This window comes from Taudactylus pleione, unplaced genomic scaffold, assembly GCF_031769625.1.
Source record: "Taudactylus pleione unplaced genomic scaffold, aTauple2 ptg000209l, whole genome shotgun sequence".
Taxonomy (NCBI): domain Eukaryota; kingdom Metazoa; phylum Chordata; class Amphibia; order Anura; family Myobatrachidae; genus Taudactylus; species Taudactylus pleione.
The window spans coordinates 2,694,329-2,982,686 of NW_028284611.1; the positions used below are offsets into that span (position 1 = coordinate 2,694,329).

A 288,358-nucleotide genomic window follows, 5' to 3' on the forward strand; every position below is an offset into this window, starting at 1 on the left:
TAGCGTGGGGGTGAGATTAATTTGGGGGACCGAGCTGAATAGAGTGTAGCGATGGTGCGGACTCCAGTGCTAGAAGGGGAGCCAGTAGAAGGTGGGCAGGAAGGGAAATTAATGATGTGTGGATGGATGTGGGGTAAAGTGACATGGAGAGGGGAGTGGGAGGAGGGATTAGCAGTGAGGTTGTAGGACCCCTGTGGAGTATAAGAGAATGAAAGTGGAGTAATGGGAGAAGATGGGGAGGAAGGTAAACAGAGGAGAGGAGATAAGGGGAAGAGGAAGTGGAGGAGACAAGGGGGAAAGGATAAAGGTGTAAGCAAGGGGCAGAACAAAAGATTAGGTAGACACTGAGTGAAGGTGGGATTTGAAGAAAACATGGTAATAGTAAGGATGATGTAAATAGGGGAAGAAAAGTTAAAAGTAGGAATGAAGACAGAATGTAGGAGAGAGCAGATTTCCAGAAACTCAAGTAATAGTGCAGTGTGGAAAAAGAGTCTGTACTGCAAAAGTTTATTATTGAGTATAAAAAAGTGGAGATTTGGTGGGAGCAGAAATTAAATAGTAAAATATACAGTGGTAGGAGCTAGATATAAGACGTAGAAAAAGAGCTAAGGTAAAAGTACATTATTATAGAGGAAAACTGACATAACACAGATAAGTATGCATTAGGATTATATGTAAAGCACAGAGCCAGCAGCAATAGTAGCAAGGGATGCACCAGGTTTATGCAGCCACCAGACAGGGAGTTCAATAATGAAAGTCCTGGTTATGTGTCCACAGGAGCTAGTAGTATGGAGACTGTGAACTCACAATTGTTCATACCACTTTGTCCATTTAATTAGGCTGTTGTTTGTAGTTTGGTGGGTTTCCTTCTGTTTCACTGCTGTTTAACGCTGATATAACGTCAATTAATCGATTTAAAAAGAAGTTGACACTTTTAAAATAGGACACTTCTAAAGATAGGGCACCCAGCCAAGGCTTAGTCCAGCCTTCTAATGAACCTTACATAGGAGACCTAGCATGTGACACCACTAATTTCTAACTACCCCCAAAACACTCCCACTATTATTGCAAGCAATAAATTACCTTAAACAAACAAACAGAACATACCATTAGGCTAGCATCTGGGTCTATATACCTTGCATTGAACTAAGAAAACACAAACATAAAACTATATTCTAAACCAACAACTACAGATACTATGCAGTGATATACTACTTAATTTAACATTACATCTAAGTTAATTGTTCAAAGCAGTAGTCCTTTACAAGTATCATGCAGCAAGAATATGCTGGGAGCAGTAGTCCTTTACAAGTATCATGCAGCAAGAATATGCTGGGAGCAGTAGTCCTTTACAAGTATCATGCAGCAAGAATATGCTGGGAGCAGTAGTCCTTTACCTAGTACAGCTCGGGCAGGGACAAACAATTATAATGCAGAAAGAATATGCTGCTGGGAGCAGTAGTCCTTTACAAGTATCATGCAGCAAGAATATGCTGGGAGCAGTAGTCCTTTACCTGCAGGTTAGAGGAGACAGAAGGATGCGTCAATTCACAAGCAATTGCAGCTGAAGATATTATTCATAACGCTGATATAACGCCAATTAATCGATTTAAAAAGAAGTTGACACTTTTAAAATAGGACACTTCTAAAGATAGGGCACCCAGCCAAGGCTTAGTCCAGCCTTCTAATGAACCTTACATAGGAGACCTAGCATGTGGCACCACTAATTTCTAACTACCCCCAAAACACTCCCACTATTATTGCAAGCAATAAATTACCTTAAACAAACAAACAGAACATACCATTAGGCTAGCATCGGGGTCTATATACCTTGCATTGAACTAAGAAAACACAAACATAAAACTATATTCTAAACCAACAACTACAGATACTATGCAGTGATATACTACTTAATTTAACATTACATCTAAGTTAATTGTTCAAAGCAGTAGTCCTTTACAAGTATCATGCAGCAAGAATATGCTGGGAGCAGTAGTCCTTTACAAGTATCATGCAGCAAGAATATGCTGGGAGCAGTAGTCCTTTACAAGGATCATGCAGCAAGAATATGCTGGGAGCAGTAGTCCTTTACCTAGTACAGCTCGGGCAGGGACAAACAATTATAATGCAGAAAGAATATGCTGCTGGGAGCAGTAGTCCTTTACAAGTATCATGCAGCAAGAATATGCTGGGAGCAGTAGTCCTTTACCTAGTACAGCTCGGGCAGGGACAAACAATTATAATGCAGCAAGAATATGCTGCTGGGAGCAGTAGTCCTTTACAAGTATCATGCAGCAAGAATATGCTGGGAGCAGTAGTCCTTTACCTGCAGGTTAGAGGAGACAGAAGGATGCGTCAATTCACAAGCAATTGCAGCTGAAGATATTATTCATAACGCTGATATAACGCCAATTAATCGATTTAAAAAGAAGTTGACACTTTTAAAATAGGACACTTCTAAAGATAGGGCACCCAGCCAAGGCTTAGTCCAGCCTTCTAATGAACCTTACATAGGAGACCTAGCATGTGACACCACTAATTTCTAACTACCCCCAAAACACTCCCACTATTATTGCAAGCAATAAATTACCTTAAACAAACAAACAGAACATACCATTAGGCTAGCATCTGGGTCTATATACCTTGCATTGAACTAAGAAAACACAAACATAAAACTATATTCTAAACCAACAACTACAGATACTATGCAGTGATATACTACTTAATTTAACATTACATCTAAGTTATTTGTTCAAAGCAGTAGTCCTTTACAAGTATCATGCAGCAAGAATATGCTGGGAGCAGTAGTCCTTTACCTAGTACAGCTCGGGCAGGGACAAACAATTATAATGCAGAAAGAATATGCTGCTGGGAGCAGTAGTCCTTTACAAGTATCATGCAGCAAGAATATGCTGGGAGCAGTAGTCCTTTACCTAGTACAGCTCGGGCAGGGACAAACAATTATAATGCAGCAAGAATATGCTGCTGGGAGCTGTAGTCCTTTACAAGTATCATGCAGCAAGAATATGCTGGGAGCAGTAGTCCTTTACCTGCAGGTTAGAGGAGACAGAAGGATGCGTCAATTCACAAGCAATTGCAGCTGAAGATATTATTCATAACGCTGATATAACGCCAATTAATCGATTTAAAAAGAAGTTGACACTTTTAAAATAGGACACTTCTAAAGATAGGGCACCCAGCCAAGGCTTAGTCCAGCCTTCTAATGAACCTTACATAGGAGACCTAGCATGTGGCACCACTAATTTCTAACTACCCCCAAAACACTCCCACTATTATTGCAAGCAATAAATTACCTTAAACAAACAAACAGAACATACCATTAGGCTAGCATCGGGGTCTATATACCTTGCATTGAACTAAGAAAACACAAACATAAAACTATATTCTAAACCAACAACTACAGATACTATGCAGTGATATACTACTTAATTTAACATTACATCTAAGTTAATTGTTCAAAGCAGTAGTCCTTTACAAGTATCATGCAGCAAGAATATGCTGGGAGCAGTAGTCCTTTACAAGTATCATGCAGCAAGAATATGCTGGGAGCAGTAGTCCTTTACAAGGATCATGCAGCAAGAATATGCTGGGAGCAGTAGTCCTTTACCTAGTACAGCTCGGGCAGGGACAAACAATTATAATGCAGAAAGAATATGCTGCTGGGAGCAGTAGTCCTTTACAAGTATCATGCAGCAAGAATATGCTGGGAGCAGTAGTCCTTTACCTAGTACAGCTCGGGCAGGGACAAACAATTATAATGCAGCAAGAATATGCTGCTGGGAGCAGTAGTCCTTTACAAGTATCATGCAGCAAGAATATGCTGGGAGCAGTAGTCCTTTACCTGCAGGTTAGAGGAGACAGAAGGATGCGTCAATTCACAAGCAATTGCAGCTGAAGATATTATTCATAACGCTGATATAACGCCAATTAATCGATTTAAAAAGAAGTTGACACTTTTAAAATAGGACACTTCTAAAGATAGGGCACCCAGCCAAGGCTTAGTCCAGCCTTCTAATGAACCTTACATAGGAGACCTAGCATGTGACACCACTAATTTCTAACTACCCCCAAAACACTCCCACTATTATTGCAAGCAATAAATTACCTTAAACAAACAAACAGAACATACCATTAGGCTAGCATCTGGGTCTATATACCTTGCATTGAACTAAGAAAACACAAACATAAAACTATATTCTAAACCAACAACTACAGATACTATGCAGTGATATACTACTTAATTTAACATTACATCTAAGTTAATTGTTCAAAGCAGTAGTCCTTTACAAGTATCATGCAGCAAGAATATGCTGGGAGCAGTAGTCCTTTACAAGTATCATGCAGCAAGAATATGCTGGGAGCAGTAGTCCTTTACAAGTATCATGCAGCAAGAATATGCTGGGAGCAGTAGTCCTTTACCTAGTACAGCTCGGGCAGGGACAAACAATTATAATGCAGAAAGAATATGCTGCTGGGAGCAGTAGTCCTTTACAAGTATCATGCAGCAAGAATATGCTGGGAGCAGTAGTCCTTTACCTAGTACAGCTCGGGCAGGGACAAACAATTATAATGCAGCAAGAATATGCTGCTGGGAGCAGTAGTCCTTTACAAGTATCATGCAGCAAGAATTTGCTGGGAGCAGTAGTCCTTTACCTGCAGGTTAGAGGAGACAGAAGGATGCGTCAATTCACAAGCAATTGCAGCTGAAGATATTATTCATAACGCTGATATAACACCAATTAATCGATTTAAAAAGAAGTTGACACTTTTAAAATAGGGCACTTCTAAAGATAGGGCACCCAGCCAAGGCTTAGTCCAGCCTTCTAAGATAAGATATATCTGCTGGGGTGTCGATTAGATCCTTTTTTGCCATTTCATAGAACATAGCGATATTGCTACTAGATTGTTTAATACCTGTTATTATCGGTGATGTCTGTTCGCCGTGTCAAATGTTTTTTTGCTTTAATAGATTCAGGAGCAGCTGGTAATTTTATTTCATCATCTTTAGGTCAACAATTGCAGATTCCTGTTACCAAGCTGCCTCGTCCTCTATCCCTCTCTGCAGTGAATGGGACTAAGATTACTAATGGAAGTGTGACACATCAAACTAGGTTGTTAAAGTTGAGGATTGGAGTTCTTCATGAGGAAACCTTAGAGTTTTTGGTACTCCCTGCTTCTGCGTATGATGTAGTCCTTGGGTTACTTTGGTAAACTCTTCATAACCCGCATATTGATTGGACTCCTTCTCAAATCCTTACCTGGGGTTCAAAATGTAAATTGAATTGTTTGACTCCTGTTTTCCGAGTAGATGAAGTTAAATTTGATATTCCACCTTCTTTTCCACAGCCCTGTCACGAGTTTTCAGACATTTTTTCTGAGCAGGCTGCAGATGTACTCCCGCCACATCATCCCTGGGATTTTCCTGTAGAATTTATTCCATGTAAAACACCACCCAGAGGCCGAGTATATCCTCTCTCCATTCTGGAGACTCAAGCCATGATGGAGTATGTCCAAGAGAATCTGTGTAAAGGGTTTATTAGGCCCTCTTTGTCTCCTGCTGGAGCAGGGTTCTCTTTTGTAAAAAAAAAATATGGAGTACTCCGTCCTTGTATTGATTTTCGAGGTCTAAATGAGATTACGGTAAAGAACAAGTATCATTTACCCCTTATCACCAAGCATTTTGATAGGGTCAAGGGGTCACGACTCTTTACTAAGATTGACTTAAGTGCAGCTTATAACTTGATCAGGATTAAAGAAAGTGATGAGTGGAAAACTGTGTTTAATATGGGAGATGGTCATTATGAAAACCTTGTTATGCCTTTCGGCTTATGTAATACCCCTGCAGTTTTCCAGGAGTTTGTGAACAAGATTTTCCTAGATATACTTTACCAGTTTGCTATTGTTTATCTTGATGACATTTTAATTTTTTCCAGGAGTCTCTCTGGCCATCACATTCATATTAAGGAAGTGCTAAGTCATCTCTGGGCCAAGAAACTTTATGGTAAGATCTCCAAATGTGTTTTTGAGGTCACGGTCATACCCTTTTTGGGGTATATTATCTCTGGTACTGAACTTCAAATGGACCCTGAGAAACTTTAGGCCATACAAGACTGGGTTTTTCCCACTTCCTTAAAGTATATTCAGAGATTCTTAGGTTTTGCTAACTATTATAGGAAATTTATTAGACCACTTTCTATGATTGTGGCCCCAATTACAGCCATGACTAAAAATGAGGCTAATCCAGCAGTGTGGTCCCCAGAGGCTCTTGCTGCCTTTCAGACTCTTAAAGATGCATTTTCACTGGCTCCAATTTTGGTTAAGCCGGATGTTTAGAAACCATTTATCTTGGAGGTGGATGCATCGGCTTATGGAGTAGGAGCTATATTGTCCCAAGTGGCTGGTGATGGGAAAATAGTAGCCTGTGTTTTTTTTTTCATGAAAGTTTTCTAGTGCAGAGAGTAATTATTCCATTGGGGATCAGGAGCTTTAAGCCATTAAATTGGCTTTAGAAGAATGGAGATATTTGCTGGATGGTGCAAAACATCCACTCACCATTTTTACGTATCATAAAAATCTGTTATACTTAAAGTCAGCACATTGTTTAAACCCACAACAAACTTGTTGGGCACTTTTTTTCTCTTATTTTGATTTTGTTCTCAGGTACCACCCTGGCTCGCTGAATAAGTAGGCTGATGTACTTTCTCGCTCGATGTTGGAGGATAAAGAACAAATTGAAGATCAAAGGTATCCTATAATAAATCCTCTAGCCTTTTCTTCAACTTCCATTTCTCCGGATCCACCTCCCCGGAGGACATTGGTGGCGCCTGAGTTACGAGGTAAACTTCTCTCTTGGGCTCATAATTCACAGTTCTCAGATCACACAGGGGTTATTAAAATGTACACTTTCCTTCAACGGTCATATTGGTGGCCTTCTATGAAAAAAGATTTTTAAGAGTTTAAACGTTCTTGCTCCAAGTGTGTACAACATAAATATCCTTGTCATGCTCCAGTGGGTCCTCTCCATCCATTACCCAGTCCCACTCAACCATGGACCCATCTCTCTATGTATTTTATTACTGACCTCCCTGAGTCCAAGGGATGTACAGTTATCTGGGTAGTGGTGGATTGGTTTACCAAAATGGCCCATTTTTGTCCTTTAGCATGAATTCCATCAGCCACTAAGTTGGCATAAATCTTTATCAAAGAAATATTCCATCTTCATGGACTTCCCTCTGAAATAGTTTCTGACCGTGGTGTTCAGTTTGTCGCTTGTTTTTGGAGGGTTCTGTGTTCATCATTACAAATTAAATTTCAATTTTCTTCTGCATATCATCCTCAGTCAAATGGACAAACTGAAAGGGTGAACCAGGATTTGGAGACTTTCTTGAGGATGTACCTTTCTTCATCTCAAGATGACTGGATAGAACTTCTACCCTGGGCAGAGTTTGCTCATAATTTTCATTATTCTTCTGCTACAGGTATAAGTCCATTCTATGCCAACTACGGTCTGCACCCTCGGATTCCTGAACTTCGATCTGTTCCCACTGTGGATGTTCCAGCAGCCAAAGCTACTCTCCATCACTTTTCTGAAATTTGGAAACAGGTACAAAAATCACTAAAAATAGGTGTCTCATAGATACAAAATTTTTGCTGACTGAAGACGTTCAGCCGTTCCTAAGTATTCTGTTGGTGATCGTGTCTGCTTATCTACTAGAAATTTGTGACTTTAAGTACCTACCATGAAGTTTGCTCCTCGGTACACATTGGACCTTTCCGTATCGAGAAAATTATCAATCCAGTGGCATGTAAATTACAGTTTCCACCTACCATGCGTATGCCTAATTCCTTTCATTTTTCTCTGCTTAGACCATTGATCCTGAATCGGTTTCATGACAGCTTGCCTAAAGTACCTCCTGTATCAACTGCTCGAGGAGTGGACTTTGAAATTGATAACATTCTGGATTCATTCACGTAAGCAGTAAAATCAAGTGCAATATCTGATAGACTGGAAAGATTATTTTTCCAGAGGAGAGGTCATGGATAAAAGCTTCTAATGTTCATGCTCCTAGACTGATATATAATTTTCATTCTAAATTTCCTCTTAAGCCTGGTGGGTGTTCGGAGACCACCCAAAAGTGGGGGGTACTGTCAGACTCTGAACTGTATCCCTGTTTAAAGATAAACTACACTTGCCAAGTTTCCATTGTGGTCGCTGGAGTATCCTTCCGGGCTGCTGGCATGTATCGCATGGAGTATACAGAGAGTTAAAGTGATCCTCTATTCCTTGGGCATCATCTGCTTGCTGGGGTCTGTGATTACTTGGTTTTCTAAACCTGATTCTGTCTGGGTCACATGCTTTGACACTTCCAATGGATTTCATGCATCTGGTATAAAAGACTATTACTAACCGAGCATTGTTGTCTGTGCAACGTTACCTTCAGGTTCTTCCTTGAACTCCTACCAGATCCTCGCTGTACTTGATATATTCTGTGGACTCTCTTTGCCAAGTTCTGCTACAGATGCTTGATGGCACTACAGATCCCAGCGCTGCTATTGAACTCTCTGCTGCAATACTAAACCTAACTCGGCCGGTTGTCTCCGCTGTACTACTAGCCTAGCTTTGCTGCTGTTTCATGGTCTCTTCATGTTTACCTCCAACCAACAGTTGTCAACTGAATCATAAAAGTTTCTTCACTCCGGACCTCTGCCACATCTCAGGGCTCAACCCTGCACCTCTTCACTCTGGACCTCTGCCTCATCTCAGGGCTCAACCCTGCACCTATTCACACTGGACGTCCATCATGTCTTGAGGCTTAACCCCATACCGGATCTTCACTACACTTCAGGGCTCAACCCTGCACCTTTCCACACCAGACCTCCATCACGTTTTGGGTCTGAACCGCAGCACCTCCTCTTACCGGATCTCCTTTGCACCTTGGTGCCCAACTCCATACCGGATTTCAGTCATGTCCCGGGGCTCAAGCTCTCACCTCTCCATGAAGGATTTTCAGTTACGTCTCAGTGCTCAACCCCGCACCACTTCATACTGGATCTTTGTCATGTCTTGGGGCTCAGCCCTATGAATACCTTATAATCTTTATACCCAAATGACGCTATTTAGTGTTATTAGTTGCACCAGAAATAATTGCCTTCCAGACTTTGAGTGTGGTTCCAAAGCACAAAAAATTATTATTCACATAAAAGAATTCAGTTACACGCCTTCATCTAAATATAATTAGAGCAAAAGATTATACATTCACAAGTTACAGTCAATACATATGCAATCGCTCTTGATCCAGATTTCCCGGCATCAATGGTGAAGCCTCCTTCAAAAGAAAGAATATGATGACTAACTACTGGACATAGAGCGCTTGAATATATACCGTACAAAGGGCCTGATTCAGATCCGCTCATGAGCACTGAGTGCTCGCAAGTGGGTCGATGTTGGCCCAGTGCCCAAGCGCACAAGGGAGCCGGCTCTGTCGTGCGCATGCGCAAGACCGGGATAGCGACGGCCAAGCCGTCACTATGGGTCTCGCTGCAAAGGGGGCGTGCTGTCGATGGTGAGTGACAGCACGCCCCCTTAGGTGGGCGTGCCGGGGGCGTGGCTGCCCAGATGGAGGCGTTCCTATGTGAATGCCTCCATCTGGGGCCGGCCCCACTGACATCACAAGTGATGTCAGTGGGAGTGCTCTCAGCTCTGATAGAGCCGAAAGCACTCCAGGGCTTGCGGCAGACGAGACCCTACCACAAGGGTCTCGTCGCAAGCCAGATGGTCGCGATGGTCTTGACCATCACGACCATATTTTTGGCCACTCGCTATAGTTGTGGGTGGTCACCCACAGCTATGCGAGTGGCCAGGAGGCCGCTCTAAAATTCAGAGGGCCGACCCTGATTCAGAGCGAGCGCTCTGTCAGAGCGTCTGGCTCTGAATCAGGGCCAGAGAGTGGACAATACAATAGAAACGAGTTGGAGTAGTCCCATTGGTTCTTCTGTTACGATACAGTTCATAGGTCAATTTGTACAGTAGTGGTTCATCCCTCCAATGGCTCTTTGTGTGTGTTTTCCCGCCAAATAACTAATCAATAGACACTACATACAAAGTACATTCTATCACCTAATTCTCTATAATTAATTTCTTGCAGATGCATGTTGCGATCTCCTTGCTGATGGAACCGGAGATCTGCAAATAAACAGTGGTTTAGAATGGCGCCAAACATGGTCTGCTTATCATGTACTAAACCTTAGATATCAAATACATTAATTTCACAAGATAATTGATAACTTATAAAACCTCTAATATTAACCTTAATGCTAGGGAACCTTTCAGTGTAAGTGTGCAATGTGTAAGTGTGGGGATATTTAGTAAAATGCTAGTATGTGTTGTGTCTACGTGTTTGTGGAGAACACCATGGTACGTGCTTTGCGGGGTTGTTCATATTATGTGTATTAATAAATCTATGTATTCTTAGGACTTTTATTGTAGGGCTGTGGCAGATGCACAATGCTAAAGATCATAATATAGCGCCGTACACGGCGGTATCATGTAGGCGCCGCAAGATGGTGTCATGCAGACAATGCAAAATGGCATCGTGTAGATATTATTTTTACAATTTAGGTCTCAGCCAACCATTCAGTTTCGACAGCCCCATACCGGATCTTCGTCACCTCACAGAGTTCAAATCCGCACATGTTAGTTGGTATGATATGAACTTTGTGCTATATGAACTTTAGTTCTTGCGTGCCTATCCTGACACCAGCTTGTTGTGATAATCTGAACCTTGCTTAATGGAGACTTTATGCTTAAGTATCTAGAACTTTTCAGCACAGTCTTGTCTTTGAATAAATCTTGTTTACTTTTAACATTGCGTGCAGGTGCTATTTCATGAGAAGGTCATTCCTTAAACCCCCAAAGTTTGTACCACCAGTTAAGCCTGTTTCTCCTCAGGAGTCTCAAGAGTCTGTAGCCATGACATAACTGCCCTGGGATGTAGCAGGGCATCACCATAATTATGCAGAGTTCCAGCTCTATGTTCCACTGCAGTACTAAAATAAGGGGGTTGCGCTGCCACTGAAGTTTTGGACGAGGTCCTATATAAGATATAGTTTTGATATCTTTATCACCTCCCTCTGTGGTCTGTTGAGATGGGGTCAAGGACGGAAGGGTCAGTGGAAACTGGGATGGCACCTTCTCCAGGGTCTCAGACCTCCTGGTCTCCAGTAAGCAGACCCGCTAGCTCACCCTGCTCCTGCTGCTTCTCCTCAGTGCTAGGTGTGGTCACTGATGTTGCCTGCCAGCTGGTAGCATGGTCCGACCCAGAACTCCCTAGATCGTGGCTACTCTTTGTGCACCACCCATCTGAAGTGCAGTCATTTCATAGAAAATTCTCTGGTCAGTTGTGTGAGCTGGTGCTGTGCTAGTGACAGGAAAACTTTACTTTATGTAACGTATATGTATATGTATTATCTCTGCCTACTTCTATTTCTTCTCTCTGTCTTTTCGTCTCCTTCTCTCTGTCCCTCTGCCTGTTCTCTCTATTCTTATAGCTTGTATTCTGCTTTTTTCTCAATCCATTTATTTCTATATCTGCTTTTATTTCTGTCTTGTCTTCCTTCTTTCCATTGTATATATATTTAATTATTCTCATTGAGGTGAACACTGATGGTAAACACTCTGCTGTGTATAATAGTACAAAATATACACAGTGTGTAGTGATACCTCTGAGGTAAACACACTGCTCTCTATATTAGTGCTGAGTATACACAGTGTATAGTTATAACACTGAGGTGAGCACACTTCATAGTTGCTTACCTTTTTTCTCTCCTCCCCGGGAGAAACTCGGGGAGGAAAAGCAGGTAGGTTGGGATTGGGGTGGGGCATGATTGGTCACATCATTAAGGCATGCCCCCTTTGTGGTAAATTGCCACAATTAGTTCTAATTTAAATAGGGGACAGTTCTAAATGACATGATACACAGGGACCCCCGATTGCTGAAGAAATTCTCCCTATTCAGCCCACTTCACTAGGAAGTGGGCAGAATGCAGGAGAAGTGCCTACCCTTCCGGGGGTGTGGGGGTTTAGGCAAAAAATCAGGAGGGTAGGTATATATGGCATACTGCTATGTATAGTAATACTGAATATACACAGTTCACTGCTCTGTATAATAGTACTGAGTATACACAGTGTATAGTAATAACACTGAAGATGAGCACACTACTCTCTATACACCACACTCTGTATAATAATACTTAGTATGCACAGTTTATAATTATAACACTGAGGTGTACACTTATGGCAAACTGCTCTGTATAATAATACTTAGTATATGCGGATAATGGTCACACCCAGGGCTATTTTTCAACAGGAACAAGCAGGACCTCAGTTCTTAAACCTCTCATTAACTATAATGTATAAGATAATAAAGTCCCTTTTGAATGCCTTATTTCTAGATACTGTTTGTTTTATGTATGTGGATATGTGTGTTGGCGTGTGTGTGTGTATATAGCCCATGTCTCTCTGAACTTTATAATACACTTTGGCCCCATTGGTAACTGAAACACCCCCTTTTCATTTATGGGTGCCATGGCTACTGCTGTGGCACCATTATTTACACTACCCCAAGTGGCGCCTTTGATGTGGCACCTGTGCAGACATTTGATTTTTTCTTTCAGATTTTGGTGATGGTTTTGGGAGCTCCAGGGGTCCTCAGCTGGCACAGTTGCAATGGTCCATGAAGGGGGCTATAATACTGATATGTATGCGGCCAATATGTCTTACACTCCTTTGTAGGATAGTGCAAGGTCTACAGTGGCTGGTCCTGATGTTCTTTTGGTTACTGTTTCTCTTTCAGAGGCTGAGGTTCCAGAGAATCATGCTCCCGCTTGGGATGGAGATATGACTGCAATTTCTGGACATGGTGAAATGATGGTCAGCTCTGCTGAGTCAACTTTTGCACTTTATGCAATTGGGTGGCATATTTGGTCAAAGCGACGGTGAAGGCATAAGTCTAGAAGCCATAGTTTTTCTGAATTGGAGACCCGATGAAGCCATACATTGTGCTAACACGGCTGTCCTCCAGGTTCTCTGTCTGCAGATTAGGGAATCATATTGTGTAGCTCGTTATAGTGCCATATTTGTGTTGAAATCTAAAGCTTACAATGCTTGCCAGAATGAGTGGGCTTGAATATGCGTCCTGTGGAGCAAATTAACATTGTATGTTATTTGCACCTGATCCTCAGCCGGTAATGGCCGGTTGGGGATGAGGTGCAATGGACCTATGATTAAGATTCCATCATAAGCAATAAGATCAGGCTGTTATGATATTTGGCTTGTGAGAATTGTAGGGTAGCTCGCCATGACTTAATTTGGAGGTAGTGGGTTTAAGCGGGTGCTTCCGACGGGGTGGAGGGTGCTTCCACTGCAATGAAAGTGGATTACTTTTCTTTTAACTATGGGCACTGTCCCTGTGGACTGAAAAGTTGATTTTGGCACCAATGTCCCCATTGTGGGGGTGTACATCCAGCAAATGACTTTAGTCACATGGTATGGCATCCTCTTATAGGTTAGGATTGCACGACCTCGGCTGGGGAGGTTTCGTAGCCACCCCTTGCGGGCTTGGTGTTGTCTCTAGTTAGGGTGGTTCTGAACAGAGTGCAAGGTGAATTCAGAATTATCATGCATTTGTATAGGCCTTTTGGCTTCTGGGTTAATAATATGATTCCGGAAGATCTTTTGGGTAACATACCAGTCATTTTACTAGACTTTAGTCATTTGACAAGACTTTGATATTGTCAAATCATTCGTAATTGGGGCTTTCATGGCTCAGATTGATGAGGAGTCCACCTTTAAGTTATTTCCTTTGCATCCATATTAGTTTTGGTTCATTGGTTTTTAACTGCATGATGGATTGTATTTGGATAGATGCCTTCCCATGGGGTGCTCGATCTCTTGTGCATTTTTTCAACACACGTTGTTGCACTGGTGTTTCATGGGTCAGATGGGTTATCGGAAACCACCTCATTTTATTTGTTTTGCTGTGGAGCTTTTGAGGGATCTCAGGGTTTGGGTGGAATTTATGTCTGCATTTCATGGAACACGCATTTGGGTTTTGCTAGTAAAGCCCAACTGCGTTCACCATTTATTTACTGATGCAGCGGGTTCCACAGGCTTATTTTCAGGGCTAGTAGTGTGCTGCTCCTTATCCCGACAACTAGGTGGCCGGGGGCTTGATGAGGGATCTTCTCCTTCTTGAGCTCTTTCCTATCATGGTTTCCCTCAAATACTCGGGTCCTTCATTGGGTCATTATTAGGGATGTGCGCCGGACCATTTTTGCCGGATTTGGATTTGGTTCTAATTCGTCGTCCGGCTTTGGATTTGTATTTGTATTTGCCAAACTGCCGTGACTGGCTTTGGATTTGGATTTGGATTTGGATTTTTTTTACAAAAATTGACAAAAAAAGCTAAAATCACATAAATTGGTCTTTTTTTTTCTTCCTAGAGTATTATTAACCTCAATAACATTAATTTCCAGTCAATTTAGACCATATCACAGCTTATAATATTGTTTTCAACATTATTGGGCAAAGGTTGCAGTGAGCTGACGGGTTACTAAGCGACAAAGCAGCGGCACAACGACACAGACACCACAGTATAAAGCACATCTATGACACATTGCCACACAGCAGTGGCAGAAATGAAAAGTAGTGCACCCACCCAGTGGGGTACGGCCAGCAGAATCACAGTACTTGTTTACATAGTGGGCTACGGCCCAAGGAGTCACAGTGTACAATCTTATTCACATTACACCGCACATAGGGCCTGATTCACATTACACCATAAAGTAGTGTCTCTTATTTATGTTAAGACACACAGTAGTGCCCCTTTTACACAATGCCCACAGTAGTGACCCTTTTACACAATACCCACAGTAGTGCCCCTTTTACACAATGCCCACAGTAGCGGTGTCCCTTACACAATGCCCCCAGCAGTGGTGCCCCCTATGCAGCCCCTTAGTAGTAGGGTCCCCTATGCAGTGCCCCCAGTAGAATGCCCCCCAGTAGTATGCCCCCCATTAGCAGGCCCCCCCAGTAGTATGCCCCCCATTAGCATGCCACCCAGTAGTATGCCCCCCATTAGCAGGCCCCCCCAGTAGTATGCCCCCTATTAGCATGTCCCCCAGTAGTATTCCCCCCATTAGCAGCCCCCCCAGTAGTATGGCCCCCCCAGTAGTATGGCCCCCCCAGTAGTAGGCTGCCCCAGAAGCAGGCCCCCCCAGTAGTAGGCTGCCCCAGTAGTAGCCCCCCCTGTAGTATGGCCCCCCAGTACTAGGCTGCCCCAGTATCAGGTCCACCCCAGTAGCAGCCCCCCCAGTAGTATGGCCCATTAGTAGTATGGCCCCTCAGTAGTATGGCTCCCGCAGTAGCAGCCCTCCCCAGTAGCAGACCCCCCCAGTAGTATAGCCCCCCCAGTAGCAGGCCCCTCAGTAGTATGGCCCTCCAGTAGCAGACCCCCCCAGTAGCAGGCCCCCCCAGTAGTATGGCCCCCCACACCCCCAGTAGCAGACCCCCCACGAGCGCTCCCAGGCCTTGCACAAGTAAAAACAATAAAAATAAAAACTTACCTGATTCCCCGCTCCCGCGCCTGTCACACTCTGCTGTCACACGCTGAGGAGGGAGCCGGAAGACGGAGCTCATGTGTGAGCTCCAGCCGGCTCCCTCCGTGCAGCAGCCAATGAGAGTCTGTGTGACTCTCATTGGCTGCTGTAACAAACACACAGCTGCCGCTGGTGACTGTGTGTCTGTGTCTGTGTAGGGCAGAGCGCTATCACAGTGCTCTGCCCTACACAATAGGAGCCCTGATGTCGGATTTTCTAGTGAGAATCCGACATCAGGTGGCCGCCGTTCGGCCCCGAACGGGGATCCGAGTCAGGCGGTGAACACCCGAACAGGGTTCGGGTGGACTCGGATCCCCAATGTTCGGAGCGCTTCGGATTCCACAGAATCCGAACCGCTCATCTCTAGTCATTATAGTATTGTTTTGGTGTGATACCCTTCTAACGGTTCAGGCTATCAATCAACAGCATGCACCTTCCTTGCTGGCTATTTGTTCACTTATTCAATTTGTCCTACGTTGCCTGCAGTTTAACATTCTATTTCAGGCCAGGCATGTCCTGGTGTTAAGAACAAGCTTGAGTATCCCTTTTCGCATTTTGATTAACTGCATTTTTGAAATTTGGCCCTGCTAGCCTTTCTGATTGTTGATTTTTGCTCTTATCCTGTTCAGTATGTTATTGAGCTGGCATGAAGGGGCTAACATATCTGTCTTTAGCTCCCTGCAATTTATCAGGTTGCTTGGTTGGTATGGCATTGATTTTTGGCCAATGGACGGAACCAAGGTAAGACCAGTAGAAAGTTTATTCTTGCTTTTGCGTAGAGCTTGTTTGCATTGGACAGGTCCAGTGCTATAGTGGTAATGATGTTAGCAGGCCTGTCCCAATTTGTTCCATGTCTCTAGCTTGGAGGACCTTTCCAAGTGTTTCCTGGTCAAGAGAGCTTTGAAGGGGTGTGCCAAGTTGGTCCCTGCTCCTCCTGTTGATCGGCACCCAATCTATGTGTGCCTTCCTGTGTGGCTATTGCAAGTTTTTTTGGCAATTTTTCATTTTTTGGAGTCCGGATTTGTGCAGATGTGTTGACTGTTGCGTCTATTTTTTTTCCATTGATCAGAGTGAGGCCATGGGCCGAAGGAAGTCTATTGTTTAGAAACATATTAGGCTTCAGTCTTTCTTACTCTTTTCTTTCCTATTTGTGTTTTTGTTGTGTATTTATTATATACGGGATTTATTCACAGTTTTGGAGAGGGTTATATGGTTTAGGGGTTTTGAGGTGTTCCATTTCAGCTCATATGGAGACAATCATTGCCATGTGCACCTATTGTTTCATTTTGTGGTTTGATGTAATTCCACAGTGGATCTGGAGAGCTGGTTTTGTCTACTGGGGCCCTGGAGATGGTCAGAAGATGTGTAAACTTGGTTTTTTGTTGTACTCTCTGGGGTTTTGGAGGAGTGGTTCTTTTACATCTTTGATTAGGTCCAGGGATGTTCATCTTTGAGGAATGGATGGTGTACTGGAATGTCAAAGTGTGTTTTTATAGATTTATTGAGTAGTTAGTTGGAGGGAGTTAAGGTGTAGTAGATTAGGGTATGGTGGCTGTGCATTTCTTAGCTGGGAACCACTGTTGGCAGGAAAAATGGTAGCAGTTGCCATCTGTCTTTGGAGCTTGAGGTGCTCTCCCTTCCTATACATGGCTTAGGCTGATTCTACCCTACTGGGGTCAGCGGCAACCACCTAACCAGGTGGGCCTCACTTCATGTCATTGGGGTGGGAGGTGGATACCTTGGGTGTGGTAATGGGCTGGCTGCTCTCCTCCCATTTAGAAGATCGATGTGAGTATGCAGTTGGTGATCTTGCATTGTGGGGCCGTTCTTTCTGCGCCACCATACTTTGTCTGTCTTTCTTTCTTCTTCTATTAGTTAGTTTAGTTATATATTAAATAGTTTAATTTGTTTAAAAATAAATAAAGCTGCCCTTTCTTTCCCCTCATACAAGTCTCTGTGTCGTTATTTCATTATGATTATGGTTGGTGGCTTATCCTGCACTGTAAGGAGGGGACACTCATCAGGCGATGGGGAGTTTAAGATGACATTATGACAGTGGTTACATTGTTGTTTAGTTTCTGTTTGCCCATAGTTATTGTGGTGATGGGAGCACTTGTTTTGTGATGATGCCATCCTGCTGCACCAGAAAAGTGGTAGGGGCACTGCCCAATGCACACCCCTTCACTTGTGGAGTTGGGGGAAAGGAAAAGGCTAAGATGTTTTTACAATATGTTGTTTTCCTGATAAAAATATGATTAAATATTGAAATGTTGACTAACTAATCCAGCTGCCAGAGTCTGTGCTAAATATAACTCTCAGGGACAGTGGTAGCAGTAGCCTTGCGATTACATCCTGGGGGTATCTGAGGAGTCTTTCACATCTTTGAAAGATTACACCTGGGAAACTGTCACTGTCATATGCATGGTGTCATTTTCTAGAGCCGGACGGAGGCTGTGGGAGAGGGATTGGAAGATCCCTCTTTATTGTGAGAATGCCTAAATAGGTAAAGTAGTCTGCACCATCTGAGGAAATCGTAAATTAATTTAGCCAACCTACTGTATGCTTTTTAAAGTTTTTAACATAGGGCTTAAACTGTAGTCTGACTGATAATAATGGGGACTGCTGTCTGCAGTGGTAGTTAGCCTTTTGCAGTAGATTTCTGTGCAAGTCGGGATGCATATAATTATGAAAACTATAGCTTCTAAATAATTGAATAAAAAACCCACATAATAAAAATGACCCTATATACATACTAGGGGTGAGCGGGTTCGGATTTCTGAAATCCGAACCCCCCCGAGCCCCCCCGATCCGAGTCCGATCCGAGTCAGGCTCGACTTTTCCCGCCTGACTCGGATCTGACATCGAGGCAAAACGTCATCATCCCGCCTTCCGAGTCTCGCGGGTTTTGGATCCTATATAAGGTACCCGCGTCGGCGCCATTTTCTCACTCGGCTGTGGACAGTGAAGAGGGAGGGTGGGAGTTAGTGCTGTGTAGTGTAGTGTAGTGTAGTGCTGCTGTTGTCCACTACTTCAAAGTCCATAGGGGCTGGCTGTGTTGTGCTGTGCTGCTGTTGTTAATAGGGGCTGTGTCCACTACTTCAAAGTCCATAGGGGCTGGCTGGACTGTGTTGTGCAGTCAGTTCCAAAGTCCTGTGCAGTGTCCCAGTCCTAAAGGGGTGCTGTAGTGTTGTCCAGGGGGTGCTCTGTCCATCAGGGGTGCTCCCCCCAAGTGCTAAAAAAATAATATATTTTCTGTGTTTGTGAATTGTGTGCGCAGTAGCCGCACGTGCATCAACAAAGTAGTGCCAAGCGTGCGCCTGTGTCATAAGTAAAGGGCCGGCTGGCTTGACCGTTAAGGGTGCTGTAACCCCCGAAAGTACACTCCAGTCCAAACCAAAAAGAAAATTATTTTCTGTGTTTGTGAATTGTGTGCGCAGTAGCCGCACGTGCATCAACAAAGTAGTGCCAAGCGTGCGCCTGTGTCATAAGTAAAGGGCCGGCTGGCTTGACCGTTAAGGGTGCTGTAACCCCCGAAAGTACACTCCAGTCCAAACCTAAAAAAAAATTATTTTCTGTGTTTGTGAATTGTGTGCGCAGTAGCCGCACGTGCATCAACAAAGTAGTGCCAAGCGTGCGCCTGTGTCATAAGTAAAGGGCCGGCTGGCTTGACCGTTAAAGGGTGCTGTAACCCCCGAAAGTACACTCCAGTCCAAACCAAAAAAAAATTATTTTCTGTGTTTGTGAATTGTGTGCGCAGTAGCCGCACGTGCATCAACAAAGTAGTGCCAAGCGTGCGCCTGTGTCATAAGTAAAGGGCCGGCTGGCTTGACCGTTAAGGGTGCTGTAACCCCCGAAAGTACACTCCAGTCCAAACCTAAAAAAAAATTATTTTCTGTGTTTGTGAATTGTGTGCGCAGTAGCCGCACGTGCATCAACAAAGTAGTGCCAAGAGTGCCCCTGTGTCATAAGTAAAGGGCCGGCTGGCTTGACCGTTAAAGGGTGCTGTAACCCCCGAAAGTACACTCCAGTCCAAACCAAAAAAAAATTATTTTCTGTGTTTGTGAATTGTGTGCGCAGTAGCCGCACGTGCATCAACAAAGTAGTGCCAAGCGTGCGCCTGTGTCATAAGTAAAGGGCCGGCTGGCTTGACCGTTAAAGGGTGCTGTAACCCCTGAAAGTACACTCCAGTCCAAACCAAAAAAAAATTATTTTCTGTGTTTGTGAATTGTGTGCGCAGTAGCCGCACGTGCATCAACAAAGTAGTGTCAAGCGTTCGCCTGTGTCATAAGTAAAGGGCCGGCTGGCTTGACCGTTAAGGGTGCTGTAACCCCCGAAAGTACACTCCAGTCCAAACCAAAAAAAAAATTATTTTCTGTGTTTGTGAATTGTGTGCGCAGTAGCCGCACGTGCATCAACAAAGTAGTGCCAAGCGTGCGCCTGTGTCATAAGTAAAGGGCCGGCTGGCTTGACCGTTAAGGGTGCTGTAACCCCCGAAAGTACACTCCAGTCCAAACCAAAAAAAAAATTATTTTCTGTGTTTGTGAATTGTGTGCGCAGTAGCCGCACGTGCATCAACAAAGTAGTGCCAAGCGTGCGCCTGTGTCATAAGTAAAGGGCCGGCTGGCTTGACCGTTAAGGGTGCTGTAACCCCCGAAAGTACACTCCAGTCCAAACCTAAAAAAAAATTATTTTCTGTGTTTGTGAATTGTGTGCGCAGTAGCCGCACGTGCATCAACAAAGTAGTGCCAAGCGTGCGCCTGTGTCATAAGTAAAGGGCCGGCTGGCTTGACCGTTAAAGGGTGCTGTAACCCCCGAAAGTACACTCCAGTCCAAACCAAAAAAAAATTATTTTCTGTGTTTGTGAATTGTGTGCGCAGTAGCCGCACGTGCATCAACAAAGTAGTGCCAAGCGTGCGCCTGTGTCATAAGTAAAGGGCCGGCTGGCTTGACCGTTAAAGGGTGCTGTAACCCCCAAAGTACACTCCAGTCCAAACCAAAAAAAAATTATTTTCTGTGTTTGTGAATTGTGTGCGCAGTAGCCGCACGTGCATCAACAAAGTAGTGCCAAGAGTGCGCCTGTGTCATAAGTAAAGGGCCGGCTGGCTTGACCGTTAAAGGGTGCTGTAACCCACAAAGTACACTCCAGTCCGAACCAAAAAAAAATTTATTTTCTGTGTTTAGCCGCACGTATATATCAAATCGATATAACATAAATGGAGGACCAAACTTTCTCCGATAAAAATAAAATAGAGAAAGATCAAGAACCACTTCCTCCTAGTGCTGAAGCTGCTGCCACTAGTCATGACATAGACGATAACATGCCATCAACGTCGTCTGCCAAGGCCGATGCCCAATGTCATAGTAGAGGGCACATACAATCCCAAATGGCAAAGTTCAGGAAAATGACCTTGAAAAAGACATTTAAATCAGCTGAAGAGAAACGTAAACTTGCCAATATGCCATTTACGACACGGAGTGGCAAGGAACGGCTAAGGTCGATCCCTAGTATGTTCATGACTAGTGGTTCAGCTTCACATGACGATGGAAGCACTCCTCCCACTAAAAAAATCAAAAGAGTTAAGCTGGCAAAAGCACAGCGAAGAACTGTGCTTTCTAAGAAGATATCACAAATCCCCAAAGAGAGTCCAAGTGTGGTGGTGGTTGCGATGCCTGACCTTCCCAGCACTGGACGGGAAGAGGTGGCTCTTTCCACCATTTGCACGCCCCCTGCAAGTGCTGAAAGGAGCACCCACAGTCCACTTGCTGATATGCAAATTGAAGATGTCACTGTTGAAGTACAACAGGATGAGGATACTGGTGTAGCTGGCGCTGAGGAGGAAGTTGGCAAGGAGGATTCTGATGGTGATGTGGTTTGTTTAAATCAGGCTCCGGGGGAGACAGTTGTTGTCCGTGGGATGAAAAAGCCCATCACGGTCATGCCTGGGCAGAAGACCAAACATTCCACCTCTTTGGTCTGGCAATATTTCTATCCAAATCCGGACAACAACTGTCTTGCCATATGTACCATATGTAAAGGTGAAATAAGTAGGGGTAGGGACGTCAACCACCTAGGAACATCCTCCCTTATACGGCACCTGCAGCGCGTTCATAAAAAGTTACTGTCAAGTTCAGAAACTTTGGCTCAGACCGTAAGCAGTCCAGGGACACCTAAATCCCGTTGTCCTGTTGTATCCAAGCGCCTGCAAACCACACCGTCAACTCCCTCCTCGTCAATTTCCTCCTTAGTCAGGATCGGAAGTAGTCCTGCAGGCCATATCACTGGCATGACTGACTCTCCTATCCGGGATTCCTCCGGAGGATCCTGCATTGCTACGCCTACTGCTGCCGCTGCTGCTGTTGCTGCTGCTGCTGGGAGTCGTTCATCATCCCAGAGAGGAAGTAGGAACACCACTACTTTTACTAAACAATTGACCCTCCAACAGTCCTTAGCGAGGGCTGTCATCCTGAAGCAAAACGTATAACTGAGGCCTTGACTGCTATGTTGGTGTTAGACGTGCGTCCGGTATCCGCCATTAGTGCAGTGGGATTTAGACAATTGATGGAGGTAGTGTGTCCCCGGTTCCAAATCCCGTCTAGATTCCACTTCACTAGGCAGGCGATACCGAGACTGTACAGAAACGTCAGAAAAAGTGTCCTCAGTGTCCTGAAAAATGCCGTTGTACACAATGTCCACTTAACCACGGACATGTGGACAAGTGGAACAGGGCAGACTAAGGACTATATGACTGTGACAGCCCACTGGGTAGATGTATCACCTTACGCAGCAACAGCAGCAGCGTCACCAGTAGCAGCATCTCAGAAACGCCAGCTCGTTACAAGGCAGGCTACGCTGTGTATCACCGGTTTCAGTAAGAGGCACACCGCCGACAACCTCTTAGAGAAACTGAGGGAAATCATCGCCCAGTGGCTTACCCCACTTAGACTCTCCTGGGGATTTGTGATATCTGACAACGCCACCAATATTGTGCGGGCATTACATCTGGGCAAATTCCAGCACGTCCCATGTTTTGCTCACACAATAAACTTGGTGGTGCAGAATTTTCTGAAAAGCGACAGGGGCGTGCAGGAGACGCTTTGGGTGGCCCGAAAAATTTCTGGCCACTTTCGCCATTCAGCGACTGCGTGCCGAAGACTGGAGCGCCAGCAAACACTCTTGAACCTGCCCCGCCATCACCTGAAGCAAGAGGTTGTGACGCGGTGGAACTCAACCCTCTATATGCTTCAGAGGATGGAGGAGCAGCAAAAGGCCATACAAGCCTATACATCCACCTATGACATAGGCAAAGGAGGGGGTATGCACCTGACTCAAGCGCAGTGGAGAATGATTTCCGTGTTGTGCAAGGTTCTTCAGCCCTTCGAACTTGCCACACGTGAAGTCAGTTCAGACACTGCCAGCTTGAGTCAGGTCATTCCCCTCATCAGGCTTTTGCAGAAGCAGCTGGAGAAAGTGAAGGAGGAGCTAAGACGGAGCGATTCCGCTCGGCATGTGGGACTTGTGGATGAAGCCCTTCATTCGCTTTGCCAGGATTCCAGGGTGGTCAATCTGTTGAAATCAGACCACTACATTTTGGCCACCGTGCTCGATCCTAGGTTTAAAGCCTATGTGGTGTCTCTCTTTCCGGCCGACACAAGCCTGCAGAGGTGCAAAGACCTGCTGGTGAACACACTGTCAGCTGAAGCGGAACGTGACACGTCAACGGCTCCTTCTTCATTTTCTCCCGCAACTGGGGCTGCCAGGAAAAAACTTAGGTATCCTAAGCAACCCGCTGGCGGTGATGCAGGGCAGGCAGGACCAAGTTTGGACATCTGGTCCGGACTGAAGGACCTGGCAACAATTTCTGACATGTCTACTGTCACTGCATATGATACTGTCACCATTGACAGAATGGTGGAGGATTACATCGGTGACAGCATCCAAGTAGGCATGTCAGACAGTCCATACCTGTACTGGCAGGAAAAAGAGGCAATTTGGAGGCCCCTGTACAAACTGGCTCTATTTTACCTGAGTTGCCCCCCCTCCAGTGTGTACTCCGAAAGAGTGTTTAGTGCAGCCGGGAACCTTGTCAGCGAAAGGCGTAGGAGGTTGCTTCCACAGAATGTGGAGAAGATGATGTTCATCAAAATGAATTATCAGCTCTTCCAGGGAGACCAGCCTCCAGAAGGTACAGAGGGACCTGTGGTGGTGGATTCAAGTGGGGACGAGTTAATACTTTGTGAGGATGAGGATGTACACACTGAAGAGGGTGAGGAATCGGTGGATGAGGAGGATGAGGATGACATCTTGCCTCCGTAGAGCCAGTTTGTGCAGGGACACATTAATTGCCAGCTTGTTTTGTGGGGGCCCAAACGAACCAATCATTTCAGCCACAGTTGTGTGGCAGACCCTGGCGCTGAAATGATTGATTTGTTAAAGTGTGCATGTCCTGTTTATACAACATAAGGGTGGGTGGGAGGGCCCAAGGACAATTCCATCTTGTACCTCTTTTTTTCTTTGCATTATGTACAGTTTGGGGCCTAGTTTTTCTAACTGCCATCCTGCCTGCCACTGCAGTGTCACTCCTAGATGGGTCACGTGTTTGTGCCGCCCACTCGTGTCGCTTAGCATAGTCATCCAGCTACCTCGGTGCAACCTTTTGGACATAAAAACACTATTGTGAGGTGTGAGGTGTTCAGAATAGACTGGAAATGAGTGGAAATTAAGGTTATTGAGGTTAATAATAGCATAGGAGCAGAAAAACCTACAAATTCTGTGATTTTAGCTGTTTTTATGCTTTTTTTCAAAAAAATACAGATCCAAAACACAAAACCCAGAACCCAAAACACGGAAGGGTGGTTTTGGCAAAACCAATCCAGATCCAAAACACGAAGAAAGATCCAGATCCAAAACCAAAACACAAAACACGAAAAGTGGCCGGTGCACACCCCTAATACATACACACAGACACACACACACACACACACACACACACACACACACACACACACACACACACACACACACACACACACACACACACACACACACACACACACACACACAGAAACACAGAAACACAGAGTTGTTGCACTGCAGATAGTTTATTTGTTTTTGAGATTAGAGAAGCATAACATACTAAATGTAAGTTACATACATGGATCTGTTATGCAATAATAATTTGTATTACACAGGTATTAGAATAATGACATGATTACAAGTGTATACTGTACATACATATTTTTAGGAATGATAAGCACAGAATATAAACCATCAACAATCTCATTTTCATATTTTTTCCAGTGGGTGTGGTTATATGCCCAGTAGGTGTGGTTATATGCCCAGTAGGTGTGGTTATATGCCCAGTAGGTGTGGTTATATGCCCAGTAGGTGTGGTTATATGCCACACTTACAGTAGCTCTGGAGTTGCTGATTTTTGTTTGCTGACTTGAACCCCTGATGTCTATAACATTTTTTATAGATTAAAAGTAAATCTGGAAATCCTGTAATGCATTATCTCAGCAGCTTACAGTTGCAGAATTACAGCAGCAGATTTCATGTGGTGTTGTCTCAGTGATATCTCTCATTCCTCCTACTCTATTTGTCATACAATATGGAGCAGTCTAATCAGATAGACCAGCTCCCCTCTATACTGGCACAAGGTCTGGGACCTGCACATGACAGGATAAAACCTCCCATAGCGTGAGACTCAGGTTATGGTGCTGGCACTAATATAAGACAAAGCTCATGTTCCTCGTTCCCCTCAGTGCGGAGCATCCACAATGTTGGGACATCTCAGCCTGTCTTGGCCAGACAAGCTGAGGGAGAGATAATTCAGTGATTGGGCTCTTGGGTGATCCCCTGCATAAAGGTAACACTGCACAAACACTAAGGAGAACTTTGTAATTTAACCTACAGAATTCCAACCCAGAAATACAGTAATTACTTCCTAACTCCTACAGCAATGAGGGGCTAGCTGACTACACATTGGAAGAATTCGGAGGAATTGTCAGGTTATCCTGATCAGTCGCTGGCCACGAATAATTTGTCAAATGCCTTTAATGATGTTTTGTCAGTCTTTTTGTGGACTGTGTGTGCAACAATTGTGTGTTAGCTGCTCGTTATTGATATAATCAGAGCTGTGAGCATCTACTGGATTGTGAAATGAAATGACTACATTACTACCTCATCAGCCTTTAAATTTGACACAAGATTTTCTGCCCATGGACATGCAGGAGCCCTATAATTAAAATTAAAATCAGATCCAAATTCCAAAATTCATTAATTGCAAACAATCTATGTGAAAATCCCCTATAAAAGGTATTGAGAAAGAAGCCTGTGCCAGGAGTCAGCAGCTCAGTCACCAGCCGGGCTCTGGTTTATGCTGTTATCACTCTTCTTTGCCAAAATGTTTCTTGGTGTCTTTATCTTCATGCTCTGATTCTTGCTTCTTCTCATTCTTGTTAAGTCTAACAGCATGTACTACACTGCTTCCAATCAAGCCTCCTGTGACCCCCATTGTGCTCCCACCTGCAAATATACCAGCTGTCTCTATGGCAAGAGCTGTTCCACCAGCAGCTACTGCACCTCCAGCCAAACCCAAGGCTACACCCCCCACAGAAAAACAGTTCCTCCTGCTGCACACGAGGCATAGAGAATGGTGTGCCGTGTACAACATTTCTCCAGTTCATTCATCATAAAAGTTCTAAGCTCATTCACAAACTGCTCCTTCTTGCGTTCATCGCATTTCAGGATATACTTGTACTTGTCAAGAAGGGTATCAGCCTTATTACTGAGTTGTCTCCTTAATTCATAGGTTGTGATGGCCAGGACTTTAAATGGATTTAATGGAGCCTAATGAAGAGCAAAAAATAATGTTACAAAAAAAAAGACAATGAAAGATGAAGACATATAGGGCCTGACCCTGAGGCGGGCTAAGGAAAAAAAAGCAAGTACTGTAACCATACTTAAGGATAGGAATAGAAACAGGTGCACAATGTAGTCTATATGAGAGCTTAATTTGTCTAATGAGCTGTACACTCAATGGGGACTGCAACCCACTAAAACAAACATCAAATATAAAGGAAAAGGTAGCGCTGATAAACAAATTAAAACTATTTATTATGACAGTGTGCAATAGAACAAATAAAAAACCTTATTTAGGTACAATAAATTTGATGAAACATAATATATACAACCTAAACAAATAAGTAAGAAAATTGGGCTTCATAATGACAAAGCACGCTAATTGCTTTAGATTCCAAGTGGTGTTTCATATATAGACAACAACAGACATTTGTTACATTTAATACCAGTGTCATGGATAAACTATTTTTATTCATATGTGTATATATATATATATTATTTGTACTTTTTCATACATTCGCATAATATGTGTGTTTTTGTATATTTTTTTCTAAATTCTATTTCTATTGAATTGATTGAATCAAGTGAGACCATGGTACCATTACAGGTGTTAATTAATTAACTTATTAATGAAAGGAGTGTGACTTTAAGGCTAATATAAACCTGTCTTGGTTCTGCAGACCATCTATGCCAGTGATTCCCAACCACAGTCCTCAAGGCACACTAACAGTCCTGGTTTTAGTGATATCCATGCTAAAGCACAGGTGGTTACATCAAAATAACTGAGATAATAATTAAGTCACCTGTGCCCAAGTATGGCTATCCTTAAAACCTGGACTGCTAGTGTGCCTTGAGGACTGTGGTTGGCAGGGCCGGACTGGGACTAAAAATAGGCCCTGGCATTTAAAGAGCACACAGGCCCACCTAGTGTCAGCATCTGTCTCCTGGCATAGACTCCTCCCCTAACTATTCCTGACCCCTCCCACTTCTTAGTCTATGCTCTTACAAATATAATTAATATTAGAACAGACAAGTACACATCATTCTCTATTAAAATACATACAACAGAGCACATCCTGCATGGGAGTCACACATTTGGTATTGTGTTGGTTCTGTTAAGCTGTGTACACACCTATAGATATATCTGTCCAATTCGTGTGGTGGGACAGAAAATCTGGGAATGTATGGGAGCAAACAATAGAAATTTGCTCCCAGATGCTGGAAAATGGACCAGATTATCTTTCCCACCAGACAGATTGGACAGATATCTATGGGTAAAGCTGGCACTGCACTGGTGTAGGTCATACACAAAGAAAGGGGAGGGCATTTTCCCAAGCCCTAGTTTAGCAGGTGTAATAGATAGTGTTCACTGTAGGACTTTAGGGCAGGCGCGGAACACAGAGGACACATTTGTGCACACCAAAGCCAAGCCATAACTACACATTGACAAAAGAGCATGTGTGCCACCATCCATAGGCGTAGCAGGGAGAGTGCGTGCCGAAGGTACACACAAAAAAATTCAGGTGTTGTCTCGCTAGGAAGGGGCGTAGCCACCTATTTTTTCACGTTATGTCACACAGTAATGTCTTTTTCACATTACGTCACACGGTAGTGCCCCATAATCACATTACATCACACAGAAGTGCCCCATAATCACATTACATCACACAGTAGTGTCCCTTCATCATACTACACTGCACAGTAGTGTCCCTTATTCATGTTACATCACACAGTAGTGCCCTTTTTCACCTTTTGTCAGACAGTAGTCTCCTTTTTTCACATTACATCACACGTTAGTGCCCCATAGTCACGTTACGTCACACAGTAGTGTTCCTTTTTCATGTTATGTCACGCAATAGTGTTCCTTATTCACATACACAAGCATGAATATTTGCACATTACATGTCAAGAGAGAGAGGGAGAATAGGGGGAGATGGGAGAGAGAGGAGAAAGAGGGGAAGCTGATAGAAAGGAGGAAAAAGAGGGGGAAACGGGTGAGATATAGGAGAAAGAGGGGAAGCTGGGAAAGAGAGAGAAGGAATAGGGGGAACTGCAGTACAGTGCCCCCAGTAGTAGTCTCTCCTATGCAGTGTCCCCAGAAGTAGTCTCTCCTATGCAGTGCCCCCAGTAGTAGTCTCTCCTATGCAGTGCCCCCAGTAGTAGTCCCCACTATGCAGTGCCCCTAGTAGCAGCCCCCCTATACAGTGCCCTAGTAGCACCCCCCCATACAGTGCAACAGTAGCACCCCCCCATACAGTGCCCACAGTAGCAGCCACCCCACTTATGCAGTGCCCCCAGTAGTGGCCCCCATATACAGTGTCCCCAGTAGTAGTCACCACTATGCAGTGCCCCTAGTAGCGGCCCCCCTATACAGTGCCCTAGTAGTACCCCCCTTATACAGTGCCCCAGTAGCAGCCACCGCCCCCACACAGTGCCCACAGTAGCAGCCACCCTACCTATGCAGTGCCCCCAGTAGTGGCCCCCATATACAGTGCCCTCAGTAGTGGTCCCCCTATGTAGTGCCCCATATATAGTGCCCCCAGAAGTGGTCCCCCCCATGCACTGCCGGTGGTAGTAGTCCACCCACTAATATACAGTGCCCCCAGTAGTAGTACCCCATATGCAGTGGCCCCAGTAGTAGTCCCCACCCACCACACCAAGGGGAATAAAAATTGTGCACACTCACTTTGACAGTGTGAATGCACACATGATTCACTGGGCACTGGGGTCTCTGCTGCAGTCTCAGCTGGCATCCGTCTGTGCCAGCAACTCATATGATCAGAAAATGGTGTCCAGTCCACTCAGGTTCCCGGCTTCCCGCCCATGCCGTGCTTTTTTATCCCTGAGCTGGGCCAGATGCGTAATGACATCACCGCCACCGTGGGTGTCGCGCTGCCTGTGCACCAGTCGGCCCCCGCCCCCCTACAGTCAGCTCACAGAAGGCGGGAGCTAATGGAGTCATTTGCCCAAGGCCCTGCCCCCGCATCAAACCCAGCACGCCATGACGCTACCGCGTCATGACGGCGCCCGCATCCCAGCAAGTTGCCAGCTCTCAGGAGCTGGATAAAGCTGCCCAATTTACACGACCGCCACCTGCGCAACGACGTCATTACGCTATGATGCAGCCGTGCCGCATGTAAATAACAGGGGAAATGCTGAACACTGCAGCGCCGGCTGGGTAAGCCTGCGCTCAGCGCTTCAGCCAAATGGGCCCATCTGCCCATCGGCCCTTCTGGCATTTGCCAGAAGCGCCCGATGGCCAGTCCGGCCCTGGTGGTTGGGAACCCCTGATCTATGCCCTCCTTCTGAAGAAACTGGGAGTCATGTCCAGAGAAACACGTTAAGGTTCATGTGCTATTTGTCCTTATGCTGCTATTTTGGGACAGACTTATACTGACGTGATCTCCACCTTCCTTCAGGTAACTACTAGATCTAAAGTAGAGATGTGGGCTGATTAGTGGCGTATCTATAATGGGTGCAGTGTGTGTGGGGCACATGGGCCCCCGGGTCCAGGGGGGCCCTGCACCGCACACCCTGCACCCATATTATTTTAAACTTACTTGTACATGGTCCTAAGTTGGGTGTCGGCGCTGCTCAGCGCACCGGAAAATGGCCGCCGCTTTTATTTTTCCGGAGTTCTGCGCATGTGCAGTAGACTTCGGGCACACTTTAGTGCTCAGAGTCTACCAATGCTGCAGTGGCTGGCCAGCCACATCAGTCGGCTGCCGGCCACTGGGGGGAGAGGAGGGGGCCCCGCACGGGGAGTGCACACTGGCCCACTCCTCTCTTAAGATGCCCCTGGGGCTGATTCCTGTTTTTTGGTTTTGTATCTGGAATCATCTTGGTGTTTTAAATTTTGGCTTTGCAAAAAGACCCACAAGCGTTTTGATTTTGTATCTGGGTTTTTTCTAAAACATTTATAAAAAGTTTTTAACAACAGCTAAAATCATGTAATATTTGCAATCCAAAACCTGAAATCCGAATTTAAAATCCGAATTCTGAACCATCCGACGATCAGCACTGTGACTTGGATTTATCCAGACCTACTTTGAAGATCAGAACCGCGATATTACCGGTTTCCCGAAGTTTGGATAGATTCGGTTTCCTGGAGAACCAAAGGTAGGGTTTTTGGTTGATTTTCCATTGGTTTTGACTTTAAAAAATCTCCGATTTGCAAAAACGATGGGAAATTGCAAAAGAGCATCAAATCAAACTTTAGTGAATTTACCTCTAAATCTGTGCACATCTTACATCTCCCCACCTGCAGCACAACATGGTATTGCCAAGCGGCCTGATTCAGAGATGTACACAATGCCGATATTTACATAGACTGAGCAATTTGTCTTGCCATTTTGTACACACAGAGAATCCACTCATAAAGCAAGTGACAGGTAGTCAGCATTTAGGGGGAGTAACAGGGTGGTTGTTTAGAAAAACGCAGGCATGTCGGGCAGTTTCAATGCCATTTTATGGGTGTGCATAAATAAGCCATTGTGATCTCATATGCAGCATGAGAGTTCTCTGCGTGCCTGGAGAGATGCTGTAATTGAGACAGATCTGACCTGCCACAAGGGCTGCATGGCTGGTCGATATTCTACCCAATATTTATTCAGGTATGTGACGTCAGACAGATACAGTATGAGAAGGCAGTGGTGGGCGTTCCTATGCTCAGGTAAGCTTTAGAACTATTAGCATGTTTTGCAGGTCCATGCAAAAGTCACAGCTGCAATAGCATTAGCGTCCGTTTCTAAACCATCACCAAGGTGCACAGTTACTTGCTCTTTTTTTGCTTTACTCCCACTGGAGAATCTGGCCCAAAATGCTTATGGTTTAAATACAGCACTTACAGCTTTTGGTAACTGCCTCACATACATTATGGGGCATATACAATTGGACGTGAGGTTTAGCAAGGAAAAAAACCTTGCACCCCTCGCGCCCAATTTAGGAATACCGCGGGTATGCATACCACATATACCCACGGTATCCAATTTAAAAAATAGTGGTCGCTGGGTTTTCAGCTCTCAAAACTCTGCACCGCGTAAAAAAATTCTTTACTTACCTGGTGGGGGTCTCTGGTGGTCTCCGTGACTATCTGTGACCTCCCCTCTATCTTCTTAATGGAGAAGGGGCTGGTGGGAGTCTCGGGGGCTCCTGGGAGGCTCCAGGGGCTGGTGGGAGGGTCAAGGGCTGCTGGGACATGTAGTTCTCCCAGCGTCTATTCTGGGGGCCACACGGACACTAGAGGGGAACACTGGCAGTGGAGTCACACACACACACTCACTTATACACACTTACAAACACCACACACACTGACATACTCACCCTGCTGCAGAGAAGCCGGCTCCTAACGCTGGATGCAGAAGAGAGCGCTGAAGAATGTGAGTAATTATGGACTAATTAATCTAATTTGAAACTTCCAATTGCTTAATTTGTCCTAAGGGGGGTGATGTCGGGGTGCATGCTCTGGAGGTGCAAGGAGAAAAAACCTCCCGGCGTGCACAAAAAACCCCCCCACACACCTAATTAAATAGCAAAAAACTCCCACTTGTAGGAAAAACCTAGCAGGTGCGAGTTTTTTGCTATTCTTGTCCATATCTGGTCCAGAGCGGAGCTTGGCGCAAACCTTGTCGTACGGAAAAGGTTTATAGATGATGTCTTCTTCATCTGGAGGGTGATACAGACTCACTTGCACAGTTCATCACTTACATTAACAACAACAATAACCTGATATTACAACAAACCACAGTAAAACTAAAGTTGAATTTCTTGATTTAAACATCTTTGTCAAATAACATAAATTACACACCAATACATTTAGAAAATCGGCGGATGTAAATACAGTAGCACGATGCTAGCCACAAGTGGACCATATCCCCACTGGTTAAACAACATACCAGTGGTGCAGTTTAAAAGACTAACATGGAACAGTTCTAAAATCAGGGACTATGATGATCAGAGCAGAACACTAGAGACCAAATCTGTAGAGAGAAAGTACGACAAACATGCAGTCTAGGAAGCATATACAACGGTGAGAAAACAGGATAGAGAACCACTACTAGAATATAAACCCAAAGTGACGAATAACAAATAGAAGAAATAAATCTATTTTGTGACGCAGTATAACAGACAAGCCAATCAGATCAAACATGCAATCAATAGACACTGGCATATATTACTCCAAGATGAGGTCCTGAGTGGAGAACTGCCACCAGAGCCACTTACCACCCAGACAAAACACCCAAACTATGTTAGATAATAAATATATTCCTGGGGGTTTTTACTACTGTGGGACATGCATAGCTTGCAAAACCACCAAAAAAAAGAAGCACAATACCTAGACCTGAAGTAACGTCCACCAGCAATGCACACAAACTGAGAATAAGGGACACAATAACATGCCATACAAAATGATCGATATACCTCCTTTAATGTACATGTCCAAAACAATACATTGGTAGGACCATCCGCCGACTCAAGTAAAGGCTTGGCAAACACATAAGAAATATCACAAAGGACTGCTAAGAACATCCACTTTCAAAACACTTCAAAAAGGCACACAATTGCAATCCGGCAATACTCAAATTTGTAGGCATAAAAGAGGTACACAGAAGTTGGAGAGGAGGTGACTATACTCTACAAATCAACAAGGAAGAGTGGAAACATATGATTCATCTTGACACACTGAGCCCAAAAGGCTTAAATATTGACAATGCAATCAGATTAATCATTTGCAATTGAATAGCATATAACACACCAGAGATATATTTAAACTGTGCGATTTATATAACAGACATCAGGGACATCAAATAACCATACCATAACAATACCTCCCTGAATATAAAGACGTAGTGTAAACTTCAATGGACCAACACACCAATTTATATGCATTATTGGGTTTAGATCTTGTCACACCAACAACGTATACATCCTTATGATGTTATTAGAATAGAATCCGCCCTCTACCACATATACTGTACTAAACAAGAATGCTACTTTTGCAATACAGCAGTGCACACATGCCAGTGTATATAAGAATAAAAATAAAATATAGAAGAGATACTGTAAGTATGTCCATTGCCACATCTAAGATGGCTGTCAAATACAACTTAAGGTAGAATGTAGAAAAATTGCCAATACTAAGATGGCAGTTTAACAATTAACATGCCACAAGATAGAATAATAGAAGATATAATTCCACATCCAAGATGACTGTATCTAACTACTCACATATAGGCCACAACCAAGATGGCAGTTTAACCCCCAACATGCCTAACTTCAATAAGCAGAACCTACGACTGAGCAACACATATTGAGCGAAATCCTTACGCACCAATCAACACAGCTCTCTACCACCCAATAGGTTAACACATAGGCCTATTTCACACTTGCCGGTTTTGTCCTTGCGGACAAAAAACATGTAGTTTCCGGACGTTTTTTTTCAGGCACTCAGTTCCTTTCACAACCAGCGGCTTTGAGACGCTTTTAATTTATTTTTTTTATTTTTAAACTACTGGGCATACGCAGCAGCAGCTGATGCACTATCCGGCCGGTGTGTATGAAAGGAAACATTGTTTCCTATACAATAGGTAAAAAAATAATGATTCCCCCTCGCGCTGCAACAAAGCTGCTACTGTTTCAAATAGGTGTTATCAGTACCTATTACAGTCACAATAAAATACAAACAAATAGAAACGAGCGCTTCAATAATGGATTAATATATATACTTATGATTGGTATCGTCCGTAATTCTTCTTAGTTCTTAGCTTTTTCTCAGATGTTTTCAAATGGATTTTTTCTCATCGACTGCGTGACGATACACAAAAGTGTATCTGCTTTGACGGTACCCAGCTGTTTTTGCCATTATCATTTTTTGGATTGGAAAGTGTCTCCTTTACAAAAGAAACCGTTATATGAGGACCCACTACAGTATACGTGTAAGCACGTTTTAGTGTTTGGATTTATACGTGGTGTGATAATGCTATTGATTACCATAAATGGATACACAAGGGAAAGAAGTATAAAGAAACCTTTATATGTATAGCAAACACTAGTGGATGTAAGCTTGATTGTGAGCGTCCTATGTTGAACTTGCACTTGTGGGTGACCTTCTATCAATAGATCAACACCAAACCACATTTTCTATATGTGGAAGGGATGTTTGTGACTTTATATATGGACTTTTAAGATCATAGAAATACTATACTATTAGCTTTTCCTGTTCTCTATTATTCTTTTTATATATGGAGAAAAAATCCATTTGAAAACATCTGAGAAAAAGCTAAGAACTAAGAAGAATTCCGGACGATACCAATCGTAAGTATATATATTAATCCATTATTTTCTATTTTTTCGTTTCTATTTGCTTGTATTTTATTGTTTCCTATACACCACTGGCGTGCAGGGAGGGGACGGACACGGCATGGCAGCCATCCTTCTCAGTGGATATTCCCAGCTGTAACATGGACACCGTGCCGTGCCATGTGAAAGGAGGCACCTGCTTTCAGCCACCACTATTTTCACACCCTGCAAAAAAAAACGGGTGGCTTTTTGTCACCCGGTCAAAACCGACATGTGTGAAATAGCCCATATTGTCTGTCAAATAAAATAGCCCTGGAAACACAGTTCACCTTCCACACATCCCCAGAGGAAGGCCCAAGTGCTGAAATGTGTTGGGACATTGATTAATACCCACTATATCAACGCTTATCATTAGGGGTGTGCACCGGCCACTTTTCGTGTTTTGTGTTTTGGTTTTGGATCTGGATCTTTCTTCGTGTTTTGGATCTGGATTGGTTTTGCCAAAACCACCCTTCCGTGTTTTGGGTTCTGGGTTTTGTGTTTTGGATCTGTATTTTTTTGAAAAAAAGCATAAAAACAGCTAAAATCACAGAATTTGTGGGTTTTTATGCTCCTATTCAATTATTAACCTCAATAACCTTCATTTCCACTCATTTCCAGTCTATTCTGTACACCTCACACCTCACAATATTGTTTTTATCGCCAAAAAGTTGCACCGAGGTAGCTGGATGACTATGCTAAGCAACACGAGTGGGCGGCACAAACACATGGCCCATCTAGGAGTGACACTGCAGTGGCAGACAGGATGGCAGTTAGAAAAACTAGGAGCCAAACAGTACATACTGCAAAGAAAAAAAAGAGGTGCAAGATGGAATTGTCCTTGGGCCCTCCCTCCCACCCTAATGGTTGTATAAATAGGACATGCACACTTTAACAAACCAATCATTTCAGCGCTGGGGTCTGCCACATGACTGTGGCTGAAATGATTGGTTCGTTTGGGCCCCCACAAAACAAGCTGGCAATAATGTGTCCCTGCACAAACTGGCTTTACGGAGGCAAGATGTCGTCCTCATCCTCCTCATCCACCGATTCCTTGGATAAAACAGGAAAAAGGGATTTAGGTGTCCCTGGACAGCTTACGGTCTTACCCAAAGTTTCTGAACTTGACAGTAACTTTTTATGAATGCGCTGCAGGTGACGTATAAGGGAGGATGTTCCTAGGTGGTTAACATCCCTACCCCTACTTATTTCACCTTTACATATGGTACATATGGCAAGACAGTTGTTGTCCGGATTTGGATAGAAATATTGCCAGACCAAAGAGGTGGAATGTTTGGTCTTCTGCCCAGGCATGACCGTGATGGGCTTTTTCATTCCACGGACAACAACTGTCTCCCCCGGAGCCTGATTTAAACAAACCACATCACTATCAGAATCCTCCTTGCCAACTTGCTCCTCAGCGCCAGCTACACCAGTATCCTCCTCCTGTTGTACTGCAACAGTGACATCTTCAATTTGCATATCAGCAAGTGGACTGTGGGTGCTCCTTTCAGCACTTGCAGGGGGCGTGCAAATGGTGGAAAGAGCCACCTCTTTCCTTCCAGTGCTGGGAAGGTCAGGCATCACAACCGCCACCACACTTGAACTCTCCTTGGGGATTTGTGATATCTTCTTAGAACGCACAGTTCTTTGCTGTGCTTTTGCCAGCTTAACTCGTTTGATTTTTTTAGCAGGAGTAGGGCTTCCATCGTCATGTGAAGCTGAGCCACTAGTCATGAACATAGGGAAAGACCTTAGCAGTTCCTTGCCACTCCGTGTCATAAATGGCATATTGGCAAGTTTACGTTTCTCTTCAGATGATTTAAATGTTTTTTTTAAGGTCATTTTCCTGAACTTTTTCATTTGGGATTGTATGTGCCCTCTACTATGACATTGGGCATCAGCCTTGGCTGATGGCATGTTATCGTCTATGTCAGGGGTCTTTAAACTTGGCCCTCCAGCTGGTGTGGAACTGCACATCCCAGCATGCACTGCCACCTTTTTGATATAACAGCATGCTAAAACTATGTGCAGTGCATGCCGGGATGTGTAGTTCCACAGCATCTGGAGGGCCAAGTTTGAAGACCCCTGGTCTATGTCATGACTAGTGGCAGCAGCTTCAGCACTAGGAGGAAGTGGTTCTTGATCTTTCCCTATTTTATTTTTATCGGAGAAAGTTTGGTCCTCCATTTATGTTATATTGATTTGATATATATGTGCGGCTAAGGCGCACACAAACACAGAAAATATTTTTTTTTATTTTTGCTGGAGAGTAGTGCACTTTGTGGGTTACACCACCCTTTAGGAAATGAGCCAGCCGGCTCTTTACTTATGGGACACAGGTGTACGCTTGGCGCTGCTCCTTTGTTGATGCACGTGCAGCCACAGTGCACACAATTCGCAAACACAGAAAATATTTTTTATTTTGTTTGGAGTGCACTTTGGGGGTTACAGCACCCTTTAACGGACAAGCCAGCGAGCCCTTTACTTATGACACAGGCGCACGCTTGGCACTACTTTGTTGATGCACGTGCGGCTACAGTGCACACAATTCACAAACACAGAAAATATATATATTTTTTTGTTTGGAGTGTACTTTGGGGGTTACAGCACCCTTTAACAGTCAAGCCAGATGGCCCTTTACTTATGACACAGGCACATGCTTGGCACTACTTTGTTGATGCACGTGCGGCTACTGCGCACACAATTCACAAACACAGAAAAAAATATATTTTTTTTGCACTTGGGGGGAGCAACCCTGATGGACAGAACACCCCCTGGACAACACTACAGCACCCCTTTAGGACTGGGACACTGCACAGAACTTTGCAGTGGACATAGCCCCTATGGACAACTGACTGCACAACACAGTCCAGCCAGCCCCTATGGACTTTGGAGGAGTGGACACAGCCCCTATGGACAACAGCAGCACAGCGCAGCACAGCACAACACTACACTACACTACACAGCCCAGCCAGCCCCAACACCCACCCTCCCTCTTCACTGTCCACAGCCGAGTGAGAAAATGGCGCCGACAGGGGTACCTTATATAGGATCCAAAACCTGCAAGACCCGGAAGGCGGGATGATGACGTTTTGCCTCGATTTCAGATCCGAGTCAGGCGGGAAAAGTCGAGCCTGACTCGGATCGGCCTCGGATCGGGGGGGTTCGAGGGGGTTCGGATTTCAGAAATCCAAACCCGCTCACCACTACTTATCATGTATTCATAAAGAATCATCAGCCACGAGCAGCGCGTATTGCAGAAGCCGGGACTCACAAGACAGGACACGTGGTCACGTGATTGGTACCTGGAAGTGATCAGGAACAGATGGTCGGTGCACCACTCGGGCTGGAGGGAGAGACCCACCACGGACCCCTTGCAGGGACTGGAGGGGGGTCACAACATTCAGAGCCAGGCAAGTCCACAGTTAGATGCCCCACAGTGAGCCAAAGCGGGGTGACCCATAGGGAGCGTCACAGTGGTAGAGATAGCCATACAAGTTCTGTGAACCATAAGACCTGACTGACACCACCGGGTCCCCACCAACCCCCTACAAGAAACCAGCATCCAGGAAAGAAGAGGAGCACCAGAATGCCAAGGAAAGCGGGACACATCTCAACTAAGGAGAGTGAAGGTACCTCACACAGACAGACTATACTGTACAGCTGTTAGAGAGACTATATTGACAAATCATTTGATCTGTCACCCACCAAAAAGATCTTACATTAGCATATGGAGTGTTATTCATACACAAGGTTGTTTCAAGGAATACTTTAATCAGGCCACTACAACATACTGTGTAGACATATGTACATGAGAACACAAGTTTGCTGTAGCAAATATACCCTGTTTTGATACACCTTTTTTCACCCACAATATTTGATTAAAGTGTGTTTAATTACTTACATCCTGTACTCATCCATTATTAAACCACCATACAGTAAGGGGTAGAGCGCAGTGTTACCAATTTGTTTTATCTGTTCAAGGTCAGGGCGACCTATCAATTATCTGCAGCACACTGCGAACACTTTAGTCTGATCTAGTGTGTAGGACCCCCTCTATCTATTGCAAAAAATATACGCTAATGCCTTCCAAAGCACAGCCGAGCACAGGGACACCCACTGCTGCCTTCTCATATCCATGCAACGATGTACAACAGTGGAAACATCGGTACCATCGATACACATAGGGCAGTCATGCAGCTTCTAAGTCAAGTCTGACCAGCCGCAAACACTATAGCTCTCATGACACACTGAGGGCTCTCATGCTCTGAAGGAGATCACAATGACCAATTTATGTATGCCCAGCAAACGGCATTTAAAAACTGTCAGACACACCGCATTTGCTTAGCCACCCCCAATCTACCTCTTTTAAATGCTGACTACTGCTTACTCACTTTGCGAGTGAATCCTCTGTGTGAGAGAGATCACAATACAATCACTCTGCATTCTCAGTGTAGCTTAAATGGCATGCACAATGGCTTAGTAATGGCTCAATCTGTGTAAATATGGGCATTGCATACATTTTTTAATCTGGCCCACATTCTTAATGTGTGAGTCATTACACAGGAGGGTCAGCAGGTGGATCTGTTGCTAACTGTGTCGATGTGTTATCAGTCTGCATTACTGCAATTTACTCTGTTGTTACAGGATTATTCTATAAAATGCTGAAGTAATGCTGTTTAGGGATGGCCATCGGTGGTGTTAATATCAATGGTTAAAATTGATGGCAAAATAGCAAGTACTGTAGCCATCGATGGCTACACAATATTCAATGGATGACCATTGCTGGTTTAAACTGATGGTAATTCCTGTATTGTGACTGGCCCATGAGACAATCAGATCCAGGGGGCGGGGCTTCACGGGTAGCAGGGCAAAGCTATGCTTCAAATCTCTGCACTTGGTTAAAAAAAAACATTTGGTTATGCTTAGACATTAATGGAGGGAAACCATCTGGTTTTCCCCCATTGATGGCAAAAGCATTTGACATCGGCCATAAATCATCGAGGATTATGAATCATTGATGGTTGATGGCTAGCCCTAATGCGGTTATTCCAGACCCTCCAATATGACCCATTCCACCAAGTACAAAATGCTCTGCTCCTGGACTTCTTTCTTAATTGATGATTACAACCCCAAAGTAAGGGATCATGTTGGAGGGTAGGTTTTTCATGTGCACACCTGTCATGCCTGTATGCTGTTAAACCAGTGATTCTCAAACTTTGTTAAACCAAACCAATTCAGGTCCTCCAACATGACTCCATTCCACCTAGTACAAAATTCTCTGCTCCTGGACTTCCCACCTAACTGATGATTGCGGCCACCTGTGGTGAAAAACCTGTCTCATCTATTACATAGCTCATCACAGGTGGACAGCTATCATCAATTAGGTGGGATGTCCAGAGCAGAGCATTGTGCACCTGATGGAAGGGGTCATGTTGGAGGATATGCCAGTTTATTATTATAAATAATTTTACCACAAAGTGTTTCCAATTGTGTGCCCACAGACAGTGTATAAGAAACACCTCTGCTAACATGTAGCATCATTTGCATAGAGTCACAGACGTGTAAAAGGAGCAGACACGGATGCTATTGTGAGTGACTCAGAATTAGTTACACATTGTAAACTATTTAGAAAATTTTATTAAATTGACCAAACACAACTGCAATTACATACGTGGGGCTTTTATCTACCAATTCAACTTAACAGGAAACAGATCAGCAACATAAAGTAAAGGAATTAAGGTCCATTGTTATGGGTAAAGAATTAGCTTATGGATATATGTATGCACACATGTGGAAGCGGACACTACCGGGGGAACACAATTGAGTAATGCAGAGATGTTTTCTCATGCACCTGTCTTTTTTTCAGCTAGACCCTACCCCAAGGTCTCGTCGCAAACCCGATGGTCGCGATTATCGCGACGGTCTCCTGGCCACTCGCACAAGCTGTCGGTGGTCTCCCATAGCTTAGCGAGCAGCTGGAGAAAAAAAATTTAAATACGCCCACATTCAGAGCGAGCGCTCACCAGCAGCGAGCAGCCCTGAATGAGGTCCATGGTCCTCAAGCCTCCCCAACAGTTCAGGTTTTAGAGATATCCATGCTTGATCACAGGTGGTTAAATCAAATTGACTGAGGTACTAATTACTGCAAGTCAGTGGTTCTCAAACTCGGTCCCCAGGACCCCACACAGTTCACGTTTTACGGGTCACCCAGCAGGTACACAGGTGTAGTCATTACTCACTGAGACATTTTAAAAGATCCACAGGCGGAGCTAATTATTTCACTTGTTAATCTGTGAGGAGACCTGTAACACATGCACTGTTTGGGGTTGTGAGGACTGAGTTTGAGAACCTGTGCTGTAAGTCCTCTGAGCTCAACCATGAATATCTCTAAAACCTGAACTGTTGGGAGCCTTGAGGACCGTGTTTGGGAACCTCTGGCTTATAGTTTACCAGGTACTTAGGACTAGCATTTTCTATAGCAAAGGAATTCATATAAGATTGCAGGAAAAGCAGAATGATGCATGACGCAGGTCACTGGTATGGTCTTTTGCCTTTTTACCCTAGATTATGTACTTTGAGGAAAAAGTAACACAAGAAAGGAAAAAGTTATTTCACTTATAGGGCGAAATGACTTATAGGGTCTGAGTTTGGAAAATGTGCGAGTATAGAGCCATACTTGCACATTAACTCACTCTATGTAATATAGGGTGTGAGAACATGCAATCTCACATGTTTATCACACCCCCGAAACCAGTGGTGGAACTCCTGGAGACAATGGAGTCATTTGCCGACGGGCTCCAGCCCTTAAGGGGGCACCTGCCTCTATTGTCCCTGGCTGTCCCGGGCACTGCTGAGGAGCTAGATGGAGATAAGAGCGCTGCTGATTGGCGCTCCACCTCCAGCGGTGTCACTACAGGGGGTGCGGTCACACCCCCGGCTCTCAACATTTGCTGGGCGCCCACTGAGTGTGTTACCAGCAGGCACCCGGCTCCTTCTTTCCCCCCCGGCGGTAGCCGGAGGAATGGAGCTCACTCCTGAGCTCTGTCTTCCAGGTCCCACATTGCACTATGGGGGTGAATTCATGATGTTACTCCCATAGTTCTGAGGAGCGGGCGCCGGGGACGGACGGCAGCAGTACTGGAGCGGGGTTTAAGGTAAGTATTTTTTTTGTGTGTGTGCGTGCATGCGTGGAGGGGGCTCACTACATAGGGCATTACTGGGGGCTCACTACATAGGGCATTACTGGGGGGTCACTACATGGGGCATTACTGGGGGCTCACTACAGGGCGCATAACTGGGGCTTACTACTGGGGGCATTACAGAGGGCTTACTACAGGGGCCATTACAGGGGGCTTACTACAGGGGGCTTACTACAGGGGGCTAACTACTGGGAGCACTACAGGGCCTTACTACTGGGAGCACTACAAAGGGGGACCACTACTGGAGGTACTGCATAGGGGAACCATTACTGGGGGGCACTGCATAGGGGGACCTCTACAGAGTGCACTGCACAGGGGGACCACTACTGAGGGAACTGCATAGGGTGCGGAGGCAGCTGGGGCTGGCATAGGTGCTGGGGGGTGGTACATTTTAATTTGGGGGAGGGGGGGCACCAACATTTATCTTGCCTCCAGGCACCTGGGATGAAGTTACGCCACTGCCCGAAAATCACAATTAGAAAACACGCAACCAAATGTTTTGCCATTGTGAGCATTCAAGCCGGGCAATATAGTAGCATGCAAGTATTTAACTATTACTGGTACTGTCTGAAAACTTGAGAGAAACAGACCTGCTTCATGATAGTGAGTCTAGTATGAAGAGGTCCAAGTTAAGGTGCGTATCCACTACCCAATTTTACCAGGCTAGTGAACAATAACAACATCGTTATCATTCAATCGTTTGCAAATCAGGTACAAAACTAGCATTTTAATGTAAAAAATTACCAGCGATGCCCTCGGCCGCTGGTCGTTTTGACATCTATCATCTCCTGAACATGCTGGTCAACCTGACAACGTCGTCAGGTTGCCCGTGTTCGGGGATGATTGATGTGCTTACACTGAATGACTGAATGTTCAATGTAGGCACATCAGACTATGAAACGAATGCATGATTACAATGTCATAACTTTGCAATCGTTTAACAGTTGCTAAGTGGATACGCACCTTTACACAGAAACATGCTTAAATCCATGAGATCTGTGTATGTTTCTGTGTGTTAAAAAAGTAAACAGTTAAAATAAAAAGATTACGTGCATCATCCCCCCAAAAGCATAACCATCCCTGGGCTCTGTTGAGCCTGTCTTAGTTCTAAAAAAAACGGGAAAAATTTGTAGGAGTCCCCTGTATTTTAAGAACAAGCACCGGACTCTTTCTAGTGGGGTATAATGCCACAGCAGCGGAAACCCTTTCATCAGGTATACCGGCCAAAGTATTATACCTAACGACTAGTTAGCCAAGGCCGGAGATCCCTGGGGAGGTGGGAACCCTCCCAATAAAGGGGTTACCCATTCCCAGGGCACCGCAGGCCTGGGCTGATAGCCTGGGGCTGTAAACAGCACCCCTGGATGGTTGGAGTCAGCTTCATTGTGTAAATGTGTAGTCAATGTCAATGGTGGGAACCGCTCATTGGATCAAAAAGGCAGAAGCCCACCTCTCTCAGCCAATGAATGTTAAGCCAAAGCATGTATATAGGAAATGCAGTGATCCCTCTTTGCAAGGTACTGTCCTTACATTTCCATGGACTCGGGTTAATGCATTTTTCTATTTGTCGAACATGCTGGATGCTTACAACGACAGAAGAGGACAGGAACAAGGGATAGGTGAGTATTTTTTTTTACAGGTTATGTGGATGCTACAAGACAAGTGGACATGATTGGCTAGACCGATTATAGGTGAGTATGCGTGAGTGTGAATGTAAGTGTGCATATATGTTTATATACAATTTTGTGTGTGTCTTATGGTGATTTTAAAATTTATTTTGCAGGTGAACTAGAGGTACCAGCGAATCCTTAATGCCCCACTTGCAAGTACTTGTGCTTCTCCAAGTACCAGCATGCTGGGGAAGATTGCAGGGCCCTCTAGTTCTCCAGTCAAGACAATATTATTGATTCTATTTTTTACACACATTTACACAATCAACCCAGCACCCACTGCTACAGTGCAGCAATGAATGGTAATTACTGATGTGTACTGATTAGCGACATGTTGTACAAACTCCTAGTGCCACAGCAGTGCTGACATTGCCGCAAGTGTGCTGCACAAAACACAGTCAGTTTGTAATTCAAAGATACCTCTTTCTGAGCTGTGACATTTAGTTCAAGCATGATTTCATATACCACTGCTCAAGTACCACTACTCATTTCTAAAGCATGTTATCCCTGTGTGAGTTCTACACACCACTTTCTAAGGTAACATAGTGACCGGTACTTACTGATGTGTACCACTTAGCGACATGTTGTACAAACTCCGTGGGATACCTAGCAAGCCACTCCAGGATCCCTGTCATATTCACTGGACTTTTTGCTTTAGCTAGAGACAGACACTCCAGGAACTTTCTGTGCTTGGCATCCCTTTACTCCTTTGCTGGGTGATTACGATTGCAGAATGTACAAACGTCTGTAATTACAGGGCACTCGTGTGTAAAGATGTGCGCTTCGGATTCCTTGGAATCTGAACCACTCAGAACTTCGGGGATCTGAGTCGATTCAAGCTGCAGCTCGGATCTCTCTGTCTACCCTGGATACCTCTCTGAGTCAAAACCTTGAGATCCCACTGTTGTATCTCACATTTTTGGCTCAGGTGCCAATTTCAAAAGTCCCATTCAAATCTATGGGCTGACCGCTGATTGGCTGTAAGAGCCGCCTGTCATGGCTCCCAGTCAATCAGAGCTTCCCCATAGTCTTCAAAAAGGCAATTGGAAGTAAGATTTAGGCCCCCACTGCACCAAGGACACCACCACCCACAGTGCTGGCAGCCCAGCACTGCCAACATCCCATCAACCCTGCACTGAGACACCACTGGAACCCCCGCACTGCCAACACCACCTGGAACCCTGCACTCAGAACACTGCTGGCAATCCTGAACTGAGGACACTGCCGGCACTCCTGCACTGAGGACACTGCTGCCACCCCCACTGTTGACACCTCCAGGCATTGTGACCCATACTGTATGTGACAAGCATTGTATCTAAACCGCACTGTATCCGACCCACACTGTATTCCAATTTCCGATGTAACCTCGACTGTATCCAACCCGCAGGTATGGAATGGTGTTTTTATGGTTGGTTCAACAAAAAGGCTGATCACATTACTAATTTGAAAAATATTTTTAAACAGAAATAACTGCAGCGTGTTTATGCTGCTGCTCTGTTGGTTACTTAGTTTAGCCAGCCAGCCTTTGGTTTTTGTTGGTGAACAATATTATGAGCTGTGAGGTGGTCAAAATTGAGTGGAAATCACTGGAAATTAATGTTATTGAGGTTAATAATACTCTAAGAACAAAAAGGCCCAAATTATGTGATTTTAGCTTTTTTTGTAAATTTTTGTAAAAAATACAAAACCAGTCACAGCGTTTTGGCAAAACAAAAACCAGACAAAAAAATTAAAGCCAAAACCAGCAAAAATGGCTTGGTGCACATCTCTACTCTTGTGCAATGTGAACCACTAAAGGTGAAGTGCCTACCCAATATTATGTCTATGCATGCTAAACCTTTCTGTGTCCCATTTTTGCACTGAAATGTCTTTGTCTATAAATGAGCTTGCCTGGGCTCTTAGTCAGACATCAATGTCCCTTGAGATAAACTTGATGGGTTTGTTTACCTGCGATATTGGTCTAAAGAGATCATTGTAGAAGCAAAAGAAAAAACAAATGAAATACTCAGATATAGGCGCTAAATACCAAGGGATACCAATGGAGGTAACAATATATATCACAAAGAGGTCAAAATGATACCGATCCTTCCCGTAGATAGTTCCATAGAATGTCTCATTGGCGAGTCCTCATAGTGTCAGACGAGGGGGGGTATGATGGAAGAAAAAGGAAAAGAAAAAACAGCAATGTGTAGTTTCTGTGATGTACTTTCCAATTTTTTGTAATTAATGAGTGAAATAGAATTCCTATGTCACATTAAGAACTTGAAAAGGGATCTACCCCACTTACTAATAAAGTAGGCATCGAAATGCTTATCAAGGTATCTTTATGGATCTGCGTACCATACTCACATCGACCATCCAATAAATCCTCTTGTAAAGGTATCTTTAGAAGACCAGGGAGAGACCACCATGGGGTGTGAAGGTTTGGGTATGTTGTAGACCCGGGGCGGTGACAGGAGCAGATTTAAATAAAAAGGTGGAGTTTTTAATAAGTGATTTAGCAGACATGGGAATGGCAAAAGAAAAAGTCCAGGTTTAGCACTAAAGTGCACTTGATAACTGTGGTGAAGCAAATGGGAGAATGTCCAGATAGTGACAGGCAGGAAATGTTCAGTATGCAGGTTTGGTGAGCTGTAATGAAGTGCAGGCAGAGGGAATGAAGTCCAGCTGGAGTTAGAGTGTGAGGCAAGGTGCAGGGAAACAGCAGGTTCAGGTACTCAGGCAGGGGAAAGGTAAATGGAGGGTGCAGGGTGAGTCCAGCAGGTTTGGAGCAGGCAAGGTAACAGGCTAGTAGTGCTTCCAGGCAGACCGGTAAGGCACAGGTACTCTCTCTCAGCTGCAGCTGAGAAACACTTTGCACTGGCAATGAATGAAGGCTCTGGACCCTCCTAAATACCAGGTGACACGCTGTGACTGGCTGGAAAGAGCACATGACCCACCAGGATTGGACAGCTTGAATCACATGACCTGAGGTAAAATGGCGGCACCCATGCCAAACAGAACAGACACAGCACCAGGCCTCAGTGACAATGTGCCAGCACAGAACAACGTGCAGCCAATGCCCCTCGCCAAACACCAGCACCACTGCCAGAGATCCCTTGCCACAATGACCACACAGGTAATACCCGGTGACCACCATGCCGAGAAACCCTGGCCATGACATGGGGTAGATAGAAAATATTCAATTTATTCCAACACAGTAAAAAGTGGAAAACAACCCATCCGGCTTTAAAACACAGCAGGCACAACAAGATGTGACACCACAAATGGTAACTCCTCAAACCACTCCGGATTGGTCAGAGAAAACCTATTGGTCCTAAGAAGTGTTTAAAAGCAGTCCAGGGAGTGAAGCAGGAATAGAGTCCTTCCGCCCGGGGGGGGGGTCTTTGCAAAAATAAAATGGACAGCCGAACCATTTACTAAGGTTAGCGCTGTATGTGTGTGACCACCTACAGCGCTAACCTGCTCCTGACTGACAGTGATTCAGGAGCCACCATCCAATCAGCGGGCGCTAATTGTAGAGTGGCCGCTGATTGGCTCCGGCTCCTGACTCACTGAACAGCCCAGATGGGAACTGTCAGGAGACGGAGCCAATCAGCGGCCGCTCTACAATGTGTACACCCTGGTGCACACTGGTGGATGGCAACCAGATATATTGGCTGATCAATATATCTGTCAGTGTGTACCCAGCAGTAGTTTGTAACCCCATACCAGTTATGTGAACCTTATATTATTATCAGATTCCAGAACCACCCACATAACCTTCATAGCTTCCCTATATAATTACATCCTTCTTTACAGACCAAACATAACCTCGTATATTTTCTCTTTCTTCTCTTTCACATCCTCCTGATCCTAGGCCAAATTTCCTGTGTGACTGGATCATACAGCTCAACAAGAAGCTCTGCAATCTGGCTGGACCAATCTGCAATATGTAGCACCTATCCTTGAGTATCAATGCCTATTTCACCATAGATTGTAAGCTTGTGAGCAGGGCCCTCTTACCTTTATTTCTATCTGTTACTACCCAGTTTTCTTTTATTAATGTTGTTTCCAATTGTAAAGCAAACTGAATATGCTACGCTATAAAATAAACTGTTAATAAATAAATAAATCGTACTGTATTTTACTAATTAACAACACTGCAGGTGCACTTGAGACACAAATGTATCATATGTTATTTTTTTATCTTTATTAATATTTATTACAAATAAATTGGGAGCCTAATATGTATGTGAAATATTAAAATTGTTTTTAGAATTTGTGCAAAAAAATTATGAAGAACTGGGTTTTTTTTTGGAATTATTTATAAAATCTGTTGCTGCTATTATGTATGTTATACAGTATTATGTACTAACAGTCCCTCTATTCAAGTTAGTTTATGCAAATATTTCAATAGAAATCATACAGATGTAGCCACGCTCATCGTTGCTGTTATCACCAGGGGCGCCGAGAGGGGAGGGGAGCGGGTACAGATTACCCGGGCCTGGGCTTCCTGAGGGGCCCGGGTCCGATGCCACCCCCCTCCCCTGCTCCCAGTAGCCCAGCACACAGCATGTGCTGAGCAGCAGCCTCCTATGCCTGTGTGGGGGGAGCGATCACACTTATCGCGCCCCCCCTAGCTTTCAGCAGGGCTGAGGGGGCTCAGAGCGCCCCCCCCCTCCCCAGCATGCAGAAATGCAAAACGTTTTTTTTGGGGAAGGGGGCGTGGCAATGCCCTACGAGATTAGGCCACGCCCCCTGTTACCCGGGCCCGCCCCGGCTCTTGGCGGGCCTGGTTATCACACCATACAAGCAGCCTAGTCGCTCCATAAAACAGTGCATGTTGGCAAGCTAAGGTGCAAGAGAATTGACAGAATTACATAGCATCACTCCTGAGTGGTGATTGCTCCATTAATGGAAACTTGTGGTATCGTCGATGATTGCCATACTGTACCCTTTCCCAAGGGTTCAGTTCTCGCTAAGGTCGCTTTTGTGTACAGAGTGGGCGTCCTGGGTACGAGACCTGACTATTTATTTATTTATTTTTTAAAATCTTCACTACAGGATTAAAAATAAATTACTTGGTGTGTGAGAGTTCTGTCATTTATACAAATACATACAGCTACAGTTGACCAGAAGACGCACACATCCTGCATTGCATAAAGACTGAGCAATACAATTTCACTATTCTTATCCAAGTCTACTGAACTGAGGGCCTGATTCAGAGCCGGACGCTCTGCCCAGAGCGCTCGCTCTGAATCAGGGCCCTCCTACCTAAAAATGGAGCGGCCTCTTGGATGCTCGCATAGCTGTGGATTACCACCCACAGCTTATGCGAGCTACCATGATGATGGTCGCGATGGTCAAGACCATCGCGACCATCGGGCTTGCGACGAGACCATGCGGTATGGTCTCGCTGCTGCACGCCCAGGAGTGCTTTTGGCTCTATCAGAGCCAAAAGCACTCCCACTGACATCACTAGTTATGTCAGTGGGGCCGGCTCCAGACAGAAAGGCCTGGGAACGCCTCCATCTGGGCATCAACCCCCCCGGCACGCCCACCAAAGTGGGCGTGCTGTCAATCACCATCGACAGCATGCCCCCTTTGGTGCGAGACCCATAGCGACAGCTTGGCTGTCGCTATGTGGGTCTCGCGCATGTGCACGACGGAGCTCCCTCTGTTGTGTGCATGCGCATTAGGGCACCATCAACCCACTTGCGAGCATCCTGCGCTCGCGAGCGGGTCTGAATTTGGCCCTGAATACATTGCCCTAAACTTCCCACCACGTGGCATTTCTATGCTACTGTATGCCACCTGTAGCTGCATTTTATGCTAAACCGCTATGCAGTAGACATTGTATTGTACACCACATAGGGCTGTATCTGTATGTATGGCCACCCAAGTCCCTTCACCACCTCCCCCCAGCATCACGCATTTTTATTCAACCTCACTGAGTTACAGTAATTGTATGGCTCCAAACCATCCCCCACTAACATTCACTTCTATTCAATGCTGCCACATGCTGAGCCTGCTATTGACATTGTAAATAAAATCGCTGCCCTGTAATATGTACAATATAATGTCTACTGCATAGCGGTACACTAGTATTACACTCGCTGGCAACTACATACACCATACTACACCTCAAAGCTCCCCCGGAATATGCCGCCCGGCAAGCAGGCACAGTGCGACTAGGTTATCACACTATACACCATAACGAGGATAGATGAGCATGGCTATGTCTGTATTCACAAAAACAGTGTGTTGCTCTCATTTGGGAAATGATTAAGTTATGTAAATTATGTATAGTGCAGTATTAAGTATTGGATTAAGCTGCTAAAGAAAAGCCTTGGATATAATGTATCAATAATAAAAGAAAATATTGTACACGATGTTTCAAAATGTACATCTCTCAAGCAGTTCCATGATTAAAGTAGTTACGTTGCTGCACATTGAATTTCCTTCTCCCAATTAGCTACATTCCCAGAGGTACGTTAATGATTCATTTTTTAAACAAGTAGCTTGGTTAATGATACTATCATTCTGCAGCCTGTCATATGAAACAGTTTTTTAACATATAGTTTATTCAAGCAATTCAGTAAGTGGTTTGTATATGGTACTGTGTATTCCTCTCCCAATTAGCTGCGTTCTCAAGGGAGCATACAGCATACAGCATTCCCATAATCAGCTTTGTGTTTAGACAACTTAATCAATATATCAATGGCTGTATTGTTTTAAAAGAACACACTCTTGGAGGTTGCTCATACACTGTACAGTTTCAGGGCCTGATTCAGCACGGATCGCAAGTCTGCAATCACACGCACCCGTCCGCTGTGAGAATATGCTAATAAATGTATCCGCATGGCAATCACAGCACAATGAACCAGACACCCCCTTACCCTCCGCTCATGACCGTACTGATGTGCAAGGCTGCAAAAACATCGGTAACATCAAGTAACATCGGAGCCACACACACTTGTGGTTGACATGATCCTGCTGCAGGAGTTGCTAAATTTCTTGCACGCAGAGGGAAACCAGGCTGCTTATGCAATCACAGTGGCTAATTTATGCACACCCCCAATGCAGGCATCCCAACACACTGGCACGCCTGCATTCAGCCAACCACTCGCCCCTGTCACCACCCACAAATGGCACTTCTTGTCAATCAACATCGGAGGTCTCTCTATGCTCACTGCGAATGCCGTACGTACCCTTACCCAATTGCAGTGGTGAATACGTGGCTGCGATCATTGCTCATGGCCCTCATTCAACTAAATACTGTTAAATCCACGGAGATGTTGGCTTATCTGTATCTGACAGGTGGTATCTAATTATCACTCCTGTCCCTTCTCTCAGCCTAATTCCAATTTTACACTGTTTGCATTGCAACTAGAAGTTCAAATGATTTATTTAATATTCCATAACATCAGTTACACTTTCTTTATGGAGAGCCACATACACTGGGTCTAATTCAGAGATGTGTGCTAACCCAATTGTACTGGTCCTTGCCAGCGCAAGACCCATACGGCACTTGTGCAGTATGGGTCCTGTATGTTCGCTCAGCATCAGTGATTGATAGTCTGCTGTCATTTAGGAGGGAGCAAATGGAGGCATGTTACCGCAGCTGGGGGGGAAAGGCCAGGATCTCCATCGGCTGACGTTGGTATCCTGGCCTTGCTTGAGCAGCTGCGTTCACTGGCTTGAGTGACCCCATAGTCACTGAAGGCGGCATAGGATCAAGCAGATGTTCCGATGCTGAGTCCATGGATGCAGCTCGGATCAGTAATGCATGCAGGAGGGGTGATGTTTTCTGCTACATTACCATAATAGTGCTATCACAGCTGCTACCATGGTAGAAGCGCCGATAGCAATACCATAGGACTTTGAATCACCTCCACTTTTTTTCAGTTTCACACTATCATAGCTACAGAAGGACTGGTTTATCTGAGTCTGACAATGTCCTGTCCTTTCTCATAACACAGCTCCGTCTTTACAGTGGTTCAACTCTGTGCTATATCATAACATAAAAGGAGAATTATGGTAAAACTTACCCTTATTAACTCTCTTTCATCAAAGTCCATAGGGCCCACAGGGAGACATTGGGGTGTAGGTGGTACTTTGAGGAGTGGACACCAACAGCAAAGCTTTTTCTGTCCTAGGATGCTCCGGTCCTTCCCCCCTATACTTCACCCACAGCCTGAAGGCAAATCAGTCTTTTCAACAAGCCCAAGGCAGGATAAGGATAGTAGAGAAGAATGACTGGTACACTGAGGAATCACACTCTCATGCAGAGATGGAAACAAGTGACCAAGAGAAGAAACCCATTGAAGCCAGGTGTGTCAAGGTGGGTGCCCTATCGACCCTATGAACTTTGAAGAAGGAGAGTTAACCAAGGGTAAGTTTTATCATAACTCTCCGTTTCTATTTCAGAGTCCATAGGGCTCCACAGGAAGACATTGGGGATGTCCCAAAGCAGTTGTTCAAGGGTGAGAAAGCTTCTGAGCTGAGAGGAGAATCTGGCATCCAAAGGAAGCATCCTGAGAGGCAAATGTATCAAAGGTATAGAACCTCAGAAAAGTGTGGACAGAAGACCACGTGGCCGCCTTACATAGTTGTTCAGCAGACGTGCCATGTCAGACATCCCACGAGGGAGCCACAGAGAGAGTAGAATGAGCAGACATGGTATCCGGAACAGGAAGGCCAGCCTGCACCTGTGGAATAGTAATGCAAAGTCATCTGGCCAGAGTCTGTTTGTTAGCTGGCCAGCCCTCCTTATAGAATCCATATAGGACAAAGAGGAAATCTGTTTTTCTGGTGGAACTAGTACGGTCCATGTAGATCCTCAGACCACGGACCACAATCAAGGAGGCCTCACCTGCTGAGAGGTCTGGTAATTGGAAGGTCGGAACTACAATTTCCTTATTAAGGTGGAAACAAGAGACCACCTTGGGAAGGAAACCACAAAGAGTTCGAAGGATGGTCCTGTCCTGATGAAAGAGCAACAGGCAAGTAGGGAGTGAGTGAGCAGAGAACAAGACGGTGAACCAGTTGATTCTGAACAATGGGCCTGATTCAGGGATGTACATAAACCAGATGGATTACATACAGTACATCTCCAATGTTATAAGATCTGCTCAGAAGCTGCATGGTGCATGTGTAGATCCGTGGCTGCAATGTTGCTCGCAGCAGTGCCCCAAAAGCTGTACCATGACTGACACACTGATGGTATTTGGGGGCAGTGACAGGCAGGCAGCATACCAGAAAACAGGGGTATGACAGACACACTGCTGGCATTGGGGGGCGGTGATGGGCAGGCAGCATACCAGAAAAGAGGGGCATGCCGGCTTCAGCAACATGAGTTACCCGAACATCCTGAATATCCTGTGGGTTACTCAGATGTCCAATGTTCACACAAATTATCCGATGCTGCTTCCTTGCATGCAGCAGCAGATCAGAGAAGGCAGCAGGAGGTGACTATTTACACAAGATGAATGAGAAATGTAAAGTAGGACTACTTAGAAAGGGAGAAGTCATAGATACAGGAGGAGATACAGTAGTGGCAGAAATGGAAGTAGATTCAAGGGCAGAGGTGAGGGCATGCTTACAGATGTAGACAGCCTGGTCAGGGCAGGAGAGGATAGACATGGGGAAGAAAAGCAAGACCAAGGAGGAGGAGAAACTGGAGTGATGAAATGTGTCGATGTTCTGTCTACAAAGAGAATACTTAGGAGGGGTAGAGGGATGGGAAATGCTGGGGGAGATGAGGTGGCCAGAGAGAGCCAGGTGGGAGTTGTTGAAGACAGAGGGTCTGATTCAGAGCAGGACGCTATTTGCGCTCGCTCGTTCAGAAAAAGGGGGTGGCTATGTAAATTAACCGTTCGCTCTTTGCGGTCTGTTCACGCCTCTATGTCTGAAGGAGCGAACAAAACATGCGGTCGTAATTTTGAAAAAAACACCCCCTGGCTGCTCGCATCATACGTCATGTCCACTATTTATTAGATTAATCGAGTACATCGAACTGCGTATGAACTGCTCGCTATTCTTGTGGTTGGTGTTTCCTACCGCAATCTTGCGAGCATTTCTGACTATAAAACAACCAAGTGACGTGGTCAATGACGCTGCTGTATTTATTATGCACACCCATAAAACGCCCGTTTTGACCTATAGACACGCCTGCGTTCTGATCTCCACTCCCCGTTTTCAAGCACCTTCCCCTGTTACCACCCACATACGCCTCCTCCTGTCACTGAAAATAGCAGGCATTCGCTATTTAGCGAGCTCACGATTTTCGGCCGCACTGACTGGTTCGCGCATGCGTATTACAATCCGTATGCATGCGCAGATGTGCGAACATCGCTCGGAACGAATGAGCGGCCACTTACGAGCGTCTCTGAATGAAGCCCAGAGACAGCACAGAGTAAAGATGAGACCAGTGTTGTGGGAGGGGGAAGTGATACATTGAGAGAGACCAAACAAGGAAGAGAGGGTGAGAAGTTTGGAGACAGCAGGGTTAGTAGCATCATTAGTTGGATATAGAAGCCACCTAGGATGAGGGGCGAGTTCAGAGGAGTGTATACTGTATTTTATTGTATATATATTATTGCAGCTCCTTTACCTCCTTTTTCATGAAATCCTGGAATTCTTTTATGATATTATTCTTGTTCTTTTCATTTTCCAATAAATCATGTATCTGGAGAGACAACATATAGTACAGATGATCAGACATGACATCAGGAAGATGATTAGATGTATTGAATAAGGTGCTGTGTGATTATGTGTAGTATAATAATGTGATGTGTGCTCATGTGTGGTATAATAATGTGCTGTGTGATTATGTTTAGGACAATAATGTGTTGTGTGATTATGTGTAGTATAATAATGTGCTGTGTGATTATGTGTAGTATAATAATTAGAGATGTTAGCCGACCCCCATGTTTTTGTTTTGGATCTAGATCTCCCCTGGTTCTGGATCTGGATTGGTTTTGCCAAAACCTCACCTTCATGTTTTGTTTTTGTGTTTTGGTTTTGAATATGGATTTTTTCTTAAAAATTAAAAAAAACAGCTAAAATCACAAAAAAATGGCCTTTTTTTGTTCCTACAGTATTAGTAACCTCAATAACATTTATTTCCACTTGTTTCCAGTCAATTTTGACCACCTCACAGCTCACAATATTGATTTTTTCATCTAGTTATAGGGCCAAAAGGTTGCATCCACCTTGCTGGCTCAAAACTGATTGATATAATTATTAATAGAGTTGAGGACTGTGCAAAGATGATGGTTGGGATACCCTTGAGGATTGAAGAATTGATAGTTGATAGTTGGTTCCGCCCCTGACTATTAAATTGATAATAAATTAATTAAAAAACAATTCATTGGTGGAGCTCTGGGCTGAAAAATTAATAATAATTTAATTAAAAAAGTAAAAAACAATTAATTGGGTGCAGCCCCTGGCTGAATAATTAATAAAAAGAAATTCATTTGCGCAGTCCCTTGCTGTAAAATTGATAATAAATGAATTAAAAAACAGTTCATTGGGTGCAGCCCCTGGCTGAATAATTAATAAAAACAATTCATTGGTACAGCCCCTGGCTGTTAAATTGATAATACATTAATTTAAATATAAATAATTGGTTCCAAAACCAACCATAACATTAATTTAAAATGTCAGGCAGCAATGCCCCAATCAGCACGTAATGGAATGGAAATTGGTGCAAGATGGAATAGTGCTTGGGCCCTCCCACCCACCCTTATGTTGTATACGCAACAGGACAGTTTAACAAACCAATCATTTCAGCAACAAGGACTGCCAATTGTGGCTGAAATGATTGGTTTGTTTGGACCCCCATAAAACAAGCTGCCAATGTACATTGGATATGGAAATGAAAATTATCCCATGCACAAACTGGCTTTACATTACAAGTTGTCATCATCCTTGTCCTCGTCATCCCCATCAGTGTGTACATCCTCTTCTTCTCACAATATTAATTCGTCCCCGTTGGGATCCACCATTACAGGTGCCTCTGTAATTTTTTTATGTAATAGTTGGTAGAGGTCTTCCTCATGGAATTTGTAATTCATTTTAATGAACATCATCTTTTCCACATTCTGAGGAAGTAACCTGCTACGCTGGTCACTGACAAGGTTGCCAGCTGCACTGAAAACTCTTTCAGAGTACACACTTGAGGATGGGCAACTTAAATAATGCAAAGCCAGTTTGTTTATGGGATTCCAAATTGCCTATTTTTCTTGCCAGTACTGAAAGGGAGTGTCTGACATGCCTATTAGGATGTTATCTCTGAAATAGTCCTCCACCATTCTGTGAATGGAGACCGTATCACACAATGTCACGGTAGAAGACATGTCACTAGTAGGAAGTTCTCTCAGGTCTGACCAGATGTCATTTTTTGGTGACTGATCTGCATGACCAGCAGGCATTCTGTAAGGAAAATTGAGTCTTTTCCTGGCAGCTGCAGAAACTGAAGGAGATAATGGCATTTCACGTGCGGCTTCAGCAGACAATTTTTTTTACCAACATCTCTTTGCACAGTTTTACATTTTTGTCTGTTGGAAAAAAACTCACAAGGTAGAAACCTAGGATCCTGAATGGTCGCCAAAATATATTTTTCAGATTTCAATACATTGATGACTCTTGGATCCTGGTGAAGTAAATCAAGGGCTTGATCCACCAGTCCGACATACTTTGCACAATCGCTCCATTTCACCTCTTCCTTCAGTTTCTCCAGCTGTTTTTGCAAAAGTCTGATGAGGGGAATGACCTGACTCAAGCTGGCAGTGTCTGAACTAACTTCAAGTGTGGCAAGTTCAAAGGTTTTGAGAACCTTGCACAACATGGAAATTATTCTCCACTGCGCTTGAGTAAGGTGCATTCCCCCTCCACGGCCTATGTCATAGTCCATTGTATAGGCCTGGATGGCCTTTTGCTGTTCCTCCATCCACTGAAGCATATAGAGGGTAGAATTCCACCATGTTACTACCTTTTGCTTCAACTGATGGAAAGGCAAATTTAACAGTACCTGCTGGTCATGCAATCTTCGACAAGCGGTCGCCAAATGTCTAAAATGTCCAGATATTTTGCAGCCACTGAGAGCATCTCCTGCGCGACCGTGTCAGTTTTTAAAAAATGTTGCACCACCAAATGAATTGTATGAGCAAATCATGGGATGTTTTGGAATTTGCCCAGATGTAATGCTCTCACAATATTGGTGGCATTGTCCAAACTCACAAATCCCGAGGAGAGTCCAAGTGGGGTAAGCCATTTAGCGATGATTTCCCTAAGTTTTTCTAAGAGGTTCTCAGCGGTATGCCTCTTAGTGAAACCAGTTATACAAAGAGTAGCCTGCCTCTGTATCAGCTGTCTTTTGGTAGATGTTGCTGCTGTTACTGTTGTAGGCAATACACCTACCCAGTGGGCTGTCACAGTCATGTAATCCTTAGTTTGCCCTGTCCCACTTGTCAACATATCAGTGGTCAAGTGGACAATGGGTACAACAGCATTTCTGAGGACATTAATAAGGTTTTTTTTAATGTCCTTGTACAGATTTGAAATTGCTCTTCTAGCTAAGTGGAATCTAGAAGGGATCTGGTAGCAAGGATACAGGACCTGAATTAACTGTTGAAAAACCACTGCAGTAATGGCGGATACTGGAAGCATCAGTAAACAGCTGTGCAACTGTGTGATTGCTGTCATACTTGTTTGCCCTTGAAAACGATTGTTTAACAGTTAATTGTTTTTTGGAGGATACGCTACAAGTAGTCTTCCTCCTGGTCCCCTTCTGGGATGAAGATCCACTCACAGCAACAGCAGCAGCAACACAGTCATCAAGGATCCTTCTGAGGAATCACGGATAGGAGAGGAGTCAATCATGCTTCGAATACCAACATTGGATACAGCAGGACTACTCCTGATGACGAATGAGGATGTTGATGATGCAGGTGTTGGTGTTGAATGAAGGCACTTGGATCTCGCAGAGAGAGAGCAGGTAGGTGACACTGGATATGTTACATTTTGAGTTTTGGAACTTGGCGACATACACTTTGATATTTGATGAATCCGCTCCAAGTGATGTAACAAGGAAGAGGTTCCTAGGTGGTTTAGGTCCCTCCCTCTACTCACTTTTGCATGGCAACAGGCACATATGGCTTGACAACTGTTGTCAGGATCGGGGTTGACATAATTCCACACATGAGAAGTGGATATTTTGTCTCTTGTCCCGGCATGACAACAATGGGCTTTGGCTTTTTCAATACATGGGCAACAGCTGTTGCCTTACTTACACAAAGGACATCCTCGGCCTCAACATCCTCATCACCAACATCTTCATAATCCTTAGCGCACACACACACACAAAAATATAAAAGACACTTTGATTGATTTTATATTTTTTTAGCACGACTGGGCTGTAGCACTACTTGCGTAGCTGGCGTGTTTCTGTGTGGTACTGCGGTTAAGCCTAACATGCACGCACACACGCAGAAAAATATAAAAGACACTTTGATTGATTTTATATTTTTTAGCATGACTGGGCTGTAGCACTACTTGCGTTGCTGGCTGGTTTCTGTGTGGTACTGCGGTTAAGCCTAACATGCACGCACACACACAGAAAAATATAAAATAAACTTTCATTTATTTTTTGACTATATTTTTTTTTAGAGTCCAGAACTTGGGCCCAGATGGACACAGCACCAGCCCAGATGTATCTGCACCAGTCCAGATGGACACAGCAGACAGCAAAGCACCAGCCAGCCCAGGAGGACACAACAGACAGCCCAGATGGATCAGCAAGAGTCCAGATGGACACAGCAGACAGCACAGTGACAGCACCAGCCCAGAATGGGTCAGAACCATCCCAGGACACAGCAGACAGCACCAGCACAACTCCCAACCCTAAACTACCCACCCTCCCTGTTCAGTCTCCACAGTTTGGATTCGACTTGGATCCCCTTAGTTCGGGTGGGTTCGGTTCTCTTAGATCCAAACCCGCTCATCTCTAACAATAATGTGCTGTGTGATTATGTGTAGTATAACAATGTGCTGTGTGCTTATGTGTGGCACAGTGATGTGCTGTGTGATTATGTGTAGTATAATAATGTGCTGTGTGATTATGTGTAGTATAATAATGTGCTGTGTGATTATGTATAGTATAATAATGTGCTGTGTGATTAGGTGTAGTATAATGATGCGCTGTGTGATTATGTGTAGTATAATAATGTGCTGTGTGATTATGTATAGTATAATAATGTGCTGTGTGATTATGTATAGTATAATAATGTGCTGTGTGATTATGTATAGTATAATAATGTGCTGTGTGATTAGGTGTAGTATAATGATGTGCTGTGTGATTATGTGTAGTATAATAATGTGCTGTGTGATTATGTGTAGTATAATAATGTGCTGTGTGATTATGTATAGTATAATAATGTGCTGTGTGATTAGGTGTAGTATAATGATGCGCTGTGTGATTATGTGTAGTATAATAATGTGCTGTGTGATTATGTATAGTATAATAATGTGCTGTGTGATTATGTATAGTATAATAATGTGCTGTGTGATTATGTATAGTATAATAATGTGCTGTGTGATTAGGTGTAGTATAATGATGTGCTGTGTGATTATGTGTAGTATAATAATGTGCTGTGTGATTATGTATAGTATAATAATGTGCTGTTGGATTATGTGTAGGATAATAATGTGCTGTGTGCTTATGTGTAGTATAGTGATGTGCTATGTGCGTATGAGTAGTATAATAATGTGGTGTGTGCTTATGTGTAGTATAATAATGTTCTGTGTGATTATGTGTAGTATAAAGATGTGCTGTGTGATTAAGTGTAGTATAATAATGCGCTATGTGATTATGTGTAGTATAATAATGTGCTGTGTGATTATGTGTAGTATAATAATGTGCTGTGGGATTATGTGTAGTACAATAATGTGCTGCGTGATTATGTGTAGTAAAATAATGTGCTGTGTGATTATGTGTAGTAAAATAATGTTATGTGTAGTATAATAATGTGCTGTGTGCTTATGTGTAGTATAATGTGCTGTGTGATTATGTGTAGTACAATAATGTGCTGTGTGATTATGTGTAGTATAATGATGTGCTGTGTGATTATGTGTAGTATAATAATGTGCTGTGTGATTATGTGTAGTATAATAATGTGCTGTTTGATTATGTGTAGTATAATAATGTGCTGTGTGATTATATATAGTATAATAATGTGCTGTGTGACATTATATCACTACAATGTGTTTCATAATCAGTGACATCGTCCGCACACAGCTCTCCATTTATTTCCCTTCCTGTTACTATGAACTAAGCAATGTATACAAAGCCATAGGTCATTCCCATCTGCCTCTCTACAAAATGTATGCGTTTATAATACCGGCGGTCGCTATGCCGACCGCCGGCATCTCCACTAAAGAATCCCGGCGAGGGTTAATTAACCTAAGGGATGGCGAGCGCAGACATCCGTGGGGGGGAGGGTTAGGTTTAGGGTTCCAGGGGGGACTTAGGGTTAGGCACCCCCCCAGTGGTTAGGTTTAGGCTAGGGGGAGGGAGAGTTAGGGTTAGGCCCCCCCGGGGGGGAATTTAGGGTTATGCACCCCCCCGGGGGACTTAGGTTTAGATGGCAGAGAAAGGGGGGGTTAGGTTTAGGCACTTAGAGAGGGGATTAGGGTTAGGCACAGGGGGTGGGAAGTTAGGCACAGGGGGGGGAGGTTAGGCACCCTAACGGAGGGTTAGGGTTAGGGGGTAGATTAGGTTAGGTAATACTTACCTTTTCCACGATCGGGATTTCCTTCCACGTCGGGCTGGCGCTGCCGGGATTTGAACTGCCGGCCATGCAGCCAGCGGTAAAACGTATGTATTCCCTACAAACACATAAATAAGCCCTAACCATAACAGTTCCTGTCTAGTGCTACAATTATACTGTACCCAGACTGCAATGAAAGAGCGCCCCCAGTGGTTAAATGATGCTATGCTAACATAGGGCATGCAGCAGATGGAGAATCAGCAGGCAGCGCTCCCAAAGGGACTATTAAGTTATCTGGACAAGGGTAGAGCTGTGTCTCTCTAAACATCAGAGATTTGTAAAAATCTAACGTGTCCCAACTGTGAGAAGGTTCTGTGATTAGGAAATCTTCCAGGTATAATACCTATCTACAGCACAATTTTATACTAATCTTGGAGATAGGATAACATTTATATTGTTGTGATTTTATATGTTTGCAGCTTATGCATTTTATATTGATTACTGTCAGTGACCATAAGGGTCTATTTACTAAGAAGTGTTAGGAGACAGAGTGAAAAGTGATAAGGTACCAGCCAATCAGCTTCCAACTGTAATTTTTCAAACACAGCCTGTGAGATGACAGTTGAGAGCTGATTGGCTGGCACCGTATCACTTTTTACTCTGTCTCCTAACACTGCTTAGTAACTAGACCCCATATGTTTTAATAACTATAGTTTTATAGTAATATATACCTGATTCTTATATGAGACTTTAGTGAACATGTTACTTGTATCCAATCCTTAATTCTTAAGACGCTTTAATCATGTGGTGCTATTGGCCTGATTCAGAGGCACATGCAAATCCTGTTGCTGCAAAGAAATGCTAATGATTTAGATCGCAAGGTCTCAGACTCAGTCCTTAGGACTCCAAACCGTGCATGTTTTCCAGGTCTCCTCACAGAATCACAAGTTAAATATTTACCTCCACGTATGGCTCTTTTAAAATGTGTCAGTGAGTAATGACTACACCTGTGCACCTGCTGGGTGACCAGGAAAATGTGTCAGTGAGTACTGAATACACCTGTGCAGCTGCTGGTTGACCAGGGAAATGTGTCAGTGAGTACTGAATACACCTGTGCAGCTGCTGGGTGACCTGGGAAATGTATCAGTGAGTAATGAGCAAACCTGTGCACCTACTGGGTGACCTGGGAAATGTGTCAGTGAGTAATGAAAACACATGTGTACCTGTTGGGTAACCTTGGAAATGTGTCAGTGAGTAATAACTACACTTGTGCACCTGCTGGGTGACCTGGGAATGTGTCAGTGAGTAATGACTACACCTGTGCACCTGCTGGGTGACCTGGGAAACATGTCAGTGAGTAATGAATACACCTGTGCACCTGCTGGGTGACCTGGGAATGTGTCAGTGAGTAAAGACTACACCTGTGCTCCTGCTGGGTGACCTGGGAAATGTGTCAGTGAGTACTGAGTACACCTGTGCACCTGCTGGGTGACCTGGGATAAATGTCAGTGAGTAATGAATACACCTGTGCACCTGCTGGGTGACCTGGGAAATGTGACCTGTGTGGGGTCCTGAGGACCGAGTTTGAGACCCACTGTTTTAGCTGATGTTTCGTGTGGCGGCTTTGTGATCTATGTAGATTTCTGAATCACACCCAAAATCAAGATAATTTAATATATTCTTAGATTCACTCATTATATCCATCTTTTCATATTTTGTTCTATTGCTTCCAGGTTATTGGAACAAAAATAATAAAAGTTGTTTTAATAAAACAAGGTGTAGGCCGTCCACTTATCCAGATACATAACTCTGCTACAGTATATGATGTAAGCGAATACTTTTTAAGGATTCATGTGCACTGAATAAATTACCTTTTAGACTCTGGACATTGTGTTCCACAGCTGCTGCTTTCCACACACCAAAAAAGCTATTCAACCCAATGCTTCAACAAAACGGTAATATAAATATACTTTAACTGTGATATATGATAGCTCTGCTGTTTTTATGTTCAGGCTGAACCACCTCAAACTTGCACAAAATCTTCAAAGTTCTCTTTCACAGGAAACACTCCTCCATTACGTACATTCCACAGGAAACACTCCTCCCCCATTATGTACATTCCACAGGAAACACTACTCCTCCATTATGTACATTCCACAGGAAACACTCCTCCTCCATTATGTACATTCCACAGGAAACACTCGTCCTCCATTATGTACATTCCACAGGAAACACTCCTCCTCCATTATGTACATTCCACAGGAAACACTCCTCCCCCATTATGTACATTCCACAGGAAACACTCCTCCCCCATTATGAACATTCCACAGGAAACACTCCTCCTCCATTATGTACATTCCACAGAAAACACTCCTCCTCCATTATGTACATTCCACAGGAAACACTCCTCCTCCATTATGTACATTCCACAGTAAACCCTCCTCCTCCGTTATGTACATTCCACAGGAAACCCTCCTCCTCCGTTATGTACATTCCACAGGAAACACTCCTCCTCCATTATGTACATTCCACAGGAAACACTCTTCCTCCATTATGTTCATTCCACAGTAAACACTCCTCCTCCATTATGAACATTCCACAGAAAACACTCCTCCTCCTCCATTATGTATATTCCACATGAAACACTCCTCCTCCATTATGTACATTCCACAGGAAACACTCCTCCTCCATTATGTAAATTCCACAGGAAACACTCCTCCTCCATTATGTACATTCCACAGGAAACACTTCTCCTCCATTATGTACATTCCACAGGAAACACTCCTCCTCCATTATGTACATTAGACAGGAAACACTCCTCCTCTTCCATTATGTACATTCCACAGGAAACACTCCTCCTCCATTATGTACATTCCACAGGAAACACTCCTCCTCCATTATGTACATTCCACAGGAAACACTCCTCCTCCATTATGTACGTTCCACAGGAAACACTTCTCCATTATGCACATTCCACAGGAAACACTCCTCCTCCTCCTTTATGTACATTCCACAGAAAACACTCCTCCTCCTCCTTTATGTACATTCCACAGAAAACACTCCTCCTCCATTATGCACATTCCACAGGAAACACTCCTCCTCCATTACGTACATTCCACAGAAAACACTCCTCCTCCATTACGTACATTCCACAGAAAACACTCCTCCTACATTACGTACATTACACATGAAACACTCATCCTCCATTATGCAAATCCCACAGGAAACACTCCTCCTCCATTATGTACATTCCACAGGAAACACTCCTCCTCCATTATGTACATTCCACAGGAAACACGCCTCCTCCATTATGTACATTCCACAGGAAACACTCCTCCTCCTCCATTATGTACATTCCACAGGAAACACTCCTCCTCCATTATGTACATTCCACAGGAAACACTCCTCCTCCATTATGTACATTCCACAGGAAACACTCCTCTTCCATTATGCACATTCCACAGGAAACACTCCTCCTCCATTATGTACATTCCACAGGAAACACTCCTCCTCCTTTATGTACATTCCACAGGAAACACTCCTCCTCCTCCATTATGTACATTCCACAGGAAACACTACTCCTCCATTACGTACATTCCACAGGAAACACTCCTCCTCCATTATGTACATTCCACAGGAAACACTCCTCTTCCATTATGCACATTCCACAGGAAACACTCCTCCTCCATTATGTACATTCCACAGGAAACACTCCTCCTCCATTATGTACATTCCACAGGAAACACTCCTCCTCCATTATGTACATTCCACAGGAAACACTCCTCCTCCATTATGTACATTCCACAGGAAACACTCCTCCTCCTCCATTATGCACATTCCACTGGAAACACTCATCCTCCATTATGCAAATCCCACAGGAAACACTCCTCCTCCATTATGTACATTCCACAGGAAACACTCCTCCTCCATTATGTACATTCCACAGGAAACACGCCTCCTCCATTATGTACATTCCACAGGAAACACTCCTCCTCCTCCATTATGTACATTCCACAGGAAACACTCCTCCTCCATTATGTACATTCCACAGGAAACACTCCTCCTCCATTATGTACATTCCACAGGAAACACTCCTCTTCCATTATGCACATTCCACAGGAAACACTACTCCTCCATTATGTACATTCCACAGGAAACACTCCTCCTCCATTATGCACATTCCACAGGAAACACTCCTCCTCCATTATGTACATTCCACAGGAAACACTCATCCTCCATTATGTACATTCCACAGGAAGCACACCACCTCCATTACATACATTCCACAGGAAACACTCCTCCTCCATTATGTACATTCCACAGGAAACACACCACATCCATTACATACATTCCACAGGAAACACTCCTCCTCCATTATGTACATTCCACAGGAAACACTCCTCCTCCATTATGCACATTCCAAAGGAAACACTCCTCCTCCATTATGTACATTTCACAGGAAACACTCCTCCTCCATTATGTACATTCCACAGGAAACACTCCTCCTCCATTATCTACATTCCACAGGAAACACTCCTCCTCCCTTATCTACATTCCACAGGAAACACTCCTCCTCCATTATGTACATTCCACAGGAAACACTCCTCCTCCATTATGTACATTCCACAGGAAACACTCATCTTCCATTATGTACATTCCACAGGAAACACTCCTCCTCCTCCTTTATGTACATTCCACAGGAAACACTCCTCCTCCATTACGTACATTCCACAGGAAACACTCCTCCTCCATTACGTACATTCCACAGGAAACGCACCTCCTCATTACGTACATTCCACAGGAAACACTCCTCCTCCATTACGTACATTCCAGAGGAAACACTCCTCCTCTATTATCTACATTCCACAGGAAACACTCCTCCTCCATTATGTACATTCCACATGAAACACACCACCTCCATTACATACATTCCACAGGAAACACTCCTCCTCCATTACGTACATTCCACAGGAAACACTCCTCCTCCATTACGTACATTCCACAGGAAACGCAGCTCCTCATTACGTACATTCCACAGGAAACACTCCTCCTCCATTACGTACATTCCAGAGGAAACACTCCTCCTCCATTACGTACATTCCACAGGAAACACTCCTCCTCCATAATGTACATTCCATAGAAACACTCCTCCTCCATAATGTACATTCCACAGGAAACACTCCTCCTCCATTATGTACATTCCACAGGAAACACTCCTCCTCCATTATGTACATTCCACAGGAAACACTCCTCCTCCATTATGTACATTCCATAGGAAAACCTCCTCCTCCATTATGTACATTCCCGAGGAAACACTCCTCCTCCATTATGTACATTCCCAAGAAAACACTCCTCCTCCATTATGTACATTCCACAAGAAACACTCCTCCTCCATTATGTACATTCCAGAGAAAACACTCCTCCTCCATTATGCACATTCCACAGGAAACACTCCTCATCCATTACGTACATCCCACAGGAAATACTCCTCCTCCATTACGTCCATTCCACAGGAAACACACCTCCTCCATTACAAACATTCCACAGGAAACACTCCTCCTCTATTACGTACATTCCACAGGAAACACTCCTCCTCCATTAAGTAAATTCCACAGGAAACACTCCTCCTCCATAATGTACATTCCACCGGAAACACTCCTCCTCCATATTGTACATTCCACAGGAAAAACTCCTCCTCCATTATCTACATTCCACAGGAAACACTCCTTCTCCATTATGTACATTCCACAGGAAACACTACTCCTCCATTATGTACATTCCACAGAAAACACTCCTCCTCCATTATGTACATTCCACAAGAAACACTCCTCCTCCATTATGTACATTCCACAGAAAACACTCCTCCTCCATTATGTACATTCCAAAGAAAACACTCCTCCTCCATTATGCACATTCCACAGGAAACACTCCTCCTCCATTATGCACATTCCACAGGAAACACTCCTCCTCCATTATGTACATTCCACAGAAAACACTCCTCCTCCATTATGTACATTCCACAGGAAACACTCCTCCTCCATTATGTACATTCCACAGGAAACACTCCTCCTCCATTATGTACATTCCACAGGAAACACTCCTCTTCCATTATGCACATTCCACAGGAAACACTCCTCCTCCATTATGTACATTCCACAGGAAACACTCCTCCTCCTTTATGTACATTCCACAGGAAACACTCCTCCTCCTCCATTATGTACATTCCACAGGAAACACTACTCCTCCATTACGTACATTCCACAGGAAACACTCCTCCTCCATTATGTACATTCCACAGGAAACACTCCTCTTCCATTATGCACATTCCACAGGAAACACTCCTCCTCCATTATGTACATTCCACAGGAAACACTCCTCCTCCATTATGTACATTCCACAGGAAACACTCCTCCTCCATTATGTACATTCCACAGGAAACACTCCTCCTCCATTATGTACATTCCACAGGAAACACTCCTCCTCCTCCATTATGCACATTCCACTGGAAACACTCATCCTCCATTATGCAAATCCCACAGGAAACACTCCTCCTCCATTATGTACATTCCACAGGAAACACTCCTCCTCCATTATGTACATTCCACAGGAAACACGCCTCCTCCATTATGTACATTCCACAGGAAACACTCCTCCTCCTCCATTATGTACATTCCACAGGAAACACTCCTCCTCCATTATGTACATTCCACAGGAAACACTCCTCCTCCATTATGTACATTCCACAGGAAACACTCCTCTTCCATTATGCACATTCCACAGGAAACACTACTCCTCCATTATGTACATTCCACAGGAAACACTCCTCCTCCATTATGCACATTCCACAGGAAACACTCCTCCTCCATTATGTACATTCCACAGGAAACACTCATCCTCCATTATGTACATTCCACAGGAAGCACACCACCTCCATTACATACATTCCACAGGAAACACTCCTCCTCCATTATGTACATTCCACAGGAAACACACCACCTCCATTACATACATTCCACAGGAAACACTCCTCCTCCATTATGTACATTCCACAGGAAACACTCCTCCTCCATTATGCACATTCCAAAGGAAACACTCCTCCTCCATTATGTACATTTCACAGGAAACACTCCTCCTCCATTATGTACATTCCACAGGAAACACTCCTCCTCCATTATCTACATTCCACAGGAAACACTCCTCCTCCCTTATCTACATTCCACAGGAAACACTCCTCCTCCATTATGTACATTCCACAGGAAACACTCCTCCTCCATTATGTACATTCCACAGGAAACACTCATCTTCCATTATGTACATTCCACAGGAAACACTCCTCCTCCTCCTTTATGTACATTCCACAGGAAACACTCCTCCTCCATTACGTACATTCCACAGGAAACACTCCTCCTCCATTACGTACATTCCACAGGAAACGCACCTCCTCATTACGTACATTCCACAGGAAACACTCCTCCTCCATTACGTACATTCCAGAGGAAACACTCCTCCTCTATTATCTACATTCCACAGGAAACACTCCTCCTCCATTATGTACATTCCACATGAAACACACCACCTCCATTACATACATTCCACAGGAAACACTCCTCCTCCATTACGTACATTCCACAGGAAACACTCCTCCTCCATTACGTACATTCCACAGGAAACGCAGCTCCTCATTACGTACATTCCACAGGAAACACTCCTCCTCCATTACGTACATTCCAGAGGAAACACTCCTCCTCCATTACGTACATTCCACAGGAAACACTCCTCCTCCATAATGTACATTCCATAGAAACACTCCTCCTCCATAATGTACATTCCACAGGAAACACTCCTCCTCCATTATGTACATTCCACAGGAAACACTCCTCCTCCATTATGTACATTCCACAGGAAACACTCCTCCTCCATTATGTACATTCCATAGGAAAACCTCCTCCTCCATTATGTACATTCCCGAGGAAACACTCCTCCTCCATTATGTACATTCCCAAGAAAACACTCCTCCTCCATTATGTACATTCCACAAGAAACACTCCTCCTCCATTATGTACATTCCAGAGAAAACACTCCTCCTCCATTATGCACATTCCACAGGAAACACTCCTCATCCATTACGTACATCCCACAGGAAATACTCCTCCTCCATTACCTCCATTCCACAGGAAACACACCTCCTCCATTACAAACATTCCACAGGAAACACTCCTCCTCTATTACGTACATTCCACAGGAAACACTCCTCCTCCATTAAGTAAATTCCACAGGAAACACTCCTCCTCCATAATGTACATTCCACCGGAAACACTCCTCCTCCATATTGTACATTCCACAGGAAAAACTCCTCCTCCATTATCTACATTCCACAGGAAACACTCCTTCTCCATTATGTACATTCCACAGGAAACACTACTCCTCCATTATGTACATTCCACAGAAAACACTCCTCCTCCATTATGTACATTCCACAAGAAACACTCCTCCTCCATTATGTACATTCCACAGAAAACACTCCTCCTCCATTATGTACATTCCAAAGAAAACACTCCTCCTCCATTATGCACATTCCACAGGAAACACTCCTCCTCCATTATGCACATTCCACAGGAAACACTCCTCCTCCATTATGTACATTCCACAGAAAACACTCCTCATCCATTATGTACATTCCACAGGAAACACTCCTCCTCCATTATGTACATTCCACTGTAAACCCTCCTCCTCCGTTATGTACATTCCACAGGAAACCCTCCTCCTCCGTTATGTACATTCCACAGGAAACACTCCTCCTCCATTATGTACATTCCACAGGAAACACTCTTCCTCCATTATGTACATTCCACAGTAAACACTCCTCCTCCATTATGAACATTCCACAGTAAACACTCCTCCTCCATTATGAACATTCCACAGAAAACACTCCTCCTCCATTATGTACATTCCACAGGAAACACTCCTCCTCCATTATGTACATTCCACAGGAAACACTTCTCCTCCATTATGTACATTCCACAGGAAACACTCCTCCTCCATTATGTACATTCCACAGGAAACACTCCTCCTCTTCCATTATGTACATTCCACAGGAAACACTCCTCCTCCATTATGTACATTCCACAGGAAATACTCCTCCTCCATTATGTACATTCCACAGGAAACACTCCTCCTCCATTATGTACATTCCACAGGAAACACTTCTCCTTCATTATGCACATTCCACAGGAAACACTCCTCCTCCATTATTTACATTCCACAGGAAACACTCCTCCTCCTCCTTTATGTACATTCCACAGAAAACACTCCTCCTCCATTATGCACATTCCACAGGAAACACTCCTCCTCCATTATGTACATTCCACAGGAAACACTCCTCCTCCATTATGTACATTCCACAGGAAACACTCCACCTCCATTATGTACATTCCACAGGAAACACTCCTCCTCCATTATCTACATTCCACAGGAAACACTCCTCCTCCATTATATACATTACACAGGAAACACTCCTCCTCCATTATGTACATTCCACAGGAAACACTCCTCCTCCATTATCTACATTCCACAGGAAACACTCCTCCTCCATTATATACATTACACAGGAAACACTCCTCCTCCATTATGTACATTCCACAGGAAACACTCCTCCTCCATTATGTACATTCCACAGGAAACACTCCTCCTCCTCCTTTATGTACATTCCACAGGAAACACACCACCTCCATTACATACATTCCACAGGAAACACTCCTCCTCCATTATGTACATTCCACAGGAAACACTCCTCCTCCATTATGCACATTCCACTGGAAACACTCCTCCTCCATTATGCAAATCCCACAGGAAACACTCCTCCTCCATTATGTACATTCCACAGGAAACACTCCTCCTCCATTATGTACATTCCACAGGAAACACGCCTCCTCCATTATGTACATTCCACAGGAAACACTCCTCCTCCTCCATTATGTACATTCCACAGGAAACACTCCTCCTCCATTATGTACATTCCACAGGAAACACTCCTCCTCCATTATGTACATTCCACAGGAAACACTCCTCTTCCATTATGCACATTCCACAGGAAACACTCCTCCTCCATTATGTACATTCCAAAGGAAACACTCCTCCTCCATTATGTACATTCCACAGGAAACACTCCTCCTCCTCCATTATGTACATTCCACAGGAAACACTTCTCCTCCATTATGTACATTCCACAGGAAACACACCACCTCCATTACATACATTCCACAGGAAATACTCCTCCTCCATTATGTACATTCCACAGGAAACACTCCTCCTCCATTATGCACATTCCACAGGAAACACTCCTCCTCCATTATGTACATTCCATAGGAAACACTCATCCTCCATTATGTACATTCCACAGGAAACACACCACCTCCATTACATACATTCCACAGGAAACACTCCTCCTCCATTATGTACATTCCACAGGAAACACACCACCTCCATTACATACATTCCACAGGAAACACTCCTCCTCCATTATGTACATTCCACAGGAAACACTCCTCCTCCATTATGCACATTCCAAAGGAAACACTCCTCCTCCATTATGTACATTTCACAGGAAACACTCCTCCTCCATTATGTACATTCCACAGTAAACACTCCTCCTCCATTATGTACATTCCACAGGAAACACTCCTCCTCCATTATCTACATTCCACAGGAAACACTCCTCCTCCATTATGTACATTCCACAGGAAACACTCCTCCTCCATTATGTACATTCCACAGGAAACACTCCTCCTCCATTATGTACATTCCACAGGAAACACTCCACCTCCATTATGTACATTCCACAGGAAACACTCCTCCTCCTCCTTTATGTACATTTCACAGGAAACACACCACCTCCATTACATACATTCCACAGGAAACACTCCTCCTCCATAATGTACATTCCACAGGAAACACTCCTCCTCCATTATGCACATTCCACAGGAAACACTCCTCCTCCATTATGCACTTTCCACAGGAAACACTCCTGCTCCTCCATTATGTACATTCCACAGGAAACACTCCTCCTCCATTATGTACATTCCACAGGAAACACTCCTCCTCCATTATGTACATTCCACAGGAAACACTCCTCCTCCATTATGCACATTCCACAGGAAACACTCCTCCTCCATTATGTACATTCCACAGGAAACACTCCTCCTCCATTATGCACATTCCACAGGAAACACTCCTCCTCCATTATGTACATTCCACAGGAAACACTCCTCCTCCTCCATTATGTACATTCCACAGGAAACACTCCTCCTCCGTTATGTACATTCCACAGGAAACACACCACCTTCGTTACATACATTCAACAGGAAACACTCCTCCTCCATCATGTACATTCCACAGGAAACACACCACCTCCATTACATACATTCCACAGGAAACACTCCTCCTCCATTATGTACATTCCACAGGAAACACTCCTCCTCCATTATGCACATTCCAAAGGAAACACTCCTCCTCCATTATGTACATTCCACAGGAAACACTCCTCCTCCATTATGTACATTCCACAGGAAACACTCCTCCTCCTCCTTTATGTACATTCCACAGAAAACACTCCTCCTCCATTATGCACATTCCACAGGAAACACTCCTCCTCCATTATGTACATTCCACAGGAAACACTCCTCCTCCATTATGTACATTCCACAGGAAACACTCCACCTCCATTATGTACATTCCACAGGAAACACTCCTCCTCCATTATCTACATTCCACAGGAAACACTCCTCCTCCATTATATACATTACACAGGAAACACTCCTCCTCCATTATGTACATTCCACAGGAAACACTCCTCCTCCATTATCTACATTCCACAGGAAACACTCCTCCTCCATTATATACATTACACAGGAAACACTCCTCCTCCATTATGTACATTCCACAGGAAACACTCCTCCTCCATTATGTACATTCCACAGGAAACACTCCTCCTCCTCCTTTATGTACATTCCACAGGAAACACACCACCTCCATTACATACATTCCACAGGAAACACTCCTCCTCCACTATGTACATTCCACAGGAAACACTCCTCCTCCATTATGCACATTCCACTGGAAACACTCCTCCTCCATTATGCAAATCCCACAGGAAACACTCCTCCTCCATTATGTACATTCCACAGGAAACACTCCTCCTCCATTATGTACATTCCACAGGAAACACGCCTCCTCCATTATGTACATTCCACAGGAAACACTCCTCCTCCTCCATTATGTACATTCCACAGGAAACACTCCTCCTCCATTATGTACATTCCACAGGAAACACTCCTCCTCCATTATGTACATTCCACAGGAAACACTCCTCTTCCATTATGCACATTCCACAGGAAACACTCCTCCTCCATTATGTACATTCCAAAGGAAACACTCCTCCTCCATTATGTACATTCCACAGGAAACACTCCTCCTCCTCCATTATGTACATTCCACAGGAAACACTTCTCCTCCATTATGTACATTCCACAGGAAACACACCACCTCCATTACATACATTCCACAGGAAATACTCCTCCTCCATTATGTACATTCCACAGGAAACACTCCTCCTCCATTATGCACATTCCACAGGAAACACTCCTCCTCCATTATGTACATTCCATAGGAAACACTCATCCTCCATTATGTACATTCCACAGGAAACACACCACCTCCATTACATACATTCCACAGGAAACACTCCTCCTCCATTATGTACATTCCACAGGAAACACACCACCTCCATTACATACATTCCACAGGAAACACTCCTCCTCCATTATGTACATTCCACAGGAAACACTCCTCCTCCATTATGCACATTCCAAAGGAAACACTCCTCCTCCATTATGTACATTTCACAGGAAACACTCCTCCTCCATTATGTACATTCCACAGTAAACACTCCTCCTCCATTATGTACATTCCACAGGAAACACTCCTCCTCCATTATCTACATTCCACAGGAAACACTCCTCCTCCATTATGTACATTCCACAGGAAACACTCCTCCTCCATTATGTACATTCCACAGGAAACACTCCTCCTCCATTATGTACATTCCACAGGAAACACTCCACCTCCATTATGTACATTCCACAGGAAACACTCCTCCTCCTCCTTTATGTACATTTCACAGGAAACACACCACCTCCATTACATACATTCCACAGGAAACACTCCTCCTCCATAATGTACATTCCACAGGAAACACTCCTCCTCCATTATGCACATTCCACAGGAAACACTCCTCCTCCATTATGCACTTTCCACAGGAAACACTCCTGCTCCTCCATTATGTACATTCCACAGGAAACACTCCTCCTCCATTATGTACATTCCACAGGAAACACTCCTCCTCCATTATGTACATTCCACAGGAAACACTCCTCCTCCATTATGCACATTCCACAGGAAACACTCCTCCTCCATTATGTACATTCCACAGGAAACACTCCTCCTCCATTATGCACATTCCACAGGAAACACTCCTCCTCCATTATGTACATTCCACAGGAAACACTCCTCCTCCTCCATTATGTACATTCCACAGGAAACACTCCTCCTCCGTTATGTACATTCCACAGGAAACACACCACCTTCGTTACATACATTCAACAGGAAACACTCCTCCTCCATCATGTACATTCCACAGGAAACACACCACCTCCATTACATACATTCCACAGGAAACACTCCTCCTCCATTATGTACATTCCACAGGAAACACTCCTCCTCCATTATGCACATTCCAAAGGAAACACTCCTCCTCCATTATGTACATTCCACAGGAAACACTCCTCCTCCATTATGTACATTCCACAGGAAACACTCCTCCTCCATTATGTACATTCCACAGGAAACACTCCTCCTCCATTATCTACATTCCACAGGAAACACTCCTCCTCCATTATGTACATTACACAGGAAACACTCCTCCATTATGTACATTCCACAGGAAACACTCCTCCTCCATTATGTACATTCCACAGGAAACACTCCTCCTCCTCCTTTATGTACATTCCACAGGAAACACACCACCTCCATTACATACATTCCACAGGAAACACTCCTCCTCCATTATGTACATTCCACAGGAAACACTCCTCCTCCTTTATGCACATTCCACAGGAAACACTCCTCCTCCATTATGCAAATCCCACAGGAAACACTCCTCCTCCATTATGTACATTCCACAGGAAACACTCCTCCTCCATTATGTACATTCCACAGGAAACACGCCTCCTCCATTATGTACATTCCACAGGAAACACTCCTCCTCCTCCATTATGTACATTCCACAGGAAACACTCCTCCTCCATTATGTACATTCCACAGGAAACACACCACCTCCATTAAATACATTCCACAGGAAATACTCCTCCTCCATTATGTACATTCCACAGGAAACACTCCTCCTCCATTATGCACATTCCACAGGAAACACACCTCCTCCATTATGTACATTCCACAGGAAACACACCACCTCCATTACATACATTCCACAGGAAACACTCCTCCTCCATTATGTACATTCCACAGGAAACACACCACCTCCATTACATACATTCCACAGGAAACACTCCTCCTCCATTATGTACATTCCACAGGAAACACTCCTCCTCCTTTATGCACATTCCAAAGGAAACACTCCTCCTCCATTATGTACATTTCACAGGAAACACTCCTCCTCCATTATGTACATTCCACAGGAAGCACTCCTCCTCCTTTATGCACATTCCAAAGGAAACACTCTTCCTCCATTATGTACATTTCACAGGAAACACTCCTCCTCCATTATGTACATTCCACAGGAAACACTCCTCCTCCATTATGTAAATTCCACAGGAAACACTCCTCCTCCTCCATTATGTACATTCCACAGGAAACACTCCTCCTCCATTATGTACATTCCACAGGAAACACACCACCTCCATTACATACATTCCACAGGAAATACTCCTCCTCCATTATGTACATTCCACAGGAAACACTCCTCCTCCATTATGTACATTCCACATGAAACACTCCTCCTCCTTTATGCACATTCCACAGGAAACACTCCTCCTTCATTATGCACATTCCACAGGAAACACTCCTCCTCCATTATGTACATTTCACAGGAAACACTCCTCCTCCATTATGTACATTCCACAGGAAACACTCTTCCTCCATTATGTACATTCCACAGGAAACACACCACCTCCATAACATACATTCCACAGGAAAAACTCCTCCTCCATTATGTACATTCCACAGGAAACACTCCTCCTCCATTATGCACATTCCACAGGAAACACTCCTCCTCCATTATGTACATTCCACAGGAAACACTCCTCCTCCATTATGTACATTCCACAGGAAACACTCCTCCTCCATTATGTACATTCCACAGGAAACACTCCTCCTCCATTATGCACATTCCACAGGAAACACTCCTCCTCCATTATGTACATTCCACAGGAAACACTCCTCCTCCATTATGCACATTCCACAGGAAACACTCCTCCTCCATTATGTACATTCCACAGGAAACACTCCTCCTCCTCCATTATGTACATTCCACAGGAAACACTCCTCCTCCGTTATGTACATTCCACAGGAAACACACCACCTTCCTTACATACATTCAACAGGAAACACTCCTCCTCCATCATGTACATTCCACAGGAAACACACCACCTCCATTACATACATTCCACAGGAAACACTCCTCCTCCATTATGTACATTCCACAGGAAACACTCCTCCTCCATTATGCACATTCCAAAGGAAACACTCCTCCTCCATTATGTACATTCCACAGGAAACACTCCTCCTCCATTATGTACATTCCACAGGAAACACTCCTCCTCCATTATGTACATTCCACAGGAAACACTCCTCCTCCATTATCTACATTCCACAGGAAACACTCCTCCTCCATTATGTACATTACACAGGAAACACTCCTCCATTATGTACATTCCACAGGAAACACTCCTCCTCCATTATGTACATTCCACAGGAAACACTCCTCCTCCTCCTTTATGTACATTCCACAGGAAACACACCACCTCCATTACATACATTCCACAGGAAACACTCCTCCTCCATTATGTACATTCCACAGGAAACACTCCTCCTCCTTTATGCACATTCCACAGGAAACACTCCTCCTCCATTATGCAAATCCCACAGGAAACACTCCTCCTCCATTATGTACATTCCACAGGAAACACTCCTCCTCCATTATGTACATTCCACAGGAAACACGCCTCCTCCATTATGTACATTCCACAGGAAACACTCCTCCTCCTCCATTATGTACATTCCACAGGAAACACTCCTCCTCCATTATGTACATTCCACAGGAAACACACCACCTCCATTAAATACATTCCACAGGAAATACTCCTCCTCCATTATGTACATTCCACAGGAAACACTCCTCCTCCATTATGCACATTCCACAGGAAACACACCTCCTCCATTATGTACATTCCACAGGAAACACACCACCTCCATTACATACATTCCACAGGAAACACTCCTCCTCCATTATGTACATTCCACAGGAAACACACCACCTCCATTACATACATTCCACAGGAAACACTCCTCCTCCATTATGTACATTCCACAGGAAACACTCCTCCTCCTTTATGCACATTCCAAAGGAAACACTCCTCCTCCATTATGTACATTTCACAGGAAACACTCCTCCTCCATTATGTACATTCCAAAGGAAGCACTCCTCCTCCTTTATGCACATTCCAAAGGAAACACTCTTCCTCCATTATGTACATTTCACAGGAAACACTCCTCCTCCATTATGTACATTCCACAGGAAACACTCCTCCTCCATTATGTAAATTCCACAGGAAACACTCCTCCTCCTCCATTATGTACATTCCACAGGAAACACTCCTCCTCCATTATGTACATTCCACAGGAAACACACCACCTCCATTACATACATTCCACAGGAAATACTCCTCCTCCATTATGTACATTCCACAGGAAACACTCCTCCTCTATTATGTACATTCCACATGAAACACTCCTCCTCCTTTATGCACATTCCACAGGAAACACTCCTCCTTCATTATGCACATTCCACAGGAAACACTCCTCCTCCATTATGTACATTTCACAGGAAACACTCCTCCTCCATTATGTACATTCCACAGGAAACACTCTTCCTCCATTATGTACATTCCACAGGAAACACACCACCTCCATAACATACATTCCACAGGAAAAACTCCTCCTCCATTATGTACATTCCACAGGAAACACTCCTCCTCCATTATGCACATTCCACAGGAAACACTCCTCCTCCATTATGTACATTCCACAGAAAACACTCCTCCTCCATTATGTACATTCCACAGGAAACACACCACCTCCATTACGTACATTCCACAGGAAACACTCCTCCTCCATTATGTACATTCCACAGGAAACACACCACCTCCATTACATACATTCCAAAGGAAACACTCCTCCTCCATTATGTACATTCCACAGGAAACACACCACCTCCATTACATACATTCCACAGGAAATACTCCTCCTCCATTATGTACATTCCACAGGAAACACTCCTCCTCCATTATGCACATTCCACAGGAAACACTCCTCCTCCATTATGTACATTCCACAGAAAACACTCCTCCTCCATTATGTACATTCCACAGGAAACACACCACCTCCATTACATACATTCCACAGGAAACACTCCTCCTCCATTATGTACATTCCACAGGAAACACACCACCTCCATTACATACATTCCACAGGAAACACTCCTCCTCCATTTTGTACATTCCACAGGAAACACTCCTCCTCCTTTATGCACATTCCAAAGGAAACACTCCTCCTCCATTATGTACATTTCACAGGAAACACTCCTCCTCCATTATGTACATTCCACAGGAAACACTCCTCCTCCTTTATGCACATTCCAAAGGAAACACTCCTCCTCCATTATGTACATTTCACAGGAAACACTCCTCCTCCATTATGTACATTCCACAGGAAACACTCCTCCTCCATTATGTACATTCCACAGGAAACACTCCTCTTCCATTATGCACATTCCACAGGAAACACTCCTCCTCCATTATGTACATTCCACAGGAAACACTCCTCCTCCATTATGTACATTCCACAGGAAACACTCCTCCTCCTCCATTATGTACATTCCACAGGAAACACTCCTCCTCCATTACGTACATTCCACAGGAAACACACCACCTCCATTACATACATTCCACTGGAAATACTCCTCCTCCAATATGTACATTCCACAGGAAACACTCCTCCTCCATTATGCACATTCCACAGGAAACACTCCTCCTCCATTATGTACATTCCACAGGAAACACTCCTCCTCCATTATGTACATTCCACAGGAAACACACCACCTCCATTACATACATTCCACAGGAAACACTCCTCCTCCATTATGTACATTCCACAGGAAACACACCACCTCCATTACATACATTCCACAGGAAACACTCCTCCTCCATTATGTACATTCCACAGGAAACACTCCTCCTCCTTTATGCACATTCCAAAGGAAACACTCCTCCTCCATTATGTACATTTCACAGGAAACACTCCTCCTCCATTATGTACATTCCACAGGAAACACTCCTCCTCCATTATGTACATTCCACAGGAAACACTCCTCCTCCATTATCTACATTCCACAGGAAACACTCCTCCTCCATTATGTACATTCCACAGGAAACACTCCTCCTCCATTATGTACATTCCACAGGAAACACTCCTCCTCCTCCTTTATGTACATTCCACAGGAAACACACCACCTCCATTACATACATTCCACAGGAAACACTCCTCCTCCATAATGTACATTCCACAGGAAACACTCCTCCTCCATTATGTACATTCCACAGGAAACACTCCTCCTCCATTATGTACATTCCACAGGAAACACTCCTGCTCCTCCATTATGTACATTCCACAGGAAACACTCCTCCTCCATTATGTACATTCCACAGGAAACACTCGTCCTCCATTATGTACATTCCACAGGAAACACTCCTCCTCCATTATGCACATTCCACAGGAAACACTCCTCCTCCATTATGTACATTCCACAGGAAACACTCCTCCTCCATTATGTACATTCCACAGGAAACACTCCTCCTCCTCCATTATGTACATTCCACAGGAAACACTCCTCCTCCATTATGTACATTCCACAGGAAACACACCACCTCCATTACATACATTCCACAGGAAATACTCCTCCTCCATTATGTACATTCCACAGGAAACACTCCTCCTCCATTATGCACATTCCACAGGAAACACTCCTCCTCCATTATGTACATTTCACAGGAAACACTCCTCCTCCATTATGCACATTCCACAGGAAACACTCCTCCTCCATTATGTACATTCCACAGGAAACACTCCTCCTCCTCCATTATGTACATTCCACAGGGAACACTCCTCCTCCATTATGTACATTCCACAAGAAACACACCACCTCCATTACATACATTCCACAGGAAACACTCCTCCTCCATTATGTACATTCCACAGGAAACACACCACCTCCATTACATACATTCCACAGGAAACACTTCTCCTCCATTATGTACATTCCACAGGAAACACTCCTCCTCCATTATGCACATTCCAAAGGAAACACTCCTCCTCCATTATGTACATTTCACAGGAAACACTCCTCCTCCATTATGTACATTCCACAGGAAACACTCCTCCTCCATTATGTACATTCCACAGGAAACACTCCTCCTCCATTATCTACATTCCACAGGAAACACTCCTCCTCCATTATGTACATTCCACAGGAAACACTCCTCCTCCATTATGTACATTCCACAGGAAACACTCCTCCTCCATTATGTACATTCCACAGGAAACACTCCTCCTCCTCCTTTATGTACATTCCACAGGAAACACACCACCTCCATTACATACATTCCACAGGAATCACTCCTCCTCCATTACATACATTCCACAGGAAACACTCCTCCTCCATTATGTACATTCCACAGGAAACACTCCTCCTCCTCCATTATGTACATTCCACAGGAAACACTCCTCCTCCATTATGTACATTCCACAGGAAACACTCCTCCTCCATTATGTACATTCCACAGGAAACACTCCTCCTCCATTATGCACATTCCACAGGAAACACTCCTCCTCCATTATGTACATTCCACAGGAAACACTCCTCCTCCATTATGTACATTTCACAGAAAAAAGTTATTATCCATCTCTGTGGATTTCTTACAATCTTTCAATTGTGTTTTGCAATCCCAAAGTCATACATCCAAATAAACAAAGGTATCTATCTTCCAACACACAGGAAAATGTCATATTATGTTTATAAAAACAAAACAAAGTTCCACTGTCATAAAAAAAAAACAAGTGTCCTGATGTATGATAACATCCAAAGTCACATTTTATTCAATTAAAAACACATGAAGGATATATTCCTGTACCCACTCTCAAAGTAGAAGAAAAAAATACATAAACATGGAACTAATCGGACCCGTGGAGACCAGATTGCTGCAGTATTATACTCCTTCTGCAACTAGATGTTAGACCAGGACTGCTGGACTTGTTCCTCGCTACCTCTCATTTCTGGGTGTGGGGACTCCCGCCGCTTACATATACTGCCAGCTGATGTTATATGGACACTCCCGCTTGTTGGTAGCATGCATCCCTCCCGGCGCTGGCAATGCGCCACCGGCTGACGTTGTACAGGGATTTATGCTGGCTCACAATGTACGAAGGTTCACGGCATTACCCTGGGCCGCTAGCTGATATAATTTCTCAATAAGGGCTCAGTGGCTCCTGGTGTTTGCATGCACCGATGTTGGCTTCTATTACTACTCATCAGATCCACCTGTTGCTAATGCATTTTAATCCTTGGACGGGTCTTTGTCAAGGCACAGGTGTTGATGGTCTGTTCAGTAATTTATATAGCTCCAAGGATTCGGTATGCTCATTCCTGACATATGCCTATTTATACATATTACATATTTTTGCGAACATCTTCATGAACTTGTCTGAGGAGAGTCAAATTTGGTGTGAGCAAGGGGCTAACCCTGTACTTTATAATCACTATATAGACAATTTAGGGGCATATGTATCAAAGCTTGATGTGAGATAAAATTGTGAAATATATATCACCAACCAATCAACGCCAAACTATCATTTCTGAAACACAGCCTGCAAAATGTAAGTTAGAAGCGGATTGGTTGGTGATATATATCTCACAATTTTATCTCACATCAAACTTTTATACATATGCCCCATAGTGTATAAAGAACAAGTATGTACTATGAAAAATCAGTTCCTGAGTTAAGGGTATGATAGGAACCATCTGGATAAAATATTGGAGGATGTGGCAGTAACATATAGGAGATAGGGGCCCATTTATCAAAATGTATTTGAGGTAAAATCCCCCAAAACACTTGTTCTTGGTGGTTTACCTCAAATACTAAGTATCCCCCCGTATGTATTAAGGATGGACTGCAGCAGGTATCTCCGATACCTACTGTGATCCTTCCATTACCACTGGCTGCCGCCTCCCTCATAGGTTTCTATGGGGGATGTGATGCTGCCAAATGTATTCCGGATAATGGCCCCCGCAGCTAATGCCATCTGAAGATGATGTTAGCCACTGCAGCCTATGGACTACACTGTGCAGAATTAGCTGATGGAGGGATCCACTGGAACCATCCCCGGCTATGACGGATGTGCATGTGCCGTCCACAGGACTGCACATGCTCACCACCCCCCGCGCTGGCCGGCCGCTCTCCGGAGATATCGCAGGGATGGGCTCCTTTTGGAGCCCGTGTCCCTGCATGTCCCGGATAGTACATCCAGCCGAAGAGTTCGCTTTTTTTGCAAAGCGATCAGCGGTGTTACCTGAATGCTCTGATCACTTTGTAAAATCATTGATAAATCTCTATAGTCTCTTGAAAAAGACAGAGAGTGCAAAGTAAGGACTTTTCCAGTTCTTTTGTTACCACTTTTATTAAGGATTATAAGAAAATGTAAGCAATCTTGAAAAAACAATGGACAATTTTAAAAAGTGCCCCAAAGAGTATAATACCAGGGAAACCTGCAATTACTTATAAAAGTGACCCAAATATAAAGAATATCTTGGATAAAAGACCAGTGCCACCAGCCCAAGGAATGGGAACATGGGTTAAGTCTAAAGGATTTTTAGAAGCAGCCTGTGTATTGGCTGCAGGAATTGAATGATTACGGAGAAAAATAAAGTAGAGACCTTTATATCTAACTCCACTAATTTTTTTTTATTACCATAAACCAAACCCTTACCTGTAATAGTGCTAATATTGTTTATTTAATACCATGTAAATGCATGAAGTAATATGTGGGACAAACTTGCAGACTCCTTAAAGTAGGTATGGGAGAGCATATAAGAAATGTTCGGAATGAGGTAGAAAATAATTGTATGTCTGCTCATTTCAATTCCCAGCATAGTTGTTTGGTAGTGGACATAATAAGCTTCAAAGCAATATTACAGGCTAAAGGAAATTGGAGGCAAAAAGATGTAAAAGCAGCCTTATCCCACGCAGAATTGCACTGGATATATGAGTTGGAAACCTTGGAACAAAATGGTTTAAATGGGAATTTGAACTCAAATGGTTTCTTTAAAAATCCTGTTAGAAAAGATTTTATATGTGGTATCAAAATATTTTATGATGGGTTAATACATTTTGATATAAGATTATTCTTTTTTGTAGATTAATGAATGTCTGGGGATTGGAGTAGGTAATATGCAAATATAAAGGTTCACGTTCCATTTTTTGAGAATATTAGAATATATTGGATTTTTATAATGCATTTGGAGAGCCAATATTTTTAAGAACACCCTGTAATATGTATAGATAGGCATATGTCAGAAATGAGCACACCAGATCCTTGGAGCCCTAAAAAATAAATTAACAGACTGTCAACACCTGTGCCTTGACAAAGACCCGTCCAAGGGTTGAAACGCGTTAATGGCAGGAGGATTCCGGTCTATATCCTAAGAAATCATGTGTTGCTGCATGAGCAGTAATAGAAGTTGACAGTGGCGCATGCAAACACCGGGAGCCTCTGAGCCCTTATGGAAAAATTACATCAGCCGGGATCCTCCATACATTGTGAGCCAGCATAATCCCTGTAGGACATCAGCCGGGAACCTCCGTACATTGTGAGCCAGCATAAATCCCTATAGGACATCAGCCGGGAACCTCCGTACATTGTGAGCCAGCATAAATCCCTGTAGGACATCAGCCGGTGGCGCATTGCCAGTGCTGGGAGTCTCTGCATGCTATCAACTAGCGTGAGTGTCCATATAACATCAGCCGGCAGTATATGTAAGCGGTGGGAGTCCCCAGACGCAGAAGGAAAGGTAGCGAGGAACAAGTCCAGCAGTCCTGGGGTAACATCTACTTGCACAAGGAGTACAATACCGCAGCAATCTGGTCTCCACGGTTCCAATTAGTTCCCTGTTTATGTATTTTTTTCTTCTGCTTGAACAAAAAGGAATTGAGAGTGGGAACAGGAATATATTCTTCATGTGTTTTTAATTGAATAAAAAGTGACTTTGGTTGTTATCATACATCAGGACACTTGTTTTTTTATGACAGTGAAACTTTGTTTTGCTTTTATAAACATAGTATGACATTTTCCTATGTGTTGGAAGATATATACCTTTGTTTCTATTTGGATGTATGACTTTGGGATTGCAGAATACAATATTAAAGATTGTAACAAATCCCCAGACACAGATAATAACTTTTTTCCCTGTGGAATGTACATAATGGAGGAGGAGTGTTCCCTGTGCAATGTACATAATGGAGGAGGAGTGTTTTCTGTGGAATGTACATAATGGAGGAGGAGGAGTGTTTCCTGTGCAATGTACATAATGGAGAAGGAGTGTTTCCTGTGCAATGTACATAATGGAGGAGGAGTGTTCCCTGTGCAATGTACATAATGGAGGAGGAGTGTTTCCTGTGGAATGTACATAATGGAGGAGGAGTGTTTCCTGTGGAATGTACATAATGGAGAAGGAGTGTTTCCTGTGCAATGTACATAATGGAGGAGGAGTGTTTCCTGTGGAATGTACATAATGGAGAAGGAGTGTTTCCTGTGCAATGTACATAATGGAGGAGGAGTGTTCCCTGTGGAATGTACATAATGGAGGAGGAGTGTTCCCTGTGGAATGTACATAATGGAGGAGGAGTGTTTCCTGTGCAATGTACATAATGGAGGAGGAGTGTTTCCTGTGGAATGTACATAATGGAGGAGGAGTGTTTCCTGTGGAATGTACATAATGGAGGAGGAGTGTTTCCTGTGGAATGTACATAATGGAGGAGGAGTGTTTCCTGTGGAATGTACATAATGGAGGAGGAGTGTTTCCTGTGGAATGTACATAATGGAGGAGGAGTGTTTCTTGTGGAATGTACATAATGGAGGAGGAGTGTTTCCTGTGGAATGTACATAATGGAGGAGGAGTGTTTCCTGTGGAATGTACATAATGGAGGAGGAGTGTTTCCAGTGGAATGTACATAATGGAGGAGGAGTGTTTCCAGTGGAATGTACATAATGGAGGAGGAGTGTTTCCTGTGGAATGTACATAATGGAGGAGGAGTGTTTCCTGTGGAATGTACATAATGGAGGAGGAGTGTTTCCTGTGGAATGTATATAATGGAGGAGGAGTGTTTCCTGTGGAATGTACATAATGGAGGAGGAGTGTTTCCTGTGGAATGTACATAATGGAGGAGGAGTGTTCCCTGTGGAATGTACATAATGGAGGAGGAGGAGTGTTTCCTGTGGAATGTACATAATGGAGGAGGAGGAGTGTTTCCTGTGGAATGTACATAATGGAGGAGGAGTGTTCCCTGTGGAATGTACATAATGGAGGAGGAGTGTTCCCTGTGGAATGTACATAATGGAGGAGGAGTGTTCCCTGTGGAATGTACATAATGGAGGAGGAGTGTTTCCTGTGGAATGTACATAATGGAGGAGGAGTGTTTCCTGTGGAATGTGCATAATGGAGGAGGAGTGTTTCATGTGGAATGTACATAATGGAGGAGGAGTGTTTCCTGTGGAATGTACGTAATGGAGGAGGAGTGTTTCCTGTGGAATGTACGTAATGGAGGAGGAGTGTTCCCTGTGGAATGTACATAATGGAGGAGGAGTGTTTCCTGTGGAATGTACATAATGGATGAGGAGTGTTTCCTGTGGAATGTACATAATGGAGGTGGTGTGTTTCCTGTGGAATGTACATAAAGGAGGAGGAGGAGTGTTTCCTGTGGAATGTACATAATGGAGGAGGAGTGTTTCCTGTGGAATGTACATAATGGAGGAGGAGTGTTTCCTGTGGAATGTACATAATGGAGGAGGAGTGTTCCCTGTGGAATGTACATAATGGAGGAGGAGGAGTGTTTCCTGTGGAATGTACATAATGGAGGAGGAGGAGTGTTTCCTGTGGAATGTACATAATGGAGGAGGAGTGTTCCCTGTGGAATGTACATAATGGAGGAGGAGTGTTCCCTGTGGAATGTACATAATGGAGGAGGAGTGTTCCCTGTGGAATGTACATAATGGAGGAGGAGTGTTTCCTGTGGAATGTACATAATGGAGGAGGAGTGTTTCCTGTGGAATGTGCATAATGGAGGAGGAGTGTTTCCTGTGGAATGTACGTAATGGAGGAGGAGTGTTCCCTGTGGAATGTACATAATGGAGGTGGTGTGTTTCCTGTGGAATGTACATAAAGGAGGAGGAGGAGTGTTTCCTGTGGAATGTACATAATGGAGGAGGAGTGTTCCCTGTGGAATGTACATAATGGAGGAGGAGTGTTTCCTGTGGAATGTACATAATGGATGAGGAGTGTTTCCTGTGGAATGTACATAATGGAGGAGGAGTGTTTCCTGTGGAATGTACATAATGGATGAGGAGTGTTTCCTGTGGAATGTACATAATGGAGGAGGAGTGTTTCCTGTGGAATGTACATAATGGATGAGGAGTGTTTCCTGTGGAATGTACATAATGGAGGAGGAGTGTTTTCTGTGAAAGAGATCTTGGAAGCTTTTGTGCAGGTATGAGGTGGTTTAGGCTGAACATGAATAAATAATCCCCTTTTTGCTTTCTTTTCCTGTTTCAAGTCACAAATTAGGGGTCATCATCAGCAGCAGCACTCCTCTATTTAAGACCAAAATCTTAATCTCCTTAAAGAGTTCAAACAAAATATTTTTGGGAACCCTACTGACCACCCTAGAAAATAACTACATAACTCAATTGGGTGAGATTTGGTGCATGGAGGAAACAAATTTTTTTTTTTTTATAGAATCCAACATCAAATGCGCATAGGGGATAGGAAAAGAGGGGTAGGATTTATAGGTGGCAAAGGGGCCCATTTATCAAAGTGTATTTGTGGTAAAATCCCTGAGAACACATGTTTTCGGGTGTTTACCTCAAATACTAAGTATGCCCCAGATGTATTAAGGAGGGACCGCAGCATACAGTACAGTATATCTCCGATACCTGCTGTGATCCCTCCCATGCTGCTGGAAGCTGCCTCCCCCATAAGTTTATATGGGGGATGCGATGCTGCCAAATGTATCAATATCCGGAATGCCATGTATTGCAGATATTGGCCCCCGCAACTAATGCCACCTGAAGACAGCATTAGCCACTGTAGCCTATGGGCTAAAGTGCGCACTATTAGCTGGCGGAGGGATCCACTGGATCCCTCCCTGGCTATGGCATATGTACATGCGCATCACCCCCAGCAGTAGCCAGCCACTCTCCAGAGACATCCCAGGGATGGGTTCCTTTCGGAGGCTGTGTCCCTGCATGTCCCGGATGATACATCCTGGCCAGGGCCGGATTAAGGTCTGTGGCGGCCCCTGCGCAACAAACATGTGGGGGACCCTATCAATAATAGTTGAAAATTATAATATATATATATATATATATATATATATAAACAAGTCCCATTAGGTCAGCACTCCATTAGATAGAGTTAAAAAGACCATGGTGCCAGCAACTCAAATTCCAGTCAACATATATCCATTTGCATATTTATATATATATATATATATATATATATATATATATATATATTTTTTTTTAGCACAGATACTGTATATACCCAAATACTACCCTCATTCACCAATTACTTCCCTCCTCTGTCATGCACTAACGACACCACAGCATAACCCAATCACCCTCTTACATTCACAGCACTCAGATATTCCCCGATACACTACCATCACCCAGACACTCTTCTCATATACTACCATCACCCAGGCACTCCCTCCTATACTACTAGCACCTAGGCACCCCCCTCTTACACTACCATCACCCAGGCGCCCCCCTACTACACAACTAACATCCAGACACCCCCCTCCTACACTAAAAACACACAGACACCCCCCTACTATACTACCAACACCCAGACACCCCCCTATTACACTACCAACACCCAGACACCCTCCTACTATACTAACAGCACACAGACACCCCCCTCCTACACTACCAGCACCCAGACACCCCCTCCTACACTAAAAACACAGACAACCCCCTACTACACTAACAGCACACAGACACCCCCCCTCCCTACACTACCAGCACCCAGACACCCCCTCCTACACTAAAAACACGCAGACACCCCCTCCTACACTAAAAACACACAGACACCCCCCTCCTACACTAAAAACACAGACACCCCCCCTACTACACTACCAGCACCCAGACACCGCCCTCCTACACTAAAAACACAGACACCCCCCTCCTACACTACTAGCACCCAGACACCCCCCCTCCTACACTAAAAACACACAGACACTGACCCCTACTACACTAACAGCACCCAGACACCCCCACTACTACACTAAAAACACAGACACCCCTCCTACTACACTAAAAACACAGACACCCCCCAACTACACTAAAAACACACAGACACCCCCTCCTACACTAAAAACACACAGACACCCCCCAACTACACTAAAAACACAGACACTCCCCCTACTACACTAAAAACACAGACACCCCCTCCTACACTAAAAACACACAGACACCCCCTCCTACACTAAAAACACACAGACACCCCCTAATACACTAAAAACACACAGACACCCCCTACTACACTAAAAACACACAGACACCCCCTCCTACACCAAAAACACACAGACACCCCCTCCTACACTAAAAACACACAGACACCCCCTCCTACACTAAAAACACACAGACACCCCTCCTACACTACCAGCACCCAGGCACCCCCCTACCTTCCAGCTGCAGTGTACTGCTTGTGCTTCCTCCTTGGTGCTCACTGCGCCCACTGACAGAGCAGAAGAAGCAGATCCCTTGTGTGTGGGTGGAGAAGAAAGGACAGGAGCAGAGGAGCCGATAAAGGAGGTAGCCCTGTCAGTTTGAAAAGGGGTCGGAGCCAAATTGTGGGAGGGGCGGGGCCTAATTGCTGGCCTCGGCATCATTAAAAGATTTTAAAAAATTGATTATGGGGATGTGGCCAGGGGCAGTGTGTGGGGGCCCCCTATGTGTGGGGGCCCCGGGACGACTGCCCGTGTCATCCTGCCCTTAATCCGGCCCTGATCCTGCCGAAGAGATTGCTCTTTGCAAAGTGATCAGCGGCGTTACCTGAATGCCCTGATCACTTTGTAAAAGTGGTCATTGATACTGTAAATGCGCCCCAAAGAGATGGTAGGAGATGGAGGTTTTGCAGTAGATGAGAAATGGAAGGTAAGACTTCTTAGAAAGGGAGAGGTCAACTACCGGTGGGTGGGCATCTGGAATGGGCGCATTTTAGCTGTACTCCTGGCAGAGGCTCTTAAAACCTATCTACATCCATTTCATCTAATGACTTTTGGGGCTAACATCTACCTTATTACATTACGCTAGTGAGGAGGAATCTTTATTGGCATGGGAAGATTTCATCCACCGGGGTCTGGTCACGGATAGAAGTGGCTCTAATGACTGCCATATTCTTGGCGTGAAAATCAGCACAGCATTCTGAGTGCCTGCTCCTATCCCTTTCTCAGCAGTTGATCGCTGCTTTGCATCACCCTCAAAATCCCCATCACCGGAGGTTCATATCCCTGTTCCCTGAGTAAGTGTTGGAAGTGATAAGCAAAGTCCACAGCTTAGCCGGCTTACTTTACCCTCCCCACACGATCTCCCCCGGAGTGCTGATCCCATCTAGACAGTGTCCAGTGACTAGCTTTTCCATCAGCATCCTTGTTTTAATGAGATGCCAAGCTTCATCCTATCTATCATTGATATCTGATTTTAAATGTCTGTTTATTATAATGTAATTTTAGCTAATTATTGGTTCTTTTTCAAAATATTGTTTGGTATAGATATAAGTTTAACATTCACCTATTACTATTTTGTGTAAAGGGTATCTACTACCCCAGGGCCATCTCTACCTATAGGCAAAATGGGCAGTTGCCCAAGGGCCCCAGGATTCCAAGGACTTATGGCCGATAGCACTCCTACCCCCATCGCATAGCTGCCAACAGAGCCGTCCTAGGCATTCAAGGCAAATGCGTAGAGCATTTGAAATGCCTTGGGGGTATCACGTGGCTCGACGGCAGGGGTTGCGGAACTATTGCCCATGACAATAAAGGGCAGTACTAATAATGAGTCAAACTGACTCATTATTACAGTACTCAGAGTTTGCGCTATGGCTGGCTGGGGGCTGTATGGCCCGTACTGAAGAAGGAAATGCCGAGTTTCTATGGACGGAGGAGGAGGGGGGGGGCCCTCCCCTTCTTATCCACACTCCAGCTCTTCCCGAACAGGCTGTAATTTACTAGACTGCCTGAGGCCCAGACCCTCCCCCTGAGTCCCTGCCCCCTCATCTGTCTATATTGTACCTGCACACTTCTTTCCCTGCCCGAGACCCCGCCCCCCAGAGCTGTAACTAGATTTTTTGATGCCCTGTGCCAGAAAGAGCATTGGCGCCCCCCTTCCTTATTTTTCAAATCGTGACATATGATGCATATCCGAAAAAGGGCCATGGCTTCATGGGAAAGGGCCAGGGAAGAGATAGGGGAGGCCAGGAGATGCTGGGGATGAAATAAGAGGAAGCTACAAGTGAGAATGATAGTACACAGAAAATTGACAGGCCCAAACAGTGCCCCCTGACCTGCGGTGCCCTGTGCCATGGCACCGGCCGCACTACCCTAGTTATGTCACCCCCTAACACCGGGTCCCCGTCCCTTCCTCTCCAGTCTCTTCTCTTGCACTCTGTTATATCCTCTCCTCAGTCCTGAGTCTCCTCTCCTTTCCTGTGCCATGGAGCCCAGCCCCAGCAGGGACACCACATCCTCTTCCAGGTAAGTGCTTGTGTCATCTAGGGGGTGGTATTTATATGCAATGGAGAGGGGTGTATTTGCTGTTTTACTGTTGATAGTCAACACCCCCCATCCCCCCAGCACAGCCTCCACCGATAGCATCTCATCCCTGGTAGAGGATTGTTTAATAGGGGCCCCAGTGCATCGCTGTGCCCAGGGGCCTGCACTGCTAAGACAGCCCTGTACTACCCTGTATTTAGCATATATTTCTACTGAATACGACTTCTTCAGCCTTTTTCCCTTATTGCAGTGTTATATAACCAGATTATTTAGCTGCACTTCCATTTCTATAACCTCATCCCACTGTTTGATATAGGGCATGTTACTTATTACCACTTAGCGGAGGCATTTGTTAATTCTATATATTCTCCAGTTTTGCAGAGGTTAACACCATCTCATTATTGAACCATAGTTTCTGTGACTACACAGTCAGCATTTTGCACCATCATCAGTTTTTGAACTGTAATATGGACAAATACATCCATAAGAATTCTTCTAATAAATTGTCTCAATCTACTGTACTGATAACACTAGAAAGAAAAGGGCTAACAAATTATTGGGGAAATCCAATCCCCACCCTCTCACCCATAGGTGGATTTGGTGGCCAGTCCCTCTTTGAATACACCCCTTTTGGGCACCCTTCAGTAAGAGAAATGGTTCAAGAAGTCAAAAAATGTATTATGCCCCAAACTGAGAAAACACTTGAGACATACAAACGCTATTTGATACTGCAATAACGAAAACTGAGGCCAAATCAACAAGACTTATTTTGCTAGAACAAAGGGTTAGCGACTCAGAATCAGGTCCACACACTCCAAAATTCATACGACAATCTTATAACCTCAGTTCTGGCCATGCAAAGCCAAAATAGATGACCTAGAAAATAGACATAGGAGGAATAATCTCTGATTAATCGGAATTTCCAAATCCATATGTGTTTCTCAACTCTCTGAATTCCTCACAAGCTCAATAATTGGGGCACTTTACATTTCAGATAATCTTTGCTTCCCCCTATCGATAGAGCTAATCATATTGGCCCAGACATAAAGGATGCTGTCTATAAACCTAGGCCAGTTATAGCAAGATTTTAAGATTATCATATGCAAGAGCACATTCTCCATTCGCTTATCGTAAACTCCCTCAATTGGTGGTAGACAGTGCTCGCATTTTAATCTTCCAAGACTTCTCTGCGTCAGTATCACAAAAACACAGGGAATTCTCTGAAGTCTGTAAGTAACTCCATGATAACAATACTCGCTTTGCATTGATGTATCTGGCCAAACTTAGAATCCAAAGCAATGGGCATACTTTTTACTGACCCAGCTCAGGAACATGTCTCCCGTATGCTTAGGCAGGGAAGTTCTCCTCCTCTCTGACCATGATAAGGTCAAGATAGTTCATTTCTTAAAGGTGATGTGTACTCAGTTAGAGCTACTCATATTTCTCTATTACTTAAAAAAAAGCCATTTGTTTCTTGCGACCACCATTATGTTCGATGGTGCTCGCTTGGTTATTGTTACGGATTGGAAAATTAAGAAAACAATGTTATAGGCATTGTGTGTTCATCCTATTTGATTGTATGTTTTGCTTGCTTCCTCCTCTTCTACATCAGAACCTCTATATACCACCTGCACGGTCTCCCTTCACCTTTATCTCCCTGCTAACTGGGATGGGGAGTGGTTTTTTTTTAGGGAGTTTTTGACCTTGCATAATCATCCTAGGAATGGAGTTGGTTAATATGGCTGCTGGATTTCCAGGGGCAATCCCTTCCTCCTCAAATTCGGTCTTTAAGATCTTAACCTGGAACGTGGGAGGCCTAAACTACCCTATTAAGCATAAAAGAGTTCACATTAAAAACTTCCATCCTCAGATACTTTCCTTCAAGAGACACACTGGATAGCAGGTAGTGGTTCCTCCCTTATGGTGGGTACACACTGGGCGATATTACTGAGCGACTGCACGATTACGACATCGTAATTGTGCAATCGCTCTGTAATCGTGCACTGTTATGTCGGAAACGACCATCGATGCGCACTCCCGCTGGTCGTTTCTGACATTGTCCATCGCCTGAACATGCAGCACAATCTGACGACCTCGTCAGGTTGCTGCATGTTGGGGAATGGGGGAGAGAGCCCAGCCTTGAATGATATCGTTAATGATATCCTTCAGCGGCTGTGCTCAATGTCATGAACGACACTGAGCACAGCCTGCCGGGGACACACTACACGATATCGCTCAGGGAGCATATCGTGTAGTGTGTACGCACCTTTAGAGCCCGTGGCTGTGTCAGTGTGTTTCAGCCAATTAAAAAGATTGTTTAAAGGGTCTACGCTAGGATATATAAAAACTTAGAATAAATATAATGTACCAATGCCAATGTGCTGTTGCAAACAATTTATTGATAAATATCTAAATGATTGTCAGATTGTAAATAAATAAATGGGAAAATATGTGCGCTTTAGAAATTAAAAACAAGAAACAACATACTCTTATTAAATAAACACAATCCACCTGTATTAAAAACAAAGATCGGTCTCATATAGAAATGTCAAACATAGTGTATCATGTAATTTTTCTGCTAGTCATTCAGGTTTGCAACTAATAGGTCTGGAACTCCCAACAGCATGGGAGGGGACAGATTTAGCAGATTGTGTATACGTGAAGCCTTCTGGATACACAATTTGAGAACTCTTTACCCTGATGGTCTTAATGAAACCATTGAACTAGATTTCTAGTGCATGTTTAGGGTTGGGTGTTACTATGGAATATTGCTTACTATGATATACATTATATTATCCTTGGGTCTGGTATATAATTACTTTAGATTTATTATTCACTTCTCAATGGATTGTTATAATAATTTTTTATTTATTTTTTTATTATTTTTTTATATATTTTTATATTTATTTTATTTTTGGAAATAAGTCATAAGGATAGGTTACTAGAATGAGAATATTGTTATGTATTTGGGCCTGAGAACGCCTGGTCAATTTGGAGCAAGATATTTTAGAATGTAATACCTTTGAGCTCTATTCAATTCAAGGCTGTAATCTTTAGTTTTCCAATATTTCTCTAAAATGTATTAATTATACAAATGTGCATTTTTCTTCCTCTTTTTTTTTAAATTATATATATATATATATATATATATATATATATATAAATGTATAATTTTCTTTCTATTATATGAAAAATAAACAAATATATTTTTATTTATTTATTTATTTTTTACCAAATTGCCAATGTGCTGGATTGAGACATTGTTGTCATTACAACACATATGTATCTTAATTACTTAGCAATGTTTATTGATTGGGAGGGGTATTTAAACTACCCCCTGTTAATGAACATGCATACTTCCTTTTGACAAAACCCCCGCAAGAGGGGAGAAATGCGTCAAGCCTGTGATTGACTGCTATACACCTGTCTCTGCCAATGTACCAGTACGCCGGCCGAGATCCTCACAGCCATCTGGTGTCATCTGTGCGAGATCTCCACTGCAATTGCTAATATCAGCACGCCTGACCGGATCCCTTTTGATTGCAGACCATCCACGGCAGGTGAGCTTTTTTCGGGCAGCCACACACTCTCTCTGCTGCCGTGACTTGCGGCTTCGGCAGCGGTAAGTGTGGAACAGTGGAGGAGATCAGGCTCACCCACTCAGCGTGACTTTTCAGCTCCGGCTTGTGGCAACGGTACAGGTGTGACTACACCAACAATTGGCTCTCCCACTTTTGAAGAGATCTCATGCACCCATGGACCCCTTGATCAGAGGTCACAACTAATCCTCTGGAGGGTGCGCACATGGGAGACTGGTATTTTACAGCTTTACAAAAAGCTGGTATGAGACCAATAATTGTTTTTAATACAGGTGGATTGTGTTTAAGCAATAAGAGTATGTTGTTTCTTGTTTTTAATTTCTAAAGCGCACATTTTCCCATTTATTTATTTATATACAATTTGACTACAGTCAATCAATCATTTAGATATTTATCAATAAATTGTTTGCAACAGCACATTGGCATTGGTACATTATATTTATTCTAAGTTTTTATAAATCCTAGCGCAGACCCTTTAAACATTCTTTTTTTTCTGTGCAGCCCTTTTGGGGATATAGGCAGAAATTCCCTGTTTTGAGGTCAGCAGCTAATTGAGATTCTGACACTCAACTAATTAGCGTACCTGGTTCTCTATATCTAGTATCTGTGTTTCAGCCAATGATCATAGAAAAACCAGGGGGGTAGCAATATTATTTCATAAAGTCTTTCAGTTAAATATAGTGGTGATCCCAACGGCCATTACCTCCAATTCGATGTTGAAATATTGGGTTCCACTTATAACTTAATTAACATGTATGCTCCTGAGTCCTGACAATGCAACTTCTGAATTTTTACAGGTCCTTATGCACTTTTTAGCTCCGCGTGGCAACTTTCCTCTTATCGTAGGCAGGGACCTGAATGCAGACAAAAACTACTTTTGGCTAAACAACCTATCCCGCATTACCCAGCTTCCTCCATTTGGAAACAACTTCAACTTCTGAGGTCCACCCTCCAGCTCATGGACATCTGGTGCTTTCTAAACCCTACAGACAGGACCTTTACAGTTTATTTGGGGGTTCACAAGTCATGGTCTTGAATATAATCATTTTAACATTTGACTCCTTGTTCATGCAGGTTAGAGGGGCTGACATTCATAATAGTGCGGTCTCTGACCATGCCCCGACTTCAGTGACATTGGAGGTCAAAGAGGATGGCGCTTTCCAGTTTATCTTTATAGATCAGAACTTTCCAACCAATGAATTACATGGACAATAATCCCACCATGTTCTGGGCGTCATCCAAAACTGTATTGGTGGCCACATAATAGGTTATGTATCGAGAAAATAAAAGAAAACACATGCAGAATACCAGACATTATATAACTTATTAACTTATGCCTTGCAGAATCACATAGCCTCCCCATCAGATTAATCCTTGATTAATTACACCTAAGCTTAGCAACTATTGAATTAATTTTTGTTGTCCCAGGCTTAACTGGATCTAGTATATTCAAATATTATAAATGGGGTAATAAAACCGGTCATCTTTTAGCAACAATGTCCAAAACCAAATCTCACAAACGTTTTATTAATGCGCTCAGACATCCCCAGAATGGTGAGCTGTTAAATGACTCCCATAGTATTATGGGGCAGTTTGAGTCTACTTTTACTACACTATATTCAGCACCCATATTTGATTCAGAGCAGCATGATAAATTCATTCAAGAGGTGCATCTGCCCAACCTCTTTCAGAACAGTCAGAATCTTTTAGCATACCAGTCATCCTTTTAGCTCACTGCAGCCATTTTCCAACTTGGCCTTCAGAAGTCATAAGGTTCTGACGGTCTGTCCAAGGAATTTTATAAGATACTCCAACCTCATATGGCCCCTACTTTTGTTGAACTGTTTAATGATATTTTACAAAATCACATTCCCTATCCTTATTTTAACACAGCGCACACCATCTTTCTGCCCCCATATAAGGGGCTGGGTGGAAACAAATTAGGAGGGATGGAGGAACACACAGAAGGGGGCCTGGTTGGTTGCATAGATGGTGTGGCTGGCTGGACGCATAGATGGTGGGGCTGGCTGGACGCACAGATGGTGAGGCTGGCTGGACGCACAGATGGTGGGGCTGGCATGATGCACAGATGGTGGGGCTGGCTGGATGCACAGATGGTGGGGCTGGCTGGACACACAGATGGTGGGGCTGGCTGGACGCACAGATGGTGGGGCTGGCTGGATGCACATAAGGAGGGTTGGCTGGATACACATAAGGGGGGTTGGCTGGATACACATAAGGGGGGCTTAAAAGGGTCTGGATGGAAACACATAAGGAGGGCTGGCTAAGAACACAGAAGGGAGCTTGGCTGGATGCACAGAAGGGCGGGCTTGCTGAATGCACAGAAGAGGACCTGGCTGGATGCACATAAGGGGTGCTGGCTGGACACAGAATAAGGTATTAGGGGAAGGGATGAGCCCTGGCTGCATGAATTATATCACTAAAATGTGTTTCCTCATCAGTGACCTCATCCACGCATAGCTCTCCAGTTATTCCCCTTCCTGATACTATGAACTAAGCAACATATACAAAGCCATAGGTCATTCTGATCTGCATCTCTACATACACAAGAATAAGCACCAACCATACAGGTTCCTCTCTAGTTCTACAATTATATTGTACCCAAACTGCAATGAAAGAGTGCCCCCAGTGGTTAAATGATGAACATGTGGTACTATGAGCCTGTTTCAGAGGTGCATGCAAATCCTGTTGCTGCGATATTATGCTAATGATTTAGCCAATGTCTTTTGCATAGAGACTCCCACCTGGGAATCACAATACCTAGAAAGCCAGTTCTTCTTTATGACCTCAATTACACATTGGATATACGCAGAGTGTCCGCTGAGCTGGAGGGTTGGAGGTCTTAGCCCTTGTCATATGTTGGAAGGGTAAATCTTATCAAATTGGAGTTTTTCCCACACTTGCTGTGCCTGATTCAGGTTTTGCCTTTTATGCTAACCCCTAATGATATCCAGCAGCTACAATTTTTGTTTCAGTGATTCATATAGCAGGGCCACAAACCACGCATTGGACTCATAAAATTGCAGCAATCAGTCCGCAATATGTTACGCCACAAGCTAAATCTAAATGCTCATAAAACTCTGTTTCTTCCCTTGGTTTCCAATCCTGATTTTCAGAAAGGATGAGCCAGATATCCTGTTACTGTGTGGAGAATAGGTTGAGCGATTAATATTGGCTCTCTTGTAAATGCAGAGTTCCGTCGGCCTCTCACATTGCAGGAGGCATCTGAGAAATATCCAGTGCTCCCTGGACACCCAATGGCATTCCTTTTAGCCCAACATTACATCAGTTTAGTTAGCAGATGTTTATCTCCAAATGATTGGGATAACTCACTGGACAAGCTGCTTCAGCAACAACCTTCTGGTAGAGGGGCCATCTCTCTAGTTTATAAGACACTACAGATTCCCTTGGACCATTCCAAATTTCATAAAGGTCTCATAGTCTGGTCATCCCAAATTCCGGGTCTACAAGTAGAGGATTTACTCAAAGCTCACCTTAGGTCTTACAGGTCATATTCTGTGGAACATCTAACTAATTATTTACCCCTAACACCAAAATGGGAGCTTTTTGGCATCATTTCACAGAACCTTTGCATAACTAGAGTGAGAACCAAGATGAAGATAATGACAATGTAGTGGGAGGGGTAAGTGGTATTTGAGAGAGGCCAAACAAGGAAGAGAGTGTGAGACGTTTGAAAGGAACAGGGTTAGTGGTATCATTATCTGGATATAGAAGTCACATAGGAAGAGGGTTGAGTTCAGAGAAGTGTATGCAGTATATGAGAGTGTATATATATATATATATATATATATATATATAATTTTTCTATATTATTGCAACTCCATTACCTCCTGTATTTTCTTTCTTCTCTCTTCAATTGACTTGGATATCTGTAGAGACAACAATAGTGTCAAATTACCCGACATGACATCAGCAAGATAAGTAGACTTATGGAATAAAGTGCTGTGTGCTTATGTGTAGTATAATACAACATGTGCTGCAGAGGGCTGGCTGGATACGCAGAAGGTGGGGCTGGCTGGGTGCGCAGAAGGGGGGGCTGGCTGGGCGCACCCAGGGGGGGCTGGCTGGGCGCACCCAGGGGGGGCTGGCTGGGTGCACATAGAGGGGGCTGGCTGGGCGCACATAGAGGGGGCTGGCTGGGCGCACATAGAGGGGGCTGGCTGGGCGCACATAGAGGGGGCTGGCTGGGCGCACATAGGGGGGGCTGGCTGGGCACACATAGGGTGGGCTGGCTGGGCGCACATAGGGGGGGCTTGCTGGGCACACATAAGGGGGGGCTGACTGGATACACATAAGGAGGGGTTACTGGATACACATAAGGAGGGGTGGCTGGATACACATAAGGAGGGGTGGCTGGATACACATAAGCGGGGTTGGCTGGATACACATAAGGGGGCTTAAAAGGGGCTGGCTGGAAACACATAAGGAGGGCTGGCTAAGCACACAGAAGGGGGCCTGGTTGGATGCACAGTAAGGGGCCTGGCTGGATGCACAGAAGGGCGGGCATGCTGGATGCATATAAGAGGTTCTGGCTGGACACAGAATAAGATATTAGGGGAAGGGATGAGCCCTGGCTGCATGAAACATATCACTACGATGTGTTTCATCAGTGACCTCATCCACGAACAGCTCTTCAGTTATTCCCCTTCCTGATACTATGAACTAAGCAACATATACAAAGCCATAGGTCATTCTGATCTGCATCTCTACATACACAAGAATAAGCACCACCCATACCGGTTCCTCTCTAGTTCTACAATTATATTGTACCCAAACTGCAATGAAAGAGTGCCCCCAGTGGTTAAATGATGAACATGTGGTACTATGAGCCTGTTTCAGAGGTGCATGCAAATCCTGTTGCTGCGATATTATGCTAATGATTTAGCCAATGTCTTTTGCATAGAGGCTCCCACTTGGGAATCACAATACCTAGAAAGCCAGTTCTTCTTTATGACCTCAATTACACATTGGATATACGCAGAGTGTCCGCTGAGCTGGAGGGTTGGAGGTCTTTGCCCCTGTCATATGTTGGAAGGGTAAATCTTATCAAATTGGAGTTTTTCCCACACTTGCTGTGCCTGATTCAGGTTTTGCCTTTTATGCTAACCCCCAATGATATCCAGCAGCTACAATTTTTGTTTCAGTGATTCATATAGCAGGGCCACAAACCACGCATTGGACTCATAAAATTGCAGCAATCAGTCTGCAATGTGTTACGCCACAAGCTAAATCTAAATGCTCATAAAACTCTGTTTCTTCCCTTGGTTTCCAATCCTGATTTTCAGAAAGGATGAGCCAGATATCCTGTTACTGTGTGGAGAATAGGTTGAGTGATTAATATTGGCTCTCTTGTAAATGCAGAGTTCCGTCGGCCTCTCACATTGCAGGAGGCATCTGAGAAATATCCAGTGCTCCCTGGACACCCAATGGCATTCCTTTTAGCCCAACATTACATCAGTTTAGTTAGCAGATGTTTATCTCCAAATGATTGGGATAACTCACTGGACAAGCTGCTTCAGCAACAACCTTCTGGTAGAGGGGCCATCTCTCTAGTTTATAAGACACTACAGATTCCCTTGGACCATTCCAAATTTCATAAAGGTCTCATAGTCTGGTCATCCCAAATTCCGGGTCTACAAGTAGAGGATTTACTCAAAGCTAACCTTAGGTCATACAGGTCATATTCTGTGGAACATCTAACTAATTATCTACCCCTAACACCAAAATGGGAGCTTTTTGGCATCATTTCACAGAACCTATGCATAACTAGAGTGAGAACCAAGATGAAGATAAGGACAATGTAGTGGGAGGGGTAAGTGGTCCTTTGAGAGAGGCCAAACAAGGAAGAGAGTGTGAGACGTTTGAAAGGAACAGGGTTAGTGGTATCATTAGCTGGATATAGAAGTCACATAGGAAGAGGGTTGAGTTCAGAGAAGTGTATGCAGTGTATGAGAGTGTATGAGAGTGTATGTGTGTATATATATATATATATATATATATATATATTTTATTTATTTTTTCTATATTATTGCAACTCCATTACCTCCTATATTTTCTTTCTTACCTCTTCAATTGACTTATATATCTGTAGAGACAACAATAGTGTCAAATTACCAAACATGACATCAGCAAGATAAGTAGACTTATGGAATAAAGTGCTGTGTGCTTATGTGTAGTATAATACAACATGTGCTGCAGAGGGCTGGCTGGATACGCAGAAGGTGGGGCTGGCTGGGCGTGCAGAAGGGTGGGCTGGCTGGGCGCACATAGGGGAGGCTGGCTGGGCGCACATAGTGGGGGCTGGCTGGGCACACATAGGGGGGGCTGGCTGGGCGCACATAGTGGGGGCTGGCTGGGCACACATAGGGGGGGCTGGCTGGGCACACATAGGGGGGGCTGGCTGGGCACACATAGGGGGGCTGGCTGGGCACACATAAGGGGGGTTGGCTGGGCACACATGAGGGGGGTTGGCTGGACACACATAAGGGGGGTTGGCTGGGCACACATAAGGGGGGGCTGACTAGATACACATTAGGAGGGGTGACTGGATACACATAAGGAGGGGTGGCTGGATACACATAAGGAGGGGTGGCTGGATACACATTAGGAGGGGTGACTGGATACACATAAGGAGGGGTGGCTGGATACACATAAGGAGGGGTGGCTGGATACACATAAGGAGGGCTTAAAAGGGGCTGGCTGGAAACACATAAGGAGGGCTGGATAAGCACACAGAAGGGGGCCTGGTTGGATGCACAGTAAGGGGCATGGCTGGATGCACATAATAGCTGCTGGCTGGACACAGAATAAGGTATTAGGGGAAGGGATGAGCCCTGGCTGCATGAAACATATCACTACAATGAGTTTCATCATCAGTGACCTCATCCACGCACAGCTCTTAAGTTATTCCCCTTCCTGATACTATGAACTAAGCAACATATACAAAGCCATAGGCCATTCTGATCTGCATCTCTACATACACAAGAATAAGCACCAACCATACCGGTTCCTCTCTAGTTCTACAATTATATTGTACCCAAACTGCAATGAAAGAGTGCCCCCAGTGGTTAAATGATGAACATGTGGTACTATGAGCCTGTTTCAGAGGTGCATGCAAATCCTGTTGCTGCGATATTATGCTAATGATTTAGCCAATGTCTTTTGCATAGAGGCTCCCACCTGGGAATCACAATACCTAGAAAGCCAGTTCTTCTTTATGACCTCAATTACACATTGGATATACGCAGAGTGTCCGCTGAGCTGGAGGGTTGGAGGTCTTTGCCCTTGTCATATGTTGGAAGGGTAAATCTTATCAAATTGGAGTTTTTCCCACACTTGCTGTGCCTGATTCAGGTTTTGCCTTTTATGCTAACCCCCAATGATATCCAGCAGCTACAATTTTTGTTTCAGTGATTCATATAGCAGGGCCACAAACCACGCATTGGACTCATAAAATTGCAGCAATCAGTCCGCAATGTGTTACGCCACAAGCTAAATCTAAATGCTCATAAAACTCTGTTTCTTCCCTTGGTTTCCAATCCTGATTTTCAGAAAGGATGAGCCAGATATCCTGTTACTGTGTGGAGAATAGGTTGAGTGATCAATATTGGCTCTCTTGTAAATGCAGAGTTCCGTCGGCCTCTCACATTGCAGGAGGCATCTGAGAAATATCCAGTGCTCCCTGGACACCCAATGCCATTTCTTTTAGCCCAACATTACATCAGTTTAGTTAGAAGACGTTTTTCTCCAAATGATTGGGATAACTCACTGGACAAGCTGCTTCAGCAACAACCTTCTGGTAGAGGGGCCATCTCTCTAGTTTATAAGACATTCCAGATTCCCATGGACCGTTCCAAATTTCATAAAGGTCTCATAGTCTGGTCATCCCAAATTCCGGGTCTACAAGTAGAGGATTTACTCAAAGCTCACCTTGGGTCGTACAGGTCATTGTCCTCTGTAATGTACATGGAGATGTTTCTGAACATACTGTACTCAATAGAACATATCTCTCAACACACAGGTGGTTTAAGTTTGATCTTTGCACTTGTGTTTTAAGTGTGGCATGCCTTAGCAGATCTGCTGAATCATCTTTGGGCATGTCCTACGATACACCAATTCTGGGTACACATTTGCACATATTCTGTGGAATATCTAACTAATTATCTACCCCTAACACCAAAATGGGAGCTTTTTTGCATCATTTCACAGAACCTATGTATAACTAGAGTGAGGACCAAGATGAAGATAAGGACAATGTAGTGGGAGGGGTATGTTGTCCTTTGAGAGAGGCCAAACAAGGAAGAGAGGGTGAGAAGTTTGAAGGCAACAGGGTTAGTGGCGTCATTAGTTGGATATAGAAGTCACATAGGAAGAGGAGTGAGTTCAGAGAAGTGAATACAGTATATCAGAGTATATATATATATATATATATATGTATATATATATAATTATTGCAGCTCCATTACCTCCTGTATTTTCTTTTCTCTCTCTTCATGTGACTTGGATATCTGTAGAGACAACATTATTGTACAAATTACCCGACATGACATCAGCAAGATAAGTAGACTTATGGAATAAAGTGCTGTGTGCTTATGTGTAGTATAATACAACATGTGCTGCAGAGAGCTGGCTGGACACACAGAAGGTGGGGCTGAATGAATGCACAGATGGTGAGGCTGGGTGGATGCTCATAAGGTGGGATCGCTGGATGCACATAAGAAGGGCTGGCTGTCAACACATAATGAGGGCTGGCTGAACACACACAGAAGAGGGGCTGGCTGGACGCACAGAAGGTGGGGCTGGCTGGACATACATTACATATGGGGCATGGCTTGATGCACAAAAGGGGGGCTGGCTGGATGCACAGCAAGTGGGGTTGGCTGCAAGCACAGCAGGTGGGGCTGGCTGGATGCACAGAGATTGGGGTTGGCTGGTCATACATATGGGGGCCTGGCTGGATGCCCAAAAGGGGGGCTGGCTGGTTGCACATAATGGGGGCTGGCTGGATGTACATAAGGGGGTTTTCTGGATGCACATAAGGGGGGCTGGCTGGATCCACATAAGGGGGTTTACCTGGAAACACATAAGAAGGGCTTGTAAATGCAGAGTTCTGTCGGCCTCTCACATTGCAGGAGGCATCTGAGAAATATCCAGTGCTCCCTGGACACCCAATGGCATTCCTTTTAACCCAACATTACATCAGTTTAGTTAGCAGATGTTTATCTCCAAATGATTGGGATAACTCACTGGACAAGCTGCTTCAGCAACAACCTTCTGGTAGAGGGGCCATCTCTCTAGTTTATAAGACACTACAGATTCCCTTGGACCATTCCAAATTTTATAAAGGTCTCATAGTCTGGTCATCCCAAATTCCGGGTCTACAAGTAGAGGATTTACTCAAAGCTCACCTTAGGTCGTACAGGTCATTGTCCGCTGTAATGTACATGGAGATGTTCCTGAACATACTGTACTCCATAGAATATATCTCTCACCACACAGGTGGTTTAAGATTGACCTTCTCACTTTGCACTTGTGATTTAAATGTGGCGCGCCTAGTTGAGGCGAGTAATTTAATTTCCTTCATAACTTTTAAAACAGATAACTGTAATTTATTGATCCTTTGTATTCATTGATATTCTATTCTATTTTCAACCTTTAAGAATAGTGACTATTGATTGTCATTCTATGTTTTTATTATATGCTTATTATTGTACAGGTAACACTCATTGCTTAAATACAAATATAAAAAAAAGAAAGGGAGAGGTCATAGGTACAGGAGGAGATAGTAGTAGATATGGCAGTAGATTCAAGGGCAGAAGTGAGCGCATGCTTACAGATGGAGACAGCCTGGTCAGGGCAGGAGATGATCGAGATGGGGAAGAAAAGTGAGACCAAGATGAAGGAGAAACTGGAGTGATAAATCATGTTGATGTCCTGTCTAGAAAGAGAAGACTTAGGAGGGGTAGAGGTATGGGAATAGCTGCAGTAGAGGAGGTGGCCATAGAGAGCGAGGTGGGCGTTTTTGTATTCAGCGACTGCACAGAGCTGAGTGAGGTCCAAGTTGAAAATGAGACCACTGTTGTTGGAGGGGTAAGTAGTTCATCAAGAGAGTCCAAAAAAGGAGAAGAGGGGGAGAAGTTTGGAGGCAGCAGGGTTAGTGGTGTCATTAGTTGGATAGAGAAGTTACCTACGATAAAGGGTGAGTTCAGAGAAGTGTATACAGTATATCAGTGTATATATACATTATTGCAACTCCATTACCTCCTCTAATTTCTTTCTTTCTTCTTCAAGTGACTTGGACATCTGGAGAGACAACCATATTGTACAAATTACCAAACATGACATCAGCAAGATAAGTAGACTTGTGAAGTAAGGTGCTGTGTACTTATGTGTAGTATAAAACAACATGTGCTGCAGAGGGCTGGCTGGACACACAGATGGTGGAGCTGGATAGATGCACAGGAGGTGGGGCTGGCTGGATGCACAGGAGGTGGGGCTGGCTGGATGCACAGAAGATGGGGCACACTTATATTTCTGAAGCCATTCACCACTACCTCCCCCAGAAGTTATCTACCTGTCAATCACATTGTGGAAAAATCATCTCTGCAATCGTCATCTCATACCCATTGCTGTTTGTGTACTGTATGTTGGCGCATATGCAGTAGCCAAAAATGACTCCACTGAAACTAACATCTACACTGTGTGCACCTGTAAATCAGGTCCAATATTCTATCACATTATTACCTCCATAGGGGAACCAAAGCCGTAATTTTTATTATTCAGCGCAATGCAAAAAGCCTGGAAAACAAAAAAAGACAGGATTATAAAACTCAGTATCATAGGCCCCTGTACATTACTCATTAGACCTCTTGCTATAATGTTCATGCAATGATTCTTACAAAAAAAAAATTCACAGTGGGCAGGCTTCCTGGGACCTGTAGTCATACTGTAAAGAACAATATTTTTCACACAATTATCCCCCACATCCACTGTGACCAGAGATGCAGTAAAAATGTTGATCCTCAGGAGGTGGGAGCCCAATTTATTTTGATGTCCTCACTTTGTAAGGATTGCCAGCCCTGGGCTGACCAGTTTGAGGCTGGGTTACATTATGTCAGGGGATCCCCATGCTGTGTGTCTTCCTGCTATAGTATAATCTCCCTGTCTGGTTGAGTTCCGTGCTGGTTATAGGAAAACAGGGGAAACCCCACACAGGTTTCCCCCCTATTTTTATTGACGAGACCAGGCTGAAAGGTCCAGGACTAGTTATGGATTTGAGGTGGTTCCTACACTGATTTTTTTTAAATCTTCAAATACTTTCAACCCTAAGAATCCTGCATGGATTATAGTGATCTGCAGTGGTGTCACAAGGGGGTGCGGGCAGTACGGGCCACAGCTGGGTGTCACCTGCTGAAGGGTGACACCAAGGTGCAGACTCCCCCTCAGTGACAAAAGCCGGGAGCTGCACTGCAGCACTGGGCTCCTGAGACGGAAAGGGAGCCGGCACTGCAAACAGGGCAGTCCATACCTCCAGCACCCCCATTCCCCAGTATTAACCACGTGGGTTCTCCCCCTACCCATGAGGCCATGCACCCTACCTGTGATACCACACTCCCTTTCCGTAGGTGCACAACTCCACCATATGCACAGCTTCCCTCCCTGCACCAGGTCACACTGAGCGATCTGTGCAGTGCTTCTTTTTTTGCATTTGTTTGTAGTCATGTTTCGTGTGCCAAAGCCAACTGACATCGAAGCCATTGTTGAAATGGACAACAAAATCAAATGTTAGTAAATGTGTGATTTGTACCATCCAACATAATGTCGATTCAGACAATTTAAATAGACTTTGAATTGACCTTTAGTAAATACAGTATACCCCTTAGTGTGATTTTTATCACCTGTAGAGGATAGGGTGAGAGGGGCTATGCATTAAAAATCTACCAGAAGTCTGAGGTCTGTGTAGTTCTAATAAGCAGGGGTGCTGGGAGGGGGAGGAGGAGCAGGTACTGATTATCTAGGCCCAGGCCTGCTGATTGGGCCCGCGGGGGTCAGGTTTGTTGCTCCCCACCCCTTTCCTGCAGCACCTAGACCACACTGCAGTGAGTACAGGGAGACTGTTGCTGCTGCCACCAAGCAAAGCAGCAGTCTATTCTGCCAGATAGGAAGGGGGAGAGCAATCGCACTGATTGCGCCACTCCCTGGATCTGCCCCTGGCTGAATGGCAAAATGGCATACCCTAGTGTACACACTGACCACCGGTGTGTGCGTCTGACTCTGTATACAAAAGGATATAAAGGCTTTTTTTCACACACAGTTTCGTTATTCGTCATTTGCAACTTTGTATGTGTTTAAAATAGAGAAGTGAAAAGAGCTCGGTTTTCTGAAAACCAAACCCACCTGAATTACCCATTCCGAGTGGGTCCGAACCAGGACTTGGATCTCCCCACCATTTTTGAATTCCAAAACAAGACAAAACATCTTCCCAGGGCTGGATTTCGCACATTTTGGATTCTATATAATCCATTCCCCGCCCATGGTGATTCGGGCTCCATTTCACACATGACTACCAGAGAAAGCTGTGCTGCTGAGCTCATTTAGGGCCTGATTCAGACCTGGATGCTAAGCTGCGTTCGCATGCAGCCGTCGGGGGGCCAGACATGCAAATCCTGTGATTGCACGGCATGGCTTAAGGACACCCTCTATGTCTTAACGTGCCCCGGCTGTGCGATCACAAGCAGGTCAAATGCCGCCCCCTTTCCTTCACCTCCCCTGAGATCAAAGGCTTGGGTTGACCGGATTGGGTTGATAATGCTTTGGCCGGTGAAGGGTCCCCTGGCTGTGCATTACACTACGGCCGGTGCTGGTTTCAAAATAGGGGAACCCCTACGCATATTTTTCTCCCTATTTTTAAACCAAGGACAGGCTCAGCAGCCCAGTGCTGGTTCCTAAAATACGGGGTGACCCTACTGTTTTAACCCTTTAATTCAACCCTTTAATTCAGTTATACACACACAAGCAGCCTTCACATATCTCGCTGATATGTGCGGGCTGCTTGTTTGAGAGTGTTCGGCTGTGGTCAGACACTTGCAACTCGGGAGAGAAATCTCAATAACATACACCATCGGAAAACACGATCTGAACTAAACATGATTCTTGGTAAATTTGAGTTTATCAGAAGCCTAAAAATACTCGAGTTTCAGCAATGCAAATCGAGTTTCTAATCGGTAACACTTGATCAGGCTCGATTCTTAGTACATTTACCCCTTAGGGTCGAATTCAATGAGAGGCAAAAAATCGTGACCAGCGAAAAGCATTTTCTGCCGCAATCTGTTTATCTCATTTGCCTGTTTGGATGCAAAGTTTTCATGTACTTTCACAATGCGCGCTCCTGCTTTTCACTCTATTCATTTACAAAACAGGCGTAAACACAGATGTGCGAATGGCGAAACTAGCGAAAAGGACAGCACATTTTTGTGAATTCGGCCTGTACCCCATAAAAAGCCTGACACCAAAAATCAATATATAAGTGTATTATTAGCCCTAATAAAAGTCATTTGGGTTGTTAAATTGAGTCAAATGGCTGTTATATACATACTTGCATAAGTGTGGAAAAATTATATAAAGCAATTTATTTTGCAAAAAAAATATTGCCGTCATTAAATTGAGGGTACATTAAAATGGGGGCTAGCATATTTTTGTGTCAATAAAGTGCATTTAAAAAAAATAAAAAATAAAAATACACCTGCTGCAGCCATCTGCAATCCTAAAAACACCTGCCCCATCCATACAGCCCCCCAAAGTACTGACCCAGTACTTTATGCCCAATTTCAAACACTTTTTAAATTTTCACCACAAACATGACATGTCTTTTTTAGGGGGAATTAGGATCATTTACATTTTTTTTGCCCAATTAGTCATTAGGGGGTTGTCCTAAGGGTTTTGAACCAAGGGCCCGATTCAGACCTTCTCGCTAGGAAATGCTCACCCACAACCAGACGATTTTTGCATTGTGTGCATACGTACTCATCACAGTGCGCGTACCAGTGCGAGAGATCAGGAAGCGTTCGCTTGCTGTGCATAGACTGCCCAGCAGAGTGAGTGACAGGGTAAGCCATTTGTTAGTGGTTACAGGGGAGGGCTGCTAGAAACAGGGAAATGGAGGTGCGAACGCAGGCGTGCCTGAGTGTCTCAACGCCGTTTCAGGGGTGTGCATAATTAACATGCAACGTCACAACGTCACAGTACACGTCACCTGATGTATTTTACACTGAAGTGCTCGCAGTGCTTGCGGTAGGTTATGGTCCGCCACAAGCACTGCGATCGCATCCGATGGTACCCGATGTACCGATGGTTGCATACACTTACTGGAGATGATGTCCGCAAGTGAGCATCTTAAGACAGGCTGGTGGGCACAGAGAGATCGCACGCCAAGACATAATGGGCGTGCATATGCCTTGCAGTGCAATCGCCTGCCCTGCTGCATTTGCATACGCATCGGGCGAGCGAATGCATCTAGCGAGCGGGTCTGAATCAAGTCCCAAGTCCCCACATTTTTAGTCCAAAATAGGGATTTTGCACATCTTTTCTTCAGCCTCTGGGTGATGAAAATTTTTCTCCTATTTCTGCCTATGGAGTTTTCACACCTGCAAAAATGTCCGTGAATTGAATAGCGGGGGTATGTGGCGAAATCCTCGCACCGGAAAATGCTTTTTGCAGATCTCAACTTTTCACCTCTAATTGAATCAGGGCCCTTAGGGCCTGATTCAGAGTCGCTCGTAAGCGGCCACTCGTTCGTTCCGAGCGATTTTCGCACAACTGCGCATGCGTACGGGTCGTAACACGCATGTGCGAACCAGTCAGTGCGGCTGAAATTCATATGCTCGCAAAATAGTGAATGCCTGATAATTTGAGTGACAGAATCAGGCGTATGTGGGTGGTAACAGGGGAAGGTGCTTGAAAACGGGGAGTGGAGATCCGATCGCAGGCGTGCTTAAAGGTCAAAACGGGCGTTTTATGGGTGTGCATATTTAAAACAGCAGCATCATTGACCACGTCACTGGGTTTTTTTTAAGCCAGAACTGCTCGCAAAATTGTGGTAGCAAAAACCAACCACAAGAATAGCGAGCAGTTCATACCCTGTTCGATGTACTCGATTAATCTAATAAATAGCGGACATGACGTAGGATGCGAGCGGCCAGGGGGCGTAGTTTCCCAAAAAACGACCGCAAGTTTTGTACACTCGTTCAGACCTAGAGCCGTGAACAGACCGCAAACAGCGAACGGTTCATTTGAATAGCCACCCCTATTTTCAGGACGAGCGAGCGCTAATTGCGTCCGGCTCTGAATCAGGCCCAATATTCCCTGAACACTCTCTTATATTGGACTGTAATCACTCAGCATCTATCATTACTGTAAGGACAGACCTTTAGATTTTCCCCCAATTGGGCACAGGTTATTTGGCTCCCACTGGTGTCAGTTTTATGGCATTGCCACATTTCTCCCATTATGTCAGATATGTAGGTTGTAAGATGGCTCCTGAAATCTTCATCCATATCTGGGAAGAAAGAAACATGATGATTGGTTGGAGAGACAGAAGACGAAGGCCTCACACAAACGGTCACTAATACAAATGACCTAAATACTTATCATCATGTACTACGGACATATATATATGCTATAGACTGTAAGCTCACCTCTATGCCCAGACTGTTTGTTTTTCCTATTGTAACCCCCCTTTAACCACTATAGCATACATGACTACTTTTGAAAAAGCATTTCAGGGAGATTTTGAAAGCAACATCTAGATGTAAATAAGCCCCAGAGCAGTCAGTAAGATCTACTTGATGATAAAAACACACTTTAAAAAAAAGCATGTAGCCATAGGGATCATTGTGCCTTATAACCAATGCAGGGAAATGATAATAATGATCCCATTTGAATATATATATATTTATATATATATATATATATATATATATATATATATATACACACATACAAATAACAGTGGCACTCACAGGACTTGTAAAGAAGACTCCAGACTCCCAAGGTCAAGTTCAACGTTTCAGTCAAACGACTTTTATCAAGAACCTGTTATTTGTATGTATATCTTTGATCCATTGGGACCATCAGAGGGCACCAAGGTATGTACAGTGTATTCATTTGTGGAGTGCCGGCGTTATTTTGATATTTATATATATAGTCAGAAATCCACTCCCAGACTTGGGGTGCAGACTTGCACTCGCCATTCCCAGGAATGGGGTGCAAGTGGCCTGTGACCACATTGCTCAAATAAATAAAATCAGAAAACTCAGCACTCACCATGTTTAAAGACTCACAATAATGTATAAATAAATAATGGGGTTTTGGTTCATGGATTGATCAATGCATTTAAGCCTGCAGCCCATATCACAGGACCCCACTTCTCTGCAGGTCCTACACTATCCGTCACACTGATGGAAACCTGGTAGCTGCTATCACAGAGTTTAAACTGAAAAAATGTTACCTGGTTTAAAGCTCACCTGCCAGCTACTGGCTTTTAAAGGCAAGGCAGTCACCAAACATAGCTTCTATCATGCTACCAAAAAGGCAGCTGACACAGGTTATTATAAACGAGTTTGCACATACAGTATATATATATATATATATATATATAGTGCTCGAAGTGTGCCGGTATACACCGGTATTGTATACTGACACTTCCAGCACTGACCTGCTGAGAGACATACAGTATGGAAAAGGCGCCGCCACTGCCTTCTCCATATGCCGGGCACCTGCTGAGATTGTGTTACCAGTGGGTGCCCTTGGTCTCCCTCCCTGCTGCCGGAGGATGGAGCTCAGTCCTGAGCTCTGCCTCCCGCAGTGGGTGTTGGGAAAGACGTCATGACGTATCTCCCTCTCCCACAGTACTACAGAGTGAGGAGCTGGCAGATGGCGTCAGGCGCAGGAGCGGGACTTCAGGTAAGTATGTTTGTGTCTGTCTGTCTGTCTGTGTGTGTTTATGTGTAAGGGGCTCTACTACAAGGGGCATAATTACTACTGTTGGCACTACTACAAGGGGCACTATTACTACTGTGGGCACTAATATTATGGGCACTACTACAACTGTGGGCACTACTACTACTGTGGACACTACTACAAGGGGCACTATTACTACTACTATGGACACTATGACTACTATGGGCACTCATACTATGGACACTACTACAAGGGGCACTACAACTACAAGGGGCACTACTACTGTGGGCACTACTACTACAAGGGACACTACTGCTAAAGTGGGTATTACTACTACTGTGGGCACTACTACAAGGGGCACTATTATTGTGTCCAATGTATTGGGGGTACTTTTATTCTTGTGGGCAATTAATAGGGGGCACTATTACTCTTGTGGGCAATGAATAGGGGGCACTACTACTGTGGGCATTGCACAGGGGGCAAGACTTCTGTGTACAATGTATAAGAGCACTTCTACTGTGGTCATTGCATAAAGGGCACAACTACTGTGAGCATTGCATAAAGGTCACTACTACTATGGGCACTGTATAGGGGGCACTACTATTGTGTGGCATAATGTGTATTGCTGGGTACACTTGTTCCCACCAAAGACTCCTTTGGTCCATCCCTAACACATGCACTTGCTGATCCAAGACACCAAACCCACATACTGCATTGCCACACACAAGCAGTTATCTGAGTCTGTACAGAGAAGGAGCCCATGACCGATTTACGGTCACATGACGCGGAAGTAAACACAATGAAGAACGAAGACGGAGCCAGAGCCGGAGGACAGAACAGCCGACTAGCCTACAGCAGGACACGCAAACAAGGGGACAGGAGGAGGAGGGATCCGGCCACAGCAAGTGGCGTGAGGCAGGTGAGGCATCTGCAGTGGAGGAGTTAGCCAGGTTGAGACCATTGGAGGTTGATACCAGCTCTCCCTTCCTCAGGCAGAGAGGTGACAGGTCCCATACGCCACAGCACTGAGCGCCCTCTTTCACTAGAGGACACTCGTGTCCAGACGAACACCATACATCTCAGTCCAGACACCCAGCCCCTCAGCCCGAGTGGTTCTCCTTCTACCTGATCTTGAAGTCAACCCAGGCATCATTATCTACTTATACAGGAACTATACTTACACAGGTAACAGCAGGACGCCGTATGTCACCCCAGACAGATTATTGCCCACTATCCAATCCCATATACATTTTGGACAGCAAGTGATCCATCAGCCCAAACACCAGTCCCACATATTCCTCCAGAACAGTCCCCCAGGGAGGATCAGCAGAGAACAATTTTCAAATCATCTTTATGCATATCTTTATATATATTTACAATTACACTCACAGCCCAATATTATTCCATTACCACTGTCATTCATCCATTTTCTTATATAGGGATTGTGCACCGAGTATACTGAGATTTGTCATTTATTACTAAGGAGGGCCAGACACCCCACTAACTCAGCAGCACATTTCGTCATAGAGTAGCAGCCCCAGTGCACAGTGTCAACTTTGTATCATAATAATAATGTGTATATGGCTACTATGGTGTGATACACTACACTGATGAAAAAGGGGCGCGTCATAAGGACACGCACTCTATTAAAGTGGCCACGCCTCCTTTTTGAGCACGCACATAAATGCAACCTTAGATTTTCCATACCCTACTTCAAAATTCCCACTTTGACCACTGTATGTGTGTGTATATGTAAATAGTACATAATACATACATACATATATATATATATATATATATATATGACAAAAGAATCTGCACGCACTGTCCATTAGTATAGTGAAAATTAAGGTGCCAGGTCCAGGTAAGTAATATAGAAAAAAAATCCACTCAATGTGGAATATAGACCAGAACACTAAAGTACAAATAGTTCATTTAATGTCCATGATATAGCAGGGGAAACAAGCCATCCATATAATAAGACACAAAAAGGGACATCAGTACTTATCATTGCCAACAAGAGAAGCTTCATGATGTCCACATTACCATGACGTGCAGGGAAAGCACAGACAGCTGTTTCATTAGTACTTCATCAAGAGCCCACTACACAATAGCAAACCCAGCAAGTTAAATACCCCCTTAAAACAAACAATTACATTCACCTGTGTGTAACACCTGGCATGCACCATGGCATATCCCCCAGTGCACATGAAACTCCCGCCACACGGGTCGCACACCAGCACCATCACGCCATGCCACAAAACCTTGCAGCACATGGAACAGAAGTGATGTGCCCAACCGCACGGAAGACCTAAGAGTTCTAGTGCGCCGGAAGAACAATAACGGTGATGCCACAAACAACACCACATGACACAGCCACCGGACTCTCCTAGGCAACATCTCTCCACAGGAAGTGAAGCAGCATTGCCCAGTAACCAAAGTAAATACACAAAATCACAAAAATTACATATCAAGACTCAAACAGATAATCATCACAAACATAATTTATCGCATAGAGAATTTAACGCTAGGTTACGCATATGTAGAATATTAATGGAATTAAGCTTTCTGAAATAAGAGTCACGACTAACATCTATATAACAATAATACCCATTAACCTATAACAATATAACAATGAGCCCAGCTGTGAACCTACATGTTCCAATATAAATGGAACCTTCGCTATGGAAATATGTTAACTTCAATTTTGCAAGAAACAATGTAAAGATGAAACACAATCTAATAAATTTTGTAACAACACAGAGTCAAATGTGTGCAGGCTAGTTTGTAAAGTCCAACAACTCTACTATTTATCCCAAAGAAGGGGAAAAGGAAAATTCCTTATTCAGGCCATGAGGACTCATGGTACCTAGAAGATGAATCCATTTACACTCCTTCTGCAACAATAGTTTATGTCTATCACCTCCCCTCCTTAATGGTGGCACATGGTCTATTGGCATGAAGACAAAATCTTTGATGGTGTGACCACTTGTAACAAAATGCTTAGCCACTGGTGGTGTTATAGATTCAAGTTTCACACTCGCTTTTTTAATGGATGATCTGTGCATGGAAATTCTTTCCTTTACCATTCTAATTATCTTGCCAACATAGTATTTGTTGCAAGGACAAAGAATAATGTAAATTATAAACTTAGTTTCACAATTCATCCGATATTTCAGATGGAATACTGTGCCCTTCATAGGGTGTGTAAATGAAGGACCTGTCTTCATGTACTGACAATTTGCACAACCAGTACATTTAAAGGCTCCTTTAGTTAGTGGATTTAAGCCAACTCATTGAGGTAGAAGAAGTACAAATAGTGTTATATCAGAAAACACTATTTGGTCCTTTTAATTAGAGCTCCTTTTATAACAAAAAAGTGGTGTGTTTTGACAATATTCCCGAAGTGTCGGTCAGTTTGCATTATGTGCCAGTGTCTGAGGATGGCTTGTTTGATACCCCTAGATGCAATTGAATAAGTGCTCAAAAAAAACAGCCTTTCATTTTCATTAATACTGTGTTGTTTAGGTATAAGTAAATCTCCTATATTCAACTTTTTGCATCTTTGTATGGCATTGCTCACTTCTTTGTGATCATATCCTCTATCAAGGAATTTTGTCCCATAGGATCTAATGCTTTTGACAATCTCTTCTGGTCCGATGTAATTCTAGCCACTCTAATTAGTTGTGAGAAGGGAAGGCCTCTCTTGAGAGGTTGGGGATGGAAACTAGTTGCCAGCAGAAGAGTGTTTTTATCCATAGGTTTTGTGAGAGTTCAGTATAAAAATGATCTTTGTATTTTCTAATGTGCACATCAAGATAATCAATCACTTCTGGACTATAAACATAAGAAAAACAAATAGAACCTAGCAATACATTCAAGCTATCTACAAACTCTTTGAGTATCATCTCGCCACCAGTCCACAACAAGAAAAGGTAGTCTATGAACCGAACGTAAAATTTAATAAATTGAGAGTATCTGGAATTACCCATAATATGTTTGTTCTTAAAATGGTACATATAAAGGTTTGCATATGCCAGGGCCATATTTGACCCCATATCGGTCCCCTTTAACTGGATATACAAGGCGTTAGAAAACAAAAAAATATTTTATGTAAAATCACCTCCATTAGCAATAGAAGAAACTCTAAAGGTAGACCATCATAAAGTGGACTGGTGAAGAGAGTCTCTTGTACAGCATGCATCCCCTCTGTGCATCCTATATTTGTATACAAGCTTGTGACATCTATTGTCACCAGTAGGCAATAATTTAAAGGAATAGTAACTTTCATTAATTTGCTCAAGAAGTCTGTTGTATCACGAATATAGTAAGGTGTTTACATACTATCGGTTGTAAATAGAAATCGATATATTGGGACAGACTTTGTCCCAGAGAACCCCTTGAAGAAATTATGGGCCTACCTGGTGGATTGGTCAATGACTTATGAAGTATATATAGTAAAGGTACTTTTGGACAGTCTTATATGAGAAACTTAGCAGTATGTTCATCAATCCAATGATTACCTAATCCTAATTGAATAATGGAATCAATTTCATTTTTGAAGTTGTCTGTAGGATCAAATCTAAACTGTTTGTAATGAAGTATCTGATAATTGATGCATGACCTCTCTTATATAATCTTCCCGATTAAGAACCACAACACCCCTGCCTTTAGTGGCGGGCGTATTATAATTGTAGGATTATTGTGAAGAGAGAAAATATCCTCTATTTCATCTTTAGTTGTATTAGAAAACCTAATTTTAGATTTCTGCACAAGGGGTAATGTATCATCCTTGACACGCCTAATGAATGTTTCTTTTGAGGCATTATTCAGGGGCAAACGCAGGATATTTAAAGGGGGTTTCCGAATCACCAATCTCTTTTTTTGTTAATAAACATTATATATATATATATATATATATATATACATACAGTCAACAATTCCGGCACTCAATGATGAGGAGAAACAAGAAGTCTCTTGGTGATGCCCTGGGGATGGCCCTTGGTTGGAATTTTTTTGGGTGCCTTGCTTCTCGGACGTGAGCCCCTTAATATTAGGGACGCCAGTATAGAGGAACCTTGACGATTGGCCTGGTGCTTATTCATATATTTGCAAATATGTGTAACCAATACCTCTAAATCTCTATTATCATGTAGGATTTAAGTATTGTTTTTGCTGCAGTGTGCTGGAGGGCAAATCTCTCTTTTTTTCTGTGTTCAGTGTAAACCCCGCCCTTTACAAGCACCTGTGTTATGCAATTAAGCTGATCTGAGCAACTACCATTTTTCTTTGTAAATTTGGAGAGGCATGAAGGCAGTCAGCATTAGGAGGAGGTGCTGATGCTTATAGTGCCATGTGGAGGTTTTTTTTGGGTAGCTCCAAGGTAAGTTAGCTCTCAGCTTACATATGTACTGTTATCATGCAGTACATCAATTGTAATTATATGACCCAGAGTGGGTGCTACCATTATGTAGCAATAATTATTTTGGGGTGAGCGTTTGGGAGTGGGGCCCCCGGGGGGGTTCTGACTGGGCCTTTCTCATGGCATCACCACTTAATTCACATAGAATACTTTCATCACTTTTCTATTTGTTTGTACATTTATATATGTCATTTTAATTCTTTATCATTTCATTAACACATTGATTTATCTTTACACATCTTTTCTACATACTTCACTATCACCTTTTTCCCTTTTTCGTGTGATGCCCTGGGGATGGCCCTTGGTTGGAATTTTTTTGGGGTGCCTTGCTTCGGACGTGAGCCCCTTAATATTAGGGACGCCAGTATAGAGGAGCCTTGACGATTGGCCTGGTGCTTATTCATATATTTGCAAATATGTGTAACCAATACCTCTAAATCTCTATTATCATGTAGGATTTAAGTATTGTTTTTGCTGCAGTGTGCTGGGGGCAAATCTCTCTTTTTTTCTGTGTTCAGTGTAAACCCCGCCCTTTACAAGCACCTGTATTATGCAATTAAGCTGATCTGAGCAACTACCATTTTTCTTTGTAATGATTGATACTGCGTCAGACAGATCTCTACTGAATCTCACTTGGGAGTTTTGTGGGAGTGTTATGAGTGTTTATTAATGCTCCATGCTATTCTGATTTGTGCATACAGGGTAGGGAAGCCTGTGTCTCCTGGATCTCTTCCTCCTAGCATGGGGCTGGTGCAATTGCTGATACTAATATTGACAGGTTGCAGTTATAAATGGAAAATCAGTGGGCATTCCAGCTTCCTGCATGCAGTAGCAAGGACCCCTGAAATAACTGTATGCAATCTTGCATTAGCATAAAGTAGTCAATCTGGCTTCAGCAACTTCACACAAAAACAACCCCTTTGTGTTTGTAATCACCTGTTATTTCCCCTTGTATCAGACAAGGTTTCAAAAGTCAGCCCTTGTTAGATACTGTATCACTCGGAGCATCAGTCCTTAATTTCAAAAGTTGAGTGAAGAAGCAATGTCAGAGCAGGGGAAGTGCTATGATCCTGGCTGTTGGGATGCCAGCACTCAGAATAACAGAGCCATAATCCCGACCACTGACATCGTGACAGTAAGTATTACAGTTAGGCACTAGGGGGTGGTTAGGTTTAGAGTAAGGGGTTAGAGTTAGACACTAGGAGGAGGATTAGAATTAGGCACTAGGAGGGAGGATTAGAGTTCAGCACATTAGAATTAGGTACTAGGGTGAGGATTAGAATTAGGCACTAGGGGGGAGGATTAGAGTTAGGCACTAGGGGGGAGGATTAGAGTTAGGCACATTAGAATTAGGCACTAGGGGGGAGGATTAGAATTAGGCACTAGGGGGAGGATTAGAGTTAGGCACATTAGAATTAGGTACTAGGGGGAGGATTAGAGTTAGGCACTAGGGGGAGGATTAGAGTTAGGCACATTAGAATTAGGCACTAGGGGGGAGGATTAGAGTTAGGCACTAGGGGGAGGATTAGAATTAGGTACTAGGGGAGGATTAGAATTAGGCACTAGGGGGGATGATTAGAGTTAGACACTAGGGGGATGGTTAGGTTTAGACTAAGGGGTTACAGATAGAAACTAGGGGGAAAGATTAGAGTTAGGCACTAGGGAGGAGGATTAGTTAGGCACTAGGGGGGGAGGATTAGAATTAGGCACTAGGGGGTGGTTAGGTTTAGAGTAACGGGTGAGAGTTAGAGACTAGGGGGAAATATTAGAGTTAGGCACTAGGGGGAGGATTAGAGTTTGACACTAGGAGGGCGGATTAGAATTAGGCACTAGGAGGGATGATTAGCGTTAGACACTAGGAGGGAGGATTAGAGTTAGACACTACAAGGGCAGATTAGATTTAGGCACTAAGAGAGAGGATTAGAGTTAGCCAATAGGGGGAAGTATTAGAGTTAGGCACTAGGGGGAGGATTAGAGTTAGGTACTAGGGGGGATGATTAGAGTTAGGCACTAGGGGGATGGTTAGGTTTAGAGTAAGGGATTTGAGTTAGAGACTAGGGGGAAAGATTACAGTTAGGCACTAGGGGAGGATTAGAGTTCGGTACTAGGGGGGAGGATTAGAGTTAGGCACTAGGGGGAGGATTAGAATTAGGCACTAGGGGGTAGTTAGGTTTAGAGTAATGGGTTAGAGTTAGAGACTAGGGGGACATTTTAGAGTTAGGCACTAGGGGGAGGATTAGAGTTAGGTACTAGGGGGGAGGATTAGAGTTAGGCACTAGGGGGAGGATTAGAATTAGGCACTAGGGGGAGGATTAGAATTAGGTACTAGTGGGGAGGATTAGAATTAGGTACTAGTGGGGAGGATTAGAATTAGGCACTAGGAGGGAGGATTATAATTAGGCACTAGGGGGAGGATTAGAATTAGGCACTAGGGGGATGGTTAGGTTTAGAGTAAGGGGTTAGAGTTAGAGACTAGGGGGAAGGAATAGAGTTAGGCACTAGGGGGAGGATTAGAGTTAGGTACTAGGGGGGAGGATTAGAGTTAGGCACTAGGAGGAGGATTAGAATTAGGTACTAGGGGGGAGGATTAGTGTTATGCACTAGGGAGGATTAGGTTTAGAGTAAGGGGTTAGCGTTATGCACTAGGGGGAGGATTAGAGTTAGGCACTAGGGGGAGGATTAGAATTAGGCACTAGGGGGAGGATTAGAATTAGGTACTAGTGGGGAGGATTAGAATTAGGCACTAGGAGGGAGGATTATAATTAGGCACTAGGGGGAGGATTAGAATTAGGCACTAGAGGGGATGGTTAGGTTTAGAGTAAGGGGTTAGAGTTAGAGACTAGGGGGAAGGAATAGAGTTAGGCACTAGGGGGAGGATTAGAGTTAGGTACTAGGGGGAGGTTTAGAGTTACGCACTAGGAGAAGGATTAGAATTAGGCACTAGGGGGGAGGATTAGTGTTATGCACTAGGAGAAGGATTAGGTTTAGAGTAAGGGGTTAGCATTATGCACTAGGGGGGAGGATTAGAGTTAGGCACTAAGGGGAGGATTAGTGTTTGGCACTAGGAGGAGTGTTAGAGTTAGGCACTAGGGGGAGCGATGGTGTTAGGCACTAGGGGGAGCATTAGGGTTAGGCACTAGATGGAATGTTGGGGCTATTCACTAGAGGGAGCATTGGGGTTAGGCACTAGAGGGAGGGTTAGAGCTAAGCACTAGGGCAGGGGGTCCTCAAGGCAGACTAACAGTCCAGATTTTAAGGATAGTCATAGTTGAGAACAGGTGACTTAATTAGTACCTTAGTTATTTTGATTTAACCGTATCTGGTTAAGCATGGATATCACTAAAACCAGGACTGTTAGTGTGCCTTGAGGATTGAGGTTGGGAATCAGGGCCTGATTCAGAGCCGGACGCTCTGAATGAGCGCCCGCTCTGAATCAGGGCGTTTTTTTTTTTTTTTTGGGAGCATCCTCCTGGACGCTCGCATAGCTGTTGGTTACCACCCACAGCTTATGCGAGCATCCATGATGAAGGTCGCGATGGTCAAGACCATCGGGTTTGCGACGAGACCCTGCAGTAGGGTCACATTGACCGCAAGCCCTGGAGTGATTTTGGCTCTATCAGAGCCAAAATCACTCCCACTGACATCACTAGTGATGTCAGTGGGGCCGGACCCAGACGGTAGGTGTTCCCATGAGAACGCCTCCGTCTGGCAGCCACGCCCCCGGCATGCCCACCAAAGGGAGCATGCTGTCAGTCACCATCGACAGCACGCCCCCTTTGGTGCGAGACCTGGAGCGACAGAGAGCCCGTCGCTAGCTGGGTCTTGCGCATTCGCACGACGGAGCTCCCTCCGTCATGCGCATGCGCAGTAGGGCACCATCGAACCGCTTGCGAGTGCTCAGCGCTCGCGAGCGGGTCTGAATCAGGCCCTCAGTGCACTAGGGGGAGGATTAGAATTAGGCACTAGGGGGGAGGATTAGAGTTCTGGACTAAGGGGAGTATGAAGGTTAGGGTTAGAGTTAGGCACTAGGGGGTGGATTAAAGTTAGGCACTAGGGGGAGGATTAGAGTTAGGCACTAGGATGAGTGTTTGGGTTAGGCATTAGTTGAGGGTTAGGATTAGGCACTAGGAGAAGAGTTAGGTTAAGCACTAATGGGAGGATTAGTGTTAGGCACTAGGGGGAGGGTTAGGCCCTTGAGGACGGGTTAGGGTTAGGCACTAGGAGGATGGTTAGCCACTTGAAGGAGTATTAAAGTTAGTCACTAGAAGGAGGGTTAGTGTGAGGCACTAAGGGGAGGGTTAGACACTAGGAGGAGGTTTAGGCACTTGGGGGAGGGTTAGAATTAGGCACCAGGTGGAGGATTAGAGTTAGGGACTAGGAGGAGGGTTAGGTTTAGGCTCTGGGGAGAGGTTAGATTTGGTCACTAGGGGGAGGTTTAGGGTTAGGCACTTGGACGAGGATTAGAGTTCTGCATTAGGGAGGGTTAGGGTTAGGCGGTGGGGGGGTAGGGTTAGGGTGCGGGGGGAGGCTATGTTTAGTCTGGAGGGAGGTTTAGGGATAGGGGTAAAATTATGGTTAATCTACTTACTGTTAGGTGTTGGCATTGTAATCCAGTCAGGATGGGTGAAATCTTCAGTCAGTGTACGCACATGTACCAGGGGCTATATATACAAGGGAAGTATCTAGCTTTTTTGGATTTTGCCAAATAGATAATAGACTTTAAATGATGTTAGAATTTTTATACTTATTGCTTACTGAGTAGTCTTGTAGCACAATCACATGTTTTGAAAAACTAAACATTACAAAAATGCTAACAACGTAAAACAAAAACTAAGTGATGTGACACAATGAAATACACGTCTATGCGGCAAGATAGTGGATATATATCCAAACAATGATCTACCAGTTACTGTAATGTACATGCATAAGACAGGGAGAAACACTGAGTGATATAAGCAGAGATTTACAACATACCAGTAATTAAATAAGGAAACTACTGGGGGCACTACAAATATCAGAATGCTGCTAAACTAATCAGACCATCTTGCAACAGAAAACTCAATCAGCCAATATTATATTACTACAGCATTACCTGCCAGGGTCCCCTCAGTCGATATAGGGAATTTCTTTCCGGGGTGAGGTAATAGGAATCCACTAACTAATGTTTTGTTAAGAGCCTTCAACACCCGGCCGTGTTTTGAACTGTCATCCAGCATCTGAATGAAAAAATATATATATTAAGAGATAATGTATATAAATCTCTCTCTCCAACATAATCACGACAATTGAAAATGCTAATGCATAAGCTGCCTTTCTCTAGCTGGTTTCTCTAGCATAGTCCAATGCATTTCTAGCATATAAGGAAAGAAGTTTAATACACGGTCACAACTGGGTCATGTGAGTCTGTGCCACAACCAGGAGGAAGAAGGGGATGGATAATTCTTACTAAATATTTGGGAATGGCGCCAGACATTGCATTTAACGGGTGGCAATTACACCGTGACCAGAGGAATACAGCAGAAGCTAGTGTGGGGTAGGCAGGGGAGTGAGTGGAACATTGCTGCCCAGATAAAGGAAATTACTCCAACCCTTGTAGTGGCCATGCAGCCTAGTGCTACAATGCATGGCCCTTGCCTCCTCCCTGATGCTTCCTCACAGTTTGCGGCAAGAGCTATCTATAGTACCTGTGTATCAGGATGTGGCCTGGGATTGGCCGCTACTCACCTGCGCACCAGTGTCCTTGGGCTTAGGTGTTCAGTCGCCGGGAGTGGAGGTGAGTGGTGGCTGGGTATTCTCCCCAGAGTCTGCTAGGGCTTCCATGCGTGCTACCTAAGGGTATTTAGTCTGATTCCAGGAAAGGGAAGTTGCTGTTCAACTTCACTTTCCCAGTGACTATGATGCCAGTATTTGTTCCAGGCTCTAGGTTACTTACATAGTGTATCCCACAGCTAGGAAGGAAAACCTGCCACTACCATTACAAGCAGGGATCCAGCAAATTTTTTACAGCACCACTATAAACCAACATCCATCTGTTTCCTCGTTTCCGCGACTGTGGGTATAGCCTCCTGTCTCCCCACTGCCGGTCAGCCGCATGCCGCTACCCTTCCCAGCAATTGCAGCCTTTCACATGGTAGAGAACCCGGTCTCACCGCATGGACACAGCGTGAGTGCGGGATTGCTGCTGGAAGCCAACAGACCGAGGATCCATTATTGGACACTGCCATCCGGATAAGCAGCCCTATTCATAAGTCCTACAATTACTGGGCTACCAAGGGATTACACTGGAATCATTGTGCAGATACAAGGGTGAGAAACCATATACCTTATTCAATAACTGTACGGACATTACTGCAATCTATCAGCAGATACTTAACCGACAATATGCTGGAATAAGAGAGGTGCGTTTTCGGGTATGCAATTGGGAAGCCGGCTGACGTAAGCCCAACAGCCAGCTTCCCAACTGCTTTATCCCGGCGAGGGTTAAATGACAGGCGTCTAAATCTAGACGCCTGTCATTTTACCGATGCCGGGAGACCGGCGCCCGGCATCCCGATCGAAGGGATGCCGGGCTCCGCTGCGGACAGCTGCGGGGGGGATGGTTAGGTTTCGGGCTCCCGGGAGGGATTTCGGGTTAGGCACCCCCCCGGGAGTTTAGGGTTAAGCTAGGGGGAGGGAGGGTTAGGGTTAGGCACCCCAGGGGGGGACTTAGGGTTAGGCACCCCCCGGGGGACTTGGGTTTAGGTGGCGGGGAAGGGGGGGTTAGGTTTAGGCACTTAGAGGGGGGATTAGGGTTAGGCACTGGGGGGGACGTTAGGGTTAGGCACCCCTAAGGAGGGTTAGGATTAGGGGGGTAGGTTAGATTAGTTTATACTTACCGTTTAGACGATCAGGATTTTCAGCCTTGTGGGGATTTGTCCGGCGGTAAATCTTAGTATTCCCGTTTTCGTTCTCTTTACATTTTGAAATCTGGATATCAAATAGTTACTCTTGCCACTGCTGCTATTGCAGAATAATAACCATTTTGTGCAATTTTTTTATATTTGCTGGGACCCATGAAATATTGTATTTTCAGATTTTAATAAATTATGTTATTTGATATTTTAAATTTGAATGTGTATCGGATGATTTAAATTCTCATTAACAGATAAAGCGCATTTGCTCAATTTTTCTTTTTCATATCCCACAGCTAGTCTGCTTCTGGCTCTTTAGTACTATTAGAGCCAGCTCACGTCTCTATCGCCTGTGCCATCCCGAGCATATCCGCATCTGGATTCCTTGTGACTTACTTTTGTTTGACCTCAAGTTTTGCTTCAGTTAATCCTCTTGTGATTTACCCAGATCTGGCTCATTTACCTGTTTCCTGTGTCTCCTCCTGTACAATTCCCAAGCACAAGTTTCAGTAGCTTTCCCTGCATCTGAATTCAAATAGCATTTTCCTTTACCCCCATGACTGGATCTACAGTGTATCAAGTTCATTAACCTGTGTCTGAGTTCCCTGCACAGTTATTTGTGTTCCATGACTGGATCTTAAGAGCGCCTATGAATTAATTCATGTCTGAGCTACCTGCACAGTATCTCTATTCTATGACTGGATCTACAGAGTGTCTTTACACTACCCTGCATCCAGATCTTCCATTACCCAAAGCATCCAGTATCTGACCTTCCATTATTCCTCGTCACTCCCAAGTAGTCTGTGCCTGGATCTCCTGTGTCACTTTCTTGATTATCCAGCCTCTGAATATTGTAATATTTCATAGAGCATACCAGTGCATCATTCCACTCATTGTATTGATGTCAATCCCTAGTCTCCTTGTCACCCTTAGCTACCTAACCAGAGTGCCAGGACCTGCTTACTCAGTGTGGGAAAACCCAAATCCCAAGGGATCACTGATGAAGACCACCGATTGGGTTAGACTCCGCATCTCTGGTTAGGTCTAGCCAACACCTGGGTCTGACCTTTATTGAGGACTAGTACTGTCACTCCTCTAGCTTTCTCCTGGCCATCCTTACCACTTTCCTCCCGGCTCCCTGTCCTCCACAAAGTAATTCCATGTACTGGATCGTGACACTGTGTCTGGTTATCTCAGGACTGGAGTTGAGGTACTGCTTCACATGCCACCTACTACACTTTCCTAGGCCCTAGTGACAGCAGCAAAGGGTCACGGTCACAGCAGAAGCACTGCAGCAGAACTGTCTTATTCAGATCAGAGGGCCTGATTCACTACGGATCGCTATTGTGATTGCAGCTGCGATTACACAGGCAGGATTGTAGCAAAATTATGCTAATGACTGCAATTGCAAAGCTAATACAGAGACACCTAAGCCAGCATAGAGACGCCCATTACCGCTTTCGCACATCTGTAATACCATGCAATCCTGCGTATGCATTAGGAAAATTGAGTAATATTGGCCCCGCACTCACAATTACAACAGGTCTGACCTGTCTCAGATGATGGTAACCTCGTTGCACGCAGTGAATATGCAAACTACATATGCTGTCGCAGTGGCTAATTGTATACACCCATACATAGGCATTCAAAGAACAGGCACATCTGCGTTTCTCCAACCACTCCCCTGTCACCACCCCCAAATGCTGACGTCTCGTCCATCCATCTGCAATGGCTTTCTAACTGCATGCATGATCACAGAGCGATCGCAATGCTAACTCGCACACACACACTGCGATGCATACACAGTACGCACCATTGGCCTATCTGGATACGCTGTTTCAATTGTGATTCATGCTGAATCAGGCCCAGAATTAGGTAATTGTGTGTGTGTGTGTGTGTGTGTGTGTGTGTTGTAGAGGGGCTTGAGGATTGTGGTGGGGTAGTTAATACTGTAGGTTTAGTTGAGGAAAGTTAAGAAGTATAAGGAAGTATGTTTTGAGTGGGCTTCATTATGAGGCAAATGGATATTTCTTTAATACTGTCAATTAAGCAGAATGAGTTCTTTAGATTAGACTTAGAAATGTAATGAGGGGATTAATGAATATGAATCAAATTATTTTATGATGCAGGGATTAAGTAATAAGGAAGTTAAGTGAGCTAATTATAAAGAAGCAAAATAATGATTAGTAAATTATTTTGTGTGTCGGTCACAGAAATACTGTGTTCTGTATTGTATGGCTGTCTCAAAAATGCTCTCTGTGTTGTATGGAGGTCTGCAGAAAGCACTCTGTGGTTTATGGTGGTTTCTAAAAAGCTTTGTCGGTTGTATGGTGACCGCAAAAATGATTTCTGTGTTGTCTGGTGATCTAAAAAAATGCTCTATATTATATGGCAGTCACAGATATGTGCTCTGTATTGCATGGTCTAGGGTTGCTATATTTCAAAAATAATAAAAGAACACATTCGCGGGGATTCTACACTGCACCTTTTTACAATACATAAACTTAATAATATGGGAATTATATTGCCACAGTGGCATTATGAGGGGGTATGGGCCACACATGGGTGTCACCCTCAGAGGTGGTGACACCAAAATGTCAGCTCCTCTGCAGTGACAGGAGCCAGGTTCTGCAGTGTTAAATTCTCCTGCAGAGCCCAGCTCCTGTAATAGAAGAAGGGCCTCTGCCACACAGGAATAGTCAGATTGCACACCGGGTGTCAACAGACCCAGTGACGCCACTGTATTGCCTAGAAGACAAATTACAGGCTGTACTTAGAATTTAGTCATGTTTGGGTCTTTAAAGTTTAAAATGTATCCTGACTACTGTATTGTGATAGAAGCACTGGTGAAGTCATAAATGGAGTGTATTTTTGATCAAGGTTTCTGACCTATGTCTTTTAAACCCTCAGGAAAAGTATGTGTCTGCCTTGTTGGAGTTTTGGGCTTTAAGCAAAAGCTGGATCATGGGTCCTGGGGGTGTGGATGTAAGAAGAGAAGGGAGGGCTCCATTAACAGGGCCATTCCAGGTGTTGAGAGCAGGCTCATTAGTAATTGCACCTGGAAGTGGCTCATATAAGCTGTGTCAGAGTTTGGCTCATTATCTCATATACCTGGGGAGAACAGACAGTGAGGTTTGTTCAGAGACACTGTGATATAATTGTAATTACTGTGTACATGGCTATGTTTGTCGTGAGGGCAGTAGGACCTGCCACTTTGAGAGAGCGAGTTATTTGTTTAGTTAAGTGCCCAGATGGGCTAGGGTTTAGTTTAATGGCAGCTACAGTAGCTAGCATGGAAACCCTGGAATGTTGTGCTGTTTCCTGGCTGCTGTGTGTAAGGAAGTATCCAACTACCCCAGAAGAGGGACCTCCTACCCCGATCATATTACAGTATTCATAGTCATAAAAACATATGTGTCTACTAAACAAAGATTTTTTCTTTTATATAAACGTTTTTTGAATTTTTCCAAAAAATGACAGAAAAAGTACAGTCATCCATATACAGTGTAAGCAGAACAGGACAATATGAATAAGTCATGGTAATAGCCCCCAATTCATATTATATATGTAAAATATAAAACATATAAGAATACAGGAGCGGGGACATACAGTAGCTCACACTCAAAATATGCCTAAATTAAAAATAAAAATATGAACAAATTAAGAAATACCATAGTACAGTGGTTCTCAAACTCCATCCTCAAGACCCCAAACAGGTCACCGGAGAATTACCTATACCGGAGGATGAGGGACAATTCCTTTGATGGACTCTTTGTTAACTTGTTGGAACAATCCAGAGCGCAAGTGAGGTTGATTTGTTTTGTTATATACTCTTGTGCTGCACAGTCAGCACCAGAAAATAATAATGATGGAGAAAGTATTAATAACAATTGTGTCAATTTCTCCTAGAACAATAAACTCAGAATGTTATATGCTGTGAATAATTAAACCCTTGTTTTAAGACATATTAGGAAAGGATGTGTCAATCATAAGCAATGATATATAATCATATAATCTTATGACTATATGTCCAAATTGCTGCAATATGACTCCTACACAAAAAAGGGGGGGCTCCCTGCTGCCATGTTAAGTAAATATATTAGATGGTTAAAGGTCAAAGAGACTGTCTGTAAGGTCTCCTTAATCAGGTGTTGAGACAATGTTAGCCAGATCTCAACCTAATTATGCTTTTACTACAGCAGAGAGAAAATAGCTCAATCACAGAGGACACATTTGTATCAGACTATTGTATGTTACAGTGGAACTATAGGTGCCAGTATGCCTGTACTTTGGCACTTGTGGAAATACAACTGCCAGCAGGTGGCTTGCACCCATACCTCCACTGTAAAATAAATAGTTAACTAAAGACATAACACACACACCGTAGTTACTATAAATTTATTATACACATACCTCAATCACACATACTGTACTTACCTGTACCAGCCGGTCGGTCCACTTGTCCAAAGTAGAAATCCGTGTGCATGGCCATGCAAAACAGATCATATACTCACCCCTCCGTAGCATCCAGGGTCTTGTTAAAACAAAATAACAACTTACGCGAACCATGCCGAACATGTGTAAGTATATGCTGTTACATGTACTTACACTTCGAGAAATGACAGATATCCAAAATCATCTGTTATTTTTCACAGGCCACAAGCCAATCAGCAGCCGCCCGTCTGCTGGCACTTGTAATTCCACAAGTGCCAAAGGGCAGGCATGCTGCCACCTGTAGTTCCTCTGTAAAATACAATAGTTTACTTCTATTTTACACTTTATTACCCCCATACCCACCACTCCAGGGGTGCAGGGAAAAGCCCCGGGCTTCAGACCAAGCCTGAGTTGCTCGGGAGACAGGGGACTCCTACTTGGGTGGTCCCCACCTTCCCTGAGTTCCCCGGCTTGGCCTGACCAACTTGTGTGAGAATGCTTTGGCCCTGGAGACCTGGTAATAGGGTCTCCTGGCTGTGGCATTACACCCCGGTTGTTTGGGGTCCAGTGCTGGTTTTAAATATAGAGGGACCCATACGCAATTTTTTTCCCCCTATATTTAAAACCAGGACTGGCCTTGCAGCATAGTGCTGGTTCCTAAATTACAGTGGAACCCTACTCAGTTTGTTCCCCATCATTTTCAGAACCAGGACTGGCTGACAAATCCAGGGCTGGCTATGCTTTTGGGGGGGGGGGGGATCCTACGTAATTTTTTTAAAAAAAAATTAACCCTATTTTAACTGTTTACAGCAAGAAACATACACAAATCTCAATGATTTGAGTATGTTTCTGCCAAACTTGCTGCTCAAGAGTTTGACAGATGGAAAAGTGATTTTGCCAGAGAGTTTTCTCCAATCTCACCCGAGCTTGTCAGAAATTTGAGAGATGTATCTTTTTGTTGATAAGTACTTCCGAGTTGGCCCGATAATGATTTAAGTTTCAAGTTGGAAATCTCTCCTGATTTGAACAAAATTGATGGAGACATCTCACCAAAGATGGACATTAGTAAATTTGTAAGCAGAAAAAAAAGGACTAAGATTGTCAGCTCGACCAATCTCGATTCTTAGTAAATTTATCCCCTAGGGGTATATTTATCAAAATTTGATTTTGCATTAAATTTTATGTTCTATTTAGCTCATCTGAAATTAAATCAAATGTAGAAATCCATTCCAAAATCCCACATTTACTAAAATTCAATTTTGGAAGCCTATTCTAAATCAAATTTGATTTGATTTGATTTTGAATAGTGATGTATTGTTCAATTTTGCATGCCCATGGCCAAATCAAACACCAAATCGAACACAAGATTGAAATTCAAATCAACAAAATAATAGACCTGCTTCATGTGTTCTTTTGTTTTGGGAAGATGTGGATGCCTACAGACATGGAGAAGAGAAGGTGTACAGGGATTTAAGGAGAGTATGTGTAACTAGGAATGTAATAAAGTTCTACTTTCATGGTGTGTGTGTGTCTTATGTTTCTTTTAATATTACTTTTGCAGGAGAACTAGAGGCACCAGCAGGCCAGCATGCTGGTACTTGTAGTTTTCTAAATACCAGCATGCAGGGGAGACTTTCTGGGACCTGTAGTTCTCATGTAAACTGTTATTTAATCTAGTTTTATACACAATGAACCTGGCACCCACTGGCCAGGTGTGCTGGGGATAGCCCCGGGCTATCAGCTCAGGCTTGGGGGGCCCAGAAGAGGGTGAACCTCTTTAGCAGTCAGGTATAATGCTTTGTCTGGGGGACTCGGTGAAAAGGCTCCCTGGCTGTGGCATTACACCCCGGCTAGAAAGAATTTGGTGCTGGTTGTGCAAAATATGGGGAACCCCTATGTCTTTTGTCCCCAGTATTTTAACAACCAAGACCTGATAAGAAAAGCTCAGTGCTTGTTGTGCTTTTAGGGGGGATGCGTACATCATTTATTTTTAATATTAACACTTTAAAACCATATATTACATATAGAAGCATGCATGGATCTCACTGATCTGTGCATGCATCTGTGTAATTCATATTATACCTGCTCATGCCAAAATTGACAGCATAAAGCAGGTCTGTTATTTTGGGTAATTTAAGTTCAATTTTGAGTTTGATTTGATATTCCTTTTCAAATCGAATATTAGTAAATCAGGGATTTGTATGTTGGTGTATGTAAAAGTACTGATGTTTTGCCGATATTCGATTTTAAGTGGTATTTGACTGGGATTTGGTTTTATGTTCGAGTTTCATAAGATTTTGCCTTTAGTAAATCTCCACATGCAAAATCGAATGAAAATCTAATGCAAATCACACAAAAAACAAAATCAAACTTTGATAAATATACACCCAAGTATGTTTTATACTCTGACAGCTTCAGTGTATATGAAACACATTTCCTGGTGCCAGGTAGCTGCTCACAGAAAATGCTGGATCCTTTATGCTCGCAGTGGGGTGACCCATCATCTGTAACGGTGACCTGTGCAATTGGGGATGTAAGAAACTATCTGGCACAATCTGAGGTCACAATGCAACATTTATACAGATATTATTACAGTAAGTGCCATTGTGATTATATACTGATGCCGATCATGGATTGTAAGCATGGAAGTACAGCTCTCCTTCCTCTCTCTGTCTGTCACCAAACCATAAGGATTTGTTACTGTGTTTATCCAATATTATAGAACAGTGCAGAGTATGGCAGCTCTATGTAAATAAATGTATAACAATAATACCTGCATCTCACGTTCTATATAGGCCCGACCAGCTTCTCTGCCGCAGTTATTTGGATTGTGCCAGTCTCGCACCAGGAGATCCAGGTGCTGTAACAGAAGACATTAGAGGAACAGTTTTATCATTAGCTGGTGACTTCCAGAAAAGTAAAATGAATACAGACTTATAAGGGCCTCATTAATCAATGAGTTTTATCTTTCACAACGAGCAATAAAACTCATTGTGTATAATAAATGGTGCTCCAGCCAATCAGCTCCCAACTGTCATTTTTCAAACAGATAACAGGAGCTGATTGGCTGGAGCACCATTATCATACGCAATGTGTGAATGATAAAACACATTGATAAATGAGGCCCGAAGTCATAGTTATAGTTACCTGTAGATATTGCAGGGAATAGGACTTTCCTACCACCTCAGCGAATTGGAGATACGTCTGGTATGACAGTAACAAAAAATAGGTGATGTCATTAATAATAGTTTGGGAATTTATACAATATTATGCCATTAAAGAATTAAAATTGATATGTAAATTTGAACCCAACTTCCTATTCCCAATGTATGTAATTAAAGTTGCCTTAATATATACAGTTTACATTTTACAGCCCCAGTAATGCAGCAGCTTTTCCTCAGGTCTCCTGAGGTGTCTATTATGTGAGAAGTGAGTGAACAATTTAATGATGTAGGAAATGATGCACACTAACAATATTGTCTATACACACTTACCAATCGGCCACCTAATTAGTCTGTGCAGAACAGATTTAATTATTCCTGCCCAGTTTTGATACCATTTTCAAAGGTGCCTGTGAACAATATATTGTGCGGTCAATTTGGTCATCTGTACACGCAACAAGATATGGGCAACATATTTGCATGGAAATGTAGTCTGCATCATGACAGTCAGGATGCCGACACACACAATACCGACAGCAGCATCCTGACAGATTGCAGAGGTTAGTATTAGGGTCAGGGGGAGACTTGGAGTTAGAGTTTGGGCTAGGGGGAGGGTTATAGTTAGGCTCTAGGGTGAGGGTTAGGCTTCGGGAGGTGAGGGTTAGGGGGAGTGTTAGGGTTATAATTCTTACAAACATCTGTCTGGATTCTGACTGTTGGGATGCTGCTGTCGTTATTCTGACCATCGGAATCCTGACCATTGGGATCCCAGACCCACACTCAACCCAATTGCATGATATATTGCATCTGTCATGTTGATAGATTCTCAAACACTGAACAAAGCAGCCTCTCAATATATTGTACCCTGAAATGTCACCACATCTCGAAAATAAATAAAAATAAGGGGCGGGAACTCAGGGCCTGATTCAGACCCGGACGCTAAGCGGCGAACGAATGCAGCCGAATGGGGCCAGGTATGCAAATCCCACGATCGCACTGTTTGGCTTAAGAACGCCCTTCATGTCTTAGCGTGCAAGGGCTGAGTGATTACAAGCTGATCTAATGCCGCCCCCTGTTCCTTCTCAGCACACTTCATCTCCAGGAAGTTTATAAGACCCAGGGGCGTATCTATAATGGGTGCGGGGAACACGGGCACACCGCACACTCCTCACCTATAATAGTACTTACCTCTCCAGAGTCCCACGTCGGCGCGGGCGTCCGGCGCTGTAAAACGACAAAAAATGGCCACACGGGCCCCCTCCTCTCTAGAAACGCCTCTGATAAGACCAATGTAACATTGAGCACCATCAAAAGCAAATGCAGGCTTGAGGTAGACCCTAGGCCACTGCAAACACTACGAGTGCTTCAGATAAAAAAAAAAGCCGGGTAACGTGTACAATGACGCTCCACTGTAATTATGCACGCCCTGTAAACGCCGTTTTGAAGGTCAGACACGCCTCCTTTTACAGTACCACTCCCCCATTTAAAAGCACCTTCCCCTGTTACCACCCACTAATGGCACATTCTGTCACTCAAAGTAGTGCTCCGTCTGCGGGCTATGAGGGATCATTTCCCGATCGCACAGACTGGCTCACGCACTGCGACGCATGCACAGACAGCAAACAATTGCTCGTAACGAGCGATCACAGCTTAGTGAGCGGGTCTGAATCAGGCCCTCGGTTTAAAGGCGCTATCACATACAAAATATGCTTCAGTATAAATGATTAGTATTTCATACAATACATCTCATAGGGTAGTATGTAAAAATGTTTCCCGTAGAAGTCTCTTTTTTTTTCTTCCACTTTCTTTTTTTAAAATGATATTCTCCTTGTCAGTATGTGGGGAATTCGTAGTGTATTCTGGATTCTATCTTGATTAGGTTCTACCCTGTCAACTCATTCAGAAAAAGTGTATAGAAAAGATAAAAGGATTCTTTCAAAACTCTTATATATATATATATTTATTTATTAGAGATGTGCAGTTCAGTTTTTCTGAAACACGAACACAACCAAACTTAAGGGTTCCAAGTTGAATTGAATCTCAGTACGGAATCACTTTGGAGTTCCGAGTCAAACTGAGTCCCGGCTCTGGTCGGCTGTAAATTCTGAACTTAACTTTTGGATTACGTGCAGTGGTGGCTCCAGGGGTGGGGCTGCAGTACAGTCCAAAATCAAATAATAATTGTTAAAAAGGTGTGCCAGGTAAAGGGGAATGCAGTTGAGAAGGTGCCGTAATGTTCAAGGCAACTGAATTTAAAATTAGAGAGGTTACCACAGATGTTGACTTCGTCTAGTACACAGGTTCTCAATCTCGGTGCTCAGGACCCCAAACAGTGCATGTTTTCCATGTCTTCTCACAGAATCAATAGTGATATAATTATTTCTACCTGTAGATCTTTTAAAACGTGTCAGTGAGTAATGAATACACCTGTGTACCTGCTGGGTGACCTGGAAAACATGAGCTGTGTGGGGTCCTAAGGACCGAGTTTGAGAACTTCTGATCTAGTAGGTTTGGAAGGGAAAGTATGGGATTCAAGATTATAGCCAATAAATCATCAGCAAAGTAAGACAATATATATTCACTACCTTGCAACACAAATCCCTTACTAACCTTGCAAAAGCCTACATACATAGAATAAATATCAGGCAGGACAAAGGACATTCCTGTCTAGTTCCACTGTTAATGTCAAATAAGTTAAGCTGGCCACACATGTAAAGATGATCTGTCCAACCAGCCAACTAGATGATTGGTTGGAATGAAAATCTGGTCACGTATGAAAGCAAATGACAATCGGCAATTTGCTCCCAAGCACCGGAAAATGGACAAAAACTGTTGTTTGAACAAATTGTTTAGATCCAACATTTAACAAACTTGTCTGACGCCATTTTCATCTGTTTTCTGGCATTTAGGAGCAAATTGCTGATCATCAGTTACTCCCATACGTTACCAGATTTTCATTCCAACCAATCAACTAGTTGGATGGTTGGACAGAAAATCTTTACGTGTGTACCCAGCCTTAGAGAGGGAGCCATTGATTATTATTCGAGCAGATGGGTGGCGATACAGGGCACGAATATGTTGGAAGCATATAGGACCCAGAAGTTTCCCAGCACTCCAGACATAAAACTCCAATGTATCCTATCAAACATCTTCTCAATATCTGTAGACAATAAAAATGCTAATTGATAATAAGATAGATGAGAGCTTTCATTTTAGAAGTATTGTCCCTAGCTTCACGGCCTGGAACAAACCTTACCTGAATACTATAGATAAGAGTAGGCAAGAAACGTTTCAATCTATTTGCAAGAAGTTTTGCAAATAGTTTGACATCAACATTGAGAAGGGAGATTGAACTGTAGGTGGAACACAGGGAGGGGTACTTGACAGCTATGGGAAGGAGCATAATGTGGACCTCCAGAAATTGGGGAGAAACAGCATTCTGAGTGACCATAGACTCACTCGAGGAGTCAATGTTTTCAGGATCTGTGTCCATTGCTGCGTTTGTGTATGTAATTGAGGCGAGATGCAAAGACTCCAAGTTTAGAAAGAATCCTTGTATCTTCACTATACACTTTTTCTGAATGAGTTGCACAGGGTGGAACCTAATTGAATCCAGAATACACTACAAATGTTGGATTTTCTATGTTTCTTTCCCACATGCTGATGAGGCGAACATAAGAAAAAAATGACTACAAAGTGAAAGTGGAAAATGAGACTTCGAAATATATCTTTACCTACACAATACACACTGGGTACACACTAGACAATAAATTGGATGATTTGACAATTTTAGATGAATTGTAAAAACAAATCTCCCACATCGTCCAGTATGTACGCACTTGTAGACATCAAGTGATATGTTGTTACGGCCTGCCAGATCCAGACATCACCTCAACCACCCCAATCTCCTCCATTTTGTGGTCGGCTCATCGCATACTGAGAGTGGTGGATTGGAGCATGAAGGGCCCTTAGGGGAACACAATAAAAGAGGCCCACAAAAGGGTTAGGCCAGTCCCTGGACAGGGTGTGGCCAATTATAATTGGAGAAAGTATTGCTATAATTTATAATCCTTTTATATACCTTAAATAGAATACTATAAAACTCTCACTCTCTCTATATATAGTAATGTTAGAGGCCACTGACCTACTCCTGTCCTTGGCAGTCAGTTATGTAGGCATGGAGGGGTCATGTAGACAGTGAGGTGTTTGCTATGGAGGTGCCATGGGGATAGTACAATCAGTTTAGAGATAATGTTTGGTAAGGAGGGTCAAGGGAATAGTGCAGAATAGATAATGGTGAGTATGGAGGGGATAGGGAGGTAGTGCAGAGAGATAGTGTTAGGTAAGGAGGGGTTAAAGGGTAGTGCAAATAGATAATGGTGAGGTATATTTATAAAAAATTGATTTTGCATCTGATTTTATGTTCGATTTAGCTCACCTGAAAATTAATCAAATCGAATGTATAAATTACTTTCAAAGTGCCACATTTACTTAAATTAGATTTTGGAAGCCTTTTCTAAATCAAATTCGATTTGGTTCTATTTGAATAGTGATTTATTGTTCGTTTTTGGATGCACATGTCTAAATCGAATACTAAAACAAACACAAAATAGAAGTTCAAATCCCCCAAATAATATACCTGCTTCATGCTGGAATTTTTAGCACGAGCAGGTGTGAATTACACAGATGCTTGTAAATATCCGTGAGATCCCTGCATGCTTCTGTGTGTAAAATGTTTTAATGTGTTACAATAAACAAAGGTCCCCCCCTAAAAGCACAACAAGCACTGGACTTTTCTGACCTGTTCCAGGTTGTGAAAATATAGGCTACAAAAGACATAGGGGTCCCCTGTATTTTGGACAATCAGCACTGGCTCAGTGAGGCAGTCCTGGTTTTGGAAATATGGGGGACAAAAGACATAGGGGTCCCTCATATTTTCCAAAACCAGCACCAGACTCTTTCTAGTGGGGGTGTAATGACACAGCAAAACAAGCATTTAGGCATCCACGTCTTCCTAAAACAAAAAATGCAAAGTCTTGACCCATGGACATAAGTACTGTCCTCTAAGGGATGAGCGTTTGATGGCTGAGAGAGGTGAGCCTCTGCCTCTCTCAGCCAATGAACAGTTCTCACCATAGACTTCAATTGTGAGAACCACTAGGTAACCATTAATAACTTATGTTTCTTTATGTTTCACTCAGCCATATGCTGAGTGTTTATTTACTGACAATTCTTTGTATGGAAAACTTATGTTTGATACTGCCTAACATTGACTATCTTCAATAAACTTAAATAAAATTGTTGATAAAAAAAAATACTGTCACAGTGTTTATGTCTTGTGGTTATTTTAAGATTTCTTTTGAAGGTGAACTGGAGGTACCAGTGGGCCCTTCTTCCATGAATGTTGATACTTGTGGTTCACAAAGTACCAGCATGTGTGGGAGGCTTGATGGGACCTCTAGTTCTCTAGTAAAAGAAAATATTATTCATTATTTTCTTACACACAATTACACAATCAACCTGACACTCACCACCCAAGGGTGCCGGGGCTTGTCCCTGGCTATCAGCCAAAGCCTGGGGCACCCTGGAGAGGGGGACCTTTATTCTAGGGTCCACCTACCCAGGGATCTCCTGACTTGGCTGACTAGTGGTCAAGTGATGAATGCTTTGGGCTGTGGCATTATAGCCCCGCTAGAAAGAGTCCGGTGCTGGTTATGGAAACAACAGTGGACCCCTACTCATTTTGTATTTCTACAACCAGGACCAACTCATCAGAGCCTGGTGCTGGTTCTTAAAACACAGGGAAACCCTACGCATTTTCCCCTGTATTTTAGTAACCAGGACAGGCTCAACAGACTCCTATACTGGTTATGCTTTTAGAGGGGAACCCCATGCCTTTTTTTAACATCTTACTATTTTTATAAACACAGGAGCATGCACAGATCTCATGGATCTGTGACTGTTTCTGTGTAACTTGAACCTGCTCAGGCTAGACCTGCTATCCTGAAGCAGGTCTGGTTTTTGACAAGTTTTTACTCAGTAATAGTGTGCGAGTCTATTACATTACCCTACTTGTATCCTCACAATGGCAAAACATCTGGGTGTGTGTTTTGCCATTGAGAGTTGCAAGGGTGTGAGCAACATACAAAGGGTTACAAAGGGTGAGTTGTAAACATGTGCAAGTATAGCTCTATACTCGCACATTTTACAAACTCAGACCCTATTACATTTTGCCCAAGACTGAGCTGATCATTTTCTCACCATCCTGCATATCATTCCTTACAATTTCTTTATCAATTGATGGCACAACTGTCTCCTCTAGCCCCAAAGTGTGTTTTCTTGGAGTGGGTCTGTGCATTCTCTCACTTGCTTGCCTTGCTGAATCAGGCCCACTGTAAACAGTGTCTTTAATACAGTATACATTACTGTAGTAATAATGCATGGCAGGCTACAGTATTTTATGAAATTTCGGGAGTGATTTGCTGCACTCATACAGTGAGTGTTGCTAGGAGCTTGACGTTGATCACTACATCTACTGTAACTAAGTGCTGGTCATTGTGGCAATATAGATAGTAGTGTCCAGTGCTCACACAATGATGGCATGAGTTAGAAGTGAATAATAGGTTTGAAAGGTGCTGTATGAAATCATCACTGAACTACAAGTCTCAGTCCAGAAAGAGGTGTCTTTTGATTATAAACTGACTATGCATCCTCTACAGTACACTTGCGCCAGTGTAGTTACTGCTGTGCCGCTAGGAGCTTCAGGCTAATTGCTACACATAAGTAATTGCTGGTCATTGAGACAGTATAGAGAGTGGTGTGCAGTGCACACACAGCAATAACATGCCTTACAAATTAGTAGTGTGGTTTGAACAGCGGTATATGAAACTATTACTGAACTACAAGTCTCAGCCCAGAAAGAGGTGTCTTTGGATTATAAATTGACTGTGCGGCTTCTGCAACAAACTTGCAGAAATTTCAGCAGTGCTGTGCGGTGCTCCCACATTGATGGCATGTCCTAGAAATTAGTAGTTGAGTTTGAGAGGAGGTGTATGAAGCCACCACTCAACTACAAGTTACAGGACAGAAAGAGTTTGTGTTTGGATTACACATGGACTACCTCCTTAGCATTAATACACTGAAATTCACACATACACTGATGCTAAATAAAACATGGCCTGCACATGCTTGCTCTCCATTGCATAAACAAATGGCATCTTGCATCCTATGCTCCACTGCAGTGTTTCCCAACCTCTGGGCCTGATGCAGAGCTGGACACTCTGAAAGAGCGCCCGCTCTGAATCAGGGCATTTTTTTTTTAGTGCAGCCTCCTGGCCGCTCGCATAGCTGTGGGTGACCACCCACAGCTATTGCGAGTGGCCAGGTTGATGGTCGCGATGGTCAAGACCATTGCGACTATCAGGCTTGTGACAAAACCCTTGTGGTAGGGTCTCGTGGCCGCAAGCCCATGAGAGCTTCCGGCTCTATTAGAACCGGAAGCTCTCCAACTGACATCACTGGTGATGTCAGTGGGCTGCCCTCAAACGGCAGGCTTTTGCATGGGAACGCCTCCATTTGGTCTGCCACCCCCCCTGCCCGCCTCCCAAATGGGACGAGCTGTCAATCGCCATCAACAGCTCGCCCCCTTTGGTGTGAGACCCGTAGCAATGGAGTGCCCATCGCTAGCTGGGTCTCACACATGCGCAGTGACCTAACATCGACCCGCTTGTGAGTGCATAACTCTTGCAAGCGGGTCTAAATCAGTCCCTCTGTCCTCAAGGCACACTAACAGTCCAGATTTTTCATGCTTGAGCACAGATGGTTAAATCAAAATAACTGAGGTACTAATTAAGACACCTGTGCTCAAGTGTGGCAATCCTTAAAACCTGGACTGTTAGTGTGCCTTTAGGGCTGTGGTTGGGAACCCCTGCTCTACTGTGTTTATACAGTATACAAAATGGTTGTGAAGCAGTGGCCTTATTTATAGAAGGAGCACCCACTGCCTAAATAGCCCGCTGCATGTTCAGTATTAAAACAGGAATGACCATTGGTCACCGATGGGTCAAAGCAAATGATTTAATATCATCGATATTATCCACCAATGGTACCATTGATGGTCACCATTGATGGATAACCTACCGATAGTAATCACTAATGGTCACTACTGTGTGACATTAAGTGAATAAGATGCAGTACAGTGAAACATATCGTGAACAAAATGCACTATTATATGACGTAATGTGATTAAGATGTACTACTGATGTAATGTGAATACGGGTCACTAATGTGTGGCATAATGTAAATACGGGTCAGTATGGATGGTCATTGACCACTGAGGATTAACAAACATCAATGGATAACTACCGATGGTTGATGATTTTACGATCAATAGTGGTAAACCAATGGTTCAATGCCATCAATTGCACAGAGCCAAATTATGTATTTTTTTATTTCCTCTCCTTGTGCTGGGACACAGAGTTTGGCTACGCCCCCCACAAGACCCGCAAAGGCTGGCCGCACCCACTTCATGATTGGCATGCTGCACGTCCAGTATTAAAACAAGGATTATCATTATTGCCTGAAACCATCAATGGATCAGAGCTAGAATGTGGTGTTGTCGTGCTGATGCATGAATCTAACATAATAAACTGTAATAATGATGGTAGAATGACAGGTTCATTCTGCTAATCAGTTGGTGGTGCTACAGACATTGCATTATCTTTTTTTACGCATGCAAAGTGCAGATTATGGAAAGCAACATCTGCTTGACAGAAAGTTGTATAACACTCTCTGGTATTTCCAGCATCTCAGTAAATTAGGATGCGATTCAATATGCCACTGTAGGTCGTGCTACATGGCGTATGGTGAAAACATGTAGCAGGAAACACCTGTATCTGGCCTCCCTGACACCCACCTTTCTCCTCTACAATCTATTCTTAATGCTGCTGCTCGGCTTATCTTCCTCTCCAAACAGTCTACATCTGCCTCTACTCTCCTATAAGCCCTCCACTGGCTCCCTTTCCCTTCAGATCCCAATTCAAGGTTATTACACTCATTTACAAACCCCTCACCTATTCCTCACCCATATACATCTCTGACCTCATCTCCCTTTAAACTCTAGTCCACCCTCTTCTCTCAACAAATGCATGCTGCCTCTCCTGCCAACTGATTACTTCCTCCCATTTGTGCCTCCAAGATTTTGCATCTGCTGCTCCTCACCTTTAAAACTCTCTCCCTCTCCCCATCACACTCTCCACCTCTCTACAAATATTCAAACAGGCTCTCAAGACCCACTGCTTCATCACAGCCTTCCAGCTCTCATCCTAATCCGCAGCTACATGCTCCTCTCTCCCTGTCTACCCCATCTATGTCATGCCTGTTTGTCTGCCCCTACCCATTGGAATGTAAGTTCTCATGAGTAGGGCCCTCTACCCTCTTCTGCTTCTCCTTACTTATACTTTCATCTATTCCTTACTCCCCACTATGGTATCTAACACTTGGTTGCTTGCTCCCTGTTGCTTATTTGTGTGTTCACTTATGTGTTTATGTACTATGTAAAGTGCTGTGGAACACTTGTGGCACCATATAAATAAAGGATAATAATAAGAAGAAGTAACAACAGTTAGTTCTGGTTTCAGCGTATTATTTGGAGCACACCCACAGGAATCTGGGTAAATATACTACTTTGTTCCATTCTCTAATGAAGGCTCACATGATGGTGAAGGGATACATATCATACATTCCAACTCTGCAACGCAGACAGTATCTCCCTGAGTGCACCAACTGTAGTTTTTACTTTTCATATCCTTTTAAAAGGGATTGCACTTTTGACCATATTATTCTTAATAATGGGGGACTTTTTGTAGATGAACTTTGGTTGATCTAGAAGAACAGATGTTATTATAGGGTCTTGTTTAAGTAGGTACCAATTATAAATAATACATTTCTGTTTAAGGTATTTTGCTTGTTCTTTAAACACTTTTATACCTGTGCAATTCCTACTCACCCATCTCATTTGGCCTCTAGGTATGTTTTTAAGCCATAACAGGTGGTGATTACTTTTTACATTAGTATAAGAATTGGTATCAGTAATGTTTGAATTTTTTTAGTTTTATAGTATTATCTATCTATATATATATATATATATATATATATATATATATATAAACAAGATCTAAAAATGAATCTATGTTTTACTAAAATTGAAAGTTAATTCAATATTAAAGGTAGTCATGTTTAACCCCTTACAGAAATTCTCAAGGTCCTTTACTTCCCAGATGATGAAATATCATCTATACAACAATACCACATTTTAATAAGTATTAGGGATGTTTTTTTTGGTCCATATTGTATTCTCTTCCCAAAAGCCCATAAAGAGGTTTGCGTATACTAGTGTGAAACATGTCCCCATTGCTATTCCTCTTTGCCGCTGGTAAAATTTGTTCTAAGACCAAATAAAAAAATATTTCTGATATAAATAAAATATCTTTACTAATAAAATTAATCTGCTTTTCAGGCATTCCACTTTTCTTTGAATGATATTCAACAGCTTCCACTCCTTATGAATGATCAATCACTGTAAACAGAGAACTTATGTTATCTGTAACTAAAATGTATTTCCCGTGCCAAGTCTCATCTTTTTTTTTAATATCTGTGGTATCCTTAAAGTAAGATTTAATCTTAATTACCTCTGGCTAAAAATTGTAATCCAAATAAAAAGAAAGATTGTATGTGACTGAATCCATCCCTGCTAAAATAGGCCACCCAGGGGGATTAGTCATATTCTTATGGATTTTTAGAAAACACATAAAATACTGGGAGGGAAGAACTCTCTTTCACAATTTATTTATCTTCCTTCAATGTAACGATACCATCCTTCTTGAATACAGAGATCAATTTTATTAACCCCTTTTCAATTATCTCACTAGGACATATTTTCAGTATCTTATATGTATCTTTATTATTCAGTTGTCTTTATTCTTTTGCTTTATATTTACATTTGTCCATCACTACAACCCATCTGCCCTTATCAGTGGGTTTTATAATAAAACCTGGATTCATACCTAAGGGCCTTTCTTTCCTTCAAGGTTACATTACTTGTTTGGCCCGTTTTGGTTGTATGAGGTCTAATTCTGAGCTCACCATTCTATTGAAACTTTCAATAAAGCAACCTCTATTAAAGGTGGGATTAAACATTGATTTAAAAACTTAGACTTTTGAATTCAACTCCCCACCTTTATTTAAAAACTTTTGCAAGTCTATATACATTTCAAATTTGTTTAATTTTATTATTGGGGCTAATTTGAGCCCTTTTGTAAGGACTGAATGTTCTTCTCTAGTTAACACATGATCACTCAAATTGAAGACTTTTGTCTCCGAATTTTTTCTTAGAGCAGTGGATGAGGTATCATCCTCCTAATCTTTACTTTTTTTTCCTTCTACCTGCTCCTCTTTTACCCCTTTTTCTGTTTCTAGATTTTTTATGACTTATTATTGATATTACTCTCTCTGATTCCTGCCTAAAAAAACTATCCCCATTCAACACACTAAACCAATTTGATGTAGGCATGGGATCTCTTTTATTACTATCATTTGTACACCATTCATCCTTTGTGATGAATCCATCTTTCTAGGGAGTTAAAAACTCTCTTTTATTATATAAAGGTTTTTTTTTCTTCCCTCCTTCTATTCCCTTCCTTCTGATATCTGGTTATGTACCATCTTGCTGGAGTAGGATGGGGTTTGATCCACCTAGGTCTCTTAGGTGTATAATAGAGTCTAGTCCATCTTAATTATACAGACTAGCCTTTCTTTCTAAGTGGTCATAACATTTTATTCTAATTCTTTCTTTCCTTATATTGTGGAGTTTTCATACATCCACATGGGTATTCTCCTTCTTATATTTCTTTTTTAGGGGAGTCTACTAAAACTAATAATTCACTAGCGAATTAAATATCTTGAATCCAGGGGTGTTTCTAGAGAAGAGGGGGCCCATGTGCAGTCTCCGTCATGGGCCCTCTTCCTGTCTGTCTGGTGGCCAACTGCGTACTGAGCGGTGTGCGGCCAGTACTGAAATTACAGACTCTGGGCACTAGTTTGTTTAACTCTCATTGGCTACCAAAACAAACACATCACCCGTAGCAACACTCACTGCGGTCCACACTACACTAACTGAAATGAACCAAGAGTGTGTGACATTAGCGTGTGCCTGCACACCATCAGCAGTGCCATGGGCCATGGGTTGAAGACCCCCTGCCTTAGTAGTTAAGCAAATGTTGATCACAACTCTTTTTTTCCTTGTTCAATAATTAATTCTTTATTTCCAGTTATTTATATAGCGCACACATATTCCGCAGCGCTTTACCATTCACAGCAGTCCCTGCCCCAGTGGAGCTTACACTCTATATTCCCTAACACATGGGTTAATTTTTGCGGGGAACCAATTAACCTGTATATTTTTGGAGTGTGGGAGGAAAACGGAGTACCCAGAGGAAACCTACGCAAGCACAGGGAGAATATACAAACTCCACACAGTTAGGGCCATGGTGGCAATTGAACCCATGACCTCATTGCTGTGAGGCAGTAACGCTAACCATTACACCATCTGTGCTGCCCCAATAATTCACTGGCTTTTCTTTAACTCAGTTATTACCTGTGGATTTACCTTGGTCTTTTAACCTCAATATTAGTAGAAGCTGAATACACAGAAAGACCCCTGTTAAAAGGATAACATATTGTATTAAACTGGATTTTCACTATACCACAGATTTAGGAGTTATTATGCTCACACACAGAAATTAAATATAGTTCACAAGCTTTGATACATAAACAATATATGTATCATTGCCATTTGCTATTAAGTAGACTTAAGTCAATAATGTTACTGTATTTCTAAAGGAAATGTCTGAAAACTGTTATAACATATGATGTTACAAAATACACAAAACTGAACTCCACTGAGAAAAAATATAAAATAATAAATGTATACAGATATTAAGTAGGACATATTACTAGGATTTGGAATCCTAGTCTGGGTGTCTCTTAGGGCTAATGTTTTATCAGTAAGAACAACACCCCAAATCTTCTGTAACTCTCACTCAACCAACACACTATTTTTTTATATAACTACAAAGGAGAGAATGGGGAAATTAGAACACATCTCTTCAGAAGAAGTAGAGATTATTGAATCAATGTTTCACACTATTTGAGGATAGAAAAACTCTTAACTCTTAAATAAAACAATGGTGGAATAGTGATACCCTACGAAAGTACATTGAAAATAAAATAACATTTAGGGGATTAAGGCTATTTAAATACCCAATTTTTCCTGACAAGATTAAAAACTACAATAAAAATTGGGACAAAACTCGCGATGAGTGTTCATTCAAGTTAACGAAACTCATCACGTAAGATAGAAATAATTCACTCTCCTATATTAACAAATAAATTGAATTAATTAGGCACAAGCTCAAGCCAGTAGAAGAAATGGAGGATTTCAAAAGTCTAAAATAACAAAAAACTTTAAAATGAAGGGGTATTTATTAAGTAAATTACATTTGAAAGAAATAGGACTGAATACAAAAACAACCAAAGGAACTGAAACAAATGTAAACAAAGGAACTCTTCTGATGATTATAACAATTACTTTTACAAGACATATCATCATATACACTATAACATGATTCAAAACAACAATCCATATTATCTGCATCAAAACTTCCAGCTAGCACAGAAACCACAATATAGAGGTTCCCAGAGGACATGGAGAAACCAACAACAGGAAACTGGAACAATCCAAAATAAATAAAATATGGGAAAATCATCAAATGGAATACAGACAGCCACTTATTAAGAATAAATTGATATACACTGCAGAATGAAGAATTTATCAACCCTATAATAGAGTACAGTTTTCATAATATAGCAGACAATAATCTTATGGAATTAATACAGAGAAGGTCAGAAAAAAAATTAGAAGAGAAATAGAAGAAGCGGATAAATAAGAAGAGAACAAAGCCAAAGATCATATGAACAAACTTTCTCAGGCTAGGACACATCCTGAATGAAGAAGACCCAGAAGATAATCTCAATACTTTTTTAGAACTTCTGGAAGGAGACCTAGCACCCACCAAAATACAAGAGAGCATAGAGAAAAAAAACAACTCACAGACATGGAAGAATCAGAAGATGTATCAGAGGAGAAATAAAGGGAAAATCAAATCAAATGAAGAAAAAGAAAAACTAATAGGGATATTCAAACTCAGTGAATACATCTTGACAAACCCACAAATTAGTGTTCTAAACCCAGGATTGAAAATTGCACTAACAAAAACAGAACAAATTCCAGACCTACACTGAGCTTCATAAATTCAAGAGAAAACTGACCCTCAAAAAGTTTTTTCAGAGAAATGAAAAAATACCCTCTCACTCATAATGAACCCATAGATACTTATATACATACCACCCTAAAATAAATATTTACAAATTCAAAAGAAGTTACTCTAAACTTAATTTTCCAAAAAAAGAAAAATTAAGGGCTAAAAAAGAAAACAAAACTATAGTAGTAAAACCTTCTGATTAGATAGGGGGCATTAGCATCCTAGATATAGAGAAAAATAACCAAGAAGCTATGAGATTACTTATAGGTGAATAAATCTTTGAAATTCTTCCAACCATTCTCATTGATAAATATAAGAAAGAATTCGAAAATTCTCTTTAAAAAAGGACCACAAGATGGAATTTTAAACTAAGCAAAACACAGCTTTCTTAAACAACCAAACCCTAGGACACCCATATTTTACAGATATGTCTTCACTCATCTTTGCTGCGCCATGTCCCATAAGAATCTGCTTGAATCTTTGTGCAAATGAGTCACTGAGTCACTCTATCTGTATACTAAGTACAATGATGCAGCGGCAGCAGCTTTTTTCCATGCCAAGTTCATATACATACTCAGTTGCACACAGATATACAAGTGTTACATATCAAATTAATCAGTGTAGTCTCCTGGTGTGTCCTAGTTCCATCACATTAAAACTGATGCAGTTTTAGCAAAAATAGATGTCCGATGCTAGCAGACCAACATGGGACCTGGCGGCTCACTTACACCAGGGATCTCATGCTGCATGGTGTATTGAGGCTAAATATATGAGTTCCCATATTTATTTTTTATCCAAGATCCATAAAGATAGGGGAAAAAACCCAGAAGACCTTTTGTCTCTGTGATAGGTTCTTTAACAACAAAAATATATGAGTTCCCATCTTTATTTATTATCCAAGATCCATAAAGATAGGGGAAAAAAATCCAGAAGACCTTTTGTCTCTGTGATAGGTTCTTTAACAACACAACTCCCAGAATACATTGATAAGACTATCCAACCATTGTTTCTATTCAAACAAGCTACCTCCATATCACAACCCAAGTTTTAAAACCGTAGAAGAAAGCAAATACAAAGATGGTATCATCTTGGCAGCAAATTTGCCCCTAGCTACAAAAACCCGTTCATGGTATAGTAGGAAAAAAATAATATATGGAATAACAACCCCTACATGGAGCACATTATGATATGAAAAAGACAAATCAATAAATTGCTGCTACTGTGGAAAGGCATATAAATAGAACTGGAAAACATCACAGAGCACATAAACAACAGTACATTCATCTTAGAGTTTACAGGTACCCTAAGTAAAGAAAAATAGATTTCTTAGATCTATCCATCTTCCTTGAAGAAGGACAGCTTTATACCAAGACAAACACAAAACAAGTTGACTGCAATAACTATCTCCCAGCTTATAGTAACCATCACTATAACTGGATTAAAGCAATACCTGGTGGACAATTCAAACAATTATGAAGGAACAGATTTCGCCAGGAGGACTTCGAAGAACAGACTGCAAAACTAAAATAAATATTTGTAGAAAGGGAATATAGCAAACAAATATTGTCAGAAGCCCTAAAAGAACCAAGGATGTTGGAAAGAGAATATATGTATCAATATAGGAACAAAAAAACTGAAGAAAAAGGAATACTAGTCATTATGCAATACAATGGTCAATATAGAGAATTTGAGAAAATTGTGTTAAAGGCTGTGAAAGACTAATTTACATAATTTCATATTTACATCTGCTTTATGCTGTATAATGAAGCAGTTCATGAGATTCAATAGGGCATTTGTACGTCCATTTTGTTTCTCTGTCCAAACTCACATTTAAATGGAAATTAGTGTGTGTCTTTAAGGCCGCTCCCAAAGAAAACTGTTTATCTAACACAGTGAACAAGAGCTTGCCCATATGATGTATACTTGTGTTGAGAACAACACTCAGACTAAATATGGGGATGCAGCAAGTAATGAGTATCTCTTAAAAGAATTCAGTTTCGATTCTGATTGCCAAGGAGGAGCTAGCAAGAACAAGCTTTGTCTTTCTGATAATGTTAGTGGGCGTATAAGGGAGGCGTATTACCTGAATATTGTAATAGGGTACAAGTACTGTGTGACAATGTCAATCGGTGTTGTTTTTGCTGCATCAACCCTGGGAGAATATGTCCCAGTTAAGGGCTTGATCTATTTATTTAATTAATTAATTAATAAAATGACAAATGTTTAAGTATACTGGATTTGAGTCTATATTACTTATTATGGAACAACACCTGGTTAAAGGTAATTTCAACAGCTGGAGGCACTGCTACTGCTTTACGACATCCATCATCTACCTATGCACCTGTCAGGTTTCCTCACTACCTCAACAATGGGAGAGGAGTGGCTGAACCTGCTGTCTGGCCAGCAGCTGGGACATCCAATCTCCAAAATCTTTGTGAGTATCAGAATTAATTATATATATAATATATATATAATATGTGTGTATATATATATATATATATTTCTGTGCTCCGAGGTATTATGTAAGAATGAGAGGAAACAGGTGACCAGGTGACGAGGGTGTGTGGCTAAAGTTGAACTCAGAGATGATTTTATATTGTGTGTTGTTGCATTTAAGTAATATTGCTAAAAATAGAGTTAACTGTATTAAGATGCTTTAATAATTTTAGACTATGGACTGATAACCCACAATTCAAGTTAAAAAGGAAAAATTATTTAGATGTTATGTATTTAATATTTGTGTAGTGAAGAATATAGGAATCATGAATATATGAAATGTGGAGATGTACCTGTTTTTCGACAGACAGACGTGTCGCAAGAGGTAATACAAATCAGTGCTGGTATTTGCTTGAAGAAAAACAGGTGATCATAGAAAGCTTATTCTGTTCTATGAATGGTGTTAAAATGACAAGAAATTATAAAATGTGTATTCCAGTGGATAGAAATAAAAAGCGCAGCGTAAAGTGTGAATTTGTAATGTTTACATAATTGGTATAAGTAATTCTAAATTAAGTGCAGAGATCAGCCCGCGCGCTTGCGTAATTCATGTCTTTAAACTCTACACTTTCTTAAACAAATGTATGTTGTTGGGAACACAATGGCAGGCTGCAGCTGCTATTGCTATTCTATAATTGTGTCAGTAATGTTTAAAAATATTCTTAAAATCTTTAAAATAGTGTTTAGTATCTGTGAAACAAAACGCTGTCATAGTATCTGAAAAACAGTACAGGAAGAGTTTACGTTAATGCTGCCAAGAGAAAAAGTGCTTAGAAGTTCAGAATGTTCCAGACAAAAGACAGAGTTTACAAATTGAAAAAAAGCTGTAAATACTGTATATGAATAGAAATGTGTTTTATATTATCATTGTTACATAAACCAATAGAGAAAGTTTGGAAAACAGCTAATTTTTACAAATGTGATTTTTGAAATAAATAATGTTGATATTATTACTGACCATTAGCCAAATGTTTAATGCTACGTTATAGCAGACTAAATAAGAAATGTTTGAGACAGTTGCTGATAATCATAAAGGATTCAACATGATTACATGCTTAAGGGACTTTTTAAGGATAGGTTGAATGATGCATAATGTAATAGGGTAACATTTTAATATCTAGAGTGGGAAGAACTATCCTTTAACATAATTGTTAACTTTAAAAGGGGTATGACAGACGTAGATCTTATGCAGAGCGGAGATGTCAGGTTGGATTATATTTTGAGATAAGTGAAGAGATGTATGTTGGTGTGATTTGGTTAATAGCTTTATGCGTGAGTGTAAGTATTTTAAATTGAATACAGTAGAAGACCGGCAGTCAATAAAGGGACTAACAGAGTGGATTAGCAGACACTGAATATTTGGTGAGAAAAATCAACCTCACAGCTGCATTCACAATGTATTGTAGTAGTGAGAAACTGTTTTTGGCAAGTCCAAAAATGGGACTATTACAATTGTCAATGAGGAAATAATGACTGCATGTGTTAGATGTGTTGTATTGTCTTGCGTAAGATATGGTCGAATTTTGGCTATGTTTTTTTAGATGTATGTAACAGGATTTAGAGACAGATTGAATGTGGGGAACAAAAGACAGTTTATAGTCAAGGATGACAACTAGGCAGCGAGCTTGTGAAGTGGCGTTGATTGTTGAGTTGTCAATAATTATGAAGATATCAGGATGGTAACTACTATTGGCTGGTGAAGATATAATTAATTCTGTTGTGGATATATTAATTTTGAGGTGGCGAGATGACATTCCAAGATGTAATGGTGGAGAGATATTCAGTGACACAGACGAGTGCAGTTAGTGACAAATCTGGGGAGAATAGGAAAATTTGAGTATTGTCTGCATACAGATGATACTGAAAACCAAAGGAGCGGATTAGTTTGCTAAGAATGGAGGTAAAATCAGAAGTGCACAGTGTAAGAACGATTAGATAAGTAGGATGACAATCAAGAAGGGATGGGTCTTGAAAACCTAGGGATTATAGTGTTTGTATAGGAAGAGAATGCTGTTTCTGTGGAGTATTAGGAATGAGATGAGAAGAGTGTAGATACTTCATCTTCATTAATGAAGTCAAATAAATATCATCCTATATACTTCCTATGTTCAGAGCAGGATTGCAAACTTTTGTAATGACAAACTGTTTAACTTGTTCTTTCAATATTTTCAGAGTGAGAAACTGTCTGTCTATGTACTTTGTATGGCAGTGTGTGTGAGTTTATCCCTCTCTCTGTGTATACCCCTCCCAGATCGAAAAGCTGCAGCGAGGAGAAGGAAAAAAAAGTTTTCAAGAAAATGCTTTAACTATCTCAGAGCATGAGACTGTGTCTGCATTCTTACATCATAGGTTTCTTTTGTACCTCAGCCAGGGTACTGATAAAAGAAGATTATGAAATATACTTTTTAGTAGATATGCAATATCTATATAATGTTTTAATAAAACAAAAGGATATATTCTGAAAAATTTTACAAACAGTTTTAATATCTGCAATTTTTTTTGTTCTTACAGATGACTCAGTCCTTATCTAACAGTGATCTGTGGTTATATTCAAAGTTATTTTAAAAATTCAATAAGAAATACTAACAAACAATTATGTTTTTTTTGCAGAAGTAAGTTAAAAGTTTAATGGGACAAATTCCAACTATATACTGATAATTTTAAGTATATAGGACGTTGTTTTCCACTAGCTCGAAGGCATTTATATCCTTAAAGGGTGGCATTAATTGTTAAGTTGAATTGCATCTATTTGTTTTACATACTGTTATTTAGCTATTTAATAATGCTAAAGCTAAACATGTTCTTACAGCCAGATTTTCTCGATGGGGGGATAATATTTTAGATTCATATCAATCTTACATATGTCATATTTTCAATTGTGCTACATTGATCTTCTTTATCCTCAACAGGGAGGAATATGGTTGAGTATGGTTAATGGTGAGGAAAAAGGAAGACAATGAACATGTTTGCAATAATGAAATATAAAAATATTTTTCAGTAATGGAAAGTTTCATTAGATAATCATGACTTAGTTCTCTTTACTGATGATAACTGTTACAGACAGATACATAATGTTTTTGGTGACAGGATATGCATTACAGTGACTACCACATTCAACGTAGTTAGCTGGATGTAATGTACAGTATTGATTATAGCAATTGGAAGCATAGGGGTTACCGCATAGCTTCTGGGAACTACAATTTTAGATGTACAAAGTCAAACAGTTAAAGAACTGAAAGAAGCGATATGTTTACCAAAAATAAGTTGCAGTAATTAAGAGTCGAAAAGATTGATATTATTTCCATGGGCAACATATTACAGGGTAGTATAAAAGGTAATTTTAAGTACATATGATGAGCAAGTTATAGAAACTCAGTTGATGTTGTTTAACAATATCACAATTTGACCAATTAGGACAATATCAGGAAAATACTTCTCACAATGAGGTCAATGTTTGGAAATTAGAGCATTGTTACAAGAGAAGATGATAATGGGTATTTGAGTAGAATTAAAATGTGGTGTACAAGCCTTATAGAGGTTGTTCATTGGTTAATACATTTAAGAGCAGACAATATGAATCACATTGTACAGTCTTACTGGTATGCTCGAGCCAGAGATAAAGTGAAAATGTGAATGTTTATGTAATTTGGTTGATAAACAATGTAGAGAAAATGGTACCTACTAAAACATTTTCAAAGTACTATTGATAATTGATTTTATTCAGTTACCAATGAAGAAAAAAAGAAGGATTGAAGTATGTTGATCAAAAAGGATTGAAGCATGTTGATTAAAAAGTGGATTAAAGTATGTTCTTGTTAAGGTTTCAGGATGTTTTAAAATATAGTGTTAGCATGTTTTTGGAGTTTACTGAATTCATAGCTCCGTAATGCTAAAAGAAGAGATTTTGGAGGAATTTGTATGTAAGGTATAGTTTGCTTACTGTAAGTGTTATTGAAAGTTACAGGGGAAGGTTTTCAAATAAGTGAAATGATGGGAATAGAATCAAAGTTACACACAATGGTGTTATAAAAAACAAATGAGTTAAACTTACAAAAGAGACAGGAATGGCATTGTTTGAAGGTCTATATTTGGTGCTTCATAGTAATAGAATCACACCTGAGCCTTATCTCAATCTTTCCTTATTAATTGATTTTTTGAACTACAATCAAGATATGTTACTAAACCAAAGACTGATTTGAGATTACAACATGATTTGACTGTTTAATATTTTATACAATTGTCTAAGCAGCTACAACAAGAAGACTTTTGGGGAAGCTCAACAGGATATTCAACCAACATCAGCATTTGAAGCAGAAGATGAAATAAAGTCTAGAGTCTATGATGGTATGATGAGAAGTTTGTTACATTCTGGTTCCCTTACAGATCACTGGAATGGTCCTTGGCATGGCAAAGTGATGCTGACAACAGATACAGCTATAAAGATTGCTGAGAAGGACACCTGTATTCATGGCTCACATTAAAAAAAGGTTAGAGAGAGATAGAGCTTAAAGGGGACTTATTCTCAGACTCAAGTGCTGATATAAAGACTGTGATATAAGACTAAGTTGCATTTATGAGAACTCTTCAATCAAGATGGAGATTATTGTTTACAATAGACTATGCTGATGACAAAGAAAACTTTTAAATTTTTCTTAGCTGCTTGATGGAAACAATCGTGTTTATTGGAACATTGAGACTTTTTTTTTTCTGGATAGAGGGCAAGCGAGGTTTCATGGTCTGGTATGACTACACATCCAGTAGTGTGGTTGATGGGGTTATTCTAATAAGTCCTTTACTTCTTCTTTTCTAAGCAGGTTAAATGATCGGTATCAGAAATCTGATTTATCATCAATTGAAAAGTGCATTTGCATTTACTGTACTAAACCAGAAGAAAGGTGTATACTATGGTGTATGGATATTATTCAAAAGAATATCCAATTCTACAAAAATATTCATTGATGGGTAAAGTATTAAATGCTACCCTTCCTGAGTTGAAATATACTGAAAATACTAAGATAACTAACATAAAACCATGTGAGAATTATGTAATTAAAAGTTGTAAAGAAGAAAAGGGGTTACTGATAACTATAACTTGACAAAACCACTAGTAATTGTGTTATTTTCATATGTAAGTGAACGCATTCCATTTTGTTTTAATAAGAATGTATATGAAATGAAGCAGACTACACCTCAGGTTTGAATAACTGCAGGAATGTTACTAGTCCAACACAAGTAGAAAATGTTGAATCAGAATATTGTAATAAAATCTTTACTGTGTACAAACCTTAGGTTCCTTGCTATACTGAACAATGTAAGGAAGATTTTTAAAGGACTAAGGGCCTGATTCAGAGCCGAACGCTCTGACCAGAGCGCTTGGTCTGAATCAGGGCCGCCTCCATTAAAATGGAGCGTTCTCCTGGACGCTCGTATAGCTGTGGGTCACCACCCACAGCATATACAAGCGTCCTAAAAGATGGTCGCGATGGTCTTGACCATCGCGACCATCGGACTTGCGAAGGAGACCCTGCGGTAGGGTCACGCAGCCGCAAGCCCTTGAGTGATTTTGGCTCTATCAGAGCCAAAATCACTCCCACTGACATCACTAGTGATGTCAGTGGGGCTGGCTCCAGACGGTAGGAGTTCCCATGGGAATGCCTCCGTCTGGCAGGCACGCCCCCGGCACGCCCACCAAAGGGGGCGTGCTGTCAATCAACATCGACAGCACGCCCCCTTTGGTGCGAGACCCGGAGCGATGGAAAGCCCGTCGCTCGTTGGGTCTCGCGCATGCGCACGACGGAGCTCCCTCCATCGTGCGCATGCGCAGTGGGGAACATCGACCCGCTTGCGAGCATACTGCCGCTCGCGAGTGGGTCTGAATGACCCCCTAAATGCTTATTATGTACAATGTATTTTTACAATGAGGCATTTGATACACTGCTAGGGATTAGTTCTAATAGTGAGTGTTCCAAATAGTTATACAGATCATATAGTTCAGACATATTAGGAATGTTAGTTACTACCATGATATTTGGGTTTGATGTTATTTTCTTGTTACCAGATGATCTTTATTACCTATGAGGAAAGTATGCTTACAAATTATTGCCAATTAATTCAGAAATATTTCCTTTTTAGGCAAACTGATACTACATTTTTATGTTATAACTCATAATAATTTGTGATAAGTTACTTTGCAGGATACCCGATGTTTTACAAGAGATATTGATCCAGTGAATAAAAAATAAATTTGCCTGATTGATACTTCAGTGAGACATCATGTTGGAAATACCTTTGCTAACATCCTTACATATGATAATTGGGGATATTTGGATAATCAACATGAAATTAATGAACTGGACAAAGTTATTGACAATGATATTGGACTTTATATGATAAGACATTCATATATGTTGGACATTTATTAAAAATATTCCGGAATTAACTGCTACTACAATACCGTTACTACAACATAATTGATTGCTTGAGTATACAGACTGGAGGATATTGTCAAACTTTTTATAAAAATCTTGGAATTCAATGTTGAAGTTATTTGACCAATGATACAGATGAAGAAGCCATTATTATCAATTACATAAATGAGGCTTATACCATAAAAGAAGAATTTCTATGAATATATTATGATAAATATTCATGATGGTCATGATTAGATCCTAGTTTTGATTTTTAGGTTTAGAAAAGTTGTTTTAACATATTTTATGTACAGACAAAGTTTATTCTTGAAATCTTAATCCTGATTTTTTTTTGTAATTGACCTATCCTGTATTCAGATGGCTACTTTAAAAAAATGAATGAAAACATACAAGAAATGGAGATGAGATATAGCACATGTAATTAATGTGCTTATCTAAGGGTGGAGCTGTCAAAGACTAATTTACAAAAAACTGAAGAAAAAGGAATAGTAGTCATTATGCAATACAATGGCCAATATAGAGAAATTGAGAAAATTGTGTTAAAGGCTGTCAAAGACTAATTTACATAATTCCATATTTACATATGCTTTATGCTGTATAATGAAGCAGTTCATGAGATTCAATAGGGCATTTGTAGGTCCATTTTGTTTCTCTGTCCAAACTCACATTTAAATGGAAATTCGTGTGTGTCTTTAAGGCCGCTCCCAAGGAAAACTGTTTATCTAACACAGTGAACAAGAGCTTGCCCATATATGTATACTTGTGTTGAGAACAACACTCAGACTAAATATGGGATGCAGCACGCCATGAGTATCTCTTAAAAGAATTCAGTTTTGATTCTGATTGCCAAGGAGGAGCTAGCAAGAACAAGCTTTGTCTTTCTGATAATGTTAGTGGGTGTATAAGGGAGGCGTATTACCTGAATATTGTAATAGGGTATAAGTACTGTGTGACAATGTCAATGGGTGTTGTTTTTGCTGCATCAACCCTGGGAGAATATGTCCCAGTTAAGGGCTTGATCTATTTATTTAATTAATTAATAAAATGACAAATGTTTAAGTATACTGGATTGGAGTCTATATTACTTATTATGGAAGAACACCAGGTTAAAGGTAATTTCAACAAGGCCAATCTTGAAAAAGTATGAGAACTTGAAATAAATCATCAAAGATCATCTGAAAATAATATACAGAAAAGCACAGAGTATAAAAAATGAACTAGTATCTAGCTTCCTGGCTGAAGAAAAAGAACATCAGAAAACCTGGCTGGACAATGACACTCCAGGCTACTGCTATTGTAATACTTTAGGTGCAAAGCCTGCAAAACTACAAGAAAACATGGGACCAAATAAATCACTAATTTCATTTTAGAAGCAACAAAGGAAGAATTTAAAATCAAGAAAAGATAAACTGTGACACAAGAGGTATGATTTACTTATTAACATACCCATGCAGTCTGCAATATATAGGCCACACAGCGAGAAATTTGAGCACAAGAATAACAGAACTTTAAGAAACATAGAAAGAGAAATAACTACAAACAGTGGGCCTGATTCAGAGCCGGCCTCCTGGCGGCTCGCTAAGCTGTGGGTGACCACCCACAGCTTTTGCGAGCGGGTAGGTGATGGTCACGATGGTCACGACCATTGCATCCATCGGGCTGGCGACGAGACCCTTGTGATAGGGTCTCGTCCGTCGCAAGCTCCAATGGGCTTCCGGCTCTAATGGAGTCGGAAGCTCACTACTGACATCACTGATGATGTCAGTAGGGCTGCCCACAAATGGCAGGCATTCCTTTGGAACACCTACATTTGGCCAGCCACCCCTCCAGCCCACCTACCAAATGGGGCGAGCTGTTGATCAACATCACCAGCCACCACTTTTGGATGCGAGCACTGGAGTGAGTGATTTCTCGCTCACTCCGTGGCTCGCGCATGTTGCTCATGCACACTGCCCGGCCATCTGAATCAGGCCCAGTATCCCGGACTGTCTAATAATTACACATAAACATGATTCCAGCTTGTTTAATTTTATGACTATTAGGAAAGCTGAGATACCTTGGAGAGGGGGAAATGTTTCGAATTTGATGTCGCGTTAGAAGAGCAAATGGACTTAAAATTTCAAAACATTAACACTAATAGGTCTTAACCTATTAGTGTTAAGGTTTTGAAGTGGTAAGCATTCTAAAAGAATGAATTATTCAGTAGATGTACTACGATATACGTATACTCACTGAGATTGACTTAGCTAGGGAATTTACAGTAATACCAACCTGGGAATGCCCAACCACGATATATCTTGAAAACTAAGCAGGTTTGGGCCTGGTTAGCAGGGCTGCCATCAGAAATTGTGGGGCTTGGTACCAGGGGCGGATTGGGTCTGAAAACCAGCCCGGGAAATTTCTGGAAGCAGCCCTAATGAGGGCGGGGTCTGTTGAGGAGTGTGGTCTTTTGAGAGGCGGAGTCTGGTGAGAGGGCAGGATGTTCTCTTCTTGGAAGCAAGTATGTGTATATAAAGTGTGTGTGTGTGTATATATATATATATATATATATATATATATATATACACACACACACACACACACAGGACAGGCTTAATCCATGGCACTCAACCATCTGGGGTGCCCTTGCCATGTGACCACACAATCTACATAAAAAATATCATACAAACAAGTGAGTGCCGAGTTTGTATGATGTTTTTATGTAAAAACAACAAAAAAAAAAATATACATATTTATACACAAGTATATATGAAAATAAACATCAGATATATTTATATGTTATATATATATATATATATGAAAAGTAATATATATAACATATCATATATGTATCTATCTCTCTATCTCAATGTGTGTGTGTGTATATATATATATATATATATTAGGGGTGTGCACCAGCCACTTTTCGTGTTTTGTGTTTTGGTTTTGGATCTGGATCTTTCTTCGTGTTTTGGATCTGGATTGGTTTTGCCAAAACCACCCTTCCGTGTTTTGGGTTCTGGGTTTTGTGTTTTAGATCTGTATTTTTTTTAAAAAAAGCATAAAAACAGCTAAAATCACAGAATTTGTTGGTTTCTCTGCTCCTATGCTATTATTAACCTCAATAACCTTAATTTCCACTCATTTCCAGTCTATTCTGAACACCTCACACCTCACAATAGTGTTTTCATGTCCAAAAGGTTGCACCGAGGTAGCTGGATGACTATGCTAAGCGACACGAGTGGGCGGCACAAACACGTGACCCATCTAGGAGTGACACTGCAGTGGCAGACAGGATGGCAGTTAGAAAAACTAGGCCCCAAACTGTACATAATGCAAAGAAACAAAAGAAGTGCAAGATGGAATTGTCCTGGGGCCCTCCCACCCACCCTTATGTTGTATAAACAGGACATGCACACTTTAACAAATCAATCATTTCAGCGCCAGGGTCTGCCACACAACTGTGGCTGAAATGATTGGTTCGTTTGGGCCCCCACAAAACAAGCTGGCAATTAATGTGTCCCTGCACAAACTGGCTCTACGGAGGCAAGATGTCATCCTCATCCTCCTCATCCACCGATTCCTCACCCTCTTCAGTGTGTACATCCTCATCCTCACAGAGTATTAATTCGTCCCTGCTGGAACCACAGGTCCCTCTGTACGTTCTGGAGGCTGGTCTCCCTGGAAGAGTTGATAATTCATTTTATGAACATCATCTTCTCCACATTTTGTGGAAGCAACCTCCTACGCCTTTCGCTGACAAGGTTCCCGGCTGCACTAAACACTCTTTCGGAGTACACACTGGAGGGGGGGCAACTCAGGTAAAATAGAGCCAGTTTGTACAGGGACCTCCAAATTGCTTCTTTTTCCTGCCAGTACAGGTACGGACTGTCTGACATGCCTACTTGGATGCTGTCACCGATGTAATCCTTTAACAGACAGACGCACGCTTGTCGCTGCTGCTTTGAGGATTCAAGTGCGGCTACAGCCCACACAATTCACAAAGACAGAAAAAAAAAAAGAATACTTTTATTGTTTGTGGAGCACACTTTGAGGGTTACACCACCCTTTAACAGACAGACGCACGCTTGTCGCTGCTGCTTTGAGGATGCAAGTGCGGCTACAGCCCACACAATTCACAAAGACAGAAAAAAGAAGAAGAATATTTTAATTGTTTGTGTAGAACACTTTGAGGTGTCACCACCCTTTAACAGACAGACGCACGCTTGTCGCTGCTGCTTTAAGGATGCAGGTGCGGCTACAGCCCACACATTTCACAAAGACCGAAAAAAAAAAGAACAATATTTTAATTGTTTGTGTAGAACACTTTGAGGTGTCATCACCCTTTAACAGACAGACGCACGCTTGTCGCTGCTGCTTTAAGGATGCAGGTGCGGCTACAGCCCACACAATTCACATAGACAGAAAAAAAAAGAACAATATTTTAATTGTTTCTGTAGCACACTTTGAGGGTGTTACCACCCTTTAACAGACAGACGCACGCTTGTCGCTGCTGCTTTGAGGATGCAAGTGTGGCTACATCGCACACAAGTCACAAACACATTAAAAAATAGTTTTTTATTTTTTGGAACACTTTGAGAGTTACACCACCCTTTAACAGACAGACGCACGCTTGTCGCTGCTGCTTTAAGGATGCAGGTGCGGCTACAGCCCACACATTTCACAAAGACCGAAAAAAAAAGAACAATATTTTAATTGTTTGTGTAGCACACTTTGAGGGTGTCACCACCCTTTAACAGACAGACGCACGCTTGTCGCTGCTGCTTTAAGGATGCAGGTGCGGCTACAGCCCACACAATTCACAAAGACAGAAAAAAGAACAATATTTTAATTGTTTATGTAGCACACTTTGAGGGTGTCACCACCCTTTAACAGACAGACGCACGCTTGTCGCTGCTGCTTTAAGGATGCAGGTGCGGCTACAGCCCACACAATTCACAAAGACAGAAAAAAGAACAATATTTTAATTGTTTGTGTAGCACACTTTGAGGGTGTCACCACCCTTTAACAGACAGACGCACGCTTGTCGCTGCTGCTTTAAGGATGCAGGTGTGGCTACAGCCCACACATTTCACAAAGACCAAAAAAAAAAGAACAATATTTTAATTGTTTGTGTAGCACACTTTGAGGGTGTCACCACCCTTTAACAGACAGACGCACGCTTGTCGCTGCTGCTTTGAGGATGCAAGTGTGGCTACATCGCACACAAGTCACAAACACATTAAAAAAATAGTTTTTTATTTTTTGGAACACTTTGAGAGTTACACCACCCTTTAACAGACAGACGCACGCTTGTCGCTGCTGCTTTAAGGATGCAGGTGCGGCTACAGCCCACACATTTCACAAAGACCGAAAAAAAAAGAACAATATTTTAATTGTTTGTGTAGAACACTTTGAGGGTGTCACCACCCTTTAACAGACAGACGCACGCTTGTCGCTGCTGCTTTAAGGATGCAGGTGCGGCTACAGCCCACACATTTCACAAAGACCAAAAAAAAAAGAACAATATTTTAATTGTTTGTGTAGCACACTTTGAGGGTGTCACCACCCTTTAACAGACAGACGCACGCTTGTCGCTGCTGCTTTAAGGATGCAGGTGCGGCTACAGCCCACACAATTCACAAAGACAGAAAAAAGAACAATATTTTAATTGTTTGTGTAGCACACTTTGAGGGTGTCACCACCCTTTAACAGACAGACGCACGCTTGTCGCTGCTGCTTTAAGGATGCAGGTGCGGCTACAGCCCACACAATTCACAAAGACAGAAAAAAGAACAATATTTTAATTGTTTGTGTAGCACACTTTGAGGGTGTCACCACCCTTTAACAGACAGACGCACGCTTGTCGCTGCTGCTTTAAGGATGCAGGTGCGGCTACAGCCCACACAATTCACAAAGACAGAAAAAAGAACAATATTTTAATTGTTTGTGTAGCACACTTTGAGGGTGTCACCACCCTTTAACAGACAGACGCACGCTTGTCGCTGCTGCTTTAAGGATGCAGGTGCGGCTACAGCCCACACAATTCACAAAGACAGAAAAAAGAACAATATTTTAATTGTTTGTGTAGCACACTTTGAGGGTGTCACCACCCTTTAACAGACAGACGCACGCTTGTCGCTGCTGCTTTAAGGATGCAGGTGCGGCTACAGCCCACACAATTCACAAAGACAGAAAAAAATAGAACAATATTTTAATTGTTTGTGTAGCACACTTTGAGGGTGTCACCACCCTTTAACAGACAGACGCACGCTTGTCGCTGCTGCTTTGAGGATGCAGGTGGAATCTAGACGGGATTTGGAACCGAGGACACACTACCTCCATCAATTGTCTAAATCCCACTGCACTAATGTCGGATACCGGACGCACGTCTAACACCAACATAGCAGTCAAGGCCTCAGTAATACGTTTTGCTTCAGGATGACTGCTGTCGTACTTCATCCTCATCGCTAGGGACTGTTGGAGGGTCAATTGTTTAGTAAAAGTAGTGATGTTCCTACTTCCTCTCTGGGATGATGAACAACTCCCAGCAGCAGCAACAGCACTAGGAGGAAGAGGTTCTTGATCTTTCCCTATTTTATTTTTATCGGAGAAAGTTTGGTCCTCCATTTATGTTATATTGATATATATACGTGCGGCTAAAGCGCACACAAACACAGAAAATATTATTTTATTTTGGCTGGAGAGTAGTGCACTTTGTGGGTTACACCACCCTTTAAGAAATGAGCCAGCCGGCTCTTTACTTATGGGACACAGGCGCACGCTTGGCGCTGCTCCTTTGTTGATGCACGTGCAGCCACAGTGCACACAATTCACAAACACAGAAAATAATTTTTTTTTTGGTTTGGACTGGAGTGTACTTTCGGGGGTTACAGCACCCTTAACGGTCAAGCCAGCCGGCCCTTTACTTATGACACAGGCGCACGCTTGGCACTACTTTGTTGATGCACGTGCGGCTACTGCGCACACAATTCACAAACACAGAAAATAATTTTTTTTTAGGTTTGGACTGGAGTGTACTTTCGGGGGTTACAGCACCCTTAACGGTCAAGCCAGCCGGCCCTTTACTTATGACACAGGTGCACGCTTGGCACTACTTTGTTGATGCACATGCGGCTACTGCGCACACAATTCACAAACACAGAAAATAATTTTTTTTTTGGTTTGGACTGGAGTGTACTTTCGGGGGTTACAGCACCCTTAACGGTCAAGCCAGCCGGCCCTTTACTTATGACACAGGCGCACGCTTGGCACTACTTTGTTGATGCACGTGCGGCTACTGCGCACACAATTCACAAACACAGAAAATAATTTTTTTTTGGTTTGGACTGGAGTGTACTTTCGGGGGTTACAGCACCCTTTAACGGTCAAGCCAGCCGGCCCTTTACTTATGACACAGGCGCACGCTTGGCACTACTTTGTTGATGCACGTGCGGCTACTGCGCACACAATTCACAAACACAGAAAATATATTATTTTTTTAGCACTTGGGGGGAGCACCCCTGATGGACAGAGCACCCCCTGGACAACACTACAGCACTCCTTTAGGACTGGGACACTGCACAGGACTTTGGAGTGGACACAGCCCCTATGGAGAACTGACTGCACAACACAGTCCAGCCAGCCCCTATGGACTTTGAAGTAGTGGACACAGCCCCTATTAACAACAGCAGCACAGCACAACACAGCCAGCCCCTATGGACTTTGAAGTAGTGGACAACAGCAGCACTACACTACACTACACTACACTACACTACACAGCCCTAACTCCCACCCTCCCTCTTCACTGTCCACAGCCGAGTGAGAAAATGGCGCCGACGCGGGTACCTTATATAGGATCCAAAACCCGCGAGACTCGGAAGGCGGGATGATGACGTTTTGCCTCGATTTCAGATCCGAGTCAGGCGGGAAAAGTCGAGCCTGATTCGGATCGGACTCGGATCGGGGGGGCTCGGGGGGGTTCGGATTTCAGAAATCCGAACCCGCTCACCCCTAATATATATATATATACACACACACACAATCATCTAAATGATCCAGAATATTGTAGACTTACTTTATATAAATTAATATTATTTTCAATTATTTGTCACCCAGCCTCCTCACCTGCTGTTGTTGTCTAGTAGCTAAGTCTGCTGCCTGTATCTCATGAGGCTGGAGGCGGGCCACGGAGGGGCTGGAGGCGGGGCCGTCAGTATTGACTGACAGCCCCGGGCTCCGCAAAGGCTTATGGGAGGAGCTGCTGCTGGTTGGCATGCGCAGCAGCTCCCCCGTCGGCCATAGTTTTGTGCACATTGCAGCTGCCCGCTCTGATCGTGGCAGTGGGTCAGCCGGGGTTCAGACTCTAGGAAGAGGAGGCCGCGCAGGAGCTGATGTTAGGTGGGGTGGGGGGTCAGGCTGGTGAAGGGACAGGCAGTCGCCGTGCTGCTGCGCTGTTCAGCTCCCCGATCGGAGCTGATTGCGGCAGCGCGACGGTGGAGAGCCGGAGGGAGATAGTCACTGAAGGGTGTGGGGTGGGCTGGGCGGCTGCCGGCCACCAAGGAGACCGGCCCAGCGGGAACTAGCCCGGCATCCCGGCGGCCCAATCAGCCCCTGCTTGGTACTGATAAAGTACATAGGGCCCCCCAGGGGAGGGATAAATCGATGTATTTATAGATATAAATAAGCCGTAGCCACATAAAATATGTTGAAAAAGCTAGACCCACATAAAATCCAGAAAAGGCTGACTGGAGTGGGGGGGAGGGGGGGCGTTAGGCTCAGGGCTGAGAAGTGGGACACGACAGTGACGGCTGGCAGTACTAGGAGGGAGAAGCACAGTGCAGGGAAGTTTGGCTGGACTAAGAGGGGACAGGGAAGGCTGACTGGACTCGCTGGGGAGGCTCAGGGTAGAGATGGGGGGACAGGGTAGGGAGGGCTGGCTAGAACAGGAGGGAGTGCACAGGGCAAAGTCAGGCACTATGTAGTACCTGGATTGTGGTTCTTCAGTTGGCAGCCAGAATCATACATGCAGAGTGGCACTGTGACTGGAACCTGCTGCACCCACCGGCATTCCACATACAGTGCTGGGCCCTAGTCAATCAAAGCTCATAGACCGGCAGCCAATCAGGAGCGTCCGCTCTTGATTGGCTGCCTGTCTGGGAGCTTTGATTGGATGGTGCCGAGCGTGAGCCAATCAAAGCTCGTGGACCAGCAGCCAATCAGGAGTGGACGCTCCTGATTGGTTGCTGGTCTGCAAGCTCTGGCTGACTCACGGCTGGCACCATATTTGTAACTGTAATACAGCAGGCACTGTCAGGCATTAAATCATCATCGGTGCAGCACCGCAGCCACCCGGGCCCCACTCTGTCTCTGTTCTCTCCTGGCCCGGGATTCCAGGCCTGGCAGTCCCCCCCTGATGGCGGCCCTGCTGGTTAGTACCATACAATGAGATCATTAAGAAACCTGAATACCGTAAATTTATCAGAAAAAGCAGCCAAGGTGAGAGAGTCATCATGAAGTTTTCTGATCCACTAGAGAAGAAATAAGGAGAAGACCTCATTACAACCAGAGACCTACAGTAGAGCTAGAGATGTGCAGGTCTGGTTTCCAGAAAACCATCAACAAACAAATATAGGTTCCCAACTCAGTTCCGATATCAGCTCAGAACTCGGTTTTAAAAACCAAACTCAGGCTTTGGATTGCATGTAAACAGTTAAAAATTACATGATTATAGCTGTTTTTATCGATTTTTTTGAGGAATCCAAAATCCAATGAATTAGAAGTAACACAAAAAGCCTGGTGCTGGTTGTGTTTTTGGCAGGGTCACTTTTTTTTATTTTACACATTCAATTTTTAACTTAGATGCATAAATGGACCTTACTGCTGCTGATTTATTGATTTCATTTTCTCAGGTGTATACGCACTACCAGTGAGCCCTCTGTCACCTGCTGATGCCCCCTTTGCACTGCACCGCTGCCACTGCTCAGCACCACTGCTGCTGCCGCTACCCCACATGCCTACAGCCATCTCGCACTCTGCACCTCCCAAACCACCTCCTATGTGCTGTCTACTCTTCCACCTGCATTAGTGTACCATTTAGTTACCCTTCTCCCCTGCAAGTTGCCCGCTTTGCTCTTACAAACTCTAATAGTTAATACATTTTAAATAAGCTATGAAATTCCATAGACAAAAAACCTTACGGTTTCACATGTCCCATTAAGGCTGCTTAGACATGATCAGAAAATTCACAAAACCTACTGAATTTCTGTCACTAAAACTCCAAAAAGCAATGAAAATACGATCATTAAGGCTGACGCCTTAATGGACGTGTTCCTTGAGTAATACAGATATGGTATGCCATCACACCCTGTGGTTAACTACAGATTCAGCACTCTCACAGAAGGAGATTGCTGTCACTCACAAAATGCTGAAGCTGCTAATTCACAGAATTGTGTGCTCATTGGAATACACACATGCAGTCTATGCAACTGAGGTCTGAACAGTTATGTGCCCCCTTCATATTATGTTATTGTTATTATCTGACATAGATTCTCAAATGTTATTGTTTTAAGATCAATACAGTTTACTTTATCATATGCCACAATAAAGGATGTATTTATCAAAGCATGGAGAGAGACACAATTTTGAGATATAAATTACCAATCAATCATCTCCTTACTTTCATTTTTCAAACACAGCCTGTAAAATGTAAGTTAGAAGTTGTTTTATCTCTCAAAATTGTATCTCTCTACAAGCATTGATAAATGTCCCTACATCTCTTTACTTTACCATGAATTAAGGGTTTTCTTGTCTATAGACACAACACATTTTAAATTATACTATGCATGATATATTTACATTGCACTCTATTACCTGGACCCGTAGCTTGTTCTGGCCAGTCTTTCAGTGATGCATGTTTTCCTGATACTGGGTTCTGATACAGTATTTGTACTCCTTGTGGTTTTAGTAGTTAATGAATCTGTATACAGCTGGTTGTTATGCTGACTATCAGCTACAGATGGTCCAGGAGAGCACAGTTTTTAAGCTGCTTCCTTGGACCAGAGCAGATAATAGTATGCAATTATTATAGTTTTAATGAATATGGTAGCTGTACTTAATCTAGTACTGATCTGCAAAGACTCTGACTTTTCCTCCTTTCAAAAATTTATTCTTCCTGAATAAAAATGTCATTTATGTCATCTCCTGACTCTGAGGCTTCATGATTGTTGACCTTTCAGCTTGTCTCCTGCAGCTAAATCCTGCCTCCTTCTCTGCCTTATGTGCTGCTTTAGGGTGTGACTCCGATCCAGTCTCTCCACTACAGCACCAGCCCGGCAAGTGACAATGTCCTCCTCAGTTGCTACCAGCAACAGCATGGAGCCACCATAAACCTTCCATATTTCTGGTAAAAAAACACGGCTCTGTTTTGATATTCTTAGTAGTCACCCCATACTTCTCACATTAAGTATGCTCCCTCTGCACTGCAACATCACTTTAGACAGAAATGCCTCATGCTAGCTAGGCATCACCTTATATCCTCTCTCTACTCTGTCTGCATGGCTCTCCCCCACCTTGTCCATGTGGCCCCTCTTCTCTGGCTGCAGACCTGGTATTAGAGCTTCTAGAAGCACCTAGAAGTCTCTTTTATATAACATTGCCCTAATCATACATATAATGCTTTCTCAATTTTATTAACATCACTATGGCTCCCTTTTTTATATTGGTAGCCCAAGGGGTAAACACATAATTCAGCTTAGAAAGTAAAGATCACAAAAATTGATTAACGGCTAAAGAGAGGTTACAGAAGTATCTAAGACAAGTTCCAGACAGTGGAGATGTTCAAAAACACCTTACCTCAAGATAGTCCAGCTCTGTAGTTCTCAAATTGGCATTAACATTGAAAATCTGGGAATTAAACATATATTGTAGATATTGTAGTACATAGTATAAAGATGCCTCATTAAGACCATCTAACATTTCCTATAAAGTGACATAAAAAGCTAATATAGTACCAGGTATGAGCTGAGGAGCATGGACAGAGCAGACAGTTTGATGCTAGTTTCTCGGTCACTGTTTATATCCAGCGACCCCTCTGTGTCCAGGACAAACACGGCCATCTGCGGAGGGAGGATGACAGAAAGACACAGACTGAGTCATATAAAAATGATAAGCACACCCAAACTTGGAGGTACCTAGTCAAACAAAGACATGCCTCAGTTCCCCCAGCCAAATCTGAGTCTCAAATCAAGGCAAAATGTCATAATTCCAAAAATGTCGGACCTCAATGTTTTGAAATACATATAAATTCTATGCAAATATCCTATGTCAATAATAATCCAATTCTACTCCCTATCCCTCAATGAATCAGCTCTGCCTTTGTGGGCAGGCTGAAAATACTGTACTGCATATATCACTATGATCTGTACAGGCTTAGGTATATGTTAAAAACTAAAATAGTTCATTTAGAAAAATGCTTGAAGTCATCCCCAAAATCATTAACCAGTCCTGGACCTCCCTAGCCTGGTCTGGTATTGGAAAATTGGTGATATAATTGTGAGGTTCCCCCTATTCTCCAATAACCAGAAACAGCTGGAACCAGCTGGGGTGGTTATGCTACAGCAGGGAAACACAAAGCATGGGGTACCCATTCCATCACAACACCACCCCAAACAAGTCAAATGTTGGAATTCCTTTGAAAGAACCCTAAAAATAAAATGTGGTTCCCCTGCCATCTTGTTTGCCACTGCTATGCCATTAATTTTCATAGATGTGCTATAGTCTTATAAACTGCCATGTGTTTGTGCCACTGCTGTGTTACTTAGTTTAAAATATAATAATTCTTTATCAATTTCTTGTACAAGCCTGTTACTCTGGCTTGAATCGCCTGTATTGGCCTGAGGTCTGTAATTTTTGATTTGCTGCTTGGAGAAGTGTGTTGGAATTAGTAACATATTATATTATCAACTAGGTTTTTAATTTTAGGCTTTTAGTTCTTGATTAATTTAAAAAAACATTCTATAGGGTTGTATATACTAGTTTATTAAACTGCTTTCCTGTCGACCACTGCAGTGCCACTATGTTTCATAGATATGGTACTGTATATTCTTTTAAACTGCCATGTGTTTGTGCCGCTGCTCTGTCACTTAAGAGTTCATATCGTCCAGTGTGTACGCAGTAAATGATGATCGATGCGTGCTCCCACGGGTCGTTAAAGATATATTTTGTCATCTGTACATGCAGCTCAATTTTCACTATTTTGTTGACGATATAGTGCATATTGTTCAGTGTGTACAGGATGAGCGATCAACGATGAACGATATGGAAGTCTTTAGCCACTTCTAGGACACTCCTCATCCTCCAATTTGTGCAGTACATGCGGAGCGAGCGACAAGCAGCATTTTCAGCAGGAGCCCATATGTAAAAAAACGGTAAGTACAGTGATGCCAACAATGTTCTCACACCACTGCCCAACAATGTCACCACTGGCCACCAATGTAATTAGGGGGCCCATCACTAGTGCCCACCTATGCCACCACTGGCCATCAATTTTTATAGGGTGCCTGTCAATACTGCCCACCTACATCACCACTGGCCACCAATGTCACTAGTGCCCACCTACAGTATGTCACCACTGGCCACCAATGTAATTAGGGGGCCAGTCACTAATGCCCATCTATGTCACCACTGGGCATCCATGTATATAGGGCACCTGTCACTAGTACCCACCTATGCCACCACTGGCCATCAATGTTTATAGGGTCCTTGTTAATACTGCCCACCTATGTCACCACTGGACATAAATGTAATTAGGGCACCTGGCACTAGTGTCCACCTAAGTCACCACTGGCCACCAATGTTTATATGGCACCTGTCACTACTGCCCGCCTATGTCACCACTGGCCACCAATATAATTATGAGACTTGTCACTAGTGCCCACCTATGCCACCACCGGCCATCAATGTAATTAAGGGGCCTGTCACAAGTGCCTACGAATGTCACCTCTGGCAACCAATGTATATAGGCCTTCTGTCACTAGTGCCAACCAATATCACCTCTGGACACCAATGTAATTAGAGAGTCTTGCACTAGTGCCCATGAATGTCACCTCTGGCCACCATTGTATATAGGCCATCTGTAACTAGTGCCAACCTATGCCACCACTGGCCATAAATGTATATAGGCTGCCTGTCAATAGTGCCCACCAATGTTTCCATACTGTCTTTGCAAAAAAATTATTCTTACTCTAAATTTATTTAATAATGGTATTCTATAAATAGAGATATAATGATTTACAAATGTATTTAGTGACAAACACAGGTAATGTAGTCAGGCAAATAGCCGCTAATGTAGTCAAGCAGATACCCCGAAAAAACTATATTTTTTTGGGTGACCATAAATGTGTATTGGCCACATGTATCTACCTACAACACTGCCCATTAATTTTGACCACTTATTCATTTTTTTTAAATATTTTGCTGTAATGTTTATACGATGATGTGTTTCCTGTATTATATGTTTTTATAAAAGTTTTGCTCTCACAACTTTTATAACAGAAATGGCTGGATCAAAGAACAGAGAATTCTGGACAGGATTCATTGATCAATACCTGGACAACGAGCACCTCTGGAGGGTAGAAAGCAAAGAGATCTCCAACATAGAGAAGACAAATCAGGCACTACAGAAATTGGTCTTGTACAGTAGAAACCAGAAGAGTGATGCTGACATCTGCTGGGTCAATATTAGTTTTTTTAAATGAAAAAAAATTGGAAATCAGATTGATCTTCTAATTAAACATTAATACCTCATGCCTACCGCTTTTTAATTAGGTGGTCAACCTGATTTTCATTTTATTTTAAAGTTACTAATAAAGTTTTCCAAATAAGTAGGAGACCCTATACCACTGTGGAAGCTTAGTTTATATTAAAGATTATATTTTACATAATTCCATATTTACATATGCTTTATAGTGAATACAATTCATGCAATTCAATATGGCCTTCGCACAGCCATTTTGCTTTGTAAAATTTAGTAAAATGAGTTGAGATGTCTTTAAGGACAACTCCCTATTGAAAGTGTTTATCTGAAGAATTGTAAAAGAACTTGACCATTTACGTATAATTCTGGGCTAGAAAAAGATGAGTGGTGTTAAATGACAAGAGATGATAAAATGTGTTTTCCAGTGTATAGAACGTGTAGTAGTGTTAGTTTAAATTGGATAGAATAAATGATAATAAAATAAATAAATAATAGAAAACTGCATTTCTTTTAAAAGCGCAGCGTAAAATGTGAGTTTGTAATTTTTGCATAATTGGTATGACTAATCTAAATTGAATGCAGAGATCAGCCCGCGCACATGCGTAGTTCTAGTACTTAAACCCTACACTTCCTTAAACAAATAGATGATACATGCTGCTGGGACAAGTATAGCAGACTCTTTCTTGCTGTTTTCTGTAATTGTTAGATGCATTCTTAAAATCCTTAAAATAGTGTTAGAGATTCAAATTCTAGTGATCAGATAAATAAACCACATAGAACCTGTGCAAACAGACACTTTCACAGTATCTGCATCATTAGAATCTAAAGCTTACAAGGTTAAACAGAAGATGAGTCAAAAAAAAAAAAGAGAAGTGCTTAGAAGTTCAGAATGTTCCTAGACCAACGACAGAATTTAAAAAAAGAGCTGTAGATACTTAGATATTTGTTTAATTGTCATTGTTACATGAACCTATAGGGAAAGATTGGAAATGTGATTCATGAGGTAAATAGTGTTGATATTATTACTGACCGTATACCAAGTGTTTAATGCTACGTTATACCAGACTAAATAAGAAATGGCTCATTATCATAGGAGATTATTGGAAAATCTTAATGATTACATAGGTTGCTTACATGATTAAGGGACTTTTTATGGATAGGTTGATAATAGAGTAACAATTCAATATCTAGAGTGGGAAGAACAATCCTTTAACATAATTGTTAACTTTAAAACGGCATGGGAGAAACTTCTTGCAGAGAAGAGAAAAATGTATGAAGCTTCAGATAAAGAGTTTAGAAAAAATTCAGGAAATGTCAACTAAAAGTAGATTAGGGACAGAAATATGATCCCATATACTTCCTATATACAGAGTAGGAATGTAAACTTTCATCCAGATAAATGTAACTGTAATGGTAATTGTTGGACTTGTTTGAATACTCTTAGAGTGAGAAAACTGTTCGTCTGTGTACTCAGTATGTCAGAGCGAGTTACCATTCTCTCTGTATACCCCTCCCAGATCTGAGGGCTTCACAGGAAAAAAAAAGTTTTGTTTCAAGGAGATAAGATGCTTTAACTCTCTCATAGCATGAGATCGTACTGTATTCTTCCATCATTACTTTTCTTTTGTACCTGAGCCAAGGGTACTGATGAAAGTAGGTTATGAGACATACTCGTTTTTAGTAGATACACAGTATCTACTTAGTATTTTAAAAAGACAAGGGTAATATATATGAAGTCTAGAGACAAAACGCGTTGGGCGTTTCTGACTTATGCCTCATGAACTCTGAAAATAATATCTCTCTCGTATCAGATAAGCTGCTATATTTATTCCTTATTTATTTTGTTTAAAATCAATGTTTTATCTCCATCTGTTTACTTTTGTATGAAATGCCTCTTGATTTTATATTTTTATTTTTATATGTATGAAATGCCTCTGGATTTTATACTTTCTTGTTTATTTATGTGTGATTAAGGGTAACCCTTTTTTATCTTTGAGGTCCCTTACTCTGTGTCTATAATAAATCTGTTATTTATTTTATCACTTTATTCAGACTATTTATTCACATTTACACAATTTTTTAGCAAAATAGTCGCCCTATTGTCAACTCCCCCCCTTGTCTATATATATATATATATATATATATATATATATAAGTAGAAAAAAAGGGGGGGTAGCACTCACCAGTCTTCTTAAAAACATTTCTTTATTACATCTCAGTAAAATTTTTTACAGCATATCAAAATCCGACGTTTCGGTCCAGTGCATGGACCTTTGTCAAGGTTAAAAATCAAGTGAAGTACAGCACATATATACCCATGTAGTTAATCAAAGAACTTCTCCCCAATCACTAAAAATATTTCACCTGTTGAAAACAGCAGATAACTTTAACCAAATAATCAAAGCAGCTAAATGAAATGCCAATATAAATAAGCATCATGTGAGGTCAATAAAGTAAAAAATCTACTAACTTCATACATTTCAACAATCATGTGTAGCCCTGCTGGTGTGCATCTCACATTCCTTCCACTTCCTGTGGTTTGAAACACACTACATCTGGTTGGCAAGGTAACCAGAACACAACTTCCCCTGCACCAGCCCTCCAAGTCAGTGACAGAGACACTATCCATACCAGAGAACTTAACGTCATGATAAGCAACCACAACAGTGTCTGATCTCAGTCACATGTTGCAAAAGAATCTGCACTATCATAAAACAAACAGGGAACTAATACACAGCACCCATGTGTCCCAGTAAGTGTCTTGGTCACAGCTACACTGTCAGGTAGTCATGGCAACCAGTATACAAATTCCTGTTATGCATTAGCTATATCAGCTGTGTTCAAATTCACTGCCAGCAAATTTAACTCTATTGAGATCTCATTAACCCCAATGTGTTAAACATAATATTAAGATCTACCATTAAAAGCTTAAATGCCTCACAGCACAATGTATAATAATACATAGACTTATTCACTGCCAGCAAATTTGACTCTATTGACATCCCCTTAACCCCCACGATATTTATAGGCATAATATTGACAAAATACAATTGCCCTATCCAGATCTAACATCAAAAGCTTAAATGTCTCACAAGCTGTTCAACACAAAATATTAACACATATAAACATTTGAATTCAATTCAGGTGAAATATTTGTAGTGATTGGGGAGGAGTTCTTTGATTAACTACATGGGTATATATGTGCTGTACTTCACTTGATTTTTAACCTTGACAAAGGTCCATGCACTGGACCGAAACGTCGGATTTTGATATGCTGTAAAAAATTTTACTGAGATGTAATAAAGAAATGTTTTTAAGAAGACTGGTGAGTGCTACCCCCCCTTTTTTTCTACTTTTGCATGAAGAGGATTATTGTGATCCCATATGGGTGTGTCACCCCAGCAATTTATTATTGAAGACGAGAGTGTGGACCTATTTGGACTATATATATATATATATATATATATATATATATATATATATATATATATATATATATATATATATATATTTTTTTTATTTTTTTTTAATTGTCACAAACATTTCACAATATTTGAGGAATAGTCTGAAATTTTCTTGTTCTTAGAGATGACTCAAGTCCTCACCTAGCAGTGATCTGCTGTTATATTCCAAGTTATTTCAGAATGGAAAATACTAAAGAGTTGTGTTTCTTTTGCAGAAGCAGGTTATAAGGTTTAATTATCAGTATACTGATAAGTTTAAATATACAGGATGCTGTTTACCACAAGGTCAAATACATTTATATCCTTAAAGGGTGGCATTAATTGTTAAGTTGAATTGCATCTATTTATATTACATGCTATTGTTCCAATATCTAATAATGCTCAACTTAAACATGTTCCTACAGACAGATTTTCTCGATGGGAGATCACAGATGTCATATATTGAATTGTGCTATATTGATCTTCTTATCCTCAACAGGGGGGACTATTGTTGATTATGGTTGATGGTGAGAAAAAGGAAGACAATGAACATGTTTTCAATAATTAAATATAAAATATTTTGAAAAAATGTAAATACATGAGTTAAACATTTTGTGTTAGAACAGACATTGCTTAAGTTCAATTAGATAATCCTGACTGGGTTTTCTTTACTGATAATAGCTGTTGCAGACAGAAACATGAGGCGGAATGTAATAGAGATCGAGTCTGCCGGAGGTGTGGGATGCATGCTGATCTCGATCGTTTTTTTAAAGTTGCAGGCATTTACAAGGCAAAGTCAGTTCAGTTAAGAGCTAGATCTATTTATTTAATTAATAAATGACAAATTATTAAGTATATTGGATTGGAGTCTATTACTTTATGCAACAATGGATATGTATGCAACAATGGAACACCTGGTAAAAGTTAGGATTTAAGCCTGAAACGTGTTGGAGGAAGCAACAGACACCGTGCAACCCAAGTTCTGTCCCATCAGTGCTTTAACAAGCATCAGCAAGCAGATGGAGTGGACAGATAGAAGTGGGAACCAGCCAGCAGCAAGCGCAGCACCGAATGTAAGGCAGGCAGCAATAGGGACAGTTAGAAAACATCACAGGCTGCTATATCCAGAGCGGTCTTAGAGTTGGCATTATCGGAACCCTGTGCAAACCTTGATATGGTCTGTTCACATTGGCAAAATTGGCTATTTAAACATTTAACATACTAACCCATTTTATATCACACAGGTATTGCGCTACACATTGGTTTTTATTTTTATTATTTTTACCTATATTTCAAGCACTCAATTATTGTCTTATTACTTGTCTATTACTAAGAGAGCTGCTCTGATACATAATCATTTATTAGCGCAGTATTTCAAAACACTAATATCACTCCATCATACGGTTTTACTGCAGCTTGAAATTTGAATGATTATGTCACACATAAACATAGAAACAACATAGCAGATATTTTTGCTTTACTAAACCACCACCGGATCCGGAATTAGAGGATAAACGGTTATGTGGACAATTCCTATCTCTTGAAAAAAATTATAATTTATAATGGTTTTTATTTGTAATATTTTTAAACATATTTCAAGTGCTTAATTATTGTCTTATCTGCTGGGTCAAGGCGAAGATCCAGAATTTTAGAACTGTCTTTTTTAAAGAGCACAGGAAATACATGGATGCACAACTTTCAGGAGTTGGGGCAGATGAAGTCCATAAACCAAACTTATGGTATTATGACCTATTCATGTTTACCCTGGAGAAAGAGCCGAAGAGGCGGTCAAGGTGTTCACTGCATCCAGACAAGCCAGACGTATTGGAAGAGGAAGAAACAGAAAGTCAGGATCTGGTAAGTACACCCACAGTGCAAACACAACCTTTTTTTTTTTTTTTTCTAATAAAATCACACTATAAAGATTGAGAAGCATTGACAAGAGTGGAGAAGTGTGCAAGTGGATAATTTGTCCATGTTAACCATTAAGCTGCTACATTCCATTTTATATAATGTACGTGATAAATGTTCCCTATAAGCTGATTGGTTAACATTAACAACTTCTCCACTGACTAACTTTTCTACTCTTGTCGCTGGTTTGGCTTTCCGTTTTATCCACATTTAATAAAGAAAACTAGAATTATGTTCTCTAAATTTATTATATGAACTAAATACAATTTTTCTTCCCAGTTCGTTACTGCAGACCTGGATCTTGATACTCTGACCAGTGAGCCCACAGAACTTGAGGAGACTGATTTGAAGACCCTCCCACCTTAGGCTCCAGCCAAGAAGTGGAGGATGGCTTCCAAGGCTCCCAGTTCTGTACCGACTAGGACTGACCAATTTTTAAAACATGTGGAGGAGGTTCTTCAGAAGTCACCGGACAAATGTAAGATTTATGGTTTAAATCTTGCCAATGTTATGCAGGACATGCAGCCAAAACAGCAACTGCATTTCATGCATTTGATATTTGATGCTATGATACATGGGCTTCAGGGACAATTGGATGAGAAAAGTGTCATAGCATCAAATATCAGACGGCAGCCCACTCCATCGGCCTCAGGATTTTCCCCATACCACCTCACTTAACCTCGTATCCCCAATTGCCAATTCCTCCTCCTCAACCCTGCACCACGAAGCCCTACACCACCACCCAATTTTCCTGGTACCTCTACGAATGGTATGCACTCAGCATGGCTGAGTGTGCAGTCCACTCTATATGGTAATGATCATTTTTATAATTTGTGAATTGGTCTGGTCTTTTTCTTTGGCTCTTGCTCCCAGATGACCAAGAGTTTGGTCAGACTACCATAATGTTGGTTATTGGACATCAGTTACCCCTGTTACTGAATGTTGTAACATTTGATGTTTTTTGTGCACTTACATGAAGACAATTTGCAAATTCTTGATCTTATACCTTGACCCTAGTTATATCGGCATCACTATTTTGGTCTCTACTGTACATGACCAATTGTTCTAGTGCCTGATTTATTACAATCTGTTGGAGCAGTTTTTACTCTAGAGGCACTCAGTGGCCTGTTTTAAATCAATAAATCCTGTCTGGAATTCTTTGTTCTATGCCATTATATAAAGATAAAAATGGTTAAAAAAAATGTGTTGTATGATTATTTGCACCATGGACATCAACATATTATGGGACAGTTATTGGTTTGAAATGGGGGGATAGTTGGGAATAGGGGGGATAGGCAGAGTATAGGGGGGGATAGGCAGAGTATAGGATGTAAAGGTAATGTAATTTTCATAATGTAATGTAAACTCATTTAAAGTCAACACGTTAGGCAGTACTGATGGTCTCCAATTATGGTTACTTCATAGACAGTAACATTTATTGACACTAATTATTATGAAATTACTATAATAAAAAAATAATTTAACCAATAAAATTAACAAACACATTTGTGTATAAAATTTGAAATTTAAAGCTTTATTCTTTGAGCAATGTGCAGTTTTAAAAAAAAAAGTATTAATTTATGCATGTTTCCTGCCATGACACAGCCCTCTCTCCATTGAAATAGGCCAGATACTCCTCCCCGACCTGTTTAGCATGTCCAGGGTCCACTTCTGGAAATTGTGCTCTAGCAACAGGAGTCCACATATAATTATCCTCAATTCAATCTGTAGGTTCTGGCAGTGCAGTACTTTGTGCTTATTGTAGTGTATTTTTACGCTGCAGGAAATTATGTCCGGCACAACCAGAGCCAAATTTAGGCTCCAAAGGGCCCTAGGCACAGTACTAGTGTGCCCCCTCCTTCTCCCCCTGCACACACTCCCTCTTAGGGGTGTACCTACTGTTTGTGATGATATTCAATATTTTCTGCTGCTGCTTTTTGCAGAGAAAATGTTTTATAAACTCAATTTAACATATAAATAAAGCCAGGACAGCTGAGTGATGCTCAGCTCCCTGGCGCAATTGGCTGGCACCAGTAATAAGTGACTTACACTATAGCTGTTACCGCCAGGTATAGTCCCTTCTGCATATGCGTAGCTCGTCTCTGATGATCACACTTGCTGACTGCACTGGAAGCCTTGATTAGGGCTTCCAGCAGGTGCTTTAATTTTAGGGGCGAACAAATCCAAAGTTGGGGGACAAACTTAAAAACTAGCGAAATAGACTCCAAGGGGGTCCCCACGTATGCTCCAGGTGTTTTGAAAATTGCAGGTGCTTGCGGCAGGTTGATTTTTAAAATTTTTTAAAACGTCACATTAGCAACTTCAAAATATGCTAGCACCCATGTACCCCAAATTTGCTGGGACTAGTCATTTTGCTGAAAAAAATATTGCTTAATGCCATTCTTCACCACTTCTGCAAAGATGCTAAGAGCAAGCTTTTGGAGAACCCCCTCCCCCCAGATTAGCTTTATTAGGGGTACTAGAACACCCCTATAATGATCCCCTATGTTAGTGCAGCTTTTCAGGGGGTACAGACTGTTTTCCTCATTCTTGACAGTACTTTTCACTGGTTCTGAATTTGCCAGGTGCCGTTTTCGCCACTTCTTAATTGAATACGGGGATAAGTGGTGACTCGCGTGATACTTTTTCGCATGGAAAACCAGCGATGCCGGCAAAAAGTCTGTCATGCGAAAAGTATGGGACTTTTTGCACCTGATTGAATATGCCCCTTAGTCTGGCTGTCGACCTCGGTCCCCTTGTGTCAGGACCATTAAAGACCAGCAGCATCACAACACCTCACCATGCTAATAAGAGACACTACATTACTCACCCCCAAAACTGACTTCCTATATGCGATCCCGGCGGCTCACTAATACTCAACAGCTTTAATCAATCATGAATATGCTGCGCATCTGCAAAACTGCTCTCCGCATTGGACACATTTCCGATAACTACCCAGCCATGCCTTATGGCCCTATGGATTGTGTCTGACTGCTGCTATTGGCATACACATCTGTAGTAGTGTGTTCTGTTATGGAACACACAATTGGAGCATAGGAATGCGTGTTATATAATTGGAAGCCTGAGATATGCAGGCTTCACAGAGCAGGAAGTGCGTCAGCGATGTGGAACGCACAAGTTTAGAAACACATGGCTGGGTAGTTACTGAAAGTGATATCTACCTATGTATCTATGTATGTGTCCTGAAGACGGTCCCAATGTGGACTGAAATGTCGACCTGTCCTTTGTTTTAAAAACTAAGTAATAAAGATGTGATTTTATTTTTAGATCTGCTGAGTGCTCTCTTTCTCTATTTTTCTATATTGGGATTTTTTTTGATCCATGAGGAGCACCAAAACATTGACTTTGTTTGGTTTGGAGTGTGGACATTGTTACATTTATATGTATGTATGTATGTATGTATGTATATATATGTGTGTATATATATATATATATATATATATATATATATATATATATCCACAATAATCCACAAATGTAGAAGAGAAGAGGGCACTCACCAAAGCAGTACACTTATTTCATTTACTCATCTTAAAAAGTAATCCAAGCAGCATATAATGTCAATGTTTTGGCTTTTGAGACCTTTGTCAAGAAAACATCACCATAATCATCAGCATATCAGCATCAGCGATAACATCCAGTAGCGTGCTTGTCATATAACATTAGAACATACAAGTAAAAAAGCCCTGCATACATACCAACCCTTACCTCCAAAGACCATAAATCAGCTGTGTCCTTTCATGCCAGCGCACTCCTCACTATGTCACCAAAGCCTACACAGGTGGTCTCCAATTGGAGTTTCCGTTACCTAGGAGATGCCTGCACACAGTGCTTCATGTCACCAGACCTGGACACCGGCGCTCTATTTTTGCGTCATCCCAATCGGCTTACTCAAGTCTAATGTGGCATTACCAACTTCAGTTGCTAAGCAATAACCCGACAATATGACAGCCAATATAGCAAAGTCAAGCCGTTTTAAACATAATGTCACTGTAAAGATCTAAATTAACCCGCGGTGGTTCGGGGGCAGGTGTATGCATGGAGATACTTTAACACTATAAAAACACACATAAAACAATACATATAATAACATATACAAACACGACATATGACAACATCAAATTGCCTAGAGACACCCATAAGAGCACCTATATGTAATCACTTAAGAAACATATTCATAGGGTTGTACTCATTCAAGCCCTGGTAACCAACATATTCCTCCAATATTTCTCAAGTCTATGCAATTTGAGTACCCTATCACCACCTCGAATCGTGGGGGGGGGTACCCAGTCAATCAGTCTAAATTTTAATGTAGCAACTTGATGATTCATCCTCAAGAAGTGTGCAGCGACAGGTTTGTCAGTAATACCCGTATTGAAGGCTTGGCGAATAGACAGCCGATGGTTTGCCATCTGTTCCTGAAAGCATCTAGACGTCATTCCGACGTACACCAAACCACAAGGACAGGTAAGTGTGTATATAACATGGTCCATTGCACAAACCAACTTATACTTGATATATAGTTTATGACTCGTCCACGGGTGTGAAAAAGAAGAACCAGGTTGCATTGATATGCACGTAACACACCCGGTGCATTTAAAGCATCCCGGTTTTTGGCTATACAACCAAGTCAATGTCCTGTCAGGGACTGGTTTCACCATTGGTCTCATCAGAAGCTCCTTCAGATTTGGGCCACTCTGGTAGGCCATCAATGGGGGATGTGGGCCAATAGATTTCAAGCTGCTGTCTGATGATATAATTGGCCAATGTTGCCTGAGCACTTTCTTTGCAACATTCAATTTACCATCATATGTGCTTACGTAGACCATCCGGTCTTTAATTTTCAATTTGTCATCCAATGTGGTTCCTTTATTAAAGCGTTTATAAACTTTGGTGAGGCACCATTGTACTGTTTTCTTCTTGTACCCACGTTCCAAGAATCTTGTAGTCATCTCCGCTTTTTGTACTGATGACTTAGCCTGATCTGTGTTGTTCCTCAGCACCCGAAGGAATTGCGATGTTGGCAAGCTGTCCTTTAAATGGACTGGATGAAAACTCGAAGCGTGTAAAAACGTATTGCGATCAGTCTCCTTATATAGGGTAGTCCCCAATTTAGAACCATCAATAGACACTGTCAGGTACAAAATATTAACCTACAATTTATCTACATTGATAGTAAATCTAACTGGGGTGTCAAGGCAATTTAGGTAGGTCCTCATGTCAAGAAAGGCTTCTTTAGTGTCACTCCATATTAAGAAAACATCATCTATAAAATGTTTATAGAAAATAATCTTGCTCTGGAACAGTGGAAAGATATTCATAGTCTTGTACTCCACCATATGCAAATTGGCGTACGCTGGTGCGAGATTAGATCCCATCACCATCCCAGAGCATTGTGTGTAATAATCTGTACCGTACATTAAATAATTATTGAACAGAATTAACCGAGTAAGCACCAACAAAAATGCAATCGGCGGATGGTCATCATGGTGCTGATTATTAATTAATGCTTTTTGTAAAGCAGCCAAACCACCCTCATGGGGAAAAATGGTATGCAACGAACACACGTCCATTGTTACCAAAAGCACAGCTGGTGGGAGAGTTGTTAAGTTTTTCAATTGATCCAAAAAATCTCCAGTGTCTCTAATATAACTTTTGCCCTTGGTGACTTCAGGTTGTAACATAGAGTCAATGTAGATAGCCAGAGGTTGAAACACTGAATCTCTGGCGGAGATTACTGGTCTCCCCGGGGGGTGCTCCAAATTCTTGTGAATTTTTGGAAGCATATAGATTATGGGACTCACTGGGAAGTCCACTCTTAAAAAAAATCAACAAATTCTCTCCCCAACCAGTTATTAACATTCCCCAGATAAATAAGTTTGTCTACTTTCTTTTTGATTAAATCATTTGGATTCCGATTCAACTTCTCATATGTGCTAGTATCTGAAAGTTGACGCAAAATATCATTGTTATAATCTGTCCAATCCTGAATAACAATGGCCCCACCTTTATCGGCGGGCCGAAATACCAAATAAGTATTCTTTCTAAGAGAACTTAGAGCCTCCCTTTCATTGTTTGTTAAAATATCAAAGATATACGTACCACTATTATTTGAAATCTCATATTCGGTAATTCTGAGAAAAGTTTTTAAACTCGCCTTGCTCGATGGGGGGTCAAAAGTTGATGGTTTATTTAAGGTAGTATATTCTCATTGTATATCACTACTACTGGAAAAAAATTCCCTCAAGCGAACTTCCCGACCAAATCTATAATGGTCTATACCCCATTTGTAAGCATTATGTCTGTAGGTGGGTACAAAAGACAAACCTCTAGATAATAAATTAATTTCTACCTCAGATAGAGGAGAACTAGGTTGAATACCAGGTCTAGGTCCTTCTGTGCCTTTACCTTCTTTTTGTACCCCCCTCTCTGCGCATGCATTCTGTGCCTCTTAGGCCTAGTTTGGCATTCGGAACCCCTAAAAAAACACTCGTAGGTCACTTATCAGGGTTATCTATATCTGAAGTTGACTGGGAGGATAAAGTATCTACCATAGACAAGCCAACATGTTTATTTGATCTAGGGAACCTCTGTGTTTTTCTATGTCCCTGCTCACCAGTTAACCACCTATAGATGGTGTGATTTTTATAGTCGTTATTAACTGTAGTGAGTTCCTTTTAAAGGCCACCAGTTCCTTCTTATAAGTATCAACCTGAGCAGCAAGTTTATCCAACCATTTATCTATATTATCTTTTACAAATGTCTCATCGTGTGTTCTCATGTAGTGAGGAGTGCGTTGGCAGCAGTGTGTGAATGGACACAGCTGGTTTATGGTGTTTGGAGGTAAGGGTTGGTATATATGAAGGGCTTTTTGCATGTATGTTCTAATGTTATATGACAAGCACGCTACTGGATGTTATCGCTGATGCTGATATGCTGATGATTATTGTGATGTTGTCTTGACAAAGGTCTCAAGAGACCAAAACGTCGACATTATATGCTGCTTGGATTACTTCTTTATGATGATTAAATGAAATAAGTGTACTGTTTTGGTGAGTGCCCTCTTCTCTTCTACATTTGTGGATTATTGTGGATTTACATTTGAATCAGCCAGTCTGGTTTTGGAAGTTGCACCCTGTTGCTGAACTTTGGAGATGTGAATGCAGAAAAACTTGAACATATATGTGATAAAAGCACTGGAGAAGTCTGGGATGGCATATATGTATATCCCAGATTCCTATCTTATGTGTTTTAAAAAGCCCCAGGAAAAGTCTGTTATGCCAAACAGACCAGAAGTGTCGACTGTTGATAAAAGCCGGATAATGGGTCCTGGGGGTGTGGATGTGAGAAGAGAGGGAGGGCTCCATCCATGGGCCATTCCAAGTGTTGGGCCTTTCAGTCTGAGAGCAGGCTGATTAGTATTTGCACCTGGAAGTGGCATATATAAGCTGTGTTAGGTTTTGGTTCAGTGTCTCACATACCCTGGGGAGAGCAGACACTGAGGTTTGTTTAGAGACACTGTGATATTTGAAAGTGCTGTGTTTGTGGTAAGGCAGTAGGCCCTGCCACTTGTAGAGAGGGAGTAACCTGTCTAGTTAGTGCCCAGACGGGCTAGGTTTTATGTTTATGTTTTTGTTTATGTTTATCCATATGGCACAATAAAAACTGGTTCCGACAGCTTGCACGAGAACCCCGGACTGGTGTACTGTTTCCTGGCTGCTGTGTAAGTGGGGAGGTGTCCATCTGCCCCAGGAGATGGTTCCCCTTTCCTGGTCATATCACAAGTGGTGGAGAATGCGGGTAAAACACACAGAAAACTGCAGCAAGAGGAAAAGTTTTGCATTGAAAATTTAAAGAGACAGACACCAATCTGTTGTTTGGACGTCAAACTGTGTTTTATTGAATCCATGAAGGTAGCGTTGGTAAATGCTTAGAGAAGCCAGATTCCACTTCCAACCTACACCTAAACACAACATGAAGGACATTGCTAAGGCCTTGCTCCAAGCTACAGCAGTTCAGCAGGAAACTAACAAAATTCAGCAAGAAGCTACCAGGGCTCAGCAGGAAGCTACCAGAGCTCAGCAGGAATCCACCAATGTGCAAATATTGGCTGTGGAGACGGCCCAGAGGCAACAAGTCACCATAGAGGAAACCCGCCAGGCCTTAAGAGATGTTGTACAACAGCTAGTAGTCCGGTCTGGAGATGCTTCCCCTGCTCTTTCAACTAACACTCACGCCGTATGGGCCAGTCACTTTCTGCAAAAGATGAACCAGAATGATGATGTGGAAGTGTATCTTACTGCCTTTGAAAGAAGCGCAGAAAGAGAGAACTGGTCTAAAGAGCAGTGGGCAAGTCTTGTGGCACCCTTCCTGTCTGGAGAACCACAGAAAGCATACTATGACTTGTGCCTGACTGATGCAAAAGACTATGTTGAATTGAAAAAGGAAATCTTAACTTGATTGGGAGTACCAGTATTTGTTCGCGCCCAACGAGTCCACCGCTGGGAGTTCCAAACAGAAAGCCTCCACACTCACAAATGCATGACCTCGTCCATTTTACCTTAAAATGGCACAGCCAGAGACTCTAACAGTCTCTCAGATCGTGGAAAGGGTAATTATGGATCAATATCTGCGGTCTCTACCTTCAACTCTGCGCAAGTGGGTGAGCCATGCAGACCCTAAAACAGCAGACCAATTGGTTGAACTGGTGGAGACATATGTGGCGGCTGAGGAACTGTTGAGTGTGCCCCACCGAGCCCAAATTCCGCAATGGCGATCTCCCGTGATCACTGGTAAGACTGTTCCAGGGGAAAAGGGTGCTGGGCGGTAGAAATTACTTAAGGATGTGGGTTTGAAACCTGGAGATAGGCCAGCCATGCCAGGAAGGTTCCTACCCCGTAATAGACTTGATAATAGTAAGATTCAATTTTTCCAATGTGGTGGTTTGGGCCATATTGCTGACAATTGTTCACTTATCTCTGAATCTATGCAATGTGATACTGCTTACGTCAATTGCAGAGTGTTTTTCTTTGCACAGTCAGCCTGTACTGCTGACCGACAGACTGAGACAGATAAGCAAATGTGTGTAGTTACTGTAGAAGGCAGCCGAGTAGAGGCTCTGTTAGATTCTGGTTGCCTAATTACACTTGTGAAAGCTGAACCCCTTGAAACGTAAGGGGAAAACTGTTGGTGTGACCTGCATACATGGGGATACTCGCTATTATGTTACTGCAGAGGTGAACATAGAAACACAATGTGGTTCCGCGATAGTCTCTGTGGGTTTGGTGCATGGCTTGTTGTATGATGCAGTATTGGGGGGAGACTTTGCTCACTCCTGGAAGTTGTGGGAAAGACGATTTGTTATAGAAGTAAATAACCATGACCCATTTGAGAAGGCTACTGATGCAGTAGCAGAGGGAGTTTCTTCAGAGTCTGAGATGTTCCCCTTTTCTATCATGATTGGCAAACCAGGGAATGCTGAGAATGATGGTGGCTCACCAAGTGATGTCTCCTACTGATATGGGAAGTGTTATTGAGCCAGTTGATCATCTGCCTGATCTTGAAGTCAGAAAATAGATCTTTACCGTGGAGCATTTAAATGACCCTACTCTGGTAAAAGCCAGGGAAAATGTAAAAGTGATTGATGGTAAACCCACAGACCCTGATAGTCCATTGTCATATCCTCAATCGCAGTACGCCAGGATTTTTTGTATCAGGTGATTAAGAAAGGAGAAGATGTTGTGGAACAATTAATAATTCCAAATGCATATAGAAGAACCATGTTAGACCTGGCTCATAGTCCATAACTGCAGGTCACCAAGGGGTAGAAAAAACCACTGAGCAAATTTTAAAGAGGTTTTTCTGGCCCAGGGTGCATAAAGAGGTATCCTTCTATTGTGCATCCTGCCCTGAATGTCAATATCATGCTCCAAGACCACATTTTAAAAGTCCACTTGTCCCATTACCCATTATTGAGGTTCCATTTGAAAGAATAGCTATGGATTTGGTTGGACCGTTAATGAAGTCTGCCTGGGGACATCAATATATTCTGGTGATAATGGATTACGTACCAGGTACCCGGAAGCAATAACATTGCGCAATACATCAACAAAGACCATTGCTAGAGAATTAGTCCATGTCTTTAGCAGGTTGGGAATACAAACAAAAAAATGGCAGCTGCTCAATCAATCTGACTTTTCAGGTAAATGAAAGGGAGGGGTCATACCAAGTAGAAAAGAGAGGGGGTTTTTAACCCCCTATTGTTCCTCAGCATACTGAATTGTATTAGCACCAACATATGAACACTATATGGTAATAGAAATCAGAGATATTGGTTGTATGCATTTGCAAATACATGGGAAGCTGCTAGGCCTCTTCACGGCTTCTCTGTCACTAACAGTCCCTAACGCTAAGAGGTTCACATCCGGGGTGCAGTGCACCCAAAAAACATCCAGCCCAGGACCCCCAGGGCATCACATGAAAATGGAAAAAGAGTGATAGTGCAGTGTAAAGTATAGTTGTGTGCGAGTAATCAATAAGTGTGGAATGAGAGGTTAAAATATATGTGAAAAAATAGATGAATAATAAACAAACATTAAAGGTGATGTGAAAAGTTACTATGTGTATTAAGTGGTGATGCCCTGAGGAGGCCAAGACAGAGTAGCCTCAAGGGGCCCAGCGCCCAAACGCTCACCCCAAATGTAATATATACCAATTAAAGCCTCATAATAAAGGCACATATATTTTGGCAAATGTAAGGCCTCATGATAAAGGCACATACCTAAATGCATCCAAATTGAGAGCCAGCTTACATGGGAGTCACCACTGGGAACTCCAACTAGCACTACTGGAACCAGCATGCCCTGCTAATGCTGGCTCCTTCATGCATCTCATGACAACAAACAAAAAAATGGCAGCTGCTCAATCAATCTGATAGTACTTTTCAGGTGCATGAAAGGGAGGGGTCATACCAAGTAGAAAAGAGAGGGGGGTTTTAACCCCCTATTGTTCCTCAGCACACTGAATTATACTAGCACCAACATATGAACATTATTTATGTATTTTTTCACATATATTTTAACCTCTCATTCCACACTTCTTGATTACTTGCACACATCTATACTTTACACTGCACTATCACTCTTTCTCCTTTTTCTTGTGATGCCCTGGGGGGTCCTGGGCTGGATGTTTTTTGGGGTGCACTGCGCCCCGGACGTGAACCTCTTATTATTAGGGACTGCTATTGACAGAGAAGCCGTGAAGAGGCCTAGCAGCTTCCAATGTATTTGCAAATGCATGCAACCAATATCTCTGATTTCTATTACCATATAGTGTTCATATGTTGGTGCTAGTACAATTCAGTGTGCTGAGGAACAATAGAGGGTTAAAACTAGGGGTGTGCACCGGCCACTTTTTGTGTTTTGTGTTTTGGTTTTGGATCTGGATCTTTCTTCGTGTTTTGGATCTGGATTGGTTTTGCCAAAACCACCCTTCTGTGTTTTGGGTTCTGGGTTTTGTGTTTTGGATCTGTATTTTTTTTAAAAACAGCTAAAATCACAGAATTTGTAGGTTTTTCTGATCCTATGCTATTATTAACCTCAATAACCTTAATTTCCACTCATTTCCAGTCTATTCTGAACACCTCACACCTCACAATAGTGATTTTATGTCCAAAAGGTTGCACCGAGGTTGCTGGATGACTATGCTAAGCGACACGAGTGGGCGGCACAAACACGTGGTCCATCTAGGAGTGACACTGCAGTGGCAGACAGGATGGCAGTTTGAAAAACTAGGCCCCAAACTGTACATAATGCAAAGAAAAAATAAGAGGTGCAAGATGGAATTGTCCTTGGGCCCTCCCACCCACCCTTATGTTGTATAAACAGGACATGCACACTTTAACAAGGCAATCATTTCAGCGCCAGGGTCTGCCACACAACTGTGGCTGAAATGATTGGTTCGTTTGGGCCCCCACAAAACAAGCTGGCAATTAATCTGTCCCTGCACAAACTGGCTCTACGGAGGTAAGATGTCGTCCTCATCCACCGATTCCTCACCCTCTTCAGTGTTGTGTACATCCTCATCCTCATAGAGTATTAACTCGTCCCCACTGGAATCCACCACCACAGGTCTCTCTGTACGTTTTGGAGGCTGGTCTCCCTGGAAGAGCTGATAATTCATGTTTATGAACATCATCTTCTCCACATTTTGTGGAAGCAACCTCCTATGCCTTTCGCTGACATGGTTCCCGGCTGCACTAAACACTCTTTCGGAGTACACACTGCAGGGGGGGCATCTCAGGTAAAATAGAGCCAGTTTGTACAGGGGCATCCAAATTGCCTCTTTTTCCTGCCAGTACAGGTATGGAGTGTCTGACATGCCTACTTGGATGCTGTCACTGATGTAATCCTCCACCATTCTGTCAATGGTGACAGTATCATATGTAGTGACAGTAGACATGTCAGAAATTGTTGCCAGGTCCTTCAGTCCGGACAAGATGTCCAAACTTGGTCCTGCCTGCCCTGCATCACTGCCAGCGGGTTGCTTAGGATACCTAAGTTTTTTCCTGGCAGCCCCAGTTGCGGGAGAAAATGAAGAAGGAGCTGTTGACGTGTCACATTCTGCTTTAGCTGACAGTGTTTTCACCAGCAGGTCTTTGCACCTCTGCAGGCTTGTGTCGGCCGGAAAGAGAAACACCACATAGGCTTTAAACCTAGGATCGAGCACGGTGGCCAAAATGAAGTGGTCTGATTTCAACAGATTGACCACCCTGGAATCCTGGCAAAGCGAATGAAGGGCTTCATCCACAAGTCCCACATGCCGAGCGGAATGGCTCCATCTTAGCTCCTCCTTCACTTTCTCCATCTGCTTCTGCAAAAGCCTGATGAGGGGAATGACCTGACTCAAGCTGGCAGTGTCTGAACTGACTTCACGTGTGGCAAGTTCGAAGGGCTGGAGAACCTTGCACAACATGGAAATCATTCTCCACTGCGCTTGAGTCAGGTGCATACCCCCTCCTTTGCCTATGTCATAGGTGGATGTATAGGCTTGAATGGCCTTTTGCTGCTCCTCCATCCTTTGAAGCATATAGAGGGTTGAGTTCCACCGCGTCACAACCTCTTGCTTCAGGTGATGGTGGGGCAGGTTCAAGAGTGTTTGCTGGTGCTCCAGTCTTCAGCACTCAGTCGCTGAATGGCGAAAGTGGCCAGGAATTTTTCGGGCCACCCAAAGCATCTCCTGCACGCCCCTGTCGCTTTTCAGAAAATTCTGCACCACCAAGTTTATTGTGTGAGCAAAACATGGGACGTGCTGGAATTTGCCCAGATGTAATGCCCGCACAATATTGGTGGCGTTGTCAGATATCACAAATCCCCAGTAGAGTCTAAATGGGGTAAGCCACTGGGCGAAGATTTCCCTCAGTTTCTCTAAGAGGTTGTCAGCGGTGTGCCTCTTACTGAAACCGGTGATACAAAGCATAGCCTGCCTTGGAACAAGCTGGCATTTCTGAGATGCTGCTACTGGTGACGCTGCTGCTGTTGCTGCGTAAGGTGATACATCTACCCAGTGGGCTGTCACAGTCATATAGTCCTTAGTCTGCCCTGTTCCACTTGTCCACATGTCCATGGTTAAGTGGACATTGGGTACAATGGCATTTTTCAGGACACTGAGGACACTTTTTCTGACGTTTCTGTACAGTCTCGGTATCGCGTGCCTAGTGAAGTGGAATCTAGACGGGATTTGAAACCGGGGACACACTACCTCCATCAATTGTCTAATTCCCACTGCACTAATGGCGGATACTGGATGCATGTCTAACACCAACATAGCAGTCAAGGCCTCAGTTATACGTTTTGCTTCAGGATGACTGCTGTCGTACTTCATCCTCCTCGCTAAGGACTGTTGGAGGGTCAATTGTTTAGTAAAAGTAGTGGTGCTCCTACTTCCTCTCTGGGATGATGAATGACTCCCAGCAGCAGCAACAACAGCAGTGGCAGCAGGAGGCGTAGCAATGCAGGATCCTCTGGAGGAATCCCGGATAGGAGAGTTAGTCATGCCAGTGACATGGCCTGCAGGACTACTTCCAATCCTGACTAAGGAGGAAATTGACGAGGAGGGAGTTGATGGTGTAGTTTGCAGGTGCTTGGATACAACAGGACAACAGGATTTAGGTGTCCCTGGACTGCTTATGGTCTTAGCCAAAGTTTCTGAACTTGACAGTGACTTTTTATGAACGCACTGCAGGTGCCGTATAAGGGAGGATGTTCCTAGGTGGTTAACGTCCCTACCCCTAATTATTTCAACTTTACATATGGTACATATGGTAAGACAGTTGTTGTCCGGATTTGGATAGAAATATTGCCAGACCAAAGAGGTGGAATGTTTGGTCTTCTGCCCAGGCATGACCGTGATGGGCTTTTTCATCCCACGGACAACAACAGTCTCCCCCGGATCCTGATTTAAACAAACCACATCACCATCAGAATCCTCCTCGCCAACTTCCTTCTCAGTGCCAGCTACACCAGTATCCTCATCCTGTTGTACTTCAAAAGTGACATCTTCAATTTGCATATCAGCAAGTGGACTGTGGGTGATCCTTTCAGCACTTGCAGGGGGCGTGCAAATGGTGGAAAGAGCCACCTCTTCCCGTCCAGTGCGGGGAAGGTCAGGCATCGCAACCACCACCACACTTGGACTCTCCTTGGGGATTTGTGATATCTTCTTAGAAAGCACAGTTCTTCGCTGTGCTTTTGCCAGCTTAACTCTTTTGATTTTTTTAGTGGGAGGAGGGCTTCCATCGTCATGTGAAGCTGAACCACTAGACATGAACATAGGGATAGACCTTAGCCGTTCCTTGCCACTCCGTGTCGTAAATGGCATATTGGCAAGTTTACATTTCTCTTCAGATGATTTAAATGTTTTTTTCAAGGTCATTTTCCTGAACTTTGTCATTTGGGATTGTATGTGCCCTCTACTATGACATTGGGCATCGGCCTTGGCAGATGACGTTGATGGCATGTTATCGTCTATGTCTTGACTAGTGGCAGCAGCTTCAGCACTAGGAGGAAGTGGTTCTTGATCTTTCCCTATTTTATTTTTATCGGAGAAAGTTTGGTCCTCCATTTATGTTATATTGATATATACGTGCGGCTAAGGCGCACACAAACACAGAAAATATTTTTTTATTTTTGGTGGAGACTACTGCACTTTGTGGGTTACACCACCCTTGAAGAAATGAGCCAGCCGGCCCTTTACTTATGGGACACAGGCGCACGCTTGGCGCTGCTCCTTTGCTGATGCACGTGCAGCCACAATGCACACAATTCACAAACACAGAAATATATTTTTTTATTTTGTTTGGAGTGCCCTTTGGGGATTACAGCACCCTTTAGCGGTCAATCCAGCCTGCCCTTTACATATGACACAGGCGCACGCTTGGCACTACTTTGTTGATGCACGTGCGGCCAAAGTGCACACAATTCACAAACACAGAAATATATTTTATTATTTTGTTTGGAGTGCCCTTTGGGGGTTGCAGCACCCTTTAGCGGCCAATCCAGCTGGCCCTTTATTTATGGGACACAGGCGCACGCTTGGCACTACTTTGTTGATGTACGTGCGGCCACAGTGCACACAATTCACAAACACAGAAATATGTTTTTTTATTTTGTTTGGAGAGCCCTTTGGGGGTTACAGCACCCTTTAGCGGTCAATGCAGGAGGCCCTTTATTTATGGGACACAGGCGCATGCTTGGCACTACTTTGTTGATGCACGTGCAGCTACTGCGCACACAATTCACAAACACAAAAAAATATATTTTTTTATTTTGTTTGGAGTGCCCTTTGGGGGTTACAGCACCCTTTAATGGACAAGCCAGCCGGCCTTTTACTTATGGGACACAGGCGCACGCTTGGCGCTGCTCCTTTGTTGATGCACATGCAGCCACAGTGCACACAATTCACAAACACAGAAAATATATTATTTTTTTTTGCACTTGGGGGGAGCACCCCTGATGGACAGAGCACCCCCTGGACAACACTACAGCACCCCTTTAGGACTGGGACACTGCACAGGACTTTGGAGTGGACACAGCCCCTATGGACAGCTGACTGCACAACACAGTCCAGCCAGCACCTATGGACTTTGAAGTAATGGATACAGCCCCTATGGACAACAGCAGCACAGTGCAGCACAGCACAGCACAACACTACACTGCCTGCACTACACTACACTACACTACACAGCCCAGCCAGCCCTAACTCCCACCCTCCCTCTTCACTGTCCACAGCCGAGTGAGAAAATGGCGCCGATGTGGTGTACCTTATATAGGATCCAAAACCTGCGAGACCCGGAAGGCGGGATGATGATGTTTTGCCTCGATTTCAGATCCGAGTCAGGCGGGAAAAGTCGAGCCTGACTCGGTTCCGCCTTGGATCGGGGGGGCTCGGGGGGGTTAGGATTTCAGAAATCCGAACCCGCTCACCCCTAATTAAAACCCCCCTCTGTTTTCTACTTGGTGTATGCGGCTGGTCGCACAATAGTGTATACGTACTTCCGTTTCTGCTGCCACGTGTGTTGAACAAAGCCGCTGAGATTTTGTTTTGTTATTGATAGCTAGCATTGTTGTAAGTATTTCGATTGGTATTGCCATAGTCTGGGAGAACGTTTATTTTTCTGCGCAGGAAAAGAGTGTGTAATAGTGAGTATTTGTTGTTTTAGGGTGCAACATGGTTCCTAAGGTTAAGGGTATTGTATGACCCTTAAGTACTAGGCGCAGGGGTTGGCCTAGTAGCTTGGTAAGTAGCTTACCATTCTATACACATCAGCAGGTGTACATGTTGTCTTTGTTGTAGGGACCGGCTCTCAGTGTGATTGCAGTGTTCAATAATTAGTTTGGGTTATTTGAGCATTGTAGTTGAGCCGCACTAGGAAACTTGTGATTGTGAACTGAGAGATAATAGGTGAGTGAAAGAATCTAGAAATAACTTTCATAGGTGAGTGAAAGCATCTAGAAATAACTTTCATAGGTGAGTGAAAGCTTCTAGAAATAACTTTCATAGGTGAATGGGGGCATCTAGAAATTTCTTCCATAGGTTTGCTGCTGTTGAAAGCGCCGCTCGGGTGGGCACGACATATTATGCATACTAAGTATGGTGCCAATGCAACCAGGTATTATGATTTATGGTTTAATATGACGAGAAAGAGTGTTAGGCCGTTTCCTAGAATTGGTAGCTTTGATAAGGAGATACTGAGCAATGTCCGAGAGTACATCTGATTGATGCATTCTCGAGTGAATAAGGTAAAATATTGTGAATGTTTAAAATTGTGGCAGCATGAAGGGGAAGCGTGGCTTAAAAATGTGCAAGCGACGCAAACTAGCGTCGCGAGCGCATTGCCAGAAAATACATCCGCGACGTTTAATTGCAATTCGGGCGAGCTGCAAATTGGATTGCACGTGCGGCAAGGTAGCGTTGTGGAGAGTATTTCCAGCAGATCATGCTCACCTTCCCCACCTTATGTGGATGGAGGTGCAAGTACCGTTACCAAAAATACCCATAAAAATGTAACAAGCAATTTGTACCCTCTCTTAAGCAACCATAAAGAAAATGTTTATGATATGGATGATGAGCCTATTGTAGTCTGCCATTTCCCATGCTGTGCAAATGATAGATGCTGCATCACCACAATCATGGGTGGTGCCGCCATCTCCATCGGTAACAGCAAGGGAAGTGTTAACACACTCTGCACACATAGAGGAAGTTGTTAATACCATATGTAGCAGCAGCAGATTAAACCCCAAGCCAGGTAACCAGGTCAAAGGTAGCAGCGCTACCTGTCTGCATCCCATTTGGATGATAACTGTTCCGAACGGAAATGCAGATGCGAATGGTGTAGTGCCCATGAGGGAAGTACTAATGCATTGTCCTTGGACAAGAGTAGAACTAAATTCCATCATAAATGATTTCCCCGATCCCAAAAAGGAACTAGCCAAATGTCAAAGATTTTTGAGAAATTTGGGTAGTTCTCATGAGCCAACTTATAAAGATTGGCATGTTGTGTTAAGGGCCTGTCTACGCAATACCGACGTGACAAAATTTATCACGGATTGTGTATTGAATGGTGACATTCCCTTAACAGACCAAGTAAACCAAGGTAACATTTCCCACATTGTAACTCAATTGGGTATATATTTTCCAGGAGTAGTTAACTGGAACAAGATTTTCACCATTAAACAGAAGGAGAGTGAAACTGCAGAAGATTATTGTGATCGGGCTCTGCAGGCTATCACCCAGTACACTGGGATAGAAGATATTAAAGATAGCACTCACCACAGGGGAATGATAGTCACGGTACTCATGGAAGGTCTGAGAGACGACTTAAAGACTTGGGCTCAGACCTCACAACCTGGCTGGAGGGGAATCACAATAGATAACCTCATAGAGTCTGCCATAGAACATGATAAAAATATCACAAAGAAGAGAGAGACCCAGAGCGAAAAACTAATGGCTGTCAGTATCCAAGCTCTGGAAGGAATGACAATAACATCACAGCCAACCGACACACCTGCACCCACACACCTGCACCTGAACAATTACACGTCCTCACCAATCCCACACCACAGCAAACACATCCTTACCCCACATATCATACACAACCACAGGTCCCATACTCATATCCCCCACAATATCCTTACCCTCCCTTTCCTTACCCATACCCACCACCTTTCCCTCTTGCTCAAATCCCAAAACAATCTTTTCATCCACCTCATTCAAAATTATGTTTTAACTGTCACCAAGTGGGACACATAAGTAAGTACTGCAAAGTGAAGAACACCACACAGGAACACGAGTTTCCCATGGGTTCATAGGTAACCCCAGTATCTTCTCCCAGGCCTTATATGACTGTATACAATCTTTTCAACCTGCCAATGTATCTGTTCTAATGTAAAATGTGGATGATTTATTGTTGTATTTTAGGTCATGTTTAAACGATATTAAACTGGTGTGCTTTATCTCCCACTCATAGGACTCAAGGTTGCTATGGATAAACGGCAGCCATGCCAGGCTGAGGTCTACTACTCGGAATACTATCCAACTCAGTGGCACAGACATTATTTAGAGCAGTAGCTATTAATAACAAGATTTAATTGCAGGAACCTGTATGCAGATACTATGGGTCTCATGCAGACCCACTCGCAAGCGGCTGTCCGCTCGCAAGTGGGTCGATGGTGTGCACTGCGCATGCGCACAACGGAGGGAGCTCCGTCCTGCGCTTGCGCCAGACGCGACGAGCGAAGGACTTTCCTTCGCTCGTTGTGTCTGATCAAAGGGGGGTCAAGACCATCGCGACCATCATCCTGCACGCTCGTATGTGCTGTGGGTGGTGACCCACAGCTATACGAGCGTCCAGGAGGATGCTCCATTTTTATGGAGGACGGCCCTCATTCAGAGCGAGCACTCTGCTCAGAGCGTCCGGCTCTGAATGAGGGCCAATATCCCTAGAATTATTAAAAATGATAGGGGGACTTATTTTACAGGTGACATTTCCAAGAACATGTGTAAGATGATGGATAACAACACTAAGATTATCCCAGACTGTCTTTTGCTTTATTTGCCCCCCCTTTGAGATACTGTTCAAACAGGCAGCCTCTTGTGAAAATATGACAATGAGGTTACTGTGCAGGGTCTCACGAAGATGAATGAGAATAACTGAAATTGAAAGTGTTATTAACTAACATGTCTAATGCAACCTGTCATGATGTCAAATCTGGAAGAATTTGTTATGATCCAAATTTTTTTTTAGCTAAGGTTGATTGACTGATCGGTGGAAAGGTCCATATCTGACGATACAACATCCTCAAAGGGTGGGTGGGGAAGATACGTGGGTCCATTCCACTCACTATAGGGAGGTTAACCAACCGGTGGAGATACAAGGCAGAGACAAGGCCGATAACGTGGACCTGTCAATTGCGAGCTTGTGCCGGAAGGATTAAAAAGGTGAGATATCTGAGCTAAAGAAATGTGTAGATCAGTGCTTCCAGCAATGGAGTGGTCTGCTGTGGTCATCCTAGTTCTTTTACTTTCCAGAGTTTTTGTCATGATGATCTGTTTGGGGATACTCAGTGTCTGTGATGGGGGACCGATAAAGGAGATGTGAGCTGATGGCGGAGCTGATGGAGTGGAGTCAGGAGGAAGAGTGCAATGCCAATCACGCTGTCACCCTATGAATACTGAGGTAAATACAGAACTGCATTACAACCCTGAGCTAGGAAATACCATCATTTAATGTATTATATTTAGCCATGCATAGAATGTATTATTGAAATGTTATTTTTAAAACACCTCAGATAATGTAAAGTCTAAATTCCCCTTCAAGACTGCTTTTATAAGACTGGTGCATCCCCACACCTTTCACATGATTTTCCAATATCCGCGGTGTGCGTATAATAGTAGTTTTATGTCCCCACTCAGAGACACATTATTGATGGATTAAGAACCACCTTGTGCCATCCCATAATAACACTAAATAATATTTAAATGTAAGCCTAAATAAAATGTTAAGATCAGATTGTGATAGCATGTTGTTCGCTATCAAAGGGTGGACTGTCGAAACTAGATTATTAGCTGAGACAAGATCAGTTTAAAATTGAATCGCAGCGACACCATCTTGCGACTGGCTGCAAGACGCCATTTTGCGAGATGGCCGCCTAAGCGCCATTTTAGATAAACTCACACTTTAGTTCATGTGGCGATAATACTATTAGCAAGTTACAGCGATTCACCAGAAGCCTATTTCATGACTTTACATATTATAAAGGATATATTTAAGAAATGACTTTACAGTATGTCAAAAATTGATTGCATTAGCAAATGACTACGTGACAACTGGCTTGTGTAGATAAGCTTCCTGGACAGTGTCTGCCCTCACTACAGGTAGTCTGGCTCGAATACACACCTTACATTAGCAAGCTACCTGCAATGACATGATTTCAAAGACTAGAGTGTCACCTTATGTCTGTCTATTGCAGCTGGGTTATTTGCATTTCACACAAGAGACTGGAAGAATAAAAGAGTTTTTCTTTTGAAGTCTGGCACAGGTGGGGGGGACTGCTCACAGATTGGGCATGTGGAACTACCTGGCTCAGCATGTCACACTGCTAAAATGTTCACTCAGTGAGAGTTAACTGCACCCCTTCCTCATACACACTTTAATACATCTTTATACCAAACCCCGAATACTCACACATTACATATTCACACATAAGGTTTAATAAGCTTTAGAGTGTATGATTTAAGTTGGTTCAGTTAGTTTAAATGCTGAGAAATAAAGATATTTGATAACTAAGGTATTATACATGCTAAACCAGTCATGTTTGGAGTTGTACTGATGCGTACTCTTTTCACAGTATTCCGGTTTTATCGGTGGGGAGATCGCATCATGCATTCCCGAGTTATGGATCGCAGAAAACTACAAGCAAAAAAATTTATATTTTAGGAACAAACTGTTAGGACATTGCAGGAGGCGTGAAGAGGAAGACCCCAAGCTGTTAGAGGCAGGGAAAGTCTGTTTGAACTAGCCTGTAAAATGTGCTGTAACAGATGCTTCACCCCTGGGAACCATTGACACCAGCAACAAACTTCCCTTTTGTCCTGTTTATTCTGGGGGGTATAAATATGAGTGCACGAACGCTGGTTCTCAGTCTTCGTGCTGATTGCTGAATGACGAGGGGTCTCTTGCTAATGCCTATCTCTGGGTCCGGAAGCGCCGGCATATGTTTACTGTACTTGGGTCTGTATAATTTCCTTTTGCGCCTATATTGTGTCTTGATTAATTGCGTGTAACTGACTGTACTTTTACTTGAATAATACTTTGTGCTTCGGAACCACATGTTCTGAGTCTGGAGTCTCTATTTATTGTATGACTGCGTACGCAAATTAGCATCATCCTTAGAGGTTTATAGGAAGGATTTTAGAAGGTACAGGCAGGGGTATATAGAGGTTCATTCTAATATTAACAGGTTAAAACCCCCCTCTCTTTTCTACCAGGTTGGGAATACCTAAGGTAATCCTGACTGACCAAGGTACCCCATTTATGTCAAAAATAATGAAAGAGTTATGCCGGCTGTTTAAAATTGATCAGTTAAGAACTTATGTGTATCACCCCAAACCGATGGGTTAGTGGAGAGGTTTAACAAAACTTTAAAACATATGCTAAGAAAAGTAGTGGACAAAGATGGTAGACATTGGGATTACTTATTGCCTTATTTGTTGTTGGCCATAAGAGAGGTTCCCCAATCCTCCACTGGATTTTCACCTTTTGATTTGTTGTATGGGAGACACCCAAGGGGGTTACTAGACATTGCCAAAAAGACATGGGAGGGGCAGTCCAGTCTGTATAAAACCATCATTGAGCATGTTTCCCAAATGCAAGAAAGAATTGCTGCTGTGGTGCTGATAGTGAGAGAGCACTTGGAACAGGCCCAACTGGCACAGCAGAGGGTGGACAACTGCAATGCTTGGTTACGCATCTTTGCTCCTGGGGACAGAGTGTTGGTGTTGGTTTCCACAGTAGAAAATAAACTTTTGGCGAAGTGGCAAGGACCCTTTGAAATTCTAGAAAAAGTGGGGGAGGTTAATCATAAAGTTTACCAGTCTGGGAAAAGGAAGCCAGAACAGATATACCATGTAAATCTTATAAAACCCTGGAACGATAGAGCAGCTCTGTCTGTCGTATGAGCACCTCCAGTAAACCCAGGGCCCTTAGTTCCCGAAGTGACAGTAGCTAAAACCTTGTCGGCAGGAAGTTAAGGAATTTCTTATCAGAAATAGGGTGCTGTTTTCAGATATATCGGGCAAAACCACAGTCATTAAACATGACATAATCACTGACCCAGGGGTTAAGAGTAACCTAAAGCCCTATAGGTTACCAGAAGCAAAAAGAGAATCAGTATCTAAAGAAATGTAAAAATTTTAGAATTGGGTGTAATTGAAGAGTCGTGAGTGGTCAAGTCCCATTGTGCTTATTCCAAAGCCTGATGGGAGTGTGCGTTTCTGCAATGACTTCCGGAATTTGAACAATGTGTCAAAGTTCGATGCCTACCTAATGCCTAGGGTGGATGAACTAATTGAAAGTCTAGGGACAGCCAGATATTTAACCACTCTTGACTTAACCAAAGGGTATTGGCAAGTGACGTTAACTGAGAATGCTAAAGAAAAGACAGCTTTTTCTGCACCAGAAGGGTTTTTCCAATACAAGATGTTGCCCTTTGGGTTACATGGGGCACCGGCTACCTTTCAAAGGATGATGGACAGAATTCTAAGGCCCCATAGACAGTATGCTGCTGCCTATCTAGATGATGTAGTCATTCATAGTCCTGATTGGCAGTCTCACTTGCCCAGAGTACAAGCAGTGTTGGACTCCATCTATAAGGCAGGATTGACAGCCAACCCCCAAAAATTTTGCCCTAGGATCGAAGAAGTAAACTATCTTGGATACACCATTGGCAGAGGTTTGATAAAGCCACAGCTTAAAAAAATTGAGGCAATATAAAACTGGCCATGACCCCTAAATAAGAAGCAGGTGAGAGCCTTCTTAGGGATTACTGGGTATTACAGGAGATTTATACCCAATTTTGCCACCATTGCTGTCCCACTGACTGACCTTACCAAAGGCACAAAGAAAGTCATGGTTAAATGGAGTCTTGAAGCAGAGAAGGCTTTTCAGGAGTTAAAATTTGCATTGTGTATTCAACCAGTTCTGATGACCCCTGATTTTGACAGGAAGTTTGTTGTACAAACTGATGCATCAGATGTAGGCATAGGAGCGATCCTGTCCCAGAGCAAAGAAGCTGAAGAACACCCTATTTTTTACATAAGCAGGAAATTGAATGTACATGAGAGAAACTATGCTATGGTCGAGAAAGAAGCATTGGCCATAAAGTGGGCATTAAAAACTCTCAGGTACTACTTGATGGGAAGGAAGTTCAGGCTGATCACTGGCCATGCCCCTTTGAAATGGATGTCAGAGAACAAAGAGAGCAATGGGAGATTAACAGGGTGGTTCTTGGCACTGCAAAACTTTAAGTTTACAGTCAAACACAGGCCAGGAAGCCAGCTGGTCAATGCAGATGCTTTGTCACGTGTTTATTGTTTGGGGGTTGCAGTTGTTCCACCCCACAGCAGGAAGTGCACTGACTGCAGCAGTGCAAAACAAGGCAGCTGCCAGCCTGCCATGATCACAGGAATCCCAGGGGGAGTGGTCAGCAGACTGCCTGATGGAATGACATAGATCCCTTTCCATTTGTGTACGATGACTGCTGATGCCAACCTGAGGAAAGTGAGCATCTGGCCAGCAGAAGAGAGGTCAGGGTACACAGCATGAGCACCTTACATCCACCAGAAAAGCTGTTCCTCTTCCCATGGCACAGAAAGTGCTGTGGCCGCATAGTGGCTTCCAGTATGCCCTTCCCCACCCCACCCGGTTAGTGCAGAGGCCAGTGAAAATTGGAACAGGATTTTTTCTTTTTAATCTGAACGTACCAGTGGCATTTGACAGGCTGGACCCCTGGGACCACCGGGCCCTAGGCGGCTGCCTGTACTGCCTTGTGTGAAATCCGCCCCTGGGCACAGTAGGCTGATACAACCCACTCTATTTTGTCCACACGCACATAAGTTGATAGCTGTATTGAAGATTCTGAAACAACTGCTAAGGATGCCAAAGGCATTTTCCACAATATGCTGTTCCCTAGAAAATTGATAATTATAATCCTCCTTTCCATTGTTAAACCCATTTGTGGAAATGGCTTCATAACATGCTCATGCAGTGCAAAAGCATCATTAGTTACAAAGACAAAATTGAGGCCATATTTGCCTTGCAAAACCAGGGCATCTTCTGAAACCTCACATGCAACATCTTCTCATTTTAAGTCTAAATGTGTCACCTTTAAAACAGCAAGTCAGTTCATCAAAACAAAACTAAGGCTGAAGAACAAACTGTGTGTTTATAAACTTCACAAATCACTTAGGAGAGTCTATGGGGAATATTTACTAAAGTGTGGGTTTTTGGAAGTGAAGTTGTTGTACATTGAATTTAAATATCAGAGAACAGGGAGTAGGGTAATGGGTTGCACCAAGACTTGAATAAATGCAAAACTACCCTGCTTATTAAGGATAAATATCTCCATATTATGTTATATGCAGCGGTGCCACTTAGGGATGTTTAAACATCACACTCACAAACAAGAAAAGAATCCCCTTACAAGTGCACAATGTTTGACCGTAATCAACATAAAATATAACTTTTATTACCAGCCATTAATAACCACATGAGTGGCAAAGTTTAAACACAACAAAATATGAAAAAGAAAAACATTTTTTTTTAAATAAAAAATGTTTAAAATACCAATTGGTGCTCAGTCACTTGTGTCGCTAATATATACTATATGGTATGCTGAATGTATATGAGCTACTTATAAGGATCTAATAATACCATATAATTGTAGATTAGCAGTGTATTCTGATATCCTAGTAAATGCCTATGCTGTTGTAATTAATTCATGTAGGTATCCAAAATTATCAGTGTCCCTTGATATCTCATCAGGGGTTAATGAATAAATAAATCGACATGTTATCATGTATGCACGTAATTTGTGCAATTCCTCTGTGTTTGCACCATGCACGTACACACCCTATTCCAAACGAGTTATAATATAGGGTATTAATATTACTCCACCCTGCTAATAAAACATCTGACAGTAACAGAGCCCTACAGTATTTTTCCAATCTGCTTGAAATTCCAAACAAACAATAGATGTGCTTTTAGCAACTCAAAAAACAGGCATCAGGTTTTTAATAATCACCTACCAGTATTACAACATACATCTAAATATCAAATATACCTTTTATTTCCACAAAGAATATGCTACAACACAAGTATATTAGTGTAGCTTATGCAGTGTGGATGGCTTTCAGCTGGAGCCCGCATTGACTCTGCAGCATCGTGCGGCTTACAGCTCCGCTCGTGGCAGTCACTTATTGTACATAAAGCGGGACACAGAATGTAGACTGCTATACTTCCTTAATCATAACACATTTCAGCAGCGTGACTGACACATAGGACTGGCACAGCAAACGCCAGACGCGCGTTTTTGCAGTGCTTTCTCAAAGGGCAGACCAGAACAGCTACCATGACACACCTTAAATACTAGTGTCCGCCTATCAATCTCTTAATATGGCTTGATTGACATATTGGGTAACCAATTAAAGCAGAGGAGTGTATTTCAGGACCTAAATACAATGTATCTATTTAGAAAAAATACTGATACATAGCTAATATACCACATTAGCACAGTATAAAAATTAAATCCTCCATAATCTGCATAACCATATTACATCCATATTCTGTATCTATTATATTATGACAAATAATAAATAAAAATGATTACTAAAGCCAAAAAATAATAGAATAAGAAAAAGTATAATTGAATTACAATATTTGAAATATAATTGGAGAAGTGTATATACTTTATTTAGTGTATAGTATTACTCCTATATATGTATATTATACATTCCCATATACAAACAAATTAATATAATAACTCAATCATTAATTACAAACAATATTTATAAAAACTATTTTGTTTAAATTGCATTTATAATCAAAAATATTAAATTAATAAGTGATATCTTATTACCCCTCAAACACTCTACTAATTCATACTCTTGTGACCATATAATTATGTGCTTATATATTGCCGAAATCATATTGTCTTTACGTGAAAGACTATAATATACTCTTAAATATAATTAGTAAAAAAAATATTGCGCCTATGTGAATACCAATAATGTGAAGTGCATTATATAATCTCAATAATATCCTAATAGTTAATGCTCTGTGTAAATAGTGTTATAATATAAATACATAAATATAACAATATTAAAAAAAAATAAAGTATAATAAAAATAAATACGTCTTTCAAATATTGTGATTACATTAAAAAAAAGAAAAAAAAATCTGTAACTAATACCTACTACACTAAGTGTTAAATTAAAAATTATGTGATTAATTATATCAAGCTATCACCTATTCAAATCATATTATAAACATGGCTTCTCCAATCATGAAGCTTATGCCATACTAGATTTAACAAAAACATGGAATAGCTAATATTTTCATTCATGCCTTTATGATATTTACTATCCACTATTATAATATAAATACATAAATATAACAATATTAAAAAAAAATAAAGTATAATAAAAATAAATACGTCTTTCAAATATTGTGATTACATTAAAAAAAAGAAAAAAAAATCTGTAACTAATACCTACTACACTAAGTGTTAAATTAAAAATTATGTGATTAATTATGTCAAGCTATCACCTATTCAAATCATATTATAAACATGGCTTCTCCAATCATGAAGCTTATGCCATACTAGATTTAACAAAAACATGGAATAGCTAATATTTTCATTCATGCATTTATGATATTTACTATCCATAAGGAAGATCCATTTGGCTTCTCTATGTAACAGTTCCCGTACTATATTCATTCCTCTGAGGCTGAGTTCTACTTTTTCTATACCAAATGCTTTTAATCCTCCACTCTCTCCTCCATGATGTCGTAGGAAATGTTTTGCTACACTTGTGAGGGTTTTCATTCTCTCCACATCTCTCCTGGCATTTTTGATATTGTAAACATGATCTAACACCCTCGTCTTAAGTTGTTGTTTCGTCATTCCTACGTACAGTTTCTGACATGGCAGATGAGACAATATATTACTACATATGTGGAACAGTTGAAAAAGTCTCTAATTTGCCATGACTTACCATACTTATCCTTGACATGTTCTTTCTTGATAATATGAGGACAAGCACTACAGTGTCCACATTTGTATGTATCTTAAATTTGAACTGTATTGTTTGTCTTCTGCTGTCTCAAAAAGTGACTGTGTGACAAGTGGTTCCTCAAATTTCTTGATCTTATCCATCTTACTTGTATCTGATCTTCTATATGTTGGGATAGATCTTCATCCATTTTCAATACATGCCAATGTTTCTGTAAGGCCTCTCTGACCTCTTTCCACTGATTACAAAATGTCCCAATAAATCTAATGGGCTGAGATTCATTAGGTTTATTATTTTTCTTGGGAAAAATGAGATGATCTCTATTCGTCATCTTAGCCTCATGATGAGCCTTTTTTATCATGGTGTTAATATATCCTCTCACCTTGATTTTCCCACCCAATTCTTTGGCTCTCTTGTCAAATGTTCTCTCCTCAGAACAGTTCTGTCTCATTCTTAAATACTCTACACTTCCCTGCCACTAAGAGAAATATACCCAATGGGGGGTATTTAAGAATGAGATGGTACTGTACTGATACTGTATGGAAATGTACATCTCCTGGTGCATTATGTGTCCGAGTTGCATTGTCCAATGCAGCATCAGTTACTCTGTGGAACATCAGCTGACTAAGGTGACCCATGAGAGGAAGAAGCCAGGAAATCTCTGTCAGCCAACGAAGATCCTGGCTTCTTCCTTCCACTCCAATGGAAGTGGAATGGAAGTATGGAAGTGACACACTTCCATTTTGGGAAAAGGAGGGCATCGCTGCCCTCTCCCTGACTACTAACTGCAGCAGACTGTCAATCACTGACATTCCGCTGCCAGTCTCCATGCAGGATTGCAGACCTGTTCTGCACATGTGCAGAACTGGTCATGTGCCTGTGCAGATTCCCGATCATTGGGAATCTGCATTCAGCAGTGCACTAGCGTGCACTGCCAAATAAGGCCCTAAGTGTGTTTGTTGGTGGGTGCCATGTGTGAGCCTGATCTTTCCAATACTGTACTCGAAGAGGGGCCTCCTTCCACAAATTGTGCATCCTCTTCAAATGTGGGGATGAGCAGCACAAGAGAACATGCTGACAGAGAAATCGACGATGCTTCTGTGGAAGTGCACCAGGATGACGAGGATATTTGTGTAGCTAATGCTAATAAGGATGTTCATGATGAGAATGTTGATGATAAGATTGTTTTTGATGAGGATTTTGTTGGTGTAATTCAGTCACAAGTGGAAGAAACAGTTGTTGCCCAGGATAAGGAAAAGCCCATTGTCATGCCTGGGCAAAAAAAAAATCACTTCTTGTGTGGAATAATTTCTACCCAAATCCGTACAACAATTGTCAATCCACCTATACCCTTTCTAAAGCCAGTGTAAGTAGGGGTTGGAACCTCCATCCTGTTACATCATCTGCAGCACATCCATCAAAAGTATTTGCAAAATTCATAAACTTTGGCTAAAAAAATAACAAAGAGCAGTCCAGCGCCAGCTATCTCCTTTCTCTATGCTAAATACAAGCACCTGGCATCTTCACCACCAACAATATTCTCAATTATGATCAGAAGTAGTCCTGCATCCAATTTGATGCTAAGTTATTCCTTCCCTATCCAGGTATCCTCAGAAGAATACTTGAGTGCAGGGGCATATCTATAATGGGTGCAGGGTGTGTGGGGCACATGGGCCTCTAGGTCTAGGGGGGCCCCGCCCTGCACACCCTGCACCCATACCATTAATTACCTCTCCGGAGTCCCACATCGGTGCGGGGGTCTGGCACTGTAAAAACTACTGGAAAATGGCTGCTGTGGCCATTTTCCCTTCATTTGCGCATGTGCAGTACAGGGAAAATGGCTGCCGTGGCCATTTTACCAGTGACCTGCGCAATCTCTATAGACTCTGGGCCCATTCTAGTGCCCAGAGTCTATAATTCTGGCGTTGGTCGCACACAGCTCAGTGCACTGCCAGACGCTGGGAGTGGATCTTCATCCCAGAAGGGGATAAGGAATGCAATGGGGAGCATTCCTTAGCAATGAGGAGCAAGTATAACAGTAGTCACCCAGTTGCACAGAGGATCACTGACGCCATAACATCTATGCTAGTATTAGATTTGCATCCAATTTCCACCATTAGTGCAGTGGGTTTTAGACAGTTAATTGAGGTCCTGTGCCTCCACTACCAAATCCCATCTAGATTATACTTCACTAGAAAAGCCTTTACAGGGACGTTAATAAAAAGTTCATTAGTGTCCCCCAAAATGCTGTAATATACACTGTCCACTTAACCACACATATGAGGATTAGTGGAATATGCCAAACACAAGATTACATGACTGTAACAGCCCACTGGTTGGGTGTATTGCCTTCAGCAGCACCAACAGCAGCAACATCATCTAAGAAACAGCAGCTCATTCAGAGACAGGTTACTGTTTGTATCAACAGTTTCATTAAGTGAAATGACACTGACAACATCTTAGAAAAACTCAGGGAAGTCATTGTAAAATATCTTACCCACTTGGACTCTCCTCGGGATTTGTAATATTGTGATATTGTGAGAGCGTTACAGCTGGCTGGATTCTAACATTTCCCATGTTTTGCTAACATAATCAACTGGTGCATTTTTTTTAAATGACAGGGCCATGCAGGAGCTGCTCTCCTTGGCATGCAAAATGTCTACACATTTTCACCATTTAGCAGGTGCATGAAGAAGATTGCAGCACCTGCAAGAAATGTTGGATTTGCCCTGTCACCAGCTGAAGCAAGAGGTAGTTACAAGGTGGTCACTATTATAATGATGGCATCCAGAAAGGCATGTCAGACAGTCTGGAAGGAAAAGCAGGGAAAAAAAGGCATTTTGGAGGCCCTTGCACAAACTGGTTTTGCTTTACTTGAGCTGCCCACCTTCCAGTGTGTACTCAGAAAGATTTTTCAGCACAGCCGGGAACTTTGTCAGTGATCGGTGTAGGAGGCTACTTCTTTAAAATGTGGAAAAGATGATGTTCATCAAAATTAACTACAAATTCCATGAGGAAGACCTTTACCACCAATTACGTCCAAAAATTACAGAGTCACCTGAGGCAGTAATGGTGGATTCCAGCATAGACAAATTAATATTGTGTGAAGATGATGTACACACTGATGAGGGTGAGGAATCAGATGATGATGGCTACAACATCTTGCCTCTGTAAAGTCAGTTTGTGCATGGAGAGATCATTGCCAGCAATGTCAGCTGCCCATTGGTAGCTTGTTTTGTGGGGACCCAAACAAACCAATCATTTCAGCCACAATTGGCAGTCCCTGTCACTGAAGTGAAGTTAAACTGTGCATGTCCTGTTTACTATATACAACATAAGGGTGGGGAGAAGGGCCCAAAGTCAGTTTCTCAGCGCTGTTCACATTCCTTTTTCTTTCTGTGTACAATTTATACCAGGAGGCTGACATCCTCCATTTGAACCAGCTGCTTAATGGCAGCACCGTATTAATATTTTTTCCTTTTATAAACATTCAAGAATTAAAATGGGCATGTAAAACACCGGCATTACTCCAGTTGATGGGAGGGCCCAAGGAAAATTTCACCTTTCACCTCTTTTCTCTGCATTATTATTATTATTATTATTATTATTATTATTATTTACTTATATGGTGCCACAAGTGTTCCACAGCACCTTACAAAGAACATAAACAAATATGTAACCAGTGACTTACAATACAAAGCAGGACATGGACATGTATAATAAACATTGTTACATTAGCGACCTTTACACCCACATAAGCAGCCAAGTGTCAGTTGCCCTAGTGGGGAGTAAGAAATAAATTAAATTACAGTATGGAGAAGCACAAGAGGGTAGAGGGCCCTGCTCAAAAGAGCTTACATTCTTTAAGGGAGGGGCATTATGCACTGTTTGGGGCATTGCGGACTGTCTTTTTGTGTAGATGACAAACATTATTGTTTATTAAACTGCCATCCTGTCTGCCACTGCAGTGCCATTCTCTTTCCTAGATGTGCCATATTGGTAAATGAACTGCCACAGCTGCTGAAGTCTTCTACATGTGGTTGCTGAATGCCAAAAATGTCCAGAATTTTTTATGGCCACATAAAGCATTTCCTGCATGCCTGGGGCAAGGACAGATATGAATGAGTCACATTTCTTTGTAAGTGACTCCCCTCCTCCTTTCCTCATAAATTTATTTCAGAATCCAAAACTTAAATTAAATTTACAATGAATCAACCCTTCTCTTTCCTGCCTTCAACTACATACATATTCCAACTCCCTCAGTCCTCAGTCTTCCCTACTTTTTAAATGCTTTGGCGAATGGAAGAACAGCAACAAGCTATCCAAACCTACAATACAAGCCATGACAAAGGGAGTGGAGGAAAATGCACCATAGTCCAGCACATCAGAGAATACTATCCATTTTATGCAAGCTAATAAAACCATTTGAAGTAGAAACTAATGAAAGGAGTTCAGACACTGCCAGTTTGAGTCAGGTGATTCCCTTAATACTATTACTGCACAAACAACTACAGAAACCAAAGGAGGAGATGAAACAGAGTGATTCCACTAAGAATGTAAGACTAGTAGATCAAGTTCTTTATAAACTTTCCAGGACCAAAGGGTTGTCAAGATCTTGCAATTACAACATTTTGGCAACCATGCTTGATCCTAGGCTTAAGTTGTACATAATGTCTTTCTTTCCAATTGACACAGATCTTAAGAAATGCAAAGTGCTACATGCCAGCTCAAATGATACATGACAAAACAATGTCACCTGCTTTAGTTTCTCCTGCATATGCTGCTGCCAGCAAAAAAAAAACCTTTTCCAGGAGACCCTCTGGGGGTGTGGTTGATGAGTGAATTCAGTGCACCAAGCCAAAACAATTTTGACATCTGTTTATGCTTAAAATAATTGCCCACAATTATTTACTTCTCTACTGTGATTCAATCTGATACACTAAGCATCAATAAAATGGTGTCTTATTATTTGAATGGCAGTGTAAAAATTAGCATGTCACACTGTCCTTTTGATTTCTGGTGGGAAATAAAGGCAATTTGGAGCCCTTTGCACAAACTAGCTTTGGTGTACTTAAGCTGCTCACTCTCCAATGTGTACTCAGAAAGAGTGTTTAGCACAGCTGGGAACCTTGTGAGCGATCGGCATAGGAGGCTGCTACTTCCAAATGTGGAAAAACTCATGTTCATAAAATGAAACAGAAATTATATGAAGGAGACATTTACCACCAAATAAAACTAAGTATAAAGTCATGTATACCAGTGGATTCCAGTGGGGATGAGCTGATATTGTGAGTTGATGATATTAACACTGATAAGGGTGAAGAGGATGGGGATGATATAGACATTTTCCAGTGTAGAGATGATTAACAATGCTATTAGCTGCCTTAAGCTCATTGGTAGCTTGTTTTGTCGTGGTCCAAATAAACCATGTACTTCAGCCACAAAAGTGGCAATTCCTTTCACTGAACTGCTTGGTTTGTTAAACTGAGCTTGTCCTTTTTTAATACAAAACATAAGGGTGGGTGGTAGAGCCAATGGACAAATTCATCATGCACCACTTTTTATGATGGACTTTCCAAAGATTGAGTGTGTTTGACAGTGTATATCACTGTAATTTACAGTGTTGTTTTTTTTTGGATGATTTTTTTTAAATAGTGTTCTGCATTTCCCTGATTTGTTTTTTTAGTTACAGTATAATAATAACAACACTGTAATCAATGTTTTACTTGGCTTCAACTAAATACTCAACCTCTATTTACCTGTGCTGACCTCTGGATTCTGATCTAGTTCTTTATTAATAAAAATATTCTATAGCATCATATAGTTTATATTAAACTGCCATCCTGTCTGCCACTACAGTGACACTCTGTTTTCTAGATGTATTCTTTTTTTAAACTGCTATGTGTTGTGCTGATGATCTGTCACAGCTAGCTCACTGAATAGTTAACAGTGGCGAAATACAGAGTGATTACAGAAACAGGTTTTCTACACTCTTCCAAAAAGATAAATGCAAAGGTTTAAACATGAACAATTGGTCATGAATTTCAGAGTTAGTAAATGGATGGTCTAATAAATTATCAATGTGTACACAATTTGCAAGTTACTTCATAGAAAATTACATTAGCTATAATTTTCAGGTCACTCATTTTAGATGCTAACAATTCTAATAATACTGATTTAATATCCACAGACATTTAATGTGCCATGTTTGAATTTGAACTGCCACGTGTTTGTGCCGTCCACAGCTGTTGCTTAGCTTAGTCAGCCAGCTAGCTCAGTGCAGCCTTTGGCCAATAGTGGTGAGAACAATATTGGGAGCAGTGAGGTGGGCAAAAATTACTGGAAATTAATGTTATTGAGGTTAATTATACTGTAGGAACAAAAACTGGTCCAAAAACATGATTTTAACTGTTTTATCAATTTAAAAAAAAAACCAAAACTCGACGATGAATTAGAATCAAAACACAGGGGTTCACGCCCATCTCTAATTATAACCATATTGACATACTTACCTACTTTTCAAAAAGCATTTCAGTGAGATTGTGAAAGCAGTACCTATGAGCACAGTGGTAAAGTGGGCATGTACTGCTAAATCTGAGAGGCGTGTCATACATGTGATGGGCGTGTACTGCTAAATCTGAGAGGCGTGTCATAAAATTGATTTACATCCAAATGTAACTGAGCCCCAAAGCAGTTAGTAAAATCTATATGTTGATGAAAAAACAATGATACTTTTCAGAAAATACATGTAACCATAGGGATCATTGTGCCTTATAGTCAATGCAGGGACATTATACTAATAATTCCATAAGAATGTATATATCTCTGTTGTTGTTTTTAATATAACAGCTACATAATGGGGGTAAGGTGCAATCAGGGAGATTTATAGAATCTTCAGGGAGTCAGGGAGATTCCTACTATTTCAGGGAGTCTCCCTGTCAATCAAGGAGAGTTGGAAAATAATTATATAGGTGTTTCTACAAAGCATTTTAGGTACTTGTGTACTCTATGGTCTCATTGCAGAGAGAACCCAATGAATGTTTTAAATGGTACTTGTGTACTTTATGTACACAAGTACCAAAAGTTGTCCCCACCTAAAGAAGAAGGTTGTCCCCTAGCGGGCTCGCTGTGCTCACCACGCTTTGGGCTCGGTGGCTCGCTACAAGGTTATATTCCCCATCTATGCCCACTTGGATGGTAGGGAATGACGCTGGACACTGGGTATGAAGCCGGACACTGGGAATGACACTGGACACTGGCTGATGATGTCAGGGTCCTCTCCATGAAGAGGATTTAGACATTACCATGATTGATATTACAGGTTGAGTCTACCATATCCAAATATTCCGAAATACGGAATATTCCGAAATACGGAATATTTTTAGCATGACTGAGAAAGTGAAACCTTTGATTTTTGATGGTTCAATTTACACAAACCTTGTTTAAGGCACAAAATTATTAAAAAGAAAGTATAAAATGTATATGATATATAATGAATTTCATGTATCTACATAAACTTTGCTTGAGCCACAAAATGATTGAAAGTATTGTATAAAATGACCTGCAGGCTGTGTGTATAAGGTGTATATGAATCATAAATGCATTCTGTGTTTAGATTTGGGCCCTATTCCGAAGACATTTCAATATGGTATACAATTATTCCAAAATACGGAATATTCCGATATCCAAAATTCCTCTGGTCCCAAGCATTTTGGATATGGGAGACTCAACCTGTAATAATAATGAGTGTAGGACACTTCGGTTCCCTCTGCAATGAGTCTGTAAAATACACAAGTACCATGTTTTAAAATGATATTCAAATGTTTCACACAGTAAACTCTGCAGCCAATGTTTTTTCTTTGTCTTCTTATTTGTCAAATATTGACTATAAAAGCTGGAGATTGCACCTGCCATTTATACATAAAGAATAATTATTTTATGTGTAGATCTCCTTTAATATGTGGATATAAACATTTTTATCTATGAGGCAAATCTTATTTATGAGTAAACACCTAGAACAAAGACATAATCTCACCTTTTCCCCATTCTTCTCCAAGATAAAGGGTCTGTTCCACATCCATATCCCCTTAGTAAGGCTGTCTGTCCCAGCTTTCCATTCAAACCCTGTGAGGGAATCATTAGGTTCTCCCAGGCTCTCTGGCTGCCCTCTCTCCTACAGGAGAAATACAAAAATTTATTTATTTACTTGATTTGCCATTATCAAAATTGCTGTGCATATGATGGCTCTGTATAATGGGTAATGGGACACAGCAAATGGCACAGAAATACAGGAAAATGAGGCAAATTGTAATTTAAACAATGAAGGCCTAAAAGCATAATTTGGGATAATGTAAAGGTGAAACTGACTATTTCCCTATAGAGTGTAAGCTTGCGAGCAGGGCCTTCCTACCTATATACAGTATCTGTCTGTTATTACCCAGTTTTGTTCTATTTGTTTCCAATTGTAAAGCACAACAGAATATGCTGCACTATATAAGAAACTATTAATAAATAAACTGATTAGAAAGCGGCGCAACAAAGCAGCCTAGAGTTATAAAAAACAAGGTCATCATTAGGACCAAATTCTGCAATTTTTATACAGCAAAAGTGGGTAATAACAACTCCAACTTTACCCACTTTTGCTGTACTAAAATTATAATTGCCTACTTCCTCAGAACGGCCAGGAGGTTCTCGAAAACCGCGTGACGCTCCTGACCACCCGAAAAAGTGGGCAAGTCTCCAATTGTGGGCTGTCTGGTGTTAGGGGCGGTATGTACTAAAACGGTTCTGCACGATAACACAGGCTTAATGAAACTATCTGTCTGATCCAATAACATTGCGCACGTATTAATAAAGTTTTTTTTGAAAAATTGCTACTTCTTCCGCATTTTAAAAGTCTCAAGATAATATCAGGCCGAAGTCTTTTTCCATTGCTGACTGTGGGAGACATATTCTTCCCATTGTATAATCGTCTATCACAATCCAAACCATGACAGTTTTCCTCGGAATTTATAGATGGCGATTGTAGTGCGGTTTGTATTGTTTAATATAATTTTAAGCATAAAATTTACTGTGCATTGAAGGTAATTAATTATTAAAGTCTTATAGTAATGTATAAAATGTAATGTACAGTCTTATTTAAAAAATTAAAAAAAAATTTCTATGGAATATATAAATAGCATATACATATATATTTCCTTATTCATTTTGACAAACACATATACATAGTTACTAGTTACTGAAAACAGTTAAATTGAAAAAAAAAATATATATATATATATATATATATATATATATACATGTGTGTGTGTGTTTATTTCTGCCTATATCTATATATATTGTGACAAAAAGGACTAGTCCATGGCTCTCACAATTGCTTTTAGTTTATTTGATTAATTTTTTTAATTAAACATTTTATGATCACATTTTCTCATTCCCCCAATTTTAACTTGTTTAATATAACTTGTGTCAGCTGTATTCCTACTGTAGGTGCATTACAACAAGTGTACTAGGTAACTGTCTCACCTTTAAAAGCAAAGAAGCTGTGAGCTGTACACCAGATAGCATACCTTGAGTTTGCACTAATGTGATGGCTATTTCCATGTTATAATTCTGAGGACTAGAGTAGGGACTTGCAGTAAAGTGGGGTCCCGTGACGAGGGCTGCAAGCTTAAATGCATTGATCAATTCATGAACAAAACCCAACTGTTTATTACTATTATTAGTTATTATGGCTATGCCCCTTCTCCTGTGAGATCAAGCCCCCTTTCTGGGCATGTGCACTTCTGGCATGTGCTGGTGGTCTATTGGCAGCACTGGGTATAACCGACACCAGTGACACCACTGATTAGTACATTCCATCCTAGATAAGCAAATTAATGGACAAGTTGAAGGCAATAAACCAAACACCAATATCCCAACAACCATCTTTAATGCTCTGTTTCCTCACAGCCTAGAATATAATTCTACAAACATTATTATTTGGTTAGCTAGGAAATCATTTGTGGAGGAAGTTGAATGCACACTGTATGCCTCTGATGAAGTTGGGAGTAGCAAGACAATGCTTAAGGCTATGAGTTACCCATTTGAACCTGTTTGGGTCCTGCATTTGCTGATTGCCAACACAACACTGCCAATACCTTCTCCACCAATGAACTTCCTCCACAATGTATTTATTTGAAAACCCAGCATCAGTTCTGTATTTATATCTATAGCTCCCATGTTCTTGTCATGAATCTGGGTCTTAGCATTTCTGACAAGCTCAGATAAGGCCCCCATACATCAGAGATGGATTGCAGCAATCGATTGTGTATAAAAATCTGCAATGTATGGGATTCACAGATCGCAGATTGCAACCAAAAAGTGATTGGAATTGTTTAATCAGATTGTCCAACATGTTGGATTTCACAGATGGATTGGGGCTGTAGATTGCTAGTGTATGGACATGATCAGCAGATTTGCAGACCATTTCTAGCAAAATGATGGAGCCTTTCAAGATTGCCAGATCTGTGTTTGCTGCAATCGATCTGCAAATCACTGAAAAAGATCTGTAGTGTATGGGCGCAGATTGCTCGATTGGGAAATCCTAAGATTGGGCAATAAATCTTCAAATTGTTCAATTGTGGTTTTCAGATAGCTGATGTATGGGGGCCTATAGTCATTCATTGCTGTCTCCAGGCCTCTACAGAAATATTCCATTGCAATAACCTGATGCACCTGTGCAACTCAGCAGTGCTCACCTGATCCTCTACTCCAATGGGGATGGACTGTATGCTATTTATACCTGCACCTGGATTCAGAACATTGCCTGAACCAAGTGTTTCTTTACTAGGATATAAAAAACAAATAGGTTTTAAAAGAAGCGCTCCATACTGCAGCTGTAATTTGACTTGCACCTATCAGCCAGGTGTGATTAATTAAGGTAAAAAGAAAGGTTTGTGTATCCACACAATGTCAAAAGAAAACAGTGCTGTATCTGTTTAATTTGTTCTCAGAGACAAAATCCCAACTTCAAAATGACTTCTATAATAGTCTTTTCCACAGCAAATGTCTATCTCCAAAAAGAAACTTCACCATTAATTTATAATAGAATCCAAAAAAGACGATAATGGTTCCAATAATGGTTCTTGCAAAATTTTAATGCACGAACTTCACAGATAAAAAGTCAGAAAAACATTGCGCTTTCTTCTTCTACAATAAAAAAATCACAACGTCTTTCAAAAAATAAAAAAGCACACTTTCTATATTATTTTCCACAACGTCTGCATGTATTCAGGGTGGGCTTACCAGACCTGCAGGAATCTCTCGCACATGGCACAAAGACTGCTTCTATCCCGAGGGTGTATAAGAATAAAGGAAATCCTATCAATCCTTTTAGCTGGTCTCATTCGACTCGTTCTCACCGTCTGCTGTGGGAAAGTTGCGAGCTCTGGTTTTCGGCACATGACTGTTCCTTGTGTCCAAGACAGAACTCTGCTGGGCTGGTGTTTATCAGAGACCCTGCAGGTACTGAGGCTGGAGACCCTGCAGGTACTGAGGCTGGAGACCCTGCAGGTACTGAGGCTGGAGATTGTGCAGGTACTGAGGCTGGAGACACTGCAGGTACTGAGGCTGGAGACCCTGCAGGTACTGAGGCTGGAGACCCTGCAGGTACTGAGGCTGGAGACCCTGCAGGTACTGAGGCTGGAGAGCCTGCAAGAACTGAGGCTGGAGACCTCCAGCCTCAGTTCCAGCAGGGTCTCCAGCCTCAGTTCCTGCAGTGTCTCCAGCCTCAGTACCTGCACAATCTCCAGCCTCAGTACCTGCAGGGTCTCCAGCCTCAGTATCTGCAGGGTCTCCAGCCTCAGTACCTGCAGGGTCTCCAGCCTCAGTACCTGCTGGGTCTCTGATAAACACCAGCCCAGCAGAGTTCTGTCTTGGACACAAGGAACAGCCATGTACCAAAAACCAGAGCTCGCAACTTTCCCACAGCAGACGGTGAGACGGTGAGTCGAATGAGACCAGCTAACAGGATTGATAGGATTTCCTTTATTCTTATACACCCTCGGGATAGAAGCAGTCTTTGTGCCATGTGCTTGAGATTCCTGCAGGTCTGGTAAGCCCACCCTGAATACATGCAGACGTTGTGGAAAATAATATAGAAAGTGTGCTTTTTTATTTTTTGAAAGACGTTGTGATTTTTATATTGTAGAAGAAGAAAGCGCAATTTTTTTCTGACTTTTTATCTGTGAAGTTCGTGCATTAAAATTTTGTTTTATATGGAACCATTATCGTCTTTTTTGGATTCTATTATGAATTTATGGTGAAGTTTCTTTTTGGAGATAGACATTTGCTGTGGAAAAGACTATTATAGAAGTCATTTTGAAGTTGGGATTTTGTCTCTGAGAACAAATTAAACAGATACAGCGCTGTTTTCTTTTGACATTATGTGGTTACACAAACCTTTCTTTTCTTCTTTACTAGGATAGTCCTAGGCTCCAGGATTCATTCCTTGTGTGCTGATATCGTGTCTTCTTTAACTTCCATTACTACCTAATGGAAGACTTGCTGGCTACCATTCTCAGCTCTATCAGCTAATAATGCAGATGCCACGCTGCATACAGACTTATCCATTTACTGTTGTTACCTGCATTCTATTTGCTGATTTTTTCATCTGTCAGCACCGCAGCTTCCATGCTGCATATAGACTTGCACTTCTTCAGTACTAGTCGGTGTGGGCATCGCCGTTAACATTACATCTACTGCTACTACCTCTCTGTGTACTCTGCTGTACATCAGTGCCTCTGGGACAGTGCATGCCAGTTACCTATACTGTATTTACTCTGTGTTTGGTGGTTGTCCAGGTTATCAGGCTATACTATTGTGCTGACCCTGTATTGGTTTCCCTGCACTGTGTGCTATTGTCGTGGGCTGGTAGGAGAAGGGTGCTGGTTCCAGGGATAGGTACAATGTGCAGTATATGGGCTGTACACCAAGGTGTCCAGTAAGCTGTATTACTTATCCAGACTCTCAGTTTCTGAGTTCCTCACTGGTTCCAGTTCCAGGTCTTCAGAGCCGGCCCTAGCCAATTTGGTGCCCTAGGCAAAATTTTGACTGGTGCCCCCTAGCATATAATCCCACCATCAATTTTAGGGGCCTATTCATCAACACTAAAGTAACGGTTTTAAGGAAATTTTTCCTTAATTACTGTTTTTTAGTATTCATTAACACACTTAATGCAGGAGATATCACTGATATCTCCTGGTTTAGTGCTTCTGCATTAATTTCCACACTCCCAATACATTAGTACATTAGTTTGGGGATGTAGAAATTAAGCTATTCATCAAATTCCGAAAATTATGTATTTTCGGAATTTGATGGTGTTACACTACGCCCAGTTTAGATGGCGCACAGCCCCTGTAATGCTGTAGCTGTGGTATATACTTACCTGGTTTCAGTTGGGCAGGTCTTCATCCGGCACCTTTCATCGCGCTGTCCTCCGGCTACTTAGGGTGTTCTCCCTGCTGCTGCTGCCAGGCAGTGTCTCCCCTCTGTGTGTTCCCCAATGACACATGTATGTGCTTTTTCGATTAACTGTTTATTTACTATAAAAGTTAAATAAAGAAGTACTTACAAGTGCCACCGGGGAACACACGGACACTGCCTGGCAGCAGCATGCAGCAGCGGGCAGAAAATAGAAAAGTATATTGGAAAAAAAAGCCCTCTGCCCAGATCCTGCCAGCAGCATCTATCCCTTGTGGCACAACTTTAAACTGCTCCTGTTACACAGCACAGAGCCGCGGCCGGCGTGGAGATGCTGTGTCTTCACCGGCTGCAGACACACACATATATATCTATATACACATATATATATAGATCAAGAAGACAACCGCACACACTGCATAATAACTAAATGTTGCCAAGTGCTGTAAACCCATAAAAAATTGATATGAAAAAAATCCGGCTTCCAAGGAAACAGAAAGAAGAACCAGCACACTGTTATAATGCAATAGAAAAGTCAGTTCATAAAGCAAAGAGTACAGCCATATTCAATTATAAAAACCACAGTGCACATCACACTGTAATGCATATATGAACGTCAGCAAAGACAAAAAGTGCAAAATAGTGCATTATGGCTGAGCAGCCAGTACTTATCAATGAGATGGCTTGTGACAAAAATGCGGTGTGGTGTGGCTGGCCCGACGGCCGTTTCGGTGTCAATACACCTTCATCATTCCCCCCGCCTTTGAATTACTTACCTGACAAAGCTCCGGTGGACTCTTGTGGCTGGATCCTCTCTGCTGAAACACCTGTCCCATGCAGTCACCGATGCACGCGGCTACACTGCAAAACCTCCTGCTGCTGCTGCTCCCGTGCAGACTCCAGGAGGCTGATTTGCCTAATCTGGCCCTTCTATGCAGAAGCTCATTCTGACTAAGGGCCGAGTGGCTGCGCTGGGAGAGAGAGCGGGTAACTGCGCCAGTTCCGAGATAGGAGGGAGCAGCGGCTAGCGGCAGGTGGCGGCGGCGAGGGGGGACACGGGACAGACAGGCAGAGCTTAGCCCTGGAATGCCCCTAGCAGTCTGAATTGCCCCTAGGCATTTGCTTATAATGCCTATGCCTAGGGCCGGCTCTGCAGGTCTTGCATCAGAGCCGTACCAGAGTTACAGCTTCCACAAGCTGTACTATGACTACGTAAGCCTGGCCTGAGTTCTGAGTTCCTATCTTCCAGAGGTCATCCTGATTCCTTGGGTATATTCCTTTCTCCTGAAGAAGCCGCTGACTTTTTGATAAAGGCAGAGAACCATGTAGAGACACTTTGCGAGAGGACTGATCAGACAACACTGACACTAATCCCCCGGCTCACATCCCATGTGAACCACGAGTCAGGAGAGACAGAGATGGTGAGACACATAACTGGCAAAAGCCTACTTTCTGTCCATCAATCTATTCAGACAGTGCAACACGACGCACAAAGTCTGCACTAAGGGCCTGATTCAGAGCTGCTCATAAGCGGCCGCTCGTTCGCTCCGAGCGATGTTTGCAGAACTGCGCATGCATACGGATTGTTATACGCAGGCGCGAACCAGTCAGTGCAGTCTAAATTCATGTGCTCGCAAAATAGCGAATGCCTGATAATTTGAGTGACAGAAGTTGGCGTATGTGGATGGTAACAGGGGAAGGTGCTTGAAAACGGGGAGTGGAGATCCAAACGCAGGCACGCTTAAAGGTCAAACGGGCGTTTTATGGGTGTGCATAATAATTAAAACACCAGCGTCATTGACCACATCACTGGGTTATTTTATAGCCTGAACTGCTCGCAAAATTGTGGTAGCAAAAACCAGACCACAAGCACTGCGAGCAGTTCAGCCGCCTTTCGATGTACTCGATTAATCAAATAAATAGCGGACATGACGTAGGATGCGAGCGGCCAGGGGGTGTATTTTTTCAAAAAACGACCGCAAGTTTTGTTCGCTCGTTCAGACCTAGAGGCGTGAACAGACCGCAAAGAGCGAACGGTTGATTTGAATAGCCAGCCCTATTTTCTGGACGAGAGAGCGCTAATTGCGAGCGGCTCTGAATCAGGCCCTAAGAACAGACAAACAACTGTAATACACCGTCTGCACTAGGAAGTATAAATAACATAGAGACGCTACATATGAAGCTAAATCCTATGCCGGTGACCCATATAACTACCTATAAGCTACTCAATTAAGTACCTGCATATGCATATAAGGATACTATCTCCGGTGAGCGATTGACATTTATACATTTATGAGAGCAAATTATGCCTCTATATGCCAAGTGATTGAAAATAAATGTCTTCAAGTTAACATGTTGCAATTCGAAACAAAGTACCAATTAGATTTGATAAGCTATAAGCACACTGTTTTTTATTTGGTACAGTGCAAGTTAAATTTTTGTTGATAGTTTAGAAATGGTAGAGGTCAGATGCCGATAATTATGGGTTAGCCTATTAGCTGCCCCGGGAGGTGGGGTTTAGCAGTAGTATGTTAGGGCTGGAGGAGGAGTCAACTTCCTCTTTCCAGTTTGTGCTCCCGGACTGTTAAGTACCCTGTATCGTATTACCTGTCTAATATTGCTCTGCATTGTTATATTCAGTCATTCTCTTTTACCTTCCTTCATATTCCCAGCCTCATCTCCCAGCTTTCTCACCTGTCCTCCTATTCTTTCTGCCACCCTTCATTACTCTTCTCTTTCTCCCTATATAAGGCCCTTACTGCCCTTGTCACACCCAATTCCCTCCAATGATGCCCCATCCCAGGTGCAACGCTCCCCCTCCCCACCATCTTGTGGAAGTGGCCAGGCCTTTGGCAGTCACCGCTGCCTCTCCCACAGCCCGGGGAGCGCGCCTGTCTGCCGCGCACTCCAGTCACCACCTCCTGCCTTCCGCCGCGGCTGCTGGTTGTTCGACCCCACAAGTGCCCTCTCCCTCCAGCCTCCAGGCATGGCTGTCAAGGGGCTCGGCAGGCGTTGCTGGCACTACTCGCCCAACCAGCTCCCCGGCTCCAAGTGGGGCCTGGTGCCGGGACACACCGGCTGCTAGTCCTGCCCCCTCCATAGTGGCCATCATTTTAGATGCTGGGGAGGCCCTGTCCTCCCCAGAATCCCCCCTCTCTATCCCAGGGACTGGAGGCATGGGGATTTCTCTGGCCGCTAGTCTTCTGGCATCTCCTATAAGCCAGAAAAGGCCAGTGCACCGTGCACAACCCCCTACTGTATTCACTATCCATAGGCCACAGTGGCAGCAAGATAGAGCAACCCCTTATGGGGGCTCATGGCCAAGAATAATGGCACCGATGTTGACCCCTCAACCTGCTGCGGCTAGTGCACATGCAGGTTTGGGCTTATGGCCCTGGCCCCGCTCCTACACCTGCAATGTGCTTTGCCCTTTATTTTAACCAATGCTTATATCAGCAGCCATTCAGCAATTCATTCCCAGGGCCGAGCCACCAATTTTACACCACTTCATTTACCTGGACATTTCACCCAACAATATGTGGCCACCATAGTCATTTTCCCCCGTGCCCCAACAGGCCCATAATTTTCCCGTGCAGTGTTCGGGATGGCAGTCAGTGAGCCAACACCCCCTTCACAAAGCCCATCCCTGCCACCAACTCCTGTGCAGACAGCACCAGCTCAGCCCCATTTGAGTGGTGTTCGAAATAATAAAACAATGGGTGACTTAAAATATACGAATTCTTGAACAAGCTTGAGACGATATAAGCACACTGTTTTTTATTTGGTACAGAACTAGTTAGAGCTGGTTCTTGTTGATAGTTTATAATTAGTAGAGATCAGTTGCCAATTATTATCAGTTAGCCTATTAGCTGCCCCGTCGAGGAGAGGTTTAGCAGTAGTATGTTAGGGCTGGAGGGGGAGTCAACTTCCTCTTTCCAGTTTGTGATCTTACCCACCCACCTGGCATTTTCAGAAATTGGTTTGTACCAATATGTATTCGTTGTAAGAAATTGGATGGAACCAATATTTATTTGTTATGAGAAATTGGTTTGTACCAATATGTATTCGTTGGAATATATTATGTTCTTTTTCCAGCAGGTGAGGCACAGCAGGCAGAAAGCAGTGCTCCTTGGTGGCTCAATTTAGCATAGCAGAGCTTGGCTAGCATTCCCCCTTCAAGAGTGGCAAGTCGGTTACTACTTTATGGGGGAACTAGGTCCTCGTCCTAGGGAGGGGCCAGCACTAAGCTAATTAAGGGGAGGTGGTACTACCCAGGATGGCTTGCGCACAGGGTGGAAAACTCCACCCCATTTTGGTAAAGCGCACAATTATTATGAGCTGTAGACCGAGGTAGCACTGCTTTTTCACCACCAGGACTAATTAATTCAATTCTAATCCAATCTAAATAAATTTGGCTCTGACCTCTTTTTTCCAATTCTATACATTTGTCTGTTTCTTATTTATTAGTTAAGTTAAGCTTAAGAGTGGTGTTCGAAATAATAAAACTATGGGTGACTTATGTATTTCAACACTAACAGTTGGGACTTACCAGTCCCAATTGGGACTATAGACATTTGTTTTTCCTCTGATCCCAAGATTCCTGGGAGGTCCACGGTCCTAGTTTTATTCATTTATTGTACTGTATTCTCTGATGTTTATTTTGTATGCTATGTTATCATATTTTACATTTTTATTTTAGTAAATTTCACTAATCTGATAGCGCCTTAGACTACTTTTTTAGTGTGTCTATTCCTGGTCCTTGTTGGCCTTCACAGGTCACTACATGAGGGGTTGCCCAGTAGTCCTGGTCTGTTCACTGTGGTTCCAGTCCAGTATCCTTGCATATCACAAATAGAGATGAAGCTCCAAACTTCCGGTATCTGAGGCTATCCGAGCAACATGTCAGATCTCTCTCTATGCCTTGGATAACTATCTGAGTCAAAACCTTGTGATGCCACTGTCAGAACTCACAATTTTGGCTCTGGTGCCAATTTCAATACTCCCATTGAAATAAATAGTCTGACCACTTATAGGCTGAGATAGCCATTTGTCATGGCTTTCAGTCAATCAGCACTTCCCTATAGACTTCAATGGGGAAGAAGCACGCAATATGGTGGACCCCCACTGCACTGAGGACACAGCTGCCCACACTGTTGGCACCCATGCACTGCTGGCACCCCCAGACTGCCAACACCCCAGCACCCGTACACTGAGAACACTACCAGCACTCCTGTACTGCCGACACCGCCAGCACTCCTGCACTGAGGACACCGCCACCTCCCCTGCATTTCTGGCATTCTAGCATTGAGAACACTGCCAGCACTCCTGCACTGCCGACACCACCGGCACCCCTACACTGAGGACAATGCTGGCACCCTTTGACAAAGTAAGTGCACCAATGGAATATTCAACATGCACTGTTTATGACCTGCACTGTAACCCGCACTGTACCCAAACCAAACTGCATCCCACCCACACTGTATCCTGCACTGTATGCGACCTGGACCATATCCAACCCACACTGTTTCAAGCACTGTATGTAACCAGCACTATATCAGACCCTCAGGTACAGAAGGCTCTTTTTATGGTTGCAGAGATTTTGGGGAACTGCTCAACAAAAAGGCTGAGTGATCGGGACTTTACATGGGCGCAAACTGCCAGTCATCAGTGGCCCAGGGCCCTAAGGTGGGCGGTACAGACTGGGCACTGAGAATAAGCATGTGCTGGGTGTAGGGGCATCCACATCTGCTGTTGCTACTTTACACATTGTTTAGGGGATTTTTTTCAATGCTGTTTGTTAACTATGACTACTTTAGAGCAATGATATTCCACACACTATTCTAGTAAATTTCTATGTTACATTGTTTTCTATTGAATGTGCTTTTGAGTTGGTTTGATTGGTTATTGCTAATACATTACTAATTTGCAAAACATTCTAAAACAGAAATAACTGCCATGTACAGTATTTGTGCCACTGCTCTGTTGCTTAGTTTAGCCAGCCAGTCTTTGGCCTATGTTGGTTAACAATATTGTGAGCTGTGAGGTGGTCTAAATTGAGTGGACATGACTGGCAATTAATAATACTGAGGTTACTAATACTCTAGGAACAAAAAAAGGCACAAATTATGTGATTGTAGCTTTTTTTGTACATTTTTGGAAAAAATCCAAAACCATACAACCAAAACCAGCAAAAATGGTCCAATGTACCTAAGCTCCTGTTCATACCCATGAGCCAAAGTTTCATCAAGCCACCTCGTTTCTTATGCACATCAGTCATATCTAGGGTTCCTGAGCCGGATCTACAGAATACTCAGACCGTGACAGCTCTGAGTTTGGTCTAACCTGGACTGTTTGAAATGCAGTGGACTACACATTTGAGAAGCAGGTAATAACTATAATGTAATATTATATGGGACTAGGTTATTCATCTACTGTTGAAAATTGCCAGTAATTGGAGTTTCCAGTTGAATACATTTATGAAGGCACACATTAGAAGCTTGAATTAGATTGGCTCTGAATATGTGTCATTTATAAATCTTACATTCCCATATTTTGTTTTAGACAGCTGCTGTATATATAAATGTAACCTCTCATACCTCTCATACAAAGCAAATGCAGGGATTTCCTTTCAGATCTATTTTTTAATATCCAGTCGGTATCTAATCCTCACCTGGTTGTGAAGGGCTCTCAGAATATAATTCATCAGAGTGGATTTTCCCCACCTCTTCTCCCCGATCACACAGATGAGGCACAGGGGGTAACCTGAAATCTTTCCATCCAGGAAATATCTCTGTACGGCAAATTCATCCAACTGCAGCCGGTTCTTTGGATCAATGGAAACCAGCTGAACAGCAGACGCAGGAGCCTGATAATAAAAGACAAATAAAACATAAGCCGCTTAAGTATGATGGCTTCCGTGTGTTTGCATAATTTATTAGCCACCTATAGATTCCTTCATCATTACCTCTTAATACCCAATAAAATAAAGACACTACACACCATAGCTGGCAGGAAGAAGGTCCAAATTTTATTTATCACTTCCATAAAGTTGGTGGCCTAGGATAGCAATTGCAAACTGTACTACTCAAAATTTGGACAACCAAGAGGGTAATCCTACCCACGGATTGGGTTCTTCCAATCCCATTGATCGTGAAGTCAGCCAAAACTCCTCCCTCGCTACACAGTGTAAAGTCCGTATCTAGACTCATGCACCGCTTTGTTTTGGGAGGAGCCTTCACGATCTTCAATATCAATGGGCCATGACAATGACCGCAGCACTGCTGCATACACTGGCATAGGTGTCACACATCGACGTAGGTGCCCGATGCACGATGCTTGTTGCTAGGCAGACAAGCCAAATCACTTGCAAAATCACTACACGGCCCCCAGAGGACATATCATCCTCGCACCACATGATTATCATTGTAACTTTATTATGATTTAGTTTGCAATTGCATTTCCCATACCACCAACTGCCAAAATCACAGACTTATTGTGTTAGTAGGGGAGGGAGGGAGGGAGGTAAAGATTTCTTGTAAAAGAGGATGCTTGATCTTTGCATCAGCCTTTTGTCCTTCCAAGTCGCCCCCCTTCCATGCCCCTTGGACCTCCCTTGTCTCGAAATTCCACCTTTAACCCTGTGTTTTCCTGCAGTCACTGTCCCCTGACACACTAATCATTACTTCCTTTCATGTGCACTACAGATAGCCGAACAACTCTTACACACTATCCCCACAATCCTACAGCGCTTATCTGCATCGGGATCATTTGCAGATCCCTGCTTATGTATTCCCTGGTTTAGTATTTTCTGTGTATGGAGTTGCCTACTGTAGAGAAATCTGTTCATTACCTTCTTTATCCCATCTCTACCAGCAAAATAACAAACAGTGCTTATTTCAAATAATTTATTTAACTGAATATATCTCTATATTTTATTACATATCTACCTCATTCTCTAATACCATATTTTCCTGTTTGGCCTGTTCTTCTATGCCAAGCTGGAATTTTGTAACCAGATGTTGGAGCCTATAGGCCGGTATGAGCAGGTCTTTGGGACAGATCTTCCGGCACTCTGGACAGCTGTATCCTTGTGGCTGTAATGTGGCCCAGTAGAAGGCGATGCAGGCTCTGCAGAAGGTGTGTCCACAGGTGATAGAGACTGGGTCGGTGAGCTCCTGAAGACACACAGAACATGTAATATCCTCCTCTAGCTTGGAGAAATGAGAAGCCCCTTCCATGACAACCCTAATGCAGATATATTCAGGAATATGTGTAATTATACAAGTGAAGCTGCTCAAATTAGAAGAACACACTCCTAACATTAATAGAGGATCACAAACATACACTGTGTGCCTATAAAGTTTGTAAAGTCTACAGAATTATCATAATTTCTGCATAAATGTCATTTTTAGATCTATATTAAAGTCATAAATATAAACAATAAAACAAATAACGCACAAACCTATATTCTGTTTCATTCATTTATAGATCAAAATGAATAATGTATTTGGCAGAGAATGTTTTGAACCTCTAGGATTATCAGGTCAGGAGTGATAATCGGACGAGTTTGGGGGAACCTGTCCTATTTATAAAACACAAACTTGAGTCTTCTTATAAAAATGCACATGATTAAGTACTCACTATAATGAAATTATTACCATATTTATCCATATTACTAATCCATTTTTCCATTAATGTCTTTAGTGCATATACTTATTTTGCATGACACAAATATATTACGCAATAAAAGTAGCTCTCTGTGCTCTATCCCTTTATGTGTTGCTTTAATAATGGAAATGCAAATAAAAAGGGTGATTGATCACTTTAATATTGTAATATACTGTAAATGCTAAAACTCTAATTCAAAACAGTGTTCAGTCAAGTATTATACAGTATGTTCTCATGCAATAATGTCTATACAATGTATTTCTTGAAATACTAAACCCAAGAGGCCTCAACACTGACAACAAGCCATTAGATCAATTAGCTGCAACTAAACAGCCAGTTTCTAATCAAGTGAATTAATTTGTATTATTACCATAACCACATACATACATGGGGGAGTAAATAGAGATAGAATGTTAACCAATTAGTGCATTAATCACAAAACACCAGACTACAACAATGAATAATGGGCCATATAGAGGGAAATTAACATTAGATTACATAGATGAACAATATGAATCAATACAGTACTCCTAGGACAAGTATTGCAATTTAAACACAGATCATATATACATAACTTGATTATGACTCTATACAGGAATCAAATATAAATGAAAACAACCATTGATCAGAACCACATCTAATATACATCCAAGTACAGACCATACTAACATATTGTATTAGATATTATTAGACATATATCTTAATAAATACATTGCAACATTGAACACCAATGCTGCGACGTAGAAAACCAATGCCATCAGTATAAGAATAACACATAATGGGCCATTAATGAATATCAACACTGCAACCTATAAGATGGAGACTTAGAGTACACAACAATATCTGTATATTATGCCACATCACAAGATGGTGATTTAAACCCCCATTATGCCAGTAAATGGACAGACAATACAACACAGGCATCATCAAGCCTATGAATTAACACCATCATTATGATTGACAACCCTCTAAAGAAATTGGAACAGTTCCTGGACTATCCAATAGAAACCACGACACTGGAGTCAGGGATTATTTCATGGTAACCAGAACATGAATCATCTTTGACATATTCCCAGAGAAAGGCCTAAGGACCAAAACACATTGGGACACAATCCCACACTTACACTAAACCACATTGAGTCATCAATCGCTGGTAAGCGGCAAAGCACTAACAGCCAGCACCCGATGTCACATGATCGTTACCTGAAAGTTAGGCGGGCCGACCAGGCACAAGAGCTTAGGCTGGAGGATAGGGACCCACACCAGGCCCCTCGCAAGGGACCATGGTGAGTAACGTCACCCAGAGCCAGGCACCTCCACTGGCAGATGCTCCACAGCTAATCGGTGGAAGGCGAACTGGAGGGTGTGAGGTTCTGGTTTTGTTGTGGACCCAGGGTGGTGATAGGAGCAGACACGGAAGCAGATTTAAATGAAAAAGTGGAGTTTTTAATAAGTGACCTGGTAAACATGGGAATGGCAAAATAAATAGTCCAGGTATAGCACTAAAGTGCACTTGATAACTGTACTGGAGTAAATGGGAGAATGTCCAGATAGTGACAGGCAGGAACAGTCCAGTTTGCAGGTATGGTGAGCTGAAAACAAATGCAGGCAGAGGTGATGTAGTCCAGCTGGGTGTAAGTGGAGGCAAGGTGCAGGGATACAGCAGGTTCAGGTACTCAGGCAGGGGAAAGGTAAATGGAGGGTGCAGGGTAAGTCCTGCAGGTTGGAGCAGGCGAGATAAAAGGCTAGGTAGTGTTTCCAAGGAGGCAGGTAAGGCACAGGTACTCTCTCTCAGCTGTAGCTGAGAAACACATTGCACTGGCAAGGAAGGAAGGCTCTGGACCTTCATAAGTACCAAGTGCCACGCTATGACTGGCTGGAGAGAGCACATGATCCACCAGGATTGGACAACTGAATCACATGGCTGGAGGCAAGATGGCAGCACCCATGCCGAGTGGAACGGAAACACCGCCAGGCCTCACCAGCCCCTAGTGGCAATGTGCCTGCACAGAACCACGCGCAGCCAATGCCCCTTGCCAAACACCAATGCCACTGCCAGACACCCCCGCCACAGTGACCTCACAGGTATTACCCGTTGACCACCATGACGAGAAACCCTGGCCGTGATAGTACCTTCCCCCTTATGGGTGGCCTCTGGACACTCACCAGGTTTCTCTGGATGGGCAGCATGGAACCTTTTGATGAGTGCAGGAGCATGGATATCTCAGGCATTGGTCAAACAATGCTCCTCCGGGCCGTAACCCCTCCAACTCAACGAGTACTGCAAATGTCCTCTGCAAATATGAGAATCCAGGACCTGGGAGACCTCAAACCCCATGCCCCTTTCAGTCTGGACATGGGGAGAAACAGGCAGGGCTTTGTAGAACCTGTTCCGCACCAGGGGTTTAAGCAGGGAGACATGAAAGGAATTGGGGATTTTCAGGTAAGGGGGCAACTGAAGGCGATAAGCCATGGGGTTAATGATTTCTAAGATGGAGAAGGGCCCAATGAAGCATGGAGCAAATTTCAATGATGGTACTCTAAGCCATAGGTTCCGGGTGGACAACCAGACTTGGTCTCCAGCTTGCATACATTGTACCTTCCTATGCCTTTTATCTGCTTGAAATTTGTAACAGGAGGACGCCTTCTCCAGGTGAGCACGTACTTGAGTCCAAATCGATGCAAATCTCCGTACAGTGTCTTCTACGGCTAGTACATCAAAGACAGGCAGGCTTTGAAATTCAGGAACATGAGGATGAAGTCCGTAGACCACTTGGAATGGAGTTTGGTTCATAGAAGAGTAGTAGGAGGCATTATGTGCAAATTCAGCCCATGGCAGCAATGCAGACCAATTGTCTTGAGAAGATGTCATAAAAATCCTCAGGAAGGTCTCAAGGTCTTGATTAACCCTCTCAGTGGACCCATTGCTTTGTGGCTGATAAGCCATAGAAAAATTTTGTTTCACTTGTAGTACAGAGCATAAGGCTCTCCAAAACTTTGCTGTAAACTGAATACCATGGTCAGAGACTATTTCGGCAGGAAGACCATGGAGACAGAATATATGTTGAATGAACAGGTGAGCTAAGTCAGGAGCAGTAGGCAGTTTCTTTAGCGGTATGTAATGGACCAATTTTGAAAATCGATCTACTACGACCCAGATGGTAGTGAACCCTTGAGAGTTCGGCAGATCCGTGACGAAGTCCATGAAGAGATGCATCCATGGACGCGATGGAATAGGTAGTGGCAACAACTCACCAGCCAGAGCCTGACATGAAGATTTATACTGGGCACAAGAGGAACATGAAGAAATTAACTCCGACATGTCCGCTTTCATGGATGGCCACCAATAGCCTCTCTTTAAAAATTCCAGGGTCTTCCAGGTACCTGAGTGACCTACAAAGTGAGAGGAATGAGCCCAGGTGAGGAGCTGCTTCCTTAACTCCGGGGCCACAAAATATTTCCCAGTAAGAGGCTGTAACTGTAAGGTGGTGAACACTCTTGACTCCAAGACAGGGGCATTGTCTTGATTCTCCGATTTGTTGTCACAAAGGAGGGATCGGGACAGAGCATCTGCCTTTGATTAAGAGCTCCAGACCAGAAGGTCAGAGTGAACTGGAACCGAGCTAAAAATATTGCCCATCGGGCCAGACGAGGACTCACGCACTGGAGATTCTTGAGAAAGAGGAGGTTCCTATGGTCTGTGAAGACAGTGAAGGGAAACGTAGCCCCTTCCAGCAGGTATCTCCATTCTTTTATTGCCAACTTCACTGCCAAGAGCTCTTGTTCACCTATAGCATAATTCCTTTTGGCAGGAGAAAATTTCTTGGAGAAAAACCCACAGGGATGAACTCGATTGTCCTCATAACGCTGGGATAGAACTGCTCCCATGGCCTCAGATGACACATCTACTTCCAATAAGAAAGGCCTATCCAGATCTGGTTGTTGTAAGACTGGAGCAGAAATAAAAGCCTGTTTTAGAAGCTGGAAAGCAGTCTCTGCCTCAGGTGACTATAGGGCAGGATTAGCGTCTTTACGGGTCAGGGCAGTAATGGGAGCCAATAATGACAAGAATCCCTTGACAAAGCATCTATAGTAGTTGGTGAACCCAAGCAGTCTCTAGTTGGCTTTCAAAATTTGAGGTCAGGACCAATCCAAAATCACCTGCACCTTCTTGGGGTCCATTTCTAGACTGGAGCCAGAGATTACGTAACCAAGGAATAGCACACTGGGTACACCAAAGACACATTTCTCCAATTTGCAGTAAAGGTGGTTCTTTCTTAGACGGGATAATACTTCCTTCACATGTTCATGATGTTTCACTACAGAAGATGAAAAAATCAGTATATCGTCCAGGAAGATTTCAAGCGAGATGTACAACAAGTCCTGGAAAATCTCATTAACAAAACCCTGGAAAACAGAAGGGGCATTGCACAACCCAACGGGCATCACAAGGTATTCAAAATGTCCATCTCTTGTATTAAAGGTGGTCTTCCATTCATCACCAGTGCGAATACGGATGAGATTATAAGCCCCTCTCAGATCCAGCTTTGAGAATATGATGGACCCCTTAACTCTGTCGAACAACTCCATGATCAGTGGAAGTGGATATCGATTCTTGACCGATATATCATTAAGGCCCCGGTAGTCTATACAAGGTCTTAGGCCACCATCCTTCTTGCCGACGAAAAAGAACCCAGCTCCGGCAGGAGAGGTGGAAGGATGAATAAAACCTTTTGCTAGGTTGTCATGGATGTATTCGGACATGGCTTGAGTCTCAGGCAAGGATAGAAGATAGGTGCGACCACGAGGTGGCATCTTGTCAGGCATCAGCTCGATTGGACAATCCCATTCTCTGTGAGGAGGTAAGACATTCGCCTGTTGTTCGGAAAAAACATCAGAGAACATCTGGTACTCCTTGGGAATAGCTGAAGATATTAATTAAACTGTCTTCCTTACAGGTCGTATCTTGGGAAGACAGGATTTCTGACAGTCAGTTTCCCATGAAAGAACCTGCATTGAACACCAGTCTATCCTGGGATTATGCTGGCGTAACCAGGGTAGTCCTAAAATTATTTCTTGGGAAGCCTCAGATATCACTAAGAACTTTAATGACTCAGAGTGGAGTGCCCCAACACAGACTAATACTGGTTGAGTTGCCTTGCTGATAACTCCTTTAGCTAGAGGCCATCCATCTACAGAGGTCAGGGAAATTGCATGATTGAGAGATGAACAAGAAATCTGTAGTTTATCCACTAGGCTGGAAGTCATGAAGTTTCCGGCTGCTCCAGAATCTAATAGAGCAGAAACGAAGACAGGTTTAGGCTTGAGATCTAAAGCTAAGGAAATTTTTAAATCTTTAGTATTTGGGGACAGGCTTATATCTCCTAACTTGATGTCCCCAGGGTCAGTTAGGAATGGGCGTTTCCCGATTTACGGGAGCAGGCGGCCACCAGGTGACCCAAATCTCCACAGTATAGACAGAGGTTTTTTAGCATCCTTCTCTGATGTTCCTCTTTGGAGAGATGGGTTTGGTTCACCTGCATAGGCTCCTCATCTATAGGAGGAAGGGGTGGATGGGTAGACAAGGGAGGAGTAAATGACCTTTGCTGGTCAGTTCTGTGCTTTACAGCCTGACGTTCTCTGAAGCGTAGGTCAATTTTGTTGCAGAGTGAGATCATGTCATTTAAATTAGTGTGAAACTCACGGGTAATCAAATCATCCTTTAGTCGGTCTGAAAGTCCATGCCAAAAGGCTGAGGTGAGGGCCTTCTTATTCCACTTAAGCTCTGATGCCAAAATTTAAAACTGTACGGCATACTGGCTGACAGGATGGATTCCTTATCTCAGGGTCATGATACTGGATGATGCTGACACAGTGTGTCCAGGTTCATCAAAAATCCTCCTGAATGATGATACAAAGTCCACATAGTTATCCAGCAGCGAGTCTGAACACTCCCGAAGCGAGGAGGCCCAATCCAAAGCAGAGCCAGACAACAAAGACACAACGTATGCCACTTTAGTTCTAGCAGTGGAAAAATTATCAGGCTGTAAGGTAAAGTGTATATCACACTGATTTAAGAAATCACGACAGAGCTTAGGATTGCCGTCAAATTTGCTTGGCATAGGAAGCTGTAAATGAGGAGATACCCTGTTCCCTGTATTACCAGGCACAGGAGGAGGTGTAGTTGCTGATACCCTAGGGGTGGTTAACGAGGTTTGCAGATTATCTTGTCGTTTAGACATCTCCTGTAGAAACTGAGCCATTTGGTGCTGAATAGCTTCCAGGTTTTCTAAACAGCCAGAAATACACCGGAATAAATCCACTCATGACTCCTGTTCCATGGCCGGATCCATGAGGCCAGTGCAAACTGTGAGGTTCTGGTTTTGTTGTGGCCCCGGGGTGGTGATAGGAGCAGACATGGAAGCAGGTTGTTTTATTAACATGTATTAGTGTTATTGTGTATAATATATGTCTTTTAGGATTATACCTTTCTAGGAATTCCATCTAGGGATAATTTATTCATTATATGTGCTTACTTATATTTATATTAAATATTCATTAAAGATACAATTTTTTCATTGTCTATCTGCTGTGAGATACTAGCGCCATCTATCAATTGTTTGTTTACGGAAGCAGATTTAAATTAAAAAGTGGAGTTTTTAATAAGTGACTTGGTAGACATGGGAATGGCAAAAAAAATCCAGGTATAGCACTAAAGTGCACTTGATAACTGTAGTGGAGTAAATGGGAGAATGTCCAGAAAGTGACAGGCAGGAACAGTCCAGTTTGCAGGTATGGTGAGCTGAAAACAAATGTAGGCAGAGGTGATGTAGTCCAGCTGGGTGTAAGTGGAGGCAAGATGCAGGGAGACAGCAGGTTCAGGTACTCAGGCAGGGGAAAGGTAAATGGAAGGTGCAGGGTAAGTCCAGCGGGTTGGAGCAGGCAAGGTAAACAGGCTAGGTGGCATTTTCCAAGGAGGCAGGTAAGGCACAGGTACTCTCTCTCAGTTGTAGCTGAGAAAAACGTTGCACTGGCAAGGAAAGAAGGCTCTGGACCTTCATAAGTACCAAGTGCCACGCTATGACTGGCTGGAGAGAGCACATGATCCACCAGGATTGGACAACTGAATCACATGGCTGGAGGCAAGATGGCAGCACCCATGCCGAGTGGAACGGAAACACCACCAGGCCTCACCAGACCCTAGTGACAATGTGCCCGCACAGAACCACATGCAGCCAATGCCCCTCGCCAAACACCTGCGCCGCCGCCAGACACCCCCCACCACAGTGACCTCATAGGTATTATCCATTGACCACCATGCCGAGAAACCCTGGCTGTGACAGAGGGAGCATCACCACTGGAGAAGACAACCATTGGAGCAGGCAGACCACACTTACACCACTGGGTCCCCACCATCAACATATCGACATCCCGGATGTAGAAAGGATGAGCAGGATCGCCAGAACGCAGAGGAAAAGCAGGATTCCACTCTTCCATGGACAGTTAAGGTACCATAATGGACTTTCGGGTCTAGTTACTAAGCAGTGTTAGGAGACAGAGTGAGAAGTGATAAGGTGCCAGCCAATCAGCTCCCAACTGTTATTTTTCAACACAGCCTGTGAGATGGCAGTTAGGAGCTGATTGTTTGGCACCTTATGGAGACGTGTCTATAACCACAAAAACTATCTTCCTCTGGCAAAAAATGGTGAATAGGATATACATTGTGTAGACATGATTGCATGAGAACACACTGTATAATACTTGACTGAACACTGTTTTGAATTAGAGTTTTAGTATTTACAGTATATTACAATATTAAAGTGTTCCTGTTTATTTGCATATCCATTATTTAAGCAACATGTAAAGGGGTAGAGAGCAGTTAGAGCTACTTTTATTCTATATTTCTGGGTTAGGGTGACCTACTGTCTCCTGCAGCACACCCTAATTAATTAGCTAGATCCAGTGTGCAGGGTCCTCCAAAAGACAAATATATCACATATACGCACAGAGAATGATTTGTACTATTTACTTTATTTATCATTATTTTTTCTCAAAGCAAAATTAGTTTTGCAAGAACATCCTATATCACAATACTAGCAATATTGCAGACTGAGGTCCTGATTCTGAGATGATCATAATTTTGTATGCAGACTGATATTTAGCAAACTGAGCATGTTTTCTTGACCTATGTACACAGCATTGAAAAGTGATTGTGAGTCTTATGCATCATAGTTGTTGATGGTTGAATAGAAATAGGATTACTGGGTGGCAAAGGGGCATTTGCTCTCAGGAAAGCACCCCCTGAGCGTGTAGACAAGAAACCTTTCACATCTTTATATTACTCCTACATCTCCCTGATGAAGTCTGAAATGATCAGACAAAATGGGTTTATTTATAAAAAAAAGATATGACTATGCTCCCGGATTTCCACAAAAGTAATAGGAACAAATTAGATGTTTCATTGACATCATACCTTCAATCACCTGAGAAACGCCAACCTATAAAGAAGAGGGGAACAGCCTAAAACACTGCTTACCAATCAGGACATTTCATGGTACAGTAATTAGCAGACTGACTTATGACAGATGAAGATAGTTTTTGTGGTTACAGATACATCTCAATAAAGCAGATTAATTAATTGTCTACTACTTGGTTTATTTCATCAAACATTGGTTTCATGGTTCCATTGTTTTTTAGATACTTTTTTGTATTAAAATTTGCTTATAATAAATCCATATATTATGAACATTTTTTCTATTATTATGTATTTAGGGAGACAGTGGGACTGATATTGTATGGGGTGTACACCCGCACTTTGCTCAGGTCACACCCACACAGCAGTGGTTACAGCTCCTCCCCGTCTCAGTATAGCCCCTTGAACATTTTCAGCCCAAGGCCCATGTGGCCCTTAATCTGGCTCAGGCAGTACACACAGTGCATATAAAGATCTTAGAGAAGGCAGACTTTCTCCCCTCTTCACCAGTGGTGCAACTACCATAGGTGCAGGGTGTGTGGCTGCTGTGGGGCCTGGTCCAACCTGGGGGTGACCCTCCCCCTGCATCTATGGTGCCAGGCCTTGGTCTCCACCCCTTTCACCACCGCACTCCCCTCTCCTCAATTTACCTTCTCCATGGTCACAGCCCCCCTCCTCTGTGGTCATGTCCTCCCAGTTGGTTCTGCCTCTGGCTCTCCTCATTGACTAATACAGGAAGGTGGCATGGCCGCCTCCTTCCAGCATCATTACATAGCACAAGGAGAAAAAGTGTGTCACTATTGGGTGCACTAGATTAAAACATACCTTTTAATTCAGACATCTAAAATTCAATTAATTTCATATAATATTCCAGCAAGTTAAAAAAATATATATAGAAAAAGTGAGAAAAGAAATATAAAATTCTAAATAGTAAAATATACAAGAAACTGTGTGTCTTTAAAATGTTTTATTCACAATTCAAAAATATAATTTAGTCAGCACTTCATCATTTATAAATGTCTTCAGTTCCTGCTTGTTCTTGGGGCATTTTCCCTTCAGTTTTGTCTTCATCAAGTGAAATGCATGCTCAATCGGATTCAGGTGAGGGGATTGACTTGGCCATTGCATAACATTCCACTTTTTAGCCTTAAAAAACTGTTTGGTTGCTTTTGCAGTATGCTTCAGGTCATTGTTCATCTGCACTGTAAAGCACTGTCCAAAGAGTTCTGAAGCATTTGACTGAATATGAGCATATAATATTGCCTGAAACACTTCAGAATTCATTCTGCTGCTTTTGTCAGTAGTCACATCATCAATAAATACAAGGGAACCAGTTCCATTGGCAGCCATAGATGCCCACGCCATGACACTACCACCACCATGCTTCACTGATTAGGTGGTATGTTTTGGATTTGAGCAGTTCCTTTCCTTCTCCATACTCCACTCTTCCCATCACTCTGGTACAAGTTGATCTTTGTCTCATCTGTCCATAGGATGTTGTTCCAGAACTGTAATGGCTTTTTTAGATGTTGTTTGGCAAACTCTAATCTCGTCTTCCTGTTTTTGTGGCTCACCAATGGTTTACATCTTGTGGTGAACCCTCTATATTCACGCTTGTGAAGTCTTCTCTTGATTGTTGACTTTGACACATATACACCTACCTCCTGGAGAGTGTTCTTGATTTGACCAACTGTTGTGAAGGGGTTTTTCTTCACCAGGGAAATAATACTTCTGTCATCCACCACAGTTGTTTTCCGTGGTCTTCCGGGTCTTTTGGTGTTGCTGAGCTCACTGGTGCGTTCTTTCCTTTTAAGAATGTTCCAAACAGTTGATTTGGCCACAACTAAAATTTTTGCGAACTCTCTGATGGGTTTGTTTTGATTTTTCAGCCTAATGATGGCTTGCTTCACTGATAGTGACAGCTCTTTGGATCTCATATTGAGAGTCGACAGCAACTGATTCAAAATGCAAATGTCACACCTAGAATCAACTCCAGACCTTTTACCTGCTTAATTGATAATGAAATAATGAGGGAATAGCCCTCATCTGTCCATGAAATAGCTTTTGAGTTGATAGTCCCATTACTTTTGGCCCCATAAAAAGTGGGAGGCACATATCGAAACCGTTGTAATTCCTACAACGTTCACCTGATTTGGATGTAATTACCCTCAAATTAAATCTGAACGTCTGCAGTTAAAGCACATCTTGTTTGTTTCATTCCAAAGCCATTGTGGTGGTGAATAGAGGCCAAAATATGAAAATTCTGTCAATGTCCCAATATTTATGCACCTGACTGTATATATATATATTATATGACCCTCATTCATAAGGAGAACATAGTATAGAAATCTATGTAAGCTTATAATAGCAAATTCTTATTTCTCCTTTATTTATACCGTATATAACACATAAAAAAGTCTCCCTTGGGACAGATTCCTCTAGTATAGAGTAGGTTTTCCAATCAAATAATGTTTATTAGCCCACTTACTATTTACAATATTGTAATATATTCCCAGATGTTTGCTATATATGTTGCTCTCTAATGAGAAATGGTATTACCAGTGTGTGAATTCAGCATATAACAAATCTCCCAGAAAAATAATATTTAAGGTCCACTCTGTATTGTGAGTACTGTACATTATATCATTGTGTGGTTCACATAAAATGTGCTGTTTTACACTAAGAGAACCTGTACTCCCATCCTGCAGGGCAATGCTGCTTCTCCCCAGTCACCAGCAGCTCCCAGCTGATCTGTGTGAGCTGTTATGTACAGAATATTGTTTCAGGATGGGGGAAAGACAATAAAAAGACACACAGTTTCTTGTAATATTGTAATATTTAGAATTGTATATTTATTTTCCCACTTTTTCTATAATTTTTTATTTATTTATTTTTAAATACTAACTTGTACATTATATGAATATTTTTAATTTTAAATTTAAATTTAAATGAAATTTGAATGAAAAGGAATGTTTTAATCTAGTGTACCCAATAGTGACACATTTTTTCTCCTTGTGCTATGTAATATAACTTGTACCGTGTCCAGTGTTAGCAGCCCATTGGATATACTAACACAAACTAAATAATTGGATAATAGGGGTATCTTCATAACTTTATAAGATGCATAGGAACCATAGGAACACCTGCATGAAAGGAGCATGTATCTGTGTCCTCCCAGCATCAGTCAGTGAGGAGAGATGGAGCCGATTGGGAGAATAGGTCTGCCTGCCCTGTACAGTGTGACCAAAATGAAGGGAAGTTGAAGATAGGGGAGTGAGGAGGGTGTGGAGGGAACCACAGGACCGCACGAGGGGGGGTGGACCGCTGGCAGGGACCTGAGGGGCCCATTAAAATTTTGCTATGGGGCCCCCCTAGTTATAATTAAGCCCCTAAGCCCCTGCTCTTCACTAATCACCAATGTGTGACTACACACCAAGCCTCCATCCAAGGAGATTTCTGAGGACATCAGACTGGGAAAGGTTACACATTGATTTCTAAAGACATTTGTCATCATCAACCCCCTGTCAGGCAGACAGTGTGCTCGTAGGGAATGCTCATCACCATTGTAATTCTCCCCATGAGTGCTCTCCAACAATAATCACTACAAAAGTAAGACATCTGTAATAAATTAAGTCAATAATCATATTAGTGTCTACAGGACACAAGTTATATTCATCCTTAGGTAAATGTTCAACAATAATAGAGTCTGATTCTGAGTTGGGAGCAAGGCAAAAACAGCAAATAACTATGACCCTTGGTAACACCATCCTGCTCTGCAGGGGGGGAGATGTGTCATGTGCAGAGAGATTACATTTGGGAACGGTGCATTCAAACTCAAATCTAAAGTGCAGCATTAAAATAAAGCTGTCCAGAATTTGTGGACTACATGTCAAATATTAACCCTGCATGCAAAAAAAAAATAATTACTGTATTTCCCTCCCTTGCAGTGTAACATGGTTTGTCCAGGTGCAAATTTACTTTGTTTAGCCTATACTCCAAACTCAGAATCAGCCCCGTAGTGTGTGTGAGAGGAGAGCATGGAGGAAGCCACCACTTTCCAAAAAGAACATTGCTGCTAAAGACAACCTGGATGAGCCAAATGACTACAAGATGAATGTTCTGTGGATGGATGAGATTAACACAGAACTTGTGCTTTAAATTGGAAATCTTATGTGAGTAAGAACCAAATGCTTCATTCCAACATAGGAACCTCATCCCATACCTGAAACATGGTGGTGGCAATATCATGGCTTCAGGTTATGTCTGCTCTACTGCCATGTGAGCAGGATACCTGGCCATTATTGATGGAACTATAATGCTGCATTGTACTAGAAAGTTCTACAGGAGAATGTCAGGATATCTGCTGATGAAGGGGGGCCTTGCAGTAAGACAATGGAGCATATAGTATGTAGCATATAGGGTGCGAGTTCTGTGAATCGGCATGATCTTGGCAATTAAGGCTGTGGAATTTAAGTGCGAATAATTTAAAAGGCAAAAACCAATTACGTAATCACACAAGTCAGTCTAAAATATGGTTGAAGCAGAGGAAGTGTTCCATATTAAATGACAACGACCAGACATTATTCCAACCAAAGTTTTGTGACTGGACCTGACGTGTGGTGTTACTACAGACACCAACATCCATGAGATGAATCAGCTCTGTAAGGCTGAGCAACAGTTACCATAAAGGTTTGATTGAAGTCACCGTAGCACAAGGGGGTCACATCAGTTACTGAATGGGTTTATGTGCACTTTCAGATAAATACATTTTGGATCATTTTGATCAATAAATGAATGAAAAAATAAGTAACTTTGTAGGTTATATTATTTATTTGGTTCTCTTTATTTACATTATTTTCTATGACTTAGGGCCTGATTCAGACAGGTAAGCACACCTGATTATTTGCGTACATCACTGATTGCACATATGCAGAACAAGTCCTGTGATCTTGTTTGCAGATCCCCGAAGCTGCAGCATCACTGCCATTCTTCAGCTTTTGGGAGGAGGAACAGGGGCATTCCTTGGCTGCATTCCTGAAAACGGGGGCAACTCACCCCTATTTTCTAGGAGTTTTATTGCCAGGGTCTGCATCAGTGAATGCAGATTTCCTGGCCATAAAAGCAGCCAGGAGCCAGCCAGGCTAAAGAAACTTCGGCCTACACAGCCTGGCCAAAGCTGCAACCATCACGACCGATGGTCACAGTGGTGATCCAAGGTAGCATCTATGGATGCTGAGGTGCCTATTTCATACAGACACCTCCTGCTGCATTTCCATTTTGTTGGTCAGTTTTGCACAGCCCTTTCCTTGTGATTGTTCAATACCATCCATCTCTGAATCAGGTAGCAGCATCACTAGGGGGGATGCGATAGGTGTGACCCGCACCTGGTGACACCATCTGAGGGTGTGACACCAAAATAGCAGAGCCTCCCTGCTATTTTGGTGTCATTCTTTGGCTGGTGTCACCGAACAGCGCAGCAGTGGGGTAATGGATGACTCATGCACGCATGCTTCATCCACACTTCATTCCAACTGCTCCCGGAGTGTTGGGCAGGCCCCCAGCATGACGAGGATGGTAGCATGACATGAGGTCATGCCGACAAAAAAAATGGCACACATCAAGGGCCATGGCCTCGATAATATGAGGCCATGCCCCATTTCAGGCATGTGCATAGGTGAAGTTGAGTTCTGCAATGGGTGTCAGCACACCCAGTGACACCTCTGGAATCAGGTTCTTATACCAATGTTTCACAAATTGCTATTAGTGAAACTATGCTCATGTCACAGCATTAGTCTTGTGTAAACAGATGCTTCCTGCTGGATTTTGCGATCCACTGCTGAAGAGCTGAAAACTTTATCACCAGAGCCGTAACTAGACTTTTTGGTGCCCTGTGCCAGAGATAGCATTGGCGCCCCCCCCATTTTTCAAATAGGGACATAAGAAAGAGCACTTGAAAAAGGGCCATGGCTTCATGTGGAAGAGCCAGGGAATAGATAGGGGAGGCCAGGAGATGCTGGAGATAAATAGGGACATAATATAGTGCACCTGAGAGAGGGCCATGGCCTCATGGGGAAGGGCCAGGGAAGAGATAGGACAGGCCAAGAGATGCTGGGGATAAATAGGGACATAATATAGTGCACCTGAGAGAGGGCCATGGCCTCATGGGGAAGGGCCAGGGAAGAGATAGGAGAGGCCAGGAGATGCTGGGGATAAATAGAGACACAATATAGTGCACCTGAGAGAGGACCATGGCCTCATGGGGAAGGGCCAGGGAAGAGATAGGGGAGACCAGGAGATGCTGGGGATAAATAGGGACATAATATAGTGCACCTGAGAGAGGGCCATGGCCTCATGGGGAAGGGCGAGGGAAGAGACAGGGGAGGCCAGGAGATGCTGGGGATAAATAGGGACATAATATAGTGCACCTGAGAGAGGGCCATGGCTTCATGGGGAAGGGCCAGGGAAGAGATAGGGGAGGCCAGGAGGTGCTGGGGATAAAAGAAGAGGAAGCTACAAGTGAGAATGATAATAAACAGGAAAACTGACAGGCCCAAACAGTGCCCCCTGCCCTGCGGTGCTCTGTGCCATGGCACTGGTCATACTACCCTAGTTACGTCCCTGATTACCACATAACAGTAAAGATACACAAAATAAAGTACAGTATAAAAGGACATAACCCAAACTGTGTCCATGTTAGTACTGTGGCTTCCCAGGGAAATGTGGTGACTGGATGTTACTCCATATATTGATTAATCTGTGGATAAATTACACTGGTCTACAAAAATAAAGTTTTTTTTCTTTCACAAGAACTAAATAAACTGAATCTAAATCTATTTTGTGTGCTGAATTCAAATATGCAGTCACATTTTTTCCATCAGGCATAGTTTTTTGTGACATATAAATATTCAGTTAGGTGCTCTAGTGGATTCTGATGCAATCTATTCTAAAAGCTGCTCGCCAGATTGGCTAACTCTTATTTCAATAAAGACAGACAAAGGAAAAACCTGGGAGCACTAATGGATAAATGTCATCATCCAATATGAGATAATAAATATTAATAATAACAAATGTAAATTAAATAGGGAATAATAACCCTAAATTATAATAAAAATGAAAATGTAGATACCACTATAACAAGATAATAGGGTATTCCTATCACAAAGTAGCAATAGACACATGTACAATAAAAATACTTATTCAAAAACTAAATACACAAGTAAAAATTGCAGTTGATTGAAATAAACTTGATGCTGAGTGAAGAACGAGTTGAACAATTTGTTTCCTATAACAATGTTGTAAGTGAAAAGTCACCGGACAATGTATATTACATAGCGCTGCCCTGGATAATATGTAGCCCATGGTGTTGCACCAGTGTAAGTTGTTTAGTAAGCTATGTTGATAACGGGCTATATGCCAGTCTCACTTGAGAGAAAGTGTCCACTCAGCAAATATCCAAACTTTGGCCCTCATTCAGAGCCGTACGCTCTGAATGAGGGCCGGGCTCCATTTTCATGGAGCGTCCTCCTGGACGCTCGTATAGCTGTGGGTCACCACCCACAGGCTATACGAGCGTGCTTTTTGATGGCCGCGATGGTCGTGACCATCGCGACCATCGAAATTGCGAGCCGGAGCCTGCGGTTGAGGTTTTCAACCGCAAACTCCGGAGTGATTTTGGCTCTATCAGAGCCAAAATCACTCCCACTGACATCACTAGTGATGTCAGTGGGCCGGCTTCTGACGGGAGGCGTTCCCGTGGGAACGCCCCGTCAGGGAGGCATGCCCCCGGCACGCCCACCAAAGGGGGCGTGCTGTCAATCAACATTGACAGCACGCCCCCTTTGATCGGACACAACGAGCGAAGGAAAGTCCTTCGCTCGTCGTGTCTGGCGCATGCGCACGACGGAGCTCCCTCCGTCGTGCGCATGCTCAGTGCAGACCATCGACCCACTTGCGAGCGGACAGCCGCTCGCGAGTGGGTCTGAATCAGGCCCTTTGTCAAAGAAAGCTCATAGTAAAAGCGCCCAGACATTCAAGACATTGTCAACCATTTAAACTGTCTATCTATTATACCACACCCGATTGGAGGAGCCCAGCTCACATGCTCCTCTGACCTGACCGGGTTTGGAGCTACAACAGCAGTTCAGAGAAAAATGGATTTCTGCTGTCAGTCAAACCTAAGCTGCTAAAACTTAGCTATACAACAACCATAACAACCACTGGCTATATACTTATATTTAGTGTTCTATAGCTGCGTTCAATGATCAATCAATAGATTATGTTAGCATCACTTTGTGCTGCTGCTAATTTTAACGCCAGTAGCCACCTGGCAGTACATAGTAATTACTTTAAAGATAAAGAGAAAAAAACTGCGCTGCAATGGTGAAAAAAAAAAATATTAACCACTTGCCTGGCACGGTCACATCAGTTGCGACCACACAAGGCTGGGCTTTCCCTGACATGGTCTTATCTGACCAGTCAGAAGCCAATATTCCCTATATCAGAGGGACCTCTGATCCCTCTGCAACCCCAGCTCCCTGTCTTTTGTGTCCCGATCACTGCTGGCCCAAGTGATCGGGACCTGGTGGTACCCCCTCCTAGCGTGGCTGAAAGGGCAGCCGTGACCAGGGTCGCCGAGTGAGGGGGAGCAGGTACTAAATTACCCAGGACTGGGCTTGCTGGAGGGGCCCGGTGGGTGTGCAGGTCCGGCACTTCTTCCCCTCCCTCTTACGTCACTGCAGCCAAGCACATGCTGCCGTGTGCTGGGCTGTACTGGGAGACAGCTCGGGCAGCTAAAGCAGCAGCCAGAGCAGTCTCCCATGCCTATGGGGGAGCGATCATGCTGATCACGCCCCCTATTGGTTGTGCGCTGGGCTAAGGGGGCGTGGCCATGCATCCCACAATCAGGCCACACCCCCTGTCACCTGGGCCCAGCGCAGCTGTCGGCGGCCCTGGCCGTGACCTTCATAGAAGCAGCAGCCGCAGGTCCTGGAAGCCATGTCTGCTGATGTGTCCCGATCACTGTGGCCAGCAGTGATCGGGAAGCCAGCCTCCCCCTGCCCAGCGCGGCTGCAGTGCATCCATCACCCCCATAGAAAGGGGGTCTCAAATACTCTAATTTTTTTATTGATGGTTGCCTCATTGACCTGTCAATAGCTATCATTACAGTATACCATAAAAATTGCTAATTTTATGGTATACTGTGTTAAAATGTTTTTATAAAATTGTGTTGGATAAGGTTTAATAAGATGTTCTTGACCTAATTCAATCATAAAAAAAAACAGACAATTTCTGAGTGGCTTTGGAAAATAAAATTGTCAGTTAAGTGGTTATGTGATGGCGCTTAATAGACCAATTAAATATAGGCTTCTTCTCACTATATATAAAAATACCTTTATGTCAGTAATACATTCCCAATACTGCTGCCAATAATGGATAATAAATTAGTAACGATTTCACAAATGCACAGACCTATGTAAATACATTGGAGTAAATTTACTAAAGTGAGAGAGAGTTTTTAGAAGTGAGTTTAAAAAGTAATGTTACCCATAGCAACAAATCAATTCTACTTAACATTTAACTACCACCTTCTAGAAGATTGCAGCTAGAATCTGATTGGTTGCTATGGGCAAGATCACTTCTAAAAACTCTCACTTTAGTAAATTTACCCCCAATGTATCCTATTAGGTGTATGGCTTATGGACTCATAAGGAACACTGCTCACCAGAAGATAACCAATCAGATCTCCATAGATATTCTCCACCGAGCAATGAATATGCTGGATCAGTAGTAATAAGATGTCACATGAGTAGTATAAAATCACAGCAATTCCTGAGCTTGGTTAGTATGATGCAGATACTAAACTTTAATTTGAATACAGCCCGGCATCAGAGTCTGTGCACTGTGGAATATCCCAGTGGAGAATCATGGTAACTAATCTCAGGAATTGCTGTGATTTTATACTACTTAAGTGACATCTTATAACCACTGTCCCAGCATATTCATTGCTCGGTGGAGAATATCTATGGAGATCTGACTGGTTATCTTCTGGTGAGCAGTGTTCATTATGAGTCCATAAGCCATACACCTAATAGGATACATTGTATTTACATAGGTTTGTGAATTTGTTACTAACTTATTATCCATTATTGGCAGCAGTATTGGGAATGTATTATTGATATTAATAATCATATATTGTATTTGCTTTTGAAATAATTTTTTGTTTTTTATATATAGTCAGAAGAAGCCTGTATTTAATTGGTCTATCAAGCACCGTCACTTAATATATATTTTTCTCACCATTGCAGCGCAGATTTTTTTCTCCCTTTCTTTATAGTAACAACAGCAGGTCAGGCAGCATGGAGGAGGAGGAGGAGGAGGAAGAGGAGGAGGAAGAGGAAGAGGAGGAGGAGGAAGAGGAAGAGGAAGAGGAGGAGGAGGAGGAAGAGGAAGGAGGAGGAAGAGGGAGGAGGAGGAGGAGGAGGAGGAGAAGGAAGAGGAAGAGGAAGAGGAAGAGGAAGAGGAGGAAGAGGAAGAGGAAGAGGAGGAGGAGGAGGAAGAGGAAGGAGGAGGAAGAGGGAGGAGGAGGAGGAGGAGGATGATGATGATGATGATGATGCTGGAGGCTCCACATAAAAGTGAGAGTGGTTAGGAACTACAGGGGGACATATTGCTTGGATGCCCCTGTCTATCTGTCTGTGTGTGTGGGTATGATAGGCCATAAAGAACACTAAAATATGAAAAAAGAAAAGTAACTGTCACACACACTATGCCTGATGGGAACATTCTAATCACATATTTCATGTTCAGAATTTAAAACTGCACTAAAGTCACTTTTCTTGTGAAAAAAATCATGTTGACCAGTGTAATTTAACAAGACTTAAATTGGAGTAGTGCAGTATTACACAATGATGCCAGTGGGTTTGGTGTCACCCAGGGTGCCTACTACTCGCACTGTCACCCCCCTAGAGATGCCACTGGTATTACACAGATTCATGTTTAACAGTCATAGCGCTAAATTTACTAAGCAGCAGCTTCTAAATCCTGGCAGTTTTGTGGTGGTTTTGCAACCCGCCGATTTACTATGGCATGAACTGCTGCAAAACCATAGAGAAAGCACACTTTGTAATAGAAGACAACGGAATTGAATATCAAAGCACCATCAATGTTTTAGACCATGAAAAGCATAGAAAATAATAGAAACCCAAGATTTATCAAATGGCGGTTTTAAGAACAGTCATAAAACTTCCAGAAAACTAACCAAAAAGTAACTACTCTCAAACAGACGGGATTGCTGAAACAGCAGGTAAATAAAATTATTTTGACAAGCAATATTGATTGACAGGAACACCATCAAATTGGATTATGGAGGATTATGATGTCTCTCACCAGTCATGAATGGTCTTTAACAGAAATACACAAACAAACCAAAATGTAAAACATGAAAATAAAAATTAACTCACAATCAAACACCACACACACACACAAAAAACACATACAGGACTTACAAAAAAAACTATGTAGATAACACACCTCAAATAAACAATATACAAAAGAAAGAAGACAAATAAAAAATAAAAACTCACCACAATTAGCAATCACTTTATGGGCATGATGTAATAGGGTCCAAGTGTTTGTGCAAGACAAACTCGGATTTCTCTCACATTTAAAGGTTTGAGTTTGTGTCACAACTCACCAAATGTAATAGCCTGTGAACTTGTGAATTTGAGGCTATAACATTATGTGAGTCTGCGTGAGTTTTCTAATAAGAAAACTCGGACCTTTTAATGCAACCTGCATTAAACGGGCTGAGTTATATAGAAGCCTTCACAGATCAGTGAGATCCGCGAAAGCTTCTGTGTTAAAAAAAATATTAAACAGTAAAAAAAAAAAAAAAAGAAAAGACGTGTCTAACCCCACAAGCATAACCAGCACTGGGCTCTTTAGAACCTGTCTTGGTTCTTAAAATACATAGGACAAAATATGCAGGGGTCCACTGTATTTTAAGAACCAGCACTGGGCTCTGCTGAGTTGTCCTGATTTTTAAAATATAGGGGAAAATACAAAAAACAAGAGCAAAAAACTGAATCATATTTTTGTATTGAAGAAATGTTGTTGTGTTAGAGCTCAGGGCCTGATTCACAGATGGACGTTATTGTGATTGCAACTGAGATTTAGTATTCAATGCAGCAGTGAAAATATGGTAATGGCTCCAAAGATAACCCAAACATTAGGATGCCCCCTGCTGCCTTCTCATATGCGCACAATGTCACTTATGTGCGTAAATATCAGTAACATCGATGCACATCGAGCGGCCATCTTTCCATCGCGGCAGGTATGAACTGCTGCAGCCTTGGCAGCACTCCTGAGCTGCGTAGGAGATCGCAATAGCTAATTTACAGTATGCATGTCTATGATATGGCATTCACACAGACAGACACGCCTGTATTTCATTGACCACCCCCCTTTAACCACCCCCAAATGCTGACTACCTGTCAATCACTTTGCGAGTGAATCCTCTGTGCATCTGTAATCACATGCGCACTGGCAAACAATCGCTCAATCTGCGTCCGTAGACACCATTGCGTTCATCTCTGTATCAGGCCTCAGTTTGTTCTGCCTTGTCTCTGCCTTGCAGTGTGATATCCTACCACAAGAGGTCACCAAGCCTCTGACTATGTGAGTTGCAGTACTTGTTCTTACCAGAGGTGCTGCTCCCTGGGCACAGACAAGAGACCAGAGAGCTACACCTGACAGCTAGCTATTTAATCTGTATAAGTCCAGCAGTTCTAGCTGGGTCATTAATGTTTTTTTCCTGTTCTTATCTGTCATGCTTAGAACCTGCCTACGATGTTCACTGATGTTTCAGCCAAATTTGTGAATTCCTGTTTTGCTCACTTTAACTCCAATAATTCTTAGTTAGATATTAACGCAATGCCAATATTTACACAGATTAAGTGATGTTTAGCTAATGCACATGCAGTGATTGGTTTGTGATTACACTCACACAGAAGAGACACTCACAGAGTGACTGACAGGTGGTCAGCGTTTGGGGTAGGTAACGGGGGGTGGTTAGAAAAACACATGCGTGTCAATCCATTGCAACATTGTTTCATGGGCATGCATAAATGAGCCATTACAATCTCCTTCACAACATGGGAGCCCTCTGACTGTCAGGAAAGCTGCAGTGTTCCAGGGAGATCAGAATTGACTTTCATGCTGTGTGACTGCTCGATTTGCATCAGTGTTACTCGTGTTTAATCCTCCCACACACACACAACTTAATCCGGTTAAGCAGAATGATAAAAGAGTGGGCGGAATGTACCAGGTTTTTTGTGCAAGTTTGGGTAGTTAAGGTAAAGGATAGCTGCTCAAGACAACACATTTCGAGACTCCTGTCTCTTCCGCAGGAAATGTGACAATCTTTTATCATTCTGTTTATCCGGATGATGTTGTTTGTGTGGGAGGCAGCGGGGCTGCTGTATCCTGTTAGTTATAATACCAAGAGATCGTATTGTATTTTAATCTGGGCACTGTTGCACCTTTCTTTGTAAACCTACTGAATACATTTTTTTTATTTATACTATTGGTACTTGTCTGCATCCATGGTAGGGAAGCAACCTTCTGTTATTGTGGATAAAGATACTTTAATATGTTTCATACATATCGCTCTACTCTACTCTCTTTTCATTTAATAAGGGGTATATGTGTACTTTGCCAACCGTGTATTGAGAAAGGGAGTTCTGGCGTCACCCCCTCCTCCAGAATATCACCAAAAGGATTCCTTATCATTCATCATTTAGATTGTATTCTCCTTTTTTCCCACCTTTTTCAACAACTTTATATCTACAAACATTATGCTATCATTCACACACATTACTCCATGTCATTCACATACATTACTCTATGGACCTCATTCAGACCTGCTCACAAGTGCTGAGCGCTCGCAAGCGGGTCGATGTTTAGGTCCTGTGCACACGCAGCGGCCGCACTGCGAGTGCGCAAGCCCTGGAGCGAGAGAGAAATTCTCTCGCTCAGGGGCACGCTACCAATGGGGCGGCTGTCGATGTTGATTGACAGCTCGTCTCATTTAGTAGGCGGGGATGGGGGGATGGTTTCACAAACAGAGGCGTTCCTTAAGGAACGCGTACCGTTTTGTGGGCGGCCGCACTGACATCAACAGTGATGTCAGTGGGGAGATTCCTGCTCGATCAGAACAGGAAGCTCCCTGGGGCTTGCGGTTGCTGAGACCCAACCTTAGGGTCTCGTCACAAGCCCCGATGGTCGAGATGGTCTTGACCATCGCGACCATCAACCTGGTCGGTTGCTAAAGCTGTGGGTGGTAACCCACAGCTTAGCTAGCTACCAGGAGGATGCACTTCTAATCACAAGCGGCCGCCCACATTCAGAGCGACCGCTCGCATCTTGTGAGCGCCTCTGAATGAGGGTCTATGCCTCCTACACACATTACTCTATGAAATCTACATACATTACTCTCTGACATCTACAAACTTTGCTCTATGTCATCTACAGACATTACTCTATGTCATCTACACACTTTATGTCATCTACACACGTTACTCTATGTCATCTACACACATTATGTCATCTAAACACATTACTCTATGTCATCTACACACATTACTCTATGTCATCTACACACATTATTCATCTACACAAATTACTCTATGTCATCTACACACATTATGTCATTTACACACATTACTCTGTCATCTACACACATTATGTCATCTACACACATTACTCTGTCATCTACACACATTATGTTATCTACACACATACTCTGTCATTCACATACATTACTCTATGTCATCTACACACATTACTCTGTCATCTACACACATTATGTCATCTACACACATTATGTCATCTACACACATTACTCTATGTCATCTACACACATTATGTCATTTACACACATTACTCTATGTCATTCACATACATTACTATATGTCATCTACACACATTACTCTATATCATCTACACACAATACTCTGTCATTCACACATTACTCTATGTCACTCACACTTTACTCTATGTCATCTACACACATTACTTTATGTCATCTACACACAGTACTCTATGTCATCTACACACATTATGTCATCTACACACATTACTCTGTCACTCTCACATTACTCTATGGCACTCACACTTTACTCTGTCATCTACACACATTATGTCATTTACACACATTACTCTGTCATTCACATACATTACTCTGTCATCTACACACATTACTCTGTCATCTACACCCATTACTCTGTCTTTCACATACAGACTATATGTCATCTACACACATTACTATATGTCACTCACACATTACTCTATGTCACTCACACATTACTCTGTCATCTTCACACATTACTCTGTCATCTACACACATTACTCTATGTCACTCACACATTACTCTATGTCACTCACACATTACTCTATGTCATACACACTTGTTACTCTGTGTCATCTACTCACATTACTATATATCATCTACACACATTACTCTGTGATCTACACACATTACTTTATGTCATCTACACACATTACTCTATGTCATCTACACACATTACTCTGTCACTCACACATTACTCTGTCATCTACACACATTACTCTATGTCACTCACACATTACTCTATGTCCCTCTCACATTACTCTATGTCGTCCACACTTGTTACTCTGTGTCATCTACTCACATTACTATATATCATCTACACACATTACTCTGTCATCTACACACATTACTCTATGTCACTCACACATTTCTCTGTCACTCACACATTACTCTATGTCATCCACACTTGTTACTCTGTGTCATCTACACACATTATGTCATCTATACACATTACTCTGTCATCTACACACATTACAGTATGTCACTCACACATTACTCTGTCACTCACACATTACGCTATGTCACTCACACATTACTCTGTCACTCACACATTACTCTATGTCATCCACACTTGTTACTCTGTGTCATCTACCCACATTACTATATATCATCTACACACAATACTCTGTCATCTACACACATTACTCTATGTCACTCAAACATTACTCTATGTCACTCACACATTATTCTATGTCACTCACATCACTCACACATTACTCTGTCATCTACACACATTACATTATGTCACTCACACATTACTCTGTCACTCACACATTACGCTATGTCACTCACACATTACTCTGTCACTCACACATTACTCTATGTCATCCACACTTGTTAGTCTGTGTCATCTACTCACATTACTATATATTCATCTACACACATTACTCTGTCACTCACACATTACTCTATGTCATCTACACACATTACTCTATGTCATCTACACACATTACTCTATGTCATCTACACACATTACTCTATGTCATCTACACTTGTTACTCTGTGTCATCTACTCACATTACTCTGTCATCTACTCACATTACTCTATGTCACTCACACATTACTCTATGTCATCCACACTTGTTACTCTGTGTCATCTACCCACATTACTATATATCATCTACACACAATACTCTGTCATCTACACACATTACTCTATGTCACTCAAACATTACTCTATGTCACTCACACATTATTCTATGTCACTCACATCACTCACACATTACTCTGTCATCTACACACATTACATTATGTCACTCACACATTACTCTGTCACTCACACATTACGCTATGTCACTCACACATTACTCTGTCACTCACACATTACGCTATGTCACTCACACATTACTCTGTCACTCACACATTACTCTATGTCATCCACACTTGTTAGTCTGTGTCATCTACCCACATTACTATATATCATCTACACACAATACTCTGTCATCTACACACATTACTCTATGTCACTCACACATTACTCTGTCACTCACACATTACTCTATGTCACTCACACATTACTCTGTCATCTACACACATTACTCTATGTCATCTACACACATTACTCTGTCACTCACACATTACTCTATGTCACTCACACATTACTCTGTCATCTACACACATTACTCTATGTCATCTACACACATTATGTCATCTACACATTACTCTATGTCATCCACACTTGTTACTCTGTGTCATCTACTCACATTACTCTGTCATCTACTCACATTACTCTATGTCACTCACACATTACTCTGTCATCTACTCACATTACTCTGTCATCTACTCACATTACTCTGTCATCTACACACATTGCTCTATGTCACTCACACATTACTCTGTCATCTACACACAGTACTCTATGTCACTCACACATTACTCTATGTCATCCACACTTGTTACTCTATGTTACTCACACATTACTCTATGTCATCCACACTTGTTACTCTATGTCACTCACACATTACTCTGTCATCTACACACAGTACTCTATGTCACTCACACATTACTCTATGTCATCCACACTTGTTACTCTATGTCACTCACACATTACTCTGTCATCTACACACAGTACTCTATGTCACTCACACATTACTCTATGTCATCCACACCTGTTACTCTATGTCACTCACACATTACTCTGTCACTCACACATTACTCTGTCATCTACACATATTACTCTATGTCACTCACACATTTCTCTATGTCATCTACACATATTACTCTATGTCATCCACACTTGTTACTCTGTGTCATTTACTTGAGCATCATACGTTGTATACTGGATTCAAAATTCTTAATTGTATGTAAGAAATTAAGTTTTTCTTGTCTTGACAATATCTACATATTCACTTGTCTTTCCTCCGAGGGATTTATGAAGTGTACCGGGATCATTGGAAAGAATATTCCTACCTCTGAAGTTTATTAATGTTTGCATTGACTTACAGTATATACTAGTTTATTATAAACGCTATATTGATTTTCTTATAAGTGCTGAACTGGAGACATCTATATTTTTTTGTGGATTTGCTGGAAGTAAGACACCATAAACATTGCAGCTGCATATGGGATTGCATTTGCAGCCTCAAAGGCGCCCCAAAATTGGTTGTGACACACATCTCCCCATTACTTCCCCCAAACGGTGCCTGTCTGTAAGTCACTTTGCATATGAATATTCTCTGTGAGTGCAGATGCAATACCATCATGGCACATGCGCATTGGGGCTTAGATGCAAGTTCAGACTGCAGATAATTGTTTAACTGTGGGGGGTGGGGGGGGGGAACAAGCATTTTTATTTTTTAGTACATAGCTGAATCAGGCTCCGTGTCTTCTCTCTCACAGATAGCCAGACACACTCTGATGAAATGGCCAGGAGTATATGACCGAGAAACGCATTAGGAGGTCTCCACTGTAATATGAAAATTACATGTGCTCTCCCTTTTTTGCAAAGCATAAAACCACTGCGGCTTGCTACAGCCGAATATAACAATTTAAGTTTCCAAGAAATTCCCCACAAATGTAATTCAACAGAGGTCATGCACGATTACTACGCAGCCTGACAGGTGGAGCTCACCTTGTGATCCACAGCCTGGGACTCGGCAAATTATCATGCACCTCAGTGCCGGGCTTGATACAGAGCTACAACAGAACCAGGTGCCGGTCTCACCACAAAGCCCCACAGATCTGGGGGCACATCATTTCAATGACTGGGAACTTACCAAGGGTGACTGCGGACACGATTCCACCAGCACCTTAGTCAAGATTCATGGTTTTTGCTGTCTTTAGACAATAGTATACCCGGTAAGTCAGTTTTTACTATCTTACTGTGACTCAGCTTTTTATTTTTTGTGAAGTCCCTTTCATAAGTTCCAGTCAACAATCAGGCTGGTGTTACAGAAATTATACTAATTGTTCCTTTGGGAAGTACTTATAAAGAACGTGTGTATTGATGCAAACTACCAATACAGCTGTGGGACGGACTATTTTTCCCCCCTTTTTTATTTATTATTTCTTTACCAGGAAACAGATGTATTGTTATTACATTTTTATGCTATTTACAAGAACAATAATAATTTTTTGCACTGTGCACGTTTCTGTATTTTTATTGTGTTCTCTATTGCACTGTAACAGATGTATTTGTTATTTAAATATTTTAGAAATACAGTATATACATATATTAAATAAACTCTATCTTCTCTTTAAGGGGCATATGTATCAAAGCTTGATGTGAGATAAAATTGTGAAATATATATCACCAACCAATCAGCTCCAAACTATCACTTCTTAAACACAGCCGGCAAAATGTAAGTTTGGAGCTGATTGGTTGATGATATATATCTCACCATTTTATCTCACATCAAGTTTGATACATATACTTAGGCCCCTAAGTTCACTAATTTGCGCTTGTAACTATTTTGTAATTTAGACACACTGTATACTCCCTGTATCTCTAATAACTGTACTGTGTCCTCTCTCTCACACAGATAATCAGTCACACTGTAAACTCACCCTACCTATGGATTTCTCTGTATTTCTGACCTCTGTTTATTGCTGTTCACTGTTATATAGTTACACACAAGAGAAAGTGAAAGAGTCAGGGCCTCACCATATCACATCGCATGCTGTACCCCCCATCATTTAGATATGTAAATTCAGGTTAAATAAACTCTTCCATGTTCCGACCAAACTTTGCACGTAACTTCCCAGAAATGACCACTTATTAGTGATAGTACATTCCTCTCATATCTGTAAATCAGGATTGTTTGGGCAATTCACAGTCAGGGTGTAATTCTGAGGTGCACAAAAATGCTACCACATAATTAATGAATAACTTATATCATACACTCAGGAATTAGTGCACAGGAACGCAGATGCCAACATAGGACTGCCAATCAGTCATAATAGCACAGGTCAGTGCTCACAATCATGCTGTATCACAGCCTTCTTCTCTAGCACTTCTATGACAGCCTTCACCTTCAGAGCTGTACTGTGTATGGAGAATTGTGTTGCTACTGTAATGGTTACTTGTGTTCTTTTTATATTTTGGTTACTGTATTGTAATGTAATGTTCTGTGTACCCTTTCCTGTATGTACGGTGCTGCGGACCACTTGTGGTGCCCTATAAATAAAATGTAATAATAATAATAATAATTATGTATAAATCAACAATAGTACACTTCATAAAATGGAGTCATCACATGCTAACTTCTTTTCCTCAGCGTAGAAGCATTCTCTTGGCCTGATTCAGCATTGCACGATTGAATCTGATTATCGGTAATCTGCGGGTGCGCAGGACCCATTCTGTGAATATGCAGAACGGATCCTGCATGATCACATGCAGACCCTTCTATGCCTCTGTATGATTGATTGATTGACAGACAGAGGCATTTAAGGGGCAGTGTGGGGGCAGGGACAGCTGGCGTTCCCTGAAAAGGGGGTGTCAGCAATGTTTTCCGGGAGTAGAAATACCAGAAACTGCATCTACGAATGCAGTTTCCTCATCTTGCAAGTCTTACTCAGGTGACTGGTGGCCCGGAACAGTCCACCATCGTGACCGATGGTCATGATAGTGATCCCAGCCTGCGACCTCGATTGCAAGCTGGGATCGCAAATGCAGCAGTGGGTGTCAAACACCTCCTGCTGCATTTGAATAATAGCAAGCTCAGAAATGCAAAGCTACCTGCATGTATACTGTACATTACATATCTATAGCCTGCGTGCATCCATCAGGAGAGGTTGTGTGTTGCTGCAGCTCCTGATGATCGTAGGTGACTGAGTGGGAGAGGGCTCTCCCCTGCAGGTTTCCCCAGGCAGGCTGCCTCTGCCTGGTGGAAGTGTGACCGCTACTCTGGGGCAGCTTATTAGGCTTATAACTGCCATTTATTCCTGGAGAAAGTGGGAATTTCTTTCCCCTATGCGGCCTGGTGAATATAATTGGCTGGGGAGGCATAAGGAAAATGCCAAAAACTCCTTAGAAGGCAAAAACCTGGGTGCATGTGGCTGCAGGACAGCCCAGTGTAATGGAGGGAGCCGGAGGATCAGCTATAGCCGAATACAAACAACAACTGCCGGTGGAGGATCTTGCGGTACTGACAGTGCCGGCTATAGGAGACTCGGTAGGTAAATCTTACCTTGTGGCCCCTTAGGAGAACAGAGAGTGGGGAGATGCATCTTCTGCCTTGTGGGGTCTGGCGGAAGTGTCTCCAGCAGCGTGTAACCTGGCAGCATGTGTCCCGGCAGCGGAGGACTCGTGGGGTGCGTGAATGGAAGATGCCGGTCAGGTGGCTCCTGCATCAGCGGTCCTGTTCCCGTGTGTCCAGGTCAGAGGGGTCCCGGTGGCTTCAGCAGGTTTGCTGCATATTCTGGCAGATGATGGCAGAGGGTTTCTGGTTACTGCGTCTCCTGCCCTGGCTGGTCGGTTCATAGCCATGGGAGTCCCAGCAGATTCTGGGTCAGTGGCTCCCTTATTAGCTCCTGGGGACCTGGTGAATCAAGAGATGGATGTCTCAGCAGGCACAGCATTAGTTGTCTGTGACCCAGAAACCTCAGACATGTCAGATCCCTCTAAACTGCTGGGGGATGAATCCCTGAGTGGTGTAACTGAGGAGGAGATGCTGGACCCCACCTGTAGTGTAGTAGAGGGAAGTCTATTATTGGAAACGGGGAGAGTGGGGAGCAATCCTGTGAAGGAGGTGAGGATGATATGTATGCATCCATACAACATTGAAGAAATGCAGAGGGAAATAAGGGGGATAAATGCAAAAATTAACAACTAAAAAAGGAAGAAAAGGAATTCTGGCTTTAAATGGGAGCAGCAGGGATTGAAAGAGGAAATTGATGCTTTGGATAAAGCACTGGAGATTGCCAGAAAGAAATTGGTTCTGCTGAGAGAAACAAAAGAAGAGGCGATGGTGTAAGATTTACTCCCAGCTGTTGTAAAGTATATAGAAGGAAAGGCGGTGCCATTGGAAATAGGAAAATTGAATACAGTAGATGGCAAAGAATCTGACAGTATCATTAGAGCCGGAAGAGCCAGTAAAGATGGTGACGGAGCCTCAGAAGTTGGTGCAGGAATCGGTGTGCGGTAGGAAAGGGCGCTTGTGGTGCCGGCTGTTTGGTGAGTGACGATGCATGGGGTGCTCCGAAGGTGAAGGGTATAGGTGCTTCATCTGTTGTCCTAGAGGCCACATGTGAATCAGTCCTGCAATCAGGAAAGACAGGTGGCATAGGGGAGCAGGAGGATGCCGGCTCTAAAGGGCATGTTGAAGCCACAGATATGGAGTTAGTACAGGCGGCTGTACTAGCAGAGAGTAGCTTGGACGGGGGCCCCAAAGACAAGTTGGCCATTGTTTGTAGCTTACAGGCAACTGGGGAGACATCTGGGGCCGGTCCCTGTGAAGTGCAAGCCATTAACGATATAGGTAGGAGGGCATTAGGTATGGTGGAAAGGGCGCAAGGTATGCCAGTATTGGACATGGATAAGGTTTCTAGTGCGGAGAAAGCTGTAATAGAGACTATATATGGTGACAAGATGTCCGTTCCAATAAGAGCAAAGAAGGCAGCTGAAGTAATTGTAAAAGACATTGCATCCACTCACTGGTAAATGACGTCAGTCAGGTTGTGAATACCAACGCGTTTCATCCCTTAGGACTTTTTCAAGGTCCGAAGTCCTAAGGGATGAAACTCGATGGTGTTCACAACCTGACTGACGTCATTTACCAGTGAGCATGAAGATTGGATTCCCCCCAGGAGAGTGGTGGTTAGAAATCAGATGGTCACAGGGATTCTGCAAGAAGAACGCTGCCTCGATGAGCCGTCAGCATTACAAGCGGCAGATGGAACAGACGTACAGCTGATCCAGCAGCAGCAGCCCGGACCAAGCGAGCCCCGCACGGAGGGACATAGGGAAAGGTAGGGTCAGTATACACCCTGTCTTCACTGCCGCGCAAGTCACTGATTTCCAGGACATTTATCATTCACAGAAAGTGCTCTAAACATTTATTTTTGCATATATGTATTGAGTGTTGTTTGTTTATTTCACCGTTGCTGGCACATATTAAATACATTTTATATTTTTTTCTATTTACACATATAGCGCTTCTTTCACATAATATAACCCTTACTTGGCCAGGTATCTGACCATTTCTAAGAAAGCTGCTTACTATAAGATCCAGGAGCGCATGATCACCATTTTATTTGTCGGTTTGTAGGGTTTAAGTATTTTTATGTGTTTGATTTGTGTTTTTTTGGTACAAAGGAAAAATATGCAAGGTCTTGTTTTTTATAACCTAAAAACATGGATCCCCATCCTATATGATGTGCCACAATTATTGTGGCTTCCGTGATTTCTGAATGTGCTCGTAAAATGGCCTTTGATTTTTTCAGCGCGGTTGAGGTTGATTTTTTATTTATGCAGGAGGCCCAGATTAGTAAATTGGATCTCCTCCATAGGGCAAAGCAGGAGTGGAGGGGATGTCCTTCTTACTGGTCTCTTGTGGCCGAGCCATACTTTGGGTTGGCAGTTCTTTTTACTGATATGGGAACTGTGCACAAGGTTATAGAGTTACAAGCAGGCAGAGGTATGATTTTGGATGTCAACATGAAGGGACAGGATCTTAGATTAATTAATATTTATGGTCCTCAGTCACAGTGGGAGAGGAAATGTCTCTTCATGGAGATAAAACCTTATTTTTTTACAGCCCATCAGGTTATCTTTGGTGATGATTTTAATACCATAACTAGGCCAAAGGACAGAGTATGCTCAAGGAGACCTCTGGGCTATGACTCTAATTTTTTAGTTAGTATGGCTAGACAGGCGGGTCTGGTGGATGTGCATATTCGTCACTCCCCAGACCTCACGGGTTTCACTTTCCTTAGTGGCAGCCATAGGTCTAGGATAAATAGGCTTTTTGTTAAGGAGAATTCAGTAACTTCATCCCTAGGGGTGAGGTTGCTGGAGTTCTCTGATCATGGTTTTCTCTGTAACTTTGAATACCTCAGAAACCCCTCAGAAAGGGCAGGGTATTTGCCATTTGAACTCAGAGCTTCTAGAAGAAGAGGGAGTTAGGCAGTCCTTTAGGGTCTTCTTTCAATCTCAGAAGATGCTTCTGGAGGCTGGTTGGAGTAGGTCAGAGTGGTGGGAGGTAATAAAAAAGAGAATCTGTAAGTTTTTCCGTGGCCTTATTGCTAAGAAAAACTTAATAAAGAAAAATGTCTACCATAGTCTAAGAAGAAAATTGGATTTATTGATCTCTGAGGAGGGGGATTGTGGGGAAATATCCCGAGTGAAGGCTCAGATGAGAGAATTTCAATATAACTGATTGACTTCTTTGGTTTTGGAGAGGGATTATGGTTCGTACCACTTGCCAGATCCTTACCAGAACTGTAGGGCGTCGGTCAATGCTAAACATGTTAGAGGACTGGTTGATGGACAGGGTGCCCTTCATAGTGATAGGAAGGGCATTTTGGATGTAGTGGTGTCCAACTATTCGGATCTGTTGTCTGAGCAGCCACTTATTAGAGAGAGGATGGAGACATTTCTGAGGGAGACCCATGGTCTGAATTCTCAAGTTACTTCTCTTGACTCTTTGGCTTGTGATATAACCGCAGAGGAAGTTAGGAAAGCGATAATGGGGTTGAACCCAAAAAAATCACCAGGACCAGATGGTTTAACATTGAGTTTTATAAGATCTTTCCAGACCTCCTAATTCCCCGCCTAGTGGAAGTATTTAATGTGAGCCTGGATGAGGGAATTCTCCCTCCTTCCATGAGGTTATCTGCACTTATTTTGCTATCCAAAGGGAAAGACCCATCTCGTATTGAGAATTGGCATCCCATAGCCCTTCTTAACACAGACAGAAAGATTTTGGCAAAAGTACTCTTTAATAGGCTTTCAGAATATTCTGAGTCTTTGCTTTCACCTTCTCAGCACTGTACTGTGAAGGGTCAAAGCACTTTTAGTGCTGTCCTTGGTGTCCGGGAGTCCATTGAGCAGTGCAGGGCTGAGAAGTGGGGAAAGTACCTACTGGCTTTGCATCAGTCTAAGGCTATTGACTGGGTAAACCACAAGTACCTTTGGGCTTTGCTGGAATGGTATGGTCTTCCAAGGCGGTTGGTTAATTGGTTACAGACTCTTTGTCAGCTGGCCAAAAGCTTCCCGCTTGTGAACGGTTGGGTGGGCCCTGCCTTTGAGGTATGCTCTGGAGTTCATCAGGGTTGTCCCCTGAGCCCCCTCTTATTTGTTTTTGCAATTGACCCCTTTATCAGAAGGGTAGAGAGTGGAACTGTGGGGGGTGCAGCTGAGTCCGGAGTGTCCCTTGAAAGTAGTAGCCAATGCAGATGATGTCACTGTGGTTTTGTCTTCTCAAGCAGAAACCAGTGACATGGTACATCTTATCTGTGAATATTCTGAAGCCTCGCGCTCCAGGGTAAATTGGGAAAAGTGTGAAGTTTTTTGGATGGGGAGGAAGGGGATGAATTTTCCCTTCCGGACAGCTTCCCTCAGGTCAGTGATCAGATTAAAATCCTAGGCATCAAATTCGATCATGGTGATTATGCCACTTTCAAATGGGTTAAAAGACTTCAAAATGCTGCCAAGAAGTTAGAGTTTTGGAAAAGATGGAAGTTATCTTTTAGGGAAAAGTTGACCTGTGCAAAACTTACCTGGTCCCTATATTTTTGTATGTCAGTTATGTGTGCTTTTTGCCTCAATCCATGTGGGCTATGTTGAATTCCTTGTTCTTTCTGCTGTTGTGGGGGAATAGGACCAACATAGTCAAGAGGTGTATAACCTCCAAATCGAGGAAAGATGGGGGTTTAGATATGGTAAACCCAGTAGTCTTTTTTGTAACAGCCTTTATAAAATTCAATGTGGGGAGCATGTTTTTATATGCTCCCCCTCGGTGGGTAGAGGGATTCAGACCATGGGTGTCTCCCTTCCTTAGTCTGCGGATAGATGGAGGTCAAGTGAAAAGATTTCAGATTCGGCATGGTTAGCTTCCGATCTATGTCATCCAGAGCTTGAAGGTGATAAAGCGATTTGGTGTGGGGGTGAGTGAAGTCAAAAACTGCTCCAGGAGGGAGTTGGGGAGCAGAATTTTGCAGACTCACTTTCATGTCCTGTTATCACTAAGGGACTGCCCGGGTAGTACCGCTTCAGACGGGTTAGCTCTGTTAAATTCACAGAGGATACAGCCAAAGTTCAAGGATATTGCTTGGCTCTCTTTTCATGGAAAGCTTTATGTTGGAGAGAACCTAAAGTGGAGGAGCGCTGGTGAACGTGGTTGTCCACAGGAGGAATGTCCAGGGGTAGAGGAGACGATTTACCACTTCCTGCTTAAGTGTCCCTTTAATGTTAAAGTTTATGAGGATTTATCAAGGGCCATTGGAATCCCATGCCATTTGGGTCTTAGTTACCCTGAGTGGGTTTATGGGGTATTCAGAAGGTATTTTGGATTTATTTGATCACAATTTTTTTAGTGCACGGTGTAATGTCTCCATACGGAGAAAGGTCCACCTCTGTGAAGTGGTGGTGGGTTTAATCCTTCAAGAGGTGAAGAGTATGATGGATCTGGTTAGGGGGAAGCTGGACTGTCAGTTGGTTCCATTGGTGCGGTCAGCTGAAGTCCCCCTTGAGTGGGTGGTGGTTAGCCTCTTCTTGTTCAGCTAGGAATCTTTTCTTCTTGCACTCCACATAGATTTTGTTGTTATTATTTTTATGAGAAGGTTTTGAATACATCTGCCTGGAGGTGGTAGGTAATGGTGGCTGGGTTGGAAGTATTGAGTTTGCTAAGTTTCTTGTGCGATATAAAATGAGTGTTGTGTGTTTTAAATCCTTGCTTAGTTTTCCTTTGTAGGGGTTACTTGATGTATAAGTAAGTTAGGTAATATTTGTTTGGGGGAGCACAATATGAAGTAATATATATTGTGTATTTAAGTTTAGTTGTGGTTATGTTTATTATACTATTTATTATATTGTATATATATTTTATTTATGATATTTATGTATTTTATGTTGCAAGTTTTAATAAATGAAGTATTATCATATATCTATAGCCTACGTGCATACATCATATATCTATAGCCTGCGTGCATACATCATATATCTTTAGCCTGCGTGCATACATCATATATCTATAGCCTGCGTGCATACATCATGTATCTATAGCCTGCATGTATACATCATATATCTATAGCCTGCGTGCATACATCATATATCTATAGCCTGCGTGCATACATCATATATCTATAGCCTGCATGTATACATCATATATCTATAGCCTGCGTGCATACATCATATATCTATAGCCTGTGTGCATACATCATATATCTATAGCCTGCGTGCATACATCATATATCTATAGCCTGCGTGCATACATCATATATCTATAGCCTGCGTGCATACATCATATATCTATAGCCTGCATGCTTAAATCATATGTCTATAGCCTGAGTGTATACATCATATATCTATAGTTTGCATGCATACATCATATATCTATAGCCTGCGTGCATACATCATATATATATAGCCTGCGTGCATACATCATATATCTATAGCCTGTGTGCAGCTTTACACTTCTTTCCAAAGCTGAATCAGGCCCTCTGACTCCGACACCAATTATAATTCGAATTGTACAATTATGCACTTAATAAAACCAATTGACTAATATATCAAAAAGAGCAATCACTGCCTTCAAAAACATTTATTTAACACCTTAAGTATTGGTCACAGTGGGCCTCATTACGTGGATTCAATTAGCCGCGAAAAGCTGAGATCGACAAAATGCGCAATGTTTTCGCTTCATTTCCATGTTTTGAGGCAAAGTTTTCCCATGCTTACTCAAAGCGCGCACTCACTTTTCACCCTATTCAATTGTAAAATAGGCAAAAACGCATATTGGCGAATGCAGTGAATAACGGAACTGGTGAAAAGGTATTTTTTGGGAAATCATTCTGTACCCCCAATAAAGCCTAACTCAGCCGGGGGATCAAAATAGAAGTGTATTAATAACCCCAATAAAAGTAATCAGGGTACTTAAATTGAGTTAAAAGTAAAAAGAAAGCCCAGCACTAATGTATAAATGTAATAATAATAATAATAATAATAATAATAATAATAATAATAGTTTAACTATCAGACTCAGCAGCAAAGAGGAAAAAATGTGCTTGTGGTTGTACATAAAATGACCTTATGAACAGGTGTATCCCAAAATTAGAAATAGACCTCTGAGCTTAATAATATATATGGAGAAAGGATCGGCATGGAATGATTCATACACTTCACAAATTGGCCATAAATGGTTTTAATAACTAATTAAATAAATTATAATTCATTGACTAGTCAAATAAAGACACAGTACAACCTAAAATACATGCACAAATATATAAAGAAAAAAGGCAACATTGCAAATTTAGTGTTGATAAAAATCATCCACATCTGCAGCAGTTGTGATAATAAACAATATCCAAATATATCCAGGTTACAGCTTACAGTCACACTGTTACTTAGTAAAGATTGTAGCAAACTCCATAAAGCTCCATGCCAGCACTTCAATGTTTAGTGATTCTTTGCAGCGTCCCCCACAATATTTCCACGGTAGGGGCTATGTAGCTGAGACGGAGTGAGAGACACGGCCTCCTAAGGAGAGATATAGTGTGCGGCGGCTATCCTTGCATGGGTATATCACCTTCCAGCCGCATCTCAATCCCAGTCTCAACCCCTGTGCGCAATTGTCCAGATAATATACTTAAATACTTAAATTGAGGCAAAGGGCTGATATATGCATATTTGCATAAGTGTGGAAAAGTGATGGAAAGCATTTATTTTTGGGGTAAAATAATTGCTGTAGTTAAATTGGGGGTACATTAAAATTGGTACTAGTACAACATATCTTGGTGTCTCCAAAGTGCAGATTTAAAAACATGTTAAAATACACCTGCTGCAGCCACCTGCAATCCTATAAACACCTGTCCCATCCATAAAGCACCCCAAAATACATGTCCCAGTACTTTTACCAATTTTCCAACACTTTTTTAATTTTCACCCCAAAAATGACCTGTCTTTTTTGGGGTGAGGGGATGTCCAGAGGGTTCTGAACTAAGGGCCTGATTCAGAGCTGAACGCTCTGACCAGAACGCTCGCTCTGAATCAGGGCCCTCCTCCATGAAAATGGAGCGTCCTCCTGGACGCTCGTATAGCTGTGGGTCACCACCCACAGCATATACGAGTGTCCAAAAAGATGGTCGCGATGGTCTTGACCATCACGACCATCGGACTTGTGACGGAGACCCTGCAGTAGGGTCTCCCTGCCACAAGCCCTGGAGTGATTTTGGCTCTGACATAAGAGAAATGTAATATTGAGAAAATTAAAACTTAACGTTTATTATTACCTAAAAAGAGACTCTCTTATACCATGAATTATAATGCATGACAGGTAATACTTAACCAACTTGTTGCATATGAGGGTATATACGAGAGATAAAGACGAAAGTAAAACAATATATATATGATCAGCATCAAACAATTATTAAACCTTGTGAATATAGCAGTCAATGGTTGCAGAAACACATAATATATATGTGTATAGATATATTCACTCACAGGTATATATCAACCTATATGTATATCTTTATAATCACTGATAATACGTAGCGAAAGTCAATGAATACAAAAAGGTAGCAGCCAGATGCATTTAATTTAGAACAAGGTGATAGGCGAAATATATGAGAAGGACCTCGAATCTCTAGTACATAATTGAAACTAGATCGAAAGATTAAACACACCACCTCAAAATATAAAATATATTTATAATAGTTCAATACTTTAGAAGTGTACCGTCTGTTTAGCTATATCTAGCGGAATCACAGTACAGATATAATGTAATAACTGAGCAGCTGTACGAAAAAAAAAAAAGCCCTAAGCAGACACCTTTGTTCCAGTTTGAAGGTGTAAAATACAAATGAAAACATATAATGGTAAATGAACAAAAAAATCAGCATACAAAGATGAATCTGAGTCACCTAAATAAGAAAATGAGGTTAGGTGAGATTAGATGATAACCCAGTGGATAACTAGGCTGTTTGTGAATAAATTGAAACTTAAATCATCCTTCATGTGTACCAGAAAGTAACAATCCTGCCAAATTAATGTGAACAAGTATCAAATTCCCAAAAGCGAAAATTAATGATAGTAAAAGTGAAAAAAGTAAGGTCTGGAATAATTAAGCATGAGATCACTTCTGCTGTCCCCTATCTGAATCTGTTAGGAAATGAGAGAGTGACAATCATGCATAAACCAGAAGAAACAACAGACAGCACTTCTACTGTCTGAGAAAATAGCTGCGTCTCTTCCCTGATACCAAGTGGCATTGCAGGGAGAGTCAAGCGCTAAGGGACTCAGATGAGAGAGCGCTATAAGAGCGATAGAAAGTACCTGACAGAGGAATGTATTTCGTAGAGCTGCTGTAGGGTGCGTGTGTGGTCCTGCTACTGTGAGCACTGTGAGAAGGACACGCGTTTCGCCGGGAAGGCTTGGTCACCTACGCAGCTATTTTCTCAGACAGTAGAAGTGCTGTCTGTTGTTTCTTCACAATGCTTGCGGCAGGGTATGGCCAACCTCAAGCGCTGCGATAGCATCCGATGTACCGATGGTTGCATACACTTCCTGGACATGACGTGCACAAGTTGGCATCTTAAAACAGGCTGGTGGTTGTCTGCATGCACTATGTGATCGCTCTCTTAGTAATAATCACATTTGCAATGTAATCTGGGAGTGATATTAGCACCCATGATCACATTGCTGTTGCATGAATTGTGACTGCATCAGTGGTCTCTTTACTCATGTGCTGGGACTACTGTGCTGGGGCCATTGCCAGGGAGGGCACCTCTGGAACCCTCTCCTGGTAATTTTTGCAAAGGCTTTGTACCCATTTTTAGGAATCCCCCACATCAGTTACTTTTCCTTAAAACACTGCATTTGGTGCTAGTGCCAATGAATGAATATAAAGTAGAAGAGATGGCATGAAAATGCTAATACCCATTGGCATAGTCAGCTAATGACAGGAGAGAGGGCAAAGATTGAAATGTAGTCGGCCTGACCCAGCTGTTTCCAAATTAAAATTTTAGCATATACATAAAACATTAGTAGCTAGGGATGGACATCAGAAACTGATGATTAGAACCCAGTGATGTTCCCAATATGAAGTAAAAGCTTTTTCCATTGAATACCAGGTCAGTGATGGTTGGCAGCCATGGGATGCTTTTTTCTGATGCCCATCTTATGGCTAATGGCGTTTATTCACCTGTAGACACCCGGAAGAGGTATCCGTAGCCCAACTCATTCACACAGAGCTCTGGGTCCGTCTGCACATGGGCACAGGTTAGATGTAAATGGTTACAGCATGGAGTTGGTTTGGGTGAGACGGCCACTAGCCATGTAAGAAAGGGGAACACGCTATACAAAAAGTCATATAAACAGCCAGAAACACTGTTAGATGTAGTTAGAGGCTCAGATTACTGTAACAGAATAACTCATTATAGGAGACCAATGACCAGTGGGGGCCACTGACATATTCACCACCAGGAAACAGTATAATAGAACAGACAGTAGAACATTCTGAGCTCTCTGAGCCCAGCTTATATAGGCTATGATGTGATGCTATTTCCTGCGCTAGATCCCAGTAATGAGGAATTCCCCATACAGTAGATGATGGATAATCTGCCTCTTCTCAGCATCCCTGATAATGTGCAGGACCAGCAGATACGCTCTGTACACTACATGCTAAAGGTTTTACTGAGATTTCTGAGAACAATCTTCTGCATTTGGCTGTTGCTACAGATACAGACATAGGGCCTAATCCTGCACGGATCACTATTGCGATCGCGGCTACAATTCCTTCCATACGCAGGGCCGCTGCTAATGTATGCTAACGAATGCAAAGCAATTGCTCAGCAGTATAGAGACATCAATTACCGCTATCTCACATCCATCTTACCTTGCAAAGCAGCTAAAACATCGGTAACATTGAGTAACATCGGAGTCTCACTCACAATTACAGCGGGTCAGACCTTACTCATAAATTGCTAACCTTCCTGTATGCAGTGAGTACACAAGCTGCATATGCTGTCACAGTGGCTAATTTATGCACGCCCATGTAACGGCGTTCAAATGGCCTGGCACGCCTGTGTTTCTCTTACCAAAACCTTCATCAACACCTCCAAATGCTCACTGCCTGTCATCACTCTGCAATGAGTCTCTGTGGTCTGTGTGACCAGTGCGATCGTAGAGCTGCTTTGGCGCACGTGTACTACAATGCATGTGCAGTGCGCAACAAATGGCCGCCTGTGTACGCTTTTGCAGTTGCCTTCCACGCAGGCTCATAGTCCAGATACTTAAGATCATGCGGAAACCGCAAGTTCCACAAGCTATAAGTAGAAAAGAATGAATACATACAATATGCTCCTAAGCCGACAGTATAACAGCGAGGGCCGGCTCACACATCAGGTGACGATATTATCTTATAGTTACAGGTATATTCTGCAGCAAATGATCTGTCACATCCACTAATGAATCTGACTGGGTGATGGGTGTAGCTGTCATAGTAACATGATAATGATAGAATATACAAGTACTGGTTATCTTGGAATGACTACGCCTGTGTATATCTTTATAGGAGAGAAATAAATGTTTCACTTATAATTATGACTTTCCCAGAAATGACAGGAAGGAAAGGAAACAACATGTGTACGGGGCAGTGTCCACAGTACATAGATATTGTCTATGATAGGAGATTATTCTCACACTGCGGGTAAGTGAGAGTAAATGTGTCACATATACAGAAACCCCAATCTATTTTTTCTATTTATTTGAAAATAATGCAACTACAATAACACAGAACTTATAATGTTATATATACAGCTGTGAGCAAACAGAACAAGAGAAGTGGTACTGTGCAATTGTATCTACCTATTCTGTATATTGGATTAGGCATTGGGTGATTATTATACAATACTTTAGTTATAACTACACAAGGTAAAAGAATTCCCCCCATTTCTCTTACCTATTAGTATGATATCACAGACACAGAAGCAGAACACGATGACTGTGATAATAATAATAGGTGCCAGAGATGACCTTTGTTAGATATACAGAATAATATCCAGCTCTCTAGATCAGTGGCTAGTTTGGTTCTCCTACTGTAAGTCTCTAATATGTAATACTTAGGGCCCCATTTACCAATGATACATAACACCATTAGCACTTGCTAAAGGATTGCATAATCTAGACCTGTACCGAGGACCCGTAAATAGTGCACGTGATCAAACAAAAAATAATTGTGAGAAAGAATAAATACAATAGCAGACAAAATATAATCATGCTGCCCCTCAGAGAGCCCATCGTCCTGAAAAAGGTACATGCCTATAGTCCTAATCCGCAGCGGAGAAACGCGTTGAGGATACGGAGATTACTGAACTTGTGGTAGGATTTTACTTACCATGCAATACTGCACCGGGAGGAATCTTCACATTACCGGAGGATACATAGTGTGAGATCTGCTGGAGCATTTACATACGCAGGAGGACAGTGAGTACTCTGGAGAGTTGAGATTTTAGCTGTCTCTATCTTACACTAATACACTTTAAATAATCTTGAAGTTCATTATTGGAGCAACATGGATCATTGGAAACATTAAGTTCTGTTTTGGGAACCTTTACACCAATTTGCTACAATTGTTGCTATTTATCAGCAGTCTGTGCATTCAGTGAGAACTACTATACCACAGCATTGCTATTTGCTTTATACTCTGTTGGATGGTGATTACCCATCCACAACAATTAGTAACTATCTGCTACAAGCCAGTTTATTCTTGCAGAATGTATTAATTTATTATTTTATCTATTGGAGCTATGTGTTTATTTTTATTGTGACTATATTGATGTATCTACAACCCCACTCCCAGGAGTTTTATAAATGTTGATTGTCTATTGATTATTCACGATCTATATATTTTGTTCTATAAAGAATTTGTTATACATCATTCCTGACTGTGTATTCTTAGCGCCACCTACTATTCACTTTTTCTTGTTTTCTTAGTAAATAAACCCCTGAGTTTCCATCTAGCAGGCAACATTTCGCATACCCTGTATAACACTGACCGCTACATAGCCCCCCACTGCCTCGCGGCCATCTTGTGTATGCTCGGTGGCCATCTTATGAGTCGCAATATTGCTGTTTCATACTGACCCAATGACTCAACTCTACAGTATGTGCTGCTACAATGTCCCTGACCCTAGACACATATTTGTGTATCCAGTTGTATACATTGTACTTCTCAACATATACAATACTATATATTTGGTAAAAAAAAAAATGTCTGGCCAGAACATTTGAATTGCTCTGAAGGTCTCCATTACCATAATTATCATATGTCACAGCTGTTGTAAGAATGTAATACCCCCATGTGTGTTCCAAAATACAATATGTTATACAGTATACAGATGACCCCTGAGTAAGCCTACTGAGAGGCGAAATGCGTTGGGTGGATACACCATCCCTATACATCATCTATACCTACCTTATATGACTTTTGAATGGACTCATACTAACTGTACCTAGAGGTACCCCAACAGGAATTGATCGCTGTGACTTATAAGATAAGCTACTTTTTCTTGTTGTTTTTGTGTGGGATATGTATATTTTTGTATATTAAAACTGAATATTTACAAAATATACCACACTATGGAAGCAAATTATTCTGCTCCAATAAGGATGTAGCTATCTGGTCGGTGATTTCCTTGGCGAAGAAATATAAGCGGAAGGTCACGTCTGACGTGGAACCCTTTTTACTGCGATTTAAGGATTGTTTCCTTATATGCTTAACATACAAGTATATCTATGGTACACACATATGAATATATATACATTTAATTCATGGTATTTTTAACTACTACACTATCAGGCGCTTGTCTTTGTTCCCCCCTTTGTTCCAGTATACAATAGAATTATTTTTTTTAGATACTGGACATTAAATTCTGTATAATCAGACTGTATACTCAGTAACAGTATTTCTCTTGTTCTCTCCACAGTTTTGGTTGTCAAACATGCCGGCAAAAATCAGCAAATCCATGAGCAAGATAATTGCAAATATGAAAATAAAACAAAACAACACGACAGATCCAGGCCTGGCTGAGAGTGTGGTGTTCTTGTTAGATTACAGACTGTGCGCTATCATGCATTTGAGAGGACGCAGACCAGATATAGATTTCCTTCTAAATGTACCAGGGGGAAGCAGTCGGGAAGCCAATGAACAGCTTCCCGACTGTCTAATCCCGGCAAGGGGTTAACATCCCAACGTAAATATCCCAACGTTTGTCATTTTACCTATGCCGGGAGCCCGACACCCAGCTTACCGATTGAAAGTAATCTGGGTGCGGAAAACTGTGGAGGGAGAGAGTTAGATTTAGGGTCTGTGAGGGGGACTTAGGGTTAGGCACCCCCTGGGAGGTTAGGGTTAGGCTAGGGGAATGGAGGGTTAGGGTTAAGCACTGCCCGGGGGGAGGTTAGGGTTAGGCAGCCCCCCGGGGGATTCACTTTTAGGCGGCGGGGAAGGGGGGATTAGGGTTAGGCACTTGGGGGGAGGTTAGGGTTGGGCACCCCTAAGGGAGCATTAGGGTTAGGGGGTAAAATTACGTTACTAAATAATTACATTTGACAATCGGGATTACCTCTTCTGCTGGGATGACGCTGTTGAGATTAGAACCATGTGGCCAGTGGTAAATCATATGTATTCCATACCAGGTAGGTACTTTACATGAACCTTTTTTTTAGATAATATGTTGATAGATTGCTACTGTGCTGTGTTCCATTTCAACAGACTGTAACTGTCCAATAATTTCTTTATGTTCTGTATGTGTTATTCCATAGGAGCATCATAAAGATTGTGCACCAATTAACTTATGAGGATGATGGGCGTACAGCTTTACAAATAAAACATATTCTACAAACAGAATGTGACTTGGACATCTCCTGTTTCAGCATCAAATGAATGCCTAAGGAACTGGGATGGACTTTTGGCCCTACAAGGTAAGTAAAATACTATAGTGTACAAAGACCCACAAACGTCCTCTATAGTGCACTATTTTATTCAATAAACTGTACTTAATAATGAACTGATTTACGTGACTGTAAACTATTTTTTTTTTATTCCATAGAATAGATCCCATGATAAGGGATGTTAATAAAGAAAAGAGAGTTGAACAAGCACAACGGTGGATAGAGAGTGGAGAGAATTTTCACACATAAAACTTTTCTCTCGAGAAGTTCTCAAGACTGTCCTTCCGGAACCCTCCACATCTCTTAATTAAACCACGTCCTAAGGTCCATGTATTGGGAGGTATATCTCATTGTGGTGCAGGACCTACAGTATCTTAATTTTTGAAGGTACAGTATAGTAATGTTTGTTGTAAAAAATATTTATAGTCCTGTACAGTAGTACAGTGTGCATTTACAATAATTTCTCATCTCTTTAGGCATCGGATAAGAAAAAAATAGTAGATGGCTGTATGGTGCCATATGTGAGAAGATGCTATCCATCAGGACATCGATCATTCCAGGATAACACTCTACCTCAGAGAAATTCATGGAAGAGAGAGGAATAAATTGGCAATGCACACCACCAGAGTGAGTATTGTCATACTGTATTAACTCTTTATTGTACAATAAAGTATGTACTGTACTGTGCAATAATTATTCTAGTAAGCTTTTTATTAAAGTACTGTGACTGAATATTTATTTATTTTTTGTAACTTTCCTGTAGGTCACCGGACATGAATCCCATTGAATTGGTCAGGGCCCAGTTGAAGAGGTTCATCAGGTCTGATGTAAAACCAAAAACTAAACAGGAACTTTTGGATGGGATAATGAAATTTTGGAAAACCATATTGACACGTACCCAGTGTAACAATTATATTGATCATCTGTATAGAGTCTTACAAGTTGTCATTGAAAGAAATGGTCAAGCAACTGCTATGTAGCTTGTACAACACTGTACTGTATGTTATATGATTTGTAATACACATTTACATACTTGAATGCTTGTACAGTATAAGCACACTGGTTTTTCTTGGAGCAATACTAGTTATAGCTGGTTTGGTGTTACTATAGGTTATAATTGGTGGTCTGTAGTTGTCAATCAAGATAGCCAGCCTATTAGCTGCTCCATCTAGGCGGGTTTTAGCAGTACTATATGAAGGCTGGAGGAGGGGTTTAACTTCCTCTTTCCAGTTTGTGATCCATATATAGGAAAGGTTCCTGGACTGCACAACCTAAATATATATAATGTGAGGTGCTACCGGATAAGACTAATTGCAGGCACATAAACAGACAAACCTCAGGTGCACAACTCCAAATTTAATGTGTATAATATTCTCATGGGGTGCTTAGATATTACTATATTAAAGCAAATAATGTTTAGAGCACTTGATCATTTTATCACTTGTCACACTGATAGTCACTCTCAGGGAGATACTTTTGATATTTATTTATAACCACAGGCAGACACAGTAAATAATTTATTTGCACAGGTTAAATGTCAGCTAGTAACATGCACATAGTTCTATTGAAAATACTTTCATACTAGCTACATGGTAGGAATGTGTCTGGTGTCACACTGGCCAAAATATAATTAAAGCAAATTAGTGGGTGTCTATATCACTTTCTCAAACTTTATATATATATATATATATATATATATATAATATATATATATATATATATATATATATATATATATTATGGCCCTTATATTTGTAGAGTAGTGATCTTTACATCAGATTTACTGTTAAGTTCGTTCTATTGCTGTGTCAGCTATAATCAGAAAGTATCACTCCAGAGTATATTATCGCTCGCTCTGAATCAAGGTGGATTTTAAAGAAAAATTGCTCCTCCAGGCCGCTCGCATAGCTATGGATGACCACCCACAGCTTTTGCGAGCGGCCTTGTGATGGTCGCGATTATCACGACCATCGGGCTTGTGACGAGACCCTTGTGGTAGGGTCTCGGCTCCTGCAAGACCGAGTGAATTTCTTGCTCTAATAGAGTCGGAAGCTCACTACTGACATCATGAATGATGTCAGTAGGGTTGCCCACAAATGGCAGGCATTCCTTCGGGAACGCCTTCATTTGTCCAGCCACCCCCCCTCACTGCCTACAAAATGGGGCGAGCTTGTTGATCAACATCTCTGATAACTCCGGGGCTTGTGCACACCGCACATGCGCACTGGCCAACCATCAAACTGCTTGCGAGCGCTATTCGCTCATGAGCGGGTCTGAATCAGGCCCTAAGACCCCACTTTTAAACAGAGCCCACTATAAGTCTTAAGTCATGAAGTCACTATAGTGTCTAAGTCTGGGATGCACTGTGTGTGACTCCTGACCCACTGGGCATGCACAGTACTATGAGCCTCCCATATGCCACAGCATAGCGCGACTAGCAGGGCACTACATGGCTATGGAGCAGCTCCACTGGGCATGTGCTAGATATTCCATTGCAACCCCCAGAGCTGGCAGCCACCACAGTGCCAATGTGTCAACAGTGCCGCAAGTGTGCAGATCAGGGCTGCCATCAGAAATTATGGGGCCCGGGACTGACAAACTAGGCAGGGCCCCCATCCCTTCTCCACCCCCCACTATACATCTGAACATAATTACTGTATCCTGTATGTTGGTAATTAGAAACTATATTCTGATATAATGTGCAGGAGGCAACCTATACATTTTATTAAAGTACTCTGCTGATGTGCAATTAGGGCCCACTACAGAGACTTACAGTAATGCTGGAGTCTGCCAGGCAGCATGGGAGGGGAGAATTCCATTAAGCACAAGGACTGAGTCTGGTTCTCCCAGACTCTGTCCCATCAACTGTCTCAACTGTCTGAAATTTACTAAACACTCCAACAAAATGGCCTGGCCCGGGCCTGGAAGAAAGGACACACACATTTAACTTAACTGTCTCGCTTCTTCTTCTGTTAACCTGTATGCTCCGGACGCCGGCTCCTCACACTACCCGCCCGCCGCTGCTCCTCTCTCTCTCATTCAGCGGCGTGGTGTGACGTCATATCGTCACGCCACGTCTGGTTCAGTGTAAAAAAAAAAAAAACTTAATTGAGGGCAGGGTAGCGGCCAATACGGGAGGCGGAGCAGGACGGCGGCACGGCGGAGTGAGAGATGACTCACATTGAGTCATTTACTCACTGTATTGTGCAGCGGGGGGGGGGCCCGGCCGGGGGAATAGTGGTGGGCACTTGTGCAGGTGGCTGCATGCCTGCAGCGTACTGCCACTGGGTCTGTCATTGCAGGTGGTAGTAGCGGGTGAACGGGCACTAGCAGGTGTTCGGGTAGTAGCGGGTGAACGGGCACTAGCAAGTGTTCGGGCCCGGGACTCCAGTACCGGCAGTCCCCCCCTGATGGCGGCCCTGGTGCAGATTAAAACCCCACTGTCAAACAGAGCTCACTACCAGTTTCTAAAGTCATGAAATCAATATAGTGTTTAAGTTTGGGACAGTGCTGACAATAGTGAAGATTTAAAAAAAAAGTTTTTCCAAGTCTAGAACCTCCAGGACAAGCACTGAAGTAAGGTGATCACCTAACCTCTAGCCCACACGCCAGCCATATCAAGAGCTGCACCTGTCATGTATGTGATGTGACGTCTGCAAATTACAACAGGCAATGTGTACAATGTCAATAGCAGGCTCATCCTTGTGCACTCCACCCACTGCTCTTTTTAATATAAAAAAATGTGTATTTCTTTCAAAATATTATACTAATACATACAGTATAAACACAGTACCCCACCATTAGAGAATAATTCACCCCATCTCATTGAAAGCTGTGCGTGTGTCTCATTAATGTATAGTATTGGTTATACTGTCATAAGAACATGGCAATTACACTACTATACAGTTATGTACAGTATGTGTACTGATTTGCATCCCATTCTAAGAGCTTATGTGATATTAAAAACATTGGTTGTGCGAACATGCAAATACTGTACAGTGCATGAATGTAATATCCATCCAATTTAACAGTATGGATTTCAGTACAAATTACATCAGTGTAGTACTCGCCACACAATGGTTAAGCGATGTATTACATGCTGTAGTGTATATTTTGTTAAAGAATACCACAGTACGCCAAAGTCTAGCCATCATGTAACGTTCCATGGTGTGACACAGAGGCCTGAATGGCGTACTATGAGCAACAAACTAGCTGGGCCCATCTGTAGTTGCACACTCATAGTCACACATCCAGGGATACCTGTAAAAAAAATGTCATACTCACCTGCTGCAAAGTGTCAATCATGGCCTCTTCATTCCAAAGTACAGTAGGCATCCACGGTCTTGGCAAACCAAAAAATTTAAATGACCCGGACCACTAACCAAATGATGGCTCAGCTGTGGAATTTCACTATAACAATCCCTGTACTGAGCGCTCATTGGCTGCAAGAGGAGAGCCTTCTGCCTCTCAGCCAATGAGCGAATCCAGCCATCATCTTCAATTGTGAGAACCTCTGAGGTGCATTTGAGCCCCTGAACCCAAACACCTGTGGGTGTGTCTGAAACCAGATTACAATGATGGGTACAAATGGCCGACATGGTCAAAATGTCAACAATAAAATGATCAACAGAAAAAAGGTTGACACAGGATAATATTTTTTTGGTGCTTTGGGTTAGTTTTAGGGTTAATTCATTTAATTGAAAGCTGTGCATGTGTCTGACCCACCTGAGCCCCTGAATCCCAACACGGTTCATCTCAGGCCTCATTGAGCCCCTGAATCCCAATCCCCTGATATATTGTACTAAAGTTTATGACCAGTCAGCAATTGGTGGCTGAACTACAAATACTGTATAAAGAAAATATATTTGTTTTAAAGTACAGGACTCACACACATACTGTAATGATTTAAAACTTTATTACACATTTTTCTACAGCTCTGATTCCATGATGAAAACGTTGCACTTCAGTGTAACAAATCACAGGTTCTGTCAGCCATTAATCAGGCGGTGATACAGAAAATGCATTGGATATCTGATGCATGCACAGTGTAGTTTAGGAAAAGCAACACCTGGTGGACAAAAGTTGTATTACACGCTATTACTTTTTCCTGCACCATGCTACATTCCCTTGCAATCAATACTGAATGGTGAATCTTAAGATGTGCCATATGGCTCAAGATGCAGGGCGTGCTACATAGCGCATGGAGCAACAAACAAGCTGGGCCCATCTGTACAAGAAACAGGAAGTGTGTGTGTGTGAGAAGAGCTGGCTACACGTGGAGAATGCGGTCAATGTAGAGAGCTGGAAGAGCTCTAATAACACAGGCAGCAGTGTACTCAGAGAGAGCTGCAAGTGTATGACAAGCCATGGACAGCACTGGGCTATCCCAAGCAGAGGGCTGGAGAGCTCCAATAACACAGGCAGCAGTGTGCTGAGAGAAAGCTGCAAGTGTATGACAAGCCATGGGCAGCACTGGGCTACCCCAAGCAGAGGGCTGGAGAGCTCCAATAACACAGGCAGCAGTGTGCTGAGAGAGAGCTGCAAGTGTATGACAAGCCATGGGCAGCACTGGGCTACCCCAAGCAGAGGGCTGGAGAGCTCCAATAACACAGGCAGCAGTGTGCTGAGAGAGAGCTGCAAGTGTATGACAAGCCATGGGCAGCACTGGGCTACCCCAAGCAGAGGGCTGGAGAGCTCCAAAAACACAGGCAGCAGTGTGCTGAGAGAGAGCTGCAAGTGTATGACAAGCCATGGGCAGCACTGGGCTACCCCAAACAGAGGGCTGGAGAGCTCCAATAACACAGGCAGCAGTGTGCTGAGAGAGAGCTGCAAGTGTATGACAAGCAAAGGGCAGCACTGGGCTACCCCAAGCAGAGGGCTGGAGAGCTCCAATTACACAGGCAGCAGTGTGCTGAGAGAGAGCTGCAAGTGTATGACAAGCCATGGGCAGCACTGGGCTACCCCAAGCAGAGGGCTGGAGAGCTCCAATAACACAGGCAGCAGTGTGCTGAGAGAGAGCTGCAAGTGTATGACAAGCCATGGGCAGCACTGGGCTACCCCAAGCAGAGGGCTGGAGAGCTCCAATAACACAGGCAGCAGTGTGCTGAGAGAGAGCTGCAAGTGTATGACAAGCCATGGGCAGCACTGGGCTACCCCAAGCAGAGGGCTGGAGAGCTCCAATAACACAGGCAGCAGTGTGCTGAGAGAGAGCTGCAAGTGTATGACAAGCCATGGGCAGCACTGGGCTACCCCAAGCAGAGGGCAGGAGAGCTCCAATAACACATGCAGCAGTGTGCTGAGAGAGAGCTGCAAGTGTATGACAAGCCAAGGGCAGCACTGGGCTACCCCAAGCAGAGGGCTGGAGAGCTCCAATAACACAGGCAGCAGTGTGCTGAGAGAGAGCTGCAAGTGTATGACAAGCCATGGGCAGCACTGGGCTACCCCAAGCAGAGGGCTGGAGAGCTCCAATAACACAGGCAGCAGTGTGCTGAGAGAGAGCTGCAAGTGTATGACAAGCCATGGGCAGCAGTGGGCTACCCCAAGCAGAGGGCTGGAGAGCTCCAATAACACAGGCAGCAGTGTGCTGAGAGAGAGCTGCAAGTGTATGACAAGCCATGGACAGCACTGGGCTACCCCAAGCAGAGGGCTGGAGAGCTCCAATAACACAGGCAGCAGTGTGCTGAGAGAGAGCTGCAAGTGTATGACAAGCCATGGGCAGCTCTGGGCTAACCCAAGCAGAGGGCTGGAGAGCTCCAATAACACAGGCAGCAGTGTGCTGAGAGAGAGCTGCAAGTGTATGACAAGCCATGGGCAGCACTGGGCTACCCCAAGCAGAGGGCAGGAGAGCTCCAATAACACAGGCAGCAGTGTGCTGAGAGAGAGCTGCAAGTGTATGACAAGCCATGGGCAGCACTGGGCTACCCCAATCAGAGGGCTTGAGAGCTCCAATAACACAGGCAGCAGTGTGCTGAGAGAGAGCTGCAAGTGTATGACAAGCCATGGGCAGCACTGGGCTACCCCAAGCAGAGGGCTGGACAGCTCCAATAACACAGGCAGCAGTGTGCTGAGAGAGAGCTGCAAGTGTATGACAAGCCATGGGCAGCACTGGGCTACCCCAAGCAGAGGGCTGGAGAGCTCCAATAACACAGGCAACAGTTTGCAGAGAGAGAGCTACAAGTGTATGACAAGCCATGGGCAACACTGGGCTACCACAAGCAGAGGGCTGGAGAGCTCCAATAACACAGGCAGCAGTGTGCTGAGAGAGAGCTGCAAGTGTATGACAAGCCATGGGCAGCACTGGGCTACCCCAAGCAGAGGGCTGGAGAGCTCCAATAACACAGGCAGCAGTGTGCTGAGAGAGAGCTGCAAGTGTATGACAAGCCATGGGCAGCACTGGGCTACCCCAAGCAGAGGGCTGGAGAGCTCCAATAACACAGGCAGCTGTTTACTGAGAGAGAGCTGCAAGTATATGACAAGCCATGGGCAGCACTGGGCTACCCCAAGCAGAGGTCTGGAGAGACTGTGAAACAGACAGCAGAGACATCGCAGAGTGGCAGCACAGTGTAAAACGCAGCCCTGCAGATATAGTTCAATTCACCTGGGCAGAGAATGGAGAAACCGCAGACAGCAACCTGTTGGCCTGATTCAGACCCACTCGCGAGTGCTGAGTGCTCGCAAGTGGGTCAATGGTGCCCAAGTGCGCATGCGCACGACGGAGGCGGCTCCATCGTGCGCAGGCGCGAGACCCAGATAACGATGGCCAAGCCATCACTATGGATCTCGCACCAAAGGGGCGTGCTGTCGATGGTGAGTGACAGCACGCCCCCTTTGGAGGGTGTGCCTGGGGCGTGGCTGCCCAGATGGAGGCGTTCCCATGGGAATGCCTACCGTCTGGGGCTGGCCCCACTGACATCACTGGCGATGTCAGTCGGAGTGTTTTTGGCTCTGATAGAGCCAAAAGCACTCCTGGGCTTGCGGCAGCGAGACCCTACCGCAGGGTCTCATCGCAAGCCCAATGGTCGCGATGGTCTTGACCATCGCAACCATCATTTTGGCCGCTCGCTATAACTGTGGGTGGTCACCCACAGCTATGCGAGTGGCCAGGAGGCCGCTCCAAAAGGTAGGAGGGCCCTGATTCAGTGCGAGCGCTCTGTCAGAGCGTCCGGCTCTGAATCAGGGCCTGTGTCAGCAATATAGAGCAGTATTATAGCCTGATAATTACAAAGCCACTTGTGTCAGCAATATAGTGCAGAATTATAGCCTGATAATTACAAAGCCACTTGTGTCAGCAATATAGTGCAGTATTACAGCCTGATAATTACAAAGCCACTTGTGTCAGCAATATAGTGCAGTATTACAGCCTGATAATTACACAGTCACTTGTGTCAGCAATATAGTGCAGTATTATAGCCTGATAATTACAAAGCCACTTGTGTCAGCAATATAGTGCAGTATTACAGCCTGATAATTACAAAGCCACTTGTGTCAGCAATATAGTGCAGTATTATAGCCTGATAATTACAAAGCCACCTTACACAGCACTAAAGGTTAGTATTCCACTATAATAAGAGGCCACGTCAATCTGTGTTACTGCGCTAGTGACTCTAATTAAATGTCACAGTAAAGGACTCAGCTCTGTCTGTACCATTACAGTAATGACTGACTAAATACTACAACAACATGGAGAACCCTACACTCATGTTATTATGCATAATTCTGGATACAACTAAATAGAAGAATAATCAATATAAATATATATATTGCAATACTTAAACTTCTGGAAGTACAATTGACTTTCAATCTAAAAGCAATTATAAATTCCTCTTTAGCACCATAATTTTCCTCTGCTGATGGGAACTGGAACTACCTGAATGTCTGATTATACTGGGTTCGAGGAAACATCTATTTTAGTAAATAAGCTTATCTTTGGGCCCTTATTTGTTTTCGTGTGCTGATCAGTGAAGATTCAAAATGCATTTTATTACCACTGGACACAATTTATGGGAACATTTAATTGCTTTACATAAACGTTTTATTGAGTTATGCAAAGCTGGTAATAAATGCACTTACTCTATAAAGTCATTTACTGCTTTGTGATGTTTGCAGGAAATATTTCAGCAAGGTTATTCTCTTCACGTATTGAGCAGTGCTGACCTGCTTTATGTACATTTTTATGTTATACAGGTGTTTACTCTAACTGAAGGTGATTGTTACTGTGATTACTGAAGTGCCTTATTCGTGAATGAGAAGATATGTATATACTGTACCTCTGAATCCAATTCCAATACATGATCTTTGATGCACAAAATGTATCAATATGTTTTGTTTCAAAGCTGACAGAGTATAGTTGAATTATATTGAAATCTGCATACTAACAAAATAAAGTATACAGCTACTGATCCTTATGGACCAACAACTTTTCCTAATAAACAAGTTTTGAACTGTTGAAATCCCTTTTGTGTAGTCCCACCTTCATTACCTCTCTGAGCCGCACCTCAGAACCTATTGGGGCAAATAGATGTTGCACCTTATGGGAGTGTCACGGGCACATTACTGAGAGTGGCTGCATCCAGAGGTGAGTGGCCCCTGACATTGGAGGACATACACCAATGGAGAAACTGCACCTGTCTCAGGGCTGGGGCACATTTTGTTGCTGCATCCGATGTTGCACCAATAGTTTGTCTAAAGATACACTACATGGAAATATGGCATAGTAAGACTTTAGCTGTTTTATGATTAATCACAATCGAAACTACTGAACCAAATCTGATCCCAAAACGGTTTAGGGTGGTTTGGCAAAACCAAGACCAAAACATGAATATAAATCCAGATCCAAAACCAAAAAAAGACCAAAACACGGGGGTCAGCACACATTAATAATAATAATAATAATAATAATAATAATAATATTTATATAGAACTTTTCTTCTAATAGGGCTCAAAGTGCATTATATTTGCATTAAGGGCCTCATTCAGACCCACTCGCAAGCGGATGTCCGCTCGCAAGTGGTCGATGGTGTGCACTGTGCATGCGCACAACGGAGGGAGCTCCGTCGAGCGCATGCGCCAGACGCGACGAACGAAGGACTTTCCTTCACTCGTTGTGTCTGGTCAAAGGGGGCGTGCTGTCGATGTTGATTGACAGCACGCCCCCTTTGATGGGCGTGCCGGGGGCGTGCCTCCCAGACGGAGGCGTTCCAAAGGGAATGCCTACCGTCAGAAGCCGGCCCCACTGACATCACTAGTGATGTCAGTGGGAGTGATTTTGGCTCTGATAGAGCAAAAATCACTCCAGGGCTTGTGGTCGAAAACCCCGACCACAGGCTTCTGGTCGCACTGGCGATGGTAGCGATGGTCAAGATCATCGCGACCATCATCCTGCACACTCGTATAGGCTGTGGGTGGTGACCCACAGCTATACGAGCGTCCAGGAGGACGCTCCATTTTTATGGAGGACGGCCTTCATTCAGAGCGAGCGCTCTGCTCAGAGCGTACGGCTCTGAATGAGGGCCTAAGATCACAAAATTCAAAATAAGCTTAACAGCAAAGAGAATCATTAGTGTGGGGATATTACTGTAGGGACATTAGTGTAGGGACATTAGTGTAGGGACATTAGTGTAGGGGCAATAGTATAGGAACATTAGTGTAGGGACATTAGTGTAGGGACATTAGTGTAGGGATATTAGTGTAGGGACATTAGTGTAGGGATATTAGTGTAGGGATTTTAGTGTAGGGACATTAGTGAAATGTGTGAGTAACAGGTGAGTCTTGAGTCCGCTTATGAAGGATTCTAGAGAGGAGGCCTCTTGTACTGTGCAGGGAAATGAGTTTCATAGAGTCAGAGCCACAATGCTAAAAAAACACTTCCCAGCTCTCCCTGATTGCAGAGAGACTCCCTGAAATAGTAGTAACTTCCATGATTGCACCTTACCCAGGGGCGTATCCATAATGGGTGCAGGGTGTGTGGTGAACACGGGCCCCCGAGACCAGGGAGGGCCTGCACCGTACACCCTACGTCCATATTACTTAAAACTTACCAGGTGTCAGTACACAAATCCAGAAAAATGGCCACCGCGGCCATTTTTCCGGCATTTTGCACATGCGCAGTTGACTCCAGGCACACTCTACTGCCCAGAGTCTACTAATGCTCCGGTGGCTGGTCAGTCACTTTAGTCAGATGCCAGCCACTGGGAAGAGAGGAGGGGGCCCTGGATAGGGAATGCACACGGACCCCCTCCTCTCTACCTTACCCCAATTATGTAGCTGTTATCAGGCATTCATGCAGGGGGATATCTGAGTATCTAGAAACCCCCCCTGGGCAAGTGGCAGGCTGGGCTGGGGGTAGGGTGTCTTGTGCCCCCCCCCCCAAGCTGCTCAATTGAGGAGCCGACACTTCCTCGGACAGGTTGGATGCAGATTCCATGCGTACTAGCCGTCCACTTAGATCTGCTGAGAATTCCCTCCAAAAATGTCTGTTGCCTAGGAGGAGACAGACACTAGAGGTGCTACGTGACCTCTAGTGTCTGTCAGGGAACACAAAGCACATAGCGTTACCCGGAAGTTCCGGGAACACTGGCACTGCCGGGAGAAGATGCAGAGAGCTGCATTTTCCATATAACCCATGACAACGAGCATGAAACCCCTGATAATGGGTATGAGACCCCTGACAACAAGCATGAGACCCCTGGCAATGAGCATGTAAACCCATAGCATAAAACCCCCGACAATGAGCATGAGACCCCTGGCAACGAGTATGATTACGCTGGCAATCAGCATGAAATGCCTGGCAACGAGCATGAGACCCCTGGCAATGAGCATGAGACCCCTGGCAATGAGCAGGAAATCGAAAAGTAATTTGAAGCCTTACAATGGGGCATAAAATAGTGTTAGGGGTATAACTGTATGTGGCATAATGTGTAATGGGCATTACAGTGTGTAGCATAATGTGTAATGGGCATTACAGTGTGTAGCATAATGTGTAATGGGCATTACAGTGTGTAGCCTAATTCGTAATGGGCATTACAATGTGTAGCATAATGTGTAATGGCCATTACTATAAGGAGGAAAAGTGATAATGTAAACTGTCTATGGGGGGTGGAGGCACATTTTTAACTGTTTGCACTGAGAGCCAAATTGCATAGAAATGGCCCTGCATTAGTGTTAGCAAAATGCCATGGGGGGAGGGCGCCAAAACCTTTTTTCGGCAGGTGGCAAGCAAAATGTATAGGTACGCCACTATGCGGCTGCGTTCAGACTTTGACTAGTTAAGCCCAGTTTCTCCATCTAAACGTGACCATTGGCTCGGAATCTGAGAACACAGCAGCTGTCACTGATGACCCCACAACACTCCCATAACATCCCCATGAGACACTCTGCACTGTTATCACTTCAGGTCACCGCCCAGGAACGCTCATCACTCTGCCACTCCATTTTCAATACTATCTGATCCGATCACAACAGCATCATTGTGTGGACACTCAGGGTGACACATCTGCCGTACTGGCTTTCTGACGTTCTCGCACATGCGCAGTTGCTAAAAATCACATTGTGCAAGTTTTATGCTCAGATGCCTTGTTATTTATATTATTTATTGTTAATCATATTATTTATTGTTATTTATATTATTTATTGATATTCATATTATTTATTGTTATTTATATTATTTATTGTCATTTATGTTAAAACACTTAAAGTACACAATAAAGTGTATGTTGCAGGCTTATTCTGGTTAGACTTTTTTGTCATTGGCCACCTTTGGCTCAAGCTTGCATACATTTTAAACATGACTATGGGTCCTGGCTTAAAGAGACAGGACCACACCCAGGGATATCAGTTAATAAGCACCTGGAAAAGTAAAAAAGTTTGTCTTACATTTGAAAAACAGGGTGCCCTAGCAAGTGTGACCACAACTTAAATAAACGACAGGCTTAATCCACGGCACTCAACCATCTGGGGTGCCCTTGGTATGTGACCACACCATCTACATAAAAAATATCATACAAACTCGGCACTCACATGCTTTTCAAACTGCAACTCCGATAAATACAGGGAATGTTGGTTCCAAAATATTGCAATAATTGCCCCTCAGGAAGCCCGGGCCCGGGTAATCTGTACCCAGTCCCCCCCACTCTCAGCGCCCCTGGATGCAGTCATATGAGACGTGACTAGCTGAGCATGCTACATGGAAGCTGCACTACCTGTATAATATGTCGACGGATGGGGTGCTCCACTAAAGACTTCAGTGTCCCGAATATACAAAAATCCAAATGGAATGGGCACTCACCAGTTGTAGAAAAGGCTGTTTTTAATTACTCACTTACTGCTTAATACAAAGTCGATTGTTGATTGTTTCCTACCACTACGTGATGGTGAGTATTTGCATATTGTGTCATTTTGGCACATATGCATTTGTGAGCCCATTGATTTATGCTAATTGAGTGGTTGTTAGGCAACTGGTTGTGTATATCAGCGCTGAGGCGGCTGGTATCTGTTGCTTGGTAACATACGCAACCTGGCTTGGAGTGGTTTCCCACGTGACGCTACTCTTCTTCTCTGTCACTTCCGGTCGACATGAGTTCCAGGAGTGGAGCGCATAGTACATCCGGTATATGGAGAAGTAACATAATTTGTGAGTATATGGCCTGGGGATGGACTGTTTGGCCTATTTTTGTGAGATGGTGAGTTGCTGTACATTGTGTCATTTTGACACATAAGCACCAGGTTGGCTCTATTTCCGGTTCTCGATTGGGAGGAGGTAACATATTGATTGATGTGGCTATATAGATCAGCTCACATGGTAGGTGAACTTATGGTCTCTGTGGGGGAAGTATGTTGGTGACTACTATGTCTTGACAAAGGTCTGACTTAACCGAAACATCGAATTTGTATTAAGCAGTAAGTGAGTAATTTCAAACAGCTTTTTCTACAACTGGTGAGTGCCCATTCCGTTTGGATTTTTGTATATATATATATATATATATATATATATATATATATATATATATATATATATATAGTCCATAAAAGGGAGCACTCACCGGGCTTGTATTCCAAAGAAAAAAGTTATTTTCAATATCTTATATCATAGTACAGGTCGATGTTTTGGTCCCAAACAGGACCTTTATCAAGACCACCAAGTGCCAAGAGCAGAAGATCCATATTTAGCCAATAACCAAGACTGGACACACCCCAGAGGGCGGCACCAATCGCATCATCTATACTAACTTCCTAATGAGCAGACAAAAGGGCTCTACTTCCTACATAATAAAAAATAAATACTTACATCCTACACGTGGCTCCTATACAAAGAGCACCATGCTGTTCGCCACATGTGTCACTGACAGCGCTAGCACCAGAAGTCCCGTGTCTCCGCAAAACCAGAAGTCACTTTACCACATGCGTCACTCGCTGTTATAGTATACCACGTGCTCTAACAGACAGGCCAAGTGATGTTGGAGTATCCTATAGATATAAGAGATATATATATATCAGTGTTAGTATATACAATATGTTACAGTTAGGTATTGGCATAGTTGGTTATAGGTATTGATAGGCAGTAACTAGCAGATAGTTTAATATACATATTGTTCTTCAGGAGTATGGTGGAGCTTATATATTTATCGATGCTCTTTTTAATGTATTTAGGGCCTGACTCAGACCCGGTCGCAAGTGCTGAGTGCTCGCAACCGGGTCGATGGTGGCCCACAGCACATGCGCATGATGGAGCCAGCTCCGTCGTGCACATGCGCGAGACCTGGCTAGCGCTGGGCAATCCGTCGCTCCGGGTCTCGCACCAAAGGGGGCGAGCTGTCAATGTTGAGTGACAGCTAGCCTCCTTTGGTGGGCGCGGGCCTGGGAAGTGGGAGAACACCTGCCATTTGGGGGTGGCCCCACTGACATCACAAGTGATATCAGTGGAGAGCTTCTGGCTCTGTTAGAGTCAAAAGCTCTCTGGGGCTTGCGGCCATGAGACCCTAGCACAAGGGTCTTGTCGCAAGCCCGATGGTCGCGATGGTCTTGACCATCGCAACCATCATCATGGGCGCTCGCTATAGCTGTGGGTGGTCATGCACAGCTATGCGAGCGGCCAGGAGGCCGCTCCAAAAATAAAAAAAACGCCCTGATTCAGAGCAAGCACTCTTTCAGAGCGTCCGGATCTGAATCAGGGCCTTAGTACATTAGCTTTGTGTTGTATTGCTTTCCATATTTTACTTTGTGGACATGCGTGTGTATTGTCCGCTGTTTGTTATTGTTCGTATTTTGTAACCTTGGTGATGGTGCACTAGCATCTGAACGTGATGACATTATCAGATTGGCGCTGGCTGTCGGGCATGCAGTCCCGCCCTGACAAGCCCAGATTATGGATCTGATGAAAATACTTTGAAATAGCATTGAAACGTTAACCTTGTAGCTGTGTCTACTTGTTTCTTTTCTGCATGGAGTGCCGCACTTATTCAGAGCCTCATTCAGAGCCGCTCGTTAACAGCAGTACGCTCGTTGCGTTCCGATGTTGAGAAACCGCGCATGAGTCGGTGTAACACTGCGCATGTGCGTGCGGCATATTGCGAGGTTTTTTTGTCTCGTTCGTCAAATTGCGTACAGGAAGTGACATGTCAAATGTGATTGACAGAACAGGGCGTTTTTGGGCGTTGACGGGGGTGGAGATGGAAAAACGCAGGCGTGGCGGGGCGTTTTTTGGGCGTACATACATTATCTGATGCGAACGTCAAATGTGTTCGTACCAAGTCATACGTCACTGGATGATCCTCTTTCCGTTCAAACTGCTCGCACAGCTTAGGGTCTGGATTACTCGAACACATTGGCGATGGCCTTCTCCTCCGTCCCGGCCCTCCACGATGTTTCATTGATTAATCACGGCTTGTCAGAAAATCAATCAGTTTTGAATTGAAAACCAGCTTGTAATGTGTTTTGAAAACAGTTTTTTGGGTTAGCACAAAACCGTACGCAGGTGGAAATCATAGCTGCTAATTTCAGGATTACACAATCAATTAGCGTACATAGCGTAGGTATGTTTTTTTTGGTTTGTATTTGTTTTTTGTGCTATTGTAACAATAATGTCAGCATGTTTGTGTGTATTTTTCCATTTTGCTTTTGTCTGGAGAATTTGCATCCTTATGTAAATTTTAAAGTGTTCCTTAAAGAGCCTTTTTTTTTTTTTTTGTTTTAATTTTTTGGGAAGTCGTTTTTGCCTTGTGGGCCAGGACTAACTGTAAACCATTTCTAAAATAATGTCAGAATACAATGTCGAACATTTTTTCAAAATTTATTGGAAACTAAAAACATTTTCTGGCACATTTTTGGCCCATGTTGGACACGCCAAACACCTCCACAGCCTGCACACACCCCTGTGCCAGCTCTTCTAAATCATTTAACTCCAATGACACAGGGGTGGGACCCCCACCTGTCCCCCTTGCATGCCTAGCCCTGTCCGCCATTTTTTGTTTCAGGCGATATTTGAAGTCTTGCCATCTGTAGGTGAAAAAGTAACCATTAGTCTGTTTTTTTTTTGGTTTTGGTTTTAGGGGGGTCAAGTTTTTACTTACCGCCGTTTGACATCCAGGGCTAGACGACATAATCACCCACCCTATTGACAGCACTGGCTATCTCCTCCCACATTTTCCACTTCTGGCTTCCGCCCATATTCCTGTCTGCCTGTGGCAGGATGTCCACACACTTCTGAACCAAAACCTCCATCTCCTTTCTTGTGAATTGTGGCTGCCTTTTCTTTTTCTCTGCTTTGGCCGGAATACTGGTCCCAGCAGCCTCTTCCATGTCATCCTCCTCACCTATTTGTTTAAACGTTGAGAAATTTAAGCTTGCAAACTTTCACTATATTATGTTTCAAATAATCCTTGTTTGGAAATGCATGAAATACTTACCGGCAGACTCTTGGCCATTGTTTCCCTGGTCTGTAGCCATTTCTTACCTCCAAACATGAAATACACCAGAACGTTTTTTTTGGGCCGTGACGTATTTATACATGCGTCCTTATTTTTCGGCCGCATCATTGATTGTGCGTTCCTATGATCCCTCCTTAATTTGTGTGGGAAAATAAACACTATTTATGGCTTGGGGCGTCTCGAGTCGAGGTGGCGGGTGTTGGTTGTTGGAGGTTACGTTGCTCCGAGTGGATTGTTGGCGGGATTTGTATTTGGCGTTGTTTGGAGTTGTTTTTGGTTTGTCTTTTTGGAGATTTTATTTCCGTTCGCTTTTTTTGGTGTGGTTGTTTTCTTTGTCGTGTTATTTTTTGGTAAGTTTTTGCCCGTCTTACTTTTGTTCACTTTGTGTCTCCTTCTTTTTGTTAAATTTGGGTCGTTAATTTTTTTAAAAATCTCCTTTGTTAGGTTTCTTTTGGCTCTGCCCCAAAGACCTTTTTATCCGGTGACTTATATATCCTCTATTGGTAAGTTTTTTTTTTCACTTGTTTATTAAATGTTCATGTTTTTTTTAACGCAACTTTGTTTGACCTTACACTTTTAACCTTTGGTTTTGTGATTCCGAAATGTATGAGCTAATTATCGCTTTTGTATCTGCGTATTTTTTGTCTTGTATTTGCGAACTAATTAGCGCATTTCTATCTGCTTATTTTTTGTCTTGTATTTGCGAACTAATTAGCGCATTTCTATCTGCTTATTTTTTGTCTTGTATTTGCGAACTAATTAGCGCATTTCTATCTGCTTATTTTTTGTCTTGTATTTGCAAACTAATTAGCGCATTTTTATCTGCTTATTTTTTGTCTTGTATTTGCGAACTAATTAGCGCATTTTTATCTGCTTATTTTTTGTCTTGTATTTGCGAACTAATTAGTGCTTTTTTATCTGCTTATTTTTTTACTTGAAATTGGTTGTGATTTCCCTTTAGCAAATTTTTTTAAAATTTGGGCCCAAATTGAGGTAGTCTGTGCACTGTCATTTTGCTCTTTGCCCAAATGTGTGTTTCTCCCCTTTTATGTTTTGTCTTGCACCCAATTTAGATTCCTAAATGCCCACCCTAAATTGTTGCATTGTTTGTTTGTTATTATTTATAGGTTGGGAAAATCATGACAATCCCCCGGCATGTAAGCATCATTGGATTGTATCGTCAAGCTAAGTAATTTTTCAATTATTTTTGGCCAAAAAAACCTTACATTCAATTCTTGCCATTTCGGGTTGATCTTGGTCGGATTGTTCTGGCCATGCTCCCGGAAGCCGACCAACCTCAATCTCATCCCAGGCGTAGGCATCGGAGGCATGCAAGACCCCCGATATATTGAACACGTGTCACCCTTTTTGGAATGCCCGATGATGAGGTGTTAAGACACTACCGTCTTCCGCCCCAAATCATCATAGACACTCTCTCATAAATAGAGAGTGATCTTGAGCGGCAAATTGACAGTCCTACAGCAATACCACCACTTACGCAATTTATGGCGGTGTTACATTTCTGTGCCTCAGGATCGTTTCAAACAATGGTGGGAATAGTGGCGGGAATCTCCCAATCCTCCTTTTCCCGGATCCTGAGGGCAGTGATGGAGGCCCTTTTCAAGCACCTCCATCATTTTATTCAAATGCCTTTGGATATGGGTGCCCATAGTGTGGCCAAGGCAAATTTTTACCAAATAGCTGGCTTCCCACACATCATAGGGGTTGTGGATGGTACTCACATACCACTTCAGCTTCCAGCACGGCTGGAGTCCATATTTCGCAACCGGAAACACTATCACTCCCTGAATGTAATGGTGGTATGTGATGCCTCCCTCCAGATCCTTTCCCTGAATGCAAAATTACCCGGAAGTGCACATGACTCATTCATCATCCGGCAATCAGGGATATGGCACAAATTAAACAACCTACAAGCTGGTGATGCGTGGCTTCTGGGTAAGTGGAGACCTTTAGTACATAACAATGTTAAGCTTGATACACAGTGATTCTGATGTTGTCACTTCTTTTTCACAGGAGACAGTGGCTACCCTTGCACGCTCTGGCTGCTCACTCCTTATTTGGCTCCCACTCCAGGGCCACAAAGTAATTTTAATTCCACACTTACAGCCACCAGGCAAGTGGTGGAGCACTGTATCGGCCTTTTAAAAGGCCGAT

The 288,358-nt window shown here is 42.6% G+C and overlaps 2 pseudogenes across 1 annotated transcript; one reads left to right on the forward strand and one right to left on the reverse strand.

The window, feature by feature from the left end:
• Window positions 1–24,893: 24,893 nt before the first annotated feature.
• LOC148517817 (RING finger protein 112-like) lies at window positions 24,894–224,419 on the reverse strand (annotated as a pseudogene). The gene is made up of 12 exons (XR_015879254.1): window positions 224,132–224,419; window positions 222,841–223,035; window positions 210,745–210,882; window positions 166,745–166,849; window positions 166,587–166,637; window positions 131,439–131,495; window positions 131,065–131,151; window positions 122,060–122,183; window positions 110,012–110,142; window positions 105,333–105,386; window positions 54,346–54,420; window positions 24,894–26,524 (listed from the first exon to the last, which is right to left on the reverse strand). The product of XR_015879254.1 is annotated as an RING finger protein 112-like (transcript).
• LOC148517818 (uncharacterized) lies at window positions 169,289–175,520 on the forward strand (annotated as a pseudogene).
• Window positions 224,420–288,358: the final 63,939 nt, after the last annotated feature.